The 264,721-nt window shown below is 44.2% G+C and overlaps 1 protein-coding gene and 1 long non-coding RNA gene across 4 annotated transcripts; one reads left to right on the forward strand and one right to left on the reverse strand.

The window, feature by feature from the left end:
• Window positions 1-4,063: 4,063 nt before the first annotated feature.
• On the forward strand, window positions 4,064-193,500 carry GLI2 (GLI family zinc finger 2). Of its 3 annotated transcripts, none has more exons than XM_039702027.1 (14): window positions 4,064-4,140; window positions 53,456-53,618; window positions 126,699-126,804; window positions 153,383-153,585; window positions 155,256-155,447; window positions 164,523-164,724; window positions 166,777-166,990; window positions 168,370-168,483; window positions 171,584-171,715; window positions 175,209-175,358; window positions 178,972-179,136; window positions 183,597-183,878; window positions 186,920-187,256; window positions 188,305-193,500. In XM_039702027.1, exons 2-14 carry the CDS (start codon window positions 53,486-53,488, stop codon window positions 190,659-190,661), a joined length of 4,587 nt encoding a protein of 1,528 aa, XP_039557961.1. In that variant the 5' UTR covers window positions 4,064-4,140; window positions 53,456-53,485; the 3' UTR covers window positions 190,662-193,500. The 3 variants fall into 3 exon arrangements, with proteins under 3 accessions (XP_039557961.1, XP_039557952.1, XP_039557973.1); XM_039702018.1 differs by lacking the exon at window positions 4,064-4,140 and adding an exon at window positions 5,049-5,160; XM_039702039.1 differs by lacking the exons at window positions 4,064-4,140; window positions 53,456-53,618; window positions 126,699-126,804 and adding an exon at window positions 145,911-146,025.
• Window positions 193,501-216,285: 22,785 nt separating this feature from the next.
• LOC120496988 lies at window positions 216,286-240,651 on the reverse strand. Its single transcript, XR_005626391.1, has 4 exons — window positions 240,603-240,651; window positions 240,149-240,258; window positions 217,385-217,587; window positions 216,286-217,046 (listed from the first exon to the last, which is right to left on the reverse strand). It is a non-coding gene; the product is annotated as an uncharacterized LOC120496988 (long non-coding RNA).
• Window positions 240,652-264,721: the final 24,070 nt, after the last annotated feature.

Consider the following 264,721-nt stretch of genomic DNA (forward strand, 5'->3'; position numbering starts at 1 on the left):
GTAGATAATGTTTCAGCAGTCCAACCTCAAGGCAAATCAGTGCAAATTATTTATCAGCATATATACACTGTGTATATGCAATATGGCATAATGTGTACAGCACCAGGTTATACATTTTGTACTGACAAGGATTTCTATTCTTCTGCAAAGCCTAACAAATTTTCTCTTCCTGGAGTAGAATGAAAAGTCTTCTTGTTAGTTTCCCCTCATGAAATATAAATACAGCTTCCAACAAATCTCATTGACTTTATATCAATGTCCGAGTTTTGCTTTCTGTTCATTGCCAATTCCAGCTGTTTGCAGTTCCTCACACAATGCCACTTACAGGTATCCCGGTTACTATTCTGTGCATTCCTGTGCCTGCTCTCTTCCCCTCCTCCCTATAACAGATTTCCAGTAACCCAATCAACCCCAGGAAGAGAATTGTTATCTGGGCTCTCATCAAATCAAGCATTTTGCTGGGGACGGATGAAGCCCAGAGGAGCCCTGCAAGGCTGCTGTGCTGCCCTGCTCCCTCCTCAAGCCCCCAGGCAGGCAGAGCCCTGTAGCCCATTCCTGGCTGGCAGAGGAGGCTGCAGTTAGAGGGACAGGGAGAAGAGAAAAAAAGAATGAGAAACTGAAAAGGATTGTGAGAAAAGACCATCCCTCAGAAGCTGCACATTTTGTTTTCACATCTGTGCCACAGAGCAGTGCTTCTGAAGGGTTGCTTGCTTTCCTTTCCCCACATAAGCAGAATGCACTGCTGCTTTTCTGCAACTGGAAACACTGTGAGAGGCACAATTTATACCTGACTTTTTCATATTAAACTTTGAGCTTGGAGTTGCCAGTCTTAGAGCAAATTGTGCTTCCTTTTTCAGACCTGAGTGAGAAGAGCCCTCTCACAGTGTGACAACAGGCTGGGTCTGGCAAGGGCAGCCACAAGTGCAGCACTTCTTGAAAACCACGCAGACATGAAGGGCTCTGTGCACTTTGAAGAAGCTTCTGTCCTTCTGCTAAGACAGGTAAGGATGGTGTGTGTATCCCTGGTCCATTGTGAATGCCCATTCAAATGGTTTATTTATCATTTTACAAGCAGAAATTTCAGTGTATATAGTCATGTGAATAAGATATTTATAGCCGGGCATTTAAATTTGAAGTTGAATAAGATCTTTCATGCTCTCTGAGATGACAGGCAGGCTTCCAGGCCAATTTTGCAATAAATAAAAATATCACCTTCTTTGCTGATATAGCATAGAAGTATCATTTCGTAATCACAGAAAACCCTTAGAAGAGTTTATGGTATTAGTTCAATGTCCACTATAGATTAAACCAGCCAAAAACTGATCCTTCCAATGTGGAAAAAAACCTCCAAAACCAAATCAAACATGAAAACAAACAAACAAAACCAAAGCAGCAACTATCAGGAAATTAGCATTGAAGTTATAATTTGAATATACTTTGGAGAGAGGAAAAATAAAATGAGGCTTAATCAAAATGTAGAATGCAGGAAGATGGCACCTCCCTTGAGAAACTTAACACTGAAGCTTTAAACAAGAGACAACACATACATGGAGGCAGATAGGAATCAGAGCTGCATATCATCCCCATGAGTATTGGCTCATTGTCTACCCACAGTTACATTTCCCCCAGGTAACAGGGCAACTTTAAAAAAAGAAGGGAATTTACTGTGCCAAAAAATCTTTCCCATTCTCTTAGTAAAATTCTGAGCCAGCATTACACGTGACATTGTTAATTCATTAAATATCACTGTGATTAATTACATTCAATAGATACGAGGTGCATTCAGGTTCAGTGCAACTTCACTGACCCCAGAGCTGGTACAGCTGTTTAAATCAGGGCAGAAGTGGTCATGTACTACTTCCCACTTGGACTTAAACCAGGCATCATAAAGATATGAGTTGCATGAAACATGGTTTTAGGCTTCTATCTCCTAGTGATCATCCCACATGTAATTATTTTCTACGTTCTAAAACAGAAGCATATTTAAGTGTGATTTTTTTTTTCCTGGTAGCATTTACCTGTGAGTATCCTTTGGAAAACTCAAATGGGCTTTTAATTTATCATAAGGATTTATGAAGATTTATAGAAATAAATTCTATAGACATGAACAGAACAGAATGGAGCATTCCCCATTGGTTTTTCAACAATTTTCTTTTAAGATGTACTTTAATAAAGAATTACAGTCTGTTTTCAAAACTATATCAAACATTTTAATAGCTACATTTGTGCCTTTTGAGGCTAGTCTAACTTCCAGATCCTTTCCATTGACCTAGCAGAAATGGGACAGATCCCAGATTAGCAATCCTCGACCTGGTGGTATGTCAATCTTTTATCATTGCGAGAGGGTTTTTTAAAAATTGTGATTAAAAGACCCTCTTTCCTTAGTCCTGAACACTTTGGAATGTACCTTCTATATCCACATGATCGTGCTACAGCAAGATATAGTAAGTGCACGTTGTCATATATCTTTACATCCCTACTTGGTTTCATCCCTATCAAGTTGTACAAGAGCAGGAGGGAAGACAAGAGGGAAGGTTTGCACTTTGACCCGTTGTTCATATTTTGGTTCTTTTATGTGTACCAAATGTCAGTCATTCTGTCGTCTATTTAATCTCGGACACCTATGGAAGATTAAGAGAGGGCAGTTCAATGAGCCGAGCAGGAGAGGGAAGGATAGATGAGCTACAGCAGGCAGATAATGTAAAAGCCAACTCAAAGTTCTCAAAAAACTCCAGCCGTCGCCAGCCATCGCCAGCCGTCATCCTTCAGACAAAAAGGAGGAGTTTCCATTCAGGCTTAAAAATCTCCATCTTCTAAAAGATTGGCATGTGAGAATTCTAGAAGAAAAAACTGTCCTTCTTTACATAACTCTGAATTAATCCTTTAATTCTTCCTTCTTTTGATTTTAAATATGTTCTTGGCCAGCAGTCTGGATGTACACATGTTTATAACTGTGCAGCAAGAATTTAGGACATATTTAGTGTTAATGTTTTGCCAGTTTGTCATTTTGATCCATCCAAAACCCCATTATTCTAACCTATCTCCCAAGCTGCCAGGTCATCTTTCCCTAGTGAAGTAACCTGGGAATAAAAGTGAGCTTTGTTTTTGGAGATCAAAGACTTTTTTTGATCCTTCTTTTGGTAACCAAAGCCTCCTCTCCCTTGCATGGTGCCCATCAGTAGTAGGTGCAATGAAACTCCTCTCAGCACAAAATTGTCCATTTGAATGGGGTAAGGTTGTGCTGCTGTGCCAGCACCGACTGCATGTGTAGCATGCAGAGAGGAGGGAATTTCTTTGTATAAAACTGAGTATATGTTAATGTGAGACTTTGACCAAAAAAAAAAAAACAACAAAAAAAAAGTTGCAGTATTGGCGGTTGGCAAAATAACCTGTCTCACAGTCCTTCCCGGGCTATCTGAATGGAATAAATGGGATTTCAGAGTGCATGGTGAGCCAGTTGTCACCTTCTGATACTAGCTGTTTAATGACATCCAGAAAATAAGGGGGAAAAAAGAAAGAAAAGAAAAAAATGAGAAAAAAACTATGTGTGCAAAATTTCAGATACAAGGCACCCAAATTGGTAGCCGGTTTTTAGGATTAAAATTGTAGTATGAAGCAGTCCAGCCAGGTTGCTTTGCACAGGCTAGAAGAGGAAGGTTTCTGAGTGGTTTGTGCTCATTTTCCACTTGCCCGGACCTGGGCTGCGTGTCGGGCAAATCCGCTGGCAAATGTTAACACTGCCCAAGGGACTGAAAGTGAAGCTGGGGGCTGATGTGGCATGCGGTTGCCATGGTACTGGCCATAATCCTGCCGGAGTCAGATACCCTGATGATACGGCGAGTTTGAGCTTGCTCTGGAGTGGAGTACAGCGCAGTGACCCTTCCCAACAGCATCTGGTTGTGTTTTAAACTTTTGATAAATTCCATAGCCAAAGAAATCAAAACAATTTAAGCAACAAGCCCAGCCTGGCCAAAGTCCAAGTTCAGGCTGCTGCGTTTCTCATTGGTACTGCTGTTTAATGTAGATCGGAGCAAAAGCGAAGATATTCGGGGTGGGAGCGGGGCACTTTTTGGAGATTCTTTCTCCCCTCCTCGTAGCCTTAGTCCCAAAACAAGAGGATGGAACTAGATTCAACCTCCGGTGAGCTTGCTTATCGCGTTTAGGGAGCAGTCTTTAATGAACGCGTTTCTCCCCCGACATGCTGCTGGCGGGCAGAGCCGCCCGTGTGCGAGGATGTTCCGCGGAGCTCTGCTGCCTCCAGCCCTGCTGTGGCGGGGGCTTGAAAAAGTCGCGCAAACTCTCGGGGAAAAAGCAACCACCAAAGTTGAGGAAAACCACCCCCAGCTCCATCCCCGCCTCTGCGCGAGCGAATCTGCACAAGCCAAACTTGTGCTGTTTGGGGAGGAGGGGGCAGCTTTGCTCGAGCAAGGGGGATTTGTGTGGTGGGCTCGCTGCAGATGTGCTCCAGCTGAGCGGGGCGTGCGGGGCCGGGCTGGCGGAGCGGATCCCACCGCGCCCCTCACAAAGCCCCGCACCCAAAATGGTTCGCTGAGGAGAGGGAGGGGGCGATCCGGGATGAAAGGGGCTGGGGGAGGAGAGAGAAGATCCGGAGCGGTGCGCTGCTCCCGCGCCAAAAGGGTGGGAAGGTTTAGATTTCCCTTTTTTTTTTCTTAAAGGGCGGGTGGAAGAGAAAACAGACCCTAGAGCCAGTTTTCCTCTTGTGTCAGGGCTTGAAAGCGCTCCAGCGTCTTCCTGCAGGCTGCTCAACTTCATCCCTCGTGTGTGTGCATGTGTGCGTATATCTATTATACACATAAAGTACGTGTGCGCGCCGTGTCCCGGGCGGATGGGCAGCAGGAGCCCCTCACCTCCGCACGCCGCCCCCGGCCCTCCCCAGCCCTCCCCTCCTCCCTCCCTCTCCCCGCCCGCCTCCGCGGAGCTGCTCCGCGGCTGCTCCGCCGGGAGAGCCCCGCGCCGCCGGCATCCGCGGCAGCTTTTGGCGAGGAGCGGAGCGGAGCGGGGGAGAGGCACAAAAGGGAAGGACGGAGGGAAAGTCCCTCCCACGCCCCCCTCCCCCAAGTTTATGATGGGGGTCCGGAGGAGCAGCGCTGCTCCGCGGCAACCGCTCGTCTACTGAAAACTTGCTGCTCCGCTTTTTGGGTAAAGTTGATGCTTATTGTGTCTTTTCATTGTGCTTTTTATTCTTTTTTTTTCCCTCCCTCCTCTTGTGCCGCTCTGGCTGGAGCTGCCCTGCGCCGGTGGGGGTGTGTGCGAGGGAGGGTGCAGTTTGGTGAGGGTCTCTCCTCGCAGCGGTGCCGAGGGGGCCCGGCCCGTGTGTCCCCCCGACCCCGCAGGTGAGCGGGGAGGATGGGGCCGCGCGTGTGTCCGGCGTGTCCCCCCCTTTCCCCGTGCAGACCCCTCCCGGACCGTGCCTCCACGGCCATTGTTTTTCCCGGGGGCTGCGGTGACAGTCCCAGCCCCGGGCTGCTGCCGGGACCGCCTTGCCCTGGCTCCCGGAGGACGGCAGAGCTCCCCAAAGCCAGAATTGAGTTTGTCTTTTTTTCCAGAAGAAAAATGAAGTTGCCCCCTCGCCTCCTTGTCATCCCCCCATCCGGGAGGGGCAATCTTTCGACAAGTATATTTGCTGAGGAATTTAAAAAATTCCCTGCTGCAACTTGATCCCTGTGTGATGAGGAGCGGCTTGGAGAGACCCGGACTCCAATCCTATTAAGGACTTAGAGAGTTGAGAGTTTTTCCCCCGGACTCGGTGGCTTTAAAACAATCAGGGAGGAGGGGAGGGAGATGGGCTCATCTAGATGCCTTTTCTGCCTCAAGTGATTGCCATCATTTCCTGGGAAACCTGACTTTTCCAGCGCGGGGGCTTAGGGTGATTTATCAGTGGTCCTGCTGCCGGCTTTTCCGAGCTTTCCGGGCTTATTTATTTATTTATTCATTTAGCTAATCTGCAGCCAGGGCTTCAAAACGTCCCGGGCCGGGGCTGCGGCTTGGCCGCGGGCGCGCTGCGCTGCGGAGCCGCCTCCGCGGGGCCGGGACCCGGTACATGGCCCGGGTGGCCAAATGTCCAGGCGAGGGGTCACCGCCGGCCGGGCCAGCGAAACTTGTGTCTTCCTAGAGCTGCCCTCGCATTTCATACTGCCCCAGGTGCTGGAAAACTTCGTGCTTGCAGAAATTAGCATTTTATTGGTGTATGGTGTTTATATTTTTACAGCCACAGATAAAGGCACTAGTTGTAAAACCTTGACTACCCCCTACAAATCGCCTTCTTTTTTCTTTTTCTTTCTTTTCTTCTTCTTTTTTTTTTTTTTCAACTGAGGCTCTTGGGATGTACAAGAATTTGAAAGTAAGCGTTACTAGCATGTGCATAAAACAGCATTTAAACAAATACTGTATTGGCATGTGCTGTGGAGTTGGTGCCAAAAAAGTTAAGTAAATAAGCCATGAAATTCAAAATACACACAAGTGAAATAGACTGATTTGTTGTAAGACTTGCTGATTTTATCTGCTTGTTGTAGCTACCTTACTTTAAGAAAAACTTTGGAGGTCTTTTTGGGGTTGGTTTTGTTTTGGTTTTTTTAAAGTTCTAAACCTAAAAAAATTAACATCATTAGAAAAGAAACTAAATTCACCTGGAAAAGAGGATATTGCTAAATAATTAAGTTATTGTTTATGCTGCTGGGATGTTTGAATTGCGTGATAATTGCTGCATACAGCAACTACAATTGGTGAATTGGTTTGGTTCAGCTTTTCTGATGGGTGGATATGGTAATTTGTATTTTGGCTGTGACTTCAGGAAATGGTGACACCTGTCAAACTTTGAATTGCAATAAAAATGTAGTATTGAATGTTATTGCAAAACTGACAACTTTTAAGAAGTGAATGAAATTCATTATGGCTTTTCCAGTGTAAACAACTCCTGGAAATTTGTCATTTGATTGAAAGCATGACCTATCTGTAGCACTGCAAAGTGCCTGATTGACTGAAGATGAACTTGTTAATCTATAGGTATGTGTATATCCAACCTCTGGTGTGTGTTTGTGAAAGAGTTGATCTTTAAAGCAAGTTGAGGTAAGATTCACTTCATCTTGAATGTTATTATTGCTTAAAGTATGTGACTTTGAAGTGCCCAGAAATGCAACTGCTGTTCTTCAAAGGAAAACAGATCTCGAGGACTGTTTCCAGCTTCCTTTCAATGTCTTTTTTTTTTTTTTTCTCCAGTGTGTCAAAGGGGATGTATACAGATGGACAAATACTATTTGTGTTAGGTCATTCAATTAGAGAAAAATTAGAGCCATCGAAGAATTTGAACTAGATGCATATGTCAATATAAATCTGGCATAATTTCATTGAAGCTGCTCCAGGTTATACTTGGATAAAAGAGAACAGAACTTGACCTCAGACTTCCAGTACATAGCAGCTTGCATTCCCAAATGTCACACAGAAGTCACATTTAGAAAAAACAGCCTTCTGGCTGCATATATATAATGAGCAGTATTTTTGTCATTGTTTTGAAAACCATTTTGAACTTCTATGTCAAAGAACCATTTCTGATTATGTTTTCTGTGATCCTGATGATCTTACAAGTTTATACCACAACTTCCCTTTCAGTGGCACACTTGTGTAGAAGCTGCACAGGCTCTGGGGTTGTGTGATCAGCTGTATACAGAAAGGGTTATGTGGTCGCTACAGTTTTGTCTGACTTGCAAATACATTTTTCATGATCCTGATACTTTATTTCTATTGAGAGTGTTTGATTTTTTTGGACCCATCCTTTTTAAATTTAAGGATAGGGTAGAGCATATGAACTAACAGCAATTGCATTATTCTCATTCTCTCTTTGCAAGTACAGAAGACACTTGGTTAACTGCCTGCCCCTGTTTTTGGTGGCCTACTGTAAGCCAGTTGTTTGCCCTGTAGTCTGAAAGGTACACAGATACTTCATGCTTTTGTACTCTGAGAAGTGCTCTGTTCATAGTGAAGTTTCCAGTGCAGATTAGTGAAGGCAGTGGATTCAGTAAGCAGTCACCAAAATCTGCAATGTATTTGTGGAGCAAACACCTATCTATTGCCCCATCACAAAGCCTCCACTTAATAATCTGGCCGAGGATTTCAAGGCAGTGAGTTTTTTCAAAGAAGCTACTTAGGAACATTAGATGTGACTATAGCATCAAACTAATTAGTTGCCACTCCATTTCTATGAAGCTTCTAGGGCTTTATAGAAATGCAATATTTGCACTTCTCACTTGCTGCTGAGGCATTGAGGTTAAGCAGTCTCTGCTTTTTGTCTGCTTTCTTGCTGATGGGAGAGATTCCAGGGCATTGTTCGAGAGCTGCACAACCCCCTTATGTACCTGGGTAAATATTTTAAACAGTTGCACATTTGGACAACTTGCCACAAAGCATTAAGTGGTATTTAGGGTTTGCTTCAGCTCTGTTGCCAGGACCTTTTTAAAGAAAACCAAAACAACTTGTAGGTATTTGGGAATTAATTAATGCAACACTAAATAAAATAACAGCAAAGAATGAATCCTCGTATGAGTGGCAGCAAGAAGGCATTGTGTTAGAAAGGCAGATAATACATGTGTGCCTGTGCATATCTACATGTATGCACACACTTTTGTGTGCATGCATGGAATACACACAATTCATGACCTGTGTATGCAGCAGATCCCATATATATGCATCTTCTAGAAACTGACTGGTGTTTGATGTAAAAGGAATGAAAATTGCATCTTGCATGGCAATCCTGATAGTTGAAGAGGCAAAATTGCAGGTTTCCCTTGCGAACAAGTGACTGGAATGGAAATAGTGGGTAATCAGGTCAAATTTTCTACAGACCAGTTCCAGTTGGGAGTGAATACATGTTCGATGTGTGTAGTCCAGGAGAGGCCACAGAACTTTTGTTCATTCACTCTTGGCTACTGTAAAACCACAACCCATAACCTTTAACTTCTTATAAACAAAGTGAACCCAAATGCACTAAAGATGAAAAGTGTTGCACAAAGGGAACAGGAAAATTGTCCTTTAATTCAGAAGGTCAGAGCTGTAAAAACTGTTTGGGATTTGTGAATATTCAGTACCACAGCAAAAAGAGGCCTCGGTGCCTGGAAATGGACACCCAAATTAGAAAAAAATTGAAAATAGGCTCCCTTGGGCTCCTATTGTAATGAGTGGAAGCATTTCTGATACTGTCATGGGCATGACTGCCCAAATACATTAGTCACTGGTGAATCTTTTCTTATCTTTTCACAATTATTTGTGATTGGCTGTCACCTTTCTGCAATTATAAATATTCTAAGAGGAAACAATACAAATTAGAACTGTAGGTACCAGGATCTTTGTACTGGATGTATTTCTTTTTACTTTCTAAGTGTTCTTTTTCATATGAAAAGAGTCTTGCAGCTTTATCCTTATTCAAGTCTTTTCTTTTTGTATCTACTGGGGAGAAAACCATTAATTTTGAGGAATGGTGAGAGTAAGCCTTAAGCTGTCTTTGACATTTTAGTTTAACTTGAATAGGTTAATTTTTTTTTTTTTTTTAGGAAAACAAGTTGGTGGGAAGTGTGTTTTAACTCTGAGCGCCCGATTTCGACCATTAGCATAAGAAAAAAAGTTTTAGTGCATTTACTATTGTATTGAATGAAGAGTTCCAACAGTCAGGGAAAAGAAAGTAAAAGGCTGTAAAGAAATGATGGTCTATTCAGATTATTCAGCAGCCCAGAGCTCTGGTCATCTGCCTCTGAAATCTGTGATCGGGATATCACTTTTATCTTCCTGTGCCTTTCTCTAGCCTATTTCACATGTTCACTTTTGTCAAGGTTTATTGATCACGTTTTCTTCTCTGCAAATCTGTGGAAAATTTAATGAACCAAAAACAACTGAGAAATAAAAGGAACTTTTTATTCATTAGTCACTAGATGGAATTTTGTTCTATAGTCACTACCCTCTTGCCTCCCATGTGCCTCATTGTGTCACTCCTGCAGCAGTTACAGTATGTACAGTGGGGATGGCCACATTATTAATTCTCTTCCAGGGAAAAGTTTGTTTAAAGTTGTGAACTCATGGCAGCCCCAGCTCTACTCCTTGGCTTTTCTCTGCCTTCCTGACATTTGGATTCTTGATTGTGGTGCTTCTGTCACTAAATACCTTTGAGTGTGTATTCGGCAGAGCATTTACCTCTTCAGGAATTAAATGTATTTGCTGCCTAGCAATTAAATCCAAATTTAAATGATTGCAGATTAGTAGTAGTTATTTACAGTCCTGATTGTTTTGGTGCTGTGATCCTTGTTCATTACACATCTGCTTTGCCGTGGTGCTGCCCCAGAGCGCTTTGTGATGCAAATGCTTTTGTTAACTTACAAATAGTTTCAGTATCTAGATCATCTCAGGTGACATATTTAAGTCCCTTTTTTTTTCCCAGATGGACTTAAAAAGCTGTAATTAAATGTGGCTTTCAGTATGATTAAGCTTTGCTAACATTTTCCATGGAACGATTTACTTGAACTCTGGCGCTTTCTGAACTTGTCACTGGAAGATTTTTCAATAAACGTCCCTTTTAACATTAATTTCATTTCATTTAGTGCAGCTTGTAAGTGTAGGCAAATGAGTTAAAATGAAGCATATATCTGCCTGAGAGATTACTTGGATGTTTCTTGGTTCTAAAGAACTTTACTGCTACCCCATGTTAAATGCTAAGTCTAATTCCCTGGGGAAGCAAAACCATAGAGTTGTGCAGGACAGTCCCAAATACTCTCCCAAAGAATAGTAGCATCAATCCTGATGCTTTTAAGGGCTGATGTAAAATCCACAAAAGGGACTCTGGGCTTGAGCTTCTAATCTCAGCTACGGTGATGGCACATCTGTTTTTCTGTGCATGGAGTGACTCTTGTTCTGTAGGAGCAGACACTTGCAAGCTTCAGCTGCCTGTAAATCTAGGGAAAGGACTTAATGCCCAGCAGAATGAACCCTGCTGGAAAAATCTGGGCTTTCGGGGGAAAGGAGAGTGGGGGGAGGATAGTAATAAAATGTCTCTTATCCCCTGTGGAATGTAGGATTTCAGTGTAGATAACCCACTCACATGAAACTAATGCAGTCTCTCCAGAGGAAGGCACCTTCTCTGGGATGCTGTGCTGCACAGCAGAAGCCGGTGTGGGTCCAGCCCCTCAGAGAGGAGCACCCTGTGGTCACAGTCCCTCACCCCACCACGAGTGGCAAATACCCCCAGCATGGGACCAGCTGGTTCTTCCCAGAATCTTCAAGGGATGGTTAGCTGCACAGCTTAATTCCTGCAGTGGCAGAGAAAAACTTCCCGTGTTACAAATGCAATGTAGAAGAGTGGAGATTCTGTAATGTTACAGTGATGTGGCTTATATTCATCACTAGGGGCTTTAAATATTCAGGCTCTGGAAGTTAAATCCTGTTTTGTTTAAATGTATATTTAGTGATGATATTCTATTCAAGCAAGCAGATCACCTGGAAGTTGTTTAGCACTGTGTTAAGCAGTTTGATTCTGTCGCTGAAATTCATTGAAAACCCCTTGAAAACATCTCAGCATTTATTTTTTTTCAGCTTGGAAAGTGTCATTCCTAGCCAGAATCAGTGTGTTTCTCCCTTCCATGCTGACCTGAGGAGCTCTATTAGAGCCCTTTTATCACACCGTCTTTAAAAGCAAGGTCTGTTGATTGCAGCGGTGTTAAAAGAGCATCAGTTCCCAACACCAAGCTCGCTCCTTTTCACAGCGATGCTCAGCAATGCCCCTTTGTGCGGGGGACAATGCAATAAGTCAGACAGGACTTTCTGAGCCACCTCTATAAGGAACTGTAAGGGCTGCTGAAGTACACTTGTGTTAAGTTGAATTGATTGAAATTTAATGGCTGTTAGTAGCTATGAATGGTAATGATTTTCTAGAGTATCTCCACCATGCTTGACATTAATAACTGTAGAGTGTGTATGTGTGACGCTAGTATGTTATTCATTTTTAAAGATGCTTTCTCCCAGCCCTCTTTCCCATAATTTAGTTGTTTTGATGCTTCAGAAAAGAAAAAAATCTTGTGCTTCGAAAAGCACGTACATCTTGTCAACATAATTTTGTGCTCAAGATTTTTATTTTTTCCAATTCGAACATAAATCAGACTACAATATAGTGAGAGTGATGAATTTGTTTTACATGCCATCAAGAATTAATGTTATGCAAATAAAAGCTTTACAGGTGCCATGATTTACTTAATAATTTCAAGTTCTAATATTTAAGCTCATTCATTATGTTTGAGTAAAAAAAAACACAGCATGTTCATATTTTAAAACGTGAAATGTGAGATTTGTGTGGATTTGCTGTGTGTAGTTGCTGTGTAAGCACATTTGATGGCTAAGAAAGAATCAATCAGTGTTTGCATTCGGCATCCTATGCCTGTAGATGTTACAGAGACATTTCAAAGAGAATAATCAAATATTTGTATGTAAGGAGAGGAAGATGGTGGTGAAATATCCTTCACAGATACAAAGAAGCAGAAAACTGCCAAAGAAAACTTTTTTGGCCTTCAGAATTTGAGCAGGGCAGCACAATTTTGCTATGCAAAGTGGCCTTTATTTCATCCTGAGCCATTTGCTCCCAGTCCTGCTGCCTTGGCCGCGTGGTGAGGATGCACTGAGGAGGTGGTGAGAGCTGCAAGCATCCTGGGTCAGAGGTGAATGTGAATGTGATCGCAGGGTTTTCAGGCTTTGATATAATTTTTAGTGTGCTTCCCAAAGGCTAAGGACAAGGGGGAGAAAGTTTGACACATAAATACATCTTGAATCTCTGAAGATAAGAATAGATTTTGACTTTCTTTCTCAAAAATTGAGGTCACAGTGGTCTGATGACAGGCTGAAAGCCCATCACTCAATTTTTTATTCTGTTTCTTATTTTATTTTTTTTTCCAAATGAACAGACAGATTCTTATTTTTGATACATTGTACACATTGAGTTAGTGACAGCATATTCAGGTTTTGAAGTTTGTGGCCCCAGGATCAAGGTTTAGCACCAGCATTCAGGCCTCCCTGCCCGAACGGTAGTAATTTTACTGATAATGACATAAAAGAATCAAACCTCTTAAATTTGGTAACAGTGAACTGAAAGTGAATTTTTATGAAATGCAAGAGAGTCATGTGTTTCTATGATTGCTACAGTTCATAGTTGTGGGAGCAGGCTCAAGAATTGCTCCTTGACCTCTTCAAGCCCAGGGGACCATTGGCCAGGGAGCAGAGTGGTACTTGGCTTTTAGTAATTTTGACAACTTCTCCTTTTGCTCTGTGTTCTTGAGGAACTTGGAGGAGAAATTCATTCGGATGAGCCATTCAAGCCAAGGATTTAGCTGGGTGTTAAAGGGCTGTTTGGGAAGTGGCACACAGTGTATGTACCGTGATCAAGTTAATTATGTTGCTTTGGCAACCCCGGCTTTGGTATTTCCTGGCTAGGACTCGTTGATGGAATCATATTCCAATATCTGGCGTCATTCAACACTAAAATCTTCTACAAAACCAGGTCAATGTTGTAAAAAAGTTGCAGAAAAAAAGAGATGGAGGATTTTTCTGAGAGTGTTAACAATTCATTGTTTTACATGCTTTGTGTTGAAATAAGTTTCTGTTTAGAATTTTTAAGTATAATTCCATTGTAGGAAATACAGTAGCAATATAATTGCTTTTCCAGTGGACTCCAAGTGATTGTTTTAGAATTCCTTTTGTGGAGAATTTCAGCATTTTGAGGTTTTGTTTCAATTCACAATAAGTCGGATTTGGAAACCTTAAATTTCTTTGTAACTGCAGTAACTGGATTCTTAACTTGCTGCTTCTGAGAGCTGTAAGGAAACACAGGGCTGAGCACAGCACATGTGTTACTGAACTATGTCCATGGCCAATTTTTTCATGTTTGATTTATTGTGTGTGCTTTTGGGGTCTTTTTCCCCTTTTTTTCAGAGAAAAGGGAATGAGGGGTGGAGACATTGTGCATATTGAGGTTGTATTATCCCAGCAAAGCTTGCACTTCTTTAGAGACCCTGCTGCAGCTCTCTAAATCTCCCATTTCCTATTTGAGAAAATGTTCCTACTTCTGTATTTTACTCCAAGGCCTCTGGCAGGGGTTGGTAAAATTTAAACTATGTGTTGGACTTCTTCTGAGAAATTCACTGATGCTGGAGGTGATTTCATCCCTCTGGGTCAAAGCACATGGGGGAAGTGGGTGGTGAAAGGCAGGTCTGGATCTGTGTGGAGAGGATGGGGATGAAACAGGGCAGTACTGGCAGCTGCTGGAGGTTGCACCATTCTCCCAGGAGCGTGCAGGGTGAGGGGTCTTCCTCTTCTCTATTCCAGAGGGCATTACCAAGGTGCAGATGGCAGGAGCATCTTTGCCAATGCATTTGTTTCCTTTAATCTCTGCTTGGGGTAGAGAGACACCTGAGAATCAGACTCCATCCCAGCTGTCGAAGGTGGGAGATGAGGTGGGCTTTCTTGTAGAGAGGAACTCACTGCTTGTGAGTCTGTGTTGCTTTTCTGCTGCCCACTTTGGGCTGGCCCATTTCTGGTCGCTGTCGGTTCCTCTGTAGCAGGTGGTGGCTTTCCAGGGAGGCACTGCCTGGGTGCAGTGGGTGCAGTCAGGTGATGAGATGCTCCAGCTGTCAGGCTGGAGAAAGGGGTCACAGAACAACTTGGGACCCCTAACCCTGGTCATTTTGGTGTCTTCCTCCTTTGCTGTTGAAGATGCAACTTTTCAGCCTCCTGCCATCACCCCACTCCCTCCTCCTGTTACTGCATGTGGAATAACTAGTGCATTCATGGGGTTTACCAGAATCAGATCTCCACTGAAGTGTAGGACCCCCCAGTGGAAGTGAAGAAGGCAACCACTCAGAATTCTTCAAAGTGACTTCTCCCTCCTTTTCCTCAGTCACTCTCTTCTCCTGGCGTGGTGCAGGCCAGGGGCTGCTGCCTGGGACTGGCAGGCTGTTAGCCCTGCTCTAATGAATGGGGAGCAGTTTGGGGTTTTTATCTGGTTTATTTTTTTCCTCTCTTGCTGTGTGTTGTTGGGTTGCTAGGATGAGGTCTGTGGTCCTGGTGTGCTTTCTGGGTGTGCTAAACCACTCGTCCCACGAACCTCCCATGTAGGCTGGAGTGGGAGTCCTTGGTGCAGCAGTTCAAACAGAGTGCAGAGCTGCAGGTGCTCTTTTGCTGGCTGAGTGCTTCAAATGTCACACCTATCCTCGGCTTAACATCTGTGCTCTTTCAACATCTCATGTGAGCTAATGCAGTTTAGGCATCACCCATTTCTCTCTCTCTCCCTGGAGGTTACAGATTTCCAGACACCCTTGAGATGGAGTTTTAAGGTCATCAGTGGCATTTTTAGGTCACAGAACTGCAGGACCTTGTCTTCTTGCCAGCTAATCAAATGACTAATTAGTTCATATATCGCTGCTGTTATCTTTCTCTCTAGCTTTGGTTCAGCTCTGCGGGATGAAGCCTGCTAGGAGATGACATCTGAGAATTACCTGATTGGAAACTTAGAGGCAGATATGGTCAAGGGAGTCCATGTGAGCAATCAGTGGTGCCTATGTTAGTCTCTGTACCCCAGTTCATCTACGTGTATTAATGCATCTGTCAAGGCACAGTATTTAAAAACAGCCTTGCTCTAAGCCTTTCTATGATTATGGCAGTGAATACTCAAGATACGCAGCACTCTTAATTCCATTGTAATTTGAGTAATTTGCACAAGACTCTATTTTAGCAGATGTAGCTGTATACATATATTTTGATTTATTTTAATCTATGAGCAATTTTACATCTGGGCACTTTATCCTGCACCCTCTTAAATGCTCACAAATAGGGACTTGGGCAGTGCAAGCCTTTGTGTGTATCACAGCCACATTAACCCACTTTATTTCACACTTTTCTCAGGTGTTGATGGCATCTGGTTGTGACAGATGCTTTCTGATAAAGCTTTCAGATCAACATGCCTTTGGAGACAGTGTTGGTACTTGCAGACTGCTGTATCCAAATACTCTTCTTTAATTGTCTTATTAAGTAGAGAATTAAGCTGTGTGCTTTGACTGTTTTGGTGCCAGTGATTCTTATTGCAGGCTTTGGCACGGCACCACGTTGTGTTTTAAAGAGACAGCATCTCTTTAATGATGTGGGAATTGAGTTGGAGGATAAAAATCCGCTGAGAAAATGGCTGACTGAAAGTATGGTACGTAAAATCTGATTTTATGTTCTACCCCTCAGACTATTAGGTGGGGGGTTTAGTTCAAATGCCTGCAATGATTTAAGAAATAAAAAGCAGAAATTCTCCCTGCTGCCAGACCACAGGCTCCTCAGCGCCAGACTTGCAGACGAATGTCACATGTTGCTGTATGTTTTGAAAGCCTACCATGTGTTATTCTTTAGCTGTCTCAGTCTTCCCCCCCAGCTATATCATCTTCCCCCTAGCCACTCTCACAGAAAAACTTTTCATGAAAAAAATTTCCTTTCCCCCTGTCTGGTGCAGACCCCAGGATGTGTTCCCCTGTACCTGTCACTCCATGTGAAGGTCTCTGCCCGCAAACTTGCAGAAGTGATTTTAACTTGACTTCATGTAACTCTGCCTCTTATGCTTTAAATCAGGCACTTTTGACACTGATATTGCAGCTTATGTTGTGCGTTAGGATCAAGAGCTCACAAATGACTAAACATATGGTTAAAACTTTTTTTCATGAAATATAATATGTTTCAGTTTAACTCAGCTGTGGGTCTAGATAACAAACCTCCACAGTTTGCCATTAGAATAATTGCATTTCCAGAAACAATTTTTTACTCCTTCTTTTCTACTGTCTTGGATTAATGTTTCCTCCAGCTAATGACAGGACTGGACATGCAAACTGGATTAGAGTATAGTGTGAGTAGTATGAGCTGAACATGCTGGCATCTCACTTTATTGCCTACAAGGTTAAGCGGTTTACTGTGAGGTCGCAAAAAGTAAACTGAAAGCAAAAAGGCAAATTAATCCAGATCTCTTGGGTTCCGTCAGTGACGAGCGTGGCTCCCAGGGCATTTGCCTCTAAAATGTTGTTCTGCCCGTCCCCCCAGCCTGAAGCAGTCGACTTATGACCAACTTGTGCTTAAATGTGAGGTCAGAGTCCAGCCACCCCTCGGGTGCACGGGTGTCACTCCGGCAGTGTGGCCACGGGATGCCGCTCCTCCTCCTGATCTGCAGTGCCAGCATGAACGTGGCAGAAAAGTTGGCAGCAGCAGCCTGGCGCTGCAGCTCTCGTGAATGGTAAAGGCTGCTTTGCATTAGAGCTGCTCCCTGGGGCTGCCTCCTTGCAGGAGGTCTGCTCCCAATTTCAGCAGGGTAGGAAGCAGCCAGCGCTTGTGCTCGACGTCTCTATTAAGTTCACTGTACCAAGGAAAAAAGGGCTACTCGGGAAAGCCACTGCTTGGGTTTCTGCAGAAAAGAGTGTTGAATTGGTCCAGTGGCAGAACTGCAGATCACATCTCTGATAAGCAAGAAACTGCTGGGGAATCATGTTAGGATAAAGGATAGGGCTGGGAAGACCAGAGCAGATGGTGCAAGGGGTTGTACATGCATCATACCTCTGTGTAGCTAGTGAGACCACTGCTGAAAATGCATCATACTTAATTTGTATTCCTTCTGTTTTTCCTGTTGGTTTTTTTTTTTTTTTTTTTTTTTGTTTTTTGTTTTTTGTTTTTGCTGAATAGAAAAGTCTTTATGCAAGTACCTGCATCCAGCTGTACCTTGTAATTGTAGATGGTATTTCGATGGTATTTCCACCTATGAGCTTAGGTGCTGGGTGTGCCATCTGATATCCCAGTTTGCAAGTGGACTGGTCATACTGGGGACTGAATGAGTCTGCTCACTTATTGTACACAAAAGCTTAGATTTGAATCCATGTTGGAAGACTGGATCACAGCCTGTGTCTTAAGCGTGTTGGGCTTGTAATTCTCTTTTCAGTAGAAATGAAAGATGTATTGGTTTTCTATGAAAACAATAATAGAAAGTTTGTGTTTCATGTTTATATATAATTATGAGTGTGTTGCTTGAATGATGAGGTGTACTGTGTTCAGAAAGAAACCTAGTACCATCCCAGAGAAGTGCAGGGTTTTCCACTAGGCTGTGACAGATCAATTTGACAACTCCTGCTTTACTGGGACCTCCTTCCTCACCAGTCCCTCGTGTTTCCTGGGGAGCTGCAGTGTTCAACTGGACTCAGCAACCCTGGTGTGTTGCAGGGACACAGCAAGTGGCTGTGCTGGGACCACCAGCGTAAGGCAGAGTGACTCCTGTGTACGGAGTTGACTGTATAGCTTGTATCTGTGGGGAGGACAAATGGGTGTTATGTTTCCCCTCTTGAAGTCAGTGGGATCGTCACCAGAATGCCACAACTTCTCAGATATGGTGGATGGTGGTTTAGCCACTTCACCCACTAGCTCCCTCAGGACCCACAGTTTAGTCCCTTAGAAATCCCAGTAAATGTTGCAGCTCTGGCCTTCTCACCGAGAGCACAGGGCTGCTCTTTACATCCCAGGTTCATAGCAAAGAGCTAGTGAGTCATAACTTCTTTGTGAGGCCAAGTGTGACCAGGAGGGCACGTCCTGCCTTGTGTGTTACCAGTTGCCTCTCACGTGGACCCCTGTGACCTTTTTGTACTAATGTGTTAGATCTGGAGCTGTGCCTTGGAACGATGCAGAGTTTGTGCTGGAACAGAATGGTGACTTACCCTGCAGCCTTCCACAACCAGTGATACACACTGTGCTTCCCTGTGCTTTGTCTGCATACAAGTAGGCAGGGACATTTCAAAATGATTGCTACAAACTGGAAATGTCCACCATGCTAACGATTTGCATGGTTGGGACAGACCTTTCCTTTGTGACACTTGTCATGGTGGTACATGAGAAGCTATTTGAACCTGATCCCCTTGATTTATGAAAGAACTGGTTGTAAGTTTGATTGTTTCCCATGGGGCTTCTCAGAAAGCAGTGCGTTCCCTGCCCTTTTCTTATCTGAGGGAGCCCTTCCTGTGGCTTGCAAAGATCACCTTACTTTGAGGGCATTTGTGGGACATGTATGTGTTACAGTTCTAGTTGGTAACAATACCTGTGTGGGTTATCTTAGAAAAACTATTGTTTAGTAGTATGTAAGAAGTTTATAAAACTTTCACTGTCTGTTTTTACAAGGGAGATCTTTGACTTAAATTGGTTGTTCTTTAGAAGAGCTGGTGCCCCAGCAGAAGAGGAGGCTGGAATGTGATGCTATCAGCTCTCTACTCTGCTAGACCTGCAGGCTGGGCTCTCTACTCTCTACCCCTAATCTCAGAGGGGATTTGACTGCCTTCCCCAGCCACAACTCTCTGCTCTCTACTCTGCTAGACCTGCAGGCTGGTACAAAACCACAGTAGGCTCCCAAGCAGGCACTTGGCTCACAAGTAGTTAAGGGACGTGAAGGAGTCCCAAGGAGACAGATGCACAGACAACCTGGTGGCAGCTGGGAAAATACTGTGGGGGAAAGAAGGGAAGTAAGACACCAAACCTGTAGGAAACCAGTCTTCATTATTTCTATAACTTGTCTGACTACTTGCACTCTTTTATTAACTTTTTATTACGGCAAAAGTGACTAGAATAAAAATAGTCTAGGTGCCAAGGGGATAAACAGGAATTAAATGGATTAAGTTCTGAACACTTTACTGCTTTTAGAAAGATGTTATTTGATTTACTAGCTTAAGTTAAACTTACATGACCAAATTACTTCTTAACTTAATAATGACTTTTGTGGGGTAAAACCCCCATCTGTTTAGATGTTTTAGAAGGACTTAATCCAGAATACATCATAATTCTTTAGGCTATTATGGAAGAGTGGAGCAGCTATCCTTTGTGTCATAAGCTAAATAAGTGCTGACTGGGATTTGAGTCTTCTGGAAGTCAGCATGACCTGCATGTGGTGTAGGTATAGATAACAACTCAACGTGTAAGATAGCAAGGGAACTATTCCCAGTGTTACATGAGCTATGTTGCCAACTGTGATATTTTTGATAGTTTAATTTTTCATAAAATCTTGAGATACTTTAAGATAACTAGGTGGGTTTAAAAAAAAAAATAGAAAAGTCTTTGTTTTCTAAAGACAGCTTATGGAAAGTTGATGCCTGACAATGGCAATTCTGTTTGTGATTACCTGCAATAAACTTCTCTCCTGATGCCTGTCAATGTAGTAAAGCCAAGCTTCTGCGCTTTATAAGGGTTCAGAGTTGCTGGTAGTTTGTGTTGGTTTCCTCTGAATCCACAGTGCTTGTTTGTGGCTCTTTCTTCCCCCCACAGCTCCTCACACAGCACACTTGCATGTTGGACAGAGTCCAAATTTCCTCCCTCCTGGGGATTCCTTTGCTGTTAATTTAAGTGATGGCAAATGCAAACTTCTTGCCAGAGCTTGCTGTGTGTTTTTTGGATGCTTTTTATAGCTGTTCCCTGAGGGGTCAGCTTTTGTCCTTCCCCACCACGCTTTCTGCTGTGGGGAGAGAGGCCTTGAACTGGAGCTGATCGGTCCCACCTGGCTTTGAATGCATCTCTGACATGGCTTCAGGACCTCACTATCTTCACAGTTTTTGAAGACTTTTTCTTTGTTGTTGTTTGTACAAAGCTGAACTTTATAATAACTTGACTGTGTGTGTACTCTTAAAAGCAGAATTGATCATTTATGCCTATGATAATGTGTCTGAGTTCTTATTAGATGGTTTTCTGCAGCACTGTGATCTGGTGATTTTAGATGCTACATGAAAGTTACAATTAGGGAGAAAAATTACTATTTTTAATAGGTATGCAAAATAGCTTTTCTCTTCAAAAGTCATGTGGTGAAGACATGGTGTTAACATGAGACAGAGTGAATGTGTTGAAGAGACGTGAGTGCCCATCTGCTGTGCGCCTGAACTGTAGATTTATGAGATATCTTCTCAAACTGGGGATGTTCACACAGATCAGAGCACAGTCTAGAAAAGCACTCGTCTCCTTTCAGGTAGACCAGCAGTAGCCAGGAAAGCTGAAAGGCAGCTCTTCAGTTGGAAGTCATATGTGCCTTTGCTTATTTCCCTTCAAAAGGTCTGCCCTTGTCACCAGAGGGGATTTGACTGCCTTCCCCAGCCACAAATTCTGCTTCCCAGGGTTAATCTCCAGGGCCTTTGTCCTGCTGTGAGGTTTGTGCTTGCACAAATGAGAACCCATCTAGTTGTGGTTTTAACCCCTGTCAGCTGTTTTCAGCTGTCCACCTCTGATTTGTCCAGACAGTTTTGTTGAAGGAGCTGTGCAGCAGGACATGTTCACAGGACGGGGAGAAACAACGCTGGCTTTATGGAGATGCACATGTTGGAGGAATGTCATCTGTTTGTGCTTCATTTTACATTGGAGTCCTGAAGAGCACTGTGTTCTGTGATTATCTGGGCTGTTGTGGAAGGCAGAACATTTGATTTAGCACAGAGGTTTGTAACACCAGCACTGCATAGGTTTGGTGTCCCATTTCCTGTTGAACTGAAAGTGTCTGGTGGAATCAGAGAATCATAGGAATGCTCTGTGAGGGCACCTGGTAAACTAGTGGAAATGATGGTGAAGGAGTTCTCCATTGTGGCATCCTGGATGGTACCTGGTAAAGTAGTGGAAATGATGAAGGAGTGAAATAGTGAAGGAGTTCTCCATTGTGGCATCCTGGATGGAGAAATAAATCCCTGAGTGTGGAAGCAGTGTGGCAGGCAGACTCAGTGTTTGGGGAAGGTAACTTGTGGAGATCATGCAAGAAGCAGCACAACACTTCAAAATGGGATTCAAGTAGGAAGAACAACTAGATTATCTGGGGGAAAAAAATCCAGTGGAGTGGACATCCAGGATGCAGCATCTATTGGGGTACCTGGGTCCTTGGGCATTAATAACTGAGCATGAAGATCTTGCACGTTTGCTGCTTTTCGTAACCTAAAAAGTCCGCCCCCAGTAAAGGTTTGGTTGCTTGTCCTGTGCTGAGGCAGCAGATGGGACTGAGGACACAGCACTGGTAACTGCAGAAAGTGTAATGCATTCAGGTCTGCTTCACTCCATTACAATAGAGATTGACAAATTGGAGGGAGTTCAGGAGAAAAAAAGAAGTAACAAGAGAGCTTGAAAGATTGACTTACAAGAGAAGACCGAAAGAGCTGAATATAGATAACTTGGCTAAAGGATGACAAATGGGGTGGTTGAGATATAAATCTACAAATATCTGAAGGGTGTAAACACCAAGGCTATGAAGAATTATTTAGAGTGGTACAATGGGGTGTAACTAGAAGTAATGGGATGAAATTTAAGAGAAGGCAAATTTCAGTTGAATAATGGGAGAAGCTTTTTGACAGTGTGATGTATTAAGCCATGGGCTGCTTTTCCAGCAGTAGTCCTGTTGCTCACTGTTTAGGGCACAACCCTGTTTGCTTAAGAAGCCAGAGTTTTCCAGAGTCTTTATTAAGGACAGTTTTGAATCATGCCTTTTGTTTTTTTATATATTTGATGCAGAGGCATGCAAACCATACACCAAAGCTGCTGTGCCTCTCCACACATGCACCATCTGGGTGTGACATGGCAGCTCCTGGTGGTGTGGTGGTGATGAAGGCAGGGGTGTGAGTAACCTCCTGAGCCACAGCTCAGCCCAGATGGCCCCACTGGCATGGCAAGCTTGGCCAGGTCAGTGGTATCTGCTCTTTGATCAGGACCTTCTGTTACCTTCCACACTTCTCCCATCCAGGTGCTGTAGTGTTACCTTTTGGGGGTTAGTTCACTTACAGTCTCTGGAATAGATATCAAAGTTATGCTGCAGCTCTGCACCAAGAAATCTCCCACTTTGCTTGAGAGAAATCAGGACAAACAAGCTCTCCTTGATGCACATGGTCTATGATCTTTTATAAATCTAAAATACTGTACCTTAACTTTTTCTTTAGAAACTCCCATTTCTTCTTCTGCTTTTCACTTCACTTGAAATGCAAACTAAGGTCAGAGGATCCCTTTCCTACTGGCAGAACACACTGTATTGTCTGTCATTTTAAAGTGTCCTCCACAGTAACTGAGGAAAGGTTCATTTCTCTACTCTTTATGCTTAAGAGTGACTCTTGAATGCATTTTGCTTTTCCTGATCTAGATTGGCTAAATTAGAAAATTAGGTTAACTAGCTGTGTAAAACAAGTTAGTTGTCTCAACTAAAATGGTAGCACAGGGAAGATGGCAGATTCATGTAAATAGAGAAACAGATGCAGCTGTAGCACTTAGCACACACTGGAAACATGGCTATTTTGTTGAAGAGAGGAAGGACAGAAAACTTTAAAGCACTGGCATTCTTGGAGCATAAATGAGACGAGCTGAAAGTGTCTTTTATAATTGTTCTTAAATGTGTTTTGTATTGCTCGTGCTGTCCCTGAAGAGGTCTGTGTCCATACGCTTCAGGGAAATTTCTGAATTTTATCCTTTCTCAGTCTGTGGGAAGAAAGAACTGCTGAAGGGTTTCATTCTCCTCTGCATGGGGAGGAATATTTTTCTTGCTGAAAAATGCAGTTTTGGTCTCCTCAGAACTGGATTAATTTGGTGGATGATTTTCATGGGGAATTTTGTATGTGGCGAAATGTCAAAACAATTGTGTCTTCATTGCATTCCCATTACTGAGGGCTGTGGTGAGAGTACACTCCTGGAGAGGAGAGCTTTGCTTTGAACTATTTTCACATCCAGACCAAGAGTGGATGTGTGCTCAGGCCCCATCGTCTCAGGAGAGCAGCATAACCACTAAGCTACCTCAAGTTTGCCACCTTAATCTAAGTGGTTTCCATTCAGCAAAAATAAATCATTTATGTCAGTATGACTCCAGAATGATTTTTTAAAAAATGTTTGGTTTCACTGCTATGCAGGAATATCAATTATCCTCCCTACCTTATTTCTGAGACCACTTTAAAAAGGAATTTTAATTTTGCAGCTGAGGGTCTCTAATAGCATTTGCAGGAGACATCACTGGAGTTTTTTTCCCTGGAGGTTGATTGATGATACTTTTGCACCTCTATTAGTAAACTTAGGCCCAACCCATTTACAAGGCAGACTTTCCAGGCAGGCACTCCTCAAGAGGACAATGTAAACCTGGTCAGGCTTCTTTTAATTGTTGCTGCAAACTTCTCCGAACCTTGATAGTGAAAGATATCTTTGAAAAGCTAAGCCTGGAGCAGCTGAGGGAAGTGTTGGGGGTGAAAAGGTACCTTGGAATATATAGCAGCAAATTCTGGGGTCACCATGGCAGTCCAGGCCAGTTTTAACTTCACAGTAGGGATGGATTATCATCTGGAGCACAGGAGTATTCCCAGCCGTGTTGGTCTGAGTTGATAACCTACAGCTGAAGGGCCAGGGAGATGGGTGGGAGCTGTGAAGTACCAGCAGGAGCAGCAGAGATTCAGCTCCCAGAAGTCCTGGCTTGCAAGAGGCAGCATGGCAGACTCTAAGGCACAGTAAGCATACTTTATATATATATATATATATATATATATATATATATAAGAAAGAAAAAGGCTGCCCTTCCTCCTTATCTGTTAAAGGCAATGGAATATCTTGAGCCAGCTTGTGCAGTGAAAGGATTAATTTGCTGTGGATGTTTGATTAATAAAGCAGTAGTCTATCTCATTACATTTCCCCACAGTAACTGCAAAAGAATTTCAGATGTGCGTGGCCTTTGCCGCTCTCCCCCTGCTGTGAAACAGATGTCTCGCTGACTGCCCCCAAAAAGGACAGATCAGCACCCAAACCCTCCTTCTGGCAGGGCATGAGGAGAAGCCAAAACTGAGGGAGGGAGTCAGCCTAAGTGCAAAGAACATGCCTTTTTCTTCTACAATATGAGAAAACATAAACGAGTGTGCGTGAAAGCCAGGCAATGGAATCAGATTATTTTGATTTGAAATACAGTGTTAGTTTTCTTCAGATGCATTTAAAGGTTGGAAAGCTTTCAGCTAATTTTGCTGACAGTTGCACAGTTTCTTTACTGCCTTTTGTCCTTTTCCAGGGTATCTATCCTTCATTACTCCATACTAGTGCCATGCCTTTATCTGCAGGAGCAAGTCCTGCTCTTCGGCCCAGCACTGCAGGCCTCCAAGAGTAAATGTTTATAATGTTCATTTAGCTTTCAGTGAAATCTCTTCCAGCTTTCAAAGAAAGCTCTTTAGTTTGGTCTGCACAGATGTAAACTTTCAATAGGAGAAATTCCCTGTGTTCAGCTAATGGCTTCAGGACACCAAATGCTGCTGATGTGAACTATAGTTGAGTGTCCTTATAACTTCATGTAAAAACTATGTGCTACCTCTGATTTTGGGTTTAAACATTCCGTAAGAGTGGATTTAGGCCTTCTATATATGCAGCATATACTAACAGTACCTCATTTTTGTTTATGTATAAATAAGATATCTCTCCACAAGATTTGTTGGAAGCCAAGTATGGGGTTTAAAAATGGAATAAATAAGCAATGGAACAGTAATTCTGTCATAAGGTGCATTGTATCAACAGAAGTTTATTTTATTTACCTTTTAGAGTAGGAAGTGCTCTGACTTGTTAGTTTGTTGTTGCTTTCTGATGTGTTGGGTTCTAACATGGTTCTCAGTGACTTCTGTGTTCTGTTTTCCCATAAAAAGCCTTATATCATAGTTTTGGTTATTTTCCTTGGCAAAACTTAGTATTTTATTTATTGTTAGCTGCCGTAAGTTACAGATGAACTAGCTTATGCTTAGAGCTACATATTTTATTCACTTAGTTTGCACATTAATTTAGAAAATTGAGGAGATGGTACCAGCCATAGGTGATGGAAGTTTTTCCCCTGATGCATTCTCATTTCACAACAAATCTAGCAGTGACTGAAGAGCTAAGGGATGTTGTTTCTTTCCATAAACACCCATACAAGTATTTTTTTCCCATATGTCTCAAAGTGCTTTAAAGAAATGCTTGACTATTATATACCAGATGCTTGTGTTAAGAAGCTGAGTCACAGATGGACAGTCAAGGGTATCAGAACATCTGATAAATGTGTTGGAGAATGGGGACCCTTGGCTCCCTGTCCTGGGAATTTAGACCACTGTTTCATGGTCCTCACCTCTGTCCCACTGCAGAAGTGGCTTAAGGTCTGCCAGAATTCCAGGATCCTATATTCTAATGCAGAACAGATTTTCCAGGATTTATTGTGATGTCCACAAAACCAGCTGTCTTTGCAGTATGTCCACTCTGGATGAATCATTTCTTGTCACTTTTCTTTGACAAGATGGGAAAGTGAGTGGCCATAACTCTGAGCTGTGTCCTCCACGTGTCTCCTGAGGGCCAGGAGGAAAGGACAGTGCTGGGACTGGGTTCCCTTGGTGTGTGCTGTGGGGTGAGGTGCAGCTCCAGCACCTCTGAGCAGGCATGAGATGAGCAAGTGATAAGGCAGGTTTAGCAGTGTCCTGGCAGCTCACTGATGAGGTTGAGCAGCCTTGGACTGGCCAGCCCCAGCCCGGAGGTGCCTTAACATGCTCCACACACAGCACAGCTGTGTCTGCAAATGACTTCCAGAGCTAGCAGGCACACTAGACTAAAACTCCCTTAGGAGTGTAGAAATAGAGGTGGAATAATTAGCAACCAACCAGTGCTGGACCCCTGAATTGCTCTACCTCTGTTATGGTTTACACCCATAAATTCTGATAGCTGTTGTAGGGCCATGTGTGCATGGGAGCAGGGAGAAGAGGAGAGAGCTTCTGGTAGTGATCAAACTGCATCTTAAACTCTGGGTTGTGTTGAGCCAGAAGGGTTTAATTATATATATGTAACATGCAATGAAAAGCAACATGGGTCTTGGGTAGACCATATGTCTTAAGTGCTGCTTGAGATCACTGAGAGCTGCAGAATCAAGCTTTAGATTTTGGAGATGTGGTTCAGACACAGAATTGTGCTGGTGTCCCTAAACTTTCCTGGTTTTGAATAACATTTTTGTAGCTGAGGTTTTGCAAGTATGAAGCCTGAAGCCAGCTTAAGGAAAGTTTATGATGTGAAAATTAAGTTTTCTTTAGTAAGCTGCAGTTTGTCAAAACAACTGCACACATTCCTGTTGGGCTAGAGTTTGGCAGGATGCAAAGATTGCATCTCTCCCTTTGAATATCCAAAGAAAATGGAAACCTGGCATTTTAATCTTGCATGGATTTCTACACATCCCTTTCAACAGCTGGGATAAGCTCCTCTGCTTTATCACACATTTTCCCTTGTGTTATGAATCACCACCTTCTCTTCAGGCAGTTCACATACAGGATTCTTCAGTCTTTGGAAGTTTGTCTGACTGCAGGGTGCAAAAAGAGGTTGTAAAGGGACTTGCCCACGGATAAGATGGATCTCAAATTTGGTTGTCTGACAAGAAATGAATTGTGATATTATTGGAGCTGGTGCTAATTGACATTTCTACTTTTGGGGAAATATTTTGTGAAAACTCACTCCATTTTCCAACAGACCTCTTAAGAGGGTCTCACAGAGAGGAAATTCCATACATTTTTTTGCTCTGGAAGAAAAAAAAAAAAGAAAAAAAACCCCCAAAACTGGTTTTAGTTGATTACTCTGAAATGAAAGAGAGCAGCTGTCTGCTCCAACTCCCCACTCCCAGGGAAGGAGGGCTTAAAGCCCCCCTTAAGCTTCATGTTGAGTTTGGATTCATGGAGCTCTCACAAGCTTTGTCCAGCAGTTTGGGATGGGCATCCCGGCTCCCAGGTGCAGAAGGCAGTCCATGAGGTGGGGTTTCCTGGGAGCAGAAGCTGGGGAGTTTGGGTGTCTTCCTGGACAGCTGCTGAGGAAAGAAGCAGCGTTCTGACCCAGCCCACAAGCAGTTACCTCTAACTCATGAACACCCATAGACATTTCCAGTGTGGACAACCTGATTTCTACTGGAAATCTCCTGTGACAGGAGCTCCTGGCCTCTCGTACACAGGTTTTGGTATATATGCAATATGTAGCACATTGCTGATAAAGCTGTTTAGTACCATTAAGATTTGGAATATTGCTGGAGCGGAGCTCAGTTGGGGAATCTGCTTTTGCAGGTCTCTGTTTGGATAGGAGCTTAATGGTGGTATCCAGGCAGTTGTAAGCAGGAGATCAATAAACCAGAAATGTCTGAGTTATTCCCTTTCTGCTTTGTGACCTCGCTATTTTAGAGCTTTCCCTTTTATGAAACTCGCCCCGTGTGAATTGGCTCACAGCTGTAAGAGCGATTTAGTTTCACTCATTAGTGATGAAGCAAAGGTCCATAATAAAAAAGAAAGGATAATACATCACCTAATGTATTTTTTTCCCAGGCTTGATGCATATGGAGCACTTTAAAGTATTAGTTGTTTTCAGATATAGTAAAAGTATTGTGTGTTTTGGAAAACTTAACGGCATAAGTAATAGGAGACCTCAGCCATACGTTTGACTATTAAATCTTTTCTGAGAAGTATGGAGAACCGTGTTTGCTCGGCATGTGTTTCTGTGAGTTATGGGCTGTGCAGATCAGCGAAATGCAGATTAGCAGTCCTCTACTGTCCTGTCATATCTCGACTTGCAATAGCAGAGTTCAGAAGTTCATAGCTTGGGGGAGGCAAAAAAAAAAAGGAGGGGGGGAAAAAAAAAAAAAAGAAAGTTTGCTCTGACTTACTTGTGCTTTTATGAAGACTGTCTGGAGCTAAATAACCCCTGGTGAACTTGTATCCTCCACCCCAGCTGCAGCCTTTCAGCTCCAACAAAGACCACTCACTAAATCCAGGAAATGGAGCGGCGCGTGGGTGAGTGGCTGACTCCGCATTCACACCCTGCCCGTGTTCCGGGGGAGCCCAGCCCTGCGAGCAAAGCCCTCTGCATGTGCGCCTGGAAAAAATAATTCCTCGCCATCCACAGAAGGCTGCACTTTCCATTGAGTTTTTCCAGCAGTGCAGCTTTGTAGAAACCACAATAAAAACATGGGGCTGCAGGATTTTTATTCTTTACATTCCTCACTGCACAAAAAGCAGCACCAAATGTTTTTCTGGAAGCAGGACTTCCAGCCATGGAGCAGTGATTTAGGAGAGTGAGAATATCAGTTTCCAAGAATGTTTAGTTTGGAAAACTTGGAGATTTACTTGAGACATCACCCATCTATCTCCTCCGCTTTGATTACTCCGTTTCCACATACATTTATTTAGCCACCGGCTGTTGTTCTTTTACCCTCGAAAAATCTGTTTTGATGCCCCTAAACATCGTCTTCTTTGTTATGCTAAGGCGGGAGATAGAGCGGCATGCAGAGAGAGAGAGATAAAAGCAGTGTTGTTTTATGGATCCTACGCAGTGTACTTTGCAGGAACTTTTAAAAATAATTTGCACAGTGCTCCTCAGTGGGATAAATGTTCTCTAAGATCATTTACAAAACACGAACAAAAGAATAGTAACAAAGACGAGTAAGCACAGATTTCCTCATTTCACAGGTGAAGAAACAAAGCTCTGTAAAACTTATTTGTTGATACAGGGCTTGGTCAGGGTTAAAAAGGGTGAGGCTCAGCCTGCAGGGCCATCATGTCCATATATCATGGTAGTGGCAGTGAGATGGGAGTTTAAAGTGGCTGAGGAAAGACGTGGCTGTTCAGCAGTTTAGTCATTGGACTTTGCTGCTTGTGTAAATGACATGTTGGAGATGCTTTCAGGTGACGTGGATTTCTATCACTGGGGTATAAAAACAACCCAGAACCTCAACTGCCCCTGTCAGGTGCTGTAATATTTTGTATTAGAGAACTTTATATTTTAAAAAAATACATTTTGTGGTTCTCAAAGACCAGAAGTTTCCTTGGGACCTTCAGCTCTGCAGCCTGAAATGAGGCAAGCAGGCTGTTGTGCCAAGGAGGAGAAGGTCCCCAAAGGAGCAGCTATGGGGGAATGCCTGACTGTCCCTGGCACTATCCATTTGCACTTTTTATTGAAACCGGTGATTAGTGGTTTAAAAATAGTTACAGTAAAGCTTGTGAGAAGAGATTAATGCACAGTAGTTGGAGCTTTGCACATCTCCTTCTGACTGTGCTGTTCTCCAGCTGCTGCCTGGTGGCCTCTCTTGGGAGGCAGATGATTTTCAGACTTGCTGTACTTGGGGCAGTGCTCTTGGTCAGTGGTAGATTCACAGGAATGCTGTCAGGATGGGACTTGGAGCCCACATGCCTTGCCTGGAAGCCATCACTAGTCCCACCAGTGCAAATGCCTGCCTCTGAGAGGCTGAAAAATTGTCCAAGGTGCCTTGTGGAGCCACATTCATGGACTTTCTGGCCGCTCCACTTGCAACAGGATGCCCCAGTCTCTGCTACTTGTGAGAGAATGTGTTTAGAATTTTTCCTTTGCAAGGTATTGGTCAAAGGCAGCTTAAAATGATCCAGCTGTTACAATCGTGTTTCCATCTTTATCCTTCTGGCACTCTTGTGGTCATACATGATACACATTCACATGCTGAAAACAGATTTTTTAAAAATTCCTCCCAGAATCCTGTTTTTTAGCTGGATCAGTTCCCTGAACTGATTGACGCTGTGATTGCATTAATATGAGCACAGGAGAATGGGAGGGAAGATGGAGGCAGGCAGGACAATGGGATCACAGCATCCAGGCTTGGTTTGGTGTAAGCTGTCTTCTTGGTTGAACAGGCTGTATCTGTGGTGGCTGATGAGGCATAAATTTGAAGATAATTTGTGCAGGAGAATAGCAAAAAAATCCATTGACTGACCTCCCAAGACAGTGGCAGTAATCGTGTATCTCAGCTACTACACAGCCTAAGTAATTCTGTCTTTTAGTTTTTTTCAATTTATTTTTTTAATTAGTTGGTTATACAGTGGTTTCACTCTATGTCATCATGCTTAGTTGTGTTTCTGCAGTGTCATCCTGCTTATCAGTAACTGAGATTATTCTGTAGCTGGAGCTGAATCTCTCATTGAGCAGCTCCAGGAGAAGGGCTGATCCCCAGAGGCTGCTCTGAGCTGATGTACACCAAGGGTTTTGCAGCCTGCAAATGTCAGGCTGATTTTTTTTTTCCTTTTCTCACTGGACATTGCTATGTACTCATAACTGCAGGTACAGCTGCCTTTTTTTCAATCACCTACTGCATCAAGACAAAAATTACTTTGGCTTTTCAGTGTTTCTGTCTGGGTTGCTTTTCTCCCTACTGTTTGCAGGACATCCTGGGACACAGAGTGACTGTCCTGCTTAGCCTGTCTACAAGCTGTTCTCTGCACACTTCTAGTTGTGCTTCAGCCATGTCTCCCAATGGGCTTGACAGTAAACTGGAGTCATCTGTCTTGCAAATGGCCTCGTCTTTAATTAGAGAATCTTTAATGTCTGCAGAGTCACACGTGGGTGCCAGAGTTTGCAGCTATGTAATATGAGTTCTGTTGACTTGCTGGTTTTAGATGTAAAGTTTTAAAAAATTATCTCTTAAGCCTCAGGATAGCAGTGTCTATTGAATCCTGCTTGCAGATTTTCATGAGTTAATTGTGGCCAAAAAAACCACCCCATCTAATTCATATTTTTCCACCAGTGAATCACTAAAAAGGGTCTTTGATTAATTTTCTCATCTTCATCCCCAATGGCCAGCAGACTCTTTATTTTCACTGTCTCTGTACAAGTGCTAATGCATTTTTTGTTTTGTGTTGTGTTTTTCTGGTTTTGTCCTGTAGTTAGGTATCCCGAGCCTGTTTGCTCTGGGTCAAGCATTGGCTTGTTTCCTATCAGTGCCATGCTCTTCCTGGCTGTAGCTTTTGTGGTCTGGCTGCTGCTGCCAGGTTTTGTGCATATCATGTGCTGGGTAGCACTGAGAGAGTTGTATGTCACTCCAAACTGCAGCCTGCTTCTGATGAGGGACTCCGTGGGAATGCTGTGACTGGAGCCAGGGCAGAAGCCATGTAGGTTTCTTGGTGTACCCTCCCAGTCTCTCTCATCCATGTCCATCCTGTGTTATGGGATCCTACCTTGCGCCAGGTTTCAAAGGAGCCGTGTCAAAGGGCAGGACCTTGGGTGGATTCTTTGCCAATAAAGCCTTTGAATTTTTTTCCAGTTTTGTAGGAGCTAGAAAAGCATAACCATGACTTAGCTTATGGGGTTGTGGAAGAGAGACATAGCCCAAGCTTAGATGGAACACAGGTCTCCTGTTTCCTTTTTCATTCCTGTAAATTATTCCTATATATTATAGCATGAGAAAAGGATGGTGCTTCTCTCAAGAGGCTAATATTCCCAACTTTGGGAACCATTTCATGGACAAAGCTTGTTGAGTTGTGCAGAGAAAACTATTGATGAAATAAAACAGCTTCATGAGAAGCAATGCCTAGTGCTTTGTCTGTGAAGGAATCAGTCTTTCATAAAAGACTTTGAGTTCCCTGATTTATTTATTTATTTTTCCATTGAATGAGCAAGATTGTTTAAAAAGGGTGGTGGGGAATGTCACTGGGGAAAAGCCCCCTCCTCTACTCACTCATCGATTCTTATAACATTAAAAAAATTAATTTAAATTGCCACTTCCCTCAAAATGAAGTGTAAAGCTTCCATAGTTCTGTTGTTTAATTTCCCAACTGGATATGAAATTAAGGAAATTGTAATTGTTTGACCTCTCGCATCAGGGAGTCTAGGTATTTTTTCATCTGTTTCACCGGAGTACATCTATATGAGAATAATGGCTTCCCTAGAGACTCCACTTCTTGTAAAATACAATCTAATGAATTAAAATACAATCTAATGAATTAAAATATATCTCCTCTTCTTGGTGCTTTTTCACGCTGTGACCTGCCTTGGGTTTGAGTGCAGGGTGGCTCCTGTTGAATTGTCTGAAGGCTCTCAGCATACTTCCTCCTGCTGAATTGTTCTTCCTGAGGTTTGCCCATTGATTCCATCCTCTGCCTTGGGTCGGTTGTCTTTCTTACACGGTTCACTAATTTTTCCTCACTAAGCATTGCTAATGTGCCTTCCACAAACTTGCAGCTTTTTGAGCTTTGATCCAGGACCAAAATCAGCAAAAACAACTAAAGAAGCAGGATTTTTTTTCCTCTTCCTTTCTTTGTGTCGTTTGTTACTGAAGAGGACTGCAGATACTTAGTACAATTTAAAGCCAGACAAAAAAAAAAAAACAACTCTTATTTGGTGATTTCTCCAAAACACCAGTTGATTATTGTTGGCAGGGATATCACACTGGAAAGGACTAGCTGTTCTGTGTGGTTTTGAGGCCAGAATACTGCTGGGACTGTCCCTGGTGGTTGGGTGGAGCTCTCTGGGTACCTGCCTGAGAGCCACAGCATCCACATGCAGATGGACCTCTCTTGGAGGGAGGGAGGAAGTTCACACCAAAGAACAAAGCTCTTCTCCTTCAAAAAGTAAAAAAAGATACACTGAATATCACTGAGAAAGCAGCAAATATTCGTCTTGAAATCTCTATGCTCTGTATGTCTGATAGATGGATGCAAGATTTTTCAGGAGATCTAATACACTGGCTTTTAGAAAATAGCTGGGTATGTCAGAGTGTGAAGGGAAAATTCAATTCAAAATTCAAAAAATGCATTCATTTTGAAGGCTCTTATAGAGAAACGTTTGTCCCAAAATCAGCACTGGGAGAGGTGGGAATGGAGGCTGAGCTGACTTGCCACCAGAATAAGTGTATTTTGCTCTTGAAGAGAAAAGGTGAGCAAACATCAACTTCACTGATATATTTAGCTCTCAGTGATTGCAAGGATGAGTTCAACTGGATCCATAATCCCTTGCTTAGCTCTTATTTCCCAAACAGGCCACACAAGTGGCCTCATGCACACCCATAGCAGCTGGCAAAACAGCTCCACTTGCGCAATGGAAGAAGTTGGCAGGAGGGGACTGTCAGGAACGTTTTGCCAGGATTTCATGGCAGAGAGGTGGCTTTGTCATACCACACAAAAGTTGGTCCAGGTCTGATCAGAAGTCAGGATCTCCTCTGTCTCATTTCAGGTATTAGAAGTTCTGGTTTCAGAAATTCCAATCCTGTTGCTTTAAAAGGAGAGGAACTTTTCAGCTTGCCCCAAAGAAGAAAGTGACAAAAAGGCTGGCTGTGGTTCAGGGCAAACCCCTCCATGCCAGGCTGGCAGAGGAGGCTCCCAGGAGCAGGGTGATGGCTGGGCTGCTCCGTGTGCTGCCAGACCCCATGGGTGTGCGCTGAGCAGCAGGAGCAGAGCCTGCCCATGGCCCACAGGCAGCTGTGAGGCAGCAGCAGCAGCAGGCAGCTCGCTGCCAGCACGGCTCTGGCACCGCAGAGAATCCAGCCCTTTGTATCTAACCAGCCAGACCTAATACACTGACATGGTCGTCATCAGATACAGTTGACACATGTTTAAAGGGTGTATCTCGCTGCTTTGAACAAGTGGGAAAGTGTTCTTGGACTGCTTTGCTCTCCGCATTTCTACGGAGTTTCCCACTGTCCATTTTCCATAGTTACTTACAGCAATTAACTGGAATCCAGGGCTGCAGCGGCTGCATGCATAGTCTCTCAAACCACACCTGTGGCTTTTTTGTGTCACATATAATTCATGACTGAGTGACACTTCCTGCCTTGTCATCTTTAGTCCTGGATGAATGAATGGTGTAGCTAAATCAGCTTAGTGCCGAGCTAAATTGGTGGCTCATGTTCAGCTGTGGCTCTTGCACAAGTCGTGCAGAAACTTATTTGTGTTGGTATGGCTGGGTGTTCACTGGAGGCTCCAGTTCTTTTGATATCGGATCCACTCACAGCTTGCATGTCCTGCCTCAGCTTTATTTTCCCTTCCAGAGGCATAGATACTGCATGAATCACTGTGTCTTTGCTGAGGCTCCAATGGGCAAAGGTATTTGTTCTGAAACCTCACCAGGCTGTAATTAATCTGTAGACGAAAGGAAATGGTTTTGTGACAGCTAAATGAAGACCAAATAATGTGATGTGATGAAAGGTATGCTCAGCAGTCGGATTCAGGATCTGAAGTTATAGGAGTTTAGCTTTATGGTGAGCTGAAAAGTGTATGAAAAAAGAACTGCCTCTAGTCCCACTTAGCAGCAGTCAAGAGCAGAGGAAAACCTGCATATAATTATATATATTAATATGGAGAAAAGTGAGAAGAGTTTTAAAAAAACCCTATGTTATGTGTTATTCTGTGTATTTGAAAACATTTGGAAAACTTACACATAAACTATATGGAGTGCTGTACACAGGAGGGCATGTGCTTTCTGCATTAGATCTGTGAGATCAGCATATGTGCCAGAGAACAGGCTGGCTTTTCTTTAGTTATGCTGAGATAGAAGACATCTGATAACCTTAACAAAAATATTACAGATTTTTGTAAATTAGGCTGAGTAGTTTGTTTTTCTCTCTCCCCCCCTGCCCCCCCACTTCTCCATTTTGAAATTATTTGCAGAAGGAAAGAAGTTGCTGATCATCTTGTTTGAAAGTTAAATATTTCTCCAGTGAAAAGTTTGGGGGCTATCTTTTTGTTTGTTTTTAAAGAAGGAAGAAATATTTTGAAGTCATGTTTCAGCTTGTTCATCATCAATTGCACCTTTGATGCAGGTTTTACTTCATGCATAGCTGGGATTTGGCTTTAGCAAAAAGGCTCAATGGTAAACGTGGCACCTTCCCTGTAGTTTGCTGCCTCTGACCTGTGGAGTAGGCACTCAGACTGGTTGATGCTGAACATTTCAAGCAGCAGCAGTGGATCCTTAGATAACTGGATGATCTTCCAAAGCATTGAGATTTCTCATCTCCACTTCTGTAGGATCACAGAATCCCAGAAATTTTAGGTGATGGGAAGCTGAGGGGGGCTTTTTGTTCCCAGCCTCCAGCCCCAGTGGGACCTGCCACCAGCACTGGGTTAAACTGGTCATGGCTTGTGTAGTGGAGTGTTGCAAACCTCTTTGGAAAGAGGTGCCTCAGCCTCTTGAGGGTGACCTGGTCCAGCACTGCATGGTCTTCCTGGAGAAAAGTTTTCTGAACACCCATCCTGAACTCTTTAGGAAGTGTCACATCATTTGCCACCAGAAAAGGTCTGGCTTTGTTCTAACTGCAGGCTTTTACATTAGATCATATATACATGCTTATTTTCTGTTTTGTCCTAAGGCTTTGATAAGGAAACTGCAGTTAGAATGTATTTAAGATAAAACCAGATTAGGATTACCAAATTTTAATAAAATCTTCGTTTCACTAGGGCCGTATCATAACTATGCCTTAGTAGCATTGTAAGACTGTGACAGTGTTGTTATTAGGATTATGATTGTTTTCATCACTATCTATCTCTATACTCAACAGGAACATACCATTTCAGGTTGCTATCCCTAATTCTGATAGCAGAAAACAACGATTTTTATGACAGAACAGAGTTGCATAATGGCAGGAGAATGAGTTTGATTCTCTTATGACTTCAGCATCATCAACAAAATGATCAAGTACTGTAAACTTACATTATAATTATGATGTCAGAAACAATATAACTTGGTTTTCAGGTTGACTGAGAATGTGCCCTGGGAATTCGGCAAAAATATATTTTTCTCATTTGGAAGCTGAATAAGTCCTAACAGAAGTATTTCAAGAATATTTATGTAGTTCAGTGATGTTATACTCAGCAAGTATTTTATAAATAGCTGAAGTTTTAAGGCCAGAGCATCTCATTTTTGGTTCCCATTTTATTTACTTGTCATAAATTAACTCAGGACTCTGCGTCTTTTGTTTTTTGCTTCAGTATGATTTGCATCCTACACACCTACAGAAATACTCGCTTTTCTCTGAGATGGAAATTACTAATTTAAGTAAGCAGGTAGTAGATAGTTTGAATCTTGAGAAATGAATGGTGAAGGAAGAGCTGTTTCAGTGCTTCAGTTAAGACATAGGATGGTATTTTCCAGTCAGTGTAGAGAATTGGCTGTTGGAATTTTAGGGACACTCTGGAATATCTTGTATGTGCAGTGATGGGCCAGGTATCTTAACTCCTTCTGGCTGTATAATTTCTTTAAAGCATCTTATGGACATCCAAAATCCTCCAGAAGTGAACAAAGGTGATACCTGGGTCACTCTGATAGAGAAGATAATGCAGACCCATACAGGACACTGGCTGCTTCTCCAAGTCACGTGAAGGGGACTGTTCTTCCTCAAAGCAAATCTTTGTACTTCTAGTGACTTAGAGTGGGCTTTGTTTTCAAGATATTTCTGGTCCTTCCTTAAGGAAGGCCCTTCTCAGTTCTGCTTTTGGGGTTTTCCAGGATGATCTGGAGGAGGTGGTGAAAGCAAAGGGACATAGTGGTGTGAAGAACAATGCCATCTCTCATACCACAGTGGGTATGTGAGCTCATCATCTGTGGTGGGAAGCAATAGCCCTTCCAGCAGCAGCTTTGGAAACAACAGCACCCACTGGAGCTGGGCATCCTGGCTGTGCAGCAGCACAGCTCTGTGGGGTTGCTTTCTTACCTTCATGCCTCTGTCCTCCCCTTCCCCCACAGTTTCTACCATGCTTTTTCTTGTAGACAGCAATATAGGATCAGACTGCTTTTCATTTCCATCACTTTTCCCTGCTGTGACTGAATCTGTTGCAATTAAATTTTAATTGAGATGCACACTGCTTAAATAGACACAAGACAGCTACAGCTATCGCTAATTAATTTTCTTCCAAAATGACAACATTTAATAATTATATTTCTTGTCACTTACATTATTTATACAAGTTTAACTCTGGGAATTTTTTTAAAGACACGTCAGCTGTGAAAGTGCTTTATGGTGTTAATCTCCTGTAAGGCAATTGTGATTAACTTCAGAAGTGGAAGTATGTTTATGGTGCATTTATTAAAATAGCATGTAGCTCTACAAGCTTCAGGAAAGATTGAGGTATTTCTACAATAAGGTAATGGTGTTTCTGGTTGCAGTATTAAAATCTAGAGAAGCCCTAATGGTAATAATTTGTGCTTCTGTATTATCTCTGATCTGATGATCTCTAAGCACTTTCTGACTGCGAATGAACAAGCTCACACCTTCTGCAGAGATGCTTCCCCAGTTTCTCACTTCATCTGACATAGCACAGAGAGATCATCTGCTGCCCCAGCTTGCAAAAGTCCTTGCCCTCTGCTGCCTTGCTGTAATACTGGGCAAAGCAAATGACCTTTTTGTATTTTAGTCTGAGGAATCCATCACTGGTTGCTGTCAGACAGGGTGTTGGATGAGTGGGACCATTTGTCTGTTGCGGTGTGACAGTCCTTAGGCGGTGCTGTGACAATTTGGGGGTTCTGTCTGTGCTTGAATACATCATTGCTGCATCGTGGCATGACTTTGGTGTTTGCAGAGAGGTGCATCATCATCAGCCTCCAAACTTCAAACGTTCACAAAACAGACAGAAATTTCTCAGGACAGCTGTGAGGAGAATTTTTCCAGCCTCTCCTGTGGGGATGTGTGGCCGTGATGTTCCCTCTGCAGAACAAAGGAACTGGCTATTGAAGGTGAGATGCATCAGCCCTGGGGTTTTGCTGGCAGATCAGGAAACTTTGGGAATGTCTGAAGAATCAGAGAGCCTTTTTTTTTTTTTTTCTCAGTGAGGGTCCTGTCTAGGGTGAAAGTTTAAGCTGGAAGCTGCAGCAGAGGGATTTTCTGGGTCAGAGAAATAAATGTGAGAGGGCAGGACAGGTAAGACTTGGATCTCTCAGAGGACCCAAGACCAGTAAAAGTCAAAACTAGATGTGAAAAGTGACTGCAAGTACCTGGGTGTGCATATTTTCTCTACTAGCATCTAGTGACTTGTTAGAAATCTTCACACCTTTGTGGTCACTAGCAAAGTAAAGCTGCTCTGGGAATAGAGCTCTGGGAAAGTGTGTTTGCATTTATTAAGAATGTTAGGGATTAGTACTGATGTTGCAGAGCAGAATGACTTGGATGATGCAACCCCATTCCAGGAAGGCTCAACAGAGAGGTTTTCCAAGGATGGCGTGAAAAGCAATTGTACTGTATGCTGCTGTGATTAGAGGAGGTTAAGATGGTGTGGATCTCAAGGGCTGATCACTGATCAACTGGACATTTGTAATGAATCAACCAAAGGAAATTAATTTAAATATGTTAGATGTGTATATAACGAAACTCTTTTGTTGTATATTTGGGGCTGTCATAATTATTACATAAATTTAAGCTGTTTCTGGAAATTATTTTGATTCATTTTATAGTGAATATATAGCTGTATATAACCAAAACCATTTGCCTCTGCATTAAGATGGATTTGAGTGAAAAGCTCTCTGGTCATCTTCCTGTCCTCATGTACTGTCACAGCAGCAAAATTGCATTACAAAAGCTTTTCATTGTCACTTCACTTTATTTTCCCCTCAACTTTGACTATAGCAAAACAGACTGGGCAATATTTAGTGCTATTTTGATATCTGTTTGGTTTCTTGGGCAGTGTTTACTGTGGCAGGGGCAAGTAAGCCAGGAAACTGTGTAGAGGGTTTTTTAGAAGCAATGGAACCTTTTTGCACCTTTATTTTATTGCATTTCTCAGTAGGCTGTAGTTTACTACACTCTTCCTAAGAAGGTAGTTCAGTTAATTATTTTTGTGCTTATTGGTAATACAGTCACAATTCTTGGCAGGGACACAGGTCTGTGTAACACAGTGGGGTGGGACAACAGTGTTCCTTCCAAGTGGGCCTGTTCTAGGAGCCAAGGTCTGCTCCATTGCACCTGAGGAGACAGGAATCATTTACTTCTCTAACAAATAGATCTCTTCCTATGTGTGTTTTCCCTGAAGCTGTTTACACACGCAGTTGTTTGCTTTGAGGTCTTGCATGCTCTGTAATTTGGATGTGGTGCTGGAGTTGCGGATGGTTCCTTCTTTGATTGCCGATTCTCACGGTCTGAAAGAGGCCTTCAGCTGCCAGTGCCCTTGGGGGCTGTGGGGGCTGGAGCCCAAAAGGCCACAGGTTTGGTGAAAACTGTAGGTTTTCTGCATGACTCACAGTGTGAGTGTCCAGGGCCCAGCCAAAGGGCCAGGCAGCAGCCACGTGGCCTTGGGGCTGTGTTGTGTCATTGCACTGATCAGCAGAAGGGAAGGTCTGAACATTAAGGAATGTTCACAGCCAGCAGTCTTGTGTTCTGAAAATCTCAGCGGGCTGCAGCAATGGAAACCAATCCAGCACATGCTTCAGGTCTTTCTCTGAAGGCATCTGCCTGAATATGTTCTCTAAATAAAGAACAATCTTTGGTTGCAAGAGTGCTACGGGAAGACATCTACTGTTTTCTCAATATGCCACTAATGACTGGAGGATGTCCATCAATTTTTGTTTTCAAAAAATACATTTTCTTTGTTTTGTTGTGTGTTTGTTTTGTTTTGTTTTTTCTTAATTAGTGTTTATAAGCATTTATTAGCAATAAACCTGTGAAGTGCTGAGTTTGTGGTGATGATACAGTCTCCAAGACAGAAAGTATGTTGAGCTGTCTCACTTGGAATACATGAAAGGCTGGCTAGTGTCCAAGAGGACAAGGTGGTACCTAATGTTGGGTAGCTGTGGTTTAAAAACAAGAAATTGTGTGGTCATCTATAGCTGGTGACAAGTCCCCCATCCCTGTGCCTTCAGTTCTATGAAAGTTTGGACTCAAAAGGATGAATGTAGAGATGGGGAAAAACAGATGTTTAATTTCTTCAGTAGAGAAAAAGCTAACTGGGTTTTCAGTCAAGTGCTAGGTTATGACAGCAATTAAAATGCATACTTGAGGAGGTTTTTCAGTATTTGTAGCATATAATTTTGAATGTCAAGATTCTCTGACACTGTGTTATGCAGAGAGCAAAGGGAAATAAGAAATATAATCTTTCTTTTGGTAGAGGGATAAGTGAGTTATGGTAAATGAGTTATGCAAGTGATTATTCCCTTACAGGAGGAAAAATAGAGTTAACTGTGGAACCCTAGTACTTCTGAAAACAGAACAGGAAAATCAGAACTGGTTCCTGATTTTCTGAGGGGATCTGATTATCTTATTTTGGAGACCTGTAATGAAACAGAAGGCAGCTCAAGTTAGTCGTTTCAGTGGTGAAAACTAATTATGAGTGAGACTGGGAGCGGGCAGATATCTCTGACCTGTATGACCAAACCCACTCAAAGAACACATATTTAGGCCCTGATGGAAGCAAGTGCATATGCATTTGCTGAAGTCTTCCTGAAGCCAGTGAGATTGAAAGCATAGTGTGGTAGGCTTTGATAGGCTTTGAAAGAGGAGACAATGGCTGAGGCAAAACAAAAGAGCATGCCATCAAAGGATGTAAAGCGAAGTGACAGGAAAAAAGTGACAAGCTAGGAAAATGTTCTTTGTTCCCACATTCTGAATGGCTGTGAAATCAGCTTTGTACTCATTAGAGCCAATGTAAAGGAACTTGCTGTAAATGAAAATGAATGGGTTAGAGGCTGGTGTTTTGAGTTCAGATGTGTAGGTGAGTGGCAGGAAACTCAAGGAAATGCCAAACTCTGAGACACTGTGCAGAAGGAAGAAGCAGGAGTCAGAGGTGGCCTAGAGGCAAAATCTTACAGTGAGGTTGGAGGAATCTTGAGGACCACCCCAGGTTTCAAACTTGGATAACAAACAAGGTGCTATCCACTTCTACAGCATTTGGCATCCTTTGCTAGCTTCTAACTATGGCCAGACTTCTGTGAGAGATATTTGAGAGACAGACTGAAGTTTCTGTGTGGTTGGAGGGAATTAGGTCCAAACTAGGTCAATCTGACAGTAAAGTGTAGGTAAGATTTAGTGGAGAGAAAGCCCAGAGGCAACCAGGCTTTGAATACAGCTTAGCTGTAGTGAACAAGAAGGAAGATGGAAAGAGTTATAGACACAACTGGGATTTTGGGTTTAGAGGGAGGCAGACCAGAAAAAAGAGGAAAAAAAGAGAGAAAGAGCAAGGAGAGCAAAAAAAGTGGCTGTGGCGTATTTTAGAAGATGGTTATGGAGGAGTGAGGTGATTAAAGGAAAAAGTAGATGAAACTTCAGGATCAGGGAGGAAGTTGTAGATGGGAGGTAAAAGAATTAGCTTGTTTTTACTGTTTTATCAGAGCTCAACAAGCTTGCATGCAGAAAAAAGATATGGATGTAGAATATAATTATGTGCATTAATATAAAGCAGAAATAATGTACAATAACTGCAAGGTATATTGTAACTGTTTTAGTAAATAGTTATATATTAGTTATAACTGGTTTAGTTACATCTAAATAATAACTATAACTAAAACCAGATATAAGTGTATGTGTGTATACAAACAGGCTCCTGTGCAAGAGTTCTGTCCTGAAGAATTTATATGAATCCTTTGCATTTTGTCTTAAATTAGAAACTATCAAGGAACGAAAGCAAACAAGGAGGCAGGATTTACAGAATCTTCTCAGGTTAGCCTGAATGACTTGAGTCTTATGTAATGAAATAGCTGAAAGAATCTTCTTGTGTCTAGTGGCCACATCAGTCACTGTGCCTTGAATTCTGGAACAGCCTCTGAAAATCTGTGGGGGCTCTACAGGTGCAAATGCACTTCCCAGTGTTGGGGCCCTGGCCTGGCTGCCGCCGCTCACGGTTCTTCTGATTCTCTTGCTTCAGCTGCGCTGTCACATACACACAACGTGGTCCCCAAACCTTCCCCCTGAGCCATAGCAACCTGCTGACATTTGCTACAAGTTCACTGCTGGCCTGTGTTTTGTTGCAGTGAGTTTTGGGGACATGAGATGTTCTGGCTTGTCAGCCCAGCTTGTTTTGTATGTGAAGCAGACGCTGCAGGGCTGCGGAGGGCCAGACCTCCTTGTATTCCCAGTCTTCTCTGGGCTGTGGAGGTACCACTGCTGGGGTTGAGATGGGAGCTTTTCCCTTAGCTTTTTTAACAAGAGAATGAAATAAATTACAGTGTTGTTCCTTTCTTGGTTTTGATGCTGGCAGCTGCTTACCAGATCAAGAAACCAAGTGTAGTGTATAGGCTACAAAGTGAAGATTGAATGCTATTCTGTTGGTGAATGGTTTTATAATTTCTCAGTCATCAAAACACTTGTAGCACGGTAGACATAACTGCATAGTGAAAAAATGTATATTCTGCAACATTGCCATTGGCAGGACATAAACACCTGTCCTAAGTCCTTATCACAAAAGAAAAAAAATAGGGAAGTTGGAAGGTAGACATTAGTTTTGTTGTCAGCAGAGACAGACATGCTAAAATTTAATCATAATAAATGCAGATGTTTTGATGTGTGAAGGTATGGCGAACCAACCATTAATAATATCCTGATACGTAGCTGCACAGAGGATCAAGGTGCTGATCTAGTCTAATCTTCTCTATAATAGTGTCAGAGGACTTTCCTGTACTTAAACCCATGCTGTACTTAAAACCCAGGTCCTGTGATAAGTTTTAGACTACAGCAGACCTCCTGAAAAAACACCCGAACAAAATGTCAGCTTTGCCATGCCAGAAAGTCTGACACCAGCCTGAACCTAGTGCTCTTTTCTGTTGAAACTTGGAGCCTTGTTTGTAATCTGAATTTCTCTAGTTTAATATCTGTCTCTTAGCCTTTGCAGTTGTGTATGTGTTAATATTACTGATCAGGTCATTCTGCAAGTGCCTCTCTGTTGACCTCTCTTTCATTTTTCTCATGAGTGGCACAGGAGCCTCTGCAGTTTTCATCGCTCTGCTTGCACTGTGGGCACCAGAATGGCACACACTGTCAGTTCAGCATTAGGCAGAGAGGCATTACAGCCTCCCAAACTCTGTGTAGACAAACACATATTGCTTTAATCATTTTAATGTTGGTACCCTCCATAGAGCTTCTCAGCCACTGTCTGCCCGCCATAAACTTCAAGTAATCTCCAGTCAGTGTTTCTCAGACAGTTTTCATTTTAATCAATTATTTTCCAGATGTGTGGCCTTGTATGTGGTTGCTTTAGAACCTATAATCTTTATCTAGGCCATCTAGGCATGGAGAGCATCTCACTGGTATAAAGCAATCATCTTTATTTACCATGTCAACAGCCATTTGTCACTGACAGGCTTCATGACTGTATTTGTTTCCAGTCCCTGATACACAAAATGATTGTAACTCTCCATTCATATGAATGTTTCCACCAGATTCAGTAATACCAGTCAGGACTAATTTGTGTATTAAAGGAGCTATTCCACTTCTTGTTTATTACGCGTGTTCGTAGTGTTACAATCTACACAATTAAGGAATCTCTTCTCTTTGAGTCCCTTGGTACCTTGATTAATTTTAATCTTGACATCTTGATTTCTGGCTAAATGAGTGCTCATTTTCACCCTTGTCTTTTGTCATTAGCTTAATACCCTCCTGAATACTTTAGCCTGTCTCCTGAAAGACTTATTCCCATCCACTGTAATGACAGCCAACCACATTGTGCAGTTTCTTTTCTCTGTAGAAGATGGACCTGCACTGCTGAAAACATAGGGGCTCTGCCAGTCACCACTTACTTAACTTTTAATTTCTGGAAAAATATATAGCTTTGTAATTTGAGTCACAGCTCACAGAAATGGAATGTTCTTCAAAGTATTGATTTCATTCTTCCTCTTGTAACGTTCCTTGCAAGGATTCTTGGTTCTCCCTAAATTTTTTCTTCACCAGCATGCTTGTGTCCTTGCAGACTAGTCTTTGTTGTGGTTCATGGGTGCATTCCATATAACTCTGACCTCTCCTTCTAAAGCCACTGTCAGATATGTCAACAGTTTTAGGGTTTTCAGATGCTGGTTGTGAGCATGAGGCTGACCTTGGTGACCTCCATGAGTCTTTCCAGTCCTAGATACTCTATGTTCCCCTGAGAAACTCTTCTCCCATTCTCATCTGGATGAATTTCGAATCTCCTGTTTATGAACTGCCAACCATTTTATGTGGTCTGCATCCTGCCTTCAGCTGGCAACTGGAGTCTTATAAAGACAATATGTGGAGTGGAATAAAGTGTGGAATAGCAGCTTGTGTGGTGTATGTGTTCAGCAGAGGAAAACGAGCCAACTGAAGTGTTGCTTTTTTGTTTTTAATTACATTCTCGTTTTCTTCCCAGGCTTCTCTCTTCTGCATGCTTACATGTGTGCCTCTGGAGGGAGAATTCAATAGGCTGATGAACAGAACTGTAATGTTTAAAAATAAACCAAAATTTCGTAATGAAACATGTTCTGAAAGAACCTAGTTGCTGTAGGGATTTTTGCAAGGATGCAGTCCTTCATCTTTCATTGCTCAAAATAAAGATTTTCATTTCTTGAGCCAAATGAGGGGTTTCTTATCCAAGCTTTGGAGCCTGTTCAATGTCATCTGGATGGTCTAGCCACTACAAGACATTATTACTCATCCCATCCCTACATAAAGCAAACCCATTAAACTTCAGTGCATGTGGTTTGTATTTGGGGTTTCATTCATGAGAGTTGAAAGTGCCCAAACTACTGCAGCACGGAAGTGAAACCCTGAGAGGATTCTCCTTCAGTCACCACCAAGCCAAAACATTCACTTCTCATAACCTCCCTTGAATCCAATATCAAGGCAGCTCTTTTCCTGTTAGCCAAATCTCCTGCACTGACCCTTCTCCACTCTCTGGAATCTGCATAAACATTTCTGCTCAGAATCACTTTCTGTTCCTCTTGTAGTATGTGAAATTTACTTTTGTAGTATCTTTTGCTCATAAACCTGATGAAAAGTCATTAGGCTATTAGTGATTTGCAATTAGAGTCTAATTTTCTGGTAAACAGTTTAATGGTCCTCCACCCTGGTCTTCATGCAGTGTGTCACCCACTCTGTTTGGCTGTAACCCACCCTGGTGTAGCTGCCAAGCACCACAGATGTTTTCTCTGACATCTCAGTTATTAGCAATTTCTGCTCTTGTTGGAGCATGAAGACTCGATGAAGGGGGTTTTTGGGGGGTGCTGTATTGCCTTTTTTTTTGTTTTCCATTTCGGTGTGCAAAGGTTTCCTAAAATGAAAACAATACTTCTTCATTAGATACATGTGTGCACACATAGGTAGTATTTGTCTTGTTGGTTCTGTTTTTGGAATAAACACAGACAGTTGTGTAACAGGAAATTGAAAACTTCTTTGGATTTACATCAAAAACACAAACTTAGACGATGCTTTGCCACAATTCTCTCACTCTTAAAACAAAAGCAAACAAATAAACAAAACCCAAGTGAAGATTCACGGACCAGTTATAATGGTGACGCATCACTTTTAAGCAATTTTTGTTTACCTGATGGCATCCTCCCATATTTTTTGCAGCATGTTAATACAGAGTCTGACTGCAGGAGTATCTTGATTATCTTCTTTGACGTTTTTTTCGCATGTCGGAATTTGCTTAGTGGAAATTTTCTCATGATAAGACATGTAGGATTGGTTTTGTAAAATTACAAGCATGACTTTGTTTTCCTGTTCTACCACAAAAGACTCTTCCCTCCAGCCCCCACTCCTCCATCTTCTCAGTTCTTCCAAAGTAAGAAACAAAGATAACTTCTGAGGGAAAGGAGGGAAAGTCAGGTACCCCAGCCTGCATGCCTCGGCATGGACCAGTGCTGATTCTGTGTCTGGCTTTGAGCTTTTATGTCTGTTCGTATGTTTTGATGATGTATTGTGATTGTTTTTAACCCAGCATCTGAAAGATAATTTTTGTTCAAGGCTGTAAGGTTGGCATCTTGAAAATATACTGGAAGTGGGGAAACGATTCAAATGTTCTGTTATTTTATAAATCAGACTTGTTTGTAATGAAGCAGCAATGTTTAAGTGACATTAGTGTTTGTGAAAAATAGGAACACCAGGCTAAACCTGAAAATGGCTGAAATGTTAGTTCATCTATTTAATATCATCTCCTTTCCAATAAATGCAGCCCAGAAAGTAAAATGGCTTTAGAAAGGGAAAAATCATTTATGTTGCAATACAGTAGCCTCAGTGCTGTCACTTGGTGCCACAGAGTGTCCTGGGATAGCCTGGCCTGTGGTTGACATTCCTGAAGGACATGTCTCTCCCACAAGTGCCATGCTACCTCTGTCAGCCCTGCCCAGGACCAGGGGGCACAAGGGCTGGCTGCCCCTCTGTGGATGCTGGCATTGCAGCCTTGCTGCCCAGGACCCATCAGTGACTGGCTCCTGCTGGAAGGTCTCCCAGGGGCTGGTTCTTCATCAGGTAGCTGAATATTTGCTGAAGGCTGGTTCTTCAGCAGGTAGCTGAATATTTGCAGACAGTCCATATGATGATAATTTCTGACTGCCACCACTAACTCCAGTGTCCTTGTTTGGTGTAAGTGGAAAGCTGCTGTGGTCAGTGTCAGTGTAAGCAGGGACCACCTGAAGCAGTAAATTCTTTTTGTGGCTAAACACAAAGTCTTAGGTACTCCATGTACAAAGAGTGATGGAGCAGGCTGGAAGGCCACATTCTTTGAAGCTGTTTGCAGGGCATATTTCTTCTACCAGAGACCCTCGCATGTCACTTTTCTTGCCTCTGTCTCTCTTCCTGTTCTGTGTGCCCTGCCTTCCTGTTCTGTCCCAGCCATGAGACATCTCATGTTGTGCCTTCCCCTGCCCCAGCAGTGCATGTATCTCCATCTCTTGGGCAATCAGGTCTGCCAAAGTCTTCTTCTTTTCCATGCTTCTCTGTTCCCACAGGATTTGCCATTGTCTGTGCTCCATTCACTCATAATCTTCAGTAAGTCTTTAAGGTCATCCCGCTATCCCCTTATTTCTTGTTTTCCAGATGTACAAGGGTACATCTTCAGGAACTTGCTGCTCTTTCCACATCCATCCAGTCATCCTTGCAAACATCCCTCCTTCCCTCATGCCTCCTTCCTACCCTGCATTTTTCCTTTCTTTACTTTTCTGGTTAGAGTTGTGCCTGAAATATCCCAGGACTTGTGGAGCTGGCTGGAGGTGATGTTAACAGAGAGACACTACCAAGCCCCAGTCAGTTCTGGGTGCACTTTGACCCCTCACAGTATTGCAGAGCTCCTTCTCCTCGTGCTTTTGGTTTGCTGTTGCCACATGGAAATGGCAGATGGTGTTGATCAGGAAGTTAATCTAGAAGTGTATCCGTTTCATGCCGTACGCGAAGGATTTGTTCATTAAACTTAGAACTCTAATTTAAAGCCAATTAACTGAGTGATTTGAAGAGACTTGTTGTTTTTGAAGTTCAAAAGAGATGCTAAGTCTCTGATTTCAGCCTTTGTACATTCCAGAACCTGTATAACTATTGCAGTTTTGCCAACTCTACTGGGGGTATTTTTTGTCTCTTCCCCCCCCCCCCCCTTTTCTTTTTTACTCTTTTCATTTTTTTGAGTGATACAACTTTTGCCATGGGCTGGAACTGTTTGGTGAAGCTTTCTCAGATTTCTCAGCAATTTTAGCCTTACCTTTGGGAGTAGGGAGGCAGAACTTGTGTGTTGTCCTATCCTGTTTGCTGCTAGCACAGCTCCCTCCTCCCTCCCTTTGGAGCCTGGTACTACTCTTCTCTGAGCAGGAGTCAGGGTAGGGGGTAAAAAAACAGATAAAAAAAAATAACCCCTGAGGAGCTCTGTGCCCTTCTAGCCCTACTTCTGCCAACATGGGTTTGTCTTGTGCTTCCTTTTCATCCCAGAAGCTGGTAGGGACCCACCACAGAAGGTTTTTTGAGGGGAAGGTACAGGAGCAGCCCCCAGACAGAGAGCTACTGCCCCAGTGTACAGCTCTAATTTCCATCTGTAATCAACCCTGTAGGATTGGCTCAAGCAAGCCATTCCCAAGAAGTGTCAAGATGGGAAACCTTGTGTCAGGAGGACCTCAAAAGTGATTAGTTCTGAATTAATATTTATGCTGCTTTTACCTGAGATTGATATTCTGTAAACAGTTATAGGTCCTTCAGCAGCAGACAGCCTGTTTGAATAGTCCCAAGATTTACTAGTGGCATTTAGACAGAAAAAACTTTCTTTAGTAATTTGAAGCATTTGCTGATATAAAAGAAAATAGAGGGGTCAAGTTTTGCTGTGGTACAGAGCCTATGACTTCACCGGGTTAACTGCTGCTACTTCCGTGTAATTGAGAACATAATTTGGCTCAAACCCTGGGAGACTGAAAGGATCACGGCAGCCACTGTATTAAGCCAATGTTCAGAGCAGTTGGCTCACACTGAATTTCATAAGTAGATAATGTATTCAGGAGGCTTGAGCTGTATGACACAGTCCACTGCAAAAGAAGAGATGGCGGGAGTATGTCTTTGTTTATCTTAACTAAAGCAGCACGCCAGGAAAAGCTGCCAGAGCTGGGATTGTCCACCCCACATCACCTACATAGGGCTGATGTGGCAGAATTGACTGTCCCTGTGCGAGTGCCTGAGCACAAACTGGGTGAGAGCTGTGCAAAGGCTGCCCTTGGTTATCCCAGCTCCCGTCAGTCCTGCCTGGAGCCAGCAGCAGTGGTGATGGTGCTGGCTGTGGTGCTGCACTGGCAGCAGCCAGCACACCTCCAGTGTGTCCCCTGGAGGTGATGCCACCTCACTGGCACTGCTAGGGCTGTGCATGGGGAGGTCAGGTATGAACTCAAAACGAAAAGAGAATACACACTGATCTGAGCCCAAAATATTCCCAAAAACTGACATGGCTTCTGGAAGCATGCTTTGGAAATCCCTTTCTGCCCCTTCCATGGGGCTACCAGGCTTGAAGGTGGCACTCAGGATTGGATCTGAGTCACAGTGTCACTGGCAGTGCCTGCCCTCTACCAGAGAGGATCACTCCCATGATGCTGCTTAACCTTTGAGCAGAAATAGGCAAACTTGGTCATTAATTTTTCACAGAGAAGGAAAAAAAATGTTTTCTGCTCTGTCTAGGGGAGGAGAAGGGGGTTTCCTGATGAAAGAACAATCCTGAAGAAGGAAATAATTGCCTTTTTGAAAAAAAAAAGGGTGTGCAGAGGGTATGGCTGATGACTATCTGTTCATTCCTGAGTTTGCCAGCAGTCCTGCTCAGGCTGATGCCCTCCAATAGAGACAGGCATTTTCGGACAGCACTTCTAGACCATTCCTAAAGCACTTGGCAGGAGGGATTGTTTTATTAGGAAAGTTTACGGCTTCTTGTTTTCCCTCAAAGGCAAATGTGACTTTGTTGTTTTTAATTCTGTTGGGATTTCTCCCTTTTAATATACAACACAGCTGTTAAAATAGCTAGGGTTGTCTAGGGCAAATCATATAGCACTTTCCTTGTTCAGATCTCAGATGGCTGCCTTTTTAGTGTCACTGCAGAATTACATTACAGGGCATATGAATAGTGCTGGTATTAGTGTCAAAATCAATTACCCAGCCCTCCTCCTGCAGAGAAAGCTACAAACCTTAGGAAAAACCTGAGTAATCCATTCTGGTTTTCTAATTCTGAGTAATGACGGAGGGCAGAGAGTTGTGCTTGAATAAGTGCATAGGGTCTTTCTCTGTATAGTCACTCCTAAATGCATGCTCTTTACAGGAAAAAGCAGGCTCCCTGTGAAACCCTTTTTCATGCCAAATGGCTCACTGCTAAGATTAATCTGTCATTGAATTTATAAATTCTGTGTGGCACAGAGCGGCAGAAAAAGTTTAGCATCGAAAAGAAAGCAAAGTATGCATTGCTTAAAAAATGAATGTTGTGCTCCTGGATAGTGTGGATTGACTGCCTCCACCAATATATTTTCTTATACTGGTAATAAAAACACTTCCATAGCCTTGTGCCTCAAAGGATCTCAAAGCACTTTGCAAATAGGGCAAAGTACTATTTCCTATTTTATGGCTGGTTGCAAGAGAGAAGTTAAGCTTTTTGCCCACGGACACTGAGGAACCTGTAGCAGCTCTGTGATGGGGACCTAAATCTCCAGGGTTCCAGTGCTGTGTCCTGGTCACACCTTGCACCATTGGGATGGCTGCTGGTCACCAGCTCTTGGCCACTGAAGAGCTGTGAAACCTCAGAAGGTGGGACATGAAATCAGTGTGGGTGATCCTTTGCTCTCTGTCTTGTGGGCAGAGGTGCTGGGCAGAGCAGGATCTAGCAGGAAGGATGCTTGTGTCTTCCTGGGCTGAGATGATCAGCTCTGGCTGTGGGGTGCTGTGAAAGGAAAATGACTTTTAGTTGCTGCTGACTTGGGGAAAAGCTCGGAACCTCACAGCCAGCCTGCTCTGCCCCAGGCACCTTTACGAAGCAAAAATAATTATAGACTTATTACCCTAAATCCTGTGAGATTAGAGTAGTTGCATTATTTATTTTTTTCCTAATCTGGTATTTGAGGATTTACCTGTTTAATACAACCACTTATTACAAACACTTGAATATTGTTTTAAATTCATAATTCATCTGAAAAGAGCATTACAGCTGCAAAGACCAGATTTTCAAATACAGGCATGATCTCCTGTCACATTCCAGTTGGATAAATGACACATCTGAAAAACTGGGTCCCTACTGAGGTGTCTGTGGCAGGGATGTAGAGATTTTGCTTCAGGCATCTCTGGAAAAAAAACATGGCTGTAATCTGCATGTTTCACAGAACAAGTCCTGTTACCAGTTCCTTCCTTCCCCTCGCTGGCTGCTGAGCTTTGCAGTGCCCGAGGATGCTCCCGCAGCCCCGGGGCTGCCCCCAGGGTCAGGGTACCCAGAGAAGGGGGGTTGGGGTGCGAGGGCCAGAGTCTGGTTTCAAACAAAAGTGCAAAGCCTTGAAAGGAGGGACTAAGAAGAAACAGGTGGGGGGTTAGTAATAGAGCCTCTGAAGTTTATTTGCTTAACGAACAGAAGCCCAGGCTGTCAGACCCAGGTCAAATACTCCTGCAGTTGGGGTGTATTTATTTCATACGTGGCCTGTAACCCAACCTGATTCCTGGATTAAACCACTGTAAAGTCCTGGCCCCCAGGAACCCGTCCCATGCTTGCCATCAAGCCCAGCACATGCCGGGGCAGGACCTTGAGGGGCCACCTCGGTATTCAGTGGAGCCTTGTGTCATCAGTAAAGCCTGTAATTGTGGGTCCTGTCATTTCCAATGCAAGCTCTGCAGTTTACAGCTGCAGACTGTGACCACAGATCCATCACTTTGTTGTCCCATTAATGCAAGCCACGCCTGAAGGCTCCTGGGCTGAGCTCGGGCTGCAGCACACAGCTGTGTGGTGGGCACCAGGTCCCTCGCAGGGTGGGAATTCCTGAAATCTTTGTGCTTTAAAGGTTTTTGGAGAGTTTACCTTTATCAGTATGTTCAGGAGTCTGTCCTCCAGAGCAAAGGGAGGGAAGTTTTGAATTGGTACAATGGCGATAAAACTGCCCGCACACACACACAAAAATGTTCTGCTTTCCCAGATATTCCCCTGATCCCATTAATTCCAGTAAGGAAGGTAAACAGCCCGTGTGCTCCAGAGTATTTCAGGAGCTGAAAAATTTGCATTTGAAAATTTGCATGTGAAAAATCGCAGATCTGCATTAAAATTAGAAAGGAAAGAGGAATTAGCAGTGGGTTTTCCCAAGACCAGCCTGGGGCTGGTAGTGCCAGGTAATTGTGCTGGTTGTGTGCAAGCAGGCGTCAGGTGGAGACATGTGAAATCAAACAAGGTAAAATGAGGGGAACAAAGTATTTGCATTCAGAAACAAAGTATGCCTCTTCATTTAAAAGAAACTCCATTTTTACAGTAAATTTGGGATACCAGTATGTTTGCTTTTGGGAGACCATTTAAGTCTGAGTCATACAGAAAAAAATGGTCAAGCTGGCAAAAAGTTCAGGAGCTGCTATATTTTATCAACCTAAGTTTAAAAACCTAGGTTATTTGTACTTTGGTATCTTCTTGTTTTGTGGATATTTCGTGGCATTTAATTCACCATTTGTAAGGGGGTTAAAGCTGTGGCTGATTTTCAGATGCAGTTGATAAGCATAGAAGAACTTTTTTGGGAGAGAGAAGGATCAGTGTTTGTTAGACTTCACCAGTGAGAACTTGATGGGATATGGTAATATGGCAGATCTGCTGTGGCTTATCTATAAACATTGCTGAAAAGTTCTGATCATGACACTGGTTCCAAACTAGCCCACAACATAAGCACATAGAAACATAGAAAAAAACCCCCACTTTAAATATATGTTGATCTGTGTTTTATTGGAAATTTTTAGCAGAGTTTTTTCTTAGGATGGTCTAGGTCATGTATACCATGGGTAAATCCATTTTTATGTGTGCTAAATATTTGTGTCTCACCTACCCTGTAATCCTGGAAAGCCCTTTGGACCTGTAAACTTTACTGTGTAGTCCAAGTTTAGCTGGGGATTGTTTTTTGGTCCTGATCTTTGTAGATCTTCGAGAACACCCAGTCCTTTACATGGTTGTGGCCTTTGTGCCTATGACTGCTGGAGTTAGGAACCCAGGAATTCTTTGCTGCTTGCCATTTGCTTTTGAACTCTGCCAACCATCTTCTGCTTCATGGAGCTGATTTTGCGTGTTTTGTGAGTGGTTACCAGAATCTGGTTTTGTTTTATGTCCTGTAGGGTTCCTGAGCTGGAAGATGCCCGTCTAAGATGGAAACTTCTGCTTCAACAGCTGCTGGGAAAAAAGAAGGGAAAGGTGCTGTTCTGGAGGGGAATGGCTTTACAGAGACGGGGAAGAAACCCCCTCCTTTAGCAGCAGCAGGAGCAGCAGTGGCACAAGGAGGTACTTTGTTTTCCACAATTTGAAAGCAGCAGGGGTGTTTTTCATTAGACTGTAAGAATTTAATAAGTATGGTGGTATCTGTCTTCCTGTGAACATGCTGAGTTTATTGGGGTTCTTGGCTGTCAGAGGAACTGGAAGCTGTCACTGCGTAGCATCTAAGCGTCACTGTAGTGTGATGGAGAACTGGCCTGGGGTGAGGGAGGGGATGGGTGGTGAGAGGTGGCTCTGGGGGAGTTGGGGCATCCCATCAATGCTTGCCAGCAGCTGACTGGTGCTGCATAGTGTTGGCAGCACTGTGCCCTCCACTCCTCCGTGGTGGAGTTAAAAGAGTGCCTGGTGGGGCTGGCTGGAGAAGGGGAGCACCTCGTTATCCTGGTCAGAAAGGGGGGTCATGTGCCAGCTGTGATCCTGCTAATGAGCTAAACAGAGTGCACAGTCTTCAGTCATTGCTGCTGGGATTTCACAGTTAGAGAGGAATTTGGGAATGTCCAGACCCACTGCAAGAATGTTCATAAAGAAACCCCTCCACTTGTGCTGTTTCTGTTCAAGTCAGTGTGTTAAGCAAGATTTTGGTCTTGCTGCTGTTGAAGTCATCTGGGAAGCTCTTGTGGACACTACATTACTGGTGGATGTAACTGTGGTGTGCAGGTAAACATGCAGGGATGTTGCTCCTGCCTCTTCCTGCTTGCTGGGGTGGGCACAACCCAAAAATCTCTGGAACATGTGTGCTGGTGGATCACCAGAGTAGTGCCAGGGCCCATCATGGTGTCACAGCTGTGGGCAAGGCTGTGCCCACTGGGGAGCCACCATAGCTGCCCTCGCTGGGGACTGGTTGTCATCTCTGGACAGGGTATGAGAGACAAATTTAGGCAAGGCTGCAGCAGTTTGGATGTTACAAGAGACATCCCAGCTGTGTAAACTTTGCAGACAGCTTTTTTATCTTTTTTGAAATACACGTTATTGCTAGTCAGAGTCTGCCTCAAAATGAACCTGTCCCCTCCCCTTCCTTCACTGTGGGGTGGTTTTTCATCATCCCAGGAGAACAGAACGACTCTTCTGTAAGCTCCCCTCTTTCTTACCCAGATTGGCTGGAGAGTTTGAGTTTTTTATTGCCTGAGTTTTGAAGATAGTTTCTGACCAAAAAGGCTTAAATCTGCTTTATCTCTCCTTTTTTGTAAACTTTGCTACTTCTTTTTCCAATTGACCTGTGAAGATTCAGATGCACAGAATAATGTAAGAGTGGCTAGGAATCTATTGGATTGGGTCATGTGTTTGATAAACTTTTTTTTAAAAGCAAACAGAAAGTCTTACGAAATTGCTTGGAGGGAAATGCAGTTTTGTGGTCCTGGATTGGTCTGAGCCACTTCCCTTGTGAGCACTGCACAAAGTGGCAGAAAGGAAGGCTTGCTAGGAAGCTGAAATAGGGGGGGACAGCAACGTGCAGAAGCTTGGCATCCCCCAGCAAATCCCTGAAGAAGCAAAGGCTGTAGGAACTTCTGAGGCAGCCCACTTGAGGTATCATCTCCATGACAGCAGACCTGAAGGGTTGATTGGCCCCAACACAGTCCAAGCATATTCTAAAATTCACAACCCACAGATGTGCTGTTACGCATAAACACCTTCTCCCCACCTGGCCCTTGCCTTGGGAGTGCCTCCACTGAGGAAGCAGTCACAACCATTCCAGAAATCCAAATGAGGATGCCCCGAGGTGGAGTGTCCATCAGCCCGTTTGGTGTCCCTGGAGACCTAATTGGTTTTTAAGCGTCCAGTATAATATGTTCTGTTAGCAGTGTGCTCTCACCTTTGGAAAAAAGTGATTTATGGCCTCAATATTTCTCCTTTTAGTAGGAGGAAGTGGAGAAGTAAGTTGAGGATTGTTTGAAGATGTCAGGGGAATTGTGATAAAAGCGTTGTGTAATGAGATGTAAAGAGTGAAATCTGTGTCACGCTGTGAAGAAAAGTGCTCATAAATGGCCCAAAATGGGCAGCAGCGGAGCAGCGTGTGGCCGGACGCTGGCCCGGGACGCTGCAGGTGATGCACGTGCTCCTGTGGTTCCAAGTGCTTTCCTTTGAACTCTGGCTAGACTTAATACAGGCTCCTGAAAGGCACCAGCATGCTTGTGCCTGTGTGCTTGAAAGTAGAAAAATTGATACGAAGTTGTCTTCTAACATGAGTTAACTGCGAGGTGTGATGTAGCAGGTGATGACAAAAAGGCTGGGTAGAGATGAGATTCTACTTACATGGTATTCATGCTAATACAACGTGTTTGATTCCCTAAACTAAAGTAATTACTCACAACAGGCCAGAACTACAAGTATTTGTGCTCATATTTTTACAGAAGAAAGCAAACGAGGCTTGGAGATTAATTAGGAAGTTCAGCTTGAGGAGGGCATCAGCCTTAAAGGGGGCCCTCTGAGCTCCCCACCCTGCTTTGGGGCCATACGAGTGAATCTTTATTCTCATCCAAGACAAACCCTTGGTTTCATTTATTGCAGAGGTTTTACTCTTTGTACTAGCATATGAGAAAGTGGCAGTGAGGCTCAGCCAGTGCTGCAAATCACCAAGCTGCTCTCCAGAGCCAAGCAAATGTAATTTGCGATACATTTCTTCTTCTTCTACTGAGTCACACAGGAGTGCCATCATAGCGCGTTTTGTATGTTTCTCAGATCATAAGGTTTTCTTTTTCACTTGTAGGAATTAATAGATCATAAGGATTTATTTCTAATTAATTGAAGGAATAAACTGAATATTAGTTAAATAATTGAAGAATAACTATTTGATTATATTACTATTTAGACTGTATTTTTATAAGATAATATGTTCAGTCTGCATTTCTAGTTTCCTTGCTTGGGGTATTTGTCCCACATGTTTCCATCCTCTAACAAATTAAGTTATGGCTGTAGGAAAAGAGATCAATATTGTTGATGCAGGCAGTAGAGAAGAGTCCTTTTGTACTAAAAATTTGCATCCCATATTTTTAGTCTTCTGAAGCTGCCATTTTAAACATCATCTGCGACAGTTTTTTATAGTAACTCATTGATCAGATGTTCAGAAATTGGCCTCACAGATATGACATCAGGAAAGTCTATCCTAATTTTCTGGTTTTCCATAAATCATGTTGGCCAAGGAGTCAAAGCTTCTCTTTTCATTTGCAGTAGGGGCACATGTGTATGTGTGACTGAGATGGAAAGTGTTTATAATGACAGTATGTAGGAACTATAGACAAGTTAGATCTGCAGAAGAGCTCTTGGTTTTATTATATCTACTTCTGGTAGGGCAACTTACAACAATTCAAGTTCAAAAAACCCTTCTGTTGAATGCTAAATTCCATATTGCTGTGTAGGGTAGGAGGGTTTGGTGCAGAGCACCATGAGTGAGGCTGGGTTGTGTCCTCCAGGCTGGCACTGACACGTCCTCTGTACCTACAGGCATGAGGAAGCCCAGGCACATGACTGTGGGGGAAATTTAAATGAGCCACTCTCTCAAAGGCAGAGATATTTAGGAAGATAGGTTTCTCATCTCGTAATAAAAATTAAATACAAATTCTCCTAAATGCTAACTGCCCAACTTTAACAAGGTCCAGAATGCACCTTTCCCTCGCCACCCCACCCTCTGCATGACACAAACTCCAAGTTCCCAAATTGATGGTGTTTATGTTTGAAACATTTTTCTGATGTCTGGCTCTGTCAAGACTAATTTTAGCATTTCTAAAGCTGGGTAAAAATACAGCCTCATTACTTTGATGTCAGAGCATAGTTTACTATTAGTATATTCTGGGGTTTATCATTTTAGTCATGTTTAACACAGCTACAGCAGGCATGCACTATTAAATCTGGCTTATTTTACATTCCTGTCCGAAATTATTTATTTGGAACAATTTCCTCTCTATCAAAAGACACGGCTAATGCTGAGTTTTAATGTGTTATTTACACACAAAATAACCTATTTACAACTCAGTATCTGCCGCAGGGAGAATGAATGGGGCAGTGCTCCCTTCATCCTGTTGTATCTGAGTTTAACAATCTGGATTGCTAATAGAACCATTTATCACAGGGTGGTAATTTATTTTATGTTAGCTGCACAGGTCTCCCTGCCTCTGATCTATGGAAATACTTTGTATATAATGAAGTTCAACAAGTCATTTGGTGTAAACATGGGGAAGCCAAGCTGCAGAACTAGTAAGACTCTGGCTGTGCTTTTTTTTTTTTTTCCAGGAGGTAACGACTCTCCTCTGATATTAAGGCTTCAGTTGATGAAATACAGCTCTTTGCCCTGTGTGTGCTGTAAAGGCAGAATATGGGGCTTTTCTGCAGCGGATCGGAGATTGGGATGGAGTTTGCTCACTTGATTTATGGGCTGGCAGGAATGCTTAGTTCTGCAGAAGTAGCACACTCAGCCCTTTCACAGGCAGAGGAGAAGGGCAGGGAGCACCTCCCATTGCTCTCCAGAGGTCTTCCATAAGCAAGCCCCAAGTGGCATTGGCAGGGAGTCCTTATGCAGTTCAGCTTGTCTTAGTGCTGGATTATGGGAAGACCATGTAAATGAGGAGGAGGAAATGCCAGCATCCCAGCACACCTCAGCGCACTGAAAAAATATATAGTTTGTGTGGCCCAAGACTCAGACAAATTAGAATGAGAACAGCCCCAATGAAGTCATCTCCTATGTCCACCCTGGAGGGGCAGGGATCTTGAAGAATGTTTTTCATTCAGTTCACATTTTCCAGGAAAGGGAACATAACCAGTACAAGCACATTCTTAGTTTCCCTGCCCTGCACTGGTTTGCTGTGTACAGCTTAAAATGCTGAGAGATGCATTCAACAGAAAAGCTGGGATTGGCTCCAGGGGGAAAGGGGGCAAGTGGTTAAAACAGAATGATGGGAAAATCCTGTAATTCAGACTGAGAAATTCTGCTGGCAGCCACTGTCTATTCCCGTGCATCCACTGCATAGACTTCAGTGGCCCCCACCTTGGGTAAGGCTTCAGTGCAGTGCTGCCACAAGAGCAGCAGCAATCAAGAACTGTATTTCTTCTCTGACTGTTTCTGTCAGCCTCTCATGAAATTGATTCTGTTGGGTCCTGAAGTGTATTTCTTTGCTACTGTAGCCCTTCTGAGTGGGCAGATTGCCTACAGTCTCTTGTGACCCACTCAGGTCCCTTTGGGCAGCTGGATGTCTCAGATGCTCAGACCGTGCAGTGCTGAGACTGTTCCTCAATCACAGCATATCAAGGACAGTGACAAGTTTGCCAGCTTTGTCTCATGCTGGTCACCCTGCTCTTTGGGGTAGTTTAGAAGGATTTGTGTAGGGATAGATGAAGTCAAAGCCATGCTTCACCATTTTTATGTTTCATGAGCAGTATCTATGTGTGGGCCTGGCAGACAGCACTCTGGGAGCAGCAGGTTTAGTTCTTCAGTTGCTGTGGCAGAATTGATAATTAAGATTTCCGCAAACTGTGCTACAAAAGCACATCTTGTCTTCTGCCTGCCCTTTCTCTTCTATCCACAGCTTGCAATGCTGTCTCCCTAGTTTCTTTTTCAAAGAGTCAGCCCAGGTAATCCTTTGCTTTGCTTAAATGTGTGGTTGGAGTCTGACTTGGTTTGTTTTCTTTTTTTCCTCATGGGGGGAACTCCTTCCCCAGGCTTCTCTACTGACTTTGTGTGGTAGCCAGCCCTGTGGGCAAAGGTGTGACCTCAGAGTGGATAACCATTAATGTTTACAGACTTTTTGATTCAAAATGTGTAGCCTTAGATGCTACAACAGCTTTATGGTTGGACTTGATGATTTTAAGGCTCTTTTCCAACCTAAACAATTATATAATTCATAGCATGAGCTAGCATTACTTATTGTATACAGCTCCTCCACAATGTTATAGAAAAAGTTCCCATAATTTCAGGTTGTTACAGATGCAGAGGTACTTTTGAAGACAGAGTAATTTTATCTCATCCCTAACCATGCTGCAGGTTTGCACTCCAAGTTGAAAAGCTTTTATGACTTTAAAATAGAAAAAGCTATTCTTCACAGGCTGGTTCTGGCATTGGTGATCCCAACCATTAAGCACCACCTGGAAGACCTTTGTATTTTGTGAGTGTATTATATTATCAATAATAATAATTGTAATAATAATTTCTTCCACATTTCTAATACTCCTCTGTAAGCTCCATAAGAGTATTCTGGCAAATACTGCTAAGTGTTCTTTTCTGGGGACCAGTTTAGACTTCATTTAAGTGTCCTCAGAGGGTACCTAAATAGAACCTTTCTAACTGATGCTAAAGTTACCTATTGTGGATTGGTCATTTGTAGTCACGTAAGAAAATCCAGTGGTGATAATGAATTATCTCCTAGATTGTCTCTTCTGCCAGCATGCCTCCATAGCTTGAATTTTTAGTATCTCTAGCAGCTTTTTGCCTGAATATCTGTGAATTTGTGCAGGTTTTATAAATAAATTCTCCCAACACCACCCATTAGCCAAGGAATTTGAGCCTGCCATAATCATGGGAGGACAAAGGATGGGAGTTACTTTGTCTAAAGTTGGCTGCCTAAGTGTTAAGTGTCTAGTTTGGGTTGCTTTTGCGCTAGGGTGGAGTGAAACACATTGTGCCTGCTGGAAGGCTTGTGCCCTTGAGGGCTTCATGCCTGATTGAATGTTAGGTGGAAAAATCCTAAACTTCCCAACTTTGCCAAAATTGCGGAGTGGGGTTAAAGCGAGAAACCAAGGTGGGACTAGATTAATACTGTAAAGCCTTTAATTCATGTTCATCAGTCCATAGCCTGATGAGTGGTCTGGGAGCCCTGACTGCCAGCTCTGAGCTGAAATCTCACCCATGGCTTCTCAAGTTAGAGGCAAACTCAACACCCAGATGTCAACACATCCAGGAGTCTGCTTCCCAGAGCTGCTCCTGCTTTACACCAGCGTTGGCAAAACTAGTGCTTTAACAGCCCATTCAGAGATATGGGAAATTGAAAATCCACACTAAAAATACAAGGGGAAAAACCATAGTAAATTTTCAAGGCTACAAAAAGCTCCTAAAAATAACCTAAATGGAGGAAGGCTATTAATGCAAAAGTAAATAATTATGTTAAGGGAAGCAACTAGAGAGGCCAGTTGTGTAAATCACTTTAAGGGGAACAAGCCTGAGATAAAATCCATCCTTTTATCATGCAGATTAGGTCTACCTTTGGATGCTAAATAATTGATAGGGTTTGGCAAAGCATTCCATGGCTGCCTGCACAGAGCAGTGGGACTGCTCCTGAGGTCAAACAAGTGGCAAAGAAAAATGTTGCTAGAAATGCTGTGCTTCCAATACCAGCACCAAGAAACCAGGGCTTGTATTCCCAGCACCCCCAAAGAAGTGGCCTTGAGAAGGCATCCATAGACCTTGCAGTGAAAAGAGGACTTGGCATTGTTCCTCACCTTGTTAAACTGCCCCTCATGAAATCAGGCTATCTGTTTTCATGGTTTTGTGTGGTGCTGAGTGAGGTGCAGAGGCCTGAGAGGGCACAGCCAGTTCCACTCCGCTATTTGTATTATTTTTTATAGTTAGAGAAGATGAATTATGCTGTCTAGTGGCTTCTGGGGAGCCCAGGGCTTGTGGGGGGATTTCTTGCTTTGTGCAGCCCCCACACAGCCTCAACACTTCAGCATCTGTCTGCATATGAACATCGTGGCAAGACAGGGAGATGTCATTGCTCCCATTCTGCAGACAGGGAGCACAGGGGATTTTTTCCAGGGCCAAAGTGGCTGAAATGGGTTGAGCTGTTTCAGGAGGACGTCAAGAAGGGATTATCTCTGGGACTTGAGAAGTTCATGTGTGGTGTACATGGGACATCGATGATAGTACGGAGGTCTTAGCCTGGGTTCCTTGATTCACCATATCCTCTAGCAAGCCCTTCCTCTTTCAGTGATATGCCATGTAATCATGGTCAGATGACTCAAATCCTCATGCCCATCTGCCAAACGGAGGCGTTGTTTCTTTCCCTTCAGGAGAGATGAGCACAAGTTGTCTATGCATCATCCAGAGCCTCTGAGAACATCACGCTGCAGCAGTCAGCTTCATTCCTCTTGGTTGCATAAGGCTATGAAAATGCTCAGTAGCACAAATAGGTTATCACTGAATTTAAACTAACTCAGCAGTGTCTTTGTTCAATACCTAGCACAGTGGGCTCATAATTAGAGACTACAGTTTTTTCCAGAACCAAGTGAGACAAAAATTGCAGAAACCTTAAATTCTGAAATAAATTGATATCCCATGAATTCTGTGTGGGGACTATGCTTGACAGGATGAGTTCTCTGATCTTAATGGTAATGACAGAGAATAAAACCTCAGCCAAGATTGTAAATTTAGCTCTTGAAGGAATGAAGGGAATATAGTATTTTCATGCAAACTTCTTCGGAGTTAGGTTAAACTCGTGACTTAACATGTGTTGGAAAATGACTTGTGCTGGGTGTTCTGTGACTCCCATGGTGGTGCTGGGTTGAAATCAGGGAAACCTTGCTGGAAAGAGCTGAGCAAAACTTTGGGCACATGGGCTAAGTCCAAACTGAAAATTTAAAAAATTGAACGTGATCCCACATGATCACAAACTTGACTGAAATAAATTCTGCCTTTTCTGTAGTTAGTTAGAGGGCTCAGTGGGGGTTTCTCTCCTCTTTTTTTTTTTATACCTCTTTCCTTCTCCTGGAATCCCAGATCTTTTTAAGATCATCGCATTGAAAATGCTTCCAATTGTAAGGAAATCATAAATAAGAACAGAAGGATTATAAGCAAAATATTTATATTTACTGCCACCAATATCTGATTTTTAAAATACAGTGACATTTGCAGGGATTGAATGGTGCCATTTTAGCCAGAAAGCTGTTCTATTCGTTCTCTTTTCTTACAGTGATCAGCTCTTGATTGACAGATTTTCAGAAAAAATCACAGCTGGCAATAGATGCATCCTTAAGTAAACAGTTAAAGTAGATGTTTTGATGGCTTCAGTTGTATTGATATAAAAGATCAGTGTCTGACATTCCTGAAAACTATCCAGTAGAGGAGGTATCTTCTTCTAAGTCCCTGGCCCTGTGTGTGCTGCTTCAACAATAGTTTAATCTTTTAAAGAAAGCAGAGGTTTTATGCCCCTGTCGAGATGCTCTGAGCCAAGAGAGAGAGTGATGGGAGTTCAGCACAGCTGACCCTGGAGCTGGGATGTTGGGTAATATTTAGATTTTTCTGAAATAAATTTTTTCTGTTTGTGAGGTGATGAAATTACCTTTCTCACTCAGTTTTTCTGCTGAAACTCACCCTGGTTTATGGCTACTCTTTGTGGGATGGACCAGCAGTGATGGGGGGAATTTCCTACATCCTGGCTGGAGTGAACATCCCTGTCCTGTGTTAATGTGTGCAAGTGCCTTCTTGCAGGTGAGGCTTGAGGTTAAGCTCAATCTGTTTGTGTCGGTTTGCAGGTACAGCTGATGTTCTTTCAGAGGCATTTACAGCCACACTATAAAGTAAAACCAGAGAAACACAAAGGTGAGGACTTTAGGCATTGGTTTGCACGTCCCGTTTTAACGAGAGGAATTATTATGTGTTGTGGGAAGCTGATCCGACTCCCAGAGGCTGCTTTTGTGAAGATACCCAATTTTTTGATGGCTCCCTGCAGTGAGGGCACAGAACTGAGCCTGGAGAAAATTAGTTTCAGTTCCTGATGAAGTCCCAAACTTCCTCCATGATTTTGGGAAAGCTGCTTGACTTCCCTTTGCTCCCTCATTTATATAATGAACTCGGGTTGTTCTTTGGGCCTCCAGGCCCATCCATCAGCATCTGGTTAGCATGTTTATGGCATCAGTCACAAGGAAACACTTAATGGGTCAGACTGTGGGGTTGTTGCCGTTTCCCACTTCCCACCACCTGCAAGAGGGTGCTGCTGCCTCTGGGTGCTGTCTTACAAGGGTGACCTTCTTCATATGTCCTAGGTGTCATGTATATTGTCCAAAGGGGACCATAAAACAGTTTTTCATATTTGGGGAAGATACATTTAAGTGCTTACAGTGAAGGTGTTTTTAATATTCGCAGTGGAGAGACCATTTGGGGGTATAGAGATTGAGTGTATTCCAGAGGGCCATGCTTGCTCTGAAGTGAGAAAGTTTTTCAGGTGATCTTACCTGGAACTCAGCTGGAGAACATCAAATTGTTAATAACAATGGAAATATTCTGTATCAAAAGAAGAGAAAATTATTTTTCTTAGTTCAGAACAGTTTCCTACATATGTAGTCTGTGGTTGAGCTCCAAAAACCTGAGTGTGATTTTGGACACACCTGGATGTATTTACAGAAACCATGGAGAGCTTCAAGATTTACCCTGACCCAAGCAATAGACACCCAGCAGACATGTCGATTCACCCAGTCTAGCAATAGACAGTGGTCTTGCAAATCCTTTGTAATTAGACTCTTGGATGCTGGTGATGGAAGGATAAAATCATTGTCATGGGATAATGGCTTTGGAGAGAAACTTAGTTTCAGCTTACCTTCCCATTAGTCTGCTGTGCACATGCACACTCTGATACTGTAATCAGCTGCAGAGGAGCTGGCAGTACTCCTGTTTGGTGTGATTTTTTTTCCCTTTGAAAACTCCAGAGGAGCTTTCCTGTGCTGTTAAAAAGACATCCTTAAAACATCTTTACTGCAGGGTTGTGTGTTTCAACTGCTGGAGCAGTGACTTAAAATAGATATGAGATGACTGAATGTGTGAAAAACATTTGCATCTCATATTCTGAGCTCTGTGCATTCTGCGTCACTTATGCAAGCAAGTTTAAAAGGTTTGAGAGTTTTGCAAAAATTTTGCTGCTTTTAATTCCACTCAGAACAATGTCTTTGCAGGTGAAATAAGATCCAAGGCTATCTTTTGGTCACATAGAGTCACTGACACCTGAAACAGGCTGGATTTATATGTAGTTACTAAAAAATATATAGCAAAATTAAAGTTTCAGACACTGAGTTCACATGCATTGCCCATTGTAAAGATAAGTAACGGCTGTTATAAGAACACCTAAATGGTTACCTTTGGGACATAAAAGGCATCTTTGAAGACAGTAAGTCTTAATATAGAAATGTTTACTCATAAAAAATACATTTGGAATGGGGGAGGGGAACACATTTCCTATTAATGTGGGGTTTGCCTTTTATGGCAGGTTGTAGCAGGTCTTTAACCTCTGTAGCACTTGAGTGAGGATAGAATTGAGCTTCTTTAAGTATCAGCCCAAAGGGCCTTTCCTCAGTGCCTGTATGTGCAGTGGTTTTAGTTTATTCTTCCTTTCTGTGACCGTAATGAAAAACTATTCTTTTCCAGCCTCAAAACCTTCCCATAGTTAAGTCCTGAGGGCAGAATAGAAGCGTCCTCCTGAATTTGCTTCACTTAACCTTGTGTTTTGTGAGATACAGGGCTGATGGCCCAAACCAGTGGGGATTTGAAGGCAACGTCAGCTGAATAAGGCACCAGAAGAGAAGAAGGAATTGACCTTCTTGAAAGCCATGGTTATGGGTAGCACAAAGAAGGGTTGATGTCTCTCTAGACACTTACAAAGGGTGCAGCTGTGCCCAGCATTCCCAGTCTGTCTCTGGGTGCACCTGAAGTGGATGGTGGCTCATGTCACCTGGGAGTTTTCTGGTAACAGTTCTGCAGGTAGTTTTGAAATTCTTTTTCCAGGCAGTTATTATGTTGAGTGAGGCAAAAGAAAAGGTCGGGAATGTTTGATCAGTGTGAACCCCATAACTAGGGAAGGTGTGATTTCTGCTTCAAACTTTTGCAAAATTATTACTTGATGGGGTAGGACACAAGGTGCCAGTGACCTCAGAGTAGTAGAGAGAAGCTGAGAGTCCTTTATGGAAATCATGGTGGACTAAAGTTAAAAGGCTTTACTCAGATAAAATGATATACAAAGCAGCAGAAGTAGCCTGGACAAATTGTGTGGGAGGAGGGCTGAGCTGTGCAGAGGGATCTGAAGGCTTTTGACCAGCTGCTATACAGTGATGTGAGAAACAAGAATGTAACAGTAGGGTTTGAGCCAAAAGACACCATTTTGTGGGATCCTCAAGAGGAGAACTTGGTAGCAAAGGGAAAAGTGAGTAAATATTACACACTCAGAAGTGTAAGAAGAAACTGGCTGGGTGCAGAAAAAGACAAAAGGTTGATAAGCTGGAAAAAGTACATGTTGTTGTGAAGATGAGGTTACCAAGGTGAGATGACTGGATTTCTGATGAACCTTTTCTCTAAGCCCATGGACCAGTGCAAAATTAGTTCTTCACATGCTAGTGACAGGGCAGAACGATAGGTGGGCTTTGTTATTCTTATTCCAAAACATCATGCTCATCCAGGCAGTAATCATTTTAGGTGAGTAACAGAAATTAGGTTTTGAGTCACATACTGACCTGTCTTTGTAATTAGTGCAGCGTGTTCTGGTCACGTAATGAGAGAGAAGACAGATTAAATGAAAGACAGGCAGGATTTTCATTCAGGAAATTGGTATTGTAATGACAGATATGGAGTCTTGGCATGTTTCAGATAGGCTTCGTCTAGGCTCTTCAGGTAGCAGATACAAGCACGGCGCTCACTTATATTCACCCAGTCAAGCATGAGGAGGTAACAAGTTCTCCAGGGAGGCTGGTATTTAATATCTGCCAGATGCCTGCTGGAGAATACTAATACAGATCCCAGATTTAGTGTGCCCTGGGAATGCAGATGGTTGGTAGCAACGTGCCTGGCCCAACAGCCACATCTCCCTTAGCTCCATGGCAGAACTGCCTGGATTTTTATCCCCTGCTATTTGGATTGTAAAAGTGATGACTTGGCCAAAGAAGCCCTTTTGCTGACTTCCCTGCGAGGAGGGTTAGCAGGCTAGAGAGGGAATGACACTGGAGTTTCTGTCGGGGTGTCACACTCGTGGACAGGGGACATGGCAACATAGATTCCCCTGGATGTCCCTTGGACCATTCTCTTGGGCAGGACAAGTCAAGTGCTGTGAGGCAGTGAGGGCCACAGGGAGGGTTTGTGCTCGAGGAGAAGCTTCAGCCAGCTCCTGCAGTGTGTGTATTCCCCTCTGAGACCACAGCAAGGGCAGAGGGATGGTGGCAGCTCTGTGGAGATCCCACAGCTTGTCCTCAGGCTGCAGCAGAGAAAGAACTGGTGTGAGTTTCGCTTTTTTACCAAATAAAGGGAAAAAAGCCCCAAACCCCTGCAAGGCTACATATAAATCAGGGCAATAAAACTGCCGGTGGTCATGATCAAATTATGTGGTCTAAATCTATATAAAAGAACTGGAGCAGGTTCAGTGCAGCACTAATGTCCTTCTTGCTGTAAACAGTGACTGGGGGGTGAGGAGAAGGAGGAAGGGCAGGCACTGGGCTCCCAACACCAACACACCGGGGAAACAATTTGCTGAGGTGGTTGAACTACATGTTTCCAAAATCTGTTTGTGTCCATAAGGGTTTAAGAAAAGGATGTCGTCTGCTTACTCGGTAACTTGTGTGTGGCCTGTGAGTGGTTTCAGATGCCTGGCCAAAACCAAATAACCTCTCCTTTTAGGAAATATGAAAAAGATGCATGCATCCCAAAAAAGAACAGAGATTTTCACTGATGTCCCATGCTTGAGCCACAATGCCTTGTGTAACTGTGGCACATCTCCTGTTGAGATGGGGAGAGAGAGGTTCCTGAGCCATCTCTGCTAGAAACAGAGACCAGATATGACTTGGGCTTTCATGATAGTGAGTTAATAGGTTGTTTTTTTTTAATGGGAGAAAGGGCTACCAGGGTACCTCATATATCTTCAGAATTTAGCTGAACGCTGCAAAAATGTCCATATTAGGATGTGTTCCTTACCAGAAGTGAAATAACAGAACTAGTGAACTTTCACAGTACGAAGAACTTGTAGATGAAGTTGAAATTTCTGATGGTGTAGGAGAATTTTAAATTGAAGGGTTTTGCTTCTTTTCTGACTATCCTGGTCACGCTGATGAGTTCATAAATCTCTGTGGTGTTTGACTGATATACCAAGAATCTGCACTGTCCTACTCAAAAGTCGTAGCAGCCGTCAGTATTAATTAAGGACTGTATTAGGGAAGAGCAGGGGGAGCAAGAGGGGTCTTTCAAGTCTAGCAGCCACCACTTTCAGAGGAAATGAGTAGAGACTGCACACATGCAGCCGAAAGCCAGCATGACTCCCCATGTCTGCACAGCAGCTCCATGGGGCCACCAGAAGGTGTGAAAGACTCCTTGGCTGGAGGGACAAACTTAAAATTTTCTGGGGCATGGGAGTAAAAAAAAAAAATTTAAAAAAGCCAGGAAGCTAAAAGCAGTAGCAGGTTTAGGCACAATCCATCGAAGACCACTGCAGGCACCAAGAAATTTAATAACCTGTTATATTTATGTAGCACATTTCATCCTCAAAGCGTTTTGCGAACTTAATGATGTGCAAACTATGTGCACACGTATCCTTTCATCTGCCAACGACTGCAGCCGCCTTCAGTGTGAAGCCTGATGATGGCAGCTTAGCCATCACAACAGTGTAGAGCAGCAAGTGGAAAATGCCTGAAGTGCAGGCAGATTTAGGGAGGCAAAACATAACCTTTGGGCAAGACAAAGGGATTGAGAACACTTGTGCTGGCAAAGTGCACGGATCTTCTGTGGCGACAGTCAATCAGATCTTTCAGCAATCCCATCAGATAGGGCTTTCTTTCGGGAAAGCTGGAAAATTCACCTTAGCTGTCTGGAAATCTGGTGTGAGCTCTCTTTTGTGCCAGTTGGCAGTCTCCCACCTCAAAAAGTATAGTTGCTGACTCTGACTCACATGAGCTGCTTTTCCACCTGAAATCCAGTGGGATCAGATGACAGTGTTCTACAGATGGCCTTGTGATGTTGTCCATTTCTTAAATTCCACTTAATGACATTCTCATCTCAAAGGAAGGGTGTTTATTTTTTAGAAGGGTCAGTAAGTGAGTGTTAGAGATCCTGGGAGAAGTACAAGTTGATAGCATCTCCAGCTTGTCAGGAAAGGGTGCCACACCAGCAGTTTTGCCTATTACCTTCCCAAGGAAGTTCTGTATTGTCAGACGTGATAGTTTTCAATGTCACCTGCCCTGTGAGAGTTTTGGTGTGCCATCTAATCCCCCAGCCTAATGAGTTCTGCAGGGATGCACCATGATAACTAAAGATCATTTACCTGAATTGCTTTTTAATTTCTGGAATGGGAAGCTGCTTGTGCAGCAGGATAATTACATTATAATTTACAGCAATCCAAAATCAATAAATTTAGTCATATTGGGATAGAGAAGGATGAAAATCCCCCCCCCCACCATTAAATTATTTTACACTCTGTACTTGATGTTCCAAGAACTCAATAATAAACTTTGGGGGATGGGAGAGAGGGTTGGAGAATCACTGCCTTCCTGAGGCTGACCAGTAAATCAGCTTTGTCCAGTGATTTCTGTAGTGAAATAACACATGGTGTGTTTGCAGAAGAGGGCAAATACAGCAAGTAATGTCCTTTTTCTGATTTATTTAATTATGGAATATTGAAGGAGAGAAAATTCTTTGTGCTCTCTGGCCCCTTATTCCAGTGGGGAAAAGCTGATGAGCCATCACCAGCTGCAAGCTAAACCTGGGCATCTACCTGAGTTCTGTTCCCTGCCTGAATGTGACAGTGGAGTTGAACAATTATTGGGATGAGCTACTAAGGTAGCTAGTGGGGTTTCAAGCTCTTGATGTCTTCATCAAGATGAGATTGGAACTAGCTTTCCTCCAAGTTAGTATTTTTGCCATGTACAAGCTAACACCAGAGTGTCGTGAGCTTCCCTGTCCAGGAAGGGCCACTTTTGAGGATGGGTTTTTCTTTTGGAGTGTTGAAAACACAGTAGTGCTCTGGTCCCTGGAAACACTGAGGGAGGAGGGATGACTTCCAGTGAGAAGGTTGGTCTCAGCTGGTCCTTGCACCTGCTGCCAGCACCTCTTTGGTGCAAGCCCAGCCCTGGCAGCAGCAGTGCCAAGGTCGCCCCTCCCTGGGCCACAGACCTTGTGGTGTCCACAGTGCTCCATGTTTTCAGGGGTCCACCCAAGACTCAGGCTTGGTCCTGGCAAGTGAGAGGAATAGCAAATAGACACAGGTAGCCCAAGCACACCCCTCCCTGATTTAAGAGAAATATTATTTGAGCAGACAGTTCAAAGGAGTTCAGTTGGGCACCTGGTGATTGGAGCTGTGGTTTTGGTCTGGGTTTTTTTCCTTCTATTTTCTTTAAAAGAAAGTATTCTGGTTGTATTAGATCCCACCCATGTCTTCACTGCTGAATTTATCTCACAGGAAGATGTATTAGATGTTTCTGGACTTCCCCCACTCAGACTGACTCAATTTTATTTTTCCTTTGAAACCACAGAAAAGCTGTCGATGCTGCACCCAAAAAAGGATGTTGTATGAAAAGGAAATCACTTTGTCTCTTGTATTTGAGGAGGATTATGATCTGGCATGACCTCATTATGGGTTAGGCGAGGATATTTCTGGAAATACTAATTAAATACTTTTTCCATCCCTTGTGCCCTTGCAGCAAGTGTAGACTTTATAACAAGAAAAAGAGGGGGGAAAAAAAAAGCTGTCTGCAAGGAATTTTTTAAAGCTCTTTCTCCACTCAAATGAAGTACAGTTACAGTCATGATAGCAATATTACAAGCTATTAAACAAAGTTTTCCTAGTTGTGATGAACTAGAGGAAAATAATTATCTGAAAGAAGACAGTAAATGTGGGATTCTTTCAGTGCTTTTGTCTATGCCTGACTTCAGGAGTCTGAATTGATCTTGTTATTTCAGCAAGAGCACTCTGAGCTGCTGAAAACATCCTGCCTTCTGCAGTTTTTTGTTTTAGTTGCCCTCCCCCAATCAATGAGCACAAGCAGTAGTGCACAGCCCCACAAAGGTTCCCGTTGGCAGCAGATGGTGGTGAGCTGTGACATGGACTTGCAAACCTGTTACACTGGCACAGCCAGGGAAGAAATTTTGTGGTACCATGTTTTAATGTATTTATTGATGGATATTCTCCTGTTACTTCTCTTGGTGGTGTTTTCCTCCTGGGCTTACCCATTTTACTCTCAGAGATCTGTTCTCAACTTGTGGCATTTCAGTGAGTTACAGCAGCTCTGAATCCTGCCCTGTCTGTCTGTCTGAGCTGTTTCCTATTGAGGTCAGTGGGAGTCTTGCACTAAACTTCAATGGAAGTTGGACTTGGCCACTGACAAAATGTCTTCAAAAATTGCCATCAGCAAATAAGCTTGTAAATGTTAGCACTAAAATAGCGACATGCAGGCCCAAATATGTCTGTATTGAAAACACGTGCAATCAGATAAAAATGTGAACAAAACCTTCCGACATCAAGATGCGGCGGCTGTAAAGATTTTTAAAATTTTTTTGATCATATATTTAGCACTTTGGTTTGCTATTTTGTTGTGTGGATTGAGGATTGAGTCTAATGAGGCAAACACCAGACTTGTTTGAACGAGCAGTCGGTGGCTTTCGTTTCCGGTTATTGTTCTGAGTCTAGAGATGTGGTTCTTCTTTTCCATGTGAATGTGAGATTTTGTCCAAATTTCAGTATTCCTCTGGTATGTAACAATATCCAGTCCTGCATGTTGTTTAAAGTCTCGTTGCCTCCATGGAAATGAAACAGGATTGCTGTATTATAGCCAGAGGAGGGAAATGGATGCTTTCTCATGATGACTTCAGGAATTGCTTCTTGACCTGCAAAAGCACAACCTTACATTGAAACATCACAAACAGAGAGAAAATGCGGGGGAATTGTCCAAATTTTTACACTTTTTCTCTCCCAGTACTTCACAATGGCTAAGGAAAAATGAAAGCTGTAGTTCGGGTGGCTTGGGGCAGCTGATGAGTGGACCATGGCTTGTCTGTCATCAGCATTCTCAAGTGCTGCACTTGAGTGATGGCTAAGGCAAATGGAACTGGGTGATGGCTTAAAATGCCTGTTGTAAATTGTCAAGTCCCAGGAGTGGATTGATAACAGATAACTGTGGAAATGGTAACTCCATCAGCCATCCCAAGCCCTGCTGCCTCTGCCTGTCAGACAGCCAGAGACACCTGGCCTTCAGCAGAAGAAAATGAAAAGATTTTATCCTGGCTCATCTGAGATGATTGGTCTAAGCATCTCCATCCTCCAGATTCAAGTAAGTAATGTTTGAAAACTCTACCCATCCACATGGGTGATGCAAATGCTGTTGTTTCCTTTGTTTCCGGTTCTCTTGCAGAAGTAGGTCTATGTAGGGGTAAAAACCAAAGCCCTTCCTCTAAAGTCTATTAAAATAAGTTTTACTCATTGCCCGTAACAGGGAAATATTTGTCAGGTTAACCTTCTTGGGGAGCTGATGGAAGCTCAATGGATAAAGCATTGAGATGAGCTGGAGTTTGCCAGACAAACACTTGGACTTTGGCAGACCAGTGGGACATACTCACATACTCATATCAAGATGTCCTGATGGGTGCCTGTGTGTGTGGTGGGAGAAGCAGCCTTTTGGTGTTTTGGTTTGTTTGTTTGTTTTTTTGCCAAAGCATCTGTCTGTGCTCAGGACTTGAGGAGGGTGGAGCAGGGTATACAGGAAAGGTACCAAGACCCATCCCACTGTAAGGGAGCTGAAGACATCCACAGTGCTTTGAAAATTGAATGTGGGGTGGCTGGTTCACCTGGACCATTATATCAAGAGGAAGAGCAAAAAGAGGCATTGTGCAGAGATTTAACCATGCCACAATGTTTTTGGCTTTGCAAGAGAAGGGGTCCTATTCTTCCCGTTAGCCTAGAGGGCTTTTGAGAAGCTTTGACCTTCTTCCTCTCCAGCTCTTGAGCTGAAGTAGGGCTGTTCCTTTGGGTAAATGCACTTGTAGGATAAAGGTGCAGATGGTTCAAGCCCTGGTCACTGCTGTTATAACATGCTGTGAGACTAAAGCACAGCTTGGCACAGCCACTGAGCCCAAGCCGATTATGTGAAAAAGTAACACATGAGCAAATTCAGGGTGAGGCAGAAGAACAGTATGGGATTTAAAAATCTCAGCCCTGTTATTAATTTCACTGGAAAAGGTGAACTAATGATACTGCTTTTAATTCATTAGTATTTAGGCTAAAAATATGTTGGCTCTGAAAGAAAATTATAAAGTAAAGGGGAAGATGTAATAAAATCTCCCCCCCACTTCTCCTCTTAAAGAAATGTTTTGCACAAAGACAGTTCACTGATTAGAAATGAAAAGTTGTAGTCTCGTGGGGCCAGGTTGGAATTACTGCATACCACTTGTCTTTGAAATCAAGGCCTCCAACCTTAATGTCCAGGTGGGGAATTCCGGTGGCTTTACTCTAATCCTGGCAAATCTGAAATCCAACCCTGTTGGGAGGAAACAATGTGGGAAACAGATTCATCTTGATCTCGGCTTTGTGCCTTGGAAAACGATTAAGACCAACTGTTAAGCAGCTCCCGATAGAGTTCACAAACCTGCCGGCCTCTGTGTGACACAGATTTCTCAGCTCAGCCTTCGCCCCTTAAAATAACAGATGGAACTGATATGGTTAAGCTACAAAGTGGGTTTCCGTTATTCCCCAGTTGTTCAAATATTACTTTTGTTGTTGACAATTATTTTTAATCTGATTGATTTGCTGCAATTAATTATCTTCCACTTTCTATTCTTACTTTAACAAAATCAAATGCAAACAATTTAACGCTACTGACAGGCAGCCACTCTGACTTCTGTGAGAGTGATGTCCTGCTACACTAAATCCTGTGCAGCGTTGCGGAGGTCCCACACATGGTCCTATCAAACTCACCCAGTGGGGATCCTTCTGTGCCCTTTTTCCTGTCCCGATCTCAGTCAAGATAACTGGTTTTATAGCAGCTTTTGAGGATTTCAAAGTGATTTAGAAAACCAAGTCCTTTGAGGTAGAAAAGTATTCATGTTCTGCACACAAATAGAAGTGGGAAGCAGAAAAGCTGCTCTTTGTTAAAGCTTATTTGGGCAAATCCATGAAGAAAACCAGGGACTCACAAGTCCATTTACTGACGCAGTTGTTAAGAAAATGTCCTCCAGAGAACCTGCTTCTATAAAATTTCAGACCTGGTGAATGCTGGAAGAACATCCTGGCCTTGCAGAAGCCTCCTGAAAATGAATCTTAGAAAGTTTGGATGTCATTATGTTCCTGCAACACTGATTAAGGGAGTGTGTTAAGAAAATAGTAACCAAACATTTATGTCATCTTTGTTATTCTTATTTTCTCCTATATTTATTGGATGTGGTTACAATCAACACCCATGGGTAGCAAAACTTGTTGCTGGTTTGATTCTCAAGTAATTTTGCAAGTAGTTACTAGCAGATTTGTGAAGTTTGGCACCAGACTGCTATTTAAGGGTGGGATTTCAAAAGCTTCCAATGGAATTTGGAGCACAGATCCCTCCATTTCTCCCCTGCAAATAGACATTTTGTTCTTTATAGTGGATTTATCATTATTGCAGTTTTGGCAAGAATGTATCAGCAAATTTTGTTTAACACGATTCCTCAGCATTCCATTACTTAAAAGGCATGCATTGCTTTGTTCTCCCTTTTTAGACAGCCCATCCAGTAGGTGATTTTTAAAAGTGCAATCAGATGTGCAGTATTATGCACCTCTTTTACACCCTGTCAAGGATAAAGAGATTGATTCTGCTCTTCTTTTTATACTGAAGGTGTTTTGCTGAAGCCCTGTATGTGTATGTGCATGTGCTGGCCACCAGTCCAGCTCCGTGCTGTAGCCATAGTTCTTATCTCTTCCTAGGGCTAGGAGGAGCCAGGAAACCAGAAGATTTATAGAATAGTTTGGTTTCGAAGGGACCTTACAAATAATTTTGTTCCAAACCCCTGCCATGAACAGACTAGACCAGGTTGCTCAATGGCCCGTCCAGCCTGGCCTTGAACGCTTGAAGAGATGGGGTAGGCACCACTTCTCTGCAAGTCCCTTTCAGACTTAAAATTGGGGCAGAAAGTTTTGTCATTTTATCATGGGGGAATGTTTCTCCCATTAGTGGGGTTCTCAAGGTCCGGTTTGTTTTCCTCTTTACCAGCCCCTTTTTCTCCAAAGATTGCTCCATTTTGCCCCTTGGAGGCTGCCCAGACACCACACACTTGAGCTGAAACTGGAGCTTTTTGGGTTTGCATGGTAGCTTGAAGACTCATCCGCAGACCCACTTGCAGTGTCCAGCAGGAATGAGCAGGGTAAAGCCTCTCACTAATCTGTTTGAGGGTGGAGACCAGTATGTGCTCTGCTCCCTGCAGGTGCTCCTGATTCTCCTTGCAGGGTTCCAAGCCCCTTCTTCACCAAATAGCAATCCCTACCCCATGAGTGTCAGTGCTCTGCTTCCAGAGCACTTTGTTGTGGTCCCTGCTGAGTTTATAAATATCTAAGTTGAAGTTTTGAGCACAAAAGTTGGACTGAATGGGGATGTCAATGTAAAAAACACTATAAGGTTCTGCCTGGGTTTGCCCTTCACCTTTGCAGTTCTGTACTGTTGCTCGCAGTTAAGAATAGGCGTTTCCTTCTTACATGCTGGGAATGCAGTAAAAATCTAGAGAGCGTAAAAGGGAGCTCTGTTAGCACCAAGCCAGAAGTCCAGCCCAGAAGAAGCTGGAAGGAGTTTGAGAAAAATTCACATCTGTAACTGAGTAGGTTTTTATGTAGCAATATACATACTTAATTTATGCTTGCAGCGACAGCAGTTGTATATGCAAAAGCAGGCGTGCAGTTACATGTGCACTTCTGTTTGGGATTCCAGGACTTAAGAAAGAAGCGATTATGATCATGGATGAGTTATACTGTAACGGCTCTTAGTGTTGTATAAGCAGCATCTGTATGCTGTATCATGCACATGTGAAACTATTTTTATTATATTAATTTGATTTCCCTGGGAGATTGCATAGTAACCGTTTGTGTTTCATGGCTGCACAGAAACTTGTCTTGCAAAGAGTCTGCTGTTTATGAACGTGGCTCTTTGATAAGGCAGAATCTACCGAGATGGTTGACATTTACACACTTAGAGTTAGTATTTTTTTATAATGAAAAATCCAGTTTGTTTGACCCAGAGGGGTTGCCTTGTGAGATTTTCATTGTAATCCCAAACATACATCTTGCCAGTCATTCTATTCAGGTACATTTCTTAATGAAGAACAAATTTGTTTTGATAAAGAGTTAGTCCTCTGGTCAATAATTATGAGAGAATGGTTGGAGAAGATTTGCTGTGAAGGAGCTTTTGCAGTTGCCTGTTTGAGATCACTGTTTCTATCTATTTATCTATTTATTTTAAAATTTTATTTATTTATATGTTTTGAACAATCATTTCCTCTTAGACTTTTCCCCATGATAAAACTCACTTTTCACAGGATGTAATTTCCTCCTTTTCCTGGTTCTTCTAAGGCTCAGGAAAGTATGGTTCAGCAGTTCAACCTTCTATATTGAGCTACCTCCTTAAAAAACCAGATGCACAAGACCTTGCCTCAGGAGCAGTGGAGCATTTAAACTTCTCCCTTTCCCAAGTCCATCCTTTAACTTGATTATTTACAGACAGTGGTGTTATCCTTGCAGATGTGCTCAGGTATTTTAAGACTTTTCCTGAAGTTTTTTCCACGCTAATTTCTTAGGGCAAAAGGTTCCCCTGGGAAGCCACATGCTAAAATCTCTTACATTTGCAGGCAGTGGTGAGTGGTGTGTTGCAGCTGACTGTCTCGAGTGGAGACTTCAGGGTTGCATTTGAACAGCCACCTTTGCTTCTGACTGTGTTTTCTGAGGCTGACAGCTTCCAGTTTTGAGACTACCTCTGTCACAACCAGGAATTTTTTAACTTAAAAAAACCCCAAAAAGACAGGAGGGAGGGTGCATGGATGATCAGCTCTTCATGGTTTTCATTCTTTGCAACACAATAGCAGGATAAAGAAGTTACATGCAGAGAGATGGATTCTAAATAATTATGTTGATTCAGTATACAGAGATATGCCAAGCCTTGCCGCAGAGGTACTGATGCTCTGTTTTATGTGGCTTGTATACAGGATAGAGGAAGCCTCATGAACACCACAACGGGCTTCTGAAATCCTCCAAGGGCTGTTCCAGCATCTTATAGTCCCCTTCTAGAAGAAGTACTCAGGCAGAATGGTGTAAACAGGAGGTTGCTCAGGAGTGCAAAGAATAACAGAGTGTAAATTTTTTTACAGAGGTTGAGGTTGGTTTTTGCACTGGTAAATGTTCATCTCTGAGTTTTGTTAAAAAAATACTTAAAGTGTAGAGGCAGTCAACTATTGATGTATATCTCCTTGGTGGGGCTCTTCCCATTCTTTTTCAAGGTCTGGGTTTAATAATAGTAATGTTCTTGTCATATATTTTAGATAATGGTCATCGTATTTTCTTGACTCCTTAGAGACACTGTGAAAATTAATTAGCTAGTGTTTATAAAGGAGGACACTCAGATTCTGTTACTCTGACTAATTACTCTCTGAATACCTGTATTGATTTATAGAAGGAGTGTCCCCAGAATGGGATAATGTTTTGCAGGGAGAAGAGCATCAGTGTCTGGCTAGAAGTGCCCTGGGTTGACACATGCTCCTGGTTACCCAGCCAGCTCTGAGGATGATATTGACAAATATCTGATACTTATATATGCCACCTTACCTTCTCCTGCAGGATGCATTTATTGACCTGCAGGATGCATTTATTGCAATGATTATCTCCCATAGTATGTTAGATTACATAAAACATGACTCGAGGGGGAAGTCCTCAGGTTTCAGGGTCTGACCATTGGGGGAGGCAGCATCTATTGTATATATCAATATATTGTATGTATCTATTGTAGGCCAGTGTATTTATGAGTGCGTGTGTTTGGGTGCATAGATAATGTTTGTGCATGTCAAATCAGGAGAAACTAATTTCAATATGTATTTTTTCTTCCTGATCTAACAAGTACAAACTTCAACTGGTGGTAAGAGCACCACTTTGTAATTGTATTTAATAAGGAAATGGCCTGGAGCCAAGCACCCAGAGATCCCAGTACTGCTGGGTTTGGGAATGAAGCAGGTCTCAATTAAAGCTCTCTGGTGCAGACACATCCTTTCCCTGCAGTCCATCCTGGCAAGGGCTCTGTCACCCACTGTGGGTGACAAGTATGACCATTGCAGCTACATTTCTCACCAGAGAAACCAGGGCTTCAGGCAAAACTAGGCTCGAAGAGAATGAGCTGAATGGAAAAATCTGATGACTAAACAACCACCAGTGGATCCCTGAGTTTAGCAGGGAAACCTGTTGTTCAGATAGCAGCAACAGCTGAGCTTTAGTAGCCCAGACTGCAAAATCCACACCAGCCCTGTGCAGAGCTATCCTGTCCTAAGACCAAACTCCCACATTTCAGCTTGGTACAGATGAGCATCCTCCCCTAATAAAGGATGAAAGCCATGGATTTGTACCGAGGGGCTGGACAGCAAACAGCAGTCAGTGGTGTAAAGAGCTGCTAGCCCTGAACATCCCCACTTTCATGGCTTGCAGTGCTCCAGGTCACAGTGCAGACCAGAGAGTGTACAGAGCAAGACCAGCTCCTCTACGTGACTTGTACCCCATTCTATTCCTATAGCCAGTCTCAGCTGAAGGAAAGTGTATCCCAGACTAGGTACGTAGTGAAGGATGAGTATTTCAGCCTGCTATGACTCAGAAGCAAAGTAACAGCTTGGGTCTGGCAGAGGTGGAGCTGGGTATATATTGCAGCCCAAGCATAATAAAAGTCTGGAGGCTATAAGTGGGGAAAACCATTCAGTCCTGACTTGGCAAAGCTCTTTAAAAAAGAGCTCTTTGCCCCAAGCCACAGTGCCTCCCAAATCTCAGTTGGTTCCCAGAATTCAGACACCAGTGTTCCTACAAGAAATGAACACACAGAGTTCATTTTAATAAGGATTGAATTGGCAGCTGCATGGAGTATTAGTTACAAGAACATAATAGACTCAGCAGAGGGAATCTTTAAGCCACTAAAAGTGACTACAGGGAATATCGTGTCACTCCTGGAGTCATTTTCCTTTGGCTTCTTCCAGTCATGCAGCAGAAGTGTGCAATTTCAAGGAGGTGAACACGTGAATATCTTGTCAGTGGGACAGTGCTGCTCTTGAGGCTTTCACCACTTCCTAGATTGCATTAAGGGCTGTGCTTTGCTGCAGCATTTAGAGAGATCTCTGCTTTGTTGACATTTTCCATGTCTGAATATATTCTAGGTGTTCCTTTCTGCACAGCATGGTTTTTGTGTGACTCTTGTGATACTGCCTCATTTCACAGTAATGTGCCATCATCTCAGTTTTGTAGCCTTAAGGGTCAGATGTTGTGATGACTCAGTTTCTGCAGGGACTGAGACAGAGACTATGTTCACCATCATGGAAGTTTCTTCCTGCAGAAACTCTTGAGTGTGTGTGTGTGTCTATACATACATTTTCATGGTTTATTCTTCTTTAAGCAGCCTGAAATCTTTGTGGATTCCAGACTAGATGCAGTGAAAATGTAAATGCGACTCAGTTCTAATTTTGTTTGGGACTTAATGGTTTTCCTTGTTGGAGCAAATTGTATGTTGTAGAAGAAAGGCTTTGGATAAGATACTATTTCTGTGAAGCTGGACAGAGAAGCTTTCCTGAAACCACATAAAATCTATTTAGAACATAATGATTGTGGTGTACAAATGAGCAAACTTAAGCCTGGAAAGGTTAAGATCATGGCATCAGAGGAAGAACATGAAAACTAGAAGTTTCAGCCCATTTGACAGCAAGTAAGAGAAGAAACCAAAGTTACTGTTTCTCTTGATTTCGCCACTACATACAGCTGCTCAAAACTACACCAGTGTCTTCATCTGAGACAGTCCCCTGCATTGCCTGGGTAAACCACTGAGGGTTAAACCACAACAAAATATCCTCGTCACTAAGTCTGCAGATCTGGAGGGGAAAGAAGTGAGGGATAGAAACAATGGATGTTTTTTGTTGGTTGCCAAGATTTATAATGATGATTACGATGATGATGAGTAGCTGAAGGAATGTTGCTCGCATTGTAAACCACTGATCTCCTGACGCTCATCAGCAGAATTTCAGCTCTCAGATATTTTAGTGCTGGGGTGTTTTCTATCCTTATCCAAGTGGTTTATTTAATACAGCTGCAGCCAAACCTCCAGCATGGTGACTTCCAGCTGCAGAGCCTGTGAACCCCCTTCCCAGGCCCCCCTGAGTGGCTGCTGTGCTGGGAACCCAGCACAGAGAGGCAGAGAGGCAGATGTCGCCAAGCAACATATCTTGTTTATCTTTTATTTATTGCAGGTATTTATACAGGGCAGGTCTCTCTGCTCCCAGCTCACAACTTTGCACCAGTGGCTGCTGCTGCTTGCCAGGCAGAGGCAGGGGAAGGCAAGGGAAGGGGCATGAATAATGCAGCGCAACATATTTATCGACATTGTCAAGTTGAGCCTCAGATCAAGTTTAGTGGGTAAAGAAGAGGCTTTGAATTCCTGCCGTACTACACATTAAGATTCAGATAACTTGATTTCGTAAAATAAGTGAGTCCAAGAGGCTGAAACACAGGAATGCTGTGTACAAAATGCACCTAGTTTTCTTCTTTCCTTTCTTTCCCCCCTTTCTAGTGTAGGATTTGATGTGGGGTGTAAATTGCCTGAAAAATATTAGCTGGCCATGGACATGCTTCTCCTTTCTCCACTGCACATCTCTCCCACCCTGCAGGACTGCTGCTGTGTGTGCTGAAAGCTTGTTCCCATGCCTTCCAAATCCTCATGTAAATTTTGGCACTTCTTTGATATGTACCATCATTTGCAATTGTCAAGGCAGAAGTAATGAACTATTCCAGTAAGTAGGTTTGGGGTGCAGTGCAGCTCCCAGGAGTGGCCATCATGCTGCTTGGTGGGGGGGCAGCCCTGCCTGCATTCCATGTGCTCACAGCAGCCTGGGCTTCCCTCACTGCCCCAGTCAGCTGCAGGAATGGTGCAGACTGCTCAGGCTTAGCGAACAGTGATTTATGTATTTATTTATCTATTTTTTATTAGAACACTGGACTAGGCCTCAAGAGTTACATTCTGTCACAAACTACTCCAGTTGTTTTGAACGTGTCATTAGGGCTGGGATTTCCTTAAAGCAGGTGGCAGCAGTTCAACTTTTCTGCTGTTTGAAAACAGTGACAGCAAGTCTTGAAGAACATCAAGGGTTGGGGAGGAAAGAAGCGAAGAGCAAGTTAAATTAGCACTGAGTACTTCAGAACCCCCCACCCTTCATGTTCCTATTTTCATCCCTGTGTGACATTTCCTTACAGCGCAGAGAGCCCGAAACACATAAGCCATCCTTGGCTGCGATGACTTTGCAGCACTGTGGACACAAATAACTTATTTCAGAAAAGAAATGGTAAATTTTTATATACATAATAGTGCCTGTGATTTCATTTTAATGTGTTGCCAGTTATGTAAACTGCCCTTGTGTTTTGAGTCCTGGACACCAACTTCCCTGTGCCGCTGCTTTTGTCGTTACACCTTGGTTTGTCCCCTGCATTTGTTGAGGCAGGTGCTGGGCCTGGGCTCTGAGGTTAGGAATTCATCTGTAGCTGCTCACCCACAGGTAGTCAGTGGTTCCTTCAGGCACAGTTCAGGGGACATTTATTGATTGATACTCCTTTTGGCTGCAAATAATAATTGCAGATGAAAAAAACCCAACAAAACTAGTAAAGGTAGGTAGAAGCCAGACTGGCCCTTGTGTGGTGTGAGGTACTTTACTGGCTTATAGCCTCTGGTTTTAAATGTCTGTGCAAGGACACCCTGTTGTGTGTATGTGTGTGTGAAATTAAATTATAGGATTGTTATTCAGCCTGCGTTTTAAGTGCCTAACCTCTCCATTCTGAAGACATCCTTCTGCTTTGTGGGAAAGCTCATACTCTTTAAATTGTACTTTTTTATTGGGGGTGGGGGGAAGAAGTCCACAGAGAGTTTCATGGACAGTTCACACTGTCAACTCAGCATTTCTGCACACTAGAAAAACAAAAAACATAATTCTTCACAGTCAAAGAAAAAGAAAAAAAAAAAAAAAAAAGAAGAGCCCATGAAGATATTTTCTTAATTCTAAGCATTTTTTTTATTTGAATGTGAAGGGTCTGGGATTTTTTTTTTTTATTCAAACAAATATCATGTTTCCAGAAAGGAAACATAATTTCACTCTGTCTGTGGCACACAAGGGAAAAAAATAAATGATTACTTGACCCCAGGACAACACGATGCTCTTTTTTTCTCTGTTGTCTGGTTGTGGTGCTGGAATGTGCAATCTGCAATCAGAACTGGCAGATGCACAACTTTTGTTTGTAAAACTGACTTCATTATTCCTGCTTTAGGGGTGGGCTGGCTGAAGACATTTGGGATGCTGACAGTTTCTGGCCTTCCTGTTGAATCATCGGAATATTTGGCCTGAACTGAAGGAGCAGTAGCATCGCTAAGCTCAGATCCAGTGTCTTGGGAATCAGGAGCAGCCAGCATGTTTTAACCATAGCTTTTTAGCCCTGGTTCACATTATCTCAGCGTTATCGTGGTTTTGCTCCACCCTGTCCCTCGGGTTTGTTTTGACAACTGCTGAGACTACAGACTTTTTGGACCAGGGTCATCTTCTCACATCACATGCAAAGAGTAGAGCAGAGGTGGTTTTTACTGCAGCTTTACATAGCACTATCACATTACAAATAACTATGATCTAATGTTATATATCACCATAGAGCTAAAAATCCCAGCCGCCCACCAGTACTTAGCTATATTTTACTCCTGATGGCTTGTGCAGTGCTGTACTTCCTGCTTGTATCACTCTAATGACTGTCTTCCCTTATTTACCTTCTCAGATGTCTGCCCTAGTCTGAAGTGATTCCCTTAAGGTTACGACAAAGACATTGGGGACAACAATGATGTGTGATTATGTAATTAAAGCCTGTATTAATTTATGCAAGGTAATCTGAGCAGCCCAAACTTCTGCATTTCCTTTGAAGTTCTCGAATCAATTCTCCTATTTGTCTGGTAGGAAAGACTTTTATTTTTCATCATTTTCCAAAGTGAAATTTCTTTGTTTTCTTAATAGAAAATGCCAGTTCTACTGTGCCCAAAAATGATATTTCTCTTTCCTTTGCAACCACCTGTGGGGTTTGAACCACAGACCTACAGCACTGTAGCAGAGGTCTCTATCATGTGCTAATTAAAGGGATTCAAACCAAAGTGAGACAGAGGGGGAACGCAGCAGCTTGGGCCCGGTGTTAAAAAGGGGGTTTGATTTTGGGGAACATTGCATCCCCTCTATGGCAATTCCCAGCTGATCATACTGTTGCTGACCCTCCCCTTTTGTTGTCTGTCCCTTTCCAAGTCTCGTTTGGAAACTTTCCCTTCCCAGTGCTATGGGACTGCCTTTCTCCCCCCCCATCTCTGCTGTTATTCATCCTTCTAATTGTGTAAAATGTTTTGGGCTGTAGTTTCCATAAAGGATGCTATGCAGACTGAAGTTGGTGCTGTATATATGAAATTGTGATCTGTAATTTGTATTTTCTTTGCTGTATAACTCAAGTTTATTAAATAAGGATGTGGCTGGATGTAGTTCTTAATATCAAGTAGACAATGCAATTTGGTTTTACCATTTCCTTTTGTTGATCCCTCTTTATTACTTCTCATCTCACTTAGAAGAACAGAATATTTGGATTGTGGCTTTTAAGCATCATAACAGTGGGTCAGAGATGCAGGAGATGGAGAGGAGGTCAGCAGGAGTGACTTGAGTGTCTGTGACTCAAAGTGACCAGCAAACCCCCTGGGAAGAGTTCAGTGTCTGTGAATCTCATCAGCCTGTTTATTTTATTTTATTTTACCTTTCTAGTATTTGATTATTGCTAACACTTAGAAATCCTGCACTTAGGAATCATGTTGACTTGGGACCTGAAGTACTGAACAGCTCATTACTATAGCAAAGCTCAACTCCTTTGTGTCTCGTGACACTTCTACAGCTCAGTGACCTGGTTGGTGGCCCTAGCAAGGCCTCTGATCCTACCTTTTTGTTAGTATAGAGAGAAAAAGAAAAAAAGAAAAAAAGGGCATTAAAATTAAAGTCTCATGACTGTAATGAAAAGGTTATTTCCCTTCTCTCTCAAGTTAAGTTCTGTGCAATTGCAGCTCACTTTGTCCTGTCCATCTTGTAGTCTCATTAGCTGCTGGGCCACAGAGGAATTGAGGAGAGAGAGTTGGGGGTTTTATCTGCATGCCGTACCAGCGCAGAAGATTCAATGAGATGATGGCTTGTCATTTTTTATTAATGAGTTGGAGCCTGATTCATTATAGATGTGTGGAATGAGCTCGGTGTGGCTGCAGGGGGAGGGGAGGGGCTCTGCCAATGAAGAGGTACCCCCAGCGTGGGTCTTCTCCTGCCCAGCCCTGAGCACAGAGGCCGATCGGTGCCGATGTGAGCGCGGCTCCGCTCGCCCACCGCCCAAACCCGCGGGTCCCAGCCTGTGGCAAGTGGCCCCAGAGGAGTATTCAGCGGTACTCAGCAATTAGGCCGTACTGAAAAGGCACTGTCCCTCAGGGTCTGTCTCTCCGTCAGGCTGGTGGCTGAGAAAGTCTTCCAGAGTTTCAGTGGTAGGTTGGCGTGGTGAATCAAATCGTGTTCTCGCCAATGGAAGCAAATAGCTGCGTGTCCTTCAGTCCTTCCTTGCATGCTGCTGGCATGAGTCACACGTATGTGTGATGTGTGTGCATATAAATACATCCATCTACACATGTGACATGTGTATGTGCAAAAAAAAAGAGAGGAATTAATTTTTTTTATTTTTTTTTTCAAAAGCCATGTGGTCAGAAGAAACCATTTATATTCAAAAGGAGGTATGCCAGGTGCTGGGGAGGTTGAGAGCAGGTGACCTCTTGCCGTGGGCAAATCTAAATTCCTTTGAATGGAAGTGGTCACTGACACTCTGAGGGCACTCTGAGGACCCCCTAGCCACACCACCAGAGAAAACCACTCTTGCTGGGCACATGCAGAGGTTGGGTTGTGCCCTGGCACTGCTGCCTTTTGCTGGCTGCTCCTGGCTCTGGCCATGTGGGCAGGCTATGCCCATAGTGTGCCTCTCCCTCACTGACCACACATGCCTCTGTGAGATGCTTCCTTGGGGGTGAGGAATTTGGATAGCAAGAGCTGTTGAATGTTGGAAAACAGGATTAAATACTTAAGGAGTATTTAAGACCAGTTTAAAGAGTGTTTAAGCCAGCTTTAAAGGCCCAGTGTAGGCTCTTCTCTTTGCATAAATATAGTTAATTCCATTTTTGTTGCTTCTGTGTTTTCTGCCTATTTCTAGAAGCCCTGAAAATCTGCAAGAGGGGCTTCTCTCTCTCACTTCTTGTGCTATTTCTATGGATCAAAGAAGTGCAAGTAAATATCCCAGCTTTTGGAAGTGTCTGACAATAATCTGGCCTTTTGGAGAGTCATCAAGTTGTAGCTAGAGGCAGAGTAGGCATCATTTAGCTTGCCTGTTGCATTTTGTTTATTATGTGTTTAAATTTTTAAGCTCTGTGCTCTTTCAAGAGATAGGTGACAATTCAGCATTAATCTCAGCGGAGGCTGTCAGAGTCATGATGTTGCAGTTGTCTCTTCTTAATCTGCAGTGAGGTCATGCAGGTGGAAGTTATCTGGCTCTCTTTGTACAGAAAAGTGTAAATTCTGCGTGTTTGGCAGTGGTCTCCCCCTGGGAAGGTGTGGTGTGTCCCCTTGTGTCATACTGATGCACCCACTGGCATACGGGTTTCTTCTCTGTATCAAAACGCCAAGAGCAAATTGGGAAGTATTCCTGAGCATCTTGGAGGATCGTTAATTTAATAGCTCTTGTTGAATAAGGGAAATTTTTCCTACTTTGCATTTGCACTTGCCCTCAGATAAATTCTGGCTGAGGTTACGTTCTGGTGATGTGCAGAGGACAGAATGTGCTATTTTCCATTCTTGTTATTTATAATCATGCAGTGTGGTTCAAATATTTTAGAGGTAGCTGCACAACTGGGTACACAGGGAAATAAAGATATGCTGTTCCTGTCTTTGGTAAGAGCTTTCTTTTCCAACATTTTTTCAGGACCCACAAGTATTTTGAAATGGTTGGGTGTACTATATAGAAACTTAAATAAAAACTCAGGGTGCTGTTTGTTATTCTCTGTTTGCAAGAAAAATAAAAGATCAAACTGTCCCTGCAGTAGAGGTGCAGGCTTGAAAGGGTTAATGCAACAAACAGACCTAAAGGAATCTTTTCCCCTTGTAAAATATGCAGCCATAGTGACAGCAGTATTCCCAGAGTCAAGTTATCTTTTACATTAGTGAATGTTGTTCCTAAAGCTTTAGCTGAGGTAATAAATGATTCATGGTAACCACACCTTTGTGCACAGCCGTCCACTTGATGTTCAGTCCATACACGACTTCAAGAAGCCTTGTGCAGGAGCTCCACAGCTCCAGTTCAGCAGCTTTCTCCCAGTAACTGTGACAGGGAGAAAAGCATTTGAGTAACAAATGGTAACTCGAAGGAAAAGGTTTCTCTTCTGCCTCTTAAAGTGTAAATTAGCAGTGTTTGCTTGTGCTTTCTGTGCAACCTAAGTTTGATGCACGTTCCTGAGAGTCGGGATGGGGAGAGGAGGTAGCTGAGTCTATTCTCTTTGGAAAAAAGGAAAATAGGAAGGGAACTTGAAAAGTTCTGTGTGTCAGTTCTCCAAGCACATGCCCAGCATGCAACTAATGAGACCTCCCAGTGCATTGGTGCTGCAAGACCCCCTTGCAGAGGAGCACCAAGTCTAGTGACATTCAGAGGTGGGCTGGAGAGCAGGTTTCCCGTTCCCTGACCTTCTGCTGATGCTGTTAAATGTCCAAGTCTCTGGATTCAGACCATTTGTGCCCATAAGGAGTGGTGGAGCCAGGTTCTTTCTCCTAGGAGAATGTGGCTAACCCAGGTGGAATCTCAGCTCTGGGTTTTGAAAGCCAAGGCTCAATCCCTGCAATCTCTGTGGTTTGTCCTGCTGGGTCAGTAATTTGATAATTAGTTGTGTCTCTTGATAGAACATGTCAGATGTGTTAACGTAACCTGACCCAAAAGCACACAGTTTATGATGAACTAGTTAAACCACTGGCACAGTTATAGATGCACATCCAGGGAGTTCTTCATCTGATCTAGAGGATGGATTTCTAAAATGGTTGGCAAATTTGCTTTTGGAAGTCTCCATCCACAGATGAAAGGGAACTAACAAAAAGTTGCACATACAAGAGATGGACCCTATCTTTCCTCTTCCTAGTTGCACTTAGACAGTTGAAGGGATCAGGGCACAGCATCATCTCTGGTCCTGCAGTCCCGTTTAACCACCCAAGTCCACACAGCTGTACTGCAGAGTATCAATCCCCAAAGCAGAGTGGGCTTGTCTGCGCCACATCCTGGAAACAGTCCCAGGCCAGTGCTCTCCTCTGAGATGTGCCCACTGCCTCCTAGCAGGATAGCAGAATAGCTGCCCTCAGTCACACAGAGGACCCAGTAGTTCCCTGGTGGGACTTCAGCTTCACTGATCCTGCTCTGACTGAGAAGATAACCGCTAGATGCTGACACCCTGTGATTACTAAAAATAGATTTGTCCAAGCAGGTGGACTTGTGCAAGATTTAAAAAAAATTGCAAAGAGTCTTCTTATAGGGAGAAAATAAGTAAGCACAAGGTTGACCCTATTAGAAAGTGAATATTGCTAACAAACCATGTCAGGACACTGGAGGATGATTTAGAACACTCATTTGTGTTCTGAGATCCAGTGAGAAGTGAGTGGAAGGAGGAGGTATCAAAAAGCAGTGTTGGACTAGCCTGAGAAGTTTTTTAGCAGTTCAGAGAAGAGCCTAGAATTAATAAGGACAGCAGACATTCAGGAATGACAAATACTAATGAAAGGAATTTGTCCCAGTTCATTTGGTTTTCTCTGCAGAAAGATGTGGGGGAGGTTTTTGGTTTTGATCTTGAGTCGACTTCCAGAGGGGTAGGCGGTGTGTCATTCCCTTCTGGCTGTCCCCTGCATGAGCAGGACACGCTGTGCCAAGTGTGCAGCTGACTTTCCCAGAGCCGTTTCAGAGTGCCACACTCTCCAGAGCAGCGTAATGTACTGGGGACCTGTGTTTTATGTATCTCTCTCTCCTGCAGTTCATGAATAGTAAGCACAGTGGGTTTTACAAGGACAGATATGGAATGGCCTCCATGGCATTTGAGTAGAAAGTACAGCAAACAATTGATATAGCTCAGTCTTCAGGCATTTGCTGGTTTGAAAGAAAAAACAATTTCCAACAATTGAGGGGTCTTTTTCTTAGCAGACCAATCACAAACTTTTGAAGCATGAAATGAATTTCACTGGTCCTTGCCAATAAGCTTCTTTCTCTCATATTGGTTTTCATGAAATGGCTATAATCATTGCAGGTAATGAATGAAAGCTACACTATGAAGTCCCACCTAACATTCTTCTTCTTGATTTATGGTGTATTGGTCAAAATAGTAAACTGATAATGATCACAAAATAGCGATAAATCACTGTGGGATGATGTATCAGAAACAATAGAAAATGTTCTGGAGGAAGAAACTTGGAGCCATTAGGGGAACAGCTGGGTGTTCTGCAGATATGAAAGATACCAGGGAGTCCTCAAAAATACAAATTAAAATACTCTCTGCCTTTGTTTCTGCCAGGACTGGGCTGTTCCTTGCTTCTGCATGAAATAAACTCAAGACATTTATGATGAATTAAGGTTCCCACACCCCCAGTGTATCAAATCTAATTAGAATGTGCTGGTGGAAATCAATTTAGGCCAAAATCCTGTCTGGATCTGAAATTGTGATCTGGACGTGATCATTCCAGTTTGTACAATTCTGCAGAACACTGGTATTTAGAATTTGCTCCTGCCAAAAAAAATGACCCTTATAGATAAATGTATGCATTTAATAGTTTTCTGAAGATGAAGCAAAGGAATGTTGTTGCCTTGTGTTGCCTCAGCTTCTAGATAATGCCCCTTTTTTTGTCCATCAGGTGTGTTTTCAGACAGTCTGTATTTTTTTGTTGGCATCATATAATTGTAATACATTCTGACTCAGATGTGCTTTGTCTAATGATGTGTCAATAGATAAAAAAACAGATGGAGCAAAATCACCCCTGCCTAAATGTAGTTTGAAGATACCATGGTGTCTCCTGAGAACCAAAAAGTTACCCAGTCTTTTGGGGACTTGATCTATCTCAAACAGATCTTCCTAGAAAGATTTTGGGTTATATTCTCCCTCTTGTCTTGTCTCGTAATGGAAACTTTCTTTGGATTTGGTGCTAATCATACCAATGAGCCAGCTCTGATTGGTACTAGCTTGCAAAAGGCCTCTTTTGTTCTTGTTAGAGTATCTAACCTCTAAATCTATTTAATACCCTTTCCCTGGTTGTCCATCATTATGACACATGATTTTCCAAAGGATTTACTATTAGTTAGCAGCACAGGGCTTTCTCCCTGGGGTAGCAGCTACTTGCAGTGAAGAAAATGCATGTTCGATGTAGCAATTTGTCTTTTTTTATATATTTATTATAAGAGTAAATGAGTTATTGTGGGGGACTTCAATATTATTGCAAATTAGGTGCTACAAGCCAAGCCATGCACATTTGTTATGTTTCCAGGCATACACAGCATGCATAGCAGTTCAAAAATCAGCAGTCATATCTAGGCCTTTTCCTGGGCAGCTGCTACTTTGCAGGTATTTTTGTAGTGTGACTGTTCCATAACTCTGCTGACTTCAAATGAAGGGAGGGGGAATGTGTCACAAAAGTGATTGCTATAAAAAATGTTTTGATGAGCATGAAGGCATGAATTATAAAATCTCTCAAGATTTAGTTTCTAAAGTAGGTATGAGCTAATGAATATATAGAGAGCATTGTTTGTCATATATTTCTTCTCTAATAGTAATTTATTAACTGGTTGGGTTTTTGGTTGTTTTTTTTTTTACTTGTGCCTTTCTGGATGTACTTATAAGCTTATCAAAATTATAAATTGCTCCTCTATTCAGAAAAGTGTGCAGATTCAAGCAAAGCACACAGAATCAAATCCTATCTGACATCTGTTTCAACAAGGAACATAATTTAATTGAACTTTAAATCAGCAGCATTAGTCAAATGTTTTGGTTTCAGTGGCTCAGCAAAGCTGAGGTATCTGTTTTGAGGAGGGACTGAAGGGAATTCTGCCCCAGGTCAATCTTCTGACTTTCTGGTGGGGAAAAAACAGACTCTCACCACAAAAATTCCTTTTTGTGTAATTTCATCTCACAAGGATGCTGAAATGGGCAACCAGGCAAGAGCCTAATGTTCAGCTCTTCTGCTTCCCAAATTGAGCCCTTTTTTCTAGCTTGGCCATCAGCTTAATCCTGGATTTAGAAACTAATCTGGATTCAAACTCAGTTTCTTTTGATGTTCCTGCAGGACGGGTGGTGTTTGGTGGGAGGGGAAAGCACTCTGTGTACAAAACAGCAAGGAAAAAATTCTGAAAATCTCCCTGGCTCCAACAGATTTCAAAAGAGAGGAATTGATAAGAATGTAGAACCCTTCTGCATCTTTTCCACTTTTTTTTTTCTTCTCCCCAAGAAGAGAGCTCAATGTGTCATGTTTCGTGTAACGCTGGTTATATTCATCATAGGTGACCTGGATCATTTGTACTTGTGGTTTATAGTCTCTCGACATGCATTGTTTTCTCTAGCTTGAAATATAGCACATTAATGAGGAATGTATCTGTTCAGATGTACGCAGTCAGCTCATGAAAGATGCTTTGGTAGCACTTAGACTAGTTTGTCAACAGCGAGCATTTTGGCAGCTGCAGAGAAAAAAGCATCCAAAATTCATACAAGAGACTAAGAAAATCTGACATTAAACTTTTGTGAGCCATGTTTTCACATGCTGAAGCTAACTTTATAATTAGTCACATTGTAACCTCCCTAATCCTAGCTCCAGTGAAGCAGCTGTCATTTTACAGTTAAATGCACATCCATTTCTGACGGGTCTGTATTGGTACTTCTGTTCCCCCTGTGTTGTGTGTGGATTGCAGCTAAAGTAGCCAGCAGCCTGTAAAGGTCCAGCAGCATTGGAAAATAGCACAGGGTTGCTCACAGTGGTTCATGTCAAGGAATCAGGGATGAGCGTGTTTGGTGAGAGAAACCAAGGATGCTGGCAGCGTGGTGGGAAGCCTGGGGAGCTGGTGCCTGCACCAGCTTGTGACCTCTAGCATGGGAGAGTCACACCAGCTTTTGGTCTGTGTGGGGTGGCCCATGCAAGCAGCCTGTTCCTTGCTCTGTGGGGCCCCCGTTTGTCCTGTGCTGTCCCATTGAGCACAAGCAGCCAGTTCCTGGCAGTGCCCAGCAGCGGCTCCCTGCTCGCCAGCTGCTCGCTGTTCCTGGTACTTGCAGTGGCATCTTTGCTCTTCCTCATTCCAAAAAGGGGTCACCTTTTACTGTTTTCCTATACAAGATCTGGAGTTGTTTGGTGGTGGGAACAGAGTTACTGGGAAGTGTTGGGACTCCTAAATTTAGCTCTTTATTTGGCCCCAGGTTATTACTCTGTGAGTACATGCTTTAGCAGTGCCTTGGAAAGCTGTTAGTGTACCAGTTTATAGCTGTTGACTTCAGTAAGCATTGGACTAGGACCTATTTGCAACGTGATATTAGATCTACAGGAGCATTGGGAACAATTTGGATTGTGTTCCCAGTTACCAAGGCAAGCTGGAAAGACCTTTCAGACAAATTTGGGAAGGGAAAAACATTATTGCTATTTCTCTGTCAGACAAAAAGAAGAAAATGAATTTCCTTACTAAGCATTTGTGAGGTTTAAGCAGTTGTGGAGTAAAGTCCTATGACTGCAGATGAACGCAGTTTTTTCTTATCAATATACAATCATCATGAAAGCTCTCTCAGTTTGGCAGAAATTATTTTATTTGCATGCCGGTGCCTTGTGTAGTAATAGATTATGGGTGCCAGTCTGGAGTGGCATCCTAAGGACAAAGAACATGACAAACTACATCTTGAAATCTATCTAAACTTGAATAGTTCAAATCTCAAGAGGCTAAACTCTGTTATAAGTATTCCTGTTGAGTAGTAACAAGTCGTCCCATTAAGCAGGAGCTAGAAATCAGCATGTCTCTGAGACAGCACAGCAGCATTTATTCAGAGACTGAATTGTGGGCGAGATGAGCGGTGCTGCCTTTGTACTTTGCTCTGAAATACTTATCCTCCTAACATCCCTCTGAGCTCCCGGGCTTCCAGAGGCCAGGGCTGCCTCTTAATCTTTGTTTGCATTCACCTCTCGAAGATCAGTATTTTCTCATTACAAATTGCTGTGCTTTTTAAATGACAATAAAGGTAACTTTTAGCCCAGAGACTGAGCCAGTTGTTTGGTTTAACTGAACTAGGGGTGTATATTTAGGGGCTTTCTGATTCACAGGAGTTTGTGTGTATACATTCTTAGGAGAATCTTTGCTATCAGGGACCTTTTTTTCTTTGTACAGAGACTCTTATCAGAGCTCATGCAGCACACTTCGTAGGAGCTGAGACCATAAGGAGTTTTTCCCAGCTGTACAGAAATCTTTATTGCCTTTAATCATTTAGTATTCCACAGAAATAGTATTGTCGTCATCTTTTTTTTTTTCATGCGCCTCTCTAATATAAATGCATCTTTTATGTTCACAGATTTGACCAAACCAGTATGTTATTTCAGCTACTTTTCATTAACAACTCGGGGTATTTTAGCTGTGCTGTAGCTTTTTCATTGTGTTTCTATGCTGCTTTACTGTTGAATGAAATTTAATACATTGCTTATAATTAGCAGTGAGGAATGTTACCCTCTCATCAGTTTGCTGCTATGAGGCTTGCTTGAAGATTTTAACAAAGAAAATATTCTTTACTCTTGAAATGCTTTGCAGTTCTGCTCAGGCTGCTCAAAATAAACATTGTTTTTGAACCAAACTCTTCCCTCCTGCCCCCCTCTACCCCCCCCTTCCAAAACAAACAAAATATCTTCAGTGGCCATCAGATAGAAATTTGACCCTAATTACATGCTTTGTCTATTCATGCCATGTAGTAGGGGTCCAGAGACTGATAGTTTGAAACTGAATGCACTTTAACATACAATCAGGTGCTGGCAGAAATACACAGCATGTGTGTTGAAAGGTTTAATGAGAGTTATGTGCTCTTGTAAGCTTCAATTTGCATATATGAAGTGAAGTGGATTTTTCTTCTATAGTGATTAGCTCTTCTGAGGCAAGCCCAGAAATCCTTACTCAGCTGTAACTCCTGATGCTCAGTCATTGTTCGTATACTCGTGGTATAAATGAACTTTTACATTAGCTGATTTTCCAGAGACCATCCCATTTCCTGCATTGCTGTGGGTTTCAGTTGTCTTTCAGGCAAATCTCCAGTGCTCAGCTCTGCAGTTTTACTTGTCACCTCTTGTTCCAGAATCAAGATGCTGAATTTCAGGGATGGGGAGGTATCCCTTGGAGCAGCTACCCAGTTTCTTTGCTGATTAAGTCACCCACACCATTGCTTACACTCCTGGGCACTTCTCTGGGAAGTCTGGGAAGGCAGATGGCTTCTGCTGATCATAGCCAAGGTACCCCATCAGTGGCTGGGTACCTGCAGCCCTGAAAGCACCTGGAAAGGGATCTGCCCAGTCCACGCTCTGCTCAGTGGGAATTTTTACAATCACTGTAAAAATGTGAAAGCATTGGTGGTTCCCTTGGAGTCAGCTGAAGGAGCAGCTTAGTAGATATGAACATACACAGCAGCAGTGAGGATGGTGATTTGGCTGTGACTTTGCTTATGTCTGTGCACACCCAAGTGAGGTGGGTTGGTGTCTCAGACCTGAAAGGTGCTGGAGGTTGGTGCGGGTGTGCAAGTGCACTCGTGAAAAGCTGAATCACTCAGCAGAAGGAATTCTTGGACTTTCCTGGGTTTTATGGCCTTGTTGCACTGTCTCAGTTCTTACTCACTTCTCTTCCTAAGCTCAGTAAGCCCACTAAGGTACTGTCCTCAGCACCTCTTCTCAAACACAGATGAAAACCAGTAACATTAATGTTGTTTCACTTCCTTTGGTGGTTCTTTTTTGTTTGTTTATTTTCTTGTTTTGGATTTAGTTTATGACTTGGGTTTCTCAGATGTATAGGAAATTATTATGGTAACTCTGCACAGACATTACTTCTAGTCAGTGACCTAAAACAAAACAAGAGGGAGAGAGAAAAAGGAGGAGATTGTCTCTTAGTTACAGAACAGCTAGTTCGTATTGAGAAAGAGACTAACTCTTAAAGAATGCACTGTAATTTGTATTGTAGATCTAATTTGTGTGAGCCTTAAGTGCAACCATGCATTAGTGTGTTTGCAAAAATTAAAACTTAGAGATGTGGGAAGAGATAGAATTTAGTTTCTAATTTGTGCAAACATTTTAATCTCCCTCTCACAGAAGATTGGCGAATTCTTGTCAAGCCCAGAATGTTTAATTGTTCAGACAGAGCTTTTGCAATAGGCCCAAGGCAAGCAGGGACAAACTCACAAGTGAAAATCACATCCTTGGCCTCCTTTTGGACCAAACCTGCACAGGAAGTTTGGCTGGCAGGTTTAGAGGGGTGATCTGTCCCTCTGCTCTGCCCTTGTAAGACCCCACCTGGAGTGCTGCATCCAGCTCTGGGGCCCCCAGCACAGGGGAGCACAGAGGAGGCCACAAAAGTGACCAGAGGGCTGCAGCACCTCTCCTGTAAGGCAGGCTGAGAGAGTTTGGGGTGTTCAGCCTGCAGAAGAGAAGGCTCAGGGAAGACCTCATTCACAGCCATTAAATACTTAAAGGGGGCTTACAAAAAATATGGAGAAAGACTTTCTTGCAAGGACAGGTTGTAGTCATTTTAAACCGAAAGAGAGTATGTTTAGAATGAGCATTAGGAGAAAATATTGTACTATGGGGTGGTGAGGCACTGGAGCAAGTTGCCTGGAGCTGTGGATGCCCAATCAGTGAAAATGTCCAAGGCCAGGTTGGATGGGGCTTTGTGCAACCTGATCTAGTAAAGATGGGAGAGGTGCTGGATTAGTTGATCTTTGAAGGTTTCTTCCAGCAGAAAACAGTCTATGGATCTGTGGTTATAGGTTTTCAGGCTTGAAGCATGAATGCTGAATGTTTCACCAGCATGAGACACAAGCTGTCTGAAAGCAGCACAGAGTCTCAAACTGGACTTTCAAAATCTCTTAAAATGCTCTTGAAATAATTCTCTGAGTGTGTCGAGGCTCATTACACCCTCTTCAACCTGCTCATAAGAGGGTAGAGATTTGGAGTGTGGCTTGCCCTAAAGGCTCTCACCCAGACAATTTGGATACTGTGCTCCTGGTAGTACTGAATGGTGCACCATAAACAGGCTATTTTCTATTTTTCACACACCCGTCATCAATGGCTTCCTGCTTGGGAACTGTGGTATTCAGACACTTCAGCAGCAGCAAAGATATGTAAACACATTTCCCCCCTTTAAGTCAAGGCCAGAAGAATGTTGGCCCATCCCAAATAACAACATAATAACTTGTTCACTAGCACAGGCCCAGCTCATGTACTGAGGAGTTTCTGGAGTATCCCAGACTGGTGGCCGCATCCCAAGGAAGCTCCCTGACGCTGGAGTTGACTGAAGTGACGGCCAGTTGCAAAGCCATTGCTGTTCTCTTCTTTCCTCTGCTCTGTCTTGTGCTTCAGGGATGATGGCCATTTTGGCCATAGTTTATTCCAGGATAGTGTTTATTTCCCAAAGTAACCATTGGGTTGCCAATTCCATTTCATAATGGAACGACAAGCAGAAATTACGTGAAACCCACCATCAGGATCTGCTTGGGCAAAGCCCTGTTATTTCATAATCAGCTCTGATGCTTTTGGCCCAACTGTTTGGGAATCAGTTCTCATCATCTTAAGAAGCCAAATTTCTGTTTTTTTCTTGGTTCTGGCATAGCTCCTGCAGTACTGTTATGATGTCTGGCTCCAGTGATGCTGACAGTGAATTCGTATTGCCGACTGCTCAGGATGGAGCAATCATACCCAGACTATGCTTAAACAGAGGCTTCAGTGGAGTACATCACCATGCCTTTGGCTGACACCTCAGAGTGACAGTTCTGTGTCTGCTGCATGGCAGTCTTGCTTCATATTGGAGTCAGTATTTTTGTACCTTCATGTGTGTAAGTGCCAGCAGGCAGCACTTTACAGGCACTTTACTGTAGTGTCAGTGCTCACCGCTGAAGGTTTCTGGAGTGCTCCAGAATAAGCTCCAAATGGCTGAGAATATGGTCAGTGAAACCTGACTCTTGTGATTATTAGTTGATCTGCTGATTGATTTTTAGTGCATTTTGAGGGTATGTGTAGTTTTTTTACAAGAGGCAACTTGCTATTGCAGCTCCAGTCTCAGTGGCCTTAGAGGACTCCTGCACACATTTTACAATGGGTCTTTGAAGGCAGTGACTCATAAGTGGGTTTGGCCTGACTCCATGGAAAAGTGATTTTGATCCCTTCCAACAAGGGGCACCACAGCCAGTCTGTGTCAGCCAGCACACGCTCTTTTCTCCTTCTGTGTGTTCATATATTCTGTGAACCCATGACAAATCTGAGCATGTGTGTGGCAGTGTTTTTCTTTTCTAAGCTAAAAAATGTAGTAGCGATGGTCCAAGTCAAGCCAAACCTAAGCACTTAGATACTTTGGGAATGTTCCCATTGTAACAGATAGGAAGGCTTCCATTGCATAGAAGAGATTTTGCAAATACAAGTGAAAAACTACAAATAGAAAGCTCATTAGAATATAGTCATTAATTCTTGAGTTAAATTAACAAGATTAAATATAATTTAGTGAGTTTCTCAGAGTAGATCTGCCTGATTCATTAACAGGACTTTAAAACAAACACTGTGATAACCACATTTCTTAAGAGCTGCATCAAAAATGCTTTGGCAGAAGGTCAGCCCTGGATCTGTGATATTTTGGGCTACCCTGTGCTCATGGGACCACTTTCAGTGTTTAACATGCAGTGAATAAATAAGCATTCTGGATCTGTCTTTTTTTTCCTTTGTTTTTTTTTCATCCCCTGAATGTGAAAGGCTCTGAGAAATGGTATTGGCAGCAGGAGCACCTTGTGCAGATCAGAAGGAAAACTGCTACTGCTCTTCTAACTTGAGCTGACTCCTGCTAATTATATGGCTGGAGATGGACTTTAGGGAAGCTGCCCCTGGGCATTGTCCTGGACAATCCCCACCAAATTAGGGCCGGTCAGGCCAAATGCAAAGAGAGTGGTGATTACTGAGATTATTTTCTTTTCAAACATGCTCCTTAGCTCTACTTTGCTGGGTGTTGGTTTTCAAAAGGGCCTTATAATAAATGTGGGCCATCTATATATAGCCCAACTTTTGTTCGTTTGCACAGTTCAGAAAGCCTACTGTTTGAGGTTAGCCTTGAGTAAACTTGTACCATTTACTTTGGAGCATTTCAAAGGGAACAAAAACACAAATCATGATGAGGCTAATAAGAAGTTTGGGTGTTTAGTTTAAATGTGTACACAGCAATCATTGTAGAGGAAGTCCTTCTCTTTGGGAGTACATTATTATTAAGCAGCATTGCTGTTTGCCTGGTTTTGTCTGGTCCGCAATTTGCATTCACTTGATGGATTGCCAGGGTCGGAGGTGCACTACTTGGGAAACACTGAAGTGCCGTCTCAGCAAACTCTTAAGAGGAAAGGAACACTAATACAAGCATTTGCCCAAACTCCTTGAGTCTTCTTAGGCTTCCTTAGGCTGTGCTAGATCAATATGACAGTTTGCTAAGAAGCTTTGGACATGCATTCACAAACTCTCTCTATTGGCTTTCTCGGCGTGTTATTCAGAAGGTAGTTGCTAGTGAAACATGTCTGCTACCAGCACAGAAGATTTATACATGCATTTTCTTCTCCTGCTAAGTGATTTATTTACTAGCAATAATGCCTTGCAGAGCTGCTTGGTCCAGTTTGCAAGACTCATTATGTCGACCCTCAACAATCTATAGATGAATGGGATCACTATTGCACTCTTCCTCTCTCTGGTTTCCCTCCCCCTCTTGCCTTTTCCCTTTCTTAAAACAGTGGTCACATGGTTCCAATCCTCCTGTTCACTGGAGGTGATCCAAAGCTGATGAACATTTCTTTCTATATTATGCACAGAGGTAAGTTTTCTTGTGCCGCCTATCTCAGAGCAATGATGGGTTTGCTTACTTACTTGCTTTAATTGCATTAATTTGCTTTTTGCCTGCTGTCACTTGCTTGCAAATGGATGGGCTTATATGTGTGACAAGTTATATGGCTTATTTCCTGTGATCTACAATCTCTGCAAAATAGAGCAAAAATATAATTTTGTGGAAGTTTTTAATGGCAAACACTTTATAGTGGTCTTTATTCACAGAGCACTCAAATCTCTTGTTCTTGGGCCACCAGAATCTCATGCTGGTGCTTTTCAGTCTTTCCATTCATTGTTTGGTTTTAATTCCTGCCTCTCATGAGCACTTAGTGAGATTTGGCTCTTTTGCTTCCCATTGCTGAAGGATGGGAAATGGGTTGCTCCAATAGCTATCACTGTTGATTCCTCCCCTGGGGAGAAGATGCAAAGGTGAAAGGTGACCAGATTATTCATGTTTTTATCTGTGAAGCACTAGTGGTGCTTCTCGTGTCATGTACAGGAGCAATGGAGGCAGTCTGGGCCGATATGCACCAGGTGTTCACCTTGCCCTCAAAGCCTTGTGGTCCCACGTGCCAGGGAGATGCTGGCCCAGCCATGACAGGGAAGAATTCCTGGCAGCTGCCCTGGCTGTGAGCAGTGGAACCTCTCCATTCACCACACACTGAGTTTTCAGTTTGGTGGTGGGAAGTGCAGTTCAAGATTTGGGTCTGTCCATCCTTCTGGGGAGTGGGGTCTTTCCACTTGACACAAGTCTTTGTTTGGAGTGCTCTCCAGCACTTTTGGCACTATCTCCTCCCCAAATGCCTCAACAGATACATGATTCCTTGGACATGTGATGTAAAAATGTTCCAGGGCATCTTAAACTGTTCCACATTTGGTTAGCCCTGCCAATTTCTAAGCACACCTTGAATAAATTCATAGTTGGTGGTTGTGGCGTATGTACCTTGGCTACCGTGGGTGGATAAAAAAAGTTTTATACCCCCGAGGAGCAGCAAAAGTGCGAGTGAGCTCCATGCAGCAAAGGGATTGAAAAAGTTGGATTAAATCATGTCTGTCTGCCTGTGGTTGAACAAGCAATGAGGCATTTTCAATAGAGGTCAGGGCTGTGGTCACATTTGTGCTCCAGTTTTTGCTTGCCGTAATTTTCCCTCATACCAGATTCTCTGTGAAACACCAGAAGAACCGAGACACTCTGTGTCTGACCTTTTGGGGCAGGATTTTTCAGACAGTCCTGTTTCAATTGAACTTGCTGCCAGAGCATGCAGGAAGGAAGCGACATGTGTTAGTCATACGCCCTGGTGTGTGTTTAGCATCCAATTTGTGTACAGTCCAGGAATAACCAGGCATAATTCTGTAAAGCTGGACTCATGCTTAGATGTTTTGATGTTTGGGCTAGGAGGAGATTTCTTCATACATGAAACAGGCTTTTGGTGCCTGGGCAGGATCAGTACCTCCCCCAGGGAGCCCAGGCAATGAAAATATTTTTGTAAAAGATGCCGGAGCTCATCCTGTGCACGGCCGTGCTGTGTGAGCGTATTTCAAAGCTGAAGTTTACCTGCCCTTGCCCACCCAAGCCCACCACGTGGGCACCCTGCCCCAGCTTCATGGGCACATCACACCCCAGGACAGCTGATGTGTGCCAGCCTGGGGGAGCGTGTGCCACTAAGGGCAGATTGTGGGAAGTGTGGGAAGAGCCTGAAGCACGCTCGCCTTGCTCACACAGCCTTTGGAAACAGCACTGGCGGCAGCCGCGCCAGGCCTGACATCTTGAAACAACATTAATTAAAAGTAACTTCTTAATCCTTGAGGGAAGAGAAACTAGAAGTGACAGTCTCCTGGCTACAGCCCTCCAGTTTTAATCCCAGTTTTGACTTTTTGCCGGGGATCAACAAGCCACAGAGAACAAAAACATATTTTGAAAGTTCCTTTCAAGGCAGACGAATGTTAATCATGAGGGTGGGATTTGGGGATTTTTGGTTAAGGTTTTTTGTGTGTTTTGGGTTTTTTTTCCTTTTTATTCTTGGTGTGTAGTTTTTGTAGTTTTTGGTTTTGTTGGGGTTTTTTTGTTTGCTTTGGTTTTTATTTGTTTGTTTATTTTGAGTTTTTTGACTGCTGTTAGTCTGAAGGAACTGGAACAGCAGAGTGCCTCACTTTAAATGGGTATCATTCTGCTCCTTTATCTGGGACAATATTTCTGCTCTTTGCCATTGACAGTCATACATTTTGTCTGGCTATTTTTGGGACATCAGGCTGCTGTGCAGATTGGCCAGGACTTTGTATCTCATGAGCATGATCCTAGGACAGTCTGTGAATTGGCCTTGACTGTGGTGCTCCAGAGGAACTGGGATGAGGCAGTATTTGGATCCATGCATTTGTTGTCTTTGAAAATGGGTTCTGAAGCAGAGCTGTAAGGAGAGTGATGCAAGAGAGGTTGGAGATGCTGTTTCTCTTCTTGCTGCAAAATCCCACGCTGTTTTCCCTCTGGCACACCATGCTAGCTAGTCAGTACATTTTCTCCCTCACAAGGCTTTGGCCCACTAATGACTGGAAACACTTCAGTAGACCTTCTCTTCTCAGCTACCTGTTACGGCAGCAAGCCCAGGATTTCCAAATAATCCACTGATCCAAAAATGTGTGTGTGCAGTACTGCAATTAACATTCCTTCTGAGTGCCTTGCATTAAGCATCTCTGTATGTGTCTTGAAGGAAACCTCTGAGAGATTGTCTTTTATGGAGGAGTTATAAGAGATTTCTTATGGCTGAGTTCACCTATAGAAAATACAGAATTGTAAGTCTATGTAGTTCAAGAAAGAAACTGAATTAGCCAGACCCAGACAAGAATAAGTTAACAGTACTCACTAAGGAGCCTTGAGTGGAATTAGAAAAGAGAAAAATGGCATGCTGATAAAAACAAAAGCTTAAAAACTTGAAAACCTTCCTTCCCCCATCCCCATCTAATCAGTCCAGGACAGAGCTGGAGCAGGGGTGGGAGGGAATGCAGGATTTACTGGATGTTGGTGGTGTATCTCCTCCTTCCCTTCTTTATTTGACCCTCTTTTAGAGGAATGTTTAGCAAAGCTGTTTATTTTGCATAAACCCAAGTAATAATGTGGCCCCGGGTGACAGGACCTGAATGAAGATGACAGCAGTTTGATTTAACGATTAGCCACCTGACCCGATAGCACCTCTGGAATCTCAACTGCAGAATAAATTCCCATTCTTCCCACATGGGCTGCATGTTAATCACGGGAAGAAAAGCAAAGGGTGGTTGCAATAGGGCCATTGTTCCTGGAGGCGAAGGCTTGAAAAGAAATTGCCCGTTCCTGCCTGCTTTGTGCTGGCTTCACGCTGAGTCTTGGACACTCAAGTTTCTTTTACTGCTTCTGTATCCCCCCTCCGCCAAAATACTGGTTTCCAGTGGGGCAGATTCAGTTGAGTTCATTCAGCGAGGGACTTGCCTTCCCCCCGAATTATCACTATGTAGTTTCTAGTATTTGTTTCAGCTGAAAATCAGTGCTCGCAGCACAGGAGTCTATTTGCAGAGTTAGCGGAGCAAGTTGCTAAGGAATCCCTGCTTTTTCCAAACGCTCCCCAAAGCAGCTTAGCAAAGTGGTAGGGCTTTGTTTTGAGGGAAACCAATTTGGGGAAAATCTTGCTGTGCTTTTTGTTTCCTCCCTCCCCTCCCCCTGCCCGCCAAACTCTTTCAAAGCCCTCGCATTAAGCACAGCTGCAGTGGTACAGCCCTCGCCTTAGCGGGCTAATATTCACTTACAGTTCAGCCTTCCAGCTTGGTAGCACAGGGAGAGATGTGGCAAAGGGGAATTAAAAAATGATTGCAAAGTCAATGGTTTAAAGAGTAATTACAGAGTCATTAAAGGTTATTACAGGGAAATGTTCAGCTGAGCAGCGATTAGCATTCCTGATACCTCAGGTTCACCATGGTTTGAGGACACAAGTGAGACAAGTTGTTGAGGTCTCTGCTGCCAGGGGATGGAAGTGGCAGTGAGCCCTGCAGCTCCTCTGGGGCTGGCAGGCTGTTGCCTTGGCTGGGCACTGGCTGCTGGCCTCCTGCCTCCCCCAGGGCCACTGGCTCAGCCAGCAGCTGCACCAAACCAATCACACCAACTCCAGACTACACACGGCCGTGCTCTGCCCCAGAGCAACACTCGCTCAAGTTGGCTTGTGGCTGCTGATTCCAGCCAACCATTCAGACCTGCCTCAGTCCTATTCTGATTCCTTCCCGTGCAAAAAACTTCAGGTGCATCAGGATTCAGCTCTCACTCAACAGGGGGCTTTAGAGGGTTGCAAGCTGCCATTTACACCTGCAAATAATTTTGGAGGTTAAAACTCCCAGCAGGCAAATGCTTAAAGCCAGCACTTGAACATTGCCCTTGCACCCTTACTGCAGTGTACTTCTGTGGCTGTGTTACCCCAGTGCCCAGAGCTGCTGGGTCTGGGATGCTGTCCTTGACATGGATGGGCTTTGTTTTGCCTTTGGGAAGCTGGGAAAGCCTGGTGTCCCACCATACTGTCATTGTGAAAGTCTTGAGGTGCAGCAAGAGAAAAGAGTGCTGTCTTTTGCGTGTTTGCATTTGTTCATATGAAGTGAAAAAAACCTACAAATCAAAGTCAGGTCTGTTGGGTCAGTGTGAGAAGAGTGAAACAGTGGCCAAAGTCCCTGATGTTTTAACATGGGGAAGGCCAAGTAACTATTTAAACAGATAAAACACATAAGTAAAATAAAACTAAGTATTAATGGCAGCATTAGCAAATTATAAATATTTAGGTATAAAGCAGGTACCATTCTCCCTGCTCAGACGCTTGGCTTCTGGTCTGTGCTGCTGTTTGGATTTTCTTTTGAGCCTTGAAAAGGGCATTAATATGTTGCCAGGAAATATTATTTCCAAGGTAAATTTAAAAAAAAAGAAATGGGCAGAGGAACCCAGCTGGAGCCCTGGGATATGCAGAGGCAGACCCTGCTGGAGCCCAGCATCAGGGCAGGAATGTGCTTGTGCTTGAAGGAGAGCAGTGGCTGAGTGCTTCAGGGCGGGTCCCTGGGGCAGTGAGGAAGACTCAGACTTTCTTCTTGGGTAACATAACATGGGATTTGTTTTCAAGGTTAAAAAGAAATGTATTTTTAAAAAAAATCAGGGATGATTAAAAAACTATGTTTTCCCCTCTGAGGGGAAAAAGCAGTTAGTTTGCTTACCAAGCGACACCTCAGGAGGAAAACACTGCCGCCCTTTCACCACACCACTGCCTGTGTGTCTCCCTGGGATGGAGAGACAAGGCACGTCCTGCCAGCCCGGCCGGCTTCCCCAGGGACCACAGCCCATCCAAGGAGGGAGGCTGCCCTCTGAGCCTGCCTGGACAGCTGGTATTCATTTATGTTTTACAAGTAAGCCTCTCACTGCAAATAGCTTTTGCAGATCTCTAAGATGTCGGAGCGGCACAGGGAGGGAGGCCTCGCTTTCAACTGCACAGGGCTCACTTCTGCAGCTCTGCTCCACACCAGGCCCTGTGTTCCCCCTGTTGGATCCATCCTAGTCCACTGCCAGTGGGGGGATTTCCACACTGACATGACCAAAGCTCATCCAAACACATTCTGTTAATTCAGTTGCTTTAATTGTTCTTGCAGGCTGTTTCTACCATGTCTTAGTAATATTCTGTAACATCTGAGATGGGGAGTGGCGAAGGCAAGAGTTGGTATCCTGGCCTTTTGAGACCCAGCAGTGGCAGAGATAGCCAGGCGTTCTAGGTGGAGCGTGGTGCATGATAACTGCTCTGCATCTGAGCTAGTGGCACATCTGAGGCCATCAGCTCTGCCAAAATATCAGGGATTGAAGTGTAACCTCTTGCTGATGCAGAAGAGCCAGCTCCCAGACCAAAAGATAGTTTGGGGTTAGGAGCTGGGATTGCAAGAAGCCACCCTTAACACAGAAAATAGCAAAATGGAAGGATCTCTGGTTGCAGGCATTTGGAAATATTCCTCACCTGTTTTTTTTCCCCACTGATGGAAATACTGGCAGCTGTAGATTAGTTTGGGTGTTTAGCTGCACAGAAGACATTGTGGGTAAGGAAGACCTGACACAAGCAGGCATTGCCATTAATGCCAGGCTGGTCACTTCCCAGCCTCCCCACTGCTGTCAGGCTGTCTCAGGGAAGGGTATCCATGAAACTTAGCTCAGGAGCAGCAGCAGCAGCAGCTTAGGTCGAGGTCAAGGTCTGTCTACCTCTGACTCCAGCTTCAGAGGCAGGAGCGCTCAGTTGCAGTGCAGGTGTGGAAGCAGCTTCCCGGTGGTGTTCTCACAGCCTCGCAAATGTTGCAGTTCAAGGACCAGCTGATTTCCAGGTGGCATCACGGGATTTTTTCTTCCCTGAATTTGTAGTCATTTTCTGAAATGATACATCCTTTTAGTGTGAGCACAATCCTACAGCGAGTAGTGCCACAGATAGGCTTTGAACTGTGCAAGGGAATGTGTTTGATCGTTGTCACCTGCATCCTCTCTGTGTTACCTGGTGGCTTGCAGGTCTTCCATGGGAAGAGACTGTGAACTAGCAACCTGTAGTGCTGTCTTCATCCCAGCCACAACCTGCTGAACTTCCTTAGTTGCCTGGTTTCTTTTTTTTAACTGATGAGCACAGTTTTGCTCACTTTCTGCATTGAGCCTCATTGCAGAGGCAGAGCTTGGCGATGCTGGTCTCCGAGAATTCAGGATGTACTGTCTTCTCTCTTGGCTGTTAATGGCATGGAGTCCTGTATTCATAGTGATCCAAATGTATGGCTTCATGCTAGGAGTCCTTTCTGCGTGGTTTACCCTTTCTGTTTGTATTTTGGTTGCAGGGGACTTGCAGTCCTTCCCTCAAACCCATCCTCCAAGGAGCAGTATGTTTTACCTTAGAAACAAGATGCAAACACGGAGTCGTGTTCCCTGCGTAGTCAGTAATGCTGGTGACGCTCAGTGCACTGTGCAGAATGCCTGGGGCTGTACAGAGCTGCTTTGTGCAGACCTGAGACCTGCTGGCTGTCCACTTCTTTGAAAATATTATGCGTGCGTGATGGTGCATGGGGAAAGTTGAGGAGCTGGAGGAAGGGCAGGAACCAGGTATTTTTGGGCAGGGGCTCACCACATTTCTGCCAGCTCAGCCCTGACCTTCGCTTTCTCTTGCCTTTTCCTGTCTTGTCTACCTGGGAGCAGCAGTGGGGCTGGGAATGCAGACAGGCGCCAGTGGGAATCTGCAGCCCCTCTGAGTTCAACCCACCCAGGCTCTGAACACGGGTCTCCATGGGTGAGTGATCAGTGCCTTAAACAATCGCACTGCGCTCTCCCGGCATCTAATTACCAGGACAAAACAGTGCGTAATAATAGATATTGCAGAATAGCTCATTCTCCTGGAGGATTTGATCCAAACCTCAATGAAGTTGGTGGAAAGACTCCCATTGATTTCAATAGACTTTATGTCAGGCTGTTAGTGTGCTGTTGTCTGCTTGTCTGCTTTGCTGTTAACTGCAATACACTTTTCCCAAACTTTTTCGTTTAAAAGATCTCAATTTTCTAAATTACTTACTTGAATCAAGGAAGGGCCATCCTTTTCAGAGCAACTGTCCCTCTGTCTTTTATTGTGGTGGTAATTGCCAGGAAGATAGCATTGTTTTTGAATATCACCTAGTTCAGCTGTAGTAATGACAACTGATAGTTACTTGCATTTTTTTATGTTCCAGTAAGTAAAGGTGTGCAGGAGTTTATCCTAACATCATACAATTTCAGGAGCTTGGCAAAACATTTTGTTTGCTTCCTCCTCTGAAAGCACACATGAGGGCTGATATATACACTACAAACACTGTTCTCCTGTGCTTTCACTCCTTGTGGTTGCAGTCTCATTAACATTGCTGCGTGTGAAAGACTCCTAAGACTCTTTTTGTAAACTGAAGGTTTTCTCATCTGATATTTTCATGAGTATCAGGAAAATACTTCGATATAAACTGGTGGAGGAACAGTGAAAGTTCTTACAGTTTGTATTACATCTTCTAAAAAATGTAATGCTTTAAAATTCTTGTTGTCCCTTGGGATTCCATCACTACACACTACTCTAGGAAAAAATGCTTGTGTCTAACACAACCATATCCCTTAAAATAAACTATTTTCTTTAGGAAACTAAAATTCAAAAGTAGATGATGTTCCTTTGCTGCTTCTTGGTTTGACCCTGGTGAGCAGGACGATGTCAGAATACCATGCCTTAGTGAGGACTTTGGCTCAAGGATCAAAATGCAGGAGGTGAGCCTCAAAAGTGGTGAGGCAGAAACCACCTTGACCATTAGGGAGAAGGTGTTGGGAGGAATGGTGCACATCTGGTAGGGGGAATGCTTTGGGGTACCTGAGGGTGGTGGAGATGCGCCTTGGACAGTATCCCTAGGAAAAGGGGTTTGATGGAGAACCTGATGGATGCTGGTACCCTCAGAGCTGGGAAGACCCCTGGAGAAGGAGCTGGAGAGGTGGCCAGGGATGGAAAAGTGGGGCACCTATTGTCATCATGTTTGGGGAGACTGTTTAGAGAGGCCAGAAATTAAGGAAAAGGAAAATATTGAGAGAAGGACATTCAGAGCTGCCCCAGAGGAAGATGCCTGGGAAAGAACAACTGGTGAGTGACTTTACCCCAGCCAGATGCCATCAGTGCAGGTGGTGCAGCAGCTGACCACAGCCCTGTCCCAGACCCAGAATTTCATGCACTGTCAAAAACAGAGGAAGAAAGTACCAGGAGGGAAGGTTTCACTGCTTCTGTTACCAGCTGGGCCAAGGAGGAGGGGGGTATCAGCACAAGAAGAAATCCTCTTTGATCCCTGCACTGGAGTTTATCCCAGCTCAACAGGGAATATTGGGCTGTGTATAAACTTCAAATTACAGCCATTCTTGCACATGAGTACACAGGTGCCTGGGTGGTGTTTTCTGTCTGCTGGGCAGCCAAGCCTGGGGGACGAGCTGCCCTGAGCACCACTCTCAGCCTGACATGCCAAGTCCAAGAAAAACAACACACTTTGGAGCCAAGAAAGAGACAGCTAAATTTGTCTTCAGACTACAAAGATTTGGAGCAGGATCTGTGCAAGGGGAAGCTAGTTCGTCACGGTTCAGATGATTATTCAAAATGCATGAAATTTGCGTGGAATTTCGTTAATCTGCCTTTATAGGAAAATTCCTTTCCCATTTCCTGAGGGCAGGCCTATATTGTTGAAGGCAGCATTCTTCAGCAGGGGGATATCATTTATTATAAAGGATCATGGGTCAAAGTATCTTAACCCAGATCAAGGGCAAGGTCTGTGGGGACTGCCTGGAGCCTTTCGTGATAACTCACAATAAAGAGCCAATTATAGAGCGAGCAGCTGACACCAAACCCACGCCGTGGCTGCAGACAGTGAATGCACCTACTTGGGTTGTGCATCTTGGGAAGAGAGAAATTACTGTAGGTTCAAATTCCTGAGCTGGGTGACCATGGCTACCTGACTAATTATGCCTTTTGAGGGAGAGATCCATGTTGCTTAACGCTCGCTATATTTTTCTCAGTAGTTTAACCTTGATATCTTTCCTGGGATTAGAGAGTGATGAAAGGTTGAATTATTTGTCTCTGAACTCCCACCGCGGGCTGTCTGCAACTGTTCGAGTTCCCGGTTTCTCAATATAGGCGTTGCATGCGATGCTCTGAGGGTGTAAGACACCAAGATGGTATCACTGTAAACTACTTTTGTTTGCTTGGGATACATTTTACTATTTGAAAGAGTCAGCAGTTCCAGGAAAAAAGAACAGACAAGTGAATGCCATGTAATTGAAAGCAAATTTAAAAATTAAGGGGTTTGCGTACATATGCACAGATTTCTGTCCAGTCTTTTTTAAAGCCATTTGCAGGCAGTGGTATTGTTGTTAAGAGATTCTTACAAAATTAAGGCCGCCTTTTTTCTCCTGTTCTGCTGCTGGGCAGCGCTCAGAAGGGAAACCTCTGAAAGGCCATTCAATACGAAGGCACATCTCTGGCTCAGGACCCAAGATGAGAAATTGCCTGGGGGGAGAACTCTAGAGTATCATGCTAGGCATCTTCTGGCCCTCTCCCATCTTACTGCTGCAGATGGGACACCATGAGCTTTGTCTGACCTGGTGGAGCTGCTTAGAGATCCTTGGGCACTGCAGGGTATTGCAGCTTCTGGTCAGGAGGTCGGGAGGAGGAGCAGGAGACTGAATGTACCATCCACTTCTAAGTAGTAAAATCTGCTTATTGTGCTGTTTTGAAAAGCCAAACAAAACTTGTAGAGATCTGTGTTTCGTTCCAGTTTTGCGCATACACTTCTGGCATGTCCAGCTGCTTGGCCAAGGCAGGTGTTTTTGGGCGCAGCCCTGGCACACAGAGAGCTCTGCAGGGAGTGAAGGCTGTGGGAGGGTAGAGGTGTGTGGGATGTCTAACGCTGCTCTTAGTGCCAGGCTGTGCTAGGAGGTACTGTAGCCTCTCCCTATGTCATTAAGGCATATCTTTGCCACAGAGAGTTATTGGAAAAGGCTTTTTGCAAGGCTCAACTGTAAGCAATAAAACTTGCATCCTGATACAGGCATAGTGCACTTAGGTAATAAAAATAGCCTTGGTGTCAAAAGGTTTCAGTAAATGTGGCTAAAGATATTAGCAGTCACTGCATTCGCCTTTCATTTCTCTGTAGACCCAGGATGTGATGAGGTGATAAAAATGGTCATTTTGTTTCCACTGGGAGTCAGAGTATCAGAAGTTTACTTAGGATGGAGAGGGATTAGTCCTGATTTTTCTCAAGGCAGATCATCTCTCTGCTCTTCTGCCTCTTTGACAGCTCAAATATGCTTCTAGCTATGATGGTTTAATGTAGAGTGTCTCAGTCTGGGCAGCAGAATTGTCTTTTCCTCTTGACCCAGGATGTAAGGCTGGAGCACAGGAGAGTGCCTGACAAGGGTGGATGGAGACCTGCCCCTGCCTCTCTCACCACCTCTGCATGACTGGGGTGTGCTATGTCTCTTGAAAGTTCAGGCTGTGAGAAGAGGGATAGCTGTGCTGTGATGGAGATAAGGATATGCACCGTCACTTTCCTGAATTGAGAGCTGTTTTCCAAAGCCTGAATCTGCCATCCAGTCACAGCTGCAGCTCCCTTAAATCAGTGAAACTGTTTGCAAACTATGGTATTACAGGACATAAGCAAATGTAGCAACACTTGACTTACAAATAACAAATTATGGTTTCTTAGGACCAGACACTGATAAAAAAAGAAACATATCATAGCTGAAAGTGAACAACAATTAATTTCCCTTATTTGCCCAGCTGCTAACAGATTTCTTTCATGTGATCACACAATCATTTGAATCAGAGGAAAATGTATTAACCAGTATGCCTCCATTTCCCAGCTGTATGTCAACCACATGGCATTTGCCAGGGGACATAATAGGAGTACCTGTGATTTGGATTATACTCTAGAAGTCTCTTCTTGGCTGGGAGCTGTGGTTGCAACAGCTTAATAATATTAATTAGCACATGTATGTACTATTAAAGCTGTGTTTGGCAACTCTTTTGGGCTATGGATGTGGCTTGCCCTGATACTAGATGAGATAAAGTCAAGAGAAGATGAGAGAAGAATGCATTCTGAGAAATGGAGAAAACCCAGCAATCTGGAAAATTGCTGTGCCCACAAACACACTTGTTGGCCAGCCAAGTAACTGAAAATCTCATAGGGATGAGTGTGAATAATTAAACATAGCCAAGGTGATTTGTGGCCATTGGTGTTCAATTAGCAGTTTAGAAAGGTGGCTGCAATAGCCTGTCATCCCTTTCCTTCACATCACAGCTTCCCTTGCTCTGTTTCTTACACCTCTTATTTTTCTTTACTAAGTGAACGTGTCAGGATAAGTACCACCTGATTCCTGGAGAAATGGAATAGGGCACTGTGAACTCACCAGTGTGGTTAGGTCTGCCGTGACCTCCACCAGTTGTGGCTTTGACAACCCACGTGATGCCAACATGAGTTTATCTTGGTGCTTTCTTTCCTTCCTCTTCCTCAGCAGCCCCAGCAATGTTTCAGCGTGCTGGTGCCTACCTGGCACTGTTGTTCCCTGAGGAACAAAAGCAGTCTTCTTTCAGTGTGGTTTCTTTGGCTTCTCAGTCCCTGACCCAGATCCCTTCTCCTTTTGAGCACACACAGGCTGTTTGTTTGCAAGTGAAGAGTTGTGAAATCAGGGTTGGTGCTGGGAAATTGTTCATTTAGATGTTCAAAGGCATCTGCTGCTGCAGCTTTGCTGCTCAAGATGCTCCCAGGCAGCGGGTGCCCCATCTGAGGGATGCATTATACTAATATTTGTGGGGCTGGGTGAAGGAAATATTCCTCAGATTGGGAGCAGGGAAACTGAGCCATCCGTGAGAGCGCTGACCGCTGCCAGCAAGGTGGCACGGGTGACATGACATGTGAAGACATGAGTGCAGAGATTAAGGCCCTACAGCTTCCTCAGCTGTCACTGCAGCCTCATTCACATGCATTAGAAATTCACTTATAATTTTCAAGAGGATAAGTGGAAAAGTTTCTCTAAAACTACTCTCAACAAGAGTGTCGCCAGCTCACAGGAACGCTCACGTAGGCCATGTTTGAGTTATCAAACCCAACAGCTAGAGGCAAATGTCAGCTTATCATAACTGCTCTGTAAACAGAAATCATCACATAAGCCTTTGTCTCAGCCATCACATGCAGGTGACAGCCCAGGAAGCCTATTAGCAAATGCCAACACACCCACCACACCGGGCGAGTTACGTGCCTGGGTTAAACACCGCGAGGGGAGCACGGAGCCTCAGCAGGGGAGCAGCAATGAGTCACCTCAAGCCAGAGAAGTGCTAAGTGATTTTCTCATGGGAAAAACTGAGAGCTAGCATCACTGGGATTGAAAACGTCTTCCTTTTTTTTTTTTTCTTTCTTTTTTTTTTTCCCTTTAAAGTTTCTTATTGAAAATATCATGCAGGATAAAAGAGGGGCACAGAAAGAGGGTGCATATACCCGTACCACTCTGGATGGGTGTAGTACAAGCTGAATTTTTCCAGTGGGAAGATAAATTATAGAAGTAACCTGAGCCAAATGAATACCAGAGCTGGGAGTAAAATTGCAAGAATTACAGTACATACTTCAAAGTAAAGTGCTTGTACTAAAAGCCTGATAGCAGAACCTGTTTCAAAGTTGGAAGAGTGTTGTCAGTAAAACACAGTGTTCACAGATGTTTTGATCTGCCACTACTGCATTTCTGAAGAACTTAATACACGCATTTCTGCTGTTACCCTAATTTGTGGGCCCAGTTCACAAGTGGTTGTGTAGGTCCCATCCTGAAATGGCACAGGGGCTCCAGGCAGTGGGTCAAAGCAAATCTGAGAGTCTTCTCTTGTCAGGATGTCCGGCTGTTTTTCCTGAAGGCACTGAAAATGAGAGAAAAGTTCAGTATGATGCTATATCCATTGTGCAGTGGCTTTTCAACTCAAAGCCAATGCTGGTGTTGCTTTCAGCAGGTGATGAATGAATAAATTAAACCCTAAATGATATCTGAAGCTGTTTGCCATAGGAAGTTCCCCATCTTGCAGATCTCTCCAGGTACCTTGAAGTTATCAGCACACATCAGCCAGGCTCTGAATTGAAAACGGGGAAACAACTCTGTCTGCTCAATGAGAGAGAGACATGCTACAGAATCACCCAGCTTAGGAGTGTAATGAGGTCTTTCATGCATGGGGAATTTGCTATCAGTGATAAATAGAGTAAAAAACTAAAAAGAAGAAAAGGACAATACGTTAACTACAGATTAATAAACCCATCCAAATTTATGCAAAACATGAGGCTCCAGAGATCTGGGTCACATTTTTAAGTGTTTGCTTTTTGTGTAATCTTTGAGGTGAGATATTTTTTAATAAGAGAGACTCGCCAAAATTGATTGTGGGCTGAGGTGGTTGTGGTGATCGTTAGGTTTTTTTCAGTGCAAATGTATTTTGGTTAACTGTAGCTTAGCTTAAGGTTCTGTTTTAGTCCCCCACATTGTCACTTCTAACCCAATAGAAAGGGGTTTGCACAGGTTGCCTTAAATAATAAACTGCACATAAACGAAGCAGCACAGTTTTGTGGTTTGATCTGGCCAAAGTAATCTGCTTCACTTCCCAAAGTTATGGGATAGATTGACTGGCTGAATTAATATGAGGAGCAATACAGGATATTTGAACTCTTGTCAGTTATTTCATTCTGCTTTTTTCCCAGCAGTAAAATGGATTTGTTCTGAAACCTGGAAAAGAAAGAAATAAACTTGGCAGATGTAGCCAGTTTATGATTTATTCTGAGTTTGTAGCCTGATCCAAAAGCCACTGAAGTCTACAGAAATCTTTTGGGGGATTTCAAAAGGAATCTCATCAGACTCTTGATTAATATACTGGGGAGTTGGGGGGCACATGTTTGGGGCCAAGGGAGTCTTGCAGATCTAATCCCTTTTTTTCCAGGGTTTGCATTCTCTTGGTGTACATCCTTTCATGCAAGTCTCTCAGTGTTCCCTGAACCATATGTATTTGGATTAAAAGGTAATATGAGAAGTGCTGAGAAAAGCTGGAGCCAATTCCCATTTTATTGCAGGAAGGCCTCGAAATGATGTGAGGAGGGACAGTGTGTCTGACATCTGGGGCTGTGGGAACGTTTCTTAGTGGCTGCAGTGGACATGGGGTTTCTTGTCAGTCCTGTTTCCCTTGTGTCCAAACTCCGGTGCTCATGTGCCAACTGAGAAAATTTGTGGGTGGAAAGGAAACGGGGGACGAAGGAGGAGAGGTTTGGAGCGTGTGATCTCCTAGCACGAGCCCCAGTGCAGGCAGGCAGCTCATCTCAGGGTGGGGGTGGAACAGGGCAAGTCCCGAAGTCCTGTGCTCTGGTGCACTTTGGATCTCAGTTTCATGAGGCAGTGTAAGTGTTTGTGACCTTAATCAAGCTGATTAACCTTGCTGAAGCATCTGGAAATGGAGATGAGAAATAATTGTGGCAGAATTTAGCATGCAGCATCTTTTAACTTTGCAGTTATCTGCAGTCTTTTCTAGATGGGAAAATTTCCAGATTTTTGTAGGATGCAAAAGGCCACTATGTATGGAAACTAAACAGACTTTGCGTCTTGATTTATTCCCAATCTTATTATTGTGTGACAGGATCGGTTATCTCTCAAGGGGTGGTATTAATTAATGTTTACAAAACACTTGCAGTACTTGGGGAAAAATGCATCACAGAACTGTTTTTACTTGAGACATTTATTAGATGGCACCCTAGGTGTGAAATCCCCTCCTTGTAACCACGACCAGGTTTGAGTGTACATTGTGAGCTTTCAAACTGCTTTTGGAAGAGCTTGTCTTTTAAAACCTTATTATATTTTCCTTTTTTTTTCCTCTCCCCTAAAGTGGGAGGGAATCACAGATGATCTTTCACATGATTCTTCCAACACCCAGTCATTCATCAACAGAGACTTAAAGATAATAAACTTTTTGTTTCAGGCAATTACTTAATCTCGACAAACTCCTGTGTTAAGCAGGGCTATTAACTGAGCAGGCTATAAATCAGCGTGTTGCCAGGTGGGTGAGTCTCCTGAACTGCAATCACTCTTAAGGACCTTCCAGAGACCCCTTACAGTCTTAAGCACCCTCATTACACAAGCAGCATGCTAACAACCAGCACTTTGCATGAGCTGCCCAGAGAATCTGCTGCAAACTGCACTGGGACCATTTTTAATACCAGTCGGAAAATTTTCATACGAAGGCAGGATGATACATGGGAGTTATTAGCCTGCACCAAAACCACAGCTGGGTAAAACAGATAACTTCCTCACCCCTCTCCTCATCAGACCTTCTGCTTAGTTAAGAGCAGCAGGCTGCCTTATGCCTGGTTAAAAGCCAGCTCGTGCAGTATCCTCTCAGTCTTTATCAGCTAGGACTGCTTTGGGGACTGGTGTCCTGAAGCATAAAAGCTCCCAAAACTCTTCTTTGAAGGCTGCCTAGATGCTTATCACCTGGGTATAAGTGCAAGGAAAAAAATACCCAGCCCTGAAATTTTATCACAGCTAGTGGAGAGCAGACATATTTTCTTCCATTTCTAGCAAGAAGTTTGGTCAAAATGCACAGCAGACACTGCAAGGGTTTTTTCCAGGCTCGATCTGTTCAATTTTACAAATTGTATAAACAGACCTTTCATACGAAGGGGAAATTTTTCAAGCCATTGCCTATAGGAACAGTTTGATTTCAGTTTGTTTTAATGCCTGGAGGAGCATATGCATAAAGAAAGCAAACTGACTCCTGTGGTTTGGATTAGAGAGGCTCGAAATGCCAGCGCTGAATTTGAAGCACAGCCTTGTCCTGAAAGATTGAGCAAGTCTTTGTGGCATGAGGCAGTACAGGTGTCCCCACCATAGCAGCAGGCAGCCCTGCAGTGGCAGAGACCATTCAGGTAGGTCTGTGCTCAGGGCGGGCTGGCATGCCCTTTCTTGTTGGCATTGGCACCTGAGCTTTCACAGGATTTAGGCATCTGCTTGGGAGTTTTTCTTCTGCAAGACAGCTTTCCAGCTCCTGCAAGCCGTGTTGGCTGGTTGAGCAGACAGCTCATAGCGTGCTACCTGATGGATTTGGGGAAGTGTATTTAGTTAGCAATGTCCAGTCAGACCAACTACTCCATACATGTTGAAGCAGCTGTGCCTAGCAGGACCTGCAAGCTGGGCTGTGAGCATCAGCTGCTGAGGAGGGGCATGTTATCTTTCATTGAGATGTGCTCCTCAATCCAGTCAGCCCTGCAGTCACAGAAAACATCCTGGCCACCATAATAGGGTGTGCTGTGTTGTGGGGACAAGTGGCCAAGGGAGGTCAGGGCTAATGCTTTCAATGGCAGCCTGGGCTGGAAGTGGCTGCTGAACAGCAGCCTGAGGGCTTTTGCTTTTTCTTCACGATCGATCTCATGGAAAACTGGTTCAGGGAGCTGATCCAGCCAAACCCTCTGCAATAAAATTTTAGGTGATTAGTTTTCAACTGGATGAACTCCCTGAGCTGGCTCAGTGTGCGATTGAGTGAGTGCCAGTGGCACCTCAGGGGAGGGGTGTGAATGCATGAAAGGGGGCGTGAAAGCTAAAAGACATCTCCATCTGTAGATCCGCTCCTAGAAATGTGGCTTGGGATGAAACTCCTCAATAAGGTTTTAATTGCATGAGTGGAAGGTGCACGGTCAGGGCTCTGCTAGATTTGCTGCTCAGATGAGTGTTGTCCAGAAGGTGCTGGTGATAGCTGATGTGCTCTGCCTCCATCTTCATTTACTGCCTTGCCCTTTGGTACTCTACCCGTCTTGTGGTTTCCAGTCTGAAGTTGCTCAACTTCCCTGTCCCTCCACATCTCACCAACAGAGATCCTGGGTTTGGCCAGGTCAGATGCAGCTGAGGGCAGCAGTGTTGTTTGGAGCTCCTGCTGCCTCCTGGTCAAAAATGCCAGTTAGTGCTTTCTCGCATAATGCCTCAATCTCATGGTAATACACAATTTAGCTTTGTATTCTAGGTGACCTGAAGCATTTGCACTTCAGGGAGCCAAGAAAAACTCGTTTGGAAGTTTGGAAGGAAAACAGCTCAGATGTAAAATCAAGCTCCAGGAGCACCTGAGCCATAATGAAGTACATGCTCAGGTAACTGCGGACTCAGGCTCTGGTTCTCTGCTCCCCAGAGTCACTATGGCAGGAGGCAGGAGTGCTGTCAGGGCCATGTTTGCACAGGCATCACGTACATTTCTCTCTCCTCTGGATACCCAGAAAAAGAAACCTGTTGAGGACTTGGGGGACTCACAGCCAGGTGTTGGGGACAATGGGAAAAAGGCAGGGGGTATCTGGGCAGTCAGCTGAGGTTCACACACTCCAGTTTCACCAGCTGGCTTGAAGTGAGATGTGTTCCACTGTGAAATGAGCTTTACTGTGAAACAGGCAAGGTTTGTCATTCATTGGCCTGGTCCCAGAGAAGTCAGGGGCAAATCCTCTTTGCCTGCTTCTTTCAGAAGTTGGTAGATCAGCTGGAGGTGCCGGCGGTTGCTGAATCCTACTGGCTTCCCAGGGAGCAGGATGATAACAACTTGTGGAAAATGTCTCTCCTCATAAGTTTTCATAGAAGTTTTTACAAACTGTTTTTTCTCTTACTGTCCGTCCAGGCAGGCACAAGCTGAACCACCATCTGGTCTGCCCCACCTCCCTGCCCGTCCCTCGCGTGCTGGGATTTCTTCCTTCCTGGTTGGGATTTTTCTTCTTCTTTTTTCTTTTTCTTTTTCTTCTTTCCATTCTCCGGCAGCAGCTGTTGGGAGAACAAGCCCCAAGATCCATCTGGTCCTTCGAGCTTATCAGGCTGTGTCTTTTCTCAACAAAGCAGCAGTGGCCATGCTTTCATTCAAGAGTTACATCATATAACAGCAACTTGCCTGAAAAGCAAACTGCCTTTTATTTGCTTGTGCTGCCTTTCTCCCTTTAGAATTGCAGCCACAGCCGAACCACAATGTAGCCTCAGATCTGAGTCAGTCTAGAGGGCTGCTTTTCTCTTTCTCTGTTCTTTCTTTTTTTTTCCCCCTTTTATTTTCTTTCCCTCCTCTACTTTCTGGAAGAGTTGGCACAATCCTGTGTTATTAGGACATAAGATAGCTTGTTCTAGTGGAATTTCCTGTCTGATTTTAATTTCCCCCTCTTTTTTTTTTTTTTCTCTCCTCAAAGTGAGACAGAAAAGCTTTTTAATTGCACTGCCGTAGGTTGGCCTTTCGGGATATTATTATTCTTATTAAGTACTTCCTGTTGGGAGGTGGCACATGAGTAGAAGTAACAAGGATCTTGGTGCAGTCAGGGCTTGTGGCCTCTTTGTTTGTTAATAACTGTCAGATTGGCAGCATCCTCAAAACACTTCTTGGCCTGACAGCCTGGCAATTAAGTGATTTTCAAGACTCTCGGCATTTGCAGCTCACCTGTGGAATTAATAAGCTGCATTAGGCCTTTCCTTTTGAGTTTCTTTTCTGCCTTTCAGTGGTCATATCATCTTACCCAGCTAATACAAAGCTAGCACTAGTGGGAAAGTCTCACTCTGGAAATGCTCAGCATGGATGTAGAAACTGCTGATCAGGTGTGGTGGGGTAGACTGGTACATCCCAGGTGGGATTGGCATCCTGCAGCTTCTCCAACAGCAATGTGTGAGTGGAGTGGGTTTCCTTTGCAATGGAAATGTGCAGTGCTGCTGTTTCAGATTTCATTGTGTCACAAAGAATTCAGTGCTTATTTAGCAGAGAAAGGCAATTTTGATTTCTTTTTAATTTTTCAGGAAGCACAAATGCTCAGCAGTCCCTTTCAAATCTATTTCAGCAGATATTGTTGAAATAAAGTCAGGGCATTTCAACTTCATCACTTCCATGTTCTTGTAATCTAAAATATAATAGATCTTAAACCATCTTAATCTTTTCTGTGCTGCTTCTTACAGAAGGTGCAGCTACCTGTAAAACATTAACTAATGAAAAAGTGGTGTGCCTTAAAGCTTCTCCCAGCTCCAGCTGTTTGGGTTTGAAGAAGGTGGCTGGTGGCATTAAGGCTGATCAAGAGACTTTTCTAATTACTGTTCCTCAAAAAGCCATCATAGATTTGGTGTTTGGGCACCCCACTGCGGGACTTCCTTGTGCTTGTGGGATTCCTCCCGGCTGCAGGAGAGCTTTGCTTTCATCTTATTTACTCTTCCCGGAGGTATAATAATAATAATGGTTTGTCCCCCTAAGGCTGCCACTTATCAATAACCTGAAGACCCCAGGAATTCTTGTAGAATAATAGTTAATGCATTGCCTTCATGCACAAATGCTAATCTGAATGTTTGAAAATACTTCTGTAGACCTGCATATGTTAATTCCCCCATACCATTTTGAAATTTTTGAAAGTTTTGGGTACAGCCTGTTTTGCACATCCAAATCCAGGACTTCCCATGTCAGCAGGCTTCAGAAAATTTATTTTCTCACCAATAAGTGAAATGCCCCATTTTTGGTCACACAAGAAGGGTGCTGCAAAGCCAGCTGCTGCATGGCAGCATGATGAAGAGATTCCTGGGGTCTCTCCTGTCCCTTCCAGCAGCAGCTGTCCCTGCTCCATTGGTGGATGAGGCAGGAAAGCCCCTCATGATGAGTTTCAGAGGTGTAGATAGCAACGAAGGAATTTCAGAGTTTGATTTTTTTTAACGACAATTCTGTGTTCATATGGAAAATGTCAATGAACTCTTCAATTTTTAATCTAAATTTTCTATGTAGAGGGAAAGGCCATTTTTAGCCTCACTGTAATTGTTCCATCTTTTTTGCCCAGGAAAAGATGGACAGTTTTAATGCCCTTACCAAAGGTCAGGCAGTGCATGGGAGAGAGCTGAGTGGAGCTGCCAGGAACTTCAGGATGGGTTAGACATTGAGCTGAACGAGAATATCCTACTTCCATTAGGGCCCGAGTTCATTTAAGTGCGCTGTCTTCTTCTTGGGGTGGGGAGGAAATTTATGGGCAAATTCCTTCAGTGTTGCCTCGAGTTGGCCACGGGGCTGCGGGGGGAGCTCGCTGATCTAATCTCGCCCCATCCCAGCTGCAAGAGCCAGCTCGCTCGGCAGCCTCCTGCCTCTGCCCGCCCGGCTGTCGGACACAGCCCGCGGCTCACGGCACTGCCCGGCCAGGCTGGGATGTGTTCCCTGCTGCACGGCCACCAGAGCCCAGACTGTGCTTGTCTTGTGCCGGCAGTGCCTGGGTCCTAGGCAGGGGCTGGGTAAGGGCATCCCTCAGCAGCTTCAAACGAAACTTTTTTTTTGGTTCTTCCACCTGAGCTGAAGCAGTAGAATAAACTTGTAAGAGGATAAGCTCCTCTGGGCCATCCCCAAGAGGATGGATGGTTATTGTGATTGCATCCGAGCCAGTTTCCTCTGGGACGGCAGAGAGAGATATCCTGCCATTTGCAGTGTCTGAGGGAGATGTTTGCTATCTTTCATGGATTTAATAATGGCATTTTTATGCAGGTAACCCCAGGAATGGGCTTTATTCTGTGTCAAGTAAGTGCCTACGTGTGTACGCGAAGTCTGTGTAACCCAGTGGCTCCTGGGTCTGTCTGTGGTACTGAGGTGTGTGCAGGAGCTCCAGCAGTACTGCAGTGGAGAGACAAGCCTTATCCTCTGCTCCTCACTGCACCCCCACTTCTCTGAGTGTGAGGTCGCACTGACTCTGTCCTGCGGGTGCTTCGAGGTGTCGGTACAATACTGCTTTTCAAGGCATTATTTTTTGGGGATTTTATAGCTAAAGGGGCAATGCAGTTTTTAGCATTTCTTGTTTACTTTTCACATATCTACTTCCCAGCAAGGCTCCTTCTCCTTCCAACTCTCCTACAGGGCATTTACCATTACTGGAGCAGTTTGCCCAACAGAAGTTAATTGTGTGAACTTTATTTCTTATCTGGATGGGATGCTGTACCCAGCCTGCCATTAAACATGTTGTCTTCTACAACATCCTGACATACATTGTCTGAAAAACATAGTTTTGTAAATCAGGCTACCACCATCTTTCTATATTAGTTTTGTTATAAGAAGAGAAAGCTTGTTCTGCATCCCTTTGGGTGGCAACAGCTGGCTGGATGTATTTCAAAATGGTCTGTAGTGCCTGAGGCAGGAAAGAAGTCTCCCCAGGTGAGCCAGTGGGGGCCTGCCTTCTGCTTCTCCTTGCTATAATGTTCCCAGTGGGCCAAAATGAATATTTCCTATTACTCTTCTTGTGTAGTTTCTCTTTTATTTTTGTCAAAGCCATTGAGCAGGCAATAAAACAACAGAATAATTAACCAGTAATAATTGAAGTATGCTGTATGAAAACCAAACTAAATGCTAACAAGCCAAACAAAAGGAAAGTAGGCATGGTGCAGCCCTGTTTATAGGGCTGTCTGCTGGAATCATTATAGACGTTGATATAATAATACTGAGCACTTAATTACCACATCATTTTTAAAGAGCTGTATAAACATTAACCAAACCTCTGAGGTAGGGAGGTATTATTATCTCCATTTTAAAGAAGGGAAATTCTGACAAAGCGAGGTTAGTCAGTAATTTAGTGTTGTGAAGACAGGCAGCTGATAGGGCAGGAGTAGGGGTTGCAGCTCCTTCCACAATTTTGGAGACAGAAAAACAGAGCTGCTGAAGCACCTGGTTTTTTTGTGAAATGAGTGGTGCTGCCATTCAGGGAAGGGACACACTTTCCCAGACACCTCTGTATGCTTAGAAAATTCTCAGATTAGTATAATTAGCCATTGCATAAGTATCCTTTTTTGACGGAGGTATATGGTGTATTTCACAAAGTAGCTAAACAACGTTAAAGTCAATCTGTGAAAGGGGGACTAAGAGGCAGCTACTGTAGCCTTGTGTGTCTGTTGCTGCTCCTTCCCATATTGATCTGAGTGGTGATTCTGGGAATGGCTGTCCCTGCAAAGCCCTTAATATTCTGCATGGTGGTATATGACTTCATCCGAGGAGAATCCCACGGACGCATCAGCGTGATCTGCTCTGTCATGTTTCTGTGACCCAATTTTCCCTGTTCTTTGTCTCAGACCTTCCCTGACCCCAGGCCTATTATCCCTTCCAATCATTCACCCAGACCATTATTAATGGTGCATTAACTTTGGCTGCGCTTTCAGTGAAGATGTTTTTCTTGTGCTCATTCATTCGCTCAGCTCACTTAAACAGCTAGATCATTATTCTGGGGACGTCACACAAACACAAAAACATCTCCCTTGCTGACACCTACAGTCCTGCAGCGCTTTGCCAGAGGGGCGGCCATCCAAATACAACAGTGAAACGCCCAGGAGGGACTATCAAAGGGAGTCAAGTAGCCACACACAGACTCAGTCGCTCGAGGCCGCGTTTTCCTCCCCTGCTCGCACACTGAGACTGTCCAGGGATGCTCAGAACTCACCAACTCCAGGAGAGCTCTGATGTGAGGAAAATCACCACAGGAAAGCTGGGGAACAAAGCACGGGCCTGTCTTTGCTGTTTCACAGCCACTGTGCTTGTTGGATGCCAAGATACATCTTTTTAAATAAATGCTGTGGATGAGTAAAATTGGGACACTAAAACGTAGAACATGAAAAACTAATGCTGCCTAAGATTTCTTTCTGACATGATGCTTTGGGCTTCCCTGGGAGATTACTGAGTGAAGAACACTTCATGTTTGTTGTACCTTAACCTTATTCTTGAGAAAGAGTGTGAGATTTGGACATCTGGGAGCAAATGTGGGCAGCAAGAAGGGCATTTGCAGATATCTGTTGTTTTACTATTATCTTTTTCAAAGAAGCTGGACCTGGGAGAAAAAAAAAAGAAGCGAAAGTTGTTGTAAGCTGCTGCATCACACCAGGTGCCATCCCACCTTCCCCAGTAAGAGAGTTTTGGCCTCTGACAGCACAGCTCAGTTCACCTGTGGAAGTACTACTGAAATCTCCTGAGCATCCTCTGGGACATCCCTTTCCCATTTTTTCTGTCAGTTGCTTGTGCACATCTGCCAATGACACTGCAGTGACAGGGGAGTGTGAGCTGGTGTCTGGAAAAGTTTTTTGCCTGCTAACACAAATCAGTCCAGGGCTCTGAAGCTTTTTAGAGATAAAGTTGATAAAGTTTCTGCCTGCTGTGATTGAGGTTCATTGGTATCCTGCTCTTCTTTGTGTAGATTTGTGCAAGTTATTTTACATTAGCCTGCTTCAGCCCCTCTTGAGTTAAAAAACAGGACTGTTTTTCAAATGCATGTTTTCTTCCCTTCCTAAAGAGAAATGAAGCTTTGTTACTGTTTGCAAGGGACCTTGTGATCCTTTTATGAAAGCTGTGTCCCATGCATCATTGACTCCATAGGAAATCAAACCAAAAAGTATCTCAAGAAATCAGAATTTGTTTTTTATTTTTTTAAAAATATCAATTTTTATGGGATCTTTTTTGCAAATTTGTTGAGAAGAGCATGACAGGTACTGAATTATCCGATGATATTTTACATTTTCCTCAACGAATGACTTTCATTGTTGATTGCAAAATATTTGTGCACTATTTCTGATGGCAGAGAAGCCTGCTTACAGGCTGGACTGTTTGTTCCCCCAGGAGACTGTTGGACACCCATAGGAAAGCTGTATATTTTTTAGCCCATATTGTGGCCTCCACAACTCACACGTGCATCAGATAAAGCAGGGGGAGCCCAGCACATTCTGTGTGGTACCAAGGGTATGTGGGGGGCTTCTCAGGGCCTCTTTCCAGCCAGTCTTGCTGCAGCACCACAGTTGCAAGTGGCAACTTCTTTAAGTCCTTTCCCAAGGGCTTTCTGAATTGTTTTTGTCAAAGCAAACTGCAAATGAAACCCACTTCAGTGCCATGGGGTCTGATTTCTTTTATTCTTTTTTTTTTTTCAGCAAACGTGTGTAAGCTGAAGTATTTGGAATAGAAAAAGCTTGCTAGACCCTTCCTAATTCTCACTTTTGAGCTCAAAAAAGGTGCTGCTATGAGTGATGTCAAAACAGCTCCTTTGCTCGCTATGCAAACCCATACAGGCAGTCTTGTTTCTCTTGAAGCACAGACTTATCTGTAGAGATAATCAAAAGCCTGCATCATGCTCAAATAAGGGCTGTTTCTGATGCCTCCCTCCCTGATTCCTGGGATTTTCAGCAAATGGACATCCCCTTTAAACCTGCATTTCTCCCTCCTATCTCTTCTCTTTGAAGCCAGAGGGTTGGCTGGCCTTTGAATAGACAAGGATGAGAACACAGCAGTGGGAGGTCCGTGTCTTGCTCATAAACCTTGGCCAGAAAATCGGCTCCGACAAGTGGGGACAGGTAGCAGCGTCTTCCCCCTTATCAAATGGCGCTGCGGAGCAGACACATTCCTGCAGGAGCCCGGTGGGGTGGAAGGTGGGGCCTCCTGAGCGTGCCTTGTGCTCTGCCGCCCTGCTTCACCAGCTTGGTGTAGAATTGGGTTGTTTCTGTGCAAAACACGCTGTTCTCTCATTGTCCCTGCCCCTTGCATGCTGCTTTTGATGTGTTCTTCGGCTTTCTCTTCCTTCAGCAGGAACCAGAGAAAATGTTTATCTGTGGTTGCAGTGCTTAGGGACTTTTGGAGGTGCCATGTCATGCATTTGTACCTCAGAGTATTGTATTGCATCCTTGGTACAGCCCAACCTTTTCCTGGGGAAAAGCTTTCCCCGGGCCTCCTACTAAAATCTCCCTTCCTCTTGTGTAAAGCAATCATCATTAGCTCTAATTGGGCAGCTTTGGGGTTAAATCTACAAAGATTGCTTGGGTTTGGTAAATCCTCTGCCACTGCAAAGCAGATAATGCTAAACAAAAGATTGCCTTGATTAGATTAAAGTTGGCAAATTCATTGCCCTAATCATCATATTGCCCTTCCCGTGGCTATTCAGGAATACATCACCGTAACTTACTTGAAGTAATTGAATATAATTGTCTTTTTAACTCTTATGTGTAAAACATCCATCTTTGTTAACAGCGTGTGTTGCTGTCCTGCTGCCAGCTCACAGTCCTCTTCTGGAGGGGTGGGAACAAGAAGCAGAGCCAGGCTGACGTTTATGAATTGGTATTTGATTGCCTATAAAACCATTCATTATTTCTGACCAAGCACCTGGAAGAGAATAAAAATGAACAGCACCAGCCACTGGGGCCCATAGGCTTGGCTGGTGCTCCCAGGCAGGGAAGCAGAGGGGAAGTCATGAAGGGGAATGTTGAAAAGGGATGTCAAAAAAACCAGCCCTTTCCCTTGCCCTTAGTGGCAGCAAAGCACAGGGTGCATGGTGGGGTTACAATTGGGAGTGTGAAACAGATACCCAAGGCAGAGGCATTGCTGAGCTTCCCATGGGCAAAATAGGTTGAAATGCTAAAAACAAGCCAAGAGTGCAGTGAGAAGGAGGAAGTTCATGGAAATTTTTCTCCCATTAATAATCAGAGGTGTGAGGAGGGAGAAATTCTCTTCAGATGTCAATTTTATACCAACAGATAGCTAGGAAAGGAGGCCAGGCAGCAAACAGCCTGTGTTTTCTATTTCCCAGCTCTCCTTAGTGACAAGGAGAGACTCTTTTAGCACAGAAATTTCTAGTATTATCTCGGCAATCAATCATGTAGAAATGCATAGGTACAAAATAAAACATAGCTGGCCTGGCTTTTAAGATATTCAGTTTGACCTGGTTTTACTAGTTTTATCATTATTAATAAATTAAATTGCCCTAGGGGACAGGCCAAAGGATTAAGGCGACTCTCCACATCATTAGAATTCAGCTGTGATGGCCAATACAGTTTCAGCCCAGGTCAGCTCTCACTTTCCTGCACTCTGGGGATTAACTCATCCCCAGACCTGTCCATTACAGGCAGAGTGACCAACCTACTTTGGGAGGTTGCTAGTCCTCAGCTATAGGGATGCCACCAGCAGTACTTTAGGTTGATCCTAGGACCACAGAAGTTTTCTTACTCCTTTTGGTTTATTTGTGCAGCATAACTATGGGGTGAGCACTGCAAGAAGCCCAGTCTAGGGGCTCAGGCTGGAGGAAGTGTTTGCGTTGTTTGCCCCTGGATGTCTGTGCAGGGACAGTTGATTGTGTGACCATGCTTTGTATGTGATGATGTGAAAGCTCAACTCCCTCCTGTCCCCACAGCAGCCGTAGGTTGTGGCAGCAGCTGTGGCCAGGGAACAGCAGTGTCCCCAGGGAGGAGGACAGCAGCTGTAGGTGTCTGCCAGCCTAGGCTGGAGTTTGATCTGAGCATGGTTTGGGGCGACCAGAGGCTTTACTGTTCTGTGTGAGCAGGGGATAGGGTGTGACAGTTAAACTCTGGTGTATTTTTGATCTGGAAAAACACGGTTTGCCTCTTAAAATGAAGACTCCCTACAAGTGTCCTTATGTAACAGATCGTCCCTACTCAGGACAGTTAAAGAGTGAATCTTCCTCCTGCAAAAGCAAATCCTGAAGGATCCAAGTTCATTCTCTCCCTGAGCTGCTTTTGGGAGAGGAGGGGAGGGGGGCAGAAGCGGGGGAGGTGGTTAACAGTTACTCTACTGTGTCCTGACATTAGGCGAGCTGCAAAAAAGCTCCCAGTGTATCAGGTAGTGTGAGGTGCCAGCCCTTTGCTGGAGCACGGAGAGCAAGTCTGCTGCAGAGCCTTAAATACTTTCCACCCCGACTACCTTAGCTTAACGCCTTTCAGCAGAGTTGGCAGGAGGGTTGTTTTTGTGTAGTCTCTCACCTCTCCCAGCAGCCTGGCTGACGCGCCTGTGCCGCGCTGTGCTCAGGGATTGAGCGCTGCAATGGGAGTAGGAGCCGCAGATCCTCTTGCTGATATGCCGGGAAAGACGTATATGAGGATTACACGCAGGCTTTGCGCGACGGACCCGAGCGGAGCGCAGCCCCACCGCACAGAGTCGGCGTAGCTCTGGTGCAGCTGGAGTCACTGATGCAAAAGGCTGAATTTTAAGTCTTTCGTAGAAAAAGAGTTTGGCATTTCTGAAGTTTGCTGAGCGACAGCGAGAGACTTGGCCCAAGCCTTGACACTTTGGTTTTGGATGGTGCTTCCCCAGTCTCCAGAGAGATGGTACCTGTCGCGGAGGCAAGTTACAGTGAAATACCGAGCACAAGCTGGGTTTTGAATTGCTCACTTAGGAGCTTGGGTTTGTGTTATTTTTGGTCTCCGGCTAGACAGAAAGGCCAAGAAGACGGGAGAAGGAATGGTAAAACCTGCAACAATATTAAGTAATCTTTAATGAAGAACTTCTGACTGTTTGTAAAGGCAGAGCAAGACCAGCCTTTTATCTTTAAGCTGGTCGCTGCCACAAACGTAGAAAGGGGCATCTTTAGAGATGCGCGGAGCCCCGTCAGAGGGTGGTTGTACGGGATCGCTATTGCGGTTGTGCGGTATCGCTATCGAGGAGGCTCTGCTAATTCTATTTCTTTAGCTTCTGTAATTTTAGCAGGAAAGGCCCAGGCGGCCAGGCAGTATTGTTGGGGGTGGTGAGGAGAAATAACCTGATGAATTTTCCATCAGCTCAACTCACTCAAATATTCTCGCTGTTAACTTTTGGGGTCAATAATAAATATTAAAACCTGTAGATTTAATAAGTCAATGTAGGTGTTCGCTGCCTTTTGAGACCACTTTATCTTTCCATCAAAGATGAAACAAGCTTCTCAAATGAATAAAAAATAGGGCCTCAAGTGATTACAAGTGAGAGCAATTTGAGCTCCTCTCTCAGAACCTGGCAGTAGGCACTTCTGAGCCTCTTCTGACTGCCTAGACATTCTGCTTCAGCGCTGCTTTTGCTGTTATATTTTTAGGTAAATATTTCCAAGTTGTGTGTACAGACCTTCAGGAACAGTGTTTGCTGCCACTCCAGGCTTGAGGGACGATGCAGGTCTGGATCCCACCAGGCTCTGTTGAGTCTGATTTGCGTTGCAAGTCTAGTTTTCCTTGGTGCTTGCTATAATCTCCTCAAGTTCAAAGAGCGCTTAGCTGCTTGTCTTTGTCAAAAACCCTGTTGGAGATCTTTTATGTCGAAGATGTAGGATTTTTCCGCATGACTTTGATTATTTATTCATTCCACTTCTCTGGTGTATGATAGCGCTGATATCATGAAGACCCCTTGTCTTGCACTGCTCTTGCTCTGAAATTCATGGAGATTTAGTGCCTTTGAAATTGTTTTAAAAGGGAAGGAAAAGTTTTTGAAGTCCCTTTTTTTTTCTTCTATTCCCCATAACAGTGCCGCAGCACATTTTTCCGGCCTTCCACGCTCCTTTGCCAATTGACATGCGCCACCAGGAAGGACGATACCATTACGAACCTCACTCTATCCACGCTATCCACGGGTAAGTCTTACACCTCCACTCCCGTGCCTCGCTAAAATGTCAGCCACCTGCAGTATTCCGAATCCCACTGCTAAAGTCCCTGGGACGCACTGCCCTTCTGGCAAGCTGGCCCTACTGGCCACCCTCCACCTCATTGCCCCCATCCAGTGACAATACTGGCCTGCCTGGCAGGAGGGCTTTACAGCTCTGTTAAGCTGGTAGAAATGCCCTATAGCAACAGGATGGGAGTATAGGGCTTCTTTGTCATTATCCAGCTCAGGTCCCGGGAACAGGCTTGACTTGTGTTTTTGCACCCGCCGTGTTTCTCACATCATGCCTTGCCTGGGTCATTTCTGTCACTGTCTTGGCAAAGACCCAGCACTGCTCCCTCTCTTTGGAGACCTTATGTACCATTCCTCCCTGTGGGGATGGTGGCAAAATGCTGCCGGGAATGCCGTAATCCTGTTTGATTTCACTGGACAACAGCCTGGATGGGCTGGTAGCATTTTCTAAAAGCAATAATAAGTCAGGTACTCATGGGGGTGTCCATGTCCACCCTGGAGGGGTAGGACTCTGGGGTTTGGTGGTGACCTTCTCATTAAAGCCTCCTCTCTCTGAGGCAGCTGATGGGCAGTGAGCACAGAGACTGGTCAGGGGCTACACCCTGAGAGGAGGGTTTGTGGTTAATCTCCTCATCCAGGGACATGACAGCTCAATAGTTCTTGATGTCTTGAAGGAGATGTTTACAGAGAGATCTGTTTCCACCTCCTGTAAGCTTTGATCAGGGCAAGGAAAATGGAACCAGTAGGGATGTGAGCAGAGGTTCTAGTGATGGTGAGGCTGGAAGTGTTTTTTCTAGTCCCTGACATGCACCTTTCCCATGAGAGGTGAGGAGCAGTGTGATGAGGTTGGCAGTCCCGCGGCCATCCCAAAATCCTTCAACCCGCAGCTGTAACACAGGGCTCAGACATAGGCTGAGGGACAGATGCCAGAAGGGGAACCACTGAGGCCAGAATGATTTTGCAAGAACAAGGAAAGAACAACTAGAGCTCGTGACTTAAAAAACTCACATTTGATTCCCTGCAGTCCTGTTGCAGCCTTGCTGTGTGGCCAGAGGCTGTGCTAACCCAGCTTTGCAGGGGCTGTTTGTGGAGCTGTGCTGCTTCTGGATAGGTGTGAGCAGGGAACAGACCCTGGGAAGCAAGTAATGCAGACAGCAGCAGCCAGATCTGTGGAGCCCCACAGCTACCACAGCTTTATTCTGCTTCCAAATTACTGCAAGAAATAAATGATAGGGCATTCCTCCGGATTCTACCAGAAGACAAGTCATTGTCTTTTAGGCTGACAGTCAGTTTGACTGGATGTTTGAAGGGGCAGAGCAGCTTCTTCCGTGCTGTGTGCAAAGGGGAAGTGACAAAGCAGATTGCTAATATGGGAAACAAGGGATTTGGGAGGCTGCATAAAATAGTTCTGGTCTTTCATGCAGAAATTGTAGAAAAAAATGACAGAATAATAACTTGCTGGGAGATAGTTAATAAGCCGGAGCTCTGGCTAATAAAGCATGTACGGAAGAGGGAACTATTCAAAACAGTGGTTAGAAGAGAGGCTGGCAGATGTTCTGATGTTTGTCACAGGTTATTTGTGTGCCCCACTCTGTGCTCCCCTTCAATCCTCACAAGTAACCCCAGTATTTTTTCATATTGGCTTTGTCCAACTGATCAACCCTGGCCAAGTGAACAGCCCTGGCAGATCAGGTTTCAGTTTATCTGCACCAATACTAATAGTCTGCTGTGTTAGCAGTTACCACATTTGTCTGTCAGTGGACCAAGCATGTTCTGCTTAGTATTTTGGTAGAATTGTTGGCAAATACCTGTTGCATTTCTTCTTTGGGATTCCTCTCCTTCCCAGCTCCTCCTCTCACAAAACTAATTTGCGAGGTACGGGAGAGAAAACTTGGTTGCGGGTCTTAAAGAGAAAACATACTCCTCTTTGAAGCTACCTGGGCACTGCACTGAAAGGTGCCTTTGTGGCTGGAGAAGCTCCAAAGCTCAGCAGCCAAGTGCTTCTTGGCTGTGACAATTTTTTAGGGTTGAGGGAATGCCACTTCCATTTGGCTGTTTGTCAACAAGTACCCTGCACTATGGCACAAGCATATTGGGAAAATTCTCTGCAGCTGTGGTCTCAATCCTTTTTCCTCTTCAAATTTTATCTGCCAACATCCTAAAATCATGTCTTCCCCTTTACTCCTCTTAGTTTTTATTCTATATCTCCTTTGTCTTTTCTCTCTCCTCTGGTCTCCTCTCTGGAGGTTACATCGTAGTGCTCACCCTCCTTGCTGGAGGATGTCCAGTGTGAAATCATCCAGACATGGTGGTAGAACTGGGCTAGAACATACTCGGTGGTTGCATGGCTCTTGTCCAATGCACTGGACAATTTATGCCACCAGCCCATTTGGGCTGTTGTCCAGTGAAATCAAACTGAATTACGGCATTCCCGGCAGCCTTGTTCAATACTCTCTGGGCACAGATGAGTTTCTAGAAGTTTGTACTCTGTCCTGGTGGGGCAGAAATCAATCCTTCTTGTTTCAAAAGTAAACAACCCATAATAAAAACCCAAGGGCATATGCATATTCTCACTCCAGAAAATTATGGCAAGTGTTTGGAAGAAAAATTGCGTCACTGAGTTTTGGCTTTATGATTAATGTGATGGGTGCCTGACAGAGAGCCCCTAATTCATCAAGTCTATATTCTACCTGTCTGCTGTCTTGACGGTACCAAATTTATCTAATTATGTGAACGTTGCACGGCAAATTAAGTGCAGTCTCATTTGTTGCTAACTATGGGGTCTTATTATCTGCCTGCTGTATTATGTCAAAGGTTTGTTTCCTGATTGCTCGATGTGACCTGGCAGTGCATTCCCCTTCATCACTGTTTGCATTTGGCCTAATGAGAACATACATTATTTTATCTCAACTGGAGAGAGCTCATCTGCAAGGCTCTCTTGAGCAGAGCCACCTGTGGGACCCTTTGCTTGGTAACGCAGATGGGAATGTGAAAAACTTGAGTTTAAAAGGACCCCCATGCCAAGACAGGCCTGAAAGACTTGCTGCGTTTCTCCTCAGTGTTGTCATTCCTGGTGTCTCAGTGATTTTCTTGTTAAGCAGCATGACAAATAATTTTCAGGACTTGAGTCTTTTTCTAAACCACTAAGGATTTATTATATATGTCCAGAAGCAGATTATGTTTGGGTTTCCTTGAATTCTACTTTTAGAAATTGTTTTGGTGTTTCTCCAGTCACTAGGACAACCCACTTTCTATACAACTACTGTTAGTTTTACTTGTTTGGTGGTGAATTTTTTGGACATCTTTAATATTTGGACTTTTTTTATTGGCATTAACAAAAATTCAGCAGAATTGTGGTTCTCACTTGGCTTGTCTAGAAACATAAATTATCTTATTCAGATGATTGTCCTGGATTGCAATGATAGTGTGCCTGTGGTAATATGGAGGACAGAGGGAGAGGCAGGATTGGAGTCCAGTGGACACTGTAAAGGATGCAGTGCAGAATGCAGTGAAACTCAATATGGGATGAAGTCTATTTCAGGAATGTAGAACCTAGAGCAGAATGAAGAAATTGTATCGGTGCACAACATAAAATTCATTTAACAGTAATACTACAATACGCAAATGCTAAGAAAAGAGGAAAAAAAATGTGGAGGTTCTGCATTATTCTGGAGATACAGGATCAAATTGCAGAGCCACATACTCTTTTTTCCTGTGATACTCTCTTCCAGAGCACAGGATGGCCCGGGCTCTGTGGAAGAGCAGTGGTGGGTCTTACATGCATTTTCTTCATGCAGCTTTTATTGATTTGTCAGAATTTCACTCTTCGCTGTTGGTTGTAGGTCAGCACTATTTGAGCAAAAGTCATCAGCCAGGTGTGTGCAGGCTCAAAGCTGAACCAGAGAAATTAACTTCCTAAGTTAGTACAGGTCCTTTTCTTACAAAAGGGGTATTTTGTATTTTAGTGAACTTCTTCACAAAAACCTAATCCACTGGGGCCTGGTCTCTGCTTTAAGCTAAGGGGACAGCATCAGCTTTGCAAGACCAAGCCCTTGACTCCAGAGGAAAGTTGCTGGCAGATATGGGGGTGATTACATGCTTACCTGTTTTTATTATTATTATTTTTTAAATCACAACAAAAATAACTGAAAACTCCTTAGCTCAGCTTAAAAGTCCCTGCCAATGCAAGAGCCTTCGGGGCTAACCCTAGTAAACAGCATGCCTAGGCTTGACTCAGCAAGAAGCTTTTTAACAGTAGCTCCTAAACTGTGGTTAAAACCCATCAGGCATTATGCACTGTAAAAAACAAAAGCAGCCTTGTTTTTCTACCAACATCCTGGTGGTATTTTAGGATGCAGTTCTGACATTATTTATTAACAAAATATTGTTGTCGCTCTTCTGTCCAGACAAAAAAGTAGGAAAAACCCCAAACCTGATAATCACAAATTCCATGGCTTTCATTAGGACTAAATTGTCCCAAAGACCTAAACATAAAGATGACTCCATCTCCATGATAATGTGGAGTTGCCCTTATTTTCCCTCTGGTAGGGATTTTATCTCATTTAATCAAGGATATTCCTCCATTTCCCTGAAATCTTAATATATTATTACAGATTTTTCCTGATATCCAGCCTACACTTTTTTTCTTTATCTGATTTTATTACCCCTCCCTGTTGAAGTTTGTTTCCTTTTTACTGTGTTAAAAATTACAGAATACTTTTTCAGGACCAGTTAAAATGTTTCTGAGCTGTTTACGCAGGGTGATTCACAGGCAGAGGAGTTGACTGTTAAACTTTTCATCATAAAAAGACTATGTCTCAAGTGTTTACAAATATGCCAAATTTAATGTCAAACCCAAGATTTTCCATGTTTAGTATCTGTTCCAGTCTGGTTCTCTCTTTCCTTTGTTGTTTTTTGTGAGATTCAGCCAAGGGAGGCCAAGTGGGGTTAAGGGAAAATATGTTGTTTAGCCATACAAAAAATAATCATCATCATCTTATAACTGCTTTTAGAAACACCAGTGTCTCTTGCTTTAGAGCTGGAATTTTTTATTGTCACAGATGTGCCTTTTGCTATTGTCTTTCTACAAAAACACATACAAAGTCCCATCAATTTTGCCAGATTGGAATCCTTTGAAAGGTCTTGCTTCCAATATGTGCATTGAAGGGGTGTCAGAGTTTTGCGGTGAAATATTCCGACTCCCCTGTGGCCCTGACCACGCTTCAGTTGAACCTTGCCAGGGCTCACCTGATGGTGCTCCCCGTTCCCTGCTGAGGCCTCTCTGCCATGCCTTCCATCCAGGGGAATTCCTGACTCCATGGAGGAGAGGAGCTGTTTGCAGAGCGTGCTCTGGGAGCTGCCTTTGTGCACTACAAGGCGTGCACAGAGTGCCTTTGGTTTCCCTCCATGGGGCACCGCTGCCCCAGGGCTGCAGCTGGGACCCCGTCGCGGGATGGGGATGGGACTCCTGGTGATGGTCATTCCTGCAGCAAGGATGCCTCTCGGCTGAGCCACAGAACGTACATACCAATAAAACCTGTGTGTTTTCATATTTACTTTGCTACTGGAGTAGAAAATCTTTGGCAGGTCATGATGGATGGTACTGTGCTGCTTAGGAGACAGAGCGAGCTCCCTCCGGAGTCAAAGCAAACAGCTGCTCAGAGAGGCCTTCTTATGTGTTTTGCAAAGTTTTACGACTTTCACCAAATAGATACATTGCTCATTTGGGAAACAGGTTTGGGGGCTCCCACATCCAATTTATTCTGTCCCCTTCTTTCCCACATGCTTCTTTTATTTATTTAAGAAAATCAGAATGTGTAAGTTTTCCATGGTTTGCAGGGGCTGGTCCCCTCCAGAAAGCTGGTTCAAACCTCTCCCTGATCTGTAATTAGCAGGAGTCTTTTGCTTTGAGGTGGCTCTTCGGTAACCTACAAGAGGTGATTTGGGGGACTGTCAGTTCCACGATTAATACTTGATGGTCACTTGATCTCCATCTCCAGGAGACCACAGATGAAATACTAGGCTTTGGCTGTCATATTCTGTGAGCTGGAAAATTATTTGAATTCTATCTGTGCTTTATTTTCCTCATCTCTAAAATGCTATCAGAGTAATACTCACCGTTTTGATATCTTGAGAGGTAAGAAAAAGATGCCTTTGGTTTCCAAGATTGGTCTTGTAGCCATTTTCAGGCACCAGGGAGGAGGTACACAGCGCTACCTGCCTGTGCAGAAACTGAGAAGCTACATGCCTAACATGTGGCCTCAGTGGGAGGACAGGCTGATCAGGTCTTTGGAGAATGTGGAAGGCGTAATCCAAAACACTGATCAGGGCTAGTAGGTTTCTGGAGGCTTTTCCCGTCTCATAAACTATTCCGCATGCAAAAAAACAAACCAAAATGCAAACAAACAAACAAAACCAAAACCAAACCAATGAAATACAAACCCACACAGCTTTCTCTTTTGAATCTTTTTAAAGATGTTCAAGCATATTCCATTATGAGAGAGATTTACAGATCTGTGCTGTTCTTTAAATTCAGGATAGTTTTGTCATGTGCATTTAGTTAAATAGCCTTCAGAGTACTTTGAATAACTGAAACCTGAAGTCCAGAGGGACCTGAAGGGGAGTGGTTCCAGACTCACTAAACTATGCAATGAAATGCAGATTGGGCTTGGAAATGTGGCTCTCCAGTGGCTGAATGCTGTGACATGGGGCTGGAGTGAGGGGCCTGGGTGAGCTCAGGTGGAGCCCTGCCCATTCACACCTAGTGAAGATCTGGGCCACCAAGTTGCTGGTGCTGTGAAAAACTGCACCTCTAATTTAGCCTAATCACCACTAGAAGTTTAAAAATGGCTAAGAGGTTTTAGTACTGAGAACAAAAGCATGATCTTTGAGGTCTTTTATGTAAACCTCTGGCATGTGTTCATTTAATATGATGTCACTCTGTAATCCACCATTGCTTTTAAATGTCATTCCCAGAGCTTCATGTCAGCGAGTCTTAAGTGATAATCCCTTTGCTTACCTCACTTTATAGTAGATTAAAAGTGACTTCATGCTTCCACCTTATCCGCTGTTAAGCTTGTGCTTTAGGAAAGAAATTTATTTGAACTTTCTTTTCCTGCTGCTTTCTAAAGAGTTTCTAAACAGAGGGTGTGTGTCTTTCAGAAGCTATCTCAATAGGATTGCCCATTCTCCACTGCTTTCAGCATCTGTGAAAAAGGATAAATGTTCGGTGCCAACTTCCTGCCCTTTTAAACTCCAGTGTTCTGAATTTGTTTCTCAAGTTTTCTCTCAGCTAAATGGGGAGCACTGCCCTTCCTGGCCTCTTCTTTTTCTTATTCCTAAATAAATCACCTCTCTAGATGGTATTTCCCCTCTCACCAGCTTCTTGCAGTATAAAGACAAGAGATGCTGCGACTTGTTGCAGTGCTCTGCTCCTCTGTAGCACTTTCTCTTGTCCTGCACAGGGGTCTTTGGGTTCCCCCTTCTATGTCATGGTCTTGTATCTTGTATATATTAGTTGAACTTTTACTTTATCCTGTAGCAAATCCTTTCTCAGTTGATAAAGCTCTCCATGCAGTTCACCTTTCTGGCCCACTGTCCTTTTTGTCTCTCCTTGAATTTCATCCTCCTGCTACTAGCACACCTCCTTGTGTAACATGTCCCTCCAGATATTTGCTGCATGTTGTCATATCCTCCTCCCTGCTCTAACGAGCTGGCCAGGCTGCAGCCCACAGCATATAGTCAAATATCAATCCACTCAGCCTCCTCATTTTCACTGTGTTTCTCTGAAATCCTTTCAGTGTGTGTGAAGATAAATGGACAAAACGCATCCATCCCATTGGCTTGTGGAATGAAGCCTGCGGCACATCACTTTTCAGGTGCTGGTTAATCTGGATTCCCAGCTACCAGTGGCCATGGGGAGCAAATTACACAGGGTGCTGAGAGATAAAAACTAATGGCAGGAATGCTGGCTTGTGATGTTGGCTGGAAGAAAAATGTAGGGTTTTTAATGTCCATACAGAGCGGAAATTTTCAAATCTCATCCAAAGTTCCCCCCACGCAGCAAAGAGCAGGGAAGTCAATTTACCCTGGATGGATGAAGGTCTGAGTCAATTCTGCTGGGATTAGAACATGTGGTTCGAGGGATCCTAGGTATTTTGGGTCTGATTCTTGGACCACCCAGATGGCTGGGGGAAAACTTAAAAGAAAAATACCAATGTGAAAAGGACCCTATTTGTCAGAACTGTGAATCTGGGTACCCTGCATTCAGCTGACACCTTGCAGGCACATCTGCACAAGCCAAAGAGACTGCAGAACTGGGTGCTGTTACCCTGGCAAATCTCAGATCCCGTGGGAGTGCGTGTGTTTTAGCGGGCTTTCTAGAGCCCTGGCTCTGACACTAAACCACATAAGTATGTTTTTCTTCTGTGTGCCAGACCATTTTGAGAATTTGTGATTTTACACTATTTTCTGCCTTGGAGACTCTTGATTCTTGTTCTTTTATGTTTCACCATTGATATTAAATAGACAGCTAACAGCTAAAATTTAGAGCATTTCTCAAGGGTCAAACTTTTAAAAGTGCCTGTGTTATTTCAGATCATAAATCCCAGTGTACTGGGTCTGGCTAATAGCATTTGAAAGTGGGTGTTGTGGGTTTCAAAATAGTGTTGACTCTTAGGGCTGGCTTGTCAAGTGCTAGTAATGCAAAGGCTCAATGGGTTTTACAAACAAGCTGGATCCTATTTAAGGTCAAACTACTCCAACCTCTGTTGAAAATCAGGACACTAAAGCCATCTCTAGTAAAGGAGTTAAATACCTAAAAATTCGTAATGTGGCTGGAGTGGAGTTAAGAAACAGACATGTTAATGAGGTGGCTTGTGCATGCTTGGAGCCCAGTGTGCATGCCCAGGCCATGCAGCTCCCGCAGGATCAATGGGGATGTTTCCTGCCCTGTCTCCTCTCTGTGGTAGAAGCATGCACATGGCAAATATCATAGGAGGATGTGCTATGGAAAAAAACACATCCAAGGTTTAGATGCTATCAGTTGGCCAGGCTCCACCTCAAGAGCAAGTTTACTGCATTCCCTGCTCTCACTTCATTGGCTTATATGGGGTTGGGTTTTGATATAATTGATTGTGGTAGCTGATAGTGAACCAGGAGAATGTGAGCCTTTTGATGATTTTTTTAAGCAGATACTGGTTGAAGGGGGGAGTGCCTTAGAGCATGGTAGGAGCTGTCCTTTTTCACCCTTGGGCAGTAGAAGGACCTGTATCGTGGTTTCCCAGCTGCTGAGCTCATGCTGTTAGATTAAATGTGAGAATTAGGCTCCACCCCTGCCTGCTGCCCTTTCTCTGGCTGCAGTGGTGTGCCAGTGTTTCTTTTGTGCAGGTGGAGTCTCCTCACAGCCAGGGGTATTTCTTCCTGTACAGCTCATTCTGTCTCTCTCTTACACCTCTCTCTACTCTGCACACGTGAGCCAAAGTCACTTATATCAGCACCTGGGTACAGTCAGGCAAGACTGAAAAAATATGTTGGGGCTGTACAAAATGCAGTCACATTCAGCTTTTTGAGTTTAAGTCTCTCAGGGAAATAAATGTGCGTTCTTAAATCCAATAAGAGCCTTTGAGATATTTTCCTTTTGATCCTGTGAAAGCATCCTGGAGAAGAATTTGTCTTATTCCTTCTCTTGACCTTTCAAAAGAGACTTTCCTAGCTTGGTTGTGGAGCTACTTACATGGCTTTTGATTTGCAAACCAGCTGCTGGACATGGTACCTGCTGATTGAATGCTTCATCTGAAAGCCTCTTAAGATCCCACAGAGTAACCACACATCCCAAAGTACCACTGGTGGAGGAAGTCTACCAGAGTGTGGTTAGTACATTAAAAATATGAAAGTTTCAAGCTTACAGCTGCATTAGGGTGATGTTCTTACATGCACATACTTGAAGACTGTTTGTCTTCAATGTGAGATAAAACACTTGATTTCATAGGCTGTCTTTCATTCTCACTCAAGTGAAGTATGATATTTTACAAGAGAAAACTGCATTGTAGATGACAGAAAGCAGAGTGTAGAATGATAGGGAGGTGAAGAAATTAATGTATTCAGTCATCAAATCAGTAAATTAAAGGAAGGTCAATCTAATAAGTACTAGCAAGAAGGAGAAGATTTGTAGAAGATACTTGAAAAGTATCTTCTTGAAAAGTATCATCTAAAAGATGAGTTGATAATGCAGAGGGTCACACAGAAAGTGCCCTGGGCTAAAGAACTGTTTTTAAGCCTCTTCCTATTTGGGAAAATGTGTGAGTGTATGCTGAATTAGAAATGCCTGTTTAGGTCTGTTGACTTCAGAGAAACTTTATTGAATGTTCACATGCTGTCCTGAGGAGAGTGCTCTTCTGAAGATATCACAGCATAGAAATGTTTACTAAATCTTGTGGTTGTATTTCTGCTCTAAAATTAGTTCATATTAGTAATTTTTCTTGTGTTGATATGGACTTGGCTGTTAACTTCAGACCTCTTACAGCAGTGGATTATCTGCTGGTATTCTCATGAAAGACTTCAGTTATGATTCTTTAGATGATTTTTGCAAAGTTTAAGTCCAGGTTTAATGAAGAGGGACTCTTCATTAAGAGTGGTTACTCGGAGCTGTGGTGGTTACTTCCACACAGCATTGCTGTGACTCCAGCATCATCACAGCAGTCCCAGAAGTGGTGTCAAACAGACCAATTTTGAGGAGTCTAGCCATGTTACTGTGCAGACAAAATATCCCAGTGTCTGCTTCCTACGATGAACAAATTTTCAAGGAATTACCAGTGTTTGAGGTGCTGCTTTGAGTAACTGTTAACCACTCAGGTCAAACTGTGTTGGTGCTGTTGGTTTGAAAAGACTCTCAAGGAGCCAATGACATTTTCAGTTTTCTGGCCTCTGAAATGAGGCCTTTGCTCCTGTTTTACCCTGATTACAACGCACATATTTTGTGATCGCATCTTTTGGGATCAAGATACAATACGAGAGTTGATACATTATAGGGATAAGGTCAGGGTGAATAATTCTATTTTCTGTAGACCAGGTAGAAGGATTTTGCAGTTAGTTCCCAGGAGAGAAATCATATAGAACTGATTTTTATTTATCTCTTTTTTCGTAGTCCTCCACCCCAGCTGATTCTCTGTAAGAAGTATTGCTAGGAACTGACGGACAGTGAAGTATCTGCCAAGTTTTATCTAGTACATTTTGAAGCTTCAATAGTTGCAACCTGTTTGTATATTGTTTCCAATAGAAGTCTCTAAACAGAGAAATAATCATATGAAACCAGTGTCAGCAGACCCCAAACCACTTTATTCACTTGACAAAATAGTAGACTTCCAAAGTCAAATAGATTTCTAGCCATCTTTGGAAAAGAAATTGTACACGAACACATAACCCAAGCACTTTTCAGGCTAGGTTAGAGAAATTCAAACCCTTATGCAGGACATGAGATGACCAGTGCCACTTCATTCACTTGAAAAAATAGACTTCCAAAGTCAAATAGATTTCTCGCCATCTTTGGAAAAGAAATTGTACACAAACACATAACCCAACCATTTTCAGGCTAGGTTAGAGAAATTCAAACCCTTATGCAGGACATGAGATGACCAGAATGCAAGACACTTAAATGGAATTGAGCCAGCTTAGGTATTTTAGAAGTCATGTCTTCTAAGGGTTCCAGAGGATCTTCACAGAGCACAAATACACTGGACTTGAGGGCTTTAGTGGATAGCAATGAAAACCACTTCATATTCCTCAGCAGAGCTTTCCTTCATCACGTGGCTTTGCCTAGTGAGTCGGAGGGAAAGGCATTCTCCCACCAACACCACTTCCTCCATGTCCTGGGATTGTCTGCTCAAGGCTTGGCTAGGTCTTGACCTCTCTTGGCATGCAAGATCTAAACCTGGTATGACTCCAGACTTCCCTCAACCGCGTCTGGTTTGAATCCTGTCAGTGCCTGGATAAGTGTTACCACAAGAATAAGAATCTCTTCAAAGAGTTGTTTGTTTGTTTGTTTAAGAGACGACTTCTGCCAAATGTGAAGAAGGTAGGAGCTCTGTGAGCTGTAACTTCTTTCCCTTCAAGTCCTGATGTACTGCTGGAGCTTAGGATTCTGTCAACCTGGTTTCTTCCTTGCTTGATCCCTGCAGAGCAGGGTTTGAAGTTCTGGTGAATTATGTGACAGTTTCTGATAAGGATGGATGGTGAGCAGAGACATGGGTTTGATTTCTGTGAAGATGTCCCATTGCTTCAGGTATGTCCCTCTGGTGCAGCATATTGGGTGAGTGACTTTTCCCAGGGTGACCCAGTAAATGGCACTAATTGAGAGACAGAAGATTCCATAATAATCTTGCACTGAAGAGCAGCAGATTGTGCTCCCTGCCAAAGTCTTGCACTGGGTGCAGTGGTTTCCTATCCCTTCATTTGGTTTTTGACTATGTTGCCAAACTGGACTTTTTCCAGGATCTGGTTTCTGTGACTGACTTCATTACTTTGTGTTTCATAAACCCAACTCTTCCAGCTCTGTGTTCATTGGTGCTTTTCTCCCAGGCAGGGCAATTTTGTGGTTCACACATTCACCAGCAAAATTGCTGTGATCTATGAACTTCCAGTGCAGTAAGGATTTGTGCACATAGGGTGTGTGTGTGTGGAATCTTCCTTACTTAGCAGTGTAAGGTCTCAGTCTAGTCTCCTCCTCCTGTTACCATCCTCACTGGGTGAAAGCTGGGCTGAAAGTAATCTCCTGGCCTACAGCGCACCATGGTCTGCACTCCCCAATCACATTTGAGATTCAGTTGAAAGAGCCAGTGGTGTCCAGGAGGTAATCTTTAATTAAAATTAAATTGTAGACTTTTAGAAGCTTTTCTTGAAGGCTGAAAGTAGAAGGTGGACATGCAGGTCAGCAATCTGGCATCTTGGGAGGTGTTACAAGAGCTTGACAAATATGCCTGTAAAAATCCATGTGTACAATACCACAATATGCATTTGTTAATAATTTTTGACTTGTCAAACTTTTGTCCTCCTTCAATAAACAGGAGAATGAAAGCTTTCAGGTGGGATTTTTGTAATTAAAAGTTTATCTCCTACCAATTGGTCCTTATAACTTCCTGCACTTGCTCTGTCCCTCAGATATTCTATGACTGACCTTAGAACATGGCCTGTGCATTCTTGTACCTTTTTTTCATTGGCTAGAAATTCTTTTGTAGCAGGCATGAATGGTTGTATTAATCCTTATGGTTTTCATGAGTACCAAACATGTACTGCATGCTGGGTAAGAGCAATTACATTGCCATTAGGTTATGAGCAGCTTTCCTGGACTGTAATGTGACATGCACAAATAGAATTGTGAATATTGGCAGTTCAGATCCAGATAGTTGAATTTCCTCGGTTACTACTAATACTTTAGATTATTTAAACCATAAAATATTTTTTAAAATCAACATTATTTTCACCTGTTACATCTTTTGCTTATTTAAACAAATCAAGCAGCTGATAAAACTAAACTAAAAAACCCATTTCCTTGGTTACTACTAATACTTTTGATTATTTAAACCATAAAATATTTTTAATCAACATTATTTTCACTTGTTACATCCTTTGCTTATTTAAACAAATCAAGCAGCTGATAAAACTAAATTACAAAACCCAAAACATGCAGAGTGTAGGATCTTAAGTTCTATTTTAAAACTAAACTGCAAGACAGGAGAATTTTTTATCAAAATCCTGTCTACAGCCTTTTCCTACAATGAAGGTGTGTAAGAGCTTATACCCCACTGAAATCAACTTGGGCTGCAGGTGATACTTGATGGTGCAAAAAGATGACTGATAGGACTTTCAAAAGCTTCTACTACATGGAAAACCTCACAACTGGGATTACAGCATATCTTTGATTGCCAGGCTTGGTTTGTTTGCCACTGAGTTGTCTAAAGTGAGTAAAGAAAGCCACTGCACCTGAGCAGTTCTGATTTCTCATTTCCAGACCACAGTACAATGGCCCTGTGTTTGCCTTTTCCAAAACCAGAGAGAAATGTTTAAATAACATTTTGTGCTGAATTATTAAAACTGATGCAAATGTTTTCATTAAAATTTGAGTATGTTTAATATCCCTTCTCTTGAATTTTAAATAGAACCAATACTTGGTGACTTAATTGCCCAGCAATATATATTTTTTAGATTTTTGCCTTATATTAATAAAATGAGTGTATTTACATAGTTCCAACCTAAGCACATCTTGTTTTACTGACTAATTGCCTCATTTAAAGGGCACACAATGTTAACACCTTTTGGCTTGCCTGAGACTTTACGTCATGCTACACGCTGCATCCCGGAGTGAACCTTATCCTATGCAAAAAATAAATCATGTTCTCTTATCTTTCTTGATAAAATGTTCCAAAGAACCCCTCCACAACTCTCTGGTAATTGTAAACTGCCCCCATTGCTTTGAGGTTGTGCTCAGACTACCTAGATGACCATCTCAGACAGAGCTGGGCTGCTGTTGTGGAAAGCAGTGGCTGTAGCCTGTGAGTTGAGCACCTGCAGTTGCCCATGCAGCCATCTCTTCCAGCTCTGCATGGTTTGAGTGTGCACAAGCAGGGCTGGGGGTCTCATCCCTCTCACCACTTTAATGCCACATACACTGGTTTGTGGTGAGACGCAGGAAGGCTGGTTTTTGAGGCCATGGAGTGATGAAGATCATCCTGCTTCTGCCCCTGGATCAGCAGTACAGGAGGCCAGAACTGTTAGTGTGAGGAGGATGTCTGGGGGCCTTTGCCAGCACTGATGCTGCAAAAAAAAAACCCCTGTTTTTCAGGCAGCACCCCAAACCCAGCTAAGTTCCCTGGAAGGGGGAGCATGAAGAGTGGCTGTGCCTCTGCCATTGGAGCATTTAGGAGAGAAACAGTTTCAGCAACTTGGCACCAACCTGGTGCTTTTGGAAATTAGATGTGACATTTGAGGTCAGGCTGGCATAACTTAAGGGTCAGCTGAGGACTGGAGGTACTGAACTTGCTACTTTTACCCAGCTGAGCTTAGTGCCCAGTTTTAACCTGAGTTAAGGAAGGTCTGAGGTGTCTGATATTGATGTGAGGCCCCATGCAGGCAGAGAGGCAGGTGTGAGCAGTGGCCAGGAGAAGTGAGACCATGGCACTGCCCTAAGGACAGAAGCCCCTGGTGGGTGGTGGCCTGGTGATGAGCTGTCTGTGCCCAGGCCTCCTCTCCTGCAGGCTGCTGAGCACCAGACCTGCTGGGCCACGGCAGATATGCAGGGCTGGGTTCTTTGGCCTGGAAAGACCATGTGCGTGTGTACATCACTCTCCAGCTACAATGACAACGGCTCTTTGAAATGCTCTTCTGCATTTGCATTTACAAAAGCTGGATAAGCCTTTTTTAAAAAAAAATCTGATAAGTAGCAGGCAATTGAATTAACCACTGTTGACTGTATTGCTGTCTCTTAACAAACTCCATCTGTATGGTCTCCCTTTGTAGACACAATTTTATAACTTAATTTCCCTACCAAAACATCAGTGTTTACTTAGTAAGAAATCTGTTCTTTGTCAGCTTAAAACAGTGATTTCTTTATTACCACTCTGCGCAAGGAATGACAGCACAGAGTTGGCACTGGAGCAAGTCTGGTTGAGTCTACAGCGTTGTAATGGAAACAGGGTGAACTGAGGGTCAAGTATAATGGGATTTGTATACAGAAATGTGTCTGCATAAGGAATAGCTGCATGAGATAAGAGAATGAAAGATGAGGCCCACAGGTCTCCCTTTGCATGGTGTTGGGACGGAGGTATTGCTGTAGGTGCACGGCAGACACAGGAGATGGGGTTACCTCTGCGCCAGCACAGGAAAGTTCCCTAAATCACATGTGCCTGCTCCTGCACCAGCTGATGTTGTGGGTGTAGGATGGATTGGGGCGGTCGTCAGGGATTACTCTAAGAATGTTTTGTGTGTGATTTTTACTGATTTTGGGAAGCATATGGTCAGTGAGGGGTTTTCAAGCTATTGCAGTCTGTGGCCTCCCTAAAAAATTTCTAGCAGAGTTGTTAAACATAGTATCATTAATTTGGCCTGAATAACAAGAGATTTGCAGAGGTTTTTCACTGTCTTTCACAGCCCCTAAAGGAGTTTTTAGTGTTTCCCAAGGGTTTTGCAAACCACAGGTTGAAAAGCACTAGTGTAAACTTTCAGCAGTAAACAGCTGGGAAACATCAGATCCCTATTCCTTCCCTGATAAATGTGTTATATTTTCCTACGCCGTTGAAAAACTGAGAGAATAGGAGAGCAGCTGTAGTCAATGACACCAATGGATCTGGGAGCAAAGGAGTTTTGCAAAGAAGGTTTTTTGGGTGGTTACGTGGCAGGTGAGATATGAAACACCTCATCTTTTCTTGCCATGAGATGATGATTTGGGGAGCATCCTGGCTCCTTTGAAGTATGTTCAAGTTGTACAGTGCAGTGAGCAGGGCTGGGGTTTTACCGTAGGACTGGGCTTCTATTTATTGCTTCTACTTTCTCCTGCCATAGAGCCTTTCTCAGTCTTACATTGCAGGCTAGAGCTGGTAGAGAAAAGCCAGTTGTTTGTTGCAGGAATTGGAGAGAGACTCTGCTTTTTCTGAATTTTTTGTGCTCAGCTTTTCCCTATGAAAAATTAAACCCTAGTGGAATGCTGTCCAGATTTTAAACAGCCATTTATTTCTCATTCATGTTAATTTTCTCTCTGTAATGTTAAAAAAGCAAATAGAAAAAGTAATAGGTTAAAAAGAAGGAAAATTGTTGAAGTGCTGATTTATTGTTAATTTTCGTATTTTGTACAGAAAACTCCAGATACTTCAAGAGAAAAGCTTATTTGTAATAAAAAGGGTTTATTCCCTACAGTCATATCAGTGAAAAACTTTTACCTAGTTCTGCTCTTCACCATATAATTGCTTGTTTTTAGCATCCTCGTTGCAAAGCAAAGGCTGGTTAGATCAGCCAGTCTGCTGGATCAGATCTTACATTACATCTTGAGCTCTTTGAGTGCCATTAGCATTTTCTTTTAGAAGTGAAGAAATATTGACAGTTTGGTAGGTTATCTTGCATTTTACTGCACGTTAGGGCACTTCAAAGTCTTTATGTAGTGATGGGAACTGTCATGAAGTAGATGTGAAAAGGGCCTTTGGTCCAACTAAACCTGTCAGCAAAAAGATTTAGGGCAGATGGTTATTATTAGAAATCAATGTATTTATTATATATTGTTCAGGAATATTTCCCTTTGGAGGTTACTGTGAGAACTGTTGCTGTTTAAAATGTGTCAAATGCCAGTAAAATTAATTCCTGCAGAAAACCCAGGGAGCCCCAGCCAAAAGCTTTGTTATTATGGGAAGGCATGTCCCTTACTCCTTTGTGCTGTGATGCACCAGAGGCAGGTAGACACACAGCACACCAGCAGAATGCCTGCCATGTGTCTGTGTGTGTATGAGATGTATTTCTGCACAGCTATCACAATCACCTTTATGTACTGACGGAGCTCCTCTGTCTGCTGTGTCTGGAAAGGCTCTTTAGAGATCTGTGCTGTACCTGTTCCCATTTTGTTAGATTCCCCTTTGTAAACTATGGGGTTTGGTTACTTCCAGTTAGTTACAGCAGCTTACTGCTGCTTAGGGCAAGTGTGTCATTTTTCTAAGGCTTGAACACCACTGATTTTCCCCTGTACTTTAGAAAAGAGAAGCAGGACATTTCAGAGTTTTGTAATTAATTGGATGTAGGTTTTCCTTCTTGGTGTCTTGTTTAGCTATAGGTTTTAAGTTATAGGACCTTGGATTATGGGAAGAGGACATTCCCAACAGAAAAGGAGCATATTAGCAGAAACATTAATGCTGGAAGTCGTTGTCCTGGAACAAAGATTCATTTTCCATTCACCCCGTGATTTACAGCACATTCCAACCAAGTGATTTGGCTATGGTCTTCTGGCATAACATTGTTTGCCCTTTCCCTGACATTTTGCATATAAAGAAAAGTTATGAGCTTCTTGGGCATTCAAGGTACCAGGAAATGCAGGAGTCTTACCTAATTTGTTAACATGAAATTATAGATGTCAGACACAGACTCTGTTAGTTAACGTTGGTTAGAGTAATGCTGCAGCCAGTTGATTGTATTACAGTCATGATGAAGAGGAATGGTCTTTTTTTGCTTTTCTGGGATATGACAGGTATGGAGCCAAGGCAGATTTAAAGTGTAATGAATGAATAAGCATTTTTTGTGGTTTGCCTGACTCTTCCATGAGCCCTGTTGCTGTGGTGTTGCTGCCACTGTCTTTCTCTCTCCTCAATGGGTTAGTGCTGGCATAACATGGAAACAGAGTTTTCCAAAGTAGTATAGGAATTGTCTTTTAAGTGCTAAACCCTTCCGTAGCACTTGAATGTTATAACCTTTTAAGGGAGAGAAGCCTCCACCCAAAAGTAGCAGAGGAAGAAGACACTGGGCAAGGATTCAGAAACTCCGATTTCTTCCCCACAAACATGCACTTCCATTTGTTTTCCCAAGCCAAATTTCTTCACAGCGACAAGCAAAGTATTCACTTGAAAGTGCTAATATTCCCAACATGTGTCCCGAGGGAAAACAATGATGCAGAGAAATGGCTGTGTCACATCTGACACATCTCTCTAGCACCCATTTCCCACATCCCCACACCAGTGTTGGCTCCTCTCAGATCTCCCTCAGTCCTGCCATCAGGATCTGGTCTGCGTCTACACCTCCCCCCATCTTTCTCCCCACTGATTCCCACCTGCCTTGCTCCTTCAATCAGCCATGCCACTGCCCAGCCTTCATCCTCTCCCCACCCTGACCTTGCAGCGTTTTGACACCCCAGCTCTCAAAATTTCTGGCTACTGCAATCAAGTTCTCACGCATGATGGTTTCAACCTGAAGCTCACATGCCTCTGCGTTTGCGCTACTCCTTAGGTTTGCTTCCTTTGACTGGCTCCTACACTTCTATCCGTGCTTTCCTTCATGCCTTTTCTCTCACTTTTCTTCCTTCTCTCCCCCTCAGCTACCTTCCTTGAAGTTCCCCTTCTTAAAATACGCTTCTTCTCTGAAGGCTTTCATCATTAATCTCTCAAGAAACTATCTTAGAGCCTCATCTGCTGTGCTTTGATTTATACCTTGTGCAGTTTTTTTGGTAAGTATCTCACAAGAACTGAGCTGGTCATCCTTCTACCTCCATTCCTAAAGGAAAGCTTGTGTGAAAAGGTGGGCTTTCAGAACTTAAATTAAAAGATCATGTAAGTAAGATAATTAGATTTAAAAAAAGGATATTAGGATCTGAAACAGAATGTTTACTTGCTTTGATGTGCTTTTGGAACATATGTCTGCACAGTGGGTTGTGTGGCTGATTAAGTATAAAACAATCCGAGAAAAAATCACCACTATTAAGCTTAAATCAAAGATCTCTCCCTAAGACACTAATTTGATATGGGTTTGAAGGTCCCATATCAACCCTAATTTCTGCCTTTGATGTCTTGCTTCTTTGTGTGTTGTATAATGGAGGGCAACCTTACTTACAAAAATCTGTGGTTTTCTTCCATTTTAAAAGCAAATACTGTTATTGTTGTTGTGTTGCAGTTGTGACTACAAATGTCAGCCAGTACTCGACCCTTGTTGTGGTAAATGCAGCACAAATGCAATGAGAAACCATATGTGGTCAGGAGAGTTTTTAATCTGAGAACCAATCCCTGTGTTCAGGCTCTCAGTTTTGCTCCCTTCAAAAGTTGCCCCTGTCCCCACTGAGGCTGTCAACGACCTGTGAGCATAAAATCATTGTTAACTTATGGTGGAAATCAGATGAAAAAAGGTTTCAATCTCTAAACCAAAACACTTTTGATTTCATTATTAAAAAATAATATATATCAGGTGAAATCAAATAGGTTGTTTGATTTGTTCTTGGATTTAGATATTTTAGATATAGGATTGAAGTCAGGTATGTTTGAGTATGGAATCATCTTTCAAAAGGAAAAATGAAAGGTGTTTATCACTGTTTTTTTCTACTTTTGTAACAAAAAAATATTTTTCTTATCTGGAGCAAGTATTTTAAATTACTCACATCTAGACGTAGCATTAAGTCTAAGGGATGGGGAAAAAAATCATGCAAAGAAATTTTACCTGCCTTAGTTTATGATGCTGTGTAAATGAAAAACATAGGAGTTGTGTGTTGGAGACCTGTTCTTGTTATTCCTCCCATTGGTGGTAGAGTTTTCTTTGATTTCAGTAGTACAAGATTAGACTTAAGGCATGAGAACTACCATTGCCAGTGGATGTGGAGTGAGATTTTCATAGTGTCTACCTAAATCTTCTCAAAGCACTGCCCAAACCACAAATTCACAAATAAGGGATTTCATATTCAAAGTTTTTTATCTGTTAAGGCCCAATGGAATTACCACAGTTACCTGATCTGGTATCTGCAGCACTGGCCATAGATTCCCCTCTTTAATTTCCACTGTGAGAGAAATTACTATTTCCTACTATTAGAACTCCAAACCTTGCTGTGCGCTTTAAGCCCATATTTTAAAAAAGCATCTGGTTTTGCTGTACAGTTTTGTTGCAATGCTGAATTTACCAATTCTATCCAAAAACCCATCTAATGAGAACTTATCCTTGTTGATAAAAATATCTTTTTAAATCAATATTTTATTGTTATAAATCCTTTATTATTATTACTTTTATGCTTCCTTTTTTGCTCAAAGACATGTTTGAGGGGAAAATAGAAAATACGAACTGCATGAAACACGCCCATTAAATTTCTGCAGAAAAGCTTTAACAATTTTTGTTCAGATTCACAATCTTTATAATGTCTTATAAGTGAGAGCATTAACTGCTGAATTAGTCATGGTAGCTCTGATTTTCTATATATTCCTCTTTGTGAGTATGAAAAAAAATTATTAACCTTCTTTTAGAGCTGAGAAGATACAGGGGAAAAAAAAAATATTACTTGTTCTGTCCCGATGGAGCGGGGGCTGGAAGATAGCAGTGATGTCTCTGGAGTCCCCATCTCGATCTCTTTGTAGAGGGACACAGAGGCCAGCTTTCCAAGTTGATAGTCTTATATTCGATCATCAGGTCACTTTACTGGGTAATTATCAACTTGTTGCAGTTCTGGGAGAGCTGGGAAGAGCGAGTGATTCCCCATCGCCTCATTACCAGCGCTCCCTGGAGCGGCTGCGGGGAGAGGCGACTGCGAGGCAGCTCTGAGCCGCTCCTGCGGCACATCCTCTGCTCTCCGAGCTGAAACACGGCAGGGAGGGAGATCTTTGTCAATGATCAAATGCCATGTGAATTTGATAGTCGTGGCCCAGGTTTGACCCCTGGAAGTTACCTTGTTCTGAGGGACCTCGCGGGGTTTGATCCTCAGGGTACCGCACAACTGTTGCGACCTCTCGCCCTTCCTGTTGTAAGGGACTTTAAATCAGAAATAAACAGAGGTGAAGCTGAGGGGCTGGTGAGAGCTGTTTAGACTGAATCATTTAGCATGAATCCTGGGGCATTTTAGGTTTCCTGTTGAATACAGCTTTGGCATCCCATCCATACAGTGCCTGCCATGACAGCAGTCCATTTTTCAGTCATCTGTATGGCTTTCCTCCGTCTCCTTCAAAGGTGGTGTTCTGGGTACACAGGACTTGGAAAAACAGGCTAGGAAGTTTTGTGTAAAACAAAACAAAAGGAAGTTTTGAGGTTGAAGAGTGGGGTTTAAAAATTACTGTTTGCTTTAAAAGTTGCTTTTTTTAATAGCAAAACTCTACCAGAGTATGATACCCCTCCCCATGAGTAGTGCTGTTCCTTGCTTCTATGTCTATTTAGCAGCTATGCGTTTCTTTATTGTAGTGCAAAACAATTGCCTTCAAGTGTCCATATTCCATTAAGCGTATGGAAAAGTATTCAGCCCTTTGTTTTCTGCAGAATGAATTTATTTGTCACATAAGTATTAGTTTAGAGTAGTCATGGAACATTAGTGCTTGGTAATTGTCCACATTTTTCTGGGGTTTATTTAACTGATGGAGATTATTTCAGAAATGTGCAACTTCTTTAACTGTTACATTCATTGCTGAGTGCCCCTTGCAGAGGCTGCAGGCTCACAGCAGTGGCAAGATGTTGCCTCATCTTCGTCACGCAAGATTTGGGGATTGCTGATGCATATCCACTGAGGGAGAGCGGGAAAAGTCACCCCAAGGCCCTTTTCATAGCAGCCAACACTGGTTTTGCCAGTTCCTGAGGTTTTCTCTTCCCAGGAGCCCAGCCCAATTCCTCAGAGAGGATGCTGCTCCTCTGCCATGGGACCACAAGGCTTCTTTCTCAGCACTGCATCAGGCAGTGGCATTGAAGACAAGCACCTGCCAGGCTCCAAGGCACACACAGGAGAATGCTGCTGTTCCTTACTGAAAATCATGGGCTGAGGTTTCTTTGCCTCGGTTTTCAAAGGAAGCTGCCAGCTCCTTCCCCCAGACTTTGGGATGAGACTGCAGAGCTCCAGATGAGCTGTCACTCCTTTCAGCAAAACCCAAGAGGCAAGAAAATTAAGCAGATCTCTTTTCCCCAGTGAAGGGCTCTTACAGAGTGATCAGCTCCTGGGAAACCACCAGAAGTCTCCAAGTGTCCCACAGGCAGTGTGTGTCATGTCTCAGATGCTGGTATCTCTCCTTTTGCTGATTGTGTTCCTCTGCTGTCAAGTGTTACCACTGCCCCACAGTTCTGCTCCACAGGTGGCTGAAGCCAGGTAAATTGTGCCAGGATTTCTGCTCTCCCAGAGGGGTCATCCACTGCACTGGTAAAGACCTGCTCTGTAAAGCCTTTAGTAGCTTGTATGCCCCCAGCACCACCACAAGGCCCTGCAGCTCTAAGGTGGCTTCCCTCTGTTAAAGAGCAGCAAAGGAAAAGCCTCTCCTGGGTGGGGAAGGAAATGAATCCAGGCTCACGTGCTTCGTCAGAGATGCAAATTGCTCTACAAATTCTGAGCATTAATTATAGAGCCTGGGCTTCTTGCTAGAGCCACGGGGAAAACAGGCCCTTGGCTCACATTAAATTTAATGGTGTTTGGACACCCAATTCCCTTAGCCTATTTGAAAACCAGAATCCCACTTTCTCCAGATATATATGTGGTCAGGTGAAATCCCTCATCCCACTGCAGACAGCAACATTTTTATAGCATTGTGTTCAGCAAAGCTAGGAGCTCTCCCTTTAAGCAGTGGAGTGTTTTCCTCATGCTATCTATGGGATCCAGGAAAGAAGTGGGGAGTGACATGGCTAGCAGAGGTCTGACAGAGAGCCCTATGGACAGGCTGAAGAACACAGCTCTGGCACCATGGTTTCATTGCATTGCACCACACCAAGCTGAAGGCTGTCCCACTGCAGGGTCTGGGGCATGGGCATGGAGAGCCGTGCATGCCCTGGATGTGAGCTGGACATGGGGACAGAGCTGCCTTGCTCCTGCACTGCTTCATCACTCATCCACTGCCTCTAAAGAGCAGGATGTGATGGTCTCTGCAAGGAGCAGACCTGTGGGGATACAGCTGCCTCTCACTGTGTTGTTTTAGAGCCAATGCGATGGCTCAGTGTGGGATGAGATAAGAAATAATGCAGTGGGGAAAAAGGCAAACCTTTGGGGAGTTAGGAGCAGAGGATGCCCCTGGCTGAGTAAGTTGTTCCTGGGAGGCAGCTCCTGGAAGCCACATTATTTTGTGACATGCTGCAGTGTGGGATGTTGTTTTGCTAGAATTGTAGGTGTACAAGAGTGAGAGGTGATCTCTGCCTGGGAGGGCTCACAGGAGCCTGACCTTGATGGGAGTATGGCTGTCCTAGTCCACAGATGGACCAGTGAGCAAGGACAGGCTTTAAGCAGAGCCACAAGGAGCTGCCTACTCTCTAGCCCAGTCTTTGTGCACAGGGCCAACCTCATGTTCAAACACCAGCTGCGTTTCCAGCTGCATGCATTTGGGGGAAATTCTTGATCTTTTTCCCAGTGTTACCTCTTTGTTCAGGGTGGAGTTTTCCTATTCTGAGGGACTACAGCATTTCTGCCTAATTTAGCACAGAGAAAATGAACAGCAAACCCTTCATATTGTTATACGCATTTTAGATGTCGGCCTCACAGTTTGATCAGCAGAGGCTCCAAAGGCTCGTAAACCTGGTAATACATAGTTCCAGGACTGCATCAAAGAAGTTCACAACCCTTTTGGGAGAAGCTGTGAGTACTGATGAAAGAGGGAACTTATTGTATATGTAAGAAAACCTCTTTCATGGCTTATGTATTAAGGCAGGCTCTGTGGCCCAGGGAAGATTGGGGCTGCTTTTAATTTACATCGCCCCTCACTTATATTAAGTCTTCGTCAGAAGAAAAATTAGTCAGATGTTTTCTTAATGACATCATTTTTTTTAATCCTGTTTCATTTTTTCCAGATGAGGCGGTGGAGATTATTAGAAATGAATTGAAACTAAATCTGGAACAGAGACTTTGATTCACTTCTCCCTCCTCCCCGGTAGAAATAAATTGGTCGGCTCCGTGCTCGGATGCCTTTATTAGCAGCCTCGACAGAAACCAGCCCCAGCGGCCTCGGCTGCAGCTTCCTGAGCTCGCCGCCGCCACGGCTGACGTCATGGCGAGAGGCACCAGGGAGTGACTTTGGTCACCCCATAATTTTGGTAATGGAAGGCCAAGGCAACACAGGTGGGGAGGTTATGAGGTCTGAAATAGCCATGCCATCATCAGTTTGTCTTTCAGTGTCATGAAAGAAAACAGGGTCGATGCTGGTGGGTGTTTCTCTGGCAAAAGCCCGGCCTGGGTCTGATGAGCCACCTGTTTTGGTGGCTGTGCATCTCCACAAAGCCTTTATGTGTGACAGGTTTTCACTGCCTGGTATTTCACACCACCAAGCCACAGAGTGCATTGCTACAGGAAAGTACTTTGAACTATAAATATTTCAGAAGGCATTTAATTTACTACCCATCAGCAGAAAGTGTTCAAAAAGCCACAAGGTTTACTAATTTATCAGAAAGACAGAGAAACACACAGAAGATCAAACAAAGACAAACATGCTTGTTAAATTGCTGAATAAGTCTGCAAACTTATATTACATTTCTCTGTGGTTTTGTTGATATGCAAGTATTACAAATAAATTAAAATGCACCTGAACTGTTGATAAGGCAGGGTGGGACTGAGATCCTGAGGTGCTGGTGGCGTGTTGAAACTGCTCAGACCATCATGTTTGTGGTTGTCTGTGCATGGAGAGACAGATCTTACATGCACTCACTAATGGCATATTTGGATAGTCTTAGTGAAGGGCCTTTGTAATTCCTCCCCTTAGATCAGCCCACGTCCCAGATTCTGACCTCCAAATCCCTGTTGTTTTCTGTGCTCAGGGTGCAGCCCCATGGGGGTGCACATCCATCTCCCTCAGCTTTGCCAGAGCACCCAGTCAGGGACAAATGCTGTCCCTGCTGTGACCTGTGTGTCAACACCAGCTCTGCTTCCAGCAGTCTGTGAGTACAGAGAGAGCTAATACAAAGCAGATTTTGCTCTTTTATTTTGCCTAATGACAGCTCTGCCTCCTTTGGTGTCTAGTTCAGATTTTCTGCTTCTCAGGTCAGGATGAGTAACTTTTTCTCCTTTGCAGCCTCTGTGGTTTGTCTAAGAGGCTGGAGGGTACCGTAGGGCACGTGTCTGGGAGAAGTCTGCAGACTTTCTCTTCCATCCTTGTTCACCCTTCAAAAAACTGCTCAAGCACTAAAACATGCATGTGACTTTTTTTGTTACCTGCTGAATCCCTCAGTATTTACTGACTTTATTCTCAGGTAGCACTTGGCCTGGGGAAGATCTGAGGGATTTAAGAGAGGTGGCCCCCAGAAAGCATGCAGTAAAACCTCTCATGAACTTTTGCCCTCTGAACCGTACCACCAGCCTGTCAAGGAGGTTTGTGCTGGCCATGATGGACGCAGGAGGTGGGGCTGCTGCACCAGCATGGGCCAAGCCACGCATGCTGGGCTGAGCACAGCACAGCTCAACATCACATAAGTTCTCCTTGCAACGTTTCCATCCTTGCACAGACTTCCCTGTCTAGGGCTTTCTGCACATGGCAGCACTAAACATCTGGATATCCAGGGGCAGCGAGGAGCTTGCAAACCCCACACAAATATCATTGTGTGGCCAGCCTCCCTGTGCAAGGAGATGGGATGGGATCTCCAGCACAGGGTGTGTTCCATGCCTCCTCAATGTGCAGGCACTGCCTAAAGCAGCTCATGCCCCTTTCCACAGCAGCCCAGTTGGGGTGAGCCACCTTGCACAAATACATATTTAGTGCGATATTGGTGCACGTCCACAGGAATCTTGGGAACTTCAGACTCTGCCTATGCCAAGAAGAGCGGATTGTCCTGCTATGTGCTTGAGCTCCTCTCTTGTGGGCGAAGGTGGTGGGGCAGGACAGAGAGGGGTGGCAAGCAGTTGTGCCTGCTCTGGGTGGCTGTGAGTGACAGCATTTCTCTGTTTTCCTTCCCAGGCCTCCTCCTCTGAGCGGCAGCCCTGTCATCTCCGACATCTCCCTCATCCGCCTGTCTCCGCACCCCGCCGGGCCTGGCGAGTCGCCCTTCAGCCCCCCTCACCCCTACGTGGCACCCCACATGGAGCACTACCTCCGCTCTGTGCACAGCAGCCCCACGCTCTCCGTCATCTCTGCTGCCAGGGGCCTCAGTCCTGCCGACGGTAAGACACTGCTACTGGTACTGCAGCGATTTTGTAGCTCACCAGGACTGAAATTCCCTAAAACTGGGGGATTTACAGCTGCAAAGACTCCGCAGCTGCTCTCTGAAGTGGGAGAGCTGACTCTTTTTCTTTTTGTTTTTCTTTTTTTCCCCCTTTAACTACACATTTGTTTTGCATCATCGCACTGAGAAAGCAGAGCGTGAGAATAGCTATTACTGCTGGATCATATTATAAATATTTTGCTTAAAGTACGTTCCTTTCTTCAGCGCTCTCTTTCTCTCTTAGGAGCTTCCCTGTTCTTATGTCTCTACTGAGACCCAGCTTTCCCCAGAGAGGGTCACAGTTGTTCTGGCTGCCTGGCCTGGCTGAGACTGATGTTACAGAGGAGACAACGCCAGCTGGGTTATCCGCTGTTGGCTTTGTGTCTGGGGTCAGCGTGGCTGCTGAGTGAAGGCGAGGGGCCATACTTTCTTCCTCCTTACTCCTGAGCTGCTCTGCAGCAACCTTCAGGGAAGGCAAGGATGTGTGGGGAGTTGGTGCAGGGTGCAGGCAGTGGTGATCATGCTCTTTGAGCCCTGTCAGACCCCAGGTTGGGGAGCTGGGGACAAAGACATCCAGCAGGGAAAGGAGAAAATGCACAACACTGCTTTCACTTGGCTAGGTGTAAGTCGTGCCTTACTTCGTCAGAAGAGCTTCATTACACCATTGCAGGTGGCTGGCTCAGTGCCCAGGGAATAGCTGGGGACCTGGTCTCTGCATGCCCAGCAAATCCCAACATCCCTTGGCTCCCAAGCTGCTGCAGGGGCCAGCAGCCCTTCAACACTGCAAAGCAAAGTGCACCAGAGAGCAGCAAGGCCCCTGGATTAGTATCTGGCAGCATAAAACTATCTTGTATGGCTAAAACAACATCACTATAGTGATGGGGACATGCATATGTCTTCTTCCCTCCCCTTAATACGTCATTCAGCTCTCAGGCACCCGCCAGAGAGAGTCTGATGGCTTGTGTGTGTGTGTGTGTTCTGCCCTGTCCTCTCCTTCCAAAACCAGTTTCATTGTTTGCTGTGGAAGAAAGGCATTGCATTTTGGGTTGCTTTTCTTTTCCTCCTTTTTTTTTTCCCTCTTGTTTAAGGTGGTGGTAAATAAGTTAATGGGGCAAGCGGGTGGGGAGGCAGGTTTGAAAAATTACAGCTGGGAGAAAGTGAGTGTAATTGGCTTTGGCAGCCAAAATGGTTTTATGCTGCCAGACACTAAACCTAGTTCTATGCATTAGACCTTGGCTTTAATTTCCTCACGCTGCTATCGGGAACTGGGCTGCATTTGTCTTTCCTTCCTAATAGGCAGGGATGTTAATGCTGACAGGGTTACTGCTGTCGGCAGCCTGGGCCCTCTCCCCCCTCCCAGGGGTGCTGGCTGCGTCCGAACGGGAGGATTATTAGAAGGGGGAACGAGAGATTGTTTATAAATTTGCGGAAATGGAGGAATGCAGAGGCCCCAGCCTGGTCTCCTTTGTCCACAGAAGCACGCCCAGGCGCACGTCACGCGCGGAGCCGCGCGGCTGGGGCTGGCGGGGGGCGCGGGGGGAGCCGGGGCCGCCAGCGTCAGCTCCAAGGTCTAACACTGCAGTGGGAACCTTCTCCCCATGTTTCTCTCCTCGCCTGCTGCTCCGACAGTGGCTCATGAGCACCTGAAGGAACGAGGCCTCTTCGGGCTGCCCCCGCCACCACCGGGAGCCAACCCTGCTGACTACTACCACCAAATGACGTTGATGGCCGGCCACCCAAACCCCTATGGGGACCTCCTCATGCAGGGCGGGGGAGCAGCCAGCACAGCCCACCTCCACGATTACCTCAGCCCCGTTGATGGTGAGTAGCAGCTTGGGTTCTTCCTGGCATGGCTGAAATTTTGGGACAGATGGATGGGACTGCTCTCCAGGTGGAGGTTGCTGACTGTGGTCAGTGTGCACTGCTGGAACCTTTGGGCACTGCACTATAATTTTTGGCTTAAAAGGTCATCTCGTTCCGTAAGTATATATAAAATATACATAACTTAAAATAGGTACATTCTGGTCTCTTAGGGAGGATGGCATGGATGCAGCATGGGTAGGAGATGGTCTGGTACAGCAAGCTGGGCATTGCTGCTGTCCCGCTGCATTGACCATGGGTGACCAGAGCATGTCTGGGGACAAGTTACATCTCTAGCTCCCCATCCCACCCTGTGTTTTGCCTGCTTGGTGCCTGGGGTGAAGTTGGGCCATGTGCATGCAAAGCTGTGCTAGGCACAGTGGACATCTCATCTTGGTTAGGACCTCTCAGGTCCACAAGGAGAGAAAATACCTGAATGGGGAGACACAGCGGAAAGAAAATAATAGTACTTTGAGCAAGGAAATTTTAAAAAGCAGGAATGTGGTATTCGTGATAGCATTGTGTGCTAGAAAACTCTCTCTCCTGGCTACATGAAGAAGAAATAGAGTCATATTAGGCACTGCAGTGCTGAGTCACCCCTGTGGCCTGACTGCTGTTCTGGGAAGAGTCTGTCTGGAAGCATATATGATGTCCAAATGATTTTTAGAGCTGTTAGAAATATCTTTCCATTCACTTCATGCTACATCTTGCAAGAACTGGGGTTGTACAGATATTACAGAGGGCAGTTTGGGGATTACTTCTGCTGCAAGAAGGAGAGATCTCAGCTCAACTTTCAGATTCAGCGTCTGTTTCCTGGGATTCTTTGGATTTGCCTGTGGACCATTACGATTTTTGGAGGGGAGATCTGCATCATTTCATTACCGCTTCAAAGTTTCTGTTGTTGAGCTTTTTAAGATGAAAGACTTTGTGGTCTTGCTGCTTCATAAAGTGACTGGTTTAGAATGATAAAAGCTGTTCTGGCTGTTCAGTGATGGGAGTTTACAGATACTTCTAATGGAAAAAACAGTTTCTCATCTGTGGCTGCTGTGGAGGTGTTACCTGAACAGTCATTTTGTGCTGCCAGTTCCTAGATTAATTTGGAACCTGGATGCCAGTCAGAGAGAGCACAAGCTCCTTGGTACCATCCTACCCTCTAATACCCAAAATATATCCCAGGCTTCTCTGCTGCAAAGCATCTGGTCAGTAAGACTGCTCTGTATTCTCTCCCAAGGGTTAATGCCTGTGGTTGTAGCAGATGGGTGCAAACAAGCCCTGCCAAGTTCTCCTCAGGCTCATGAACAAGACTCCTTCCTCCTTGCCTCCTTATTAGTCCATCTCTGACCAGCAGTGCCTCACTGAAGTGCCAGATAAACAACCAGTGAGGGAAGCAAACACAACTGTTTTCATGGTGGTACAGGCTGGCTCCCAGCACACCAAGATGCTCATCCTCTGGTTTGCTGAAGATCAATCTTTATCTGAGGTACTGAGATACTCCCCTTGGCAGAAGACTCTCATATTGTTTGCCTTCTCCTGAAAACAGCTCTAGAGTGAATCATGTATCAAAGGTCTCAGTTTCCTGCAGCCAAGCTCATAACCATGATTCACTGCAGAGCCAGGGCTCACCAAGAATTTATTACGATCTTTTGAAAAGGCTTTGTTGGTGATTAACTGGAAAATGTTTTCTGGGCCTTCACGTGTTCTGCATGAGATGGAAACTTTCAAACATTATGAGAATGTGGCACAAAACACTACTTTTTAAAAATGTGTAAAAGAGCACCAGTCCAGTACCAGTCCATGTGCCTGGGTTTATCCATCATCCAGAGAAAAGAGAAAATTGTACATTATTAAAGCAGAGAGTAAAATGGATGGCTCTGAAATGCTCGATGAGGAGACAGTGTCTCCTTCTCTTTTTAGAAAGTTATTTCAAAAATTTGAATCAGCTGGGCCTAAAAGTAAATAGTTGAACAGATAATTTAATAAAGCATCCTCTTATGGTGTTTTTCTGAGACAAGAATATCAGTAGCATGCATAAACCCCCAGTGAGTCACCACCTCGCTGCATCTGTCATTCAGAGAGCCCTTTTCTTCCCAGGCTGGGAACACAGAAACTTTACAAGAATTAGTTGAATTAGCTGAAAATGCAGGTAGCTCTTGTTAAACCACATGCAGCACCATCATTCATCTGTGATAACACTGGCATCTGGAAAAGGAAAAGCAGGAGATAAGCATATATTAAATCTGGCCTTTTCAGTGTCACATCACTTCCAAACATCTGCATGTTGGTCCATGGGAGCTGTGGACACTGGCTATGGTGGTTCTTCCACAGACACATACCTGTGCTTTTCTGGTTCCTGTAATTGCATTTCTCAGATAATTTCTCAGTGCCTTCATGGGTTTTGTCAGTGTTTTTCACTCCATCACATGTCAAGAAAAGTAATAGGATATGAATGTCAGCTGGAGCTTGTGGATGCCAACCCTGTGCCAGGTCTGCTGAGTGTTCACATGGTGACTGAACTGGGCTGCCCAGAGCTGCATCTCTGCTGGATTTTCAGTGTACAGCTAGAAGTTGTTAAAGGTAAAGAAGTTAAAGACCAGATTTAAGTTTTATGTACCAGATTGCTGTGGTGTTCAGGCCAGTCCCAGTGGAGACTAAAGAACCATTCAGTTGGTTCTCCTGTTCCTTTTCCTCATCCAAACAGGGACTCAAAATCCAAGAGTGGAATTTGAATCCAGGCTTAATCCCATTTTCTGGAAAGCCTATACTTTCAAGTCAAAAATTAATAACTTTCCAATGTCACAACATTGCTGATGGGGTACGTTTCAGACTGTCTACAGGTTCTATTCACCAGACCAAAGCAATATTTTACATTTCTTTTTTAGAAGTTGTGCTACGTGGTGGATTATTCCAGGTGATGGAGTGGTTGTGCAAGACCATCCCTGAAGCAGGAAAGACTGATGGGGAACACAATAACCCTGGAGATGGCTACCACTTTCATATTTAGTACTTCCAGCTGCTTTTTCCCCTAGGCACAGGGCTTTCTGTGATTACCCTCAGCCCTTCAGGAGGAGCCATTTTGTCTCAAGAGGAGTCCATCCACACTGACTCAATGCTGCTGTTCTAGCCCTGTACACCAGCAGATCTCAAAGTGCTGTATGAAGCAAAGCCATTTCATCACTGGAGACTACAAAGGAAAAGGAGACCAGTGAGCCGAGTAGTGGCAGCTTTAGGAGCAAGATCCAGATCTTTGGAATAGGGCCAGGGTGGAAATTAGAGATCATCTTTAAGTCCACCACTTTGCACAGCTTTGAGAGAGTGATTGGGTTGTTCAGGCTGAATAAGGGAATGGGAAAAAAATACCTTGAGCACAAGTTAGGTCCAAGGTAGTCCCTCACATCAGGAAGGCTGTATAGATGTGTTTGTGCGACAGTCACCAATAGCAGGGATGACCCTGCCATGCTGTCATTGCATTTTGTCCAGTTCTGGAGCTAGCGAGGAGATCTCTGCCCTGTTTCTTGCTGCCTGGTGCCACAAATGGTGTCACAAATGTCTTGATTCACAATCAGCAGTTTAAGAGGGAAAAGGCTCTGTTTAGTGCAGCATAGCCAGCAGGCCAGCAGCTGGCACAGTTGCCTGGCATGTGGGCAAATCACAAAGCAGGACTTCATTTCCCCAAATCAAACAGTGATTCAGCTTCACCAGCCTCTTTCAGTCAGTGTTGTTGGAGCCTTTCTCCTTGAAGGAAATGATTTAATAGCCAGCTGGGTAAGGAGCAGGGCTGGCAGTGCAGCTGGGTGGTGACTGCAGTCCACTGGCACGTGGCCGGGAAAGGTGAGCTCGGGACTCTGTCCAGCAGGAGAGAACAACTGTGGAGCAACTGCTCCATCAGGACAAAAGCAGAGAGCCGAGCCGAGCCTCATGGGGACCTAGGTAGGAAGTGCTTCCCCTGGGGCTGGAGGGACAGCAGCCCTGGGTTTGCAGGCTGGATGTGCTGGATCACAGATGACTTCCCAACCAAGCCAGCTGTTGGCTACTCTGGGTAGACGGCGTGCCCTGTAGTCGCTTCCTTAAAAATTCTCAAAGGCCTATTTTTATTTTTTTTTTGCTGTTTTCTTTGTCCCAGCATAGAATGGAAACTTGCTGAAATCACAGAAAAGGTTCAGAGAATGGGAAACAATTTCCCACCCATTTCTAGCCAGCAGTGCTGTTTTCCTCCCCAGAAAAATATGTGCAGAAGAGAGCAAAAGTCCCAGAGCACCCCATAAGTGCTGTGTCTGGAATCCTGCTGCACTCTGGTTTCTAAAGAATTCAATTTACATATGCAAGTTGGGTCGACTAAACAGTTACCTTGTGGGTTGGGAGTAGAAGAATGCAGCCTTGTCTTTCAGCTAGGATTTGAGGGAAGCATTAGTATTCCTTGAACTGCAAAGTTGATCAGCCTATGGAGAGAAGAAAGAAGGGTCCCAGGGCAGTGTCTGGTGCCAGAACAAATGTCCAGCATCTGCTGCAGTCTAAAAAAGAGGTGTGTTGCCTCTGCAGAAGGAGAGAGGGGAATAAGGAACTGGTTACACAAAGAGTGTTTGTAGTTTATTGCCGCTTATCAGTTATCAGGGACCATCCTGTGTTTTTATGGGGCCCTTGGTTTTAATTTGATGATGGGAGTGGGGGGGGATATTTCTGTACACTTCGGATGGAGTTTTCTTGGTGAATGGTGAGGAAGAGGGACCATTTTGATAACACAGTATTTATCCTGGGGCTTGGCCAGGGGATGGAGGGGAAGCAGTGGCTCTGGCCAGGTTTCAATGAGGTGGGAGGGGGAGCAAGCAGAGTGTGAGCCATCTGCAGCCCATGTGCCTTACAGGCTCGTCTGTTAGGGAGCACATGCCCGTGATGATCCTGTGCTGTTGTGATCACAGCAACATGTTTGTCTGTAAAGGGTTGCCTGAAATTTCCTTACCCTGGAGGAGCCTCCAGGGAGCTCCCACTGAGTGCCTGGCGTTTCCTTTCAGGAGGGCTTTGCTGCCACTATTCCTAGTGTGACATAAGGTCTGAATTCTCACTCCAGAAGAAAACATCTCTTGTAGAATCCCTCTGATAGCCCACGGCCACAGAAGTGGTCAAAGCAGGAACCTCTGCTTGCACCTCCCAAACAAGTCGGGATCTGATCCTGGCCTTGGGCACTGGCATCAGGCACCAGAGTTGGTCCACAAGCTGCCACATGTAAGAGCTGATCATTTGGTCATCACTGGCCTGTTGTGGATTAATCTAAATTTGGGAGGAGTGTCCCAGTTTCTGAGCTACTTGTGGATGTGATAATTCATAGGCACCACAGGAAAGTACCAAGGATACTATTTCCTGCTAGCAAAGAAATGTAGACTTTCCTCCCAGCTCTGAGCTGCCTGGGGGACTTCCCCCGACATATTTTCCAGACATCAAAAATTCTTTAAATTAATCCTGTTCGTTTTGAGAAGTTGGCATTTTTAAAGGGGAGAGGAGTGTTAGTGATAAATGTTCCCAAAGCTTTCCATCTGTGTGTCTGAAAAATGGATTCTGCCTTTAGTTACTTCTCTGGGCACAGTCCCTGGTGAAGAGTTGTGTGTGATTTTTCTTTTGGAACAACACTGGACCTCAGGCAGCAGAGGACTTCGCTTATGTGCCCCAGTGGCTGTCAGTCAGCCTGTGTTGAACACCTTGCTGTGTACAGCCACACAAATGCTGACCTGCTGCTGCCTGGTACCATTTAACGTTCATGCTCCATGTCCTCGGATCAGGAGATTCAGATCAGGCAAACTTTATTATTTAGAACAATCCCAGTGTTGTTAATCTGCTTTGGAATAATAATTTTGAAAATATTCTTTCTTCCTAAATGCACTAGTGGGCATTTCTAAAATGCCTAAACTCCTTTTTTGTTTCCAGACAATTCTCTTCCCAGGCACCTTGGGCAGGCTGTCATTAAGAAGAGAGGAATTTTTCATCCATAGCACGATTTTAGGTCACAGCTTTCTGTGGAAACCTGCAAGACCTAAGAGGCTTTCGTGTAAAGCATGAGCCCAACCTATTGGATCTGCTATCAAACATTTCAGACAGCCCACAGTACTTGCAGGATCTAAATTAGAGTGGGCACTAACACAATGCATATTACTGGTTTGGGGCTGGAGAATTCCCAGGAGAGCTTGATAATCTGACAGCTTTCCACAGAGTTTTACATGGGGGAAAAATGACATACCTGTGTGCAGCAGGGAGGAATGCCCACGTCATCTGCACTGCTAAAGCCCAGATTTCTGTTGGACATCAGGTCTTCTTCCCTCTGCAAATTAATGGGGACCAATGGCTGATCCAGCACTGTGAGCATAAATCATGTGAAGGAAGAGCGAGAAATGAGTACAAGGCTTTTCTTTCTATTTAGTAATTTATCAAGGGAAGTGGCACATTAATAAACAGATCTCCCTTGAGATGTGGGAGTAACAGAGATAAATATGACTGTCAAATCTGGCCTGCTTCCTTCTGTTAGAGAAGGAGGAGACTGTGGGAATGCAAATGCAGGAAGCAATATCTATATCTGGAAATACGCATATTATTTGTAGGACAGAAATCCTGACAACTCATCTGAGATGGGGCCCCATCGCACTAGGTGCAGTATGTACAGAATAAAATACAAGCCTGTCTAAAGGAGCTCATCTAAATAGATGACACTGGGAAATAGGGACACAGAAAGAAGCAGCAACTTGCTCAAGGAAGTGTGGCTGAAGAGGACTGGGAGGAGTACCCAGGTATTTCCAGGTTGTGGTGCATGTATTGAATCAAGATTCCTTATGGCCATTATGAATCTAGGCCCAAGCAACCTTCATGTTGTTTGTTCCAGGGCTCTGGCAGGGCTCAGATTTCAGGAACCAGATGTGAAGTTTGGGAAGTCTCCATTTCAGCCTTTTGGGCCAGCCTTTGCTGAGGCAAGTTCATTTGCACAATTTGGTTTTGTCCACAGTGGCTCTACAAAGTGGCTGCATCTTTTCTAGCTTCCAGGGAAGTGTCACATAGAGCTGCAAGCATTTGGAAGTTTGAGCCTAATCCCTCCAAATCATGGAACAACTTTAACACTCACAGGGTGTTTTTTATAGACTGCCGCCCTTTCTGTTTGCTGCCTGAGAGTCTTCCAGATGCAAGCATTTGGGAAGTTTGAGCCTAGTCCCTCCAAATCATGGCGCAGCTTTAACACTCACAGGGTGTTTTTTATAGACTGCCGCCCTTTCTGTTTGCTGCCTGATCTTTGAGTCATGTTTTCTAGCACCTCTCTGCCCCGTGAGGCTGCACAATGTAGTTGTACAAAATATTGTAACAATGTGTTGGATAAATATGCAACAATCTGATTTTTAAGAGAAATTCCCAGTATTGTCAGTTTTTCAGTAAAGGCATTGCATCTAGCAACTCTTGAAGCTGCTTAAGTGTAGAACAAAAGTCACAAGAGTGCTTGGTTCAAGTACCAACTTAGCCTTGGATTTCCAGTGAGGTGTTGGGCAAGTCATTTATCTTGTGCAGTGAGGGTCGTTGTGGGGACTAAGAGGATGGTGATACTGAGCCCCATTGATTACCCAGCACCCAGGCATGGTAATGGCAGAGCCACTTTGGTACACGGGTGAGTCACGTGGAAGCTGGGACACTGCAACCCAGCCACTGGTCTCAATGAAATGCTGACACAGACTCCTGTGAGCCAACACAAATCAAGGAATTGTTTGATCACACCAGCAGGACACATCTTACCTCCTTCTACATCCCAGTCACTCTCTCACATACCAGCTCTGTCATCAGGATGGAAAGTTCATGCTCTTACAAAGTGGCAGGCTTGTATTTGGTGATAAGCAGGCAAAATCAGTGCCTTCAGCCAGCTAGAGGAAAATGGCTCATACTGCCTGTCTGGGCAGTTCAGTGTTTTATTCACAGCATTTAATAGGATAAACTCATAGCATGCTTTCTGGGGAGACCACCACTGGAAAAGTCAAGTGATGATACATTGCTGTGCTCATCAAGGGCAGGAGCTGGAGCAGCTGAGCCCTCCTGCACCCCTGGGTGGATGGTAGGGATTGCCAGCCATTGCCCATTGCCAAGTGCTATGTTTTACCCTCACATTTTAAATTTTTTTTAAATACACAATCCCAGCACTGCTTGCTTTGGAGGGATGAGTCATTCCAGGCAGGGTTTGGATCTGGTACCCTGGTACTGAGGTAGGTTGTGATATGGCCCATCTGCAGCTCCCTTCCACGCCACCTTAGAGATCTGCAGGTGGGTCAGTCCTGGGCAGAGTTTCCTGTGGGTGAAGTCAGTCGTTCCAGTTAGCAGTGCTGAAACACTGAGGGATGCCAGACTTTTACAGTAGTAACCCATCATATGTTGCAGATCCATAAATGGTTCTGGCAGGGTTGGAAATTACTTCATGCCTGAATGATTGACAATTGCTAATAGGGTCCAGGCACTGGCAGGTCTCCTCAGAGGGGGAGAGCTTGAACTTTGTGCCTGAGCTGCCAAATTGGTTTTCTTAAAACTCTTAATTTACTTTCAGGGTTTCTGGAGCCTCGCCTCCTTCATTAATTGGATGGTCAGCACTGTGCTCATGCTCGTTTGGTTTCCGTTCCCCCCGCGCACAGGCACGCACTCACCATTTGCAATGGGCACCCGGCTTGGATGTGCAGCTCCCCTGGCCTGCTGCTCCTGACACCGAGTCAGCAGGCATGGCTGCGCTCATGGAAACCTTGCAGGCCTTCTCCCTTTTAGGTTAATTTAGTGCCCATGAAAAGGGGTGATGGACAGGATTCTGTATGCCCTGAGGACAGCAAAGCAAGCGGGCGTTCATGGTGCTGCCTGACCCCTGTGATTCAGCACCCTGAAGAGAGGAGACCTCCCATCAAAGGGCACTTGGTCCCTGCGCTGCTCCTGGGTCCTGAACATCCCACAGCAGTCATGAGTGCAGCAGTTCTCAGCACTTCCAGCCCACTTGCAGGAAGGGAGCAGCCCTTTGGTCTTGTCTGACAAAGCCTCTCTTTCCTGCAGTGTCCCGGTTTTCGAGCCCGCGCGTGACTCCAAGATTAAGCCGGAAACGAGCCCTGTCTATCTCCCCGCTCTCTGATGCCAGCATTGATCTCCAGACAATGATCAGGACCTCCCCAAACTCTCTTGTGGCATATATCAACAACTCCAGGAGCAGTTCAGCAGCGAGTGGCTCCTACGGCCATTTATCTGCCGGGACAATCAGGTAAAGCTCTGGGATCGTCTCCAGTCAGCTGAGGAACCATCCGCACGAAAGAAGGGATGATCCTCCAGCAAGGGAGAGCTTCCCTTCCTTGCAGCCTCTGCTTTTGTGCATCAGGGCTGTGTAGCATAGTAAATCAAAGCCCCCATCTGGTATTGCATGTGGAAGGGTATTTTGTGGCATTTGGGGTGGGGTTTCTTTGGCTGGGTTGGGGTTATTGGCTACCACGTTTCCAGTAATTACAGTATGATCATGCCTCCCTGCAAGCAGAAACAGATAATAAATTTATCATTAAAAATGCTCATTGTGAGCAGTTTGACTGGTTAAGAAACACTCTGATTTAAGAGATTGCCCCAAAGTACTCTCCAAATTACTGGCCCACATTCTTAGAAAAAATGTTGCCTGGGTGGATAGAAGAGCCTAATTCTAAAAGCATATTTAAACCAAATCTAAACCCTTGAGTAAAGTTTTGTTCAAATCTTAATTAAAAAGCACTTACATTAGGCAGCTGACTGTTGTCAATCCCTACTGTGATTGCTTCACCCAAGTTTCTCAATGTTATTATTCTTTTTGTTACTTAACTGTTAAAAATGTTAGATCTAATTAACACTGATGTTGCAAAGCAGAGGGTTACAAAAATTATGCATGCTTAAAACTTGTGGGGGAAAACAGAGATGTTCTTATTAATAAGTGTAGCATTAATTATGTAAGCTACTTTATCCAGCAGCATAATTTAGAAATTGACTGTAAAATCAAACATAAGGCTGACATAAACAAATTGCAACTTCTTAGCTGATAATCATATTTTTTCTACTGTTTTTATCTCTTGTCATTTGCTGCAGATACCTGTAGCATCTCAACTTATACTCAGACATTAAGAGTAAGACCTTGTATTTTTAACCAATCAGTAGAGTCCAGGGTCTGACCTAATGGTCAACTTTCAGTCTCAACTAATAATAAAGAATTTGAACCCCTTCTCAATGTTCTAAAAATACATCCTAAATGTCAGGATTTGTATAATAGGTAACATATATAGCAGCATAACTGCCAGAAATTTGGTATGAAGACATTTTTTTATTATTTTAACAGCATCTTAGAGGCAGGAATGAAAGTCTCTCCAAAAGCAAAATTGGTTATTAAACATGTTTCTAATTATGGCCCTATTCTCTGAGCACACACACCTTGGGCAGTTTTAGTGGTGAAAATACCATGAGGGTAAAGGTTCAGGGCAGCCACTTCTTGAAGGTGGCAAATTACCAATTTTTGGGCAGTCTATGGTTTGTGAATCACACATCTGGAGTTACCACAGAGCATCCTCTGTCCTTCTCTCTCTCTGCCCAGTGGACTTGCCCCTGAATCCCTTTTTTCCAAAAGCAGAGCTTTGCTTTTACTGCTCCCCACTGCTGCATCCTGTCTCAGATCTGTTGCCCCACTTATTGCCAAAGCAGCCGGGGCGAGTGGTGTTCCTGGTCACTGCTGACCTAGATTGGAGATGAACCAGTGACCTACATAGGAAGGGTGACATGCTTCAGCAGTCCCCTGAGCCAGCACTCCCCTCACCTGAATGCAGAGTAAATTGCATGGTTTTGGACTGTGTTGAGTGTGGATACTTATTTATTCCTGCTGTAATCTGTGGCAGGTGAGCCAGGTTATGCTTGTTTTTCATATCCAGGTTAGCATAACCCCAAAGCTGCAAGTTTGAAAAAGAGGTATGCCTGGGAAAACCCAGGAGCCTTAGGGGCTGCAAAGCCAGATTTGCCCAAGTCCCATCCTCTTATGAACTCCCAAGGGTTTTTTTACACAGTAAGCAAATCACAATCAGTGTAATGCTTTGTCAAAATGATTCACAAGTTTGCTGAGGCGCATGCGAATCAAATCATGACTTTGCAGTAAAGCAGGCAGTCACACTTATCCTGGCATTGGAGGCATCTATCTGGGCATTGCAGCCTGGTTCCTGGAGTCTCCAAGAAGCCAAACTTGAATCAGTGACTGCCTAATATGATCAATATTGTTTACAATAACTCCTCATCATTTCTCTTTCTCCTGTTGCTGCAGTCCTGCATTCAGCTTCCCCCACCCACTTAACCCCGTGACATACCAGCAGATCCTGACCCAGCAAAGAGGCCTGAGCTCAGCCTTTGGACACACTCCTCCCCTGATCCAGCCGTCCCCAACCTTCCCCACACGGCAGCACATGGCAGTCATCTCTGTGAACCCATCACCAGCACAGAGCAGCAGCAACAGCAACTGCATCTCCGACTCCAGCCAGGTAGGGACAGCCATCCTGCATGGCACATGTGGAAATGGAGGCACCTTCTCCATGGGAGGTGGGCTTCCCTTCATGGTGATTGTGGAGTTTCACAATTTTCTTTTGTATCACTCTGTCCCTTTTTCTTGCTTTTTCCTTTTTCTGGCAAGTGTTTCTGAATTAGTCACAGACAAATTTTGCACCCATCTCCCTTTCTTGCACCTACCCTTGCAGAAACCAAAGGCCTTGGTCCATCAAAGTATTGAACGCAATATGCAGGGTCACACCGGGCAGGAAATCTCCTTGAACACACTATGTCCTATGAAATTGAGGGAAATCTTCTTTTTCAGTAGGTTTTCTCTCAATGTGTCCCTGCTGTCGATTTTTACTGCTAAATTTTGCAAAACCAGGGGCCAGATTTTAAAACTAGGAATGAGATCCCACACCTTTAAATACATCCTTACTAATACCTGTGAGCACACAAGCACATATATGTATGCACAACCCCTCCACATGCACTGGGTTAGTGAATATGCCTAGCACATTCTTAATCATTTTTCTTTTCCACTTACATTCCTTCCAAGTCTAAATTGCAGTTGCTTTTCTCCCCAAAGACTTACTTCACTCTAAGTCACTCCCATTTCAAATCGTTGTTTTAGTAGTATCATACTGAACTTTTAAGACTGGTTTATTGTTTTAGGGTTTCTCATGGCTGCTGCACTGCAAACTCTGTTATTGCAGGTTATTTGATTGATTGGTTTTGTTTTCTCTTTACAAACTGGCTAACAAAATAATGTGGCTGGAAGGAGTTCTGCCTCTGTCTAAAAATTTGCAGGACCAATCTTGAGCAATTAGCAAGAATATTTAAAATGTTAATGTTCCAATTTTATGCACATACAATGGGATGTTTTTTCTCCTGAAATTGTTCTTATTTTTTAAGAGCTTAGCAAATTACACACATAGTCTTTCATGGACACAGCATGCCAGAGCCCTCACTTCTAACCAGAGCCCCCTGCTTCCCCCAGGAATTCATTTTCTCAACAGATCATTTTGTCACATTGAGAAATAAAACTGGCTTGGGTGGGGGTTGTATAAGGCATTGATGGCTATGCCATGGACTGGATTGCTCTGAAACAGAGCAGCAGTGGTAAGGCCAAGCTCTCCAGTGGGCCTGCAGAAGCTGGGGCTGTCCTTGATTCTTCTTCCCTCTCTCCCATCCCTCTGCCTTACACAAACCCACATGAGCTGGATTTGAGCCCCAGGCCAACCCTGCTGTCCCCTGCCTCTCCTGAAGCTCAACCTTAACTGATTTTAAAGTTAGTTTTCAGTGAGGAAGCGGGCCACTGTCTGTGTGTCATTCCAAACCCCCATGCCATTTCTTGCCTGGTTTTCTTTCCTAGAGCAAGCAGAGCAGCGAGTCGGCCGTGAGCAGCACCGTCAATCCAGTAATTAACAAACGCAGCAAAGTCAAGACTGAAGTTGAGGGCTTGCCCCCAGTGTCCCCAAACACACAGGTAACCTCCCTGCTGCGAGCCACATTGTGGGGTTGAGGTGGTGAGCTGCTGGGTCTCATCTTTGGGAATGATCCTCTTGGCATCTTTTGTTGTAACTGGGTTGCTCCAGAAAAGTCTGCCAGGCAGGCAAGTGTCTCTTGGAGCACAAAGCCCAGAAAGGGACAGGGCACAGCTGCAGTGACTGAGTGAAGCATTCCATGGGTACTTGAGACTCAGCTTGCTGTTGCTGTGTTTGGATAGGAAAAAAAAAGGAGAGCAAATATATCAAGTGTAATAATGTAAAAATGATGTCTGAGTTTTCTGTGCTGCAAAGCAAGCAGCATTAGTGTCTCAGAGCAAACATAGATTATGAGGGAAACTTGCATGTAGGTAGAAAGCTTGCAAAAAAAAGGACGACTTCTTGATTCAACAAGGAATTGCTCCTAGAAACATCCTTTACACTGGTGACACAACATTTGACACCAAGAAGGGCCCAGAGGCCCTTGCTTTCTTTCTGGAGCCCTGTGATTGCAAACTGCTTAATGGCTGACAGTATCCATCTGACCATCCTTTATCACAACTGTAAACTATCAGGAGTGCTCTGGGCACTTCATTGTCATGAAATATTAAGCCGTGTTATTGTCAAGCGAATGGAAGAGTTGATGACAAATTTCTCCTTCTGCCCTGGTTCAGGAGCAGGTCTCAGCATGATGCATGGGGACAGCAACGTGTGCAGTCATCGGGGGGCTGGTAAAATTGATGAAGATAGCATATCAGGGAAAGATAAACATGCTGTAGTCAGCACGATTAGGGCAAAGAGGCACCTCTCTGGAGCTTTGGGTTTAGGAGTGCATCTACACACTGCTGCAAAATCACATGCCCTGAAAAACCAATCTGGCCACTGCCTGGCCTAATAGGGCAATGTGTTTATTTCTTGCAGCAAATGAAAAAAATACTTGAAAGCCATCATTTGCTTTCTCAAAGCATGTGTTAGTGGAGGAGCTGTGGGACAGACAGCTGCTTGCTCAATGGCTGCCATCCTCCATGCACTGCTCCCAGCTTGGGAGTGCTTGGATAGTACCAGCCTGGCTCACCCCTGCAGCCCTCCTCCAGGGGTTTTATCCACTGGGCCTTAAAAACACTGAAATTGGCACTGAATGGAGCAGCTTAAAGTAACGCAATGAGATTTTATTAGAATAGCAAGGTGAAATTAGGGGTAGGAAAATGCACGCTGATCATCTAATAGTTCCTAATGAGGCAGTATGTGAAGTAATTCCCCAAGAGACGTGTAGGTTCCACATCTTGCACTATTTCACTATTGACTGGGAAATTACTAGAAGGTACCATATAAAAGCCTGTTCTTGGCAAGGAGAACAGATTAAAAAACTGAATATAGTGGGTGTCTACTTTGGTCTAAGAAAGAAGAATTAATTAAATTTAGAAATTCCTTTTCTGCAGGAGACTGTGCTGAAAAGTTGTGTTACAGTCAGTTAGTAATTGACTGATCCACTTTTTGCTGACTATGAAGTTATCTATCCCCAAAAACGTGCATGTTTTGTTTTGGAAATGCTGCATTTGAAGCACCTCATGTGAGTTGTGGTTTGGGTGTTTGCAGTCCTTGGCAAGACAGTATCTCCCATGATGGCTTGTGCTGTAAAAAATACAATCAGACAAGATTTGTGGGACACAGTGAAGTACCAGGCATGAGGGACCTGAGTTACTGAACTTCTGCAGTGCCACAAGAGAGCTCCAGTACAGATTCAGACTAGCATTGGACTAGCTAGAAATGAAACAAGTCAATCCTTTTCAACAAATTAAATTGTTACAGTTCTGCTTTTCCAGCAGTAAGTATAAAAAAGTAAGATTTTTAGTAGAAAATTACAGTTTTCCGGGAACTGAATTACAGTTGTCCGGGAACTGAACTTTGCACAAAGACAAACATTAAAAAAAATCAGTGTTTCAAGCTCAACCAAATAAGAATGGCACGAAAAAAAAATCTACTGTTTGAACTTTCTCAGACTATTGCTCTGGGCTCTGGTATAGTTTGAATCTCCAGAAGTCTTTCTGTAAATTACTGCAGTTTCCTGTCCCAAGAGCCACCTTGCAATATCCTTTTTTTTTTTAAATAAGAGCTAATTAAAACAAATCTCTTCAGTCTGAAGGTGTCCTGGAGGCAGGATGCTTTGTGCTAGGCAACAGTAGTATCTGGGAGGAAAGGGAATGAAGAGGATCAAAACCTGCAGGGTTTTGTCTTGCTAGATTCCCAAGCCAATACTGGGTGCTGATGGCCTTGTCTGTAGTGCAGATATTGATGCATGCAGAGTTGACAGCTTTCCTTATTCACATTTGTACTAACTATGTTGTATTTTACACTCTTCTGTAGTTGCCCATGCTTTAACCATAGCAGCCATAACAAAAATCTTCTGTGCTTCATTTAGCACCGAGGAGCTGGCTAGACAGAGAAGTTAAGGAGAGAGCTCACAGTGTACCCAGCATAAAAGTAACTCATTTATGAGTCCAGAGTCCCAGGAGCTCTGTTCTGCAACCTACTCTTTGCTGGGTTTTGCTCAAGCTTTCCAAATTCCCTTTTCAGAGAAGGGCTTTGAGAGCTCATCACTTTGTCCCTGTGGAGCATCCTGCAGGCATAAATCTTTGGGTTAGGTATCATTTTCTCATCTCCTGAGAGATGCAGAAAACAGGAACCCCCTGCCCAGCCCATGTCAAGTGAGCGTGGGCTCTGGTTTTTGACTGCCCTGTGATTTCTTTATGCTCACGTTTCTCCACTCTGCCCAGATTAGTTGTTTTATTCCAGCAAAGAGCACAACCAAAGGTCAGAAGTCACCTCTTTCCTTTTTTCAGTTTTTCCTGGGACTGCCCATGACCCAGCTGAATCCAGGCACTGCTTCAACAGTGGCTTTGGGGTGTTTCATATTTTGTTGTCAGCTCTGATCCACTTCTGCCAAAACCCTGTAGCTCCTTATTTCACAGTAATCGTGGATGTTATGTAGCCACAACAAGCATGGTTTTGTGATCAGTTGATACTTGCCCTGTAATCTATGAGTGACGGAGGAATTCAGATGAAAGAAGTTCACCTTATACAATGCACCGTTATGTGTTGCAGGAGCATCTGACAGACCTGAAAGAAGATCTTGATAAGGATGAATGTAAACAGGAGCCTGAGGTTATTTATGAGACGAACTGCCACTGGGAAGGGTGCACAAAGGAATATGACACTCAGGAGCAGCTCGTCCATGTGAGTAATGGTTGGGAGGAAACCCCGGCGATAAATTTGGGTTTCTGTGCACTTGTCCTCATTTTTTATCACTAGATGCTGTACAGCCAGAGCTCACCCTGGGAGCTACTAAAGGTGCAAATCAGAGATACGGTGTGTAAACACTGCCAAAGCAGGTCGCTGCTCCCCAAGGAGTTCAGCTGAAAGAAGCCTCTCATAGATTATGTGATATTGCTCCCTTCTCAGCTGCTGAGGCTGCACTTTCAGCCTCCCTTGTGCATGGCCCAATGACAGAAGGCTCAGTGCAGAAGACTGGATCAGAAAATGGGGAAAGGTGCTGAGCCCTTCTCACAGAGCTACACCAACTATGCATCAGGGATCATCCATGCTGTCCTCAGTCCTAGTCCAGGCTGGGAAAGCCTCTAATGCTGCTGTTAATGAGCTGTGGAGCCATATCACTTGGAGGCTGTTGACCTGCTCAGCTCATCCCTCCCACAGAAACAGAGCACTTTCAGACTTTGGAGATATGCTTCAATGTCTGAAGTACAGAAAGTGGGTTGATTTTCTAAAACTTGGGCAACAGGGCTTCCATAATCACAGTGATGTTCCCAAACCAGTGTCAAAACTGCTCTCTGAAGGATTCCCAAACCAAGTCATTAATCAGATTTTCAGTTCTAATTAATTCCAAGAACCTTTTGTATGCTTTGCTTCATCTGGGTATCCACCACTTGGTTTCCTTTGGCTTCTGGGGTCAACAAATTCCTCATCCTCAGGGAAGTGCCTGTGAAATCAAACATGATCTGTGTCCAAGTCCCATTTTGCTCCCAGCCCAACACCCTCCCAGTCCTTATTTTGGGTCTGTGGTGCAAGTTGTATTTCTTTGAAGCCAGCCCATATCTGCTGGGAATTTACCAGCCCAGCCAGCCTTTGCTTGCAGCAGAGTTTTGGATTAAACCCATTTTGCAACAGGAGCTGCTACCTTTTCCTTCAGCCTTTAGCTGCTTGTCTCAAACAGACTACCAGCTTGCCAGGGGCCACACATGTGCAGCTCACATGTAGCCCCCTTCTTGAGGGCTTGTGCCAGCTTTCACCATTTTTTATATACCTTCATTTTGGATACATTTAGATGGCCCCAAATTGGCATCGGTCACCATTTGCACATGTTCTGCACACAAGCACTGTGCAGAGGGACTACACTCTAAATTATAATTTTGGGCACATGCTCTTCTTCCATCTAAGGCTAGTGCCTGCCCATCTCTGCCAGAAGCCACTAGTTCAGTGCGTCACGTCCTTGAGTACAGACAGATTTGGAAACGGTTTTCAAGGCCGCTTGAGTGATAAGGTGCTTAATGGGTTGCACATTGCATGCCATGGGGCATTGCTTTTTTGGGGTTAAACCACAGCATGCCTGTCAGATGGGCTGGGCTCACATGTGTCCAGCAGTTTTTGTGCGTTTCCCTCTCAGATGTACAAAAAACTAACTCTGCCCAGAGCGAAGTGCAGAGCACCAGGCAGCTCAGCACAATTTCCTGGAAAAAAAACCCCAAAAATAAACAAAGAAAAACATTTGATGAAATATCCCAAGATTTTCCTAAATCGGGAAGGTTACAAAAATTGAGTCTTCTCTACTGTGATTACTAGCAACACGGGGTTGTGGATTTGGGATGCCCAAAATACACAGGCAAATGAAATACAGATGTCGTGGGCCAGCTTCTGAGAAGGTGCCATCTCACCATGCATGGGAAAACTCGAGTTTGTGTGCAGAGCAAAGTACCTGGGTGAGCAGAGTCTGTTCCTCTTACACAGTGTGCTTGTGGGAGAAGTGCATGTCAACAGGGAGCAGCAGCAGTGATGACATATTTTTGCAAGTATCGCTGCTGTTCCCAACCTCAAAGGTCACACTCAGTTTGAGAGAAACCCAAGCGGCCTTCAGCCAGGTAGGGGCTAAGTAGCTGTAGCTGAAGTGGGGTGAGCTGTGCAGCTCCTCCTACACCCATTGATGGGGAGCAGATGTTGCCTAGACAGGGAGTGAACAGTGCTGAATGGGGCCTACAGTTCCCTTTTGTAAATGTTCTTCCTCTGGCTCAAACAAGACAAAAAGGGTAAGCCTGTGCTCTCCCACACTCCCAGCATTGCTGTGTGCAGTCTTGGTTGCAAGTTAGAGTCCCACACAAGCAGAGCCTGGAGATGTATCTCCCCAGTCTGGTCTGGACATGGTTTAGCATGTCCATGGGTCTCTGGGGAGGTTCATCAGATTTCCACCACCTGAGGCTAAAGTCTGTTGTTGTAAAACCAGAACTGTTGGCAGCAGAACTCTAAACCCATACAAAACCTCTCCCAAACCCAGGCTCCCCCAGCTCTCCCCACACACCTCCTCTTGTCTCTGGGTAGTACTGGGACCCCAGGCACCAGGACCCTGACCCCAGGATTGGACTGCAGCACACAGAGCACTGAGACTGGGTTCAGCTGGAACTGTGAAGGCTGATGAATCTGTTTTAATGTACTTTTGTGTCCTCGTGCTGCCTCACTGCCCCAAGGGAGTCTCATCCCTGGCTGCAACATGTGTGCCTGGCCTTGGCCGGGGGACGAAGGCGGGGGCTGGAAAAGATCTCAGCACAAAAAAAGCCAAAACCCAAAACCAAAGTGGTTTATTTTAGGATTTCCTGTCAGTGAATGTCTTCTGAAAACACAGGAGCGAGGACAGGCATTATTTTTGGCAATGAGACCCCGTTCAGAGAGACAAGGCCGCCGCGGGAATGGCGCTGCCGACGGGCTGGCCCCTGGCTCTGTTTATTTTCAGCAGGGCTTCATCTGCCCTGCACTGGGAAAAAACAGCCCACTTCTCCATACCAGGGTGGACGAAGGCACCATTCTGGGTCTGGCTTTTCAACACTCCAGCACAGAATTTTGTGGGCTTGAGTAATTAGCAGTAATGGAGCTCTCCCTGCTGCATAGCTCTTAGATGCTGTCATTTCCTGCCAGCCACCAGCTCTGGACGGCAGGTGGATGTCATGGGGCCAGCATATGGACTTAGATGCATAGGATAATTTAGGTTGGAAACAACTTTTAAGATTATTGAATTCAATCAAGGCTTGTCTCCTGTCCATCATCCTCCAGCAGCATCCCAGGAAGGGGTCTCAGGTGGGTAAATGCAGCACAGGAGGGTTCAGCAGAAACAAAAATTACTCTGTCATCCCTGTCAAGAGTGGCATCAAGCAGCTGAGGGCACACTGAGAGGGTTCCCTTCTCCCAAAAGCTCCATTGCTTTTGCAGACCCCCCATTTTTAGCCTGCTTTGTACCCAGTGTGCTGGGTGCTGCACACCTTTCTGTGCAGGACACACCAGACCACAGGGCTGGGTCTACGTCCCTGGTATCACCTGTGCACCTGGCACCCAGGTGCTGCAGTGCCTGACAAGCACTGGGGAGGGAACATCTGGCTCTTGGAGCACTGTGCATGATTCACTGGCATCAGCTCTTCCAGGGGTGACCTGGTTTTCCTTTCTCTCCTACCAGCACATCAACAACGATCACATCCACGGGGAGAAGAAGGAGTTTGTGTGCCGCTGGCAGGACTGCACACGGGAGCAGAAGCCCTTCAAGGCTCAGTACATGCTGGTGGTGCACATGCGAAGGCACACGGGAGAGAAGCCACACAAGTGCACGGTGAGCTGGCAGGGGACATCTCACTTGGCAAGTGGGACACCAGGCTGGGGTGGTCACAAAAATGTGATTGCAGACGTGGGCATGGCTTCAGGTAGGGCTCTGCCAGGCCAGCCACTGGCAGTGCCTCAGAGCTAGTCCAGCCCTCTGTGTCTGGGTTACAGCTGCTTGCAGGTTAGACCCTGGGGACAAGAGGACAAGAGGTTGAGGAGTGTGGTTGAGGTGTTAGTGGGCAAAACTGCATTTCTTTGGGAAGAACTACCTCAGAACTACCACAGAGATCCAAAGCAACTCAGGACAAGTCACTTAAGGTGAAAATCCAGCCAATTTATATGCCTACATCCAAGAAAGAAATCCAGTAATGCCACACTGTGGGGAGCTGCCTACCCCTGGTTGTGTCTAACCTGGCATAATCCACTACAGCTGCTGGGAATGCAAGATTCCCTCATCCACAGACCCAAGCATGCCCACATGACTCTTTCTAGCCTGGGAATCTAGGCGAACACCTCCTGCCTCTGCTCTCTTAATCCAGAGGTGAGGTTAAGCCATAGGTGCTTAAACCCCAAGAAGGGCTCAGTCCCCAGACCTGCATACCAGCATCACTGTGTCTAGGGTTCAGCTGCCTGAGGAAGAGTGTGGGGTACTGTTTTGTATCTCAGCCATGTGAGTGCAGGCTCACTAACCACATAGGAGAGCTGGGCTCTCCTCCTCCTTTGCCTCAAGATATGAAATCACATATGTGCCTTCACAGTTGGAGCCTCTCACCACACTACTTGCTGATGTGGGGCAGCCAGGGATGCCTGATGCAAGGCACAAGAGGGAGGCAAGGTTATGGAGTTCAGTGACTGTGGTCAGCTGTTGGGAGAAGTGTTCACAATCTCCTTCCTCATCTCCTCCAGCCTTTATTCCTCCCAAAGGTCTTTTCCTCCCTGTCTTTTGTTATACTCTGCTCTCTGCCTTCTCCTCCTGATGGCATTTTGTTCCTCCTCTGCCATCAGCATTACACTGTTCCTCTCCCCAGAGTCTTGGGGATGAGTCTCTCTCTCTCTCTTCAGCAAATGTCTGAGCCCTCCTTCCATACCTTCCTCCTCTTCTGCTCCATTTGCCAGTGCCAGCCCTGCTTGCTCCCTGGCTCTGCCCCAGCTCCTGCTTACAAATATTAGGATATGTATGATTTGCCTGCTGCATGACTCCTTTATCAATCTTCCAGCCTTGTGTTCATTTAATTTAGAGCATAAGCTCCCCTGGGGCACAGGGCCATGTCCTTTGTTTTAATCTTCTAAAGCACTTTGCCCAGTCTAGTGCTTTACCAATCTTCCTTAAAAGTATCAAGAAATATTGATTGTTGGTGCATACAAAGTGAGCACTGAGGGTAAGTCTAGCCTGGCCTTGTAGGCAGAGGGACTCAAGAGACAAAAACAGCGTTGGCTGAATCCTCTTTAGTGCTGCAGTCAAGCAGGAAAAAACACTGCTGCACAATCTGCCCTTTTCAATCCTCAGTTTTGTCACACTGGGGCAATGGCAAGGCTGTGTTTTAGTCTCAAGTCATCTTGGAGAACTGCAGTGTCCTCCATGTGCAGTATGTTGCAGCAACTGTCCCCAAACTGGAGAACCACCAGTTCCAGTTGTCTGGGATAATGGCAGTTCTGCAGACGGTGCCCTTCTGTGGCAGAGCATTCCTTGTCCAAGTCTGGCAGTGATTTTTCAAAGCAACATTGGTTTCAGACAAGAAGTTTGTGGTGTACATAAAGCTACAGATGAGCCCAGTTGCAGCCTGGGATTTGGTCAAGGATTATTCAACAGATGACAGCTAGAACTCCCACTGGCATAATCAAATCCACACGTAAGAGTGGGAACAACTGCTTTGAACATGCACAGGCTGCTTTGCTGTGAAGCTTTTATTTGAAAATGTGGCCTTAGAACTTTTGCTCTTAATAACTGCATTTTTGTGTCAGTATCCAGCAAAACTAGAATGGATGCATGAATTGTCTCATGCTGAGTTCCCTTTGTTTTCCAGCAAGAGGAATGATGTATTTCAGTAACCGTAAGCGACTTGAGTTGTAAAGGATTGTTTGTACAGGGCAAGAGAAGAAAGAGATATACTGTGCTACCTCAGAGCTGTGGCATGTTCTATGGGACAAATGGGCTAATGAAAGTTGTCTGAGGAAGAAAAACTGGATCCATCCCACCCTGAAAAAGCTGTGGAAGGAATCAGCTCTTGCAGAATGCTCCTACTGGTCCTTGAAGAGATGTGACTATCTCAAGAGCGGGCAAATCTGCCTTTGCTAGACCTTAAGTAAACCTTTTCCAGCACAAGAGAGTTGCATGGGATCAGCCTGTACCTACCTGCTTCATGGGTTTCATGGGCTGCATGTTTGCCTCCCTCCCTGTCAGTCCCTCAGGTGCTGTGCATGTGGAGCCCAAGGCAGCAGGTGCTGTTGCTACTGAATGCAGGTGCCTGTGACCAGACCTTTGGATGTGTAGGACCACTCAGCTGCCCATGAGAAAATCAGACATGGAGCATGACCTGTCCTGCTGTGGCTCCAGTTTCTTCACTGGCCAAGACGCAAACAGAGTAATGTGAAGTCTTGTCACACCTGGACTGAACTTGTAGACATGTTTAAGTGATGTGACTAGAATACAACACGTACATTACAGCAGCAGGGGCTGCTTGTTGAAATGTAAAGGGTGTTTTTTGTATAGGAGGTACAGTCTGGGCTCTTCAATGCTCCCAGCTGAACAGGCAGTGGAACATTTAGCTGGAATTTGCAAGGGAGCCTTGTATTTCTTAAAACCTCCCGCTTGTTTTGTCAAAGAGCACTTTAGAGACTCCTTGGTTGGAGGTAAAATCCTCCCATGTTGGGCCAGGGGCAGGTGCAGGGAGAAGCCTCCATCCCAGCCAGAATGGAGGGTGGCAGGACTTTGATCACCCAAAGCCTCACCACGTCTCCCAAGCTGCTCCTTCTCATTGTGTGGGCAGCTGGTTTCCTTCCAGGAGGAAGGTTCCTGGCCTGTTTTGTCGTCCAAAAATCCATCTGTCTTCAAGATTTAGAGTCTTGTTTTTTAAACTGGTAATGTCAGACAGCCTGACCACAGTATCCTCCAAGAGTAAACCCAAGCTGTAATTTGGGAAACTTTAAAGCTTGCTAGATTTCTGTTTGTGTATTAGGGAGCTGTCTGCTCTTTCCAGTGTTGGTGCTAGTGAAGTTGCAAGGCTGGTCAGACTGTGGAGAAGCTGTCAGTTCCCTAGGTGGGAAGGAGGGGGCCCCTGTTTCTGAGTGTTTTAGATGCAGAGGAGTGGCAGGAGGGGCTAAGAGAGCTCTGGGAGGAGTGGAGGGGTGTTTAGCACTGCTGGAAAAAAAGAGCCACTTGTTGAAATGTCAGGTGGGTACCTAACAAGGAGTAGCACCTCAAATATGACTCGCTGCTGAAACTCTCAGCCTGCCTAGGGAAGCAAATTCTCCTAACAAAGTGGATGTTGTTCCCTAAAACACAAGCCCTTTAAAAAGAAGAAAAAAAAGAAAGAATGAGAAACAGATTGGAAGGGTTTAGGCAGGGGGAAAATCAAATTTTTCTGGTTAATTAATCACTCCTCATGTGGTTTTTTTTATTTTAGTTTGAGGGTTGTTCCAAAGCCTATTCCCGCCTGGAGAACTTAAAGACACACCTGAGGTCCCACACTGGAGAAAAACCTTATGTCTGTGAACACGAAGGCTGCAATAAAGCCTTTTCCAATGCCTCGGACAGAGCCAAGCACCAGAACAGGACACATTCCAATGAGGTAAGCCTGGGCTCACCACAGCTCAACGGAGGGCTTTTTTTAAATTTTGCTGACAATAAACATACACTTTACACACTGGACGCATGTAAAAAGAAACCTACTGTAATGAGAGGTTTATCTTATTTTTTAATGGGATTTATTTTTGCTGGGGAGCCAGACCACATTAGCTTTATATTTATGAAAGCTGTGTTTGAAATCATAAACAGATGTTAAAGTATGCAAACTTTTTAATCGACTTTGGAAATGAAAACAAGCATTTTCCAAATACATAATTTTTAATAGCACAGATAGTATAGTACAGTTGTGCAAGTTGTGTTTAATATTACTGTGCAGCAGACTTGCAGTAATATAACAGCTACCCTGGATCCTGATGCTCTGGAAATAATAGTCCCTCCCTCATTTGATGTACAATGATAGAGCACAATGCAATGCTTTGTTAACCTTGGATAATTAAGACCCACTATTAGTAGTTGGGGAGCAGAGGAAATTGCCTTTATTGTAACGCATGTGATGGTCTGTTGCAATCAACCACGGCCGACGATTGAAATTTATATTACCACTAATTAGCTGACAGGGGAAGAAAAACAACACTCTAAAGTTCTAATAGTGTTTTCAGCCATGAAGAATTCAGTCTGTAGCCTAATTTGCAACAGTTAAATATAGACTATTGGAGAATGGAACGCAGTTGCCACGGTTGACAGGCTTTTGAAGCGATGCTGTGTCTACAAAGGGCTTGTTGGGAGTATTTTTATCTCTGGCAGAGTATCAGTCACGGATAACCAAAGCTTGGTGGGTTTCAGAGATTCTGTTTGAGTCAGAATAAGGACTCCAAATCTAGAATCCTCTTCCAGGTTGAGATGATGCTGAGATGGACCGATGAATGGCTAGGATCCCAGGGTTGTTTGAACTGGTTTGGGTATGAACCCAAACATCAGGATTGTTCTCCACCAGCAAGACACAGGTTAAAATTAACCCATATCCACACTTAAACTGGATAGTTTTGAGTTGTTTTAAGGCTACACCAACCTTGAGGCCAGGAGGGACCAAAAAGGTAGGTTGCAGCCTCTCATCTGCTCTGCATTCCCAGGGAGTAGTGTTTAACTACGTAATTTTTTTATGTTAAAGCTTCTTCCCCTGAAAGGTAGGCAATTGTGGTTTAATATCACATTTTAGGTGTTGGAAGTTGCTCGTTCTCCAGCCCTGGATGCTTTTTCTGCCTTAATCCAGTGCTGGATCCATTGTCCCATTCATTGTTGATATTTCCACCTCTTAATTTTTGGCAGCGTTAAGCCACTCTCCGTATTCTGATAAGCTGAATAAATCAGTCAAGCCAATGAAGATTTTCATTTTTGCAACACTGTTTCCTGTCTTAAAGGAAATTTGCATTTCCCTTAGATTCCTAAGGATTCTCATATAAATGGATCACACTGTTGGTACAGCTTTTAGTGCTGGAGACTCACTCATCCCAGTTTGTGCACACTGACAGTATGTGAGCGACTTTTTTGCCTGTAGATCACTTGAACTCAGATCCCTGGAGCTTTACCAGGAGCTTTGCTCGGCAGGGCAGTTTCCCACCTGAGCCACCTAATGCCCCATGTGGAATTTTCATTTTGAATGTGTTGGTAAATGTAATTTCTCCAATGGGTTCAGATTCCCAAGCGATCCAGATCAGAAGATAACTCCTCACTTCATCTGAGCAGAGCTTGAACACACTTGATAGTCAGATCATTTGGGTTCCCCTTGTGCAAGAAGGTGAGGCTGTAGGGCAGGAGCATCCAGCTCCGTGTCTCTTGTGGACCCTGATCTAAATATGCTGACACTTGGCACAAGCTGCTTTCAAACAACACAAATCAAAGACTCAGGTAACAGATAGAGATTTTTATCCTCTGCAATTTCTTCCCCTGAAGGACACCTACCCCTTCTCTGGTGTAGGAGCAGCACAGCCACTAGTGGAGGATCTGTACCAGACCAGCTGACCCTGCCACGGGAACTGTAAGGCACTGCCACTATCTAAATGATCTTACATTTTGCAGTCATGCTCATTCCTGAGCTGCTGTTCAACCCTCCTTGATGCAGTACAGCAACACCCCAAGACTGTGGGAGATCTGTAGGCTGCGTACAGTGGCTCTCTGGGCCATATTTTTGACACCCTCTTTTTGAGGATCACATGACATGATCCTTTACACCAGCTGGTGTCCCTCACAGCAAAGCTCATCACACTGGGCAGCAGGCCCAGGCAAAGGTCCTGCATCCAGCTGTGGCCATAACCACTGGCTTAGCAAACTGTACTGAGACCTTGGCTCACAAAACCGCACAAATGCAAAGCAGAAGTTTGTGGCTGTGAATATTTCCCATTACCCATTGGTAACTCTATTGTGGTTCCTAGCTACCTTCTAAATATTTTCCTCTGCTTGCAGTGTTTACTTGGAATACACCAGTTTCAGAGTTAGTCACCCAAGTCTCCTCTAAGGGGGAAGTTCCAGGCCCTGTGTTTGTCACTATCATTGTGTGACAGGACGTAGGTGTATGGTCCAAACATGCTGAAGTTCAAGGCTGGGGATGTGTTACCACACTGGCTTTGGTTTGATTGTTGAAATGTCATACACACTATATTTTAAACTTTCAGTGACTGTTTGAATCCCTTCAGGGGACACCTTCAAAGTTACACCTGGAAAAAGGGCTTTCATCCTGTGACCACTCTCCAGTGCATACACAGAGGAGTGGCTTGAGTTCATTGCCAGCCAAAGACTCAGAGTGACATTTTCAGTAACTCAAGTTGAACAAGGGTAGAACACATAAATCCAGCTCTGCTTTGTGTGTGGGGAGTTCTCCAGTTCTCTCACCCTAAGGAGTATTGCCCTGTATGTGCATGAGCGTAGGAGGGAGGCATCTGAGACATCTAAACTCCTGACTTCACTAGGGTGAAGATGTCACTGGGTGTCAGAACCTGGATAATCCAGGGACAGATGAAGGCACACCAGTGAAACAGCAGTTGTGCTTAGCTCAGTTGCAAGGGGTATGGCCTGATGAAGAGGATGATTGAATCCCCTTATGGGGAGTGTCTGCTGTCTAAGCAATAGTGATCATGTTACCCTAATTTCTGAGGACTGAAAAATCAGAACTGTTGAGCCTAAAGGATATTCATAAAAAGTCTTTGAGCTTGATCTACAGGATTTTTTCAGCACATGTGGTGGGGATTCTGTCCTTTGTAATAAGGCTTAATAGCAGTAATACTGTTTCTATAGTGCTTGTCTAAAAGGTTGCATAATATTTTTAAACAAACTATTTTAATTTTTGTGCTTTGGTTTACCCAGCTTTAAAATATATTTACCTCATTGGGGTGTTATGTGGATTTAGCTGGTTTGAATGATGTGCCAAGATAGTCAGGAAGCTTTTGAATACAAAACAGACTTTGAGTGTTTTTCATGTGATGATGCTGGCTTTCTGCAAAGAATATATACTCCTTTGTATTTTTTCACTTAAGTTCGTGGGCAAAATTACAAAACAGATTTTTTTAAAAAATTAATAGGAATGGTCATTTTGGGTAGCCTTCAAATAACATCTGTCTGTTTTTTCTCATGGATCTATCATAGTGCATTGGCAGAAAAATACACAGAGTAGCTATAAGGCCAAAAGTGGAACTTGTGATGAATTCAGAACTTCCAGTAGTTATGAGGCCAAAAGTGGAACTTGTGATGAATTCAGAACTTCCAGTGCACCAGCACCAGCTCAAACAACTGCAGTGCTAATACACTTTGGAATTGGATACTCAGTAAAATAAAAGAAGTTAAAAGAATGAAAATATCTGTTGCCGATTCCTGTTTTCAGAAGCATGGCTTCAGCCTTGTTTTCCTGTGGCAATCAATGATTCATGAATTCGGAATAGAGTGCTGTCATCTGAAAAAAACATTGCATGCCTGTGGTTTGTTTTGCACAATAGCAGATTTCAAGGTGGCAGGTGCTGGAGTGGTGTGATAGATTGAGTAGGGTGAATCCAGTCTGGCTTGAATTCACTGGACTTCCATCGGCCAAAAGGTTTCAGACATTTTCTTGGTGTAGACCCCACCTTAGCAGAGCAAATGTGTTATACCCAGTCCGCTACATCACCTCCCTCCTTCCCATCCTTAATCAGGAAACATTCCTGTGGCCACCCAAGCAACTACATACATGGGAAAGTAATACTAGGAAAGTATTTAGTGAATTCTTAGCTGTCTTTTGATCCAGAAACTGAAAACAAGAAGTTTAGCCAATATGAAATGACCAGCCAAGTCTGTGTGGATCAGCAGCAGCCCATATATCACATCCTCCATATCTCAGTCTTTACAGAGTCCTGTGGAGCAGATGCTCCGCGTTTTGCTGCTGCCTGCTGCTATGCTCGTTGTATTTTCTTGGCCCGTACACTGTACCTGGAATATTTGGCCTTATTCTAAATATAACCCAAGATTTGTTTGCGTTGACAGAAGCCCTACGTGTGTAAAATCCCCGGCTGCACGAAGCGGTACACGGACCCCAGTTCCCTCAGAAAACACGTCAAGACGGTGCACGGGCCCGACGCCCACGTCACAAAGAAGCAGCGCAACGACGTCCACCCCAGGCCACCTCCACTCAAGGAAAATGGGGACAATGAGGCCAGCGCCAAGCAGAGCAGCAAGGTGTCAGAGGAGAGCCCTGAGGCCAACAGCACCACAAGGAGCATGGAGGATTGCTTACAAGTAAAAACAATAAAAACAGAGAATTCTGTGGTAAGAGCAGTTGCTTTTGGCAGAAATTACATGGTTCCTGATCTCCCTGATGCAGTAGGGGCATGAAGCATTTGTATTCAATTTACCTCTGTGGGCAGGTGCCCTTCAACCCTAGAGTTCAAGTCCAGAAATGAAACTGCGGGTCAGGGCACAGGCCACTACATTTTCTACCTTCCTACCCAACATCATAAATTCCTGCCCTTGTAGTCATGGGGGCCACGTGATGCCCTTTGCTGAGGTTGGCATTCCTGTACTGTGAAAGTGGGTAAAACCCAAGAGTGTTGTGGTCAAATGAGCTTTACCTACCTCACCAGTTTAAATTGAGCAATGACCACAGGGCACAGATTGATGAATGCTTCTTGAAGCAAAGGTCCCGGCTTAAGCAGTCCCTTTTTTCCTCCTCCACCCTTCATTCCTTTTCTTTCTAGTCTGCTGCTGTTTGATGAAGACAGTGGGGATAAAACTAGCTGTTCTATTTTTGTTGAGTATCTTAAAGCAAGTTCAATTCCTTGATCTTGTCCACCATACATAGAAGCACAAAATCCCTGGGGTTGTCAGGGACCTCTTGAGATCATCTAGTCCCATCTTCCTGATCAGCCGAGGTTGGCTAGAGCAGATGACTCAGGAGTACAGCAATCCAGTACATGACTCCCAGCTGCCGTAGAAAATTGTAGCGAGGTGATGGGGCAGGAGAGTGAAATTAGGAATAAATATGGGAGCAGTACTGTGGCCCACAGAATACAGACTGTCACTCAGCCATGATCAAGCTTTACAGCCCCAGCACCTGAAGCAAAGCCCATTTATCAGCTTTCCGTCCATTACAGCAGCTCCACAATTGGCAGTAGTGTGGTCAGTGGTACTAAAGAGCTGTGTATAGTGGTGCTTTCAAACACATGAAACCTCTTCCACCCCATTCAGGATGGAGGAGGAGATGGAGCATTGCAACACATGAATCACTTTTACATTTTGATGTTTCTTTTCATTTTTTGTACCCGAAATTTCGGTCTCTGCATCAGCTCAGAGTGGGACAGGGTATGGGCTGGATGAAGAAGAAAAGACCTTCACCTGCAAAGAAGTGTTCACATATTCCCCAGACTTCCCACTTGAGCTGAAAAGACTTTGATCTCCAAAATATATATTTTCTTGATTTGAATCCAGGCTAAAAGATTGTTATTCCTATGAAAAACATGCCCTGGAGCAACAGAGATTTTCTCGGAAGGGTTAGGGGATGTGTTGTTGGAAAAATTACTAATGAGCAGCATGTTTCAGTTACGAAAAATTTAGTATTTATACATCCAGAATGTCTGTAATTGACTAAAGAAACAGTTTCCTGTGATGAGGTTCTGTACAGTGTTACAAAAGCTGAGTGTGAGAACCACTGGACAGAATGACCTTTCTCCAATACTCTTCCTCCATGTGTTTTGTTGTTTTTTTCCTGTGAAAACACTGACACAATTACAGTTCCCCACCCTGCTTCTCCTGAAGGTGGGGGTTGTTTTCCTAGCACTGTGTGCTCCCAGGGTTCCAGCTAAGCCATCTCACTGGCCACAGGGCCCTGGGTCATGTGTTTCTCTTCACTGTCCCTCTCTAGCACTACATACTTCCCTTGTGCACATCACACAGGTGGTATCTCATCTGGTGGGTCCACATCCAACTCCTGTTTGTGATTAAGGTCAGGGTAGTGGGAGGGGTGAGATGCCTCACTGGTTCCCATCATTCCCAGGCTCCTTGTTTTGACCCATATTTGTGTGTCACCCCAAACCCGTAGAATCAGGTAGAAAGTCTATCCTAGGAGCTTTTATTTGTGCCCCTGAAGAGGGAAGGCAGGGAAGATGGGGTGTGGGAGTGGGGGATATGTTGGTAATTTGTGCTGTATTCTGCATTTCCCTCTTCCTCCTTTTACTAACCTGGTCCTTTTTGTTAATGCTGTCTTTGTCCTAACAACCTGTTCTTTATTCCCACTTACCCTTCCTTACTCTACCTTCCTAAGGACAGTCGGTACTAAGGTGAGCAAAGAAATCCTTTGTATTAAAATAGCTGTGTAAAGCATGATCTCCTGTAGACCTCTGTCTCCATTTAACACTTGCAGGGTGGAAGTGGAAGTATGTGGGCCAGTGGGGAGGGATAGGAGGCATTTGCTTGAGTGCAGAAAGGGGGAGGATGCAGTGCCCAAGGATTCCCTTTGCCACCTTTCTCCCAGCATCACAATCTGCCATTAAATATTGGGATTTCAAATCTCTATCATCTAGACTGAATGGCAGTCAGAGCCAGTCAGCCCTGCCCATGGGGGGATGCTATGGAGCAAAGTAACAACACTGCAGCACTCCTCATTCCCACCTTGGCCCAGGGCAGAGTACTTTGCCTTTTCAGCACTCCCATTTTTGGCTGGAGCAAGGGCCTGGAGCAGAAAAGCCAGGCATCCTGTTTGGTAGCAGCAGCAGAGCAAGTTCAGACCACATAGTGTCTGCTGCAAATAAACTACTCAATGTGAGTAGTTTACATTCCTAATGTAAATAAAATAAATATTTATGGTGCTTATCTGCCTTATCTGCAAGTGGGAGTTTGCAAACAGTGAGCCAGGTTTTTATCTGGCGGGGAAGTTTGTCAGCTAACATAATTATATGTTAGGGTATTTTAAAGACAGAAATACGTTGTGTCTGAATACTTAAACCTTGATCTCATGTTAGATAAGCCAGTGTTTGCTGCAATATACCTTGCATAACCAGGTGACATGCTGCTTTTCTTTGAGAAACATCTGTCCTTCTTTTGGAGGAAGAGCATTTCGTTTCTCTCCATCTTGCAGTTGAATCACCATGGTTTTTTCAGCTGTGGGTGCTGTCCCATCCTCCTCTCACAGGGAGGAGGCATCTGCCTTTTGGAAGAGCTAGGATCCTGCAGCAGGGAGGGGTAACAAGACAGGGGAGAACCTAGGATAGGAGCTCTGTATCCTTCAGGACTAACACTGGGGATGTTGTGCTCCTGATTTCTTTCCATCCATGTTTTCACCTGCCCAACTCTTTTTCCTCTTTTCCCTCCCCAAGATGTGTCAGTCCAGTCCTGGTGGCCAGTCGTCATGCAGCAGTGAGCCATCACCCCTTGGCAGCACCAACAACAATGACAGTGGAGTAGAAATGAACATGCACAGCGGGGGAAGTCTGGGAGATCTGACGGCGTTGGACGACAACGCTCCTGTCGTGGACTCAACGGTCTCATCTGGTAACTCGGCAGTCAGCCTGCAGCTAAGGAAACACATGACGACGATGCAGCGACTTGAACAGCTCAAGAAAGAGAAACTCAAGACAGTTAAGGATTCCTGCTCATGGGTGAGCCCAGCTCCACAAGCCAGAAACACCAAGCTGCCTCCCATCTCAGGAAATGGTAAGCCCTGGGCCTGGACCATGTCCTGAAGGAACATTTCAGAGTTTGACTCTGGTTTCATAACCAAGAGTCTGCCCGGGAGGAATGAGGATCATTCCTTATTGCCCGAGTCATGCTTTGATAGATAAAGATGTCAGGTAAAATGGACAGCTTGGGTGTAAACACAGCCATCTGGTGATGTTCAAGAGAAACCCAGGTTCTCAGTTCTACAGACCTATGAAGGGAGACAGAGGTTTGGGTGTCCTTGTTTCTGAGCTTGCCCAGAACCCAGACACAGCTGTCCCCATTGTCTCGGTTACTGCTGCAAGACTCCTTGCATTTTTTTTCTAGCAGTAAGATTTCCCCAAGGGCTAATGTGCTTCCTGGGAGACCACTGGAGCACAGCAGGAATCCAGACAAGACCTGCTTCCATAATCTTGCTCTGATAGAAGCCTTTTGTCACTCAGAAGCTCCTGGCTATTGCCTCCAGCTTCGTATACTTGTTTTCCACTGGCTGGTGGTTCCTGGTAAAAGTATCTTTTTGAACCCTCTAGAGGTCTTCTAACTTTGTCAAGAAATCCAAAGGCATAGTGTCTGGGTTATACTAGATCTCAGAGCTTCTTGGGTTGCTCTTGGAAAAGCCTTTGAATGTCATCCTTTGGGTTCTTGGCCTGCTCTCCCTGACTGCTGTGCATCTGACCCAGAGAGTAGCTGTGGTTATAGCTATGTGCTGTCCCTGTGGCACTGTTCACACCAGTCCTACCTTTGTCCTACTGAGGGAAGCCCATGTGGAGACATTTCCTCAGAAACTGAGTATAAGGGGTGTACATGTTACAAACACTCCGCAGCAGGGACTTCTTAACTTCTCTCCCCAGACTTCTTGCTCCCTTTGCATGAACATAGAGCTAGAAATGAAGCTTTGAATTCACCAGCAGCACATGAAACTCGTTATCACTCCCATTAAATATTTGGGGTGGCTTTGTGGGTCAGTATTCTGGCACCTAGAACGCTACAAAGTGAAATTTCTCAGCTAACTAAACCTTTTCCTTCCCTGCAACCTTTCTTTCAGGCTCTGTTCTAGAAAACAGTGGTGGTTCTTCTGCTATGCTGCCTAACCCCAGAATAATGGAGCTGTCTGTCAACGAGGTTACAATGCTGAACCAACTCAACGAGCGCCGTGACAGCACAACGAGCACTGTCAGCTCTGCCTACACCGTGAGCCGCAGATCCTCGGGGATCTCCCCGTACTTCTCCAGCCGCCGTTCCAGTGAGGCTTCGCACCTCGGGCACCGCCCCAACAACACGAGCTCTGCTGACTCCTACGACCCCATTTCCACAGACGCCTCCCGCCGCTCCAGCGAGGCGAGCCAGTGCAGCGGGATGCCGGGGCTGCTCAACCTCACACCAGCTCAGCACTACAGGCTGAAAGCCAAGTACGCTGCTGCCACAGGGGGCCCTCCTCCCACTCCCCTGCCAAACATGGAGAGGATGACCCTGAAGAACAGGATCTCACTGATGGATGGGCCAGACCCCACCTTGCCCTCCCTCCGCCTCCCACCAGGCCCCAGGCGTTGCAGCGATGGCAACACCTATGGCTACCCATCAGCTCCAGCATTTCCCCATGAGGTGCAGGGCAACTGCACAAGACGGGCAAGTGACCCTGTGAGGAGACCTCCTGGAGACCCCCAGGCTCTCCCACGAGTTCAGCGCTTCAACAGCACCAACAGTGTGAACCCCTTCCATGCTCCAAACCCCACAGACAGGAGGAATTTTGGTCTCCAGAGCTATGGGCGCTCAGACGGGAGCCTGCCCCGGCACTCCTACTCACCCCGGCCACTGAGCATCAGTGAAAACATCACCATGGAAGCCATGTCTGGGGAGACAGATGTGCCCATTGGAGATGATGACATCATGCTGCCAGATGATGTGGTACAGTACATCAAATCCCAGAACAATGGGACAGTGGCCGAGAGCACTTCCATGGGGTACAGCAATGAGATGCAGAACTTCCAAGGAAGTGGGAAGCTGCAGCCTCCAGCTTTGCCCAGCCAGCGCAGGATGGCAGTGGCTGAGGCAAGCATGAGCCACTTGGGACCCATGATGGCAGAGTGTTCCATGAGTTTTGATACTTCTTCAGACATGAATAAAAATAACATGCCTGTCCAGTGGAATGAAGTCAGCTCAGGCACAGTTGATATCATGTCCAATCAGTCGAAGCAGCAGTTTTCACAAGGGAACTTAGCGGTGGTCCAGCAGAAGCAGAACTTTGGTCAGTACCAGAACTACAACCAGCAGCAGATGCAGCTGCCAGACAACAGCATGAATGCAACACAGCAGAGCTTTATGCAGAGAAACGTGGGCATGGATGGGCAGAGGCTAAACTGCATGCAGCTGCGGCAGCAACACATGAGCCTAGGTCCCAGCATGAACCCCGACATGGGCTTGCACACAGGGTATAACCAACCACATCAGATGCTGAGCCCCAGTGCAGTCAGTGGCAACCCAAATCAGATCTCTCCTAATTGCAGCAACATGGCAGCAAAGTCTGGACCCCATCTTCACCCTCAGCAAATGGACATGGCAGCCAACCCTTCTTTGATGGTCAGGAGCAACAGTGAGCGCGCAGCGCTGGGACAGGTCATGCATGAACCGAGTCAGCAGAACTACTCATCTCAGCCAAGCCACCTGAACTTCCCTGTGGCTCAGGAAACCTTTCCTCAGCCCATCATGACCTCCAATCAGCCGAGTTTTGAGCCTCAGCAGAGTGTGATGGGTTCAGCCACGCAGGCATATCCACCTGGCATGATCCAGCCTCATCCTCCACCGGAGCCAAACCCGGGCAGCAGACCCCGAGGGGTCCGCACCGCCCAGCAGCTGGGCTACATGAGAACTCCCCATCCTACGAACACCATCAGCCCCGGCCAGGAGACAGCGGAGGCCATGCACAAAAGAACCAGCGACATGTTGCTGGCACCAGCCCAGCAGTGCGCAGACGGCACGAGGGACAGCAGCCTGATGTACTATTACGGCCAAATCCACATGTACGAACAGAACAACGGCTTCGATAACCACGCGGACTGTCGGGTCAGGCAGCAGCAGTGCACGCAAAACAGCAAGCCAGCCACTCTGCCTTCCCCAGGAACAAACCAGGTGTCCAGCACAGTGGACTCTCAAGGTCTTGAGCCGCCCCAGATAGATTTTGATGCCATCATGGACGATGGGGACCATTCGAGCCTGATGTCGGGAACCCTGAGCCCCAGCATCCTGCAGAACCTCTCCCAGAACTCCTCTCGCCTGACGACTCCACGAAACTCTCTGACACTGCCCACCATACCTGCAGGGATAAGCAATATGGCAATAGGTGATATGAGCTCCATGCTAACCACGCTGGCAGAAGAGAGTAAATTTCTAAACATGATGTCGTAACAGTAAAGCACAAGGCCTTGGTGCTATCCAAGGGGCTCTGCGTGAAGCAGTTGTATGAATGTGCTTTTCAAAAATAATCTGTTTCAATAGAGTAGGGTTTTTTTATAAGTGTTAAATACATTAAAGGATTTCAAAATGAAAATTTTAAAAAGTCTGTGTACAGAATTATGTAAACTATATGCAGGCAGTTCAGTACCACAAGGGTGCACCCCTAGTATTATTTTTTTAGCTTGGTTTCCCGGAGCACTGAACGATATCACCACCAAGCTAGGAGACAGCATGAGGGTGGTTAGAGATTAAACCCTCCCTTCTGGGAAGCCCTGTAAATAGCCCTCCCCATCATTTTTCCGTTAGTTTCATTTGCAAAAGAATTCCGTTTTCAACCCACCCCAGAAAGAAATGGGAGGATGCGGTTTTGGTTAGAATAAAAGCCATACTATGTATTCTGCTCTGATGAGAGTAGGGTTTAGTTATGTCTCCAAACAAGCCCTCTGCCAGCAGTATTGTTTTATACCGTAAATACCTTTGTACCTTGCAAAGAGCGACGTTTCCAAATGGCTTCTCAGCAAAGTGCCTTACCATGCTTTCTTGTTAAGTAGCCAAGGCCTCTCTTCCTTTAAAAATCAAATATAGTGTATTGTCAGAAGCGTATATAAAATGTACATTTATAAAAACATAGTGGTGTTTCTGAGAAAACATTGGAAAGACACATTGATGAGACACATAAAAGGTGAATGCACACTTTGATCAGATGTGTTTACAACGTGGTTTATATCATGTGCAGAGTGGAGCAGAGGTCTGGGAACAGCAATCACTGGGAAATAATCCCCCGTGGCAGGAAGGCTCTGGCATGCAGACTGACACACATGCATAACTTTGCACCTTCTGAACACAGTGTCTTTCTGCAAGTGCCCCACATGCATCTTTAATGTCAGAGTGCTGGAGCACACATTCCTGGATCCCTGTGCAGCTTTGCAGCAGCTTCGCTCTCTGGTGGGTTTTCCATGCTGAGGTGTTCACATAAACAAGTGATGGTGGTGGAGAGACTTTTATGCTTGTTCCAGCCCAGTGTGCACTGTGGCAGCACTGGGGGAACAGGTTAATCTGCCAGGGTTCATCTGTGTGATGTGCTCAATGCAGGGTTCTGCCCGGGCTCCATGTGCACAACAGTTGCCTTGCTGCACTGATGTGGGGCCAGTATTAGCCAAACCACCCTGCCCCACAAGCAGGCTTGTTGGCATGCACCCAGTGCTAGCTTAACATCTCCCACAGCATGAAAAAAAACTGCTGCATCCAACAAATACACCACGGTCTAAATTACACCTGAGTAGTTCATTTGACTAGCAGACTGCACCTGCAGCCTGCAGCACCTGCACTAGCAGACTGCACCTGCAGCAGTAAACATGTGTATAGTCTCAAAACAGTATTTGAGTCAGAATAGTAGCTTGGTCAGTGAGAATCTCTTGGAACCATCATTGGGGAAGTGATGGGAGGAGCAGGGCCTCCTGAAGTCACATTCTCCACCAGAATATAACTGCTCATAATAGTGATCAGCTGTTTCCAGGACAGTCCCACCTGCCAGTAAGTTGATCTTTGTTGCATTATTTATTTTTGCTGTCGTTAGACAAAAGGGTAGAAGCAGTGGGGTGCATGTATTTGGGAGGAGGACTTGCTTAACTTCAGACTGCATTGGACAAGGACAACTCCTCTCATCCTACTCTCATAGCCTCAAATATTTTGTACCCCATACATTGAAGGGCAGGGAACAAGTGTGACATTCCCCCCAGGTTTTTACAGCTGCACTGAGTAAGCATCTGTAGAGCTTCACTCTTTCCTTCACATCTCCCTGTCATGTCAGTGTCATGTTCTCATTTGCACCTACTCTGTCCCCTGCACAGGACCAGGACAGCTCTATAAAGATGTTTTCTGGTGTCTTTGCTTTCCTTTTGCACAAACTGGTATCAGGATCACTCCTCCCAGTATCACCAGAGGCTGACATGAAAATGCCACGTGCTACCTCCAGGCAAACTCTGTGATATCAGGAAGGCAGGAGCTGTGCTTGGCAGTGGTGCATTGGGAGAGCTTTGGTGCCAGGTATCCCTGGGTACAGCTGGTGCAGGGAGGTGCTGCTCAGCACCCTGCAGTCTCATCATCCTCATCCCAAACGCAGAGGGTGCATACTGGGTGTTCTCAGCCCTGCCCTTCACCCCTCAACGATTCCTGCTGATGTCCAGGGTGCATGAGGACAGGGAAGCAAAGCAAGGTGCCTGGCTGTTTATTTGTGTCTCCTGTGAAAGTTGTGTTTAAAGGGATTGTTTTATAGTCTGCTGTATATATTCTCCTGCAGTTACTGACCTTGCCCTTGCCTTCGCATTTATGAAAAGAGGGCAGTACATGTTTTTAGGACATTGTGTGTTGTCCTGGACGCTTGGAGTACAACTGGGCATCCCTTATGCTGAGATGGATCAGGCTTTCATGTGTCCTTTGATTGCTAATGACTTTTTTAACAGCTGCATAGGGCAGCAATGGCTCCTGAGTCCCTCCTCACAGATATCTCATTAGCAAAAGTTCAAATACAGAAGCAAAACCAAATCTCCAATGACTTGAGATTTTTTTGGACTTTCCAGTGGTGGTCTTCCTTCATTTACTGAAAAAGTATTATTATAATCTTTCCAGCACTGTATATATTATGTATAGAAGACATCATTACTAAAAGTACTGTAGGTGAATTGTTCTGTCAAATTTATATCCTAAGAACATTTTTAGCTGTTTTCTACATCATAAGAATGGAGGTAACATGCTGAACCTGTATATAAACCTTTTGTACATTAAAAAGTAATTTTTTTTTCATAATTCATTGTGTCTGTTGTTTTTTCTTTTCATTGGCAAATGGTGGTTGATCTTGGTGTGTCGTTACCACACCAACATTGTCAGTTTGACTATGGTGGTGTTTAGGAACAGTTGGTGAGGAGCTGGGAGGGCATGTGTGATACAGCACAGATGTGCAATGGTCTTGCCTTGAAGAGCTTCCACTTAATGATAAGTAGGAGGTGGCAGAAAGAGAGGCAGCAAGGTCAGTGTGTGCTGCGAGCACAGTCCTGCTGCCCAGTGTCTTTCACTGCCTCTTGGCAGAGGTGATTTGAAGTACAATGGCAGTGCAGCAGGGATTGTATAGGAGAGGGGCTCAGAGCAAGGGCTGGACAAATTTGTCATCCAGAAGATTTATGATAAAAATGGCTTGTTGACTGACTTGGTCGTTGTCCAAAAGGAGACAGAAATAGGACAGATTAGCAGAGCTGTGATGGGCCATGACAGTGGCAAATTGAATATTGGGTTTGGAGAAAGGAGAAATTAATCTGTGCATTATGTATGTGATGGGAAGCAATTATTGGGTGAGCAACTGGTAGATACGTCAGTTGTGACTAGTTAGAGTCTCATCCAGCTCCTTGATAAGAAAGATTTAATTTGGCTGCAGCAAGAGTTAGCTCAGCTACTCAAGAGACTGACTTGCAACTTGTTTGTGTAGAGGTGGGTTGGTGTGCACAGGGTTAGAGCCTTAAGGGAGGGTGAAGCTCACAGGTGATCGTCGTGGGCACAGCAACGAGCTTGGAATGAAAACTGCTGAGCAAGGCAGCTGGCCAGTGAATCAGTGAATTACACTTGGTAAGTGAGCCAGCAGTTTCATGAAGAAGCAGCTGAAGGGGATGCACTCCTTTTCCTCTCTGTGGGATCCCTCCTGAGCTGATTGGCAGAATCAGGTACGTAGAATCAGGTACATATGGGACAAACCCTCACCCTGCCTTCAGGATTCCTATATATGGGATGAACCCTCCGGGTTCCTTCAAAGTCCATGGCAAGAGATTGGCACATCCCTCTTGTGAAATTAATCTTTCCTGTTTTAGACACTTGGAACGGGGTGGACTTTTCCTCTGAAGGATATGTCACTCTTCATTGATTACAGAGAGACCCCAAGGAGCCATCTTAGATGCCTTCTCTAGTGGGGCAAGGTGAATCTCATACTCCTGTGGATCTCTTACACTAATCTGGTCATCCTCAGCATGATCAGTGGAAGTGTTAGTGATCCTGTTAGCCTGTTATTTATTGGATAAATATCACACCCCTCTATACTGTGCAAGAACTACAGAAATCACAATAAAAATGCAGTCATTTTATTAAAAGGAAAATTGTTCAGATCTTTTCTATTGACAAAAGGTTTTGGAGACTCAGATGAGTTCCTACTGCTTTTCTACTTCAAATACTTAAAGTAGGTTTCTAATCTAGATCAAATGATGCTTTTAGCTGGTGTTTCTCTTCAGAGTTCAATCAGGGCACACCTCTGCCAGTGTGAGAACATATTTATTACTTAAACTGGGCTAAGATTTCCTAGGAGCCCACCTGAGGTCATGTACCAGCATGTGCATTTTTACTGCTTTACCAGCCTGGAATAAACAAGGAATGAAAGGCTTACTGCTCCAATTGTAAGCAGGTAATAACCCTTCTGCAGCAAATGTTGTTTATAAGCCAGAGCTGGGAGTTTATACTACTGTGGCAGCTGCGTAATATTCAATTAACCTTCTTTTTAATCAATCATATCCCTTATGAAAACAAACCATCCTAACAGGTCTGATTCTGACCTTCTTTGGTGAGTGTTAACCTCACTCCACTCCCAAAACCAGTGGGAGCATAGGAAGAGTGAGATCCCACTCTGGGTAAAACCATCACAGCTCTTTAATATTGCACTAATATCTCAGGTTTTCCTGGAGGGGAGAAAAAAGCCCATAAAAGCTACTGTTGCTGGATCTGATTGCACTTAGTGAGTACAGAGCCATTCCAGCAGCTCTTTATTGCAGTGGTCTCTGTGGGGATGACATAGGGGCTCCTGTTCTTTACGAGCTGTTGGATCTACTTGGAAGCGCATACGTGTGGTAAACAAATGGTGTGTTTTATATTATTGGAAGGACAATTTATGACCAACCAAGGCCTCTTGCAGACAGCCATTTAACTTGTAAGTAAAATGACCTAACACTTAAGAAATTTAGAAGCTACAAAACAACCTGTGTTGTGCCCAGTACACTTATTTCTCTTTGATTTATGTTTCATGTAAAACTTGAAATGGCCATATTAAAAATGTTTGGTGTGAAAAAAAAAAAAAAAAAAAAAAGAACAATGCAATGTTTTCACATATGCTGAGGGTTTGTGACTACTGTAGCTTCCTCCAACTGCACCAGCACTTCTGATTCATGACATGGGTCCCTTTGCCTCCCTTATTTCCATTTTCCCCACACTGACCTGTCAGGCAGATATGTAGGGGGCATGGTGGCATGCCTGCGGTCACCTTTGGAAGAGCTGCTGCACACAAATACAGTGTACTTGCTGGAAACATCTCTCCAAGTGTTGATAGCTAACCAAAAAGCAAACTCTGTGGCTGATACCTTTGCCTGTCAGAGGCTGTTTTACCATCCCACCTTTACCATCCTATGTAAGGTGGGTATCAGCAGGCAGCAGAAGGTGTAGCGACACACCCAAAAGGCAGCTTCTGCACCAAAAAACAGGAAATAGGACTACATAAATATGTTATCTACATTCCTCTCTCCAGTCTTAACTCTTACTGAGTGCAGCCCAGGATAGTCTTCATAGAAAAAGGATGTTTAAGGAAGCACTTTGAAGCAGAAGTTTGGTCTGAGCTCTGAATGTCTTCTAAAGGATGCTCTCTTTCCCTTTCCCTTTCTCCATTCACTGTACAGAAAGAGTACAGACTAAGGCAACACTTCACAAACGTCCCCTCTCTCCCCTGCCACTGTCCCTTTTCTGTTCTTCTTTGGGCAGGACCCCGGAGTGCTCTGCCTATACAAACATCTTCTCTGCCAGGCTTTGACAGACAGACATTTTTTGACTCAGGACTATGAGGAACAGCTTTCCTGACACCTGCGGAGTGAATCATGCAGAAGAAGAGCACACATTTCACAGATGTTGGCCAAAATACCAAGATCTGTGTTCCAGTGTGGTGGTAGTGGTTAAAATAGATCAAATGAAATGAGGAGAGCAGCAGGGAAGGAAGAAAAACTCTGGACAAAGCCGGGCTCATTTTCTTCATGGCTTTGTGTCTCCCAGTGTGTCTTCCACTTGGAAAATTCCATGGGCCACGAGGTGTAAATGGCCATGACAAAAACAAAACAAAGAAGTGATGCTTATGAGGGTGTAAGAGAGATCTGTTTTTGAAGAATTTAGGTCTGAAAAGCTTCACAAAAAGGACTTCTGGAACAAGAGCACCACTTTTAGCTCTGTTACCTCTTTTGCTGACTACTCTTGACCAGAGAGTAGTGCTGTGACCAGAGAGCTCCAGCCACCTGCTCCCATGGAAATGACCGTGGCAGGGACAGCAGCCGAGGAACGCAGCTGGGATGGATTTGCAGCAAGCTTGGAAAGGCACTCCAGCCCCAGGCCTGGAGTCTGTAGGTGGGCTGCCCCACCCTTTGGCAGCACCAGCATCCTGCCCTTGGCTGTAGAGCTCAGAGCAAAGGCACTCCCAGGCTCTGCAGCTCAGCCAAGCTGCAAGAAGCAAACGTGCTTCTCCCTTTCTGCCTCTGTTACTGTACAGCATGAACTTGGAAATCTCCAGGTGGCTCCACTGGGCCCCTTTCCCAACTGGCAAAGCAGCCCTCTGGGAAGGTACCTGGCTGCTGCACTTACCCCTCTGATTGGCATCTGAGCAAAGTGTCTCCATGGACTCAAAACTGATGTATTATTTTTCTTCTTTTTTTTTCTTTTTCTTTTTTTTTTTTTCTGAGCAAAGTGTCTCCACGGACTCAAAACTGATGTATTCTTTTTCTTCTTTTTTTTCTTTTTCTTTTTTTTTTTTTAGCAAAATGTCTTGATGCGAATCGTTTAACCTCTGTGTCACTCATCAATAATGACGATAAGTGAAATTCGATGAAATGCACAGAGGATTAAACATCACTCCAGGCACACTGAAAGGGCGGCGTATCTGGGAGATCTGCAGGAGGGGTGGGAAAATGGGCTTTGCTCTGCAGTCCAAAAGGCTGAACACCCTGTAGCACCAGCTGCAGAGAGTGCTCCACGTGGTGATCCTGGTCACATCCTGCAGGCCAGTGCATTTGCCCTGCTAGCAGCCATCCAAGGACCAAACCGGGCTCCCCTTGCTTGAGGACCTCTCAGGAAATGATAGCTTGTCTTAGCAATGTCAGGAGATTTGTCAGGGAATGTGAAAGATGTTTTCAGGGAATAGAAATTGGGGCTGAGCCAGGTGAAGGTTTCTATTTAATTGGAGAAAAGAAAATAGATCCCAGCATTTCCATCATTAACTGGAAATAAGTTGGGAGCATTTTGAACAAATCAGCAGTGGTCTATGTGTTGAAAGCACCAATGACACCAGTGTGTTTGAGAACCTTTTCTTAGAGACAAGAGACAGCTTTGTGGTCATTGAACACTTCCAAAAAATGGTCTGTATTTGCCCAAATTATGAGGGAAATTTAAAACCTGAACCCATTCAAATGCTTTCCCAAAATCTAACATCTACTAATAATACATCAACAATATTATCCTAAAAACCCTCTAAATCTAAACCCTGAATTTACAAGAGCATTGGGCTAAGACATGACTTCTTAAGTAGTGCTGTAAAAAAGTGACATCAAAAAGATTTTCAACTAAACCACTATCTGCACATTTTTCAATAATGTTTTAACTGTCATTTATATTTTTTTTTAAAGGAAGATTTATTATGCAGAGACATGGGCTGGTTTAATCACAGGTGAATCAGTACCAGAAAAAGTTAAGTCTCTAAGGAGCTCACATGGAATTGTTTTCCACTTCTGATCTTTCTACAGAGTTGTTTCACTTGCAGGAAGTTGGGATTGAGAAGATCTCACAAAAGAAAAAGGTGTAAAATAACGTAAGTGGCTGAGGGCCTTTTAGATTAGCCTCATCCCTCCTTTTAACAGGAAAAACCACATTTTTAGTGGTGTTCCAAATTATTCCAGATAACACACAAAATACAGTATTGTGTTACAATTAGATTAGCTGAGGTAAAACCTCTTTCCCAGCCCTTATTTAAGTGCTGACAAAGTCCTTCAGGCAAAGCACTGGCCCACAGATGTTCCAACAGATTCAGCCGGGCTTAGAAATTGCTTTTTGTGAGCACAACTGGTGAACAAAAAGGGTACTTTCTCCCCTCTCAATAAACCTCAATGATAGACAGGGCAAGGTTTATTATTTTAAGATATTTCCAATGCCTTTTGTACTACTGAAAAAAAATACTTTTTAAACAATAAAAATAGCAGGAAAACCATCAGGGGATTGCAGGTGTAAACTAGGTCTTGTGTACATGTTTCAGTGTTCTCTACAGTAAATGAAAACTACTCAAATTAGGGGGAAAAAATCCTCTAATGACCTGGGTTTTTTGGTCATTTGTTTTTTTCTAAATACAACAAATTTTGAGCCTACCATTTCTCACAGTTAAAGCACAGAGCAGCAGCACTCATGGGCAAAACTATTTCAACCTCTGTCTCACAGAGCAACCTACTGCTTCCTTTAAGACTGGGCTGATTTTTTTGAGGTTTCCTGCCATGTCTTGGAGTTCTTGTTTTGGGGTTGGCTGTTTGGCATTTTTTATTTATAAACTTGCATATATTAATCTTCTCTCAAGGGATACTCCCCTTTACTAAGAAGATAGCCTTTGTCCAAGCTGCAATCAGCAATGGGAAAAGAACAAACCAGCTTAGTTTAGGTCCAGGGCCCAAATAATGCCAGTCCCAGGTGTGTGCCTTCAGTGGAGAAGTCAGAGCTTGCCTTCCACCTCTCCAACTGCAGAAATCCAGCTCAGAACACAAAATTCCTGTGAAGAATGTGGCACCTGTTGAGAAAAGTCTGTTCTTTTTCACTGGAAGTTGTAATGAGAGACACGACCATGAGCATTAGAGAATCACAGAATCATTTACGTTGGGAAAGACCTCAAAGATCATAAAGTCCAACCATAAAACATGGCCAAATCCACCCCCCGACCATGTCCCGAAGCACCACACCTACACTTTTTTGAACACTTCCAGGGATGGTGATTCCACCACTCCCCTGGGATGCCTACTCCAGTGCTTCACAGCCCTTTCAGTGAAGAAATTTTCCCTAATATCCTAACTAAATTCTAACCTATTCCCATGAAATGCAGCAGAAAGCAGACAAAGAAGCAGGAGTAGGTCTGAGCTTAGTGACAGAAATGAGAAGCTGCATCCACTGAGGGACCACGAAGATGTAGAGCACAAGGGGTGGCACCAGCCACCTGCAGCCTCCACAGCATGCTCAAGGTCACACTCAGAGGACAGCTCAGTGTGTGCTCCATGTGTCAGGAAGCAGGAGATGGAGCAAGCCAGGGTATAGCCCAGTTATATGGGACAGTGAAATGACCACTGGGATGTATTGGAGGCACAATGACTTTGGGTAGGTTCTTTTGGCAGCCACAGGAGATTTTTTTTGTTGTTGTTGTTTTGCAATGTACTGGATGAGACAATGTGGGTACCATCAAGGCTCATCTCATTTAAAAGTTTATTTTAATGAAGTCACAATAAGGCCTCCAGCTGGAAAGGTTATTTATTAACCTCTTATTTACAAATTGAGCCCTGATTTGAAAATTAAGGCATTGTAATTTAATATTAACCCACATGTCAGAAAATAATGAGACAAACTACAGGGAAAATTGCATTCCATATTGCAAAAGACCCATTTTATTTATAATGACCAGGATTACAAGTCTTGCCAACATTGATGGATCATACTTTAAAAATCTTGATAGCTCATTCATTTCTATAATTATATTTATTACAAATTAAATAAGTTGCGGACACCCTTGATATACAAAGAGACAAAATTAATTTGTGAATCAGTATTAATCTGTCATCAAACTAAATGAACTCCCTTTCTGGCAGTCTACAGAATATAATGTACTGTACCAGACTTCACTCAGGACATGAGAGCAGTGAACTGCAAGTCCAAGCTGTTGAAGGAACACCTCTTCAACCGGATGTGTGAGATTTCTCAGTATGGCTTTTAAATCAAGAGACTAGCCCACAATAGAAAACTTTCCTGACCGACTTCTGAAAAGCAAAACAAAGTCTGATGATTCCAATCACATCTGTCCTTTGCCTCCGCCCAAGATGCAATGTGCAGCTCTTCAGCACTTCTCCCTACACCTACATCACACTGGAAGCTGAAAGGCTGGTACATTGCTGCTTCCTTTCCTGACACACAGGAGGCCCTGGGGCAAACCCCTGCAGTGTGGCAGCAGAGAGATATTTGTGCTGCACATCAGCCTGAGCATTGCGGGACTCGCTCGCTCCCCTCAGCCAGGGGAGAAGGGAATGCTCAGATGCTCCTGGATGAGATTACAGACCTTAATGCTCAACAACTGCCACTGTGGTGAGCCAAAACCTGGGCCCATCTGCTCAGGGGTTTTGTGACTGGAGACAAGGAGCTCTGCCAGCTGCAGGAGAACTCAGGCTTTCCTCCACAGTATAAATTTGGAGAGGAAAAAGGGAAGGAAAAAGGACAAAGACTCAGTGCTGCAGGTTAGAGCACACAGTCCCTGTGGACACAAGCAGAGATGGGTTGTGGCTGCATGTCCCCTTGCCTGCACCATTCCTATCCCAGCATCATCCAGACTCAGTGCTGACAAAAGAATGCTTGGGCCATTCCTCTTCTAAATAGGACATGACTCATCCTAAGGCAGTGGAAGTGTTGCATGTCTGTGGAGGAGGAAATCATCCCTGTGTTTACAGACTTATTATTTTTATATTTCCACCGTATTATCCCACCCCCTTCCTCTTGAGTTAATCATCATCAACACCCCTTGAGTTCATCATCTCATAGGCAAATTTCCAACTCAAGTGGGTTGGATCCCATCTAAAACTGGCCAAAACAACTGAGCTCCCCTGCCATAATATGCTGATCTCTCCATGTCATTTAGCAGCTAGGATCAACTAATAAAGTGCAAGATGTAGAAATGTCATTCAGAGTTACCTACCCGTAACTAAATAACTTTGTAATGAATGAAAGGCCATTTTGAGCTGCTGCCTTAAAGACTAGCTCCATCTCCATAAAGAAAGAAATATGACTCAAGCAGAGACAGCCTGCATGTGGCATTAACAAACCCTCTTTGTGTTTCTGTAGGAAAGACTGACACCAAGTGAGTTGAGTGCTTGCGTCATCTTCGTCTTATTTTCCTTTAAAACTGATTACTCCACCTCAAAATATTCCTGCAACTTTAGGTCTGCTTCCAGGGAGCAGGTGGGCCCCTTCGCTATGAAATAGAGAGCTCTATAAGTGTTTCTGAGCTCAAAAATTTTTCTTAGGTTAACTTGAGCTAGAGAACAAGAACAGTACCTGTTTTAGCAATATAACAGAAATTAATTCTGTCTGTTCATAGAGGAAAAACACAGTGTTGCCAGAAGAAATTATTTATACATCTTTAAATGACAGTGTTTTTCCATTCACCTTTTTTTGGAGCATTTCCTTCAAAAGACATTAAGCCCATACATTACTATTTAAAGAGCTTAATTCAACCCAGGCAATAATGACCCATAAATATTCATGATTTTGTTTAACATTAAAATAACATCTGTTTCAAAACATCTGCAATCTGTTTTCAATGCTTCGGTAACATTTAAATTAACTGTAACTAATACAATAAACCACTATTAGGGATAATGATAATGAAGGATGCCCTATTAAGAGACATGAACAACATGGAACTGAATGAAAAACAAAACAGGGGGTGGAGGGAATTAACCCAATGGTCAGGTACCAAAGCTCCTTGGAACTTAAATCCACCATTAAGGGAGGGTTTCCTGTGTGCAGGGCTATTGTTTAACCATCTCAGCTGCTGTGTCTCCACTCTGCTTGGTCTTGTTCAGATTTCCACTGCCAGAGCAGTAATTTATGGTGGAAGCAGTTTGACTACTTGTAACGCCGGGGTGGAAGGGAGACTCACTCCCTCCAGCTGAGAGGGCCTGCAGTTTTTCTGAGCTGGGAGAGCAGCTCACAGTGTGCCCAGGGCTCTCCCAGCCAGATGTGCTTGACAAGCCTGCTGACCTCTCACCCTGCAGTGCCTTGTCCCCGTCCCCAGCGAGCGCTGATGGCCAGTGACTGCCCTCGTGTCTGTGCCATGCTCCAGGCCATGGGGTTAACCAAAATTGCTAACTTCCACCCAAAAGGGGCTATTGCTTTCTGCTGTGATTTCTCCCTGTGGCCAAGGCAGACGCCGTCACTGCACATCTGTACATCGTTGCAAGGGTGCAGGTGAAGGTCGGGCGTGTGGCGGTGCAGGGGAGGAAGGTTCTCATCCTCTGCCTTGGCTGGCACTTGGCACTCACTTCTCTGAGACCCACACAGACCTCATGGCCACAGACCCTGGCTGGAAAGTTTTACCTTCATGGAAAGCCTCAGTGGGTCACCAGTCATAAATTAAAAATTATATTTAAGGGGGTTTGCAGCTTGTTTAGTTTTTTTAAGCCAGCCTTTCTTCTTTACTTCTCCCACACCCTGACAAAAATCCAGGAGGTGTTTCCAATATCCTGGACATAATGCAAAAGGCAAAGGAATACAGCAGCTGGTTTTGCTCTAATCTGATTATTTCTTTAGAAATAAATTTATGTTAAAACACGTTTTTTCAGTCAAAACAAAGCCAGGCCTTGCTGCACATCTGTACAACCTTGATGCAGTAAGAGCAGCTGTTTACATTCTCAGAGTGACATATTTTTACACCAAAATGCCCAGGCAATCTGAAAAGACCATTGCATAGGTACAAACAGCTCCAGGAAAGCCCTGGAGGCTGTTCATCCTCTCTGGCCCGAGCACTGCACCCTTGGCACACACCCTACATCCTGGCTATGCTCCCAGCCCCTGGCACCAGCTGGACCAGGTCCTGGCTGGCCACCACGGAGCCGTGCCTCTGTGCCTTTCCAGCAGTGGCAGTAGCCCGTGGAAAGCAGAGCATAAATCCAAACCATTTAAAGTGTGATTAAGACTTCCCCTGATTACTGCTCTGCATGATATTGAATGCTTCGGCTGTTGGTGATTTATTGAAGTAATATATAATATGCTGCATTCAGTTAACAGTCCCCATCAAGAACAATCTAGCTGAATAAAAAAAAAAAGAGTCAGAGAGCAGAGAGAGTGTGCTTTAAGAGGAAATCTCCCTGGATTTAAAGGAAATTGAAATATGCGCATGGTAATCTGTGTCCAAAGCTTTTAGCACTTTAAAAAGTGCCAGTTGCTAATACCACTGGCTAAAATCAGCATTTCTTCAATCACTAATGGTCCCAGGGCCATCCTCACCCACTCTTTCCCTCCACCACCACTAACTGGCTCCTTCACATGCACTGCTTTTGCTTTTTGGGGTTTTTTCAGTTTTATTCCAGAGTGAAGTTTCAGGTTCTGTAGCAAAGGGAAAGCTGTGCCACTGTTTTTTGTACCACCACCAGCACCAAATCAGGGAAAACGGGGTAAAGCTGGAGGTAACTGTAGTCTGAAAGGAATTAAACTGGCTATCATTAAAAGGGATGGGGGGAAAGGAAAAAATAGTAGTATAAGCACTCAGTATAGTTACAGTGCATTAAATACTTCAGCTTTAATGCAGAAGTAGCTATTAGTTATGCAGGGAAGAGGTTTATTTATTTTCATGTATGGTACTTAATGTATTACTGCTCCTTTAGGATTTAATTCAATGAGATACCTCCACAGTGGGCTAATTTTAAGGTGTCATCTTCAATTAACACTGATCTCAAACATAAGCCTTCCAAAATAAGGTGGCTGGCTTAGAAATTATAAGATTATTTTTAAAAGGGTTTTATTTTCTTTTGAGGACCCATGTCTCCAAGTTGTTGTGCGCTTTGTTTTTTCCCCCCTTGAAGGCACAAACTTTGGAAATTTCTCTTTAAAACCAGCAAGAATGAAAGCAGATACTCTCACAAAAGCACTCTTACTCTGCAGCCTGGGGCTTCACAAAACCCAGATGTAATTCCCAGAAATCATAGGCTTTTCAGTGCACTACTCAAACTTCAGCAAAAAAAAAAGATGACACCTGAAAACACACATGGGGTTGGCTTTGGTTTCCCTTCTTCAGTTTCTAAAACTGATTAAATAGGCCCAGCACCCACCCTGATACTGGCAATAAGGACTGTGCTTCAGCTCTGATGTTCTTCACAGAAGTTGCAGAGTTGTTTTTGTGCACTGCAGCACAGAGCTGACTCACAGTCAGTGTGTGATGGACATCAGTGCCCATGTGCATTTCCCTCTCAGAGAATTAATGGTTCAGGTGACAAAAAACCATTCTTGGCATTGCCCTGGCTTGAGAGGCAAAGAGTGAGATTTCAGCTCATGTCTTTAGCTGTTCTTCATTCTGGATGCCAGAGAGACATCTTCCATGGCCACCGCCAGGAGACACAGTCACTGGAATAGGGCTCCTTCCCTCTTGTTAGCTGAGAACTCAAACACACAGAGTTTGGCTGTTGAGCTCTGACATCTCTAAAGTACACCCTGACAAACAATTCCCTTTTTTTCCTGCAGTAAATGTAGGTGCATTTTGATGGGAGGAGCAAAAGTGCAGCCCTGACCTGAGGGCAGGCTCATGCCAACTGTTGAGTTCCTGCTTCAAGACCCTGGAGCCCTAGAGCTTCTCTGGAAAATGTCTGCAGGAATATTTTAGCTTGAGCATCATATTTTCCCTTAATCTCATTCTAACCAATGTCATCATCATTTTAGCTTGAAACTTTCCAAATTTAACTCGGCCCAAGGCACGGACTGTTGAAAGCCTGGTGAAGTTGTAGACTCCCAGGTCTCCAAATGGGAAGACTCAAGGCAGCCTTGCAGAGAGGTAGAGGTCCCAGCTCTGCTGATGAGCTGAAACATTATGTGGCCCCTGAAACCCAGAAAAGTATCATCAGCCCAGAGCCTGGGCATTACAAACCTCAAAAATGCAGTAGCAAATATATTGCTATTTCTCAGCCCAATAAAGCAAAAAATGCATATGCAATAAATTGCCTTTTTTTTGTTGGTTTTTTTTCACAGTTTGATTATCCGTCATGATAAGGCATTACTTAAAGCAGTGGTGACACTGTCTAATCATTCTTGTGAAATATAGACTTCTCTCTGCACTTCAGACAGAGCCGACATTAATACACATTTATGCAAAGCAGAGCTGGAGCTGTCAGGGGCTAATCTTTACAAGTATGATAAATGATGTTTATTTTCAGTGATGGAACGAAACACCCGGGCTGACAATAATTGTAATAAAAAGGACAGATCAACTTCTATAAAGTGATTGAATTACCAGTCTATTGCATTAATGCCTGATCTTGGCTCTGTCATAAACCTGCTTTAGGTTACCAACGACTGCACATTAGGAAACATCCACCTTCAAATCCACACCCTGCCCTTGACCTGTGGCAATGCAGGAGAATCACTGCTGGATGCAGGGTCTGGCCACATTTGTTTGCAGTAAAGTAATTTTTCTTCCTCTTAGGCCAAAAAAGCAGCAACCTGTGTCTCTGAAGCCTTGCTAAAGAGTTTCAAAACCTCAGCAGCTGCACATGCCTCCTCCACACACACACTCTGCCTGAGCGCCCACATGCCAGTATTGAATTTAGTGCCTGCAGTGCAGGTCAGATGTACCAGCAACCACAGGGACCAACATATTGAGTGTGGACTACCAGAGTCCCCTCAAAGCAAAGAAATGGAAAGAGGTCAACCTTCCCCACCTTCCTGGGCACATGGATGCTATCACTAGATTTTCTGTGATTGCCCTGGATGTGATGTGAAAGAAAAATAAAAGGAGCTTGAATTCCTGTCACCCATGGGATGACCAAAACCTCTCATGAATAACTGGGTCAATTAATTGCTTTGTAATTAACTCCATCATAGGAAGTAAAAACAGCTTCAGTTTATAGAATGGGACAGATGCTGTAGGAAAAAGAAGAGACAAATAGAATAACAACGTACAGTTATATCTGTGTATGTATAAAAACATTCATGCATCTACTGCCCTGGATTTCCCTCCAGCCAGGATTTCTGACATAAGACTAAAAACTGAACTGGAAAGGTGAAATTTGGGGTTGTCGACAATCCCTTACAAAACAATATTCTGGAAAGACTTCCTTTCAGGTCAACTGGAGTATTTGTTTGCATTTTTTGACTTTTTTTTTCCAGTCCCTTATGTTTACATTTAATGTATATTTCATATTTTGAGGACTCCATGTTTCTATTCCAGTCCAGATTTGTATCGTATTTTTCTGTTTTGTAATTCATTTTGCATTATTTCATGTAAGAATTTGTACACTGGTATACATTAATGCACAGTGGTGCCAAAGAGAAGGCATTTGAGACTCAAAACTTGAAATGTGCCATTCTGACAGCTGACTGCTGACTGCTCTGAATTTATTGAAATGAGTTATTCTGGGTTTTTTACCCCCTAAACTTAAGTTTGTCCAAATTGACACACTCCCATGGGGATGGCGCGGCTGTAGCAGAGCAGCATTTTCTGACAGCAGACACTAAGCAGGAAACTTCCAACCTTTCTCAGCTGCGTGTATTTGTCAGGGTATGAGCGAGTGTGCTGTGCCCCAGGGCAAGACCCCACGGGACTGGGAGCTCAGAGCACAGCTGGGCAGCCAGAGCACAGAGCACAGCCCAGACGATGCTTCCAGCAGCCCTGGCTGCCCCAGCTGATGCTGGAAGGGTGGTGATATTCCTGAAGGTCCCAACAAAGAGGGTTGTGATTTTGAAACAATATCCAAAAAAAAAGTAAATAGAGCTGATCTAGAGAGTTTGCTGACTTTATTGAAGACCGTCTCCTGTATGAAATTTTTCACTAAATAAACTTAATTTCAGCTGGATCTATTCCTAGCATTGCTGTCACAAGGTCTCAGCCTCTGTAGACGTACCTGCAGTCAGGAATGTGACAATCCAACGTGCAGTGTGGCTTCTGTGTGCACACCTGGGAACATCTGGGAAGCCAGCTAGTATGGCAGGTTCCTGGGAGGGTCCCTCACCCATGGGGAGAGAGGAGCAAGGTGGGTAGCAGGACTTACTCATTCAGCTGGGGCCACGCAGGGGCTCAAGGCTGGAGATGATTCTGAACAGCGGATTGGGACAACACACATGAGTGCAGATATTCCCTGTCCTGCACTGCAAAGGGCAGTCAAAGCTGATACTGAGTATCAGTGCCTTTTTCTCCTCCCGCTTCCCACTCTGAATATTGAGATCTTCTAAATACTCCACTGTTTTAACTATTTAAAGGGGGTTATGTGCACTGAATGTGCATCTCATAAAGAGGGCAGGAAACTCTAAATTACATCATACCTCAATTTTACATGTCACATAACACTCTATATTCTACAGGGTGAACTATTGTCAGAGTGGAAGTCAACCGCATTGACAGCTAAAGATTTTTTTTTCCCCAGACAGCAGTGAGAAAAGATTCAACACAAAGTCCTGACCATTCAGCACTGCCTGGGTCTGCACTTTGATGTCAGAAATGCTTGAGGGCTGAGTCAGAACAGCTTTAGCTGCTTCTGTCATGTCCCACACATCAAAAAGACATGTAGGGGTTTGTTGCCCCATCATCCAATAATGTCAGCAAGACACTGGAACCCCCAAGTATTGCTGACCCCAAATGTGCTGGAACTCATGAACCAGCTATGAAAAGTGCACATTTTAGCTAAAAGAAAGAAAAAAGCATTTATTTTTAAAGTCATGTGTTTTGAGATTTTCCTCTATCTGGCCTTAGCTCAGTATTTCTGAGTGCACTGTGGAGAGCAGAGACAGACAAGGGGGCAGGAGCAGCCAGGCAAAGCTCCACAGCTTTGCCCAAAACAGCCTGACCCACCCACATTCCAAGAGTTACTGGTCCAAACAGACTTGGGTGAATTTTGCCTGGGAGAAGGAGGAAGGTCTTGCATGAGCTGCTCCCCCAGCAGTGATGCAACAGCCCTGGAACAGAGATTCATAGGATCATAGATTATGGTGAGTTAGAAGGGATACATCAGGATCATTTAGTCCAATTCCTAGCCCTGCACAAGACATCCCAAGATTTCCACCATGGGCCTGAGAGCACTGTCCAAGCACTCATTGAACTCAGACAGGCTTGGTGCTGTGGCAACTTCCTGGGGAGCCTGTTCCAGTACCCAAACCCCCTCTGGGTGAAGAGCCCTTTCCTACTATCCAGCCTAAACTTCCCCTGACTCACCTTTCTGCCATTCCCTTGATCAGGACATGACAAAACACGGAAAGCTCCTTCACTGGCACAGAGCACAAGAAGGGAATTTCACTGCAGCACAGAGCAACCGTGTGAGGCTGGGAGGGAGCAGGGCCAGGGCATCAGGGTGTGGGGGCACTTAGTCACAGGCACTGGGGGGGACGTGTGGGGCTTTTGCTGGGACTGCCAGAGCACAGAAAAAGGCTTTGACACTCGAGAGGGCCAAAAAGCAGCACCATCATAAAAACTGTGCAAACAGCAGGAACATTTCTTTAATAAGTCTCCAGACAGATAAATCACAGCTTAAGGAGAGATTGCGGTGGTATTTATTAGTCATTTGTGCATGATTTGCTCACTCCATTGGTAGTGGAATTTCTTTTTTGGGTATTTAATTTTCATCAGAAATGATTTGTGTGCTGCACAGCAGTTCATACCGACACCACTGCCCTGCACAGGTACCTGTAACCAGCCACCTACAGACAGCTCCAGCCTCCAAGAAAAGTGCTGACAGTGACCTCCTAAAGGAGATGCCCCAGTGGTTAAATGCATCAGCTTTCACATGTACCTTTCTTATTTTTCAGAGCTCTTAGGCTTCCTTGCATGGCTGAGCTATACCCACCAGGTAGCACACACTCCTTGGAGCTGGGTTCCCTATTTCCAGCCATTTCCACATCCCAGTTTCACACTGGAAACATGCTGGGTGGTAATGGGTGACAAGGCACAGAATGAGAGAGTTAAAGGCTGGTGTAAGAAAGACAGAAATCATCAAACACAAACAAATTACTTTCTAGAAGACTGAGTTAAATGCCACTGCAGTTTGTACCTGCTGTTAGTCCAAGGGGTTAAGTCAAAGCTGAACTTTCTTCCTGTATGTAACATCCAGCAATAAAACAGCGTCAGGACTAAAGTGACGGTGCAGAAGCTCTAGAGCTGTTTTTGCTGTACAGGACAGATCTTGCTATTTGATGGTTTTCCAGAGCAAATATTCACAGGTTTTTGAGAAGTAATTAGCTGTCTGTCAGAGACACTCATTGTGGGACCTGATGATTGTTGGTTTGGCTGCATATATTGATGGGCAATTTTTACATTCCTACTAGCAAGAGGTAGCAAAGCAAGACCTTGCATGGTTGCCAGAAGTTTTCGAGCTCTCCAGGACTAGCAACAGCAAAGACTACTTGGAATAGTTTAACTTCCTCACAAGCTAAAAATTATCTCTATTTCTTGTTTTTCTGATAGTTCAAGACACATTCACTCCTTTCCTCAAAGCCACATTTCTCAGAAGCAGCTGTTAACCAAAAGGTTTGGACTTTGGAAGGCATTAATTGAGAAGTATGAGGAACCCCAGAGTAAGGCTCTGCCCTCATGTAAAATCCACTTTTAACCTTATTCAGTCACACACAGAAATTCAGTCCCCAGTCTACTCCCTGCCCAAGCCCTTGAACTTGCAAGAAAGACTAGCAGATGTTCATTAGTGCATTGGTAACTGGAGAATTGGAGGCACTTGTCAACTCTGTGTGTGATGAATAAATGCTGGAAATTTTCTGCTGGGGAATAGTACTGGTTTGGGGCCAACTGGATGCACTCAAAAAAAGTGCGTGAGGGGCAGGGCAATTATGACCAGCAGTTCCACTTTGTTGCTCCTGTTATTCATTTCAATTCCAAGTGTTAGCTGCCAAACACCCGAGGGTATCTACCCCCTACCTAAACTTTAGAAATAGCAAATATTTGGGTGAGATTAATGATCTTTTCGAGGTTTAATAAAGATTTGGCTGCTCGTGGATATGTGTATAGTGTTCTCCTGCTCCCTGGCACCATAAGAGCCTAGACATCACAGTGACCCCCCAGAGCAAGAGCCAAGGAGAGCAAAGCTCACACGGGAGCACTGCAAGCACCCATGTCACACAAGGTCATAAAATGCTTTCCAAACCTGTCTTCAAGCTTGCATTTACCTGGCAAGTCCAGGATATTTTCCTCCCCTGCAAATACCCCTCCAGATCCTGTGCACACCTCCAAAATCCAGCAAATATCTCCCACCCCTGGGTGGCTGTCACTCACACCAAGTAGTCCCTTTTAAAAGGAAATAGTTACTTTCCTCTGCATTGAACTACACTGCATATTTCCCAGGCTGGGCTGGGACTGCAAACAAGATAACACTGCAAAGAAAACTTCTGAACTGCACAAGAAAACAAAGGCTTAGTAGCAGAGAAACTGCTTCACTTTGAAAAACTCAAATACTTAAACACTTCTTGGTAAAGTAATTCAAAAATGCAACACTGGCCTGAGAGGAGAAAAGCCAGTGCTTCTCCCCAGGCAGCTGTGTGAGCCAGAGCTCTGTCTGTATGTGGGAGTGAGTAGCTCTGCTCAGTCTGCTAGCAGAAAAACAACAGAAAGTGATCTGCTGGAAGCTGTCTCCACACACAGGCACGCGGACACACAGGCACGCACACACAGAGCTTTGATATGTGGCTCTGACTCAATTACAACTGGCAAACACAAGGGCTAGATATGCCTGAGAACGATGCTTGACAAAACTATATCCCACAAAAGAGAACTTGGTTTCCCAGAGTAAAATAAAGCAGATAGTGGCCACATCTGGATTTCTTCTCACTCTCACATCACTCTGCATTTCCTGCTTAGAACTGGGATCTCCCCAAGAGAGGCTTTTCTTGTGGTATTTCTAGCTGGGACTGGATGCACCACAAATCTCCTGAGAAGGTCTTTCCTTCCAAGATTCATGAGCTGGAGGCCCACGAAGCACAGATAGTTCAGGGAAGTGATTGACTGTGTGGATGCTTTCCAAGCTCTCAGCCTTTTGGGGGGTCCAGTAGCACTCACAGTGACAGGGGGTCCCCTCTCACCCCCTTCCCATAGCATGGACACTTGACATCACAACTGTCTGGAAAGCTCCTCACTCCAAAACATCACAAGGGAGACAAGAAGTCTCAGTGGGTCTGCCAAGCAGACAGGGCTTGGGGCTGCCTGGCTGCTTCAGGCCCTGCAGCAGGAACTCAAAGCAGCTGGTAATACACCAAGAGCAGAGGACACCACCAAATCACCCACCTGCTGGTTTCCATTGCCAGGGGACACCAGCTTTGCTCTGTGCTGGGAGGTGAGCAAAGTCCAGTGGGAGCCTCAGACCTTCCTTTGCAGGAAAAAAATCCTCAGGTCAACACGAGCTCTTCAATCCAGTCAATTGTGGTCCAATCCACCTCCATAGCACACATACCCCACTCTGCTGGCCTCTGGGTTTTCTGAAAAGGTGAAGAAAAAGCACTTTCAACAGTGTTTAGTTGATTGTGGGATACTTAGATCTCAGTTCCCTACTCATAAAAACAAGAGGGAGAGAGAAGCAGCAGCATTTCCCAGCTTCCTGTGGATCTTATGAAGATTAATGCATTAAAAAACAAAGTGTGTCAAGATTGTCCATAGGAAAAGCAAGTTAGGTCGTGTAGCACCGAGGAGGAGTGTATTTCAACACAAGGCTTGTTTATTTCATGTTGTTACTGTCCAAGGGAGGTTTGAAGGTTCAAATTAAAGCAGAACAAATGCAACTCTCTCTGTGCTCCAGAGGGGACTGCACAGTGTGTGGGTATCTAGGAATGCTCTCAGGAAGAGGAGGTTTGGAAACTATTGTGAAAACTGTGCTCAAGAAGAAGCAAAACCTACTGAATTCCCCAAGGAGACTTCACCACTCAGAACCACTCAGAGTTCTCCTTGTGGACAGGGTCTGGTGGTTTCAGACTTCTCTGCTCTTTGACCCAAATGCAAAGACTGGAGCCGCATAGTCTGAAAGGGCTCAGCCACCAGGTGTCAGATGTGTCCCTCCTCTGCCTTGGTCTGTTGTGGCTTCAGGGTAGCTCACACTGAACCCCCCAAACCCAGCAGGCACCTCCTGGCACAAACCTCCTGCAGAGTTAGGGTTAGAGACCCCTTTGTACTGTAACCCCACTCCTCAAGCACACAGCCCCCCTTCCTTCCACTTGATGAACCTCCAAACCTGAAGGCTTGCATGTCTGCCTGTCCTAGAGGAAATCTCACTCTCACAGTGTGTTTTGGCACAGTATGCACTGCCCAGGGTCACATCACATGGGGACTGTGGTTTTGTATTTTAGCACAGGACAGTGAGGCTTCCAGGACCTCTCCTTTTCACACGAGGCAGCCACTATTCCAGAAGTGTGGAGCCAGCTGGGAGCTGAATGCCCTCCAGTTCAATCTGCAGCACCATGCTACATGTTTATTTTCCTTCTGCACTCATGAGATACACATTCCTGAAAGAGGACATTTCTCTCCAGGCAAGTTAACACTCTATGTTTGGGCCTCCTTCAACTGACCAAAAAAAAGCACCAAAAATTCATGTCCACCATTTCTCAGGCTCTATTAGGAAATGTTTACCATTATCATGAGCCTGTCTGAAGAAAAGTGAGCTATTTCTATTTAAGCAGTGTGACAGGCTGGGGTGATGCTGGACCTGCATGTGCTAGGTGAAATCAGCATGAATGCTTCCCCTGCTCCTCTCTTTCTTTTACTAGATACCACCCATTTCAAACCATATTCCCCAAAATCAATCAGTAAAAGGTCATAAAATATCCACAGATGTCAAAAAAGAGTGCCACCAGTGCCTGGCACACAGTGGCTGGTGATGAGCAGGACACAGTGTTTGCTGGGTGGCACCTGTGCCCTGCTCAGAACCCTGGCCACCCCCCACCTCTTCCCCAGCCCTCTGCAGTGACACCTCTCTTACCTTTGGGTCTGCTGGAGTCTTGGCTAAAACAGAGGTCTTCAGTTTTATATAACCCTCCCTCTTTCTTGCTGAGCTGAGAAACTGGAGGATTTTCAGCCAAGCTCTTCTCTACCACCTAGTGGGAAACAGAATTTTTCCTGTCATGCTGAGCAGAGCAGAGCAGGATCTCTGGTGTGATCCCGAGCAAGCCCTTTGCAGCCCATGTCCACTGAGGATATCCCAGGGGCCCCAAAGGCCAGGGCAGCCCCAGAAATGGTTTCTTTCCTGACTCTCAGCAGCACCCTGGCTTAGGGGCAAGAAAGACTTGTTGGGAGAAGTTGTCCCCTCCACAATTACAAACTGTCCAAGCCTATTTTCCAGTTGATCACCAATAAAAAGGGCACCTAAATTTGCATCTCAGTGCCTCTCAGTGCAGCACCCACATACACATAAAGCTGAATTTCCCCTTTGTGCTTTCCTGCCTCCATCCACCCCAGATGAGGTTTGTGCATGACCCACAAGGCCCCTGCAGAGCTGTGCTGGACCCCACAGCACCTGAGCGCCAGCTGCCGGTGTCCGGCCCCGTGGCAATGCTCGCAGGAGTGGGGCTCTGGCCAAACTCCAGCACAGGTAATTGCAGCCTGTGCACTCAAATTCCCCCTGCAGATGCAGCCGCCTTCATTTCCTGTCCTGAGCTGTGGGGTAGTGTTGCAGCGTGTTGCTAAACAGCTGCCACGCGCTACCCAGAGGCGCTTGTGCTTCGGCAGTGGGTGGGTTTGGCACGCTCAAGGATGCTGAGAGAGCAGCAACAAGGGCACTGGCTTAGGCTGCTGCTTGCCTCTCCACCTCCCCAGCATGGCTTAGGCACTGCTGGCTCTTTCTGCTCTTTCTCACGGGGCTGAAATCTGGACAACATCTTCCCCTTTTCTGGTAAGCAAGCGCCCATGGGGAAAGCTCGGCTTTCTTCCAGCAGCTGCCGGATGGGAGGAGGCAAAGGGTTAATTCCACCAGTGAGGGAGGGTTCTACTGGCAAACTGGAGACCCCTGTGAGTTTTATGGGGAGGGCTCATGGGGGCGGAGGGACACGGCAGGGGGAAGAGAATTTGCTTTATGGCTTTGACAGGAACTCCCATCATGGTATAATTATGGAAGCGAGAAGTCTGTGTGTAATGAAGACCATATGCCGTGTTAAAACACACATGCACAAATATTAGGCTCCCGTGAGGCCTGTGGGGGAGCTGGGGAGGGGATTAGGAAGGGGTGGGGGACCCAGCCCTCCCCTGAGTTCTCCTTACAAATCCTCCAGCCCAGCCACAGCCAGGGCAGTGGGGATGTGGAGCAGCTAAGGAGTCCAAACACGGCTTGTTTGGGGTAAGAAACATCCGGTTTAAATAGCATTGGGTGGAAGGAAGAACCTCAGTGCCAAAAAAACAGGGTTTCTCCCTACATTGCTTCAGACAGCCTGAGAGCAAGGTTTCCTTCAGCAATAATTTTTCTCCAGCTCCTGCTATGATTTTTCCCTTTCCTTTCAAACTATGCCCTCACTGCTCTTCCCTCAGTGGAAAACATCTGCACACAGCTGCCTGTGGAGGCGACCAGCCCTCCTCCTCGCCTGATCCAGCTGTGCTGGCGGAGCAGCGGGAGCCACACAGCATCCCCAAGCAGCTCCTGGGCTGGGGAAGATGACTTCAGCAAGTACCAAGGCCACCCAGCTGCTGTTTGAAGTCCCCGTGCCATCCTCTCCATCGCCCTGCCTGCGCTTTACAATGTGCAGCTTTCTTGGCTGTGGCATATTAATCTTTCCTTTCCTGATCTCACATGTCTTCTGCTTCACATCTCCCACTCGCTGTCTTTATGGGTCCTTTTGGCTTTCTGAGGTTCTTTCTTCCTTTGCTGGTGACACGTTTCCAAGATTACTTTGCTGCTCACTTTCTGCATCGGTCACCCTGCAGGTCCCTGTGACTCTCATGCCCAGCAGCACACACTCACCTCAGCACGCCCAAGTACCCACCACACCCCCCAGGGAGTCATTCTCCATGTTAACCTTCACAGGGATGGACAGAAGCTGTCCTTCACGAGTCTTAAATCCACCTACTATGTCCATCCCCCCCCACTCTTGTCCATTCTTCTCCCTGCTGATGGGACAGACTCTGGCCTGGAGCAGATGATCCTGGTTTTCTCTACTCTGGATCACTTTCTCCTTGCTGGTGGTGGCTTAACTGGGAGTCCCTGGCAGCCAGCCTAGTTTGCTCTTCCAACTATTTTGCCAGCAAAACAGGAGCTGTTGTTGCTGTGTAGCAGGGCTGGAGGTGAGAGCTGTGCAGGAGGTGCTGTGGGCAGCGATGCTGCTCTCCTTGCCAAGCAGCATCAAGGGTGTCCAGCTGCAGGCTGGGATAAGCAGGGCAATGCAAGGCTATGGGAAAGCAAAACTGATTAGCTCAACATAAGCTCTCCTTGCACCAAAGGAGGGAAAAACACATCCCTTTGCATCTCTGGTAGAAAAGAGAGGTGACAGGAAAAATTCCATTCCCTGTGGAAGAAATACCAAGTGCAGCAGAGGATTATTTCAACTAGTTTCACTGGGACTGGCAACATGCAGGAGAAGAGAGCCCATAATTTGTAATTTTTTTAATCTTTCATACCACCTCCATTTAAAATACTCTTTTAATTCATTTATACATATAGTATTGTCTGTCCTCCTAAAAAAAATAGCTGCTTTCCACCACCCATAGGTACATTACAAATACAGGGAGGCACAACTCCCACAGCACAGCCAGGCAGTATTAGAAGGTCATCCACTCCAGGAGGGAAGTGCCTGCATTTCCCAGGCATGAAAAGGGAATCCCTCCAAGACTACAGCACAGAAAATGCCTAGATGAACACTGCTGCCAAATGCATACTCATTTTAGGATGTAGCTGTCCTGCTCACTTTATTATTATATTATTCTTCCCTCTCGTTTCCCACCTGCATCTGCTCTGAGGCAAAGCAATCATGAGCATTCAGTGTCAGCAGCAAAATTTTTAATTGTTGCTCTGATTAGAAGTATCACTGACCATGGTGGTTAGAAGTTGCTGATACTCAGGACTCATCTTCCTCAACACTCACTACCCACATGCAGCACATCCTCCCCTCCCTTCTCACCTGGTGAGAAGCAGAGCCATCCCCCGACAGGCCCATCTAGCCCAGCTGTGATACCCTGAATTCGCCAGGTCTCCTGCAAACTTTTACATCCATTCTTACAGGGGAGAGCTGCCACGTGGAGGTGAGTCCCAGGTGTAGTGCCATGGCCTCCCTGTGCTGGGGACAGCAGGGCGAGGAGCAGCCTCTTCCCTTGGCAGCGTCTGCTGCGATCCGCGATTCCCGTCATGCACAGTGTGTCATTTCCCATGAGTACCTGCTTGCTCCTGCCATCTGCCATGATTTATAGAAAATGGGCAGTGATTAATAGCCCAGTCAATGCCGAGTGAAGCCATTTTCTTTCATTTACCTGCTCCCTGACCTCCCTGCACAGTCCCAGACAGGGGCTGGGAAAGTGTATTAATCATGCACTTAAAATATATTTAAAAGGAGAGATTGGCTGGGAGCTCGGTGGTATTTATGGAGTAATTTTCTACAGAGGATGCAAGCTAATTGCCAGATAAAACAAATGGGCTCTTTGAAATGGAAATGAGTCACTTGGAGGTACTAGATGTTTGGTCCTTGAGTGATGCCCCAAACCCACACTCCTCCTGGGGCTCTCTTTCACCTACCTGAGTCCAAGTCCAGTAGCAGCTGCAGCTCTCAGACAAAAAGGATGGGGCATGCCACACCAGCTCGAAGTGTGAGCATGGTGCTAAGAGATCCTTGGCACCAGAGAGGTCTGTGCTCCCACTGTAGCATGGTCACAGCACTGGGGCAGGGGCTGCAGGGGTACAGAGAGATCCTGCCAGGCTACAGTCCCCCTGAAAAGTTCCTGCAACAGAGAAAGGCTGTCTGGGGAAAAGACTTTGATTTCTTATGACATGGGCTGCATTACTAGACAAATGGTGGCATTTGTCCCCTCTCTGGACCCACAATATTAACAGCCAGTAGGCAAGCTCCAGACCATCTCCCCAGACACAAGGCAGGCTCTCTACACCATCTTTTATGAGCTCCAAGTAGCAGGACTGGGGGTCCTCGTCCCTCAGCAGAAGCAGATCACTTTTTGGGTGGTAAACATCAGTGTCCCTTGCTTCCCCCAAGCTCAGAACTTGAGCCCATGCTCACTTCTATCCCCTGTGGCACAGAGCCATGGTGCCACCTCTGGAATGGCACCCCCCAGAGTCTCAGAGCGGGTGAGGCTGGGAGGGACCACATTGGGTCACCTGGTCAAACCACCCTGCTCAAGCAAATCCACCCTAGAGCCACATGGCACAGAATCTTCTCCAGACAGTTCTGGAGTATCTCCAGTGAGGGAGACCCCACAATCTCTCTGGGTAGCCTTTTCCAGTGCTCAGTCACTGCACAGTAAGGAAGTTCTTGCTTGTGTTCATTTTCTTTCCTTGTGTTACAGCCTCGGGGCAGCACCATGTGCACTGTGTTCTGTCCAGTTTTGCATGACCTCCCAGAAAACGCTGCTGTGCCATGGGCCCCCCAGGACAGCTGGGGTTGATAGCAATAAAAAAGAAAATCCCTTGTCAAGCTGAACAAAATTATTGAATTATTCTCACCAGCCGGAGACCAAAGGTTTGTTGACAACTTAATTAACTGTGTTTGTAATGAATTTTTGGCCACATGCAACAGACTAATTATCAAAGCAAACATTAATCTCTTTCTAGGTACATCAAAGTATTGAGAGCACAAAACATTTACATGAGTCTCAGATAAAATTCTTTGCACTAATTCTAACATAATTAAAAATATGTTGGGGCTAAGGTAATTATGCAAGGTGCTTATGTGACATAACAATGTAATACAAGACGGGCTTATTTTTACCTAGAGTCAATCAGTAAAGTTCTCAAACAAGTGTAATGTCTTTTAAATGTATTTTCAAGGAAAAGGAAACAGCACCACTTTTGAGCTCAGTTAAAGCATTTTAAATGGCCCACTAAGGCTGGATGAGATAAGAACCTACATTATTGTACTATCTGAGCTGTTCCCAGCAATAACTAGACAGGAGTAAAATCGGTTAGTTTTAAAAGGATCTTGCAGCATTTCCAGCTGTCTCTGTGCAATAAGTGATGGTTTGCTTTTCTTTACTTCAAAGTGCTGGTCTGAATTTGATGCCTGAGAGGTGGAGCAGACTGTGTCCACCCATTATTTCCTAAGGGATGCCCTTCCCAAGAACAGGCTGCATGAAAGCAAAAGAGAAGAGCAGAAGGGAAATGGACCTGCCACATTTTCTGGGATGAGCTGTGGCTGGACACCTCCTTGCTCTGGAGGGGGAGGCACTATGCAACAAGGCAAAAGTGGCTTTTCCAGATATCCCCATGGCTGTGGAAACAACCTGGCCACAGTGAGCTCAGCACCTGCTGCACGTGTCACCAAACAACTGCCTGCAGTGCACCAGATGAGCCTCTGCAGGAGAAAATGACCACAGGGCAAGGTCATTCCCAGGTCCCACCTGCCATCTGTGCTGAGAGTCATTTCTACTGTCACAGGAGATGACCTAGTTTCAGGCAGCAGGTCCCAGAGATGGTACCCTGCATCCCCCACCATGACCTCCTGTCCCTGGGACCAGCACACCTGCACTGCTGTCACCGAGGGCCTTGTGGTGTGAGCCATGCACAGAGTCCATGGTGACCCAGAAAATCCTTCAGCTGATGAGGATGCAAAAAAAAAAAAAAATTTATATGCTGCCTTAGATCTGTGTCACAGAACTGCAGAGACATGGTTCCAGAGGTCCCTGACTTGCTTCATCCCTGATGTGGGTGTGCATATCTGCCTGATGCTCTGACCCATCAGGATGGATCTCCAGCACTGGAGGTGAACAGTTTGTCACTTTATGCTGGTACTCCCCTTAGAAATTTGTGAACATTTCTCACTTGTGTGTGATCCTGCCCTGCCCACTGGTGATGGGCAGAGGTGGAAACCTTCATGGGCACAGAAGTCTCGTGGATGTCATGGGCATCTCCCAGGATGTCCATCCGCCACCTGATCCCCCTCCTGACCCACAACAAGCAGGGCCACCTCCATGTGGGTTGTACTGGGCTAGAGCCTTCAGCAGCAGATAAAAACTGCCCATTCTTAACAGAGCAGGGGGTTCAGCTCCCTCGTGTCCCACCACACTGGGTAAACCAGCAGCAAGGCCCCAGGGGCTTGTGCTCCAGCACCATCCAGTAGCTGCACCCCGTCCCAACACCATCCCCACCGCAGATGTCAGGACACATGTTCCTGTTTTAAAACCAGCTCCTTCCCATGGCCTTTGGAGACATTTGCTGGAGGAAAGGCTGCCTTTGAACAGATTTTTGCCTAGGTTTCACTTCATTAATCACATCAGTTCTTGACACAAAGCACTGAGGACTTGCTGGGGGTGCAAGGCCAGAGAGCAGGGTCATGTCGAGTGGCTCCAAGGGGCTGTCCAGTGTCATTCCCACAGACACACAGCCTTGAGGAACATGTTAAGCTTTTGGCCTGATTTGCAGACTTAAAAAAATTAACAGGTAAGTTTGGAGCAACAACGCATAACTTTTCTAATACCAGCTTGTGTTACTGTTCAAAAGACAACTACCTTTACACCAAGAAAAAGAGAGCAACATCACAGCTCAAGGTCCTCAAAAGGAGACAGAGCTATAGAGAGACTATCTGAATTTCTTCCATGTTGGTGGGGCTTAGCCTACAGTTACTCAGGAGACAGCCCTGCTCTTTGGCCTTACCAGTAACTAGTCAGCTAATTGCCCTGATGAAGCTGAGGGTGGGACAGAAGAAAGCCTGGTCATTAAATCTGTGCGCAGGAGAGAGCTGTAACAGCCTTTCCTCTCCCTGACTCTCTGGCCAAACAGTTTTGGCATTTGTTCAAAGTTTGAGTGGTGAAGCCAAGTCTAAACACTTGACAGGCTCCAGTGCAGTGCTGCTCCTCAAAGTCCAATTGCCCAAAAGACAACTCTCACGTTCCTCAAGTTTCTGAGCAGCTTTGTGTCTGGGGTTTTCTTAAAACCTTCAAAGCTCCTGCAGGATTAGTGCTTGGCTTAACCTCTGGCAGAATTGACAGAGGCTTTAGGAGCTGGAAAGACTTCAGGACTTTGTCCTTGCCCTCTCAGCAGAGGCCAGAACCTTTATATTCAGGTCACCTCCCAGCCACAGAGCTGCTGGGGGTGCTCTCTAGTAAGAGCCTGCAGAGAGAGGAGAGGAGTAGTGTGCAGATGTTACCCTCAACATCTGGAGCAGCTGAGATAAAAATACAGCTGTGGAGGGAGGCAAGCTTTTGAAGTACAGGGGAAAGCAGAAAACATTGGCTAGGGGACTGGCAGGCTACAGTCTGGTATGAATATCTCGTGCTCAGGTTGGCCTCAACAAAAAGGCATAATAATTTCCATTAGTTGTCCAAAGACATTTGTGACAGCTGTTCAGCACACTGTTCTTCAGCTGCTTGCAAAAGGGAGTGCCCTCACTGAGCAGCTCCACATAGTTTTTAGGGGTCTTTTAATCCTGACAAAACTCTCTCAAGATTAGGGGATGTTAGACCCATTTTAGTAATGGGAAACAGAGAGAGCTCAGGTGTCTAAAGGGCTTTTAGCACTGGCATAGAGGAAATTACTCAGCATCAGTGGAAAAGGTGCATGGACAGCCCTCTATATTTTAAGAAGTTATAATAACTCCAAAATCTGGACCAGAGCATGGAGACGGGTAATTTTAAAATGTATGTTTGTAATCTTTTCAACATTATCTTTCCAAGTTATGAATAATAAAGATTGGGAATTAAACACACTCCTGACATTTTCCCACTCTCTAACAGGGAAGTGATCTGAAAATCTGGTGGGAGAAGGGCTTGTAAAAAAATGAAATTCAAGAAAAAAATAAATCCATTAACATTTTCCACTTCACAGCTACAAAGACTTTTGGCCTTTTCTCAGAGGAAAACAATCTCACATTATTCCCAAATTATCACTCCCATCACCCTGAAAACCATGGGATTTGTTTATATGACTAAAAACTACAAGATTGCAAACTGGGGGAGAAGAAGGTCTGGTTCCAGCCTCTACAGTCCCTGTCACCAGCTGTCCCCCTTTTGAGGCCATACATGAAAAAAAAGATTTTAAAAAAAGGGGTCAGGGTGGGCTTCCCAAGCAGGATGGACCAGACACTGCATCTCTGTATCCCAAGAAAATTCTCAGGGCAGTAGTCAGCCATCTGCAGGTTCTGAGAATGCCCTGGACCCCCTTACCTCCAATCTTCTCAAAGCCACAAAGTGCTGAGCACACCAAAAGCTGCCCTGGGGTCGGGAAAGATCTTGGCGGGCTGGGAGCAAGACTTGGACTTTCCCTTCCAGCTGAATCAGGCCTAAAACTTTTCTGCCAGCTGCAGAACAAAAGTAAGAATTTTACTCACAATTCCTTAAGCCCCTTGTGGTGAGCAGGCAATCCCAAGGCTAATCCCAGCTGCCAGAGGAAAAGCCGCAGCCGCGCTCCGGGATGCGCCCAGCGACAGCAGATGGAGCTGCGCGACCGCGAGAGGGACCGGCACCGCTCCGGGGCTCGGGACACCGGGACAGCCGGGAATTTCTGCTCCGTGCGGCCTTCTGAAGGGCTCCTTCCTTGTCACGAAGAAAGGAAAGGGAAAATGAAAGGCAAAAGGCAAAGGAAAAAAGGAGGGAAAAAAAGAAAAAAAAGGGGGAAAAAAGGGGGGGAAAAAGGGGGGGGAAAAAGGGGGGGGGAAAGGTGTATTTGGAAAAAAAAGGGAAAAAAAAGGAAAAAAAAGGGAAAAAAAAAGGGAAAAAAAAAGGGAAAAAAAAGGGAAAAAAAAGGGAAAAAGGAATCTTTGCTTCTGAACGAGGTAGGGAGAGGGCAGAGCCTGCTGTTTTTTCCAGAAAAGACGGATGCTCTGAGGCTGGGATGTGGTGCTCATCTCCTGGCCCCACTGCCACCACAGACTTCATCTGCAGCCTTGCCTGCATCACTCAGGGAAACACCATTTTCCAGGGAACTCAGGTAATCACCAAGCAAACGGACTCTGGAGCATCCCAGGTCCTACTCCCCACTTCCCCTGTCAGCCCCCCAGGACAGCCACCATCCTAACAGTTCCTGCAAAAGCTTTCCAAGGTCAGAAATGTCTTTCTGCTTGTAACCAAAAGGCAAAGCCACAGCTTACCCTTGGAATTTGGGGATTCCTGGGGGCTGCCCCCCAGGGCATAGTTAGAGTTTGCCAGCTCTGAGCCCCCTGAACAAAGAGCTCTGGTGCTGGCCCCAGTGGGTGTTCCCAGAGGTGCTTCTTTAGACACTTGCTTTGGCAGGTTATAAAACTCCCTTACAAAGAAAGTGATTACAATTAAGTGAGGTTTTATAGATGTGGAGTGCTCTTTGATGGTGGCTCACAGGAAATAATAAAAAAAAAATGAATGATGCAAGTGTGCCAGGGCCAGCAAGGCTAGGCTGACCTTGCAAGAGATTCATTCATCTTCCCCACTACATGCTCAACACACCAGCACCTCTGGTTGTGAGTAATTTTATAGAAGAATAAAGCAATAACTGAAGTGTAATAAGCTCACACATAGCTCTCCTTAGCTTAATTTTTAACTGTGAGAGTGACAATCAACCAGCAGAACAAAACATCTGGGGGAAGGTGAGTGGATTTGACCCAGATTTTAACTGTTGATCCCTCAACAGATCAGATCCATGTCCTCTTGTGGGATTTTTCAGGGGTGGCAAACTCAGTTTCCGGGGCAGGCATGGCTGACACCCCAGTATCTGACATGGGCATACATAAAACATTTTTAAAAGAAGCCCATTTAAAGATAAGCTGTGCACATGCTGTTAGATTTAACTCACTGCTTCTGCACTAGCTGCAGTGCAGTTACATGTACACTATGCTGAGCTCTCACACCAGCCTAAGAGCCCCAGCACAGGGCTGGTCCCAGCCTGAGCTATCACAGCAGCCCTGCATACCCTGGCAAGCTTGGATGAAGCTGTTCCTCAGGCCAGGCCCAGGCCATCCCAATTATCATCTAATTTATGGGCTAGGGCAGCCGAAATGAGAGAAGGTTTTTGCTCAAGGCACATGTGAGCCAACATATGATTGCAATGGCTCCTTCTCACATTCACATCTCTGGAGTGCTTCTGCTACACAGCAACAGTAGGGAACTGGCTGTTTTCTCCACGAGCATAACCACAGCCTGACATTGCACGAAACACGTAGGAACAAAAATAAAAGCGTGTTCTGACCATGCTGCAGCTATTGTTCTTCCACAGGATTTTCATCTCGTGGCAATTTCTGAGGGAGTTGAAGTCTTTGTGGTTTCTTGCATTTGGGGGGAAAAGAAGATCAAAGCACAACACCCTCTGAGATCTGGCCTGAGCGGCACTGTCCCCAGATGACTTGGTGTCGTGTGACATTGTGTCCTGCAAAACAGGCTTTAACAAGGCAAGGCACACAAGTGGCTCGGTGCTGCCTGCCCCACCGTGGGGATGAGCAGCAGCACAAGGTGGGTGGAGGCACCTGAGCCCTCCATGGAGTGTGGCAGAAGGGACAGCTGTGTCCTGAGCGAGGGCAGCACAATGTCCTAAAAATCCCATCCTTTGAGACTTCTACACTGCTGCATCCCAGTACTCTCTGCCCTGGGACAGGCAACTCCTTCACACCCCGGGTCAGCTCCCACTCACCAAGAAAGAAAGATTTTTAAAAGTTTATTGAGGGAAAACAGCCTGGGAAGTTGTGGGCTCTCAGGGATATCTCACCCTGCCTTGCACACCCCACAACTGTAGCCTCCTGCACTTCCAGCACACTGCCCTGCAAGGCACCAAGAAACCTGACCCAAAATCAGCACTGATTACAGCAGGGAGTTGGACCAGAGACCTCCTGAGGTCCTTCCAGCCTGACTTACCATGCAATGCTACTTCTGTGTGCCACAGGAGGTCATCCCAGGCCAGCACTGCCTCTTCCTATGCGCTGCCTTTAGGGCTAAAGCATTTGGTGCTCCAAACCTTGACCCAGAGGCAATGCAGGCAGATTTCTCCTGATGTTTAGCTTATCCCTTCAGCCAGCTCAGCTGGTACAGATCACTGCCTGTGCTGGCACAGGATCTAGAAGAGTCCATGCATCACAGCTGACTCAAACCCAGCCTTCCTAGGATTTCTTCCATTTGAGCCAAACCAGAACAAACCCACATGCCCCAGAAACATTTTGCTACAATCAACCAAGATGATGCAGAAAATCCAGGGCTTAACTACTGAACCCCTGTTAAGTTGCAAGGCTGAAGCCTGAGGGAACAGACATGAAAACCCTTCATACAGCAGCCTCAAGAGGCAAAGCAGAACTTTGAGCCTGGGAACTTTGATCACTTTGGTAAACAAGCAGGCAGGGATTGGGAGACTGGAGAAGGACTCCTCCAACATCCTGGTCTGCCTATAAAATGAAAGAATAGGGTGTACTTTTAAGAACTTTGCATGTTTTATGACATTATTGTCTGTAAACCTTCCTAGTTTCCTTAGCAATCAGAAAACCGACGCCTTTAATAGAAAACGCAGTGTACTTGCCACAAGAGCAGAGAATGAAGATTGGTCTCCTATGCAAATAGTTCCATTATAATCTAGCACAAACACTGGAAAAGGTCAGGTTCCCAAAAGGATGTATGTTTACATTATAAATAAGGAACTGGGAAACAGGAACAATATGATAGCTTTACTACATGGGAGCTGTGACTTGTAAAGGTAAGCTGCAGTTTCACAAGGGGGCTCAAGGTGTGACAAACTCCCAGTGGTGGCACTGTGCTGCCTTTTTTTTTGCAAAAAGTCTTATTCTTTTCCACAAAATCACGATGCTGAATCCCAGAAAAGGTGGCAGGGTTTTTTATTTGGATTTCTCTTGGGTGTTTTCTTAGTTGACCTGAAATCAGCACAAACAAGTCTGAAGAAAGCAGAATTTGTCACATAAATTCTTCACTGAAGATAAAATTGTATCAAAGATGGGTCCACATTCTCAGGTATGAGGTGAAATCAGTTCCTTGTAACTATTTTTTAACTCCTTTTGGTCCCCAGGCATGGTTTGTTAGTACAGCCTGGCTTTAAGTCATTTGAGCTTTCTTGGAGTAACAAAATCAAAACCACTAAATATTTTACTATTTATAAGTAATCTGTTACAGGCAAATAATGGAGGCCTACTATAGCTTTTAATTAATGTATAACTTAAATAATGGCTAGCCTAGTGCTGGTTTACATCCAGGAAGGCTTTAGGCAAAAGCAAGGTCTGATGGGGATGGTTGAGTAATACAACAGAAAGAAAGAAAGCCTAACATAAGAAGGGAAGCAAGCCCAGTAAAGAGAGTTACAAATGTAAGACAAGAAATACATAAAGAAATATAAGAAAGCTTGCTATAGGCAGACAAAAATTTCCCTCTGTCACCTCCCAAGGGGTTTTGAGGGCTGCAGGCTGAGCAGAGAATGCAGCTCGCAGCTCCCAGCTGCAGGAAGAGGTCGAGGCTGGAGATGATGTGTCACAAACACCGTGTAGGTGTAGAGCACTCATCTCAAGAAACATTGAAATGAGCTCAAGTGCCCAGCAGTGAGCCATGACTGCTCTGCCCTCAGAGCACAGGAGCAGCACTCTCCCACACGCACTCCAACATGCCCACTGGGAGTGGGCGCTCCCACACACAAAGCTGTACCCAGATTCCTCCTGTCCCCGTGCTCAGCTCCTCAAAAACAGAGATCTTTCAGGAATGTTGTATCTGTAACAACTTATCCTGAGGAAGGCAGCAAAACCCCTCCCACAGGACATGGAGGGCCCTGTGCAGGCGTGTGCGGCCTGCCCCTGCCCAGCAGGTGGGATGTTGGCAGCTCCCTGTGGTTCAACATGCTTTGCAGGGCAAGACAGGGAGTGATAATGCACGATTCATTTTATCAGCGTATTTTCAAACTTCATTTTCAAAGTATTTTCCAAACACCATTTTACAGGTGGAAAAACTGAAAGAGAAACCAAAACCTTCATTTTTTATATACTTCACTTTTGATATTTTAATATAAATTGGATGTGTTTACGGATTTCAGTATTTCTTTGGAAAAAAATTCATGTGAGGAAAAACTGCATGTAAGCAGTATCAAGTGACAGAAGAAGCCCTCACGAGTCGGTGCCTCTAACTCCTGAATCAACTCCCCTACCCCCAATTAATCACCATAATCACCAAATTTCCAGCTCACTAAAATCACATTAAGCATTGCAAACTTTCATGAGCACTTCCAAAGCTGAATATAATTTCCACTTCCAAACAAACAGCACCAGACATACAGTGCCTCCTGCCTAAGGCCAAACTACCAACAACACTGTTCTTTTACCTCCCCTAAACAGTTCAGGGCATTTGAAGCTTCTGGAGAGTTTTGGCCCAGCTATGTCCCTGCTCCCAAATGCATGTTCACCTTTTAGCTCAGAGTGACTGCACAGGTAAAAGGACACAGATCCACGTGCCAGCAAGGCTCTGAGCCTGTCTTCTCTCCCCACACACAGCTGAGGTTTCAGCTTTCCCTGGGACAGGCAGGGATCGGCTGCATCGGGCACTTTGGAGCAGACTGGTTCTTTGCCCAGATGCAAATGTCAGAAAGGGAGGGAGCACACACAGACCAAAACCTGCTTATTGGAAATATAGGGTGGTGGGACAGACCTGTGAATGCAGGAAAACTCAAGCATTGAAAGTACCCAGAAGAAGAAAAGGGATGGCCTGGGGGGGCTGAGTAATCTTTTCTCCTCGGAGTCTGAAGGAGAACAGTCAGACAGGCACAATCTTGCTCCAGCTGAAAGAGGGATTAAGGACTGCTTCCACGAGGAAGGACCACCAGTAAATTCAAAGAGATTCAGCAAGGATCACAGAGCAGGAGCTAGGTCAGTTGGACTCTGTGATCTTTGTGAGTCCCATCCAACTCAGGATATTCTATGACTGACAGCAGTTGTTTACTATGGGATCACACAAACTTCAGCAGGGCTCTGTTTACTTCTGCTCCTCTCCCACACATTACCTAACACTGCTGTGCAGCATTTAGCAGCTGCCATCCCAGACCCCAGGAGGTGGCTGCTCACCAGCAGGGTGAATATCTGCACACAGCACATTAAATGCACAGTGTCTGTCTGTGCATTAACCACTGCTCCAGGCTGGCTGCAGAGTGACATCTGTGTGACACTCAGCGCCAGTGCTGCACAACCATTTGAGAAGCTTGAATGAAGAAAAGGCACAGATGTTTTCCAAAATCCTTCAGGACATTCTGACTGTTACCAACAGCTGGGCAAGCTTTCCCATGGTAACATCACAGCAGACAGTAACGCAGAAGTAAAGGAAGAGCTGGGGTCTGAGCTGAGCTGCCAGCATTCCAGCGAGTATTGTTATTTCTGCAAGGAGCACAAATGCACATGCTGTTTCTGAGCAGAGTAGAATCCTTCCCCACCAATTCTTTACTCAGAGCTTGAATTTTCTACTGTCTCTCCCATAATAAATGAAGTTATTTGTGTGATTTTTGCTACTGTATCAATAGCCTCTTAAGAAAAAAAAAAAAAAATATATATATATAAATATATATATATAAAGAAGGGCAGGCTTAGGTGCCTCTTGCACCCAGATCTCTGTCTGGCTGCAGTCACTTGGTCTCCACATGTAGTGGGAGATCCACAGGATCCACAGTCCATGGTGGGCCCTGTGCCACACAAGAGAGTGGGGGTGCTGCAGTCAGGATTCCTCTGGGAAGCCCGGGGAGGGGAATCCTTTGCATGTGCATTATAGTCACAGGTGCAAAGCCATTCTACAAATGCTAATCTTGTTTTCTCACACCCTGTCTCTCCATCACACAGACAAAGGCTTGCCAAGATCAGTGTGTGTTTGCTGAAATGAACAGAGACCTCAAAAAACTTCCCAGCAGCCACACAATACCAGAGGACCAAAGTGACCCCCTCAAACAGGTCTTCAGCATTCCCAGAAATGCACACTGTTTTGCCACATCTTTGAACAAGTTTGTTTCAGAGGTGTGCAGAGGAAGGAGGGGCAGGTACTAATGGGGCTAGCTCTGTGCTCGAAGAGATGTAATTAAAGAGTGAAAGCCAAATTACATCTCAGTGCCACGTATTAACACAATGTATTCAAAAGCTGCCGTTTTACCAAGAGAAAAACAAAACAAAACAAATGTACTTGTAGCAATAGAAACCTGTATTGTCACATTACCACAGCTTCTTTCCAACTAAGAAAAAAGCATCGTAGCAAGTCAGTGCAGAAGAAAGCTTTAGTTTGGTTTTGGGGTTTTTTTGTATTTAATCCTGTTTTGCAAACAAACAAAAATAGAAGATTGGCTGGATTTGTTGGAGAATAACATTGGGGAACTCAGAGCTACACACTGCACCTGAAAGTCACTCTACTTTTCTTTCCTCCTCTTCTTCAACTGCTGTCAGGCCCTATAGACTGCGTCTTAATGCAAATATTCATTTATCATTAATACAAATATTTAATCTACATATCGAGCTAGAACCTAGGAGTCCTCCATCACAGGCAGTGTTCTCACTGGGATTGGTGCTGTGGAAATGTGGAAGCACAAGCTAGTTCCTGATCACATTAGAGGTAAAAGCTGTCCAACATGAAAAGCTCTATGGACCACTCAGTGCCTATGAAACAGAGTCAGAAATAACCTGTATTCTTTCTCTCTAGTCCATAAGATCCACAGGTTGAGAACATAGGTCCAGCCACCAGAGTCGCTTTTCTGGCCATGCCACGTCCCTCTGAGGTTTGGTCCACTGTCCAAAGTGCTTCTACTCTCTGTTTTAATTGAGAAAAATGCAGAGAGCGCCCCAGGCTCCGTTTGTACCAACCTGCAAAGCAATCCAGTTACAGTTTAACTTCTGCTTGAAAATGAGGTCAAGAGGTGAAGCCTACAAGTCAAGGAGAAGTCCTCCAGCAAGCATATAGTTATTGGGTGCACTACATAAAATCAGCTATGCCATCTCTGAGCACAACCTTATGATTCATCACGTGCACAAGTCTTTGCAATCTGTTGAAGACAGCTATTGTCCCTGGAAATACCAGCTAAAGTGGGTAAGAATGTGATGACTTCATTGTGTTCATTAGGTGCTTTCTCTGACCATATGTGGTACTGGGCAGCACAAATTTTGACCCAAAAGAAGCCAAACTGGCACATCAAAGCTTGCAGGGCTCTGTAAGCCCTCAGCTCAAAGCCATCACTTGCTTTCATTCTGCCAGGGCTTTTGGAATTCTAAAAATCTCCTCAAGCATGCAAAATACAACTTTACAGACTGTGACATCCCTCTCTATATTCTCTACAAGCAGGGAATGCCTTGTTTCCTCTCACAAGTCTCAGAACACAACATTCAGGCTGAAAATCACAGAAGACCTCAGACAAGACCCCAGAGAGCTTAGGCAGAGAGAGGCACCTGCTGTTGGCTTCTTGAAGGGGAAAGGCACCATGAGTGACATTTGCTAAAGCGGGGCACTGAGCAGAGAAAAGCACAGTACCCACTACCCTGCAAGGACCTGGGTAGAAGTGAAGCAAGCAGATGTGGTGGTACTTCCACAGGACTCCATCCAGCAAGGGACATGTGCTGTCCTTGTTCAGCTGACAAGGGGACATCAAAATGCTGAAGCTGTGAGTCAAGGCTTCATCTTTTATCTGATCTCACACTTCTGTCATGTCACTCAGTATCTTAACACAATCTCGAGCTTTTCTTGGTAAACATTTCCACAGAGCAGCGCTGGTATGTGCTAACTCTTTCCATTTGCCCTTTGTATTTCTCAGGGTTGCAGGCGATTTCCCATTCAGCCAGGCTGAGGAAGCTCCCCAGAGGATTTCACCAAGCAGAGCATGCTTTTCTCCCTTTCCCTGTGGTGATGGTTCTGCCCTGCCCTTCCTGTCCCTCAGCCCAGCTGGACAAGCCAGTCAGACTCCAGTGAACCTCCCTTGCCCCCTGCACATCACCTTCCAGCATTTACCAAGGCACAACAAAAGTGCATTTCTCCAGAAAAACTCTGCCTGACCCAACCTGCCCATGAATCCTTCTCAGAACCCATCTTCCAAGTTGGGTGGAGGTATTTCAGTAGGCTTACAATGTTCATGTGGCCTTAACCCACAAGATTGCAGAATGAACCAACAATCCTTTGTATTTTCTGAGATCCATGGAAAAAATGGGGATTTGACAATTATATCTGGATTTTTTACAAGATAATTCTGCGTCTTTGAAGAACTATTGAGCTTGGGAATTAGCTGTCAATCTAAATAACATTTAACTGGAAGATTTCTCTCTCCACCCATCTCCAAACATCTGGGCAGAACTTCAGCTGATGTAAATCCGTGTAGCTGTGCTCAGTTACTCCAGCTGAGAACCTGGCACATCTTACAGTTCTTCCAATATTAAAAACACATTCTCTTTTTATGTAAGCACAAATTTTTATGTGATGTTCTTTGCACAATTTTGTGCTTTTTTGGTGCAGATTAGTGTCCCCCCAAAGAGATGGGTAAGTAAAATGGTTGCAGCACTCAAGCTTTATTCAGTCCCTAGGTTCTCTGTTTCTTCTTATTCTTGTTTGCATCATTGTTTTAATGATGTGAAGGGTACATGAAAAAATCCATGTATGGTAAAGGAACTGATGAAAGACCAAAAGCTGTTTACAGATGAAATGCAAAGTACTTAGTGGAGTTAATACCAGCAGAGCCAAATAAGGCCAGTTGAGTTAAATGGGTGTCATTCTTGAGTTGAGAAACAGATTTTGTACATTTCTAAATCTTATGTGCCAGGTCACTGCACTGGAATATATCCACAACCATTGAAATAATGGTTATAAGCTATCATTTACATCAGAAGATGAACTGGATGCTTATCTATATATGGAAATGTATTCATCTCCCTGAGATTGCCCCACAAATTTATCTTTAGACTTAGGTCGCATGAAATTGAATTTAGAAGCTCTGTGTCACTGTAATACCTGAGTTGCTCAAAGGATAAAATCCAAGCTCTAATAGTCTTTTGCAGCATTCCTGCCCTGTAGTCGTGCAGGGCATAACTGCAGTTCACTGCTTTTTGCAGTGTTTGATGGCCATCCCTTGACTACGAGGGCAGACTTGCTTGATGACTTCTGAATCCTGACTAAGTACATCACTGTTTTTCACTATGGTTGCTGAAACAGCTGCATGTTAACTACTACATAAATCTCCTATTTCCCCCAAACACAGACAGTTTGGAATCTTCTTCTGTGTGACTATAGAGTTTTTCCTTCCCATCAGTCACACTGGATAAGTTATTAAAAACAGTGCTTTTAATAAATCCCAGAAAGCTATGTATTTCCTGTACATGCCTAGCTAGAAAAAAGGCTCCCTTTCAGCAGTGCAACATCCAAACCTTCCATCATCTGCCAGAAAAACTATACCTGTACTCAAAGCATCAGAAGTGAGAGAACTAAAAGAAGAACCTGTGCATATTTCCTGAACCAACCAACCTCCAGCTGCTTCAGAAAAATTACTAGGAATGAGATTTCTACGCATTTTAAAGCCCACAGGACTCCTCTGTCAGCATTAGAAAAAAATCTTATTGCAAAATCCCTCTCCATCTTGTCTTGTCTGCCTACAGAATGAGCTGGCTAAGAGACACAGTTTACTTGGTTTGTCACAACATCTGGAAGTCATAGTGACACATCCAAGCAAGTGAGGGTTGGAGACCAGCAAGCTATGGACAGAATGAGCATGTCTGGCAGACCCTTTCCCAGACACCACAGTGTCACGGGGGGAGATAAAGGGAGCCCAACAGGGAAATGCAGGTGCAAGAAAAGGGTAATGCAGGTACACTCATCTTCATCATGTCAAAGGGCCCGACTTCAATTTGTGCTCAGAAGGAGAGATGAAAGTTCATACTGATCAATGTGTACATTTCTGGGCAGGAGGTTAAGGGAAAATAGAGAAATGCTGTTAGGAACAATTAGAGAGATAATAACTCCTAAGCTTTATTTTTAACTCATCAATTGAGTTAAAGAATGGTCCTCTCAGCTGGCAGACTTCACTACCCTAGTAGTAGTGATGGTTGCCATGAAATTACTGATGACAGCATCGCACCTTGCAAATAAAGTTCTGTTTGTACACGGCATTTCTTACATAAAGGCTACCAACTGTCTATATTTTCATAGTGCCTCTTTTCCCAGCTCAGCATCACACCATGTGAAATGCTCCAACTTAAGCATCATCCCAATGCATCAGCACCAGCATGAACTGCAGTTCTCATGTGTTTTTATCCATATTACATGTTTTAGGTAATATTTTTGTTCTTGCCTGTAACTATAACCCTGTTGTGGGAAAAGTACCTCATTTGTATAGGTCTTAAGAAAGTTTACTATTGTTTATAAAGTGTCAATATCAGCTCCTAAAAGCTAGACGGACAACCTGTCTGCAGTGCAGACAAGTAGCACTGCCCATCTGTATTCTGCTGATCCTATTTCTTGCCAAGACTACTATGTTTTGGTAGGGAATAATTTTAATTTTTCATACCCAGAGGAAGCAAGGAGTGGTTGTAAAGGCAGATATGGGCCCACAGCATATGGCCCAAATTGCAAACTGTAGAAATTTTAAGGGCATCTCTCCATGGTAGTTACCCATGTCTAGTTATTGCACTGAATTGATTTTAGGTTTCATTACAGAAGCCCGCCTGGAATTGAATGAGTCCAAGAATCTCAGCCTATATACTAAAATAGTCAAAGAGCAAGTACTGCACAAAATGCAATAAATTCTTTTGGTCAGACAGCCAACAGACTGGTCTTGATTTGACCCAAATTTTTATAGAGCTTTGTTGCAAACACCATGCAGGTATTTAATTTGTTTTTACCCTTGGCTGTTATCATCTCTCTGGAGCTGGCTCAGGCAGAACCAAGTCAGTTGGTTCCAGTCTAACCTATCACAGGGAGAGAAAGAAGGAGGGACCACTGATTTGCACTGCTAAGCAAAGCCAGACTTTCTATCACCATCTGCCCTGCTCTTTTGCTAGATGACTTTTTTTTTAAAGCATAGTTAGAAAGAAAAAAAATACATACCCACTCAGCCTGCCTCTACTACATAGCTGCCCTAATCAAAGGTTAAAAATGAACTCGGGCCAATGAGATGGAAATAGAGAATAAACACGCAGAAGCATCTGAGATTTACTACTCAGATAGGACTATTTTCCATAGGATTTGACTAAGAATTCCTGGCAGAGGAATGGAAGGCAAACCTCTGTCCTTTGAATGGAATGGGGATTTTCAGGTCTTTCTCTGGCTGAGTAAGTGCAGGCATGTGCAGCTTTCTGTGGATTTGAGCAGATGTAAATACCATATTCAGCAGTAAAAGGTTCAACATAAGCTTGCTGCTTTCAGAGGTTCTGAGATTTAAACAAAGCCCATAAGGCAGCAGGGGCCTTCCTTGACTCAAATGCCTGGTCCCAAAGCCTAGGGAAGCAGCATGTCACCTGAGTATGGATGATCTCCTCATTCTGAGAGTTTTCACTGAAATTCACTAAAGAGTTTGCAAGAAATGTTGCAATAATTAGGGGCAAAAGGTGAAAATTTCCTTTACTGCCCTTCATTTCAGCTAAACAACTTCAGACCTGAGTGAATTCCAGTTCTGCAGCTCAAATCCTCAGGAGATGTGTCTCAGCAGTCACAGACACTTGTATATAGCTCTCAGTATAAGGCAAACCTGTTTTTATGCAAGAACAGTTGTCATTAGAGCAGTTCCCAGTCTGGGAACACCACACATCCCTAATTGGCATGTCATACAGACAGGACATCCTTAATTAAACCCCATATAATTATGCCACTCCAGGCACCTGAGTGAGATCTCTGCAAGGTGTTCTAAGAGATGTGGATGTACCCATCTCCCCCCAGGGAGGTGTGGGTGCCTCCAAAAACCCTGCCTGGCACAGACTGATCTCATTGCCACACACTTTCAAAGAGGAGAGGCATCTGCTGACTCAGCCAGCCACATGCACTATGAAAGATTTCCTTGAAGCACAAGAGACCAGGTCCTCAACTGGCCTTGACCGGTACTAATGGTATTACCAGTGACTGGTATTGACTGGTGAGATCCAGTAACATCATCCATTTATCTAACCCAGTTAGACAAAGTTCAGTATATTCCTTGGGACTGCATCATGCTTGGCAATATGCCCAATATGCCCCCTGTTCTATGCGGGCTCTCAACCAGCACAACCCATGTTGGATGGAGGAGATTTCCAGCCAGAGCATTGTTAGGAGTTTGGGATTTGGAGGTGGCTCAGCAGGTGAAACCTCCCATATGACCTCAGTTCACAGCAGTGGTCAAAAGCAGGGCTGTGCATGCTGGCTGTGCCTGAGAAAATCCAGAACAAACTGCAAACAAGCCAGACCTTGCTGAGCTCAGCAAAGGGAGGCTGTGGCTCAGCCTTTCACAGGGCACTTTCTATCTGGCCATCTTGGTGCATCAAGTAAAGAGAGGGTGAGAGGGAGAAACTTCTTGAATGCTTTTGATTGAGCCATGAGGAATCTTTCACTTATTACCTCCTTCTCTCAACATATCTAAATTCTTTATATGGCTGATCCTATCAAGTTGCTCAATGGGGTAAAGAAACCTCCTATTTTCATGACATGGTTGCATCACAGATTCACAATGTCATCTTGAAAGCATTCAACATCCTAATTCTTATCCATGTACCCAGATTTCTACTTAGCAACCTAAATTCATTGTGACATTTCATCCCAATTGACTACTTATTTTCAGGCCTGCTGAGTCAAACATGGAACTAAATATCCCTTTGAGCCTACTTGCAGATGGCTTATCCCTCACCCAAGGTGGATCCATCTAGCTTCAGTGGGTCATGCAGGAAAAAACACAGGCAGAAAATCTCATGTTCCCACATCTGGGTTCCTGCACAAAGAAAAGTCCTCACCTGTAGAAAGCTTAATCTGGTTTTTCCTGGGGGTATGTTTCCATCCAAGAGCCATGCAAACAGCTGAAGAACAAGCTGCTGTACCTCCTGTGCCCACCTTCCATCCTAAGCATGCAAGTCCATCTCTTGCTCCTGGCGTTTTGCATCAAGCGAAGGTGAGGACAGAGGCAGAATTCTGCTTTTACTCCACCTCTGCACACACACAGCAAACTCCATGAATGCCATGAGCACTCAGTCTCCTCCCTTCTCCACCATATTTTGACAGAATTTTGGGAATTGTTTAAATGCAAGACAACTACTTGAACTTTATACCAACGAGCACAACCAAGGATTATTTAACACCAGCATGGGCATAAGTCACCTACAACAAACACCACACCTTCACTAATTGTTTGGATGACCAGCTTCTGTTCAGGTCTGTGTCCTCAGAGACATCTTTGTGTTGCTCTGTAGTGTGTTTACACTGAAGTTAGGAGCTTTTGTCCTTATCAGTGTGCTGTGCTAAATAATCTTCTTGTAGCATTGCTTTTTTTGCAATTTTTTGTTTGTAACAGAAATTCAATAGTCACAGGCATTATGAAAACAAGAGTGAGTGAAAACCATGATCCAAGAAGCACTACAGTTACAATCTGCTATAAGGAAGCAATGACCTGAACAATCTCTTTCAATTTTAGTGTAAATATTTAAATTTGCATGAGTAGTAAGTCTTCACATACTGCACGCAGCAACATTTTTGGGTGAAACTAGGGCAGGAAGAATATGGCCATAGACTCCTGAGGAATATACAACACCCATGTTTACCCCAAAATATTTGTCTATCCATAATGCCTACTTTCTACTAAGATTGCAGGCTTTTGGATAGACAGAGATCAACCTTTTGTTACGCCACAATATTTTCTTTGCTGTCAGCCTAGCAGATCTTTCTACATGATTAGGAATCCTGACAGAAGGAAAAAAAACCTTCAGTATATGTCAAAGTATCTGATAAAGGAAGTCAGTGTCACAGTTTCTGGTTGACAGAGGAGGAAATCTGAGAAGGAGAGGTCATGCCTGTCCTGGTTTGAGAGAGCAGGTTTGAGCAGCACAGGCTCCTTCCTGCTCTTCTGTGCTTAGCTCCAGAAAACCCAGTTGGCTTTGCCTGGGGGCACAATAAGCTGCTGTGTGTGCCTGAGTGGGTGAGATCATGCCTGCCCTGGATGATGCCTCAGGCACAGGTCACTGGCTGCTTATACAGCAAATGAGAATGGCCCCGAGGCACACATTGCCAAGCAGAGTGCTCAGACATCACACAGACCACTTCTCAAAGCTAGGAGAGGGACTCCAGGTTCCAGGCCGTGTTCTGTCTATATCCTTCAGTTTTCCAGTCAACAGGCATTTAAAATATCTCCCAGCTAATTTAGAGAAATTTTCTTTTCAAGGTACTGATATCCAATCTGAGGACAAAGGTTCTTTAGCAGCAAAGACATGGTCAGAATATCCAGCACATGTGATAGTGACATTTTTATCAATACCCTGAGTGACATACTGAGTGCAAAGCAGGGGATGGGTGCTAAGAGGGCAAGGATAACTTGCAGAAGGTCTCTAATTCTCTGTAAAGCCAACCCTCAAGATATGTGTACTCTGGAACAATGGGATTTAGAAGAACAACTAGGATTTACCAAAAAGCTTTTTCTTCTCCTTGTTTTGTAAAGATATCATGCCTAACACTGTTGCATGTGCTACAGTACTCAAAGGAAAAAAACTGGGCTGTAGTATAACACATTCCAAGTGCTTAAAAAGGGCAAAGACATCTGCAAAAGGTAAAGTCTGATGTTTAAACACCATCATTTAGGTGTTCTGATAGGAATTCTGACCTGACAGAGATAGAGTACTTGTTCCAGCTTCAAGCAATGTTCTTTAGATAAGTGTCTGCTGGATATGCTACAAAGAATTGCTCTAATCATAATGACTGTGGATTTTCTGTGCAGACTTTGAAGGCATATAAAAAGTCAGATGTAACCAGACTTCAGTCCCACCTGTGCTAGTGGATAGAACAAAGGTATCGGGGCTACTAAGAAACTAATTCTATAACAAAGCAGGTATTTCACACCAGTCAGGTCCTGTTTCCTCAATACAAGGTGCTAGAAATGTGTCTATAATAATGTCAGATGTAGTACAGGACTTGAAAGTTCATTTGGTGTGAACACCTTTTATTCCTTGTATAGGTCCTCTCCTTGGATGAATCACTCTGAACAAGAAGTCCTAATCACCCTGCCCAAATCAGATAATGCTCTTCACCAAGCTACAACCACATGTTAGCTCTTTCCCACACTGAATTAATCAAACTGCTAGTGATTCACCCACTACTGTAACTGCTACAAGTCAAGGGTAGAGCTTACTCTGACTCAATTCAATATCCAAGAAAAAAAAAAGAAGAAAATCCCAGGTTGGAAGGACAGTTATCAGGACAACATTCACTTAATTAGAACAAAACTAACTACATTTTACTGTAAGAAATTAGTCTTTTTGCTGCTTCACCAATGTACCCTTCGCTATTTCATCCACAAAGATGACAGCTTTTTATATAACTTTCTGTGAATCTCAAAGGATTGGGTTAAACAATCCAAAACTTAAAAAGCTTTTCCAAGCTATTTGACCTTCTGAAGTCTGCAAAGTCTGGTACCAAATACTTAGTCATTTGCATTTCCAGCCAAAAGCAGAAGTGTAAAGACTCACACAGATGAAAAACAAAGGTGGGGAAGGGCATGCCTTGGTCACTAGAATTGATTACCCTGCTGATTGTATAGAGCTGCAGAAGTCACCAGCCACCCTTCCTTCTCATGTGACACTCAAAGTTGTACACTTGAAGGCATGGGTGTAACTACTACCAAAGGGCTTTTCCAACTGGTTTCTGCCCCAGCTCTTTTTTCATAAGACAGTGTTGCCTTGTCAAGGCTGACCTAGAACAGAGGCTAGACAGAGTTAAAGAATAAAGTAGGGATTTACTAAAAGGCCTCAATGGATACACCTTGGGCAGTACAAGAGCCCAGCCAGGGCTACACCCAAGATGAACCCAAAATGGTCACAAAAAATGGGTAACTGGTCACAAGGTCTCTCATTTATAAGTTCTGCTTCATTTGCATATTGGGGTTAATTGTCCAATTATAGCTTTAGCTTATGAAGTCCCATCCTTATTTTTCTCTCTTCTGTCCACATTGTTTATACTCTTGGGCCTGAAATTTGGATCGTATGTCCTTGGTTCCAAGCTAGAGAAAGAATTGTTTTGTCTACCTACTCTGTGAAGAGAACTTACGATCCCCTTGCATGAAGATCAGAACTATGCACTATAGCAGCACAGAATCTGAAAAATATAAAAGCTAAAACCTAAGACATCAACAGCTCCATCCTTTTTGGAAATTGCTCACAAATTTCTTCAAGGACTCCACGGGGAGATGAGGTTTTCTAGGCTAAGATTCAACCCAAAAGGTTTTAATTTTAGCCAAATTGATTTGACGGTTTTTGAGTAGTGAAGGAATGGAAGAAAATACTTGTCCCATATGTTCCAGACAGAGGAGCACATTTGCTGAGAAGAAGGAATCGTTGAGGAGACAGAGGGGGAGAGGGGGCAAATATCTCTAAAGGATAAAAATATTCCCAGACACAACACCACCATGAGCTCAGCCCTAACCTTACGTCAAAGAACACAGCAGCAATGGCATTTGTGTTTACACCAGCTGAATATCTGGCCCATAGGAACAGAGAAGAAAGCTTTCCATTAAAATCTTGGATAAGATACATCAGAATCTAAATAACATGGCAAAAGCCACATATGTAAAACTCCTGTCTTGTTATTTCTCTAGACCAAATGACAACGTATTCCAATGCATGGAGAGAACAATCTGCTGCAAGCCTTGCCTGGACATGGTGAGTTTGTGCAGTAAGACATCCCTGCTCAGCCCTTCCACAAGAGTCAGGACCTCCAGGGATGTGGGCTCATGAACCCCAAAGGTCCATTAATGGCTCTGTGCTCCTGGCAGATCCACTGCTGAACCTCTCTGGGTCATACCAAACCTCCCATATCTCACCTCCTGCCTCTTGGCTAAAGTGAGGCAATATGAAGCCCAGGAAGAAGAAGAAAAAGGCCAGTGGTGAATACAACTCAAAATTAGAATTGCCCCAGTCTTAGCAGCTCAAATATGAGGAAAAGACAAACCTTAGAACCTAGTCAACTTCCTCCTGACCATAGAAGCCCATGGATCTATACCATCTGCCTGTGGTGCTCCCTTAGGCAGAATTCATCAATATGAGGAAAAGACAAACCTTAGAACTGTCAACTTCCTCCTGACCATGGAAGCCCATGGATCTATACCATCTGCCTGTGGTGCTCCCTTAGGCAGAATTCATAAGGCTTGAGGCATGTCCTGTTAATAAGAGTGCCGGGTTCTCACACGAACCCAGCTGCACAGCATGAAACCTAGAAATTAAAAAACATGGTTTGTCTCTTAACTTACTCTGAACAGAGCCTCTAAAGTTTGCAGATTCTTGGTGTCATATGCCAAGTCCAAGATGTTCCAGTTTCCTCAGCTTCCAAGGAGATTCTCATCAAGAAATCAACATGAAGCTGTGGATAAATGAGAACCTGGAGTCATGACCAGCACACTCATTTTTATTTAGCATCATTATTAAGTAGCTGTGTCCTCAGTCAAGATTGACAGGTGTTATACAGAAATCTCTGCCTTAAAGAGCTTACAGTTTATAAAGAGGAGCAGCAAATACAGGAGGAACTAGGCGAGGATATAAACAGAAATATATATAATTCAACATCAGTTTGCAGTGTGTAAATCTAGAGGTAAGCTCACTAGTACCTGTGCATTAACTCCATCTCTGCTACCCCCTTGGCAGTTACTAGTCTACTTGTTCTTATACCAGTATTTATTACAGACATAGACCTTGGAGGAAAAATACCTGTTTTTGCTCTCTGTTTCTTACAGTCTCCTTTGAAGCCCTGCTGGACACAGGCTCCTTATAAGGACATTGAGGATGCTCATAAGCATTTGATAGGGCACAGGTGGGTGGGGGGGCACAAGGTAGGTAATCAAGTGGTAAACGAGCAAACAAGGTCTTAAAGGCAAGACTCTCCCTCTTGGTACAGCTATACAGAAGTAATAATATAAAAGAAGTACAGATATCTATAACAACATCATCAATCAGCAGATTTTTTCTTAATGGTGATCCAGTGTCCATACCTTTAGCAGCAGCAGTCTGTGGGAGGTTAGATGAAAAAAAGGAAAGCTTGCAGAAGGCTGAGAATGAAGAGAAAAATGAGAAAAAAGATGGGAGAACACTTTCAAAATAATTAAAATAACAAAATATATTGGCATAGGTTATATATGTGTAGCAGAAAAGAGTCATATAAACAAAACAGTAGTCATTTAACAGCCAGAAAGATGGTAGGAAACCAGTGGGATGGTATTTTAAATCCTAGCAAAGTTTAACAGTAGCTGGTCCATGATGATGAATAACCCATTTATATTCCATGCCATGGACACCTGGAGTCATGAGTGTCTGTAGGAAGACAACACAAGTCTATTCACAAAATGTCTCCAATGTAACTCCACTAGCACGAAGACACACGTGCACACAGCTTACAAAAGCCCTCATGCTGGGGCAGGTTAGCCTGAGTAATACCACTCATCCAAACAAAAGGCTTCTTTTACCATCTTGATTTTACACAGGAACTTTTGCCAGCACAGCTGCACTGGATTTGAACATATCTAATACTGGTCCACAGCCCAGGTAGGTTCTTGGAAGATACACCTGAGGTTCCAACCCTGCAAAAGAATTGGCAATGTGACATTCTAAGAAAGGTTTCCTGTATTGCAACCTGCTAATTTACCTGCTGTTGTCAAATCTTAGTGATTAAAGACATGACTCACACCCCCTATGAGCAGTGTGTTTAGGTTAAACATGATGGGGTTTTGAAAACATGTTAGGTCATAAACATTGGACTTCTTTTTTAACTGCCTTTTGTTTAGGGTTGTCGGTTATGCAGGTTAAAACTTTGATTACAGATAAAGGTGAATTTTTTCATCCTGGGAACTGCAGCTAGAGCCAGGTGTGTAGGATTAGGTCATTGTATCCCCAGAGCAGAGCAGCACTGCAGTGTGAACCCATGGCAACACCTGGGTGTTGACAACAGTCTGCTCAACAAGCCACCCCTCCAGGCCCTGCCATGGGTGAGGTCAGGGGCATGGGCCACAAAAGGTAGTGACCCTGAGTCTGAATGTGGCACAGCTCTCTTTCCCAGTCAATTAGAGGACTCCTGTGCCTGGGTCAATGCCTCTAGTAGGACACTGAGCTCCTTATGCGGCCTTGGCTCCTTATAGGAACCTATAAGGACTTAGTCATGTATCTTTGTGTCCAAGTTTCCTGTCCCTCAGAGGGGACACTAATCCCATGTGGGACCCCACTTGTCTCAACTATTAAGAGCAGCTGAATAGTATGCAAAAAGAGGGGAGAGCTTCTCTGCAAACACAATTCATGGTTATAAATTCTCTTTCATTTAATTCAACAGTATCTTAATTTTGATCCAGAATAAGCACATTGACTTGCAGACAAGCACTGAGGCACTGAGGTGTGATGGACAGTACTTTGCCACTTCCAAAGTTCTCAAGCCTTGTGAGACAGAACTTGTCTCCACATCAAAATCAGCTACCTTGGAGAAAAATAGGACAGTTCTGTGGCATTACTGCAGGGTCTGGGCTGTAGGTTGGTGAGGAAGTCCCTGAGTTTAAACATTAGGAATACAGCAACCAGGAAAAGAAATCAGCATGAAAAGCAAGCCCCAAGCAGGAGAAAAGTAATCACTAACTTGCTGCAGCACTGCAGTAACTGTGACTCTTGAGCACATATCCTCTGAGGACCTCAAAATCTTCTAGAAGAAACTGGTTACCATGAAGTCTGTGGGTGAAAAGGAAAGAGAAATGGAACACATAAATGGTTGCACTTACTTGATGGGGCACACTCATACCCACCCTTCATTTCCTGTACCACCAGCATCAAGGACTATGTTGACCACAGTCCTCCTGAGATCAATCCTGATATCCAGCCAAGATGTGGAGAAAATCCTCTCTGGTTTGGATTGCAAGACTTGGCCAGAAGGGAGCAGAAGAGTCCTGCAGAATGCACGTGCTGGGCACAGTGCTGTCCTGCACAGAGCCCAGCTCTGCTGTCAGCGTGTGGCAGCCAGGCTCCCAACAGATATGACAGCTGCAAGATTAAGCAAACTCACCAACATCACCTCACAGCCCAGGAAACTGTAGCCTGTGCAAGATCTACATGTGCAAGATGTATGCCTACAGTCATACCAGTCCATGAAGACACTAAAAGTTGTCCATTTCCTTTCCCATTGCTGATGTACTTTCAGTTTATAAATATGTGTACTCCAGAAGAGTTCAACTCTATACAAAAAGAACACAAACCAAGTCCAGTTTCACATAATTTTAGAAAAGTGGAACTGTCTCTATGCTTATTGGAAGGTCAGGTTAAGACCAAATCTCCCCTTCCTTTCGGACTCGGATATCTTTGTTCCTGTAATAAAATTTCAGTCAAGAATTGAAAAATCAAGTCTTTACTGAGCACCACAAAAAGGATGGCAAGAAGGAATCTGTTTCAAATAATTTCTAATTAGGAACAATATTTCAGAACAGGTTTCACAATAAGAGAGTACAGTAAGCACAGAAAACCAAGGGTTTGCCTTGTGCAGAAGTGTTTCCTAGACAGCAGCTCCCGAGGCCCTGTCCTGGACACAAGGCTCCAGTTGCTGTCTGGCACACAATTGCAGAAGCAGTCCTGCAGCAAGTTTTACAACTGGTTTCTTGGAAGACCAACATGAGCAAAACAATGTAAATATGCTTAGAGACTTACAGCAGACTTCCATCTGACAGCAGCTCCTCTTAGAGCATGGTCTAGATCCCTCTACACCAACACTGAAGAGTCGGTGCCTTACCCAGGACATTTTCAGACTTGTATCAGGATAAAGAAAGGTCGTGTATTTCACATCTGGTCCAAATTCAGGGTCACATTCTTTGGGAAGACTTAGAGTCATGGGCTTTTCTCAACATTCTCCTATAACCTGTGTTAGTCACACCAGTGGATGCAGTAGCTGAGAAACTTTGGACACCCAACAAAAGCATCCAGGAGCATGTCATGGTCCATCTGCCAGAGAGCACTCTCACCATTCACCTGGATCAAACAGTTTCAGAGGCAGCTCTGGGCCAGCCCAGCTGATTTTGCCCAGTATGAAGGAAGGCAGATCACATCAGTACAGGTAATGCTCAAGTCTTGGATGGGCATCCTCAGAAGCATGGTCAGGGACCCCATGGGCTGAGCAGTGAATCCTGTTTATTCCTTAAACTCAAAGTGGAGTTAGAACACATCACGCTTTCCTAGCAGCTGGGCTGTATACACAAAACTGGGTGTTGATGTTTACAAGACCCAGAACTCATTTCTGTTTATTTCTATGCTCAGAGAACAAAACATTTAGGTACTTTTCCATCCAAAATAACTCTGGTCTTGTCTTTTTTTTGCCTCAGTCATCCAAGAATGAGGACTCTGTGCAACCAGAAGAAGGGAAATGCTTGGAAATCCATTTTGTTCCACTGCTGCTGTTTCTTGCTGACATTTAGCCCAGACAATGTGAGCACCACCCTCAGTTACACCCAGCTGGGCTCAGTGACTTCACTGGGAAGCCATGGTGCAGCACGGCTGCAAACAACAGCAAACACAGCTAAAGGGTTTCTCTGTGGAGCATGAGATTGTTGGCTAGATTGATTCCTTGCTCAGTATATTTTGGGTGCAAAATATGTTGCCTTTGCTGCACTGCTGCACTGCTCCTGATCCCAGGGGTAATGGCGCAGGGAAGACGAGATGGGAACACAGATTCCCTCTCCCTGGTCTGCCCCAGGGACAGCTCTCACCTCTGCTCCTCCGTTCTTGCGGCTTTGGCAGGACCTTGCAAGCTAGAGATGAAAGAGGAGTCTGAAGAGCTGTCTGCTGTAGCTGCTATCATTCACACCTCCCAAAATATCCACTGTGATAGTGAATCAGAGAGGGGTGCTTAGTGGGGGGACATAGTAGACCCCAGAAAAAATGGGCATGGATTCAGACTGCTTCTCTGGTGATCAAGCCATGCTGTTCCAGTGTTCCATATGCACAAACTTCTGAAATCAATCAGTGTGGCCAAAACACTGACTCAAACCAAGATATGCCCCAGCTGAACAGTAAAATGCAGCATGAGGAGGGGGATGAAGGAGGAAGAAGGGATGATCTCCCCACCAACCACCTCTAGCCAGGAGCGAGCTGGAACTGGCTCAGCATTGCCTAAAGGAGAGCTCTGAGCCCCAGTGCAAGAGTCACAAACCCCACATGCTGAGGAAAGAAAACCTCAGCTGCACCTCCCTGCAGCCCTCCCCACACACCCCAGACCCGGGGAGCCTCCAGGGATCCTCCCACTGTGGTGGGGTTTGGTTCTTGCTGTGACAGCCTGACTCTCCACACAAAGTGCCCAAGTCCTGGCTGTGGGTCACCCCCTGTGCCCCTTTAGGGCAGGCTCCAGGTGCTGACACCTGCAACACCCAGCACGGAGCAGCTCCCAGCCAGGACTTCAGCAAAGCCAGTGCTCCTTAGGAGTAACAGCTTTGCTTCACTTTGTCACTGGAAGCCCTGCTTTCAATTCTGGCCAGCCTTGCACTGCTCAGCTTCATGTGCACGGGGCAGAGCTCGGCCGAGCGCCAGAGCTCTGTGTGCAATTCAGTCTGCCCTGGCCAACAAGTGTCTCCCCTCACAAAAATCTAGACATAAATAAAAAAATTTAACAGCTAGAACGTCCCAGTTAATGATTGAGCAGGGACAGTTGCACAACTTCCCCTGGAATGTCTATGTTGATGGCTGCGGTACACTGACAGGCTGGAATGGCAAAAACAGTCTGGCAGCAAGGACAGGATGGGCTGCAGGTGATGCAGCTGCCACGGCAGGACTCGGCAGGAGATGGGCTGTCCTTCTGCAGCAGGAGGCTGCTCCCCCTGTTAGCGTGTCAGCCCCAAGCTCCAGGGATCTGGGGCACAGGGCTGGTGGTGACCAGCCTCAGCAGGTTGTGGGAGTGCTACCATCACAGAGAGCAGGGAAATACAGCACTGCTGTTGTTTTATACAGCTGGTTCATTTGCAGGCTTGGGTCAGTGCAAAGCAAATGCAAACCTCATGCCTCAATGTCCTTATGTATGAGTTTAAAAGCACACAGCACACTTATAAAAGGGCTGTGTCTTCAGGCCTAACCTATAAGTGCCAAACAAAAATCCATCAAGATTGATGGAGTCAGGGTTTTTTTACAGCATTCAGCACATCTGACATTATACTGGACTTTAAAAAGTCCTGCAAGAACGAAGGCAAATATTTGTCCAAAATAAATGTCTAAATAAATAGAATAAATAGTCAAATAGGAGTTCAGACACCCTACTCTTCATTTGCACCCGCATGTCCTGTACTTGGAAATGTGGTAAGCTTTCAAGTCAAATTCCTGGAAAGATTAGCCTAATGCACAACTCCCAGATCCCACAGCTCATTAGGAAAAGGCTCTAATGCAACACCTTCCAAGCAGTCCATGTGCATGCTGGCAAAGCGGTTTCTTGCACACATTTGCTGGAGACAAAAGTCTGCTTGGCTGGTCACTGGGTCATTTCAGTTTCAGAGACATCACCCAGCCACAGACAGCATCCACCCAGCGCTTCAGGGTGACAAGGAACAGAGGAACCTAATGTTGCTGCTGGAAAATGGGTTAGTGGATTGATTCATCTACAGGAATAATGTCCTTATGACACACCTTTCACTGGTTCCAGGAGGGCAAAAGGGCACACATGTAACGGCCAGCCCAGCACGTGGGCTATTTAATGATGTCCTGCAAAGAAAACTCTCTATTGCCAGCTTACTTCATTACTGAAAAAGAATACATGAAATTCCCTGACACAGCCTGCATGAAGGCAGCCGAAGGTGAACAGGTCATTTCCAGTATTAGCAATTTTTTCCTCTAATAAATTTCAGAAAGGGGATGGCTGTAGAGGCTGTTGAAAAGCTCACAGAGAGCCAAGGCAGAGGGAGGGAGATGGTCCCCTGGCAATGGTTAAGACCATTTTCAGGCAGACTCCAACTTGCGAGCTCAGAAACCACCCCATTTCTCTCATGCTGGAGAAAACACAGGTCTGTGGAAGGACATCTGTTGCCAATAATCCATCTGCACTGCCTGCCATCAGATGCCTGACTCACCTTTAAATGAGCAATTCTCAGTCTTGAGACCAGTTCTGTCCCTCAGCCATGCCTTGGCCACCCACTGGTCCCTGCCTGGTTGAGACTGCAGAAATGCTTCATAACTAACAGCAATTTTCATTCTGGTTTCATCACTGCTTTTCCAAGCAGCTTCTGTCTCTGCTGTTTGGAAACAATGCTCAAGGCTACCAGCACCAGATCAATAACTCATCTGGGAACAAACAACTGAGATGAAGGAAGATGGTCAGGGGAGGACCTTTTTGCCAAGGGAAGGTTTTCTGCCCCATGACAGGAACCAGAGATGGTCGTGAGAACACAGGCATGGAGAGCAGAGCACCAACATGGGAGGCCAGACACAGAGCAAAGGGAACCACGCACTGGGGAGCATTGCTACATTCTGCTGACATTAGTGCTCCTCACCAGCTTGTCTACAGTCAGCTGAGGAGAACACATGGTCCTTGTAGCCGTGGAGGCATCATATGTAAACCCCAAAATTCCAGAAAGATAGCTAATGCAATTTTCATTATCATGAATTGATGTGCACTCATACACCACTCATCCAAGTGTTTTCCAAACACTTTTCACATGTTCTCGTTTCTTGCCCGTGTTCTGAGAATTGAGCAAAAGGTTTTTCCGTCTAATTTTTTCCTACCAGCATATACGAGGATTTTTTACCAAATGGACAATTAATGAATGTGTTTGCCAAGAGGTGGAGTACAAAATACTGTACATCTGTAACACTGCTATCCAAAGACACAGATTTTGAGAAATATTCAGCCCAATGTTTGCACAGGGTTGATGTCTCATAAAAAGCTCAGCATGGGTCTCCCCATCCTCACTGCAAGCCACATCCCTCTCCAAAAGAGAGGAAAACACAAAACACACATATGCACCCACCTTCCCAGAAAGAATCAAAGGATCAAAGCATCATGAAGTATATAATGGCATAAAACCCACTGAATGTAGCAGAAAGGAATAAACATCAAACATTAATCTTTGAGCATCTGGCCTTAGACTAGCTGGGTCTTTTCCCAGGACTGCACACTGGAGAAAGGTAGACTGAATGTCATAAATGGCATGGCTGCAAAAACCAGCAGTACCTTGACAATTCAGATAATTTAAAGCCAGAAGGAACCATATTGATTGTCAGTTCCCTTTCTATTTACTGAAACAGCTTCTTCTGTTTAAAATAGTACTTTGGTATGACTAAAACATACCTTTCAGCAAGGAGCTCATGCAGTAGTTACCAGGAGGCAGATAATCAATGCTGCCCCATTGCAGTTTGGTTAATCACCCTCCCATTAAAAGTTATGCTTTATTTTCAAGTACCAGCATCTCTCTTCAGCGGCAAACCCTTCACCTTGCTCCTCTTTCCAGAAGAAATGGTATGCTGCTCTTGCTGCTGAGGCTGCTCAGGGTAATAAAGTGAGCCTGCCCTATCATATGCTAAAGGCAGAGTTTCTTACTTCCCTTAAGAGAAGTGTAAAAGAAGACTCCTTTTCAGGGCACTTTCCTGTGCCCCATTAATTTTTTGATATTTATTTTAAAAGCTCTAGAGGTGAAGGCTCTATGCCAGTGTCAATCTCACCCATTCCTGATGAAAGCAGCATAATCCAGATGAACAGGCAAATGAACGATAGAATTAGAAGCTACAAATCTAGTGAAATTTTAGTCACATATTTGATACTTCCCCACCACTGAAACGCAGTCAACTTCCAAAAGCACTATTGGTTCCTTAAACCTACACCTCAAATACACACCAGTTGCTTCAGCCATGACAAAAAGCACAAAAATAAAATATGACACAGTATAATAAAATATAATTACTAGAACTGTGGAGATTAATATCCCCCCCATTTAGAAGAAGTGCCTTTTACAAACTTCAAGGACCATATCTTAAATCCTTTGACAACCACTTAATTTTATGGTAGTGCCACTACTCTGTGCTGCTGCACGTGAGTCAGTCTTTCATAAGGCCATGCACAAAAGATTATGTTTTGGTTATATTTTAACTGAAGCAAAAATACAAGTCGTACAGCTCTTTCATACACAGTAGTATCTTGTTTGTGTAATGTAATTGAAGTGCTCTCAGAGCTCTTATGGCTGTTAAAGGTGTCTTTGGTCTGTAGATTTGCACTACTGGTAAAAAATTTGTTATTAAAAATCATTGCGGACATCTATAGCACAAGCCACATTAGATCACAAAACCACAAGAACAATTTTTCTAGGTCACAGATAAATATATTTGAAACAACTGTTGGTTCTCCCCTCAAAAATGTTTGCAAACTCCTTAAGTATCTCATAAAATCTGTATTTCTCAGACTGCCCTGGCAGGGATTTCAAGTTTGCGCTTCATATCATCACTGAGGAGTTCATAAAAAGCAGACTTCCAGACTGGACATACTTTTTCACTCTCAGCTACACAGTGATCCTCAAGGCATTGCATTTTTTCCCTGGATCCACCATAAGAATCAAATCAAATAACTCACAGCTTGTCACTAGATTAGAAATTAAAGACAAGCAGGAGCGACAACCAGACTGACAACTTGCTAATCCGAACAAGATGATCTGATCTTGTTACAGGGAAGGTTTTCCTGGAAGCTCCTGCAAGAACAAGGGTGTTCATTGCTGCTCCAGACATTTTGCAAAAACACAGGTTTGTAATTGCCCCTCAGTGTGAAAACTGCTGTCAGCACGTGTAGCTGATGGGGCAAACTGGAGAACTCGAACCACAGACCACCTTTGCTGTGGAAATTGATGTTGTCTGATACAGCCCATGTAAGGAGGAGCCCTGTAGGAATGTGAGCACGTGTGTGCAAATCATGTCTGAAAACACAGCTGGCCAGCTCTATTGTCAATTATTATTCATATTTTCTCAGAACAACTTAGAGTCTCTTCAGGCATGGCACATATGAAATTCTATTCACAGGTGTTTAAAGACTTAAAACTAGGACAGAGGAAATCTTTGTTTTGTGTTTCATAGAGGAAGTCAATGCTCTGATAGGGATTATACACAGTTGAATATATTGATTTTCAAATATTTTCAGAACTTTTAAAAAACTTTTTGGCAGCCCATTGTAAAACAAGCACTGTGATAAAGCAAAGAAAACAAAATTTTCCAGTGTCAGCATCAGCACACTGTATATCCTATCTCTAACAATTAAAACAGAAGATTTACAGTAATAAATTTCCAGTTGCCATATCAATGTGAATGATTTACATCTTGTCACTAGAAGAACAAAATCCTATATAATATTGAGCAAATGACCAAGACAGCAGAAAAATATGGTTGATATTTCTATAGGTATTTGACAGCTGAAAAATGAGTCGAGATTACTGAGAATTATGTAAATGAAAGTACTACCTATATGTAAGAACACACACATTTGCATACATTATGTTCATAATGCAAAAACATACCCAAAATTTGTTTAGCCATGTTGATTTGAATGGGTGCCATTCCTTCTCACCATCTGTTCTAAAGAGCATTCCTTGGCGTAAAAATGTAATGCATTTATGGAAAACTGGCTGCAACCAGCTCAAACAGGTCGAAATTTATGTCCTTTCTATCAGCAATCAGTCTCTTGCAAGGAAAGCCAAGGGGAAATGATCCTTGACACACTGCTCTGGGTAGCTATGAAATTCCTTCTAATTGTACACTACTCCCAACAGTGACAATGAGTAGATACTATTTGCCAATAATACTGATTGCCATCAGTCTGGGGTTACTATACTTTCACACATATAAACTGCATCTCAGATAACGCATATATGAAAGCATGAGTTGTTGTGAATGTGTCCTCAGTTCACCTCAGCATTAACTACCTCCCACAAAGCTGGAGGTGGAGGCAGGTGCCAGTCAAGGGGTTCAGGCATTGTGGTGATGCAGCTTTCCCTCATGATGCACTCATGTGTCTGTGGTCTCCTGCTGTTAAATCGCAGGGACTTTCCTAAGATGGCACGTGGATTTATATGTTGCTACTTTAAAATACCCATAAGATAAAAATGAGGGTGCCTGATGACATGTCTCTAGCTGGGCACACGAAATCCTCAGTCACTCGTCACTCTAGACAGTTTCCACACACTGGAGAAAACAAAGGAGTGCCACCACGCTGGTTTAGGTGGTCACAAGAGTGCCCTCTCGTAGCCACACAGCAGGCAGGGAGCACAGCAGGCTGCAGTGACAAGCTGAATCACAGAATCTGTCATTTATGTTGGAAAAGACCTCTAAGATCACTGAGTCCAACCATTAACCCAGCACTGCCAAGTCCAGCACTGAACCATGTCCCTAATCACCACATCTACACAGCTTTTAAATACCTCCAGGGTGGTGACTCAACTGAAATGTCATGCCAGACATTTCCAGCAAACTGGAATCTCCACAGACTAGCCCAAAGCCTGGCAGAAGTCCTGATACCAGGACTTTTTCCAAGGGAGAATCTTACCTGTGAGCGTGTTTACAAGGACATCATTAACTATAGTTAGAAATTAGGGACCCACTGGGCCATTCAGACCAATGGGCAACATTGGTCAAGTTGGCAGCACAGGCAAAGACCTCACACTGATGGAAGGTGTCCTTCCTAGCTCAATGCACGTGCAGTTCTTGGAGTGAGAAATTAATCTGCATTTTTATTTTTATTTCCTTGAACTGCAGATAACACAGCAATGATTTTGTATCAGGTGTATTTTTTACTGGACAAAGCTCACCTGACATGGGGGCAACAGTCACATAGGTTACAGCTCTGCTGGGGTTTAAACACCTTAAGCTGTTGTTTAGGCAAATAACTGCTTGGCCTCACTTCTAAAACATTTCAAACATTTCACTTTAAAGCATTTTCAAAATAATGAAATAACTCCTAGAAGGATTTTGATGATGAACGTTTAGCCCTTCTAAGGTACATTTCAGCTCCATTAAAAGCTGCAGAAAGCTGTAAATAAAAATGCCTGGAACAGCAGAACACAGGACAAAAGGAAGTAAAAATTTGTAAACATATTAGGAAACAGGTAATATCAAACTGAACAAGAAAACAACTGAACAAGAAAACTGCCTGAAATGAGGCTGCAGGAATGCTCCCACTTCAAGAGCATCACACTGACCCACACAAGCACAGAAAACTGCAGCGTTCCACAGGGAGGCAGTGAGAGAAGATTGGAGCAATTTCCCACTTTCCAGAAAAGAGAGGGATACACTTAAGGAGGATTGGGTTCCTAATTCACTCTCCAGCATTTACAAGCTCATCACCAGTGTATGCTGGTCACACAGGCTCCTTCTGCATTTAAGCCAAATGTCTGTGGTGACCTGAAGCGGACTGACTAGTTACTCCATGCAAGCTGACCATAGTGGGATATGAAATTACTGCTTAGACAAGATACTTGATTTTTGGATGACTCCAAAGCACAGATGTCATTTTACCTGGAATGGTTTTGGCATCAGACAGTGCAGGACTGAGCACTTCCTGATCTACTGAAACTAGGTCCATTTTTCTTTACTGGGTAATACCATAGCTTCCTCCAGGACAAGGAATCAAAGTTTTCTTGACATGAAAACCCAGACTGTGTATGTCAAGATCTTATCTCTGCCAGGCCTTGAGACACAGCAGGATCAGGCACTGGGTCTGGCAGTGACAGTAAAACTACTTTTGTTCCCATGCAGTTCCTAAGTCACCATCTATTTTAAGTATTTCAGTTTCTCAGGCAAGGGAGATGGCATTTTTCTGGAAGGCAGATCTGTGTGGAGCTGCATCACTGAATACTGAGGGTTTCTTTCAATGACATCTGCCTGGAGTGACTCCTGAGTCCTGTTCAACTTAGCTAAAGTTATCATCTGACTACATCCAAAATATCATAAATTCATCTTCAAGGAAACATTTGTTCTGACCACTGACAGTCTCTGTCTAATAAATGTCTTCTAGAAAAGGCAGAGTGTAGTACATCTCATAAAAATATAGGAGTTACAGACATTTAACAAATCTGGATCCTGAGAAAAATACCCTGTTAATTCAGAGTGTTTGGTAACAGCATTACACTGTCTCATCCCAGCAGATACTGTCATCCACCACACGCAACGTCTGCATTCCCAAGCAATAAAATTGGCGTATTTTTTTCTCTGAAGGCTTGAGTCTAGTGCCTCATTCTTCTCATCAACCACTAATTTCTTCCTTAATGTTAGGCAGCATCTTACTTCCTTTGCATGCATTAAACTTTCCCCCCTTATTTTCCCCTCAGGAAGGCTTTCCTCCTTCTCTATGTTGAGCTACTTTCTCTCTTTGACTTTCATAGATGAAAAAATCATATCAGCAGATACTCTAACCCAGATCATTGTTTTGCCTCATTGTACACTGCTATAATACTCAGTGCTTAGGACCCACGGTCAGGTTCACTGATGGCAGAATTTCCTTTTACCATTCCTAGTACCTCTATGGACTTCTCTAATTTCATTGCTCTTTGAAAGAAGCAGAGTTTCTGGGTCAATAATTTCCCATCTTTGGAAGATCTCCAATTAATATTTTATTTCTTGTGGTGTCATTGCAGCTATGTTGAGATGCTATTCCCAAAACAGTTTTAGACTGTTTTATTCTTCCCCCTCCAGGGATGAGAACACACCACATACTCCTAGTTCACATCATCTTGAATCCATTCCTCACAGCACTGAACACATTTTCAGCACTTTCCTCCATTGTAGCCCATAAGCCATAAGTTGTCATGGCTCATGAAAATCATTGGTACATCTTCACCAGCTGGTACTCAAACTAACTTCATCAATTCATGAGGCAACTAATCCATGCAGTCATCTATTTTCAAAACTGTTCTGTCACTTTATTTTTTCATTTCTGTCTACACCTCTGATCCTAATGTCAATCTACAAGCTGCCCGCTGAACTGTTCCTACTTGTTTTGATATCACAAACCCTTTTTGGTAACACTAACCATTGTCTGCTGGTCTGGGTGCTTGGGTTATGCCCCTTCACTAGTACCAAATTTAGCTTTGCTGTTATGTTGCAGCTGGTGGTTAATGCCATATGTTAACATTCCTTTCTAATTAGCTGATATGTTAAACACATGACAAAAAGAAACCTTTTAGTTTTTAAGCACATACTGCCAAGAAAAATTGACTTTCAGCATGGTCTTTGTACTTTAAGTGAGAGTGGTGTGTTTATGGCCAAAATACCAACAAAGCTATAACACAACCCAGGTGATTACAATATGAAAGCTCCCTGCTCTCCCTCCCAGCCACAGGCTGCATTTTTTAAGCTTGTAACTCATCCCTCTCCCCAAACCCAGGTAAAACAAAACAAAAATAGAAAGAAAAAAGATAAAGGCAAAGATGAGATGAAGGAAAGTGTTGTTTCTCCTCCACCCCAAACTGCACAAGAGAGAGAAAGGCAGCTGAACAGGTGACTCAGCCAGGTCAGGGAGAGCCATCAAATGCTGAGAATTTTTGGCATCATGAAAATATTTTCTTCAGAGTTTGGGAGCCAAGATCATCTTCAAAAAATTACAGCTATAAGATGAGCTATTATGATCCATTATCATGGTAAACTTGACCAGCTAGATCCCACCCAGACTTCATTTAAGACCCCTGTATGCTCTGTTACTTGCTTTCCTCAGTCTCCTGCGCCTTTAGTCCAGTCTGTCTCCTGTTCTCCAACACAATGACACTTTGCAGAGATGGCATTATCAAATGTCAGAGGATGCTCATGCAAACCTCGTTGTTTGCTACACAAAAGAGTCAGTGAGAAAGAGACAGATGACCTTCTCTCCAAATTTCAGTGTTCAGCTTAATAATGATGATCCTAAGATTGCTCAAGTTATCTAGTGTGCTGTAACACCTTGGTGAGCCCCATTAGGTGAGGACAGCCAGGAACCAGGCAGCACTCAGGCTGTGTGAGCATGGATGGGAGCCACAAAATCTGGATGCAATCTCATGCACTACATGGATATATGTATTTTATTAAGTGACATAAGGTGGCTAGACAAGACTGTCTCATTCCCACCTCTTTCATGTCCTGCAATAGTTTTTTGAGGTCTCATCAGTGTTGCCTCTTGCACAACCAGCTTGCTTCTTTTCCATGTTTAAGAACCACATAGTCCTTAAGCCTGAACTGTGCTTAAAACAGCCCTTAAGCCAGCACTGTTTAAAGACCAGGGAGTCCCAGTGCTCTTCCCGTGGCACTGGACTGCAGACCTGCAGGAGCAAACAGTGGAATCAGTGAGTGCCAGGTTCTCTCTGCCATGTCAGCCCCAGCAGGCAGGACTGAGAGTCACTCCAAGTCATCTCTGAGACGCTGCAGTGATGAGAACACAATGACCAGGCTGGACAGAAAGAAGAGAAAACCCCCAGTCCAACAGACACAGCAAGAGTCTGCAACACCAGCACGGGTGCATGAACCAGAGCCAGCTGGAAACATGAGCAGATCCTTGCAGGAAGGCAGACAAACACTTTAACACCACTGCTCATAAAGGGCAGAGCAGAAACAGGGAGGTTAAGTAGTTTACTTAAGCTATGGAGCGGAGCCTAGTTAGACACCCTGGAGCTGGGCTCAAGCCACTGTTAGACCAGCAGCTTTCAAATAATCATTCCCACAAACTTCTTCTGTGGTGATATTTCTGAACAATACCAGGGAACATTCCACCATAAATTGTGCTGTGTTCCAGTTTCCACATTATAGCTGTGATGTAACTCAGTAACACTTTGTCCCATCAAGCCCAACAACAATAGATTTAATCAGAACATTTGTCTCAGAGAGACAATGGGGAGTTCTGATTAACCTGGCACCAAACTCTGGCAATTGCCTGCAAGGGATTTTTTTAATATTTTTTTTTTCTGAATGCTTGCCCTTGGCAGCCCTTCAGCCTGCAATATGCCAAGCCTGTGGCTGCCAGGAGAGCTGTGAAAATGCCCCGTGCCATTTGACATGCAAACAACATATTTCATTTCAGAAATGCAACATTTCTGCAGAAGCAAGGAGGAAGACACTGCTCCCCAAGCATCCCACCAGCCAACCACATGAGCATCAAGGACACCAGACCACTGTCAGATGGAAAGGGTCTGTCCTGTGAGAACTTGTGGTGCAAACTGAGCAGCAGGCACTGGGCTTGCAAAAGAGTGAAGAGAACAAGGGCAGCACTGCTCTGCAATGGCTTGGTTGGCTTCTTTTGCACCTCTGCCCTGACCACAAAGCCTCTGTGGGTTGCTGCAAAGCAGAGAGGCCCCTTCATTACAGTAGGAGCAGGTGGGAGCCCAGGTGAGAAATGAAAGCACAGGCATACTCAAACACAGTGATTGACAGGCATCAGTCAGGCATCAAAGGTACAAGAGCACAAGTTACAGCCCAGTGTGACTGTGAACAAAGCAGGGCTCAGCTCTGCATCCAAGCAGCTTGCACCCTGAGGCCTGCAGGGTGGGAAAAAGTATTTTTAGGTTTGGCTTAGGAGATATCCTGCATTGTCCCCTCTGTGCTCACAGCCCATCCCAGACAGATCCTTCCTATGCTGCTTGCATGCAGCTGGCACCTCCACATCTGCCATCCATCCACACCTGTGCTGCTCACACCCCACATTGGGGCTGGTTCCCTGCATGCAGCTGTCCTTCCCCCTAGCAGTGCAGCTACAAAAAACCTTTCCATAAGCGACCAAACTGCATCAAGGCTGAGTCTCAGACTTGTCCTGGAGCAGATTACTGCTAGACAGTAATGCTCAGGAGTTGAAAATGTGATGGGAGTGTAATTCAAACTAGCCCTTGGCATTTGTAATCTAAGACAGTTTGACATAAGTTGGGGGAATATAAAAAAAAAACCAAAAAAACAAAAAACAAAACCAAAATAAAACAGCCAGAAAGAAAACAATGAATAAGAAAGAAGAAATGCAATAACCAAAGCCTGCAAGAAAGTCCCAAAGCAGCTATCAGCCTCCAGCTCTTATTCCATCCTTCCTCCTGCTCAGCCTTGCTGCCACTGCTTTCTCTGCAGTAGCACAAAGGAAAGGGGCCAGTTCTGCTAGAGGAGATTTGGGTCCAGAGAAGGAAAAGGGGCTTCTCCAGGGCTCCCCATCAGAGCAACTACAAATAGTACTTTAGCACAGCATCTTCTGCATATCCTTCTTCCAAGGATAAAACATCAAGGCAGCTTCTCCAACACTAGACAAAATTCCAGATACCCTTGTTTTCACCAACAGCCACTTCCATTCCCATCCTTTTGCCTTTCTTATGGTTGGCATGAGTGGCACTTCTGAAGTTAAGTAGTTCTTGTGTGTGTTGATGGAGTTGAAGGAACTTTCTCTGGGTGGATCCAGTCAGACAGAGAAGTTTGAGACTTTTTATAAGCATGTTACTCATCCTGACCAGCTCCTGCCTCCAATTCATTTCAGTAAAATATGTTTGTTTTGTTATAAATCTTGATTTGATGTCCACCACTGCCAAGAAAAGAATTCTGCATTCTGCATGTCACCGCTATGTTCTCCTCTTCTTAAGAGCTTCATGTTGTAAAATAAAAAGATCATTTTATATGAAGGCCATATTTTTATCAGGCCAAGGCTTTTAATGGAAGGAATCTGTGTATGGTAAAATATATTAAAAATTACTGTTACTAAAAAAACCCACCAAAACAGTCGCTGTTCAAAGCATGTATGCCACTATCTTTTTTACTCTATACTCTATAATTTATCCAAAAATCCTAGCATTCTTATGACAGTTGTACTATTGTTTCATCCACCACCAAAGTAACATCCTGATTCTCAGATTCATTTCAATAGCTCTGCAATTATACAGCCAGATTGCTATGTGTGTACCCAGGAATTAAAAAATAAATTGAAAGAATGAAGAACACCTTGTCTTGAGCTTTCTTAGAGGGTCTTAAGAGTAGAAGCACTCTCATGTCTTAAGGACTTGGTTCATTTTAGCAATTATATTCCTTCCACAGAGATGTAAAAATGTTTCCAGTCCAGAGTTTTTGGAGTTATATAATTAGAGTTCTTCTCCAAGCTCAGGAGGTATTGGAATATTCTGAAGATACCCAGATTTAAAATATAATAAAATCTTCTCCACATGGTTGCAGAGTGGTTTGAAAGCAGACAGAGAAGATCCAGCTGTACAAACAATTATCTTCCAATATGATCTGGAAGCCATTCAGGAGCTGGTTAGTGTGTATGACACCATTGCTCTGTTCCCCCACATCAGCAGGCTAATCCATACACAATTACATTTCCAATTATCATCCACATACCTAATTCATGGCATTTCAAGGAGACTAATGTCACATTTATCCTCTTTGTTACTAACCCTACGATATTTTAAAACCATCTCTTCAGCTGATCTGCATCTTCATTAGAGATGGTTTCAAATAAGATTTTTGGTGCCCCAGCTTTGGGGTCATTCACTATGTAGCCCTCAGGTCTATCTCTTCCTATAAATAGGACCTATAAACCAGGGCCCCAAGCCAGTGATCCCCTGGCTAGTTCATCTTCATATGTTATTTACTCACTCTCTTGAATAGATTTAAAGTTCTACCTCCAGATATTTTCTTTCCATATAAATTTCTTTCTGAGTCTAGTAGGTTTAATTATTTCCAGACCTTGCAGCCAAAAGCGAAAGAAAGCTAAAACATACGATTAGAACATTTTTTTCTTCAAACACCACAAATAATCCATTACAATTATTTATGTCTTTGGATTGAGACAAAGAAAGAAAACAAGTATGCCATAAATGACAACTTGATGTATTTCAGTGCACCGCAGAACTGCGTCAATGAAATTACTTTTAACTTGTTCTGTTGAGGTTCCTGAGAAATCTTATCAGGATTATTGCTGAACACAAAGCAAAGGTGATACTGTTTGTATTTGAGCTGCAGGAAAAACAGGAAGTGTCTTGGGTGATGCTTGAAGACAACCAAGGAAGTGACTGTTTTGAGAAGACAGAAGTGGTTGTGATGGTGCAAGGCACTGTCTGTAAGGAGAAGGCAGCACTCCTGAAAATGTTCTTTCACGCCTCAAAACCTGCCAAATTTTTCCAAATATAATACCAAAAGATGGTGTCTTTACCACAGATTTTGCTCTGATCACCAGTACCCTACCCTTCACCTACAAACCTTTGCATCCCCTCAGGGAACCCAGTTGCTTTAGATCAAGTGGAATATGAGTGAAAAATCAAGTGATGCATCTTGATTCACAATAGGACATAACAGTAACAGCAGCCACAGCATTTAGAAACACCTTTAGATTGTGATGTGAAGAACATCACAAATGATAGCATGTGCCAGCATCTCTTCCATTGCAAGAAATCACAGAATTGACTGGTCTCATTCTCGACTTTGAGCTGGTCATCATAGGATAACTCAAACCACTCTTTCCTTTAACAGAAATTTTGATGATACAGTACATTGTTCTAAAAAGAAAATGGTCACTAATCAATTCTCATTCATTAATTCTACAGAAAAATACTAATTGCATTCAGCAAGCAGTATTCATACTAAAAAAAAAAGGAAAAAAAGTAATTTTTTCTGTTCTAAAAGACAGTTTTCCAAATCCAGTGTTACTAGCAGCTTTCTCTTCTTCACATCTGAAAATCTACTATTTCTCTACCACTTCCCATTTTCAGAATTTACAAAGAGGAATCTGCAATCAGAACTTAGGCTTGAAAAGATCTGTGAGCAGCCTAAAGCAAAGCAGTTCATTTATTCCATGCTGCCATGCAGAATGACAAACACTCTGTGTTTGGGGTTTTTCCCAGTTAATACCTAAAAGAAAAATAGTGCAGGGTGAGGATTTGGTCTGTGCATCAACTACCTCACTTTTGCCAAGCCACCACATCTCCCAGTTTGTTTTGTGCAGTGCTAAATCCCATGTGAAAGTAGTTTTGCCACAGCAGGGCTACCTGTGATGATCAACCAGCACACACACCAAGTCTCCTCTGTGGTCATGCTGTCTTGCTAGGAATGGGTGTATCCATAATTCATCTCAAGAGAGCAGTTCTGAGCCAAACCTTATGGAAAAAGTTGTACATAAGCATTTAAGCAAAATTAGTGGTGCTGGCATTTATGTGTCATTGCAGGTAGAAGATCTTAAGCCTTCTACACACCCTGTGAACTTCAGTAAACTGACACATCTGGAATGCTTCAACACATTGTTTTGGTTGAAAGAAAAACCCACATCAAGCTGTTTTGCAGCTTTATTCCTAAAAATCCATGACACAATGTCTTTTTCTACAGATAAAAAAGAGAGCTCTGTGTCAGGTTTCCTGGTTGGAGCAATCCTAAAGCTTTACATAGTGTGAGGTTTTGAGGGCACTCACAAAATCACTGAGAGACACTGAGGGCTTTGGCTGTTTTACAGCCTTGTATCGAGGGAAAATAAAAAGAGACCATGAATTTGTTTGTCTTTTAAGGAGCTGTACTTAGTGGAAGCATGAAAATAGTGAGGGCTGCACTGGGTGATTAAGTGGTAGCCCATATCAAGTAATAATGGTACTGACAATGCTTTTTAAAGGAAGTTGAAGTGTAAGGAGCTGGGGCTGCACCACACTTGCTGCGGGAAGCTGCACACAGCTCTGGATCCACAGGGCTGCCTGCTCCCTCAGGAGACTTTTGCTGTGCCTCTCTATGTGCCTGTAGATTTTTACTAGCTAATTGCCTCATCCCTGGCTGAGGAGCTCAATCAGATACATAAACCACTTGATAGTTGATGCTCACCTTCCCTAAGGAGCAGAAGAGAGCTCGGGTTAGCCTTGGCAGGGCACGGCCAAGCCATGCACCCAGCTCCTCCTGCTGATGGGCTTCAGCACCTGGGGTAGGGGTATCAAGGATCAGATCAGGCACCTGACCCTGCTTAAAACAATTTTCTTCAAGTGTTCCCCCCTCTCACAATCCAGGTTCGACACAACCTGTGCCAGAGGCATCCTGGGAGATGAGATGAAGGGACTGAGAGGCAACGTGGTAGGAAGATGGTGAAGTTAAACCATCACAGGGGTTGCTCACAGAGGTTGGAGATGTGGCCCCTCATTCACACTCCACTGAAAACCAAAACCAGCCCCCCTGGGTGTAGCACAACTTCACTGCTGACCTTTCTGTATTGTCTGAAAGAGGACAAGACACACACTCTTCATTTGAGGCTGTTCCTGTCACACTTGAACGTGCATTTTCTCTCCCCAGCCACCTCAAACACAGTGGCTTGGACCAACATACCCATTGTTGTAGCTATGAGATGAATCAGATTAACAAATTCTTCCAAGTCACAACCAGTCATTTATTTCTAACCTGGAGTAGTCTCTGGACAGACACTGGCACAGGGCTGACACCACAGCCCAGGAGGAATGGAAAGCAGGGCAGGAATCTCTGGGGGTCAGTGCAGCAGCCAGACACGTCCTGGTGAGAGCCCATGCCAGGCACAGACAGCTCATCCAGAGACAAGCAGTCCAGGATCAGCAAGAGTAGGGCAAATTACACATGGAAAATCTGAAAGAAGAATAAAGGTTGGAGGTGGGGGCATGGAAACAAAATACTGTGGAAGAGGAAGCACGTGGCAAATGTTTTTTGATCTGAGTGTGATCTTACCTACGAGTGGTCATTAACACACATCAGTTCCTGGGACTGTCTGGACACACAACACCTGAACACAGAAAATGTACAAGGCCAGGGAGGAGGAAAGGTTTACTTTGATCAGCAAAGCAGTGAATAACAGGCTCACTATGTCTACATGAGGTTTTTACGCCTTGCTAGTTCACAGGATCACAAACTCTCTGAAGACTTGTGGGGCACAGACAGAAAATGTCAGAGCATTTGCTGGTGACTTCTCATGGCTCCTACCTTACCTGTGCAGCCAGATCAAATATTGTTCTTGCCTGCACAGGGCAGGGAGCTCCACCTCTGAGCTCTAAATTTCCAGTGACAGTGGGAACAGCTGAGGCCAGGGCTCTCTGCTCCTTGTCCCAGGAGTGTCCCTGTCTTCATTTTCCCATGTGGAGGACCCAGCCTGTACAGTGTGACACAAGCTGTGACTGCTTGGTGCTGATCCAGCACTCTCCACCTTCTCCTAGAGTGCACTAACCTCTGTTTTTTGACCATCATCCAAACACACTCTTTGCACCACACTTTTTATCTCCCCAGCTGGTAATTGCACCAAAGGAGGCTCCCAGATAAATATCAGTAGTAACAGATTCTCCCTCACTTGTCATTGTTCTTCCATGATTCAAACAGCTTCAAATGACAGGCTTGAAAAATGGCCAGGGCTTGCAAAGTGTGGGAATGGAAAGTTTCTGAATGCTGGCAAGAGCTTATCAACCCCTACATCACAATATCAGCAACCAACTGGCAACAGAGCTGTGCCAAATTAGGTGGAAAAGGAGCACACACAAAGAAAGATCAATAGTTCTAAAGACAGAATTGCTATAAGCATGAGTACTCCTGAATAACCTCCCCCACTCTTTGGTACAGCAGGGCTTTCTCCTCAGTAGCATCTCTAAGTGCTGCTCCAGTGACCCAATAAGGCTGATACAAACATCCAAGGGTTTCAGCTGCAGTAAAACATACATCTCATCCATTTTTGCAGCTGTCCAGCAAAACCAACCCTACAGCTCAGTCACAGTTTGCGGTGGAAAATATTTTATTAACCCATGAATTCTTTGGATCTGCTTGGGAATATCTAAACACTCAGGCAAGCCTTTCAAAGAGAAATGTTGCTGGGTATCAAGTGCTACAGAAAAATGCTTACTCAAGAATACACAGGGCAGGTGTTGGTCAGCATGGCTGGAGCACAGCCTGGCCAGTGCTGTTTCACTGACCACCACTGAAGGGATGCTTCTGGCTGCACTGTGTGCAAACCTCAACACTGAGCAGTCACATCTATCCCATTTATCCCTGTGAAAAAGAGGGTTTAGCCACACTTCCCTAGTTCAGTTACTGCCACAGGTTTCTGACAGTCCAAAACTATTTTTGCACTACAGAATTTCCCCTCTTCATAAAGATTATATGGAAGAGAAAGACCATCCACCCCCCAAAAGTCCATCTGAACATAACTAAAGTGTAAAAAAAAAAAAAATCCTGACATTTTTCAGCAATCTTTGCAAGAACTAGGGTATACCAAGCATGGCTGCCTCTTATATGCTGAGAAAACTCAACAACAATAAATTCCCCCAGACAAACACCATGTCTTTTTAAGGTCTTTTAAAGACACTCCACTAAAAATACATAAAGAAATAAAATGTTCCAGATTAATTAGTAAAGGCTGGCCTTAAACCTAATTCTAAGAAAGTTCCTATTAACCCTACAGGTCTCAGCTGAGCTGGTCCCAGGGATGCTGCAACAATACTCAGGAGGCATCCAGACCTATCAAACATAATTCCATGGGTCTTGGGGCCAAGCCACCACGTCAGGTACCTGTTCAGAAAACAGTTTGTGTTCTCAAAGCAGTGAGAACGAAGTGTACAGGCTAAATAACTTGATAAATAAAAATGTACCTTAAGCAGTTGGTGTTCTACCCTGCTCTACTGCCTTTAATTTACTGAGGTGAACGATGAATGAAATAATACTCTGCCAAGGGGAAAGAAGTCAGTGTCAGAATATCCCATTTTGAAAAAGAGGCAGGAGTAATTTTGAATGGCAAAACCTAAATTTATCATTTGTTGAATTGTAGTTTTGAAGTAGTATTTTCACTCTAAATATCAATTACCCAAAAAAAAAATTGCTAGGAAACAGAATAAGTCTTCTCTTTCTCAGAACCTTTATCAGTCACAGGAAGATTGTTTGAAGGAAGTTTAAAATGAAATTCCATCATGCATTTACTACTGAACAGACCACAGTATCTACAGGTGCTCAGTAATGTTGGCAGGGACTATTCTGAGTAGAAAATGTGTGAAGTAAGATTTTAAATTGAGGAAGCCAGAAATACATAAGTAATTTTATTATCATCATCAGATTATGCCATTTTCCACATTTAAAATCTTCCTGAAGTCAAAACCCTTTCTAGCATGTGTCTCACACTCTTCTGAGTGAATTGCACTTAGAACAGGACTGTTCAGTGTGGAGCCCATAGTCACGACTTGGGCGATTCAGGAATTTTCCCATCAAGTTCCCTCTAGAATTTGCCCTTATTTGAAGGGGCACAATGTTGATTTTCTTCAAAGAAGACACATGAAGCACCATGTAATGCTTCTTGTGCTTTTAGCCCACAATCCAGGCTCAGCTGGTAAGACTTACCTCAGTTTCAGGGTAGAAAACCCTGCCAATTGCAGCCTCTCCATCCCAATTAAAAAGCACTGAAAACAGCTTACATCTTTATTTACTTCAAGACTAACTTAAGGATAAGCATCTCTTATCCACCAACTCCACAGCCATTTCTCCTCCTGATTGTGTGTTTGTGTGTTCTTTCATCATGCACAAAAAAAAAAAAAAAAAAAAAAAAGAAGCTAAGTTAATGCAACCTCTCACACCTGCAGATATCAGAACAAGCAGAGCTGAGAATTTTCAGCACACATAACCCATTGCACAAGAACCCAGACTGGAGATTTAATGCATTCACAACACAGGTTCCCCAGGCTCCCCAGAATGTAGACTGCTCTGCCAGGCACATGTGGAGCACAATGGCATCTGGAGAGTATGGAAAAGTTCATCCATTGAAGTTTCACCCCAGTTTAAAGCCCCCCAGATCCCTCACACTGCCAATTCCACCCATCATTGTGAAGCAGTACTATTAGCAAGTAAAACCTTAAGTTTTTAGTGTCCAGCTCCATCTTTAGCTGGCAAACACACCAACACAAGAACTGCCCAACCTGGTAGAAAGTGGT

The sequence above is a fragment of the Passer montanus genome, unplaced genomic scaffold (assembly GCF_014805655.1).
Source record: "Passer montanus isolate IOZ18808 unplaced genomic scaffold, ASM1480565v1 scaffold1, whole genome shotgun sequence".
Classification (NCBI taxonomy): Eukaryota; Metazoa; Chordata; class Aves; order Passeriformes; family Passeridae; genus Passer; species Passer montanus.

Bases quoted from the DNA above. Each gene is read 5' to 3' on its own strand.
- GLI2 (XM_039702027.1), top strand. From the start codon at position 53,486: ATGGAAACTTCTGCTTCAACAGCTGCTGGGAAAAAAGAAGGGAAAGGT. The intron at 166,991-168,369 runs GTAGGGACAGCC...TTTCTTTCCTAG, and splicing joins GCATCTCCGACTCCAGCCAG to AGCAAGCAGAGCAGCGAGTC. The intron at 171,716-175,208 runs GTGAGTAATGGT...CTCTCCTACCAG, and splicing joins CTCAGGAGCAGCTCGTCCAT to CACATCAACAACGATCACAT.